This window comes from Phoenix dactylifera, chromosome 16 (assembly GCF_051530095.1).
Source record: "Phoenix dactylifera cultivar Ajwa chromosome 16, Ajwa_hap1_PhDact_Kaust_v1.1, whole genome shotgun sequence".
Lineage (NCBI taxonomy): Eukaryota > Viridiplantae > Streptophyta > Magnoliopsida > Arecales > Arecaceae > Phoenix > Phoenix dactylifera.
The window spans coordinates 22,948,357-23,230,760 of NC_143205.1; the positions used below are offsets into that span (position 1 = coordinate 22,948,357).

The 282,404-nt window shown below is 41.0% G+C and overlaps 21 protein-coding genes, 2 non-coding genes and 1 pseudogene across 44 annotated transcripts in view; 13 read left to right on the forward strand and 11 right to left on the reverse strand.

Moving 5' to 3' along the window:
* The window catches only part of LOC103711875 (uncharacterized), a 6,698-nt pseudogene extending 6,116 nt beyond the window's left edge, over positions 1–582 (reverse strand). Inside the window, exon 1 of the transcript XR_015974207.2 lies at positions 341–582. The product of XR_015974207.2 is annotated as an uncharacterized LOC103711875 (transcript). The remainder of the gene's footprint in view (positions 1–340) is intronic.
* A 9,940-nt stretch (positions 583–10,522) lies between these two features.
* Positions 10,523–13,518, forward strand: LOC103711874 (GDSL esterase/lipase At5g33370-like). Its single transcript, XM_008798186.6, has 5 exons — positions 10,523–10,868; positions 11,139–11,266; positions 11,340–11,582; positions 12,496–12,748; positions 12,960–13,518. Exons 1-5 carry the CDS (start codon positions 10,610–10,612, stop codon positions 13,190–13,192), a joined length of 1,116 nt encoding a protein of 371 aa, XP_008796408.3. The 5' UTR covers positions 10,523–10,609; the 3' UTR covers positions 13,193–13,518.
* Positions 13,519–14,287: 769 nt separating this feature from the next.
* Positions 14,288–26,655, reverse strand: LOC103711873 (bifunctional TH2 protein, mitochondrial-like). Of its 4 annotated transcripts, none has more exons than XR_015973866.2 (7): positions 25,661–26,655; positions 25,257–25,365; positions 22,014–22,304; positions 21,468–21,879; positions 21,052–21,321; positions 14,712–15,324; positions 14,288–14,624 (listed from the first exon to the last, which is right to left on the reverse strand). XR_015973866.2 is itself a non-coding variant. In XM_088712113.2 (6 exons), exons 1-6 carry the CDS (start codon positions 26,104–26,106, stop codon positions 14,912–14,914), a joined length of 1,941 nt encoding a protein of 646 aa, XP_088568239.2. In that variant the 5' UTR covers positions 26,107–26,655; the 3' UTR covers positions 14,633–14,911. The 4 variants fall into 4 exon arrangements, 2 of the variants coding, with proteins under 2 accessions (XP_088568239.2, XP_008796407.2); XR_604856.6 differs by having other exon boundaries at positions 14,712–15,327; XM_088712113.2 differs by lacking the exon at positions 14,288–14,624 and having other exon boundaries at positions 14,633–15,324.
* Positions 26,656–32,726: 6,071 nt separating this feature from the next.
* Positions 32,727–40,622, forward strand: LOC103711872 (hypothetical protein At1g04090). The gene is made up of 2 exons (XM_008798184.5): positions 32,727–33,109; positions 38,546–40,622. The coding sequence occupies exons 1-2, from the start codon at positions 33,001–33,003 to the stop codon at positions 40,123–40,125; spliced, it is 1,689 nt and encodes a 562-aa protein (XP_008796406.3). The 5' UTR covers positions 32,727–33,000; the 3' UTR covers positions 40,126–40,622.
* A 3,263-nt stretch (positions 40,623–43,885) lies between these two features.
* LOC103711871 (FT-interacting protein 3) lies at positions 43,886–47,521 on the forward strand. Its single transcript, XM_008798183.6, has one exon. It carries the CDS (start codon positions 44,262–44,264, stop codon positions 47,232–47,234), a length of 2,973 nt encoding a protein of 990 aa, XP_008796405.4. The 5' UTR covers positions 43,886–44,261; the 3' UTR covers positions 47,235–47,521.
* An 807-nt stretch (positions 47,522–48,328) lies between these two features.
* On the reverse strand, positions 48,329–49,163 carry LOC103711870 (late embryogenesis abundant protein 1-like). The gene is made up of 3 exons (XM_008798182.3): positions 49,033–49,163; positions 48,827–48,949; positions 48,329–48,652 (listed from the first exon to the last, which is right to left on the reverse strand). Exons 1-3 carry the CDS (start codon positions 49,084–49,086, stop codon positions 48,539–48,541), a joined length of 291 nt encoding a protein of 96 aa, XP_008796404.1. The 5' UTR covers positions 49,087–49,163; the 3' UTR covers positions 48,329–48,538.
* A 2,926-nt stretch (positions 49,164–52,089) lies between these two features.
* GATB (GLU-ADT subunit B) lies at positions 52,090–70,278 on the forward strand. 8 transcript variants are annotated; one of them, XM_039114968.2, is made up of 10 exons: positions 52,097–52,258; positions 52,584–53,299; positions 53,977–54,690; positions 54,866–55,075; positions 55,690–55,830; positions 55,939–56,142; positions 56,241–56,438; positions 68,808–68,876; positions 69,516–69,632; positions 69,745–70,278. In XM_039114968.2, exons 3-10 carry the CDS (start codon positions 54,049–54,051, stop codon positions 69,823–69,825), a joined length of 1,662 nt encoding a protein of 553 aa, XP_038970896.1. In that variant the 5' UTR covers positions 52,097–52,258; positions 52,584–53,299; positions 53,977–54,048; the 3' UTR covers positions 69,826–70,278. The 8 variants fall into 8 exon arrangements, 7 of the variants coding, with proteins under 7 accessions (XP_038970897.1, XP_089783865.1, XP_038970896.1 ...); XM_039114970.2 differs by having other exon boundaries at positions 52,116–52,450; XM_039114971.2 differs by having other exon boundaries at positions 52,145–52,258; positions 53,046–53,299.
* A 1,731-nt stretch (positions 70,279–72,009) lies between these two features.
* ILA (putative protein kinase regulator ILITHYIA) lies at positions 72,010–111,232 on the forward strand. The gene is made up of 60 exons (XM_008798177.6): positions 72,010–72,325; positions 73,063–73,439; positions 73,536–73,667; positions 73,805–74,186; positions 74,367–74,513; positions 74,627–74,811; positions 74,930–75,056; positions 75,141–75,214; positions 76,135–76,211; positions 76,330–76,366; positions 76,449–76,612; positions 76,965–77,148; positions 79,657–79,734; positions 82,979–83,098; positions 83,196–83,255; positions 86,126–86,251; positions 86,337–86,436; positions 86,526–86,704; positions 90,042–90,344; positions 90,438–90,554; positions 90,663–90,764; positions 90,856–91,005; positions 92,185–92,349; positions 92,421–92,594; positions 92,748–92,870; positions 93,003–93,083; positions 93,172–93,288; positions 93,450–93,622; positions 93,916–93,993; positions 94,072–94,219; positions 96,055–96,177; positions 96,270–96,326; positions 96,403–96,513; positions 96,615–96,806; positions 96,917–97,090; positions 98,416–98,526; positions 98,622–98,691; positions 98,759–98,837; positions 98,938–99,040; positions 99,120–99,290; positions 99,448–99,570; positions 99,653–99,766; positions 100,756–100,862; positions 100,943–100,994; positions 101,078–101,184; positions 101,294–101,353; positions 101,432–101,546; positions 103,303–103,413; positions 103,497–103,634; positions 103,708–103,830; positions 103,959–104,030; positions 105,567–105,679; positions 106,950–107,108; positions 107,191–107,287; positions 107,370–107,552; positions 107,873–108,067; positions 108,150–108,323; positions 108,438–108,570; positions 109,654–109,726; positions 110,835–111,232. Exons 1-60 carry the CDS (start codon positions 72,223–72,225, stop codon positions 110,875–110,877), a joined length of 7,866 nt encoding a protein of 2,621 aa, XP_008796399.3. The 5' UTR covers positions 72,010–72,222; the 3' UTR covers positions 110,878–111,232.
* Positions 111,233–113,128: 1,896 nt separating this feature from the next.
* Positions 113,129–125,751, forward strand: LOC103711867 (ABC transporter C family member 5). Of its 2 annotated transcripts, XM_008798176.6 has the most exons (12): positions 113,129–115,645; positions 115,761–116,081; positions 116,201–116,287; positions 118,301–118,996; positions 119,117–119,281; positions 119,673–119,967; positions 120,176–120,390; positions 120,542–120,847; positions 120,930–120,993; positions 122,938–123,177; positions 123,939–124,075; positions 125,107–125,751. In XM_008798176.6, exons 1-11 carry the CDS (start codon positions 113,600–113,602, stop codon positions 124,049–124,051), a joined length of 4,548 nt encoding a protein of 1,515 aa, XP_008796398.2. In that variant the 5' UTR covers positions 113,129–113,599; the 3' UTR covers positions 124,052–124,075; positions 125,107–125,751. The 2 variants fall into 2 exon arrangements, with proteins under 2 accessions (XP_008796398.2, XP_008796397.2); XM_008798175.6 differs by lacking the exon at positions 125,107–125,751 and having other exon boundaries at positions 123,939–124,456.
* A 1,670-nt stretch (positions 125,752–127,421) lies between these two features.
* LOC103711905 (protein neprosin-like) lies at positions 127,422–131,892 on the reverse strand. The gene is made up of 7 exons (XM_039114973.3): positions 131,587–131,892; positions 131,390–131,476; positions 131,054–131,296; positions 130,130–130,300; positions 128,827–128,880; positions 128,429–128,575; positions 127,422–128,019 (listed from the first exon to the last, which is right to left on the reverse strand). The coding sequence occupies exons 1-7, from the start codon at positions 131,812–131,814 to the stop codon at positions 127,639–127,641; spliced, it is 1,311 nt and encodes a 436-aa protein (XP_038970901.1). The 5' UTR covers positions 131,815–131,892; the 3' UTR covers positions 127,422–127,638.
* Positions 131,893–140,446: 8,554 nt separating this feature from the next.
* On the forward strand, positions 140,447–148,475 carry LOC103711866 (receptor-like serine/threonine-protein kinase ALE2). 2 transcript variants are annotated; one of them, XM_008798174.6, is made up of 8 exons: positions 140,447–140,952; positions 143,167–143,277; positions 143,359–143,448; positions 143,651–144,022; positions 144,104–144,376; positions 145,591–145,980; positions 146,627–146,867; positions 147,601–148,475. In XM_008798174.6, the coding sequence occupies exons 1-8, from the start codon at positions 140,889–140,891 to the stop codon at positions 148,304–148,306; spliced, it is 2,247 nt and encodes a 748-aa protein (XP_008796396.2). In that variant the 5' UTR covers positions 140,447–140,888; the 3' UTR covers positions 148,307–148,475. The 2 variants fall into 2 exon arrangements, with proteins under 2 accessions (XP_008796396.2, XP_038970902.2); XM_039114974.3 differs by having other exon boundaries at positions 140,560–140,952; positions 143,783–144,022.
* Positions 148,476–150,674: 2,199 nt separating this feature from the next.
* LOC103711865 (bifunctional cytosolic FAD synthase/FAD diphosphatase-like) lies at positions 150,675–165,015 on the forward strand. Of its 3 annotated transcripts, none has more exons than XR_015973988.2 (16): positions 150,675–151,144; positions 153,892–153,937; positions 154,034–154,203; positions 154,358–154,475; positions 154,643–154,725; positions 154,836–154,895; positions 156,063–156,317; positions 157,189–157,285; positions 157,937–157,987; positions 158,092–158,172; positions 159,404–159,475; positions 160,903–160,965; positions 162,226–162,372; positions 163,691–164,119; positions 164,325–164,377; positions 164,563–165,015. XR_015973988.2 is itself a non-coding variant. In XM_039114976.3 (16 exons), the coding sequence occupies exons 1-16, from the start codon at positions 151,044–151,046 to the stop codon at positions 164,644–164,646; spliced, it is 1,539 nt and encodes a 512-aa protein (XP_038970904.2). In that variant the 5' UTR covers positions 150,710–151,043; the 3' UTR covers positions 164,647–165,015. The 3 variants fall into 3 exon arrangements, 1 of the variants encoding a protein (XP_038970904.2); XM_039114976.3 differs by having other exon boundaries at positions 150,710–151,144; positions 164,062–164,119; XR_015973989.2 differs by lacking the exon at positions 153,892–153,937 and having other exon boundaries at positions 151,012–151,144.
* A 3,151-nt stretch (positions 165,016–168,166) lies between these two features.
* On the reverse strand, positions 168,167–172,143 carry LOC103711864 (large ribosomal subunit protein eL21z/eL21y). The gene is made up of 2 exons (XM_008798170.4): positions 171,837–172,143; positions 168,167–168,614 (listed from the first exon to the last, which is right to left on the reverse strand). Exons 1-2 carry the CDS (start codon positions 172,071–172,073, stop codon positions 168,357–168,359), a joined length of 495 nt encoding a protein of 164 aa, XP_008796392.1. The 5' UTR covers positions 172,074–172,143; the 3' UTR covers positions 168,167–168,356.
* A 1,564-nt stretch (positions 172,144–173,707) lies between these two features.
* Positions 173,708–176,240, reverse strand: LOC103711904 (uncharacterized). Its single transcript, XM_008798222.6, has 2 exons — positions 175,487–176,240; positions 173,708–174,227 (listed from the first exon to the last, which is right to left on the reverse strand). The coding sequence occupies exons 1-2, from the start codon at positions 175,917–175,919 to the stop codon at positions 173,917–173,919; spliced, it is 744 nt and encodes a 247-aa protein (XP_008796444.3). The 5' UTR covers positions 175,920–176,240; the 3' UTR covers positions 173,708–173,916.
* A 2,729-nt stretch (positions 176,241–178,969) lies between these two features.
* Positions 178,970–185,814, forward strand: LOC103711863 (uncharacterized). Its single transcript, XM_008798169.5, has 13 exons — positions 178,970–179,202; positions 179,294–179,393; positions 179,519–179,608; positions 179,901–179,978; positions 180,292–180,366; positions 181,112–181,164; positions 182,120–182,270; positions 182,752–182,862; positions 183,866–183,992; positions 184,141–184,241; positions 184,542–184,680; positions 185,167–185,219; positions 185,417–185,814. Exons 1-13 carry the CDS (start codon positions 179,087–179,089, stop codon positions 185,498–185,500), a joined length of 1,278 nt encoding a protein of 425 aa, XP_008796391.2. The 5' UTR covers positions 178,970–179,086; the 3' UTR covers positions 185,501–185,814.
* A 5,399-nt stretch (positions 185,815–191,213) lies between these two features.
* On the reverse strand, positions 191,214–208,982 carry LOC103711861 (uncharacterized). Of its 4 annotated transcripts, XM_088712639.2 has the most exons (18): positions 208,439–208,926; positions 205,803–205,935; positions 203,702–203,857; positions 203,393–203,509; positions 203,234–203,318; positions 202,241–202,349; positions 202,017–202,084; positions 201,749–201,874; positions 200,693–201,662; positions 200,476–200,596; positions 199,829–200,032; positions 199,662–199,722; positions 197,207–197,320; positions 196,808–196,921; positions 196,635–196,724; positions 192,866–192,940; positions 192,284–192,405; positions 191,214–191,446 (listed from the first exon to the last, which is right to left on the reverse strand). In XM_088712639.2, exons 2-16 carry the CDS (start codon positions 205,910–205,912, stop codon positions 192,914–192,916), a joined length of 2,472 nt encoding a protein of 823 aa, XP_088568765.2. In that variant the 5' UTR covers positions 205,913–205,935; positions 208,439–208,926; the 3' UTR covers positions 191,214–191,446; positions 192,284–192,405; positions 192,866–192,913. The 4 variants fall into 4 exon arrangements, with proteins under 4 accessions (XP_088568765.2, XP_088568763.2, XP_088568764.2 ...); XM_088712637.2 differs by having other exon boundaries at positions 200,476–201,662; positions 208,439–208,982; XM_088712638.2 differs by lacking the exon at positions 192,866–192,940 and having other exon boundaries at positions 208,439–208,769.
* On the forward strand, positions 193,785–193,856 carry TRNAN-GUU (transfer RNA asparagine (anticodon GUU)). Its single transcript has one exon. It is a non-coding gene; the product is annotated as a tRNA-Asn (tRNA).
* Positions 208,983–210,814: 1,832 nt separating the features above from the next.
* On the reverse strand, positions 210,815–214,904 carry LOC103711860 (large ribosomal subunit protein eL20-like). Of its 2 annotated transcripts, XM_008798164.5 has the most exons (4): positions 214,749–214,904; positions 214,266–214,381; positions 214,103–214,166; positions 210,815–211,328 (listed from the first exon to the last, which is right to left on the reverse strand). In XM_008798164.5, exons 1-4 carry the CDS (start codon positions 214,761–214,763, stop codon positions 210,987–210,989), a joined length of 537 nt encoding a protein of 178 aa, XP_008796386.1. In that variant the 5' UTR covers positions 214,764–214,904; the 3' UTR covers positions 210,815–210,986. The 2 variants fall into 2 exon arrangements, with proteins under 2 accessions (XP_008796386.1, XP_088568766.1); XM_088712640.2 differs by lacking the exon at positions 214,749–214,904 and having other exon boundaries at positions 214,266–214,423.
* A 3,644-nt stretch (positions 214,905–218,548) lies between these two features.
* On the reverse strand, positions 218,549–218,621 carry TRNAF-GAA (transfer RNA phenylalanine (anticodon GAA)). The gene has a single exon. It is a non-coding gene; the product is annotated as a tRNA-Phe (tRNA).
* Positions 218,622–246,931: 28,310 nt separating this feature from the next.
* Positions 246,932–247,608, reverse strand: YCF37 (homolog of Synechocystis YCF37). Its single transcript, XM_008798163.6, has one exon. It carries the CDS (start codon positions 247,561–247,563, stop codon positions 247,102–247,104), a length of 462 nt encoding a protein of 153 aa, XP_008796385.2. The 5' UTR covers positions 247,564–247,608; the 3' UTR covers positions 246,932–247,101.
* Positions 247,609–248,318: 710 nt separating this feature from the next.
* Positions 248,319–250,961, reverse strand: LOC103711858 (Tetratricopeptide repeat (TPR)-like superfamily protein). The gene is made up of 2 exons (XM_026806503.4): positions 248,680–250,961; positions 248,319–248,582 (listed from the first exon to the last, which is right to left on the reverse strand). Exon 1 carries the CDS (start codon positions 250,785–250,787, stop codon positions 248,778–248,780), a length of 2,010 nt encoding a protein of 669 aa, XP_026662304.4. The 5' UTR covers positions 250,788–250,961; the 3' UTR covers positions 248,319–248,582; positions 248,680–248,777.
* Positions 250,962–254,115: 3,154 nt separating this feature from the next.
* LOC103711857 (Nuclear transport factor 2 (NTF2) family protein with RNA binding (RRM-RBD-RNP motifs) domain-containing protein) lies at positions 254,116–268,954 on the forward strand. Of its 3 annotated transcripts, XR_016398648.1 has the most exons (10): positions 254,116–254,798; positions 254,993–255,127; positions 264,878–265,184; positions 266,347–266,609; positions 266,721–266,907; positions 267,008–267,129; positions 267,212–267,277; positions 267,783–267,858; positions 268,418–268,776; positions 268,830–268,954. XR_016398648.1 is itself a non-coding variant. In XM_008798161.6 (9 exons), the coding sequence occupies exons 1-9, from the start codon at positions 254,760–254,762 to the stop codon at positions 268,639–268,641; spliced, it is 1,419 nt and encodes a 472-aa protein (XP_008796383.2). In that variant the 5' UTR covers positions 254,116–254,759; the 3' UTR covers positions 268,642–268,954. The 3 variants fall into 3 exon arrangements, 2 of the variants coding, with proteins under 2 accessions (XP_008796383.2, XP_088568823.2); XM_008798161.6 differs by having other exon boundaries at positions 268,418–268,954; XM_088712697.2 differs by having other exon boundaries at positions 254,419–254,798; positions 254,912–255,127; positions 268,418–268,954.
* Positions 268,955–269,781: 827 nt separating this feature from the next.
* LOC103711856 (uncharacterized) lies at positions 269,782–271,840 on the forward strand. The gene has a single exon (XM_008798160.5). The coding sequence runs from the start codon at positions 270,354–270,356 to the stop codon at positions 271,200–271,202; it is 849 nt and encodes a 282-aa protein (XP_008796382.2). The 5' UTR covers positions 269,782–270,353; the 3' UTR covers positions 271,203–271,840.
* A 3,716-nt stretch (positions 271,841–275,556) lies between these two features.
* On the forward strand, positions 275,557–281,947 carry LOC103711855 (uncharacterized). Its single transcript, XM_008798158.6, has 5 exons — positions 275,557–275,814; positions 277,104–277,241; positions 279,857–279,952; positions 280,044–280,133; positions 281,386–281,947. Coding segments are annotated over exons 1-5 (573 nt in total). The 5' UTR covers positions 275,557–275,813; the 3' UTR covers positions 281,634–281,947.
* The last annotated feature ends 457 nt before the right edge of the window (positions 281,948–282,404 follow it).

The following is a 282,404-nucleotide window of genomic DNA, read 5'->3' on the forward strand; positions in this document are numbered from 1 at the left end:
ATTCCACGCCCAAAACCGAACAGCAAACACCGAAACCCACCTAAAATAAGCAAAAATGCTGAAAACAAAAAAAAGCGCTGGTTCCACCAAATTGAATCAATCAATCAAAGAGAGAATTTGAGAAGGTTCACCAGAACCCTAGATTTCATCAAAGAAAATAAAACCAAACTCCAAAATCCACTTTAAAAAAAAAAACTGCATTCCGCCAGAGCTCCGGCAATCGAGATCTGGGGACACATTGGGCGGCAAATCGGCTAACCAGACATTTGGAATCTGGCGCCAGAAAAGCAAAAGATCGAAAATAAGCAGCGAAAACTGGTGTTGGAGATCCCTTTCGCACCATTTCTTTTCCTGGAGAAAGCTCCCATCTCGCTTGCTCCGCCGCGGGCGATCGGGACCCCGCAACCACCGTGTCACCGCCGGAATCCGTCGTCTCCGGCGAGGCGTCGAAGCTCTTTTCAGGGGAAGTTTTGGCGAAGGAACATATTCTGGGGCGCGATCGGGGACCGTGGTCTCGCTCAACTCGCTGTGGGGGGAAAGAGGTGCGGGTGGGGAGTGTTCGTGGCAAAGGAGTTCGAGCCCGCCGACCTGGCGGACGTGATGGGAATTTATTCATTTTGGTGTTCTCCCGGTTTCGATTACGAACGGAACGGGTGGCCGAAATGTTAAAAAAAAATTGTTATCGTAAAATTTTTTTAACCTCGGACGTGGCCGAAAAATCATTATATATATATATATATATATATATATATATATATATATATATATAGTGTTTTCTAATGTCAATATAATAATTATATAATTGTAATTTTTCTATTATTTTATTAATTAATATACTTGCACCTGGAAATCCAAGTTACGTCACTTATCTTCTGTGATGGACTGCTGCAATACATAATACCGTTCCTATGGAAATCCAAGGCCCCTGCGTTGCTGACAAAATACTGTTATTGCAAAAATTAAACAGCATGGGAATGCCGCCCTTTATAATTGGAACTCTCGGTATTTTTTTTACCAAAAAAATATAAAGATAAAACTTTCCGGAGGGCACCGGGCAACTCCTTCTCTCCTAACCAAATAGCCTCTGGAGTGGTTTGCCATATATGAAACCACCCAATCTGCTATTCTGTTGGTCTCATGACATACATACTTTGCGTGAAAGGCCAATCCATTGTAGGCCATAGGCCGAATATCTTTAAGTAGAGGGTGAAAGTCGCCCACACCACCCTTGCTCTACTGAATTCAACTAATAACCATCGCCGAATCTCCCTCCAGCATAACAGTTTTGGCTGGCAGAGTCCGCCAAGTATACCCCAGGCCAACACAAGCCGCCCTCATTCTCATGTTTTTTTTTAACAATCCTCCAATTGATCCTCTTAAACCTTCTCTTATCTTGTTAGCAAGTTGCTGTATGTTCCCTACCAAGACTCAGAATTTCCAGCTTGTCCATGTGATAGGAATATCGAGAAGTGCTACCTTTAATGATGATTCATATGATTGGACTACTCTTATGTGCCATTTGCTAGTTGTTATGTGAATGTATGCAGGCCCTTGCATGATTGAGCCATGCCTAACCTTCCCAATGTGATGATTGGGCACCACATACGCACAATATCAAGGTGAGGAGCTTGAGCAAATTATCTGGTTATCTTGATTCGCGATGTTCGATATAGCGAGCAGGACCTGTCCCTTGAAAATATACACTGCCAATTGTCGTATAAACAAAATCTTTGAGTATGTAAATAAATGTGAATCTCCATGCTGCCAAAAGCTTCCCTGGAAGTAAATTTAGATGGTTTTTTGTTACTTATGAAGCATGTGAAATGCTAAACCACATGCAAATGTTGATAGATTACATGCACAAGACACGAATGCACAAATCAATAACATATAAGATAATTTAAGAAGAACTCAAAAATAAAAGGTAGCGCTTCCTAAAACTTTAAAATTGACTCCTAAAACTTCGAGAGTGACCGTCACAAAACCATAATGTCAGCTTTTGTGTTTTTGGATGCCAAGAATTAAATCTAGTATGCTTGCACCTTACAAAAAGAACTTCTTATTTTAGAAGCATGATTTTCTTTATAATATTTTATTTTTTATTTAAAAAACAGCAACAGGATTGCTACATTTTCATCCAAAGAGGAAAATGATCAGATACAGGAGGGAGAACGAAAGGAAAAGAAGTCAACAAACATGGTCAACAGAGACAGGTCTAAGATCAAAATAATATGTAGACCACTAATATATATATATATATATATATATATATATATATATATATATATATATATATATATATATATTGCTTATGCTAGCTTGAAGTTGAAGGTACTCATTAACTTTTACTGTACCTCATCAGGTTAAGTAATTCATACTGTCAAATCGTATATCACATTTAGCCCCACTGCAATCAAGGCACGGATTTGGCATATCCTTTAGATTCCAATAGAGAAGGATGTGTGGCAATAATTGGATATTCCTTCACTCAAGTATGAGGCTCATGCCAGCTGAATTCAATTTCCTAATGGATGGTGGCAGATAGCTTTGGAAGTTGGCAATGGAAGGCTCTCTCCTTTGCAGAGAAAGCAATCTTGTTTCAGTTGGTATTGTCATCTCTTCCCATTTATTCCATGTCTTGTGTGCACATTTCTAGCTAGTTCAGTGTGCAGGCAGCTAGAGAATGAGTTTCAAGCTTTTCTATAGGGCCACTCGACGGATCGAAGAGGATTGCATCTCCTCTCATGGGACGTTGTATGCTCACCTAAACCCTATGGTGGGCTAGATCTTCATTCATTGGAACTTCTTGCCTCAGCTGGTACTCAAACCTAACTCTCTGTGAGCTAAGGTTGTGGCTGCAAGATATCGATTTAATGAATTGCAGACTACAAAATCGCTCTGTTGTCTAGCACCAAATATCTTCGTATGTCTCTCATGTGCAATATGAGTTTATATGGGCTTTCAAACATATATTAGTTTATAAGTTATTTTTGATGGGTCTGTTCATGGTGACAAGGCTACAATTGATTGTGATAAGAGATGAGCAGGGCCACCCTCTCTTTTTTTTTTTTTTTTTTTTTTTTTTTTTTGGTACAACAGCAGCTTACTCATGTTGAATATGGGAGAAGTCAGCTAAATCAGAAGAAAGAAGATAACCCAAAATGTGAGGCACCACTGCACAATCAGCCCAGATGAAGCCTCTAGCGTAATGGGCAACGGATGAAGCCACCCAGTCAGCCGCACTGTTCGCCTCTCTATAGATATGTGTAGCTCTATACCAATGACACTCGGTTAAGAGCTTGTGGATGTCGTGTAGCAGCGATCTGAAGCCGGCATCACGACCTCGGCTCCGGATCCACTCAACCATCATGGTCAAGTTATCCTCGAGGAGGATGCAGTCCGCCCCCAGAACCTACCTCGCACAGGTGACTTCCTTCCAGGCCGCTCTGATATTGACTTCGAGAACTGAGGTGTCAAAAATTCTCCGGCCCCAATCGCTATGAGCCTGGCCTCGTGTTCTCTAATAGTGAAGCTACGCGGAATTCGTGGCCACTTGGGTGGGCCTTGATAGTGCGGCTCTCCACTCCATGGCGCAGCAGATTTGGATTAAGCGGGATTCTACCACATTAATATTTACATGCAGAAACGTAGGAAATCCGCTATTAAAGGACATCTTCCAGCGGAAGCGGGCCATCGTCATGTGTATCACGAGAGGAATCAAGCAGCAGCAGAGCCTTTGTTCCAACCGCTCTAAGTAGAGTTTCAACGGGGCATTTCCTCCTTCAGAACTTTGTGGTCTTCGAAGCAAACTATAACAGATCAAGTATGTCAAACAGCGAAAAGATCTCCATCATCCATATCAGGGAAAAACGCTTAGGCCTTCATGCAGTTGAGACTTGAAGAATTGCATGTCATTCTCCTTTTGGCCATTTGTGTTTTTGATATGTTGTGAGCGATGAAGTGTACTCGCATGCATTGGCTCAAAAACATGTCCGACACTTTGAATGGATTTTTCATGAGACTTAAATCTTTCCATTATTTTATCACAGCAAATAGATATGCTCTGAACATCTGGAAAATAACTCATATCAACAGATATACTTTTTCTAAAATAAAACTAAAAATCCATGTCGTTTTTGTTGAGCAAAACCTGAAAAGAAGATATTATATTAATTTTGTTGATATAGAATGTGCTAACAATGGTTATATAAAAACATAGTTTAATTACTTCAATTGGTTTAATTAGATGATATGATTTGGATCTCTGTAGGCCCTATCTCATAAGAATTCTCTGACTATAACAGGCAATGGGCTTTGCAGTCCTTAGCAGTATAGAACATCAACTAGAAAGTTCGGAAGAAATATGGACTCAAATAATACCATGCTAGTTTTAGGGAGTTGCATAATGCCTGACATTTGTCTTGCATAATGCCTGACATTTGTCTCATCAAATAGCAGTCAAAGTGCAAAATAAATCTCACTCATTCTCTACAGACCCCTACCAAATAAGTTGATTATAACAGGCAATGAGCTTTGCAGCCCATAGTAGTTTAGAACATCGACTAGAAAGTTTGGAAGAAATATAGACTCAAATAGCACCATGCTAGTTTTAGGTAATTACATAATGTTTGACATTTGTCTCATCAAGTGGTAGTCACAGTGCAAAAGTTGCACCAACGTAACCTAAAGCTTTTAACTTCAGTCTTCTGATTCTCCTTTTAGCTTCCTCAGTTTCATGTAAAATGCTCTTAGGTTCTGCTTTTCGTCTCGCATAACCAAATTTGAAAACATTCATTCAAAAGCTGACCTAGGCAATGCCTTGCACTCTGTCTCAAGAATAGTGTTTCCAACTTAAGTAGTGGAAAGCAGTCAGATCAAAGTGGTCTGAAGCCCATATACTTACTGGATAATCTAACACTGAATTGGGAGAAATTTTTCAGTTTAGATCTACAATGGTTCAACCTCTCCAGTGTTCTATATTCTAGTTATCGTAATCATCACTGACATAAAACTACATATGAGTAATTGGACTACTTCTAAATATCTCTGCTTAACATCATGTCAAGATGCAAAAATGTCATGTGATATACATATGGTCTTTGATTTTTGTAACTTAGCGACCAAAAGAGTAAGATAACATGAAGAGGCTTGTAAATCCTATTATGTAAAGAGCTAATATATTACAAAATTCAACTCTTTGTTTTTCTTTGCTTGGAAAATCGGAAAGGCCATCCTCCAGAGTCTTTCTTACTGCATAAGAAATCTGTAATTACATAATGACCTTCTTCACTCAAACCTGTTGAAGAATGAACTTATATGACTAAAAGTCCCTTGAACTCAACTATTTATAAGGCTATGATGATCATTTGTTTCAGTAGACTGTCGTTGTTAATAGTTAATTGCTTCATCTTATGCTTTGTTTTGTGTTTACTTATTTATTTGAAGTTCTTTGTTTTGTTACATAAAGTGATAAACTCTGTTGCCCAAGCGATTGAGTTAATTGGAAATGTGTTTACACACAGTTAAAGTGTGCTACTGGGAATTGTAATGCACTTGTTACTAAATGCTGGCATTCCTTGATATCATTGACTGCTAAAGTTTTATTAAAATAATATTTGTGATCAATTATTGGCATTTAATTTCAGGTCCCCAAGGGCTGCAACTGCAAAAGGTGTTGGAAAGATTGACTGGACAATACACTGTTCCAAATGTTTTTATTGGTAAGCAACAAAGTTTTAATTTTTTTTATTGACAATTCGCATTCAACATGGAAAATTATTTTACTTCTACATTGAAATATCTGTAATAGATTCAGTTTTATGCATCATATTTTTAACTCAAGGTCATTGATTTCAATTTGAAAATGTTATGCAGCACCTAGTTCTCAACAGAAATTGTCTCTAAATGGATGAAGATATGCTCATGGTGAACAAACATCAGGTACAAAAGAACTTTGGGGATATGTTGTATTTCTTGAGTCATTGGAATGCTCGTTTTTTGGGGGAAAATTATTTTGATTTATGAAACGTAATGTAACATAACCAGCAACTTAGTTGAAATAGGCCATGTATATGTTTCATTTTCTTACCACCCATGTTGACAAATGAAAACATTTTTCCCATGGTTCTTCTATATTACTTGATTTTGTCATTATGTTTAATTCAAGTTGTCAGTTGTATTGCTGTTAATTGGGGCCTTCTACACATCCATCCTCACTGCAAGAAACAATAAACTTCTATTTGGTCATTTAAATCGAAAGGACATCCATCACAATCAAGGGTTTGATATTCCATAACTCATTGTGAATCCCAAGCAAGTTCCTGAAAGTACTTGGTAGTCATTAGTGCTGCACCGATCTTAGATTACAATGCTATGGTTTTTGCATTTCAGTAATTGTCCTCTCTTCTATGCAGGGGGCAGGCATATCCCTGGCTGCACAGGTACCCAACTTTTCTCTATGTATTTGTTCATATATTTTATACAAGTTTTCGCTACCTACCATCTGGTCTTCCAGGTATTGAGGCAGGCCCCTATCATGTAGGGAGTTAACTTGGCCTGAAATTTGGCACCTATTTGAGATGGGGTCTAGGCCTATATGAGAGCTATACCTGTAACAAATTTTCAGAACTCTTGGTGAATCATAAATTTGATCCCCAAAAACACTCTCATATAGGTAGGGATACCTCTTACTATCAAGCATTAATAAGGTCTCCAGTACTAATTTTTGCCATAAAAGCTTGGAGGAAATTTTAGCAAAACTTGAAAAACATGTAACCCACTGCCATTCAAAAGATTGGCATGTTATCTAAGGTGGCAAAATTCATAACAGTTCAACTGCCATTTAAATTAAGAAAGGTGTTTCTATATCCTGGAAGGCCAACTTAATACATCTCATCATCGTTCTTATACGATGCAGGTACTGCAGAAACTTTACATACAAAAGATAGCATTGTTGTTTTTGGTTTTAATTCACACTCTTTTTGCTGCAGATACTGTAAAACTTCACAAAGGAGAGCTAACTACTTTACTATCAGAACTGAACATTGGCAGCAAGAGCTTGCAGCAGCCTTGAAATTGTTCTCCAATGAATGCCTATTCAAGGACATCTTGATGGTTAGACGTGGTTGGTATCTTTATTCATTCATGTCCCCTCCATACTTAACTCAATATTCTTACTATAGTGTAAGTTACTATAGATGGTTGTCACATTTTGTCATACCAACTGTGCAAGCTTATTCGAGGAGCGGTGTGATAAGTGTTCTATGGCTGGAAAATACAGTTTGGGGTAGCCGATCTAAGTTACTGCTACAATAGACTTTACATCCACCTCCACTCTATATTTCTCTGTCTGAAGAAACACATACAAGGCTGTTATAATTTGAACTGTTGAGTCGCCAGTCCTTATGTTCAACCTGGCCCCACAGTCAGCAAAAGGTTCTCTTTTCTGGTAGTCGGTGAATCATTTGATTGATGAACTTTAATGGGAGAAGGTTATTCATCTTCGGAAATATCAAAGCTAAAAGTAAAAAAGAAAAGAAATATGATTACATTAAAAAGAAGAGAAAACAAAGGAAAAGAGACGAGTGAAGAGAACGGTACCCTACTTATTTGATTTCAATGAATGCAATATGAGCAGCACAGCTATGAAGACACCTATGGGAGGGTTGACCAATTTTAACAAGCAAATAAGATTTAAGGAATCTCTTTTTTTTTTTGGTTCAGTCCATGGGAGGATAGTTTGCAAAGAAGATAGCATAATTTAAGGTATAGAATCTATTTTCAAAATGAAGATCACTTGGCAGCAGCACTGCAAATGCTTGTGAGAGGAGTTTTGAAAGAGAAGGTAAATTTGCTTTCAAATAGCGACAAAATGATCTGCGTATGTGCTTTTCCTGGTGTGCTTTCAATATGCTTGTTCTTTGGCAAACTGATAATGATATGCACGGCTCCATTACTCTCAACAATTAAAGCATGCACGCTTTGATCTTGAATGCTATGTTGTGCTAATTGTTAGCAACTATGTTCTCCATTAAGAGATTTGGCATCAAAAGGGTGTGGTTCGAACTGCCTGCTGGTTTATAGTCGCATGTGATTTGGATTCCTTGACCGTTATGTGATGGAAACCTAACTGACGTTGATATCTTTGTCTCTAAAAATTAGGTCAGAGTTAGATTCTGTTGGATCTCCGGATGATCCTTTACAGATGCGCTGTCAGTATTTATGGCAATATAATAAAGCATGCATGGTTTGCATCAGTCATACAAGGTTGCTGTCAGCTATCAAACCAAGCTTCCAAACTTGATGCATATGATTTGGAGATTTAATCATCCATCAGGAAAACATATATAGACTACAATCATAATCAGCATGGGACAATGTTGCATTCTGAGTTGGATTTCTTCGGACCAAAAATACTAATGAACTGAAACACCATTATTTCAAATAAATAATGGGAGTGCATCATACAAAGAAGAAAACGATAACTAGCGATTGACAGAGTACTCACTGAAAGGTAATAATTCAAAAGAGAAGGAAAAGCAAATTTTAAAAAAAAAGAAGAAAAAGGAGAGGTTGAACGGGAAGATGGTGGGATCAGCATGCATGGATTCCATGGCCAGCTTTAGATCTTGCAGCACAAACACAAGCATTTGGTCTGCAGGGTTTTTGATCAGGGACCAGGCATGGCTGGCGGGCATTTGGTACTTGAGGCTTAATCACGGTCCGAATAGAAGAGCAAATGCCTCTGTACTTGCTGAGCTTCACGAGGCTCTGTCGAAAGACAGGGTAGATGAAACGCAGGCTGGTGGTTGCCAAATAATTCCTACAGGACTGAGGTTCTTCTCTGATAGAAAACACAACAATTCAATAGCCGGAAAAGTGGGTAAGAATTTTATTATGTCAGGACATTTGGGAGGTGGGTTATTGCTAGCCTCCCACATTCAGATGAAACTTCAATCTCTGAACTGCATGTACTACAATTTTTTTCCAAAGAAGAGGGGGAAAAAAAACTATATTACCAGCTATACCATACTGATGGCCACACAGTTATCAACTTCACATAATTCTAGTAGTAGTTGCAATAGCATAAGCAATGGTGGCGGTGGTGGTGGTTAAGATGGTGCAAGAATGAAACCGATGATCGAGATCAATACAGCAGTTGCAATCATACATTCGAATTGGCTGCTGTAGAACAGGTTTTGAAATCAATATGCTTAACTGGAAGGTTGGTTCTTTCACGAAGTATTTGATCTCAAAGAGCTCTGAGAGTTCAGGATAATGTTTAAACACTAGGTTGGGAAGCATGCACACAGGTATTCTAGAGGGGGATTCAGCTAGCTACCCCTTTTAAACGATGAGGCCCACCTATTTATGTGCTTCACATGGATATTTGCTTGTAGCTCAGGCATCCCTCGCCGACACCCTCATAAATATAAGAAAGAAGTTGGTAGCCTCTTCATCCTCGACTCACCAAAGAAGTGGACATTAGTGAAAATAAAGCTGATGAACGTCAGTGAAACATTTCTCTGACATAACATCGAGCATCAACAAATTGAAGAAAGACGCAAAATAATGAAAGGATAATACTTCTTCGAATATCAAAAATTTTTAGTATATCTTTATGATCACTCTATTAAGATATATATGCTATATATATATATATATAAAGTAATATCATCTTATTTGTAGCACCAATACAAGCACTTGTGGCTCCTTAGATTCTCCAAACCAAAGCAAAGGTTCTCTATTCTTGCTCCATATGAAATTTCCATAAAAAATGACTACGAGAATCTCAAACGCTTCCCTTTACCATCTGCAGACTGATTTTGTTAAATTGACCAACAATTGCAATTTGATCTTGTGATTTATATGTTTAGAAATTTATGTATCAACCAGAAAGACCATAGTATACCAAGTGGGATAAACCTGTGGATATATAATGCTGTAGTCAACAAGAAGGAACTGTATGTCTATGAAAGATTGCTATCAGCTTAATTAGATATGTTGTCTGCTGCGCCCATGCTACTGTTGAGCAAATGTCCAAAAATAATGCACTAGAATTTGTTTGCGATAAATAGCTGCTCCTTAAGAGCCGCCATTTTAGGTTTTTTCAGGATGACAACGACACTTGGATGCATAATTGGGTGCGGTGCGGATTAGAATTTCAATATCATCAACCTCGTTGTCATACTGTTATTATTAAGATCCTCGGGCATCCATTCAATGGCACAACGACCCTCTTTTTTCACGAGATTAAAATTTAGAAGAAGCGCGTTTATGAGGACCACAACTCAGGGCAGTTGATAGATGCCGCTTCATCCCTTGCTGTCACGGGAAGGATACAAGCTCCATCTTGTTTTGGAATTATGGATCTTCACCAACCACCATGACTTGCAGGCTGTAGAAGAAACCCTAGTCCTCCATCAGAAACTTAAGTTACATGGCCAGCAAATAGCTTCTCATTTGCTTTGGTGGTCCCTACAGCGATTCATCGTGGCCTTAAATAGGTGGAAAAGAAGGTGCATGGTATGTCACCATGAACACTATATAAAGCCAACTTCCATGGCTTCAGGTCCATAGCCCTCCACTCCAAACTCTCCTGTCACAGCTCATGCATTTCATGAAGATGAATGCCTCTCCTGCTCTCTTCTTCTCTCTGATTGCCGGCCTAGTAGTTGTTGGAACCCTTCCAGTCTCCTCGGAGGCAGCTCGTGCCTTCTTCGTGTTTGGCGATTCTCTTGTTGATAACGGGAACAACAACTACCTGGCAACCACAGCTCGAGCGGATCGACCCCCTTATGGCATTGACTACCCGACTGGCCGACCAACCGGCCGTTTCTCCAATGGGCTGAACGTCCCTGACATAATAAGTTAGGTGTTCATTTCACGAGGCATCGAAGCTAACCAACTTGCACTGTGTCCATAATTTTGAAGTTCCCTCCTCCCTTTTCCTGCGTTTCTTCTGGACCCCCTCCTTTCCACTCAAAAACAGCACTGACGTAGTACCAGTAGATGTTCTTTTCAGGATTTCAGCAAATTAATTGATCACCTTATGCCTCACGGTTCTGCTACTGCTTTTTTTTCTTAAATTATATGAGTTCTTGAGTTCCTTGTATTTTCTTCTTTTCAACATGTTTCAGGTGAAAATCTTGGAGCTGAACCTACGTTGCCATACTTGAGCCCCGAGCTCCGAGGGGAAAAGCTACTTGTGGGTGCCAACTTTGCATCAGCAGGCATCGGTATACTCAACGATACCGGAATCCAATTCGTAAGTGGAATCCTGAATGGTTTGTTTGATTGCAATCCATTTGATGACTGATTTGAATAACCTTAATTTGCAGGTGAACATAATTAGGATACGGAAGCAATTGAGCTACTTTGAGCAGTACCAGCAGAGGTTGAGCTCCCTCATAGGTTCGGCACGGACGCAGCGTCTTGTGAACCAAGCGCTAGTTCTGATTACCCTGGGCGGCAACGACTTCGTTAACAACTACTATTTGGTGCCTTATTCCCCAAGATCTCGGGAGTTCTCCTTGCCTGATTATGTTACATATCTGATCTCCGAATACAAGAAGATACTTGCAGTACGTTTCCTATCTAGCTCTAGTCTTGCATTTCAGATGAGTTTTTTTTTTTTTTGTTTGTTTTTTTGTTCTCTCTTTCCCTATCTTTGTACCAAATTACATTTCATTGAGTGATGATTTCTACGGCTCTACCACCACCTTTGCTTATACGTAGTAAAAACTAAAGTTTTTCTTTAACTTCTCTTTCTTTCTACATTACCCTCTCAAATTGTTTTATGGCCGGGGACTTAATTTGTAGTACCATGTCTGGCTCTCAGAGACACGAACTTCTGCTCTAATTAAGAGCAGCTTTCATGCATGAAGTAGCATAGCGACCATGTCCTCGGACTCATTGAGAAGTTGTTACATTATTTATAGTTTACTCTTCCTTGGGCAGAATAATTCTAACAAATCAAGCACAGATTATTCACAAATTATTCATGAATTTTTATTGCTAATCTTTCATTCTTATTTTTTCTTCTTAATATTTAGCTATCTGAAATCTGTGCATAACTTTTGATCTTTCGCATTTTTTTCCGATTTACGTATCTTCATGTCTCCTCTTCTCATAGCATGAAAGGACCACTTTCCCGTCATGTTATTCAATGAAAGGCCGAGACACGGTATTGCGTCCCAGCCTTTAATTGAATTTATGCTGGGCAGGTGCATTGGTACATCACGGGGCCTGCAAGCCATGGAAAACCAATGAAAACAGGCATTGGATCCATCCTTGGAGACAAGGAATTGCGGAGGATCCCTCTAACCTAATTTGTTTGTGAATTTTTTATTGGTGGTTTGGACTGTATACATGGATCTCTTGGTGGCTCTTTATATTTGGACATGCAAAAATAGCTCAAAAAAGAAAAAGGGAAAGAAAAAGAAGAATTAATAGTTTGATCCGGAGAAATGATTGTTGGAAATGTAACGGGTGCAGAGCCTGTATGAATTGGGAGCCCGTCGGGTGCTGGTCACTGGGACTGGGCCCCTTGGCTGCGTCCCGGCAGAGCTTGCATTGAGGAGCAGGAACGGCCAATGCGACTCTGAGCTTAATCGAGCCTCCGACCTATTCAATCCCCAGCTGATCCAGCTGTTGAATCAGCTCAACCGCCAGTTCGGCTCGGATGTTTTCGTCGCAGTGAATTCCCGCAAGATGCATATGGACTTCATATCCAACCCACAAGCATACGGTAACAATAACTATCAGAGATAAACTTGTCTTTAATGCTTTAACTTCCACATATAGCCCACACCAAGGCCATTTTTTTTACAGCCAGTTAATATGATGACATGATAATATGGAACATAGACGACTAGATGACCGGAAGGAATACCTTTGTAATTAATAAATGGCAGTTTTACGTAGTAAAAGGCTTTAAGTACTCATTATGTTTTGGGCAGGTTTTGTTACATCAAAGGTGGCATGCTGCGGACAAGGACCTTATAACGGCATCGGACTCTGCACTTCGTTGTCCAGTCTATGCCCGAACAGGAACGTCTATTCCTTCTGGGACCAATACCATCCCACGGAGAAAGCCAACCGGATCATCGTGAGCCAATTCATGACTGGATCAACCGAGTACATGAACCCCATGAACTTGAGCACCATTCTGGCCATGGATGCACGATCCTAGGCTGGGGTCAGCTTGCATGCTTCCATCTTCTTGCCTTTCCAGCACAGTTCTCTGTCTGGGGTAATAAACATTTCGTCTAGAAGGGCTGTCGTATGTGAGTTGGAGTTTCACGGTCATGTACATGTTCGTTAGAATTTCATGACGTATGTGATTGAATTTAGAAAAATGCCTATATAGTGTTTGAACATCTACATAACTAGGGATGATCGGTGTACTGCAATTTCCCCGTCTCCAGTCGTTGCGGTGGAATTCATTCCAACTTTAGCCGGTTAGTGTCTTGTATTCGGTTTTCGGAATATATTATATTGCAGACTATGAATTGCGAATTCGTAATTTTATCTTTGATGTCAGCATCCCAGAAGCAAAAATAACGGTGATGGTCGTCACATTCTGGTTGAACCGAATTACGAATGTCAATGAAGAAAATTACGAATACAGAAATAAAATTACATTCAGAGGAACAAGCAAGATGATTTTATCCAGCTACAATGCTACTCGCGTTTTCTCGGACGCCCAGGGCTAAATCCTTCTGATGGGGGGCATTATTTTCCCAAGGAAATGGCCCTGCGAGGGGCATCTGATGCTCTGTTCAAATGATTACATTTGCATTTTTACAAACCAAATATTCCAAGTATAGGACTTTTGACGTAGAACCACTAAGGACGAGTTTCTCGTCCAGTAAATCAGCCGGCAATATAATACCTGCCTAAAACCACCATCTTGGTGAGATTCAACTAATTAGAAAACCAAAGTCAGACATGTCATAGATGCTTAAATTCACTCCCCTTTCGGAGGTGCCATTGAAATGACATCTTACCTCGCAGGCAAGTCTGAGGACGGTAGGTAATGGTTGTTCAAATCAATCAATCAGTCACATGCCTTCTCCTGTGCTTACCACCAACCCATACCATGTAGAAAACAAACGGGCTATGGTTGGTTGAAACCTGTAATAATGCCCCCGTACGAAAAGTAACCACACAAAAGGTAAGGTAATTTAGTAATTTCAAACGACCATGGAAACTTCCAGACAAAAGAATTGTAACAGATGGCATATAAAAGCTTCCAATTGGGCATAGAACCGCTAGATGTATGGACTCAAAAAGGATGATTCAACCCTTTGAAGTCTCATTATCTCCGAGAAAGGTAGTTACAATCACGATGCATTTATAAAAGTGCACAGCTTAAAGGACTCAAATCGGGCACCCTCTAAAATCCTGACCAGAAGGGAGGAGGCTCCTATACAATTTCTGATATATATCCTTAAATCCTCAGACCTAAAAATTGATACATCTTCAAAATTAATGTCCCCTAATTCCAAATATCGTTTCCAAAACAAAAATAACTCTCTCATAACCCAAAAATTATAGACAAGCACATGCATACACCGAAGTTCCCAAATCAACTGTTTTATCTCCCAGAATGCCACAAATGCCTGCAACAGAAGGGGCAAAATAACTTTTTATCATATATCAAGCGTATAAAAGATGGAAACAGTAAGAGAGCCAGGTTACACAGGTACCTTAACATCAAAGGAATGCACGGCCCCATACGGCACTAGCATTTTTAGGGCAAAACTGAAGGAAAACAATGGAAAGACAATTGACCTGTGGCTTTTGTAAAATTGGCCACGGTTCTAACATACATCTTCGTATACATGAATTCTTGAACTTGTTGAAGATAACAAGGAACCAAGATCAAGGAACAATCCGAAAAAAAAAATTATGCCCCCAAAATAAAAGCTTGTATTTCTGACCAGCTTGATGCTGTATAAAGAACACCAGACAACCCCTTCCAGATAGATGAGTCTTTTTCATTAAGTTGTCTTTGCTTGTTTACCAAACCACGGAAGAGTGGAATGAAAGAAACACCAAACTGCTTCCCGATTCTCCTTAAGCTAGTGCTTGATCCAATCACAATACCAACATCTGCTTCCAACAGGCAAAGCAAGTCACCAACCGAATCTCCAATGTACACAGATAAGCGCTTCTCATTGCTTCCAAGGTTGCTTAAGATACTTTTGAATGCTTCAACCTTGTCCATGGGTGATTCCATCTTCCTAACAATTTCACCCGTTGAAATAGATTCTTGATAGTTGAACTCATTTGAGTGTATGTTCAAATCATTTAGGCAACCTACTGAACAAACGAAGCACAAAATCATGTCAGATCCTAGAAACATCATGAACAAACCATAGTTAACAATCTCCCTGTCTTTACAATTTATTTCAAGAGATGATGACATGATATCACCGAAAACATCATTCCACTCAGCAATCTGACAACATTTTCCGCTCGAAGGGGGACAACGAAAAACAAACCTATCCCTGCCCAGCACTGCATATGATCCAACGTTATCAACGATTCAAGTTGGACCAAGCATGCATCATAATCCTCCAACAACAATAAATGGAAGACATACATATTGTTCCTTATGACCACAAGGATATCCTCTTCATAGATGAGGAATACTAAACATGCACGACAGCCTGATATTTTTTTGCAAAAACTTCTGAATAAGTGAATAACGAAATGGGGCACTAAAATTTTGTTTGAAAATTCAACAAGTTGACCTGGAACATCTGTGTGCTATTCCAGACTGTTTAAATCAGTTCTTTTCCTTCTTGGCCACTTTCAAAGCATATCAAAGACCAGATAATTTTTTATGGCTCAGCCAATTAATATTGAATAAACTGACTTTTTGGCAAAAAAAAAATTCTAGAATATTAACCAGTACTGACCCGCCTACCGGATTTAGAGTCTAAATCATCTGATTTGATCTAAATAAAAAGTTTACAGTGCCTCAAAACCTCAAAGCTAAGAAGTCAGGTCGATGCACCACTGAATGTGTGTCCGGAATGGTAAATGATAAGATATGGTTTCTGTCCATGGAACCAGATATAACAATGTTGGAAATGGAATTAGTTACCTTCTAACCTCATGCAGGTTTCTTTATGATTGGTCTGGAAGCTAAAAAAAAATGGTACCAATAAGCACATATTTAATTTAAACCCTGGAAAGTGGTTTACATCATAATTATGTGCTCTCTAACCAACTTCACAAGGTCCGTACTTTTTCCTCAATCGAAGTGAGTCAGAATTCTGAGCTCCTAAAGAATCCTAACAAGCTAGCATATCTATGTGCAACATGATAAGACAAAAATCTTCATCGGACAAACTATTAGAAAATTAGAATGAAAAACTTATGGGCATTTCTTAATATTGTAACCATTGTGTCTTGATAGAAAATTGCACATGCTTGAGTTTTGTTCTTAAAATGATAATAAAATTGCACCTACTTATGCAACTTACATCACTGGAATAACCATAGAGCCCCTTAGATGTCGGGTTGCCTAATGTCAACCACCACACCCTCCCTCAATTCAACTGCACTGAACAGCAGGTAGATACATCACCTGCAAGGTCAACCTGTCCGACCCATCACCTGCAAGGTCTAGCAGGTTGGGCCATGCCCAAGCCCGTAAATTCTTCAAACCTATTCAAGTCACTTTCGAATCATTGACTCGAGCAGATTAGCTGATTAATCATCAAGATCAGATTATTTGTATATTCTACCCAAGTTGATAAAAAGAGAAAGAAAAACTAAATGCTCTCAACCATATCTGCCTCCTTTCCACTTATCTTCTCTCTTTCTTCCTGATTGTGGAACTCTTACAAGGGGAGACGTGGAAAGTTAGTTCACCAAATATGACGAGGGAGCCAAAACCGTCGGATCTCTTAGGGGTCAGCAGATTTGACGAGCAAGTCCAGGCCACTGGACATAATGGGAAGGAAATCAAGGTGGCCAACAAAGGCTGCCACGGATATGATAGGGAGGGAGCCTGGGTTGCCAAATTTGATGCAGAGGGAGCCGGGGTTGCCAGATCTGACGAGGGAGTTGCAGCTGCCACATCTGACGAGATGGGAGTCGAGGTTGTCAATGCTGACAATAGGGGGACCTGTTAGATCTTCGTGGGTGCCAAGACGGTAACAGTCAATCTTCTAAACCAGATTTAGACCTCTTCTCTTCTTTTACCAGACCTCAAAAAATGTGAGGCACATAGGATTAGGAGAGGAGAGAAAGATGTAGAGAAGAATAGGATGGCTTACCAGACCAAGGAGGGAAAAAGTGAACACTAAATATGGAACGACTGGTCAACTCACTGTTGACCTGTGATCGAACCAAGACCCAGTGACTGGGCTGCCTCATCCCTCAGCGATTCAATCCAGTTCACCAGTTCCAAACACTGATACTAAAGATTGCCAACCCATTGCAACATTTGGCAAACAAGTTTAATACCCTAGTTAGCCTTGACTCGAACTTCCCAAGCCAATATTTTGCTCCTTCACAGACTATTGCAACGGAACAGATGTTTGCAGTCCTCCAAGGCACAAGGGTTGATTGCTTTGCATAGCCTAAAAGCAGGCCAAAGCCACCTTCCGCAAGTCATGCTGAGAAGAAAACATCCCATCCATTTTCACATCCACACATCCTATAACTTTCACGAGCTTGCATACACTACCATCTTCCCAAGCATTTTGATAACTTCGACCTTACCTAGGCTAGAGACAAGCTTCATGGCGTTTCCTACCAAACCTTGAATTCAAGGTCAATTCTGTTATGGTCGATTAATAATTCGACGATCAAGACATGAATCAATGATATGGTTTTCATTTCTCTTCGATAGAAAGCATGAAGATAAGAGGATCATCTGTTAAGAGTTCTGCTTTCAATGAAATCAATTTTCCACCTATCATTAAAATGACGCTGTTTCCAGCAGTACATAAATCTATGGCAACAAAATCAAAAGGTTGGTTAATTAGTGGCTGTGAAAAACTCTCCAATGTCATGATATCTCCTGGATATGAAGTTTCCTGCATGGACTCGGATTATGGTAAGCCATGCCAGAGAATAGCTATGCCCTAGGTAGAACTAGCATGCAAACAAGTCATGCATGAATGTTTTTGGAGCCTCACCAAGCTTAAAAGTGACACAAAGGGATGGTCTAGCAAGGTCAAGACTAAGGCTAGCAGCTGAATTCATCATGCATTTTTCCAATAAGTGGTCTTATATGGGTGACTTCAAAATCATCTGATTAAAGTTGTTTATGGACTCTTTCACACCATTGATGAGGGAAATCAGATTACAATAATCTCACCAAGGGCCTATTGTATATTCCTGAAGGAATATCCTGCAGGAATATGGCCTGTTAACCCACCCAGCATGCAATGTCTGAAGGGCCCGCCTAAGTCCTAGCTTGTGGTGGGCCTGTTGGTCTACAGGAGGGAAAAAAGACCCATGGAGGTCTTTTCGTTCCTCTCACAGGATTCGGGCTAAGATGGTGCTGAGTTGACATGGGCCAAACTCAAATAAGCTTCCGAACCCACAAATCCAGCAGGAAATTCAGCTCAACCACTGGATTATGCAAACAAGCCCTAGGTAGTGATGGCATACCCAACCAAGCTACATATGGCTAGCATGCGTGGCGTTTTAGTGAATAATAAATCTTGTTCTTTTGCACAAAGATTCAAGCTTTACAAGTACGAGTATTATATATCTACGAACATAATATCAATATCACTTTTACACTTCAAACATATATACATATATATATAAAGATTATGTTACTCCTGCATCAAGTCTATTGCGAGCACTTAGCCATCCTACCTACATAGAATCAAATGTACAAACTCTAGGGTCCCAATCTTATTCCTTGTCAAATGACCAAAGAGTGCAGCATAAGTCATTGATTTGGCTTGGATTTACAAAAACTGGAGAGCAAGGCTTATGTCCAAGAATTTGAAAGGAAAATATATGTTTCATCTTTCTCTATGCAAACAAGGCTCTCTTATCTTTGTTATTCATTATATATCCTTTTTCAATCTCTTAAGCCAAGTCTTCCTAGAGAAGGGTTTAAATCTCGTTAATGGGCCATGTCTTGGTTTGCTTCTAGGATGGTTGACTACCAAAACGTGATGTTAAGGATCAATACATGCCAAAATAATGAATATTCCTGGTGTGTCCTGATCCTCAAGACGGACTAGAACATTCCAGCTCAAGAGAACCGGTGTTCCATAAGTATCCTAGGTTAACAATTTTCTCTCAGAATAGTTTGGTACCAACCTGTTCCAGTGGGACATAAACCTGTGCCTCCTAGAACATAAATCTTTTAACACGAGAACATTTTGTTCGAGAACTACCAAAATCAGTTTAGAAGAAACATGGTTTATCATTTGTTTATTTTCGAATATGTTCTAGTTATCGGGGAAAAAACTTGGTTTCTTAAGGAAACTAATGAGTTTCAAGCAAAGTTGTTATTTTAGGATAAATCAAACAAAATAAGATTGCTAATGTACGAACTAATGTCACATGGACACTTTAAATTTTAGGTTTTCTGACCGCAGACTCCTGAATATTTGAAACACTTCATGACGCTCCTTGACACTTCATACCATTAAGACATAATATTATCATCATTACATATCTACTTTGGCAATTCTACATTAAAGTTATTACGCCTCGCATTAATTAGCAAACGTTGTATCAATTTTGTGAACTACAAGAGCCATGCATCCACACATTAACTAATCTAAACATAAAACAATACATATTTGCACAAATATATAATATATAGATGTGTCCTGTGTCTGATTTTAAAGGTTCCAATGTCGAATATTTCTAGACACTCATGTCATTGGTCTGAGTAACAACAGTAGGACTTGTTCAGTGTCGCAATTCGAAAAAGCCTATTAAAAGTTCGAGATGTTCAATTTCACAAGATGTTAAATGTTTCACCACTAACATATGCATGTTAAAGGAGCCCATTCCATATCATCTATCTTTTAAATCAAAATATGGGGGTAATGCAAGTCATTTCCTACATTTCTTGATTGTAAGTAACTCAAAACCAATTGATGTAATATGTTTTGATTCATTAAGTGAGAATTTCAAGAAAAAAGATAAGCATATAAACATTATATTACCTATGTGCCAATATACCAGTTGCCATGGTTAAAAGCCTATTACTCAACGACATTATAGAAAGAATTAAAAAAGAAAAAGGTAAGAGAAGAAAAAGGGATAAGGTAGCAAAAACTTAATATGACATTATTTGGGGAAGACAATATGTCTAGAAAAGAAGATCATTTTATGTGATACATATTGGAGGGGTGAAGCATTCATTAACTTCCAAAATCACTCAACTTAAATGATTTGGTACCATGTATAACTAAAAAAGTAAGGTTGTGATACAGATGCGTATACTTGTATCAAGAGATAATTAGTAGATAAAAGGCACCATTTGAAAAGGAAAGACTGCTTCTTCTTCCCACCTAAGAACATGTATATGGCAATATTTTTTTACTGAACTCTCATCCAATATAGGGTTCTTCCTTGCCAACTACATCAGGCTAACTATCCAACTATCTGTTTAAAACATAGAAATCGGAATGGCGACTCATTGACCTTTACCAACTCTTGCAACATATTAAACTCCATGAAGAAGCGTCGCCTAGTTAAAATTATAGACAATAGAAGAAATACCAAAACACTATTGGGTAATCAAAAAAAGTAATGAGTGAATGACAATTTTGAATACATGTAATATAATTACCAAATATCAAATGGGATTGCCTAGTTTTGTATAAAGCATCACCCTTATATTGTAACAGAAATCACAACTATCAAATTTATGTCATGGACATTATTTTTTGGTCAAGTAAACATACTAAAAGAAACATTTGCCTTTTTTGAATTAAAAGGATATTACAAAAAAATATAGGGAAGTTGAACACAGAATATTGACAAATAGTGATACAAAAGCAACGGACAAGGGAAAAGTAGGAAAGTAGAGTAAGGATTTACCTGATGAAAAAGCTGACCTTATTAGATCCGCACACCAACAATATGAAAGTACATGGAGATCTAAATTTAGATTTTCCTTTTCCTTTACAACCTTCTGAAAAAAATCTATACAACCATCTTGGAGGATCAAACGTTCCCCAGCTCTTTTTATGTCATCTAGATTCATTCCCTTTAGCACCCCAGACTCAATAACCCTGGAATTTGCTCGTTTCTCAAACTCAGAGAGCTGGCCCAAACTTTTGCAAAGGCCTTCATAATCAAATGTTTTAGCTGGAAACAGACAAGCAATGTGCAAATAAAAAAGGGTAAAAATCAACACAATTTAACAGATTATCTCCGCTAAATATCTTTTGTGCTGTAACCACTCATATTTCAAAAAATATGCCACGTGAAGTAACAATATAGAAAAGAATTACCTTCTTCTAATGGAAGTAAGCTTTCTATGCACTGCTCATACTCTTCTGTATACTGTTTAGAAAGAGCATCCCATGAGTTTCTCATTTCTGAAGAAGACCTTCGAGCATCTAAATTATCAGTCCCAGTCTTATCAGTCTTTGGTGCACTTAATATTGCAATCTCTGCTAAAATGGCAGAGGAATCAACTACACTGCATGTCAAGTCAAAATCAGAAAAAATGACAAGGCAATTTGCCGGATCATGCAGTCTTGTCAAAGGAACTACAGCTGGTCGGACAATTGGCTGAGCAAGAAAAAATTCAATTTCAAGTTTCATAGCTTGGCGGTAAAGCTTTTCTATGTCTTCAAGCTCCTCCCCAGTCAATGAAACACTCAATTTGTCAAGCAATTCTTCTATTTGCACAGCAGCTGTCTGTGCTCCATAAGAAGGAAAAAGGAATCAAACAAAACAGATCGATACAACTTATACATGCCACAATAACTTTTAGTGGTCTCATCTTAATCGGGAAGAAACAACAGAGGACAGCTCTTGATATATAACTATACCTCAAAACTTTCAGAGGAATAATTATCAATCCACTTTTTGTAGGGATGACAATTTTCGTCAAGTTGCAGACACGTCTGGAGCTCTTTTCCCAAGAATGCATAAAGCCTCATGCAAGGAGCCATGGCACCTACAGTATAAGCAGCAATTTTTGTCTTCTCAAAAGGAGTGACAATTTTCCCAGGATCTTTCCCTCCTTCAACTTTTCCTGCAGCTGTAGCAAGCAGGAAGTCGGTGTACTTTACTGTTGCAGGGAAAGGAATGATTTCTTTAGTGGGGTCTATTCCCCATTCCTGCATAAATGATTCCTTCAGAAAACTTTGCAGAAAGATTAAACAAACCAGAAAAGTATGTGTAATGCAAGTAGAGAGAGTGACAAGAAACAAAATAGGCTAAAATAATCAGATAGCACAGCCCTTTGCAGTCAATTGGGGTCAAAATAGGCAAAGGAAAATCAAAAGTGTCTAGCTACAAGCATATCTTAGGTGTTACTTTTTCATGCATACATGGATGGATAGATGGTAATATGGTATAAAAGAAAATAAGAATATTGCAAGGGCACACCACCAGCATGTGCACCAACTCAGCAGTCTGGAGTTTTTCTGCCTATTCCTTCGATTGCATGCAACAAACTTTAGAAAAAATAAAAATCTACAAGAGTAAATTCCAAATGGTTTATAAGAACACATGCTAGAAAACCATTTCAACTCTGTTATACTTCCAAAAGTTAAAAGGAACAAAAAAATGATGGAGCAATTAACACGTCTTCTTCATGTCAGACTGTATCACTTTTATTTGGAAAAAAAATATAATGATTGCCGTAGATAAATTCCACATTTTGAATCTAATAATCAGTAATAGTAAATAGAATCTGTACAGAATGTTTTTACCATTTAAATAAAGATACAAGTGGATGTGAAAGCTTCGGCAGAACAGATATTACTTATTCTGGGATTACACATGTTACCATATAACCAGACCTAATTAACTAGCTTCAGACCCAAAACAGGTAGTTAGGCTGGATCAATCCTGGGTCAGGTTTGACTTGTGCAAAAGCCTACATTTCTTGTGGTGTCTTTTTTGGCCCTAGCCAAATACAGAACTCACAACCTAAATGAAAATGGATATATCAATCATCAATGGTGCAGTCATATAAGGGTGCATTGAGTTATTTTCATTGTCTAGTTTAATATTCAGTATCTAAGATCATCAGTTAGATTACTAGATAATACAACACCGAGAAATAAAACCCTAACCCTACATGACCTGCATACCCCCCCCCCAACACACACACACCCCAATATGGAGAAAAAAATGAAAAAAGAGAGAAATCCATATGCTTTCATAAACATAAAATCCTATGCATTCATTTCCAAACTTAAGAAATTCTACCTCATAAGTTGTAACATTCTATCACACCACCATATAGTTAATAACATCTTTCAAAGCCTAGTAACCAACTCATCCCACCTCACAATATTTCACCATTGTAAAATACACAATATTAGTTTGAGATCATTCTTCAATATCATGGCTTACCATATCACAACCTCATTAAGAGACCAGAATGCATCATTGACCAACATGTTATTTTCCTCAAAAGCATATCACTGAAAGGTAAGAGCCCAGTGAATATTAATTGTTTCTCCTATGCCAACCACAAACAACGAACACTACTTCCTTCGGTTCCTTGGCCCCCATCACCAGAGTCCACATATTGGCTGTTGGTTTCAGTCAAATTTCCAAATTATTCCAGTACCTATCTTCTTTCTTTTCTTCTTCTTCCTTTGTCCCCAACAAGGGGAGTGGTAACTTCAAATTCGTTAACAGTGAAGAGAAACTAAATAAACAGAACAGAGCTAATATAAACAGGTCCAGCACCAGAGGGCAAGCAAAATCACATAATGTCGTCCTATTGCATGACCTAGAGTTGCTAGCCGCCTATTTATTTTTTCAGGCTCTTGGCCAACAACATAGGGGAAATTACTTCTTACAGTAATAGTTCTTAAGATCAGCGTTCATCAACAATATATTTGAAAAGTGGTAAGCACAGAGAAAGAGTCTCTAAGAAATACAAGCAATAAATCATTCTTTGGTTATATAATCAATCAAATATCAGAAAAAGGAGCCTCTAAGAAATGCTGGCACTAAATCATTCTTTTGCTATAATCAATCAAATACCATTAACTAATTCGCCACAATCAGCACTTCATATAATTCAAATGCTTAGTGATAATCTGCATAAACCCAAGTATCACTTTAAGACTTCATCTCAAAGAAGAAAAGCAAGGAATGCAGAGAGGAGCAATCCAGCAATACGCTCACTTTTACTTATTAACTCCACGTATAACTACTGATCTGAAAACAACATCTGAGTTTGAAAACAAGAACACGGGCTGGTGCATAACATCATTTGAAAAGTTTCATATATCTTTGGGCAATTTCATACATCCATCGGCCGAAAGGATCACTAAGACCATAAACATCTACAATCAAAATCATCAGTCCTCTAGAAAATCACAAAGGCCATCTTATTTAATTACTTTGCATCAAATTCTCATTAATAATTAAGATAATGCTTCTTTGATTTCCTTGGATCTCTCAATCCTGTAATTATCTTGCTTGGGGCCATCCAATATCATCACATATTTCATTTAAGGAAACAACAACAGAAAAGAAAAAAGAAAGAAAGATTCATTGACTCAAAAATTCAAGTGCTAAGATTGTATTTCAGGAAGACAGTGAACTACAATGCAGATTTGTACAAGGGCCTATTTTTGTCTCCTACATTAAGATAAAAACTCTTAATTAACTTTGTAGCAGGCAATCTCTATATTCTTTCCATTTAACCTCTATATCTTTTCCATTTAGTGGATCCTAGTTCAGGCCGGGACTAGGCATCAAACCAGCAAAGACTATTGTAATTCTCATTTAAGTATGATCAAAGATTTCAAGATAAAAATATGATCTTAGATACTCAGAAGAAGAGAAGGATTCCTATTCTTTGCATATTCAATTTGGCATATATGACATAACTTCTTGCAGAGACGATGATAAGCAATAGTTCACTTCAGAATTATATATTTACTTTTCAATTATTCAAGAATTGGTTGTTCTGATGATAAGATGCGCAGTCAAAACATTTTGAGGCGAGAAATTAAAAAAGAAAAGACTGATCAGTTGCCATGCAAGAAAAAGTTCACGTGATAAGATAAATCCAAAGGCAAGAATGTTCCAAATCTTACTTGGACAAATGAACTATGCATTTTCAGTTCCTCCAAAACAGCTTTCCTCAGATCAGTTATTGCAGCCTTCGCATCATCATCATCAGCACACTCTTCCGCCATCTCATACCTAAAATAGCCAGGAAAAACCAGAAAGAAACCTTTTATCACCACTCAAAAAAAAAGGGACAATAATAACTTTATGAAATTTTCATCATGAACAACAGCAAAATGAGCAGAATCCAGCGATCTATGACCGGACACTCGAGATACTCAATAAACTGGATAAATCCTAAGATAGTTTCCAACGCGCTCCAAGATCCAAGAAAAGGCACAGACAGAAGGCGCCAAAGGTCCGGATTGTAAACCCTAGCCACGATACTAGCAAGAAATAGCCAAAAGATTCAAAGAACGGCGTAACTCACGCTTGGGCAAAAGTATTGAGGAAGTGCACGTCCTGAGCAATGTAGTCGCGGAAGGCCTCCATCTCCAGTCTCCCCGCCGCCAGGCACACCACAAACGGGGTGTACTCCGCGAACACCGCCTCCTTCCGGGACCTGATCCAGAACCGCTTCGCCGCGGAGCCTTCTTCAACCGCCGTCGCCACCACTGCCATGGCTCGTCCGGCTGAAGAAGGCCAAGAACTCGTGGCGGCCGCCCTCTCCGGCACCAATCTTGGAGGCGACGCCCGCTGATTCGCCGCGGCGATCGATCGGAACCCCTTTGGAAGGCGGCGCCGGGGGCGATCTCGATTCAAGAAACCGAATCCGGGGCAGGCGGAGGCGAGGGATATGGGAGGGGAGAGCGAGAAGAACCTAGGGCTAGGGTTTGGGTTTCGGCGGAGGGGGAGAAGAGGGGAGAGGAATCGCATCAACGGCAATAAGAGGGAATGCGCGAGAGGGGTCCGGTCCCCGGCCTCGGTTTGCGGGAGAGGCGTGCGGAGACGACGGGTATTTATAGGCGCAAGGGGAAGGGGGGGTGGGGGTGGGCGGAGAGAAAGGGGGAGCCGGCGGCCGGCGCGCTTTTCCACGGTCTTCTCGTGAGGGGGCTAGAGCGGGTCGGAATCGGACCGGGTCGGCGGTTGGACGTTGGGGCGCTTGCGGCGAATCTACGGTATAATATCTCGCGGAGTCGATAAATCTACCTCTAACTTGGATCTTGCTAGCCGATCTTCGCCGTCCATCTGTCTGATGATCTGGAGGGAGCGTTCGACTTAAGCACGTACGCGAGGCTCCATACTGATGCGAGGCGAGGCAGGGAAATGGTAGTGGACTGTGTTACCAAAACTCTAGTGCTTCACCCCTCGCCGCCCGACACGCGTCCGAATAGGGTGGGGCCCGTTGGTCTAAATATTTGGAATTTACGGATTGGATTGCTCGTGCTTATAGAGTCATGGATGGCGTAAACGGGAACTCAAGTCAGACAGCATTTCTAGTCTTCCACTTGATATAAATCCCCCCCCCCCCCCCCCCCAACCCCTTCATGGAACGGTAGATGAGACGTAGTACCGATACGGGGGTGGAACGGTAGATGAGACGTAGTACCGATACGGGGGTGGAACGGTAGATGAGACGTAGTACCGATACGGGGGTGTACAATCTCGTAGTGTCAACAGGAGATGAAAATCTGGTGGGTGAGGATATCAATTTTGTCAATATATATAAAGCCTGAGGAGATTATCCGATGGTGGATAGCGTTAACGGCTTTCCGTTCCATGTGGGACATTGGGCCTCTTGTATAGATACATAGTAGGCTAATAGGGCCCACATGAGGCTGTTTTGACTGGCCAATCGCATTCGTGGGCCTTGGAATTATCAAAACAGGGAAAATTTGTGATGGTTGGATTCCTTTTTTGGACGGTTCTTAGACGTTTGAGATGACGTTCTTTTTGAGAAGCACGGTAACCTTTTTCTCTGAAAAAAATAAAAATGGGCCATCGGGTCCACATCCTATGGATGGCGGATCATAACGGTGTCCAAGACGCCGTTTAAGAAAACGGCGCCGTGATTACTTCACAGTTTTCAGGTTCTCTCGATGACAGAAGGTAGAGTTTTTTCGTGGCCAGCGAGAGTTGGGTTTTGAAACGAAAGATGCAAATTTAAATCTTTAAATGTGTGGATCTCGCGACAAAAAGCTCCGCATCCAAGTCCGGCAAAAACCTAATGTTTTTGTTTTCACTATAATTCATTCAATCTTGGTGGCATGTACTTTGACTTGTTAAGATCATATAGAGGCTCCGAAACGATACGCTCCTTCTGATATCAAAAAGGAAATGATCTCACCAACTAATAATTGTTCTTTGAGATCAAAATGAATTAGTTTCATTCACTAACAAAAATTTAGAAACATAAGTTTTTATGTATACAATTGAAGTACAATAAACAATATGATCTTAATATTTAATTGATCATCAAATGTTTCGATGAGTATTGAGCTTGATTGAGTCCTTGCTACATTTTATGACGGGTATTTATATATATGCACACAAGAAAGAAAAAAAAGAAGAGGTAGGAAGGGCGGTGATTAAAGAATAAAATAGAAATTCAAAAAGAGAACATAAGATAAGTTGGTGGATGGTGCCGGATGATGTGCTGCAACAATAGCAATGCTTGTATACAAATAAAGAAATAATTATATTGAGTGAAAGTTGAGAAAATCTGCACACCACTTGGGTGCCTTCTTCTGGAAGGATACTGAGTCTATCTCGTACTTTCTTTGTTGCATCCTTCATTTTCTGTGGGTGTACTCATGTGGCATGGGTTTAGTTTTCCGCTTAACAAATAATTTACTATTCCGGCAGTATATTCTTACATTATCTCAAGGAAAGCGGCTAGACATGACATTATCCTTTTTTATATATTTTTAAAAATGAGAAAAAAAGGAATCCAACATGGGTGATGCACGGCCAACTAGGCATATTTTGGCTGACACCAGAGAGAGGTCCGAGGTTTAGACCTTTTTGGTGGCATCTTACTATTATATTACTAAGGAAAAAAAAAAAAAGAGAGGTAGACACGCAACGCATATGCTTTGCAGACTAGAGATGCAAAGCTCGACGGCTTAATTGTATGTGATGCCCAAGCTAAGCTAGAAAACAACGTAATTTTTCGTTAACCAGTCTAATTCTGTATGCTGGATTTAAAACTCAATCTCATGCTTGTCTACCTATGGGTTGCATGAGTGATGCCAATCTTACACGTATCATCTGCACAGTATGTGAAAGATTCCACATCGGTTAAACTCGTTTCAGAGCCTGGGCATATGAGGTGGATGTCTCCAAATCATGTAGACGCGTTTTAGATTGAAAAAAAAAAAAATCGAGCAAGGATCTGAGCGGCGCGTGCGGAATCTGAAACCGAACAATATCTAGCAGGAAAACCCTGTGTTCCCCCCTCATATAGCCCCCACGTAGGCACTAAATGCCTTACGTGCCCCACGTAGGCGGAAGCGTGACATTTAATATCAGAGCCGAGGACGGCTCTAATTCGAGGATGGGTGAATGAAAGATCCCACATTGGCTAACCTCGTTTCAAAGTCTGGGCATATGAGGCGGGTATCTCCAAATTCCGCAGACGCATTTTGGACGGAAAATAAAATCGGAGAGGGGTCTGAGCAGCGCGTGTGTACACGTATAGGCCCCGAAACCAGACAATATCTAGTAGGGGAGCTCTGTGTTCCTCCCTTATGTGGCTCTCATGTGGACACTGGGTGCCTCACGTACCCCGCACAGGCGGAGCCGTAACAGTATGAACAGTTAAATAACATCTTATATTAGAGTCACATAATGACCAAGCATTATTCATGCAAGCAACATATTATGAATTGGTGAAAAATACTTGTGCTATGGGTTAGGTCTACAATACATGGAAACAAACTGTTGTGGTCTTTGATATTTGCATTAGGAGTGAAGCAGAGAGGTGGTTATTTTTCAGACTATTTTTGATGTTAATTCAATGCACACATAAAAAGAGCGCATGATTGTTATCAAGCAGATAATTAATTTAAAGAGAATGTAGAATTATAAAAATAGATTTACATATAAAATAATTATAGAATATTAAATGAGAATTGAGTAGTTAAAAATAATGGTAGTAATATAAATAAAATATAAATAAACAACCAATTGAGATTCTAGAAACGTGTGGAGTGAATATATGAGTGAGCACGTGGACTTTACTCCAAAAATATTATTAATCTTTCAAGATCCTTCCAATTTGCACATGTGTCTTTCGAAGATGTTTTGCTAGGGTGGAACAGCTCCTTGTGAAAAATAAAATTACAAAAAAATTCTTGATATTAGGGTTAGATTATATTTACACTTAATAGTATGAAAAACCTATGCTTACCCTCTGAGGTTTATTTTTATCCAATATTTTAATCAAGAACTTAACAGAACGTCAGTCAAACTATTAATTTTTAGAATGACCAAAATAACCTTATATTTTTTTTTATAAAATTTACATTTATTACACTTACATCTAATGTTTTGAAAAATCTATAGTTACATCAAGTTAAATTGATAAAATTAGTGAAACCGTTTATCTGTTATAAAAATCAAAATTATTTTTATAAAAAAATAAGGCTCCTCTTTCACTTTTCTGACTCTCCGATCTCTTCAAAGTCTTCCATCTTTAAGAGTCTTCTCTTTGAGATTGAGCAGCTAATGTTTCTTTCTTGCTTCGCCACCCTATCACGAGAGTTCCTTCCCAATGAGTAATTGATGACAAACTTTTTTTCCAATTGGCATCCAGGACGAGCACCCTTAATTTCCAATTAGCATCCAACAACGAGCATCCTTTGTGATCAAATTTTGTTCTTGCTTTTCCGCCCACCACATCAAAATAATCGGAGATGCCGGTGTATCATTTACTGATTCTGAGTTCTACTTGTCCAATACCATAGACATAATTTTTTAACATTATCAATGTGGATGAGAATTTCTATGTCTACATATAGACTTATGATAGCTCTAACATTCTACTATCAAAAGAATTCAAATCAGTATGTGTGTGAAAACTCTTCTTTTTTAAGGATGCATCAGTTATAGTTCCATGGCCTGATTTGGACCATGAACAGGCTAGCTCAAGTGACAAAACTCTTGATACCAGTTCCTACAGCAAAAAATTCCAAAGGCATCCACTTGCGTGAGAGATCTAGATTATTTTTCTCATGGATATTCTCCTTCGAAGGTGGATGTTATATCACTTAAGGCTAGTTTGATTATTTTTTAATGTGATATTTAGGTCTTATTTAAGTTAATGATTTCGCTAACATCATATTAAGTTATAGATTAAAGTAGTAGATAAAAATAAATTTTAGAAAAATAAATATAATTTTTTTAAAATATTAGATGTAAGTATAATTTATCGCTAATTTTACTGGATTTTTGTAATTTACTCAATTTTTATACAGATTTCCATTCTCATCAGGATCCCCGACCTATCCCTTGCTGCTTCGCCGGACGAGACGAGAAGGTAAGCTCTTCGCCCTCTTGCTCTTCTACGGGGGTTAATGCCTTCTCCTGCCTCTTTCTGTCGTCTCTGGTTTATCCATCCCCTTCTCTACCTATTCTCTTACCTATTACATTTTTTCCCCTCTCGTCACATGAAAAATTTAACGGATGCTGCCCAATTTGATCTTGAGAAATACTCTCCCTAGACGTCCTAATTTATTTGTTATCTACTTATTCTATCTCGCTAGATCTGGTTTTGTGAGTCAATTGTCTTTCCTTGGATTGCATCATGCCTTGGGCAATCATGCTTTGTGCAAGCATGCCTTGTGCATGTTTCCTTGGATTGCATCCTGCCTTATGCATGTTTGATGAATTGTCTCGCAATGTCCTGCTTCTTTCCCGAGATTTTCTACATTCCTCGTGCTCATTTTACAAACAATTTGTGACAACTATTCTAAATTCGAGTTCCATTAAGCATTCCTTCATCAGTAAAACGTATCAAGATTCAAGAGATAAGCCTAGATTTTTCATATTATTGGGTATAAATATAATTTATCTCTAATTTTATGGAGGGTTTTTTTTTTTTTTTTTTTGGTGGGGGGGGGGGGGGGGGGGGGGGGGGGGGGTGTGGTGGTTTACACGAGGAGTTAGTCGTATTGGGTAATCAAACTTTTTTTCCTTTTATTTAATATTCTAACGGGTGGAAACCGTGGAATCGATGCGCGTATGGGAGTCAAATTCTCCATCTCACATAGACCACTCGTTTTAAAGACTGTGCTGCTTGTTGAGCTTTTCTCTCTTGTAAAAGCTTTTAAACCCCCCTTCCTGTGGTAGATGGATGGTAATGGATGGCACGAAGTAAAAGTGGAAGGACGACGCTTGGCTAAATCTGTGACACAAAGCTAAGGTGGTGTTACAATTCATTTATGGGTACCTAAAAAGTAACTTCCACATAATAGCTTTTCAATGCAGTGGAGCATTGAGACGAGCGTTATCTATAACTGTTAGGCTCGTTTGGTTCGTAGAAAATATTTTTCTTTATAGGAATATAATTTTTAGAAAACAGATTTCTAGAAAGCAGATTACTGAGAAGAAGATGCCTGAAAAAGTACTTTTGACATGTTTGGTTGACTATCCACTTTTCTGGGAAAGTTATGTGTAATTTCTATTATACTCTTAATAAAAATTAGATTTTTAATGCTTTAGATCAAATAATAATAGTTGAAGAGTTTTTTTGGAAAAAAAATAAAAATGTTTCGATTTTCGGCTTACAGAAAAGTAACTTTCCTATATTTCTCATGGAAAAAAGATTTTTTCCGTAAAAATCATATTTTCACGGAAATACAATTTTTCCGTCTTTCTTATTTAAAAGCTCCAACCAAACAAGAAGCATCTCTTTACTTTTTTGTTGATCACACTTTTCCTATAATCAGTAAAAGGCCTGATGCCTAGCAATTGTTGTGAGCCATCGTAAGGATAGCATAACAATTAGTCGTCAGGAAAGAAATCATGCTTTCAGATTAAAAAAAATATATTCAAACATGCTTATTAGTTTTTGTAAGTGGCCAGAATTATTCTCTTGAAAATTATTTTTACCTCGTATCCACCTAGTTATGTTTCTAAACTAATAGTTAGTACAAGGTGCAGTTGCCTGAAATGGAAAAGAAAAATAAAAAATAGCTATTTGTGACTCGATATTTTCACAAACATTTCAAAATACTCCTTGCCTCCAATAAAATTGGAGTCAAATAGTAGAGATAGATTAAATAGAATCATCAGTTGAAAATTTTGGCTGAAATATGTATAGAAAGTCTATCATTCGCATCATAACGCAACTATCATGATGGTCGCTAGTGATGTTATGTACATAGTGCAATCAAGTATGAGAACCATCATAATGATCTGCTTGGCATCATGTGAGAAAGATGTACATCCTTAAATGAAGGATGAAACGTAGCGTCAAAGCGGACCGATGGACCGCTATTTCTCCAACGGTCGTCTCATTATTTTTTTTTAATAATCCAACAAACAAACGGTCGATATTTTTATTTCCTTTATTTCGGGTTTCTTGCCTTCCATCTCCGTTACGTGGTAGGAGATGCGGAGCCATACTTCTTGGATTTTTTTTTTTTCGTTTTCCAAGAGAGGTAACCCTAATTCCAATTCTATCCTATCCCTAACCCTAATGCCAAAGAATCCAAAAAAAGTTTCCTGACATCGCCACCCATTATCCGAAATCGACGAACGCGATGTGGACGCGATTGAGGGAGGATTAAATTGAGGTCTTGGGTTTGGAAGGAGAGGGGTAAGGAGATGGACGGGTGGAAGTGCTTTTGCTGGAGCAGAGGAATTACCTCCGACGTCGGCCCCCGCGAGCCGGAGCCCTTCTCCCTTCCCTCGCCCATCCCCCAGTGGCCCAAAGGTGCGATCCTTGTATCGATAACGCAAAGAATCAGCTGGGATTTTGATGGACATTGCTTTCAAGTTGATTTGAACTCTGTCCTCTTCGTGAATTTTGTTTTTATTGTTGTTTTAATCCTTTGGTTTGTTGAGCAAACCTTTAGCAAACTTGAGCATCTGGCCTTGGGCTTTTTCATGTGAACGGGATTTCTTGGACCTTCTCCTTCACATAATTTGTTCCTCTCTAGTCGTATGATAAGGTGATAATTGTAGAAAATGGAATGATTTTCTTTTTTGATGATACCTTTATGTTTGTCCTCCTTGTTTCTAATAAATGCGATGAAGGAGTAATTTCCTGATTGTTAGCTCTTGTATGGCATGCTTACAGGATCATGGATTGCATGCCTTGTCCTTTCCTTCTTCATGGTTTGTCCTTTCCTTTTTGATGTATCTTCTACTTGAAGTTATTGGTACATAAATTAAGCTGTGAATTTCCTCTTGAGTATCTTCTTTTTCATGATTCGTGGAGATACCATATGATGAGTGCCATTGGATGGAGAAGTTTTCTTTTCCAATGCCAGTGCAATTGCATTGAACCACAGGGAGCCTACTAATTGCTCGATTATGTCATGCAAAATGGGAAAGGGGATGAGCAAAATAATAAATCGCCTGACGTCTAGATGTTCCTAGACATGCATATGATTTTTATTGGTTTCATCTTCTTTTTTTTTTTTTAATGTTTAGGGAAAGATGAGTTTCATGTTTGCATATGGTTTGCTTGAAAATATATGGTGTTTCCGGTGCACGGCAATTATTTCCTCGAAACTGAAGAATGAAAAGGTTGCCCATAAATCATTTAACTAAATAATTTCTTTTTTCTAGGTTATCTGATGTTTGAGAGAAATTCTAATATTGGGGAAATACCCCAGGTAATAATGTAATGAGTGATATTTTTCAACAACATGCAGAAGCCTTTGAGAAGGAAATTCTGGTATTCTTGGGATTAATATAGAAGCCTCTTAGTACATCTGACCTATAGTACTTTCGGTATCTTATCTGCTTTCCTCTCCTAAATCAATTCTTGAAATTTTTATACTTTGATTTAATAGAATGTTATATCTAAATTGAACATGTTTTAATCTCTTTGTTTTAATGCTATATATTTGTTGCCTTTGGGAGTCTATCCGACCGAGGCGTCGAGCTAGTTGAGTCGCTGGAGGGCTCGGATAATTGGTCATTCAGACCATAGATGTCGGCCAAAGGTCGCGATGTACCTTTGAGTGGCGAGGTAGTAATTGTTGCGCTCGGGTGGCGATGGCTCCAATGCTGGTTGCTTCTGAGATGGTGCTGGAAAAAGAAGATCGTGCTCGGACCTTCGCTCTAACATCGGATCCGACTTGAAACAGCAGATGAAGAAATTCTCTTATCGGAGAGTGTCTGACGGAGGATCCTCCGATGCCTAAGTCAAATAGACTCTTAAGGAATAGTGGAGATGTTGTGAGAGTGACAGCACAAAAACATAAAAAGGCTAAAGAGCACTTATCTGGAGGGTTCTCGAGAGTGGTTTGTATAGGCTAGGGTCGGTGCCCGTTATTGAGAGATTCAGGCAGACGGATCGGCCATCTTTAGTAGCCCACCACACGTCTCGAAGGTTACGCATGGGCATTTCGCCTGCATATCACGCTCCGCGCATCTCACCCATGTGGTTATGGTAACTGCTCGCCATCATAGCTGAGATGTTGCTAGGATTGGTTGGTCTACCACGTTGGTTGTAGTAGGCTCCGCTTATATTTGGGTTGAAGACTCGTCAACATGGAGCATCTAAAAATCTTTTGGTTTGCGCTCCTTTGTCTCCTTGCTAACCTCCTCATTCTTAGAAATTGTGCACTGCACGAGAAAGTCAGTTAGTGCTTGAGCTTTGATGGCTGGTTGGGGCCGATAGTGGATGTTGAAATTCTAGAACTCAACCACCCATTTATTTAACCTTTTTGGCGTATCTAGTTTCTGCAAGACTTGCCTCAGTGGTTAGTCATTCAGCACGGTGATGGAATGGGCCTGGAAGTAGGGCCGATGTCCGATAGCCGAGGTGATCAGAGCATAGGCTACCTTTTTAAGCTTAGGATACCTTATCTCGACATCCTGAAGCATTCGGTTCGTGTAGTAGATCGGCATTTGTGTTCCATCTTTTTGGATGAGAATCGAGTTTAACGCCAAGGGGGAGACAACTAAATAAAGACAAAGCCTTTCGTCTGAGCTCGGCTTTGGTAAGTTGGGACGGCAAGCTAAGGTAGCTTCGAAGTTAATCAAAGGTGGCTTGACACTTTTTTGACTAGTGTAAGTCTTGATTTGCCTCTATGCTTTAAAGAAGGCCAACATTTCTCTGCCGATCTCGCCACAAATTTGCGCAGGCCTGCGATGCGACCTACTAGGCGTTGTACCTCTTCATCGTCGGGGGCATCATTTCTAGCACAGCATGGATCTTCTTTGGAATGACCTCGATCCTGCACTGTATCACCACAAACGGAGAAATTTTTTCGAGGTAACCCAAGGGCGCACCTGCTCGAGATCGGCACATGGTGCTTGGCCTATCTGCTTTTGACCAACATGTCGTCAACGTATGCCTCCAATTTGGTCCTTGAAGATTTTGTTGATGAGATGTTGTTGTAGATGGTTTCCACATTCTTCAAACTAAAAGGCATGACTCTAGTAATAGAGCCCTTTGTTAGTTATGGAGGAGGTCGTTTCTTCATCCTCAGGCACCATCCGGATCTGGTTGTAACCCAAAAATGCATCCATGAAGCTCAGTATCAGGTGTCCCAATGTGGTGTCTATAAGCTGGTCGATCCTCGAGAATGAAAAAGTGTCCTTGAGAGGCTTTGTTGACCCGAGCTCGTTCCATGAAGCCCGTGCACAGGTTCTTCATGCAAACGAGCTTGTTCCGCTAGTTGCTGATCCACCTGAGATAGTATTTATAATCCCCACATTCGGCCGATTGTCAATCTGGAGCTCGGGAGTAGACCACTCCCAACTGGTGTCGACTTGGCCTTGTGGGTTGTTGATGTATGCAGCAAGGTAGCCTCGCTGGACGAGGGCCTCAATTTTGATTTTGAGCTAGAGTAGTCCTCAATTGCATGCCCGTAATCTTGGTGGAACTTGCAAAATTTGGTCATATCCATGCGGGCGGTTGGCTTTATCTTCTGTAACTATTTTACGTAGCTCTGATTATGGATCTATCTATCCTCGAGAGGCATTGAGAGGCATGTACCTCTCGAACCTTCGAAGAGGACTCCTCAATGACGGAAATTCTCCTCGTTCCTCCTCGGCTTTTTGCTGGGCTCTTTTAGGTCCTTCCAAGCTTGCTTCTTTTTCTTCTTCTTGCCAAGTCTGCTATTGGCCGAACCTTGCCGAGTTGCCATGGCTTCCTCCATGTCGATGTACTTGTCAGCTCGTGCCAAGAGCTTAGCATAATCTCTCAAGAACCTTTTCTCCAAGGAGAAGAGAAACCGAGAGATCTTCTGTCCGTTCCTCATGGTAGACATGGCGACCAAATGGTTCAGGTCATGGATCTTCAGGATGGCTGCATTGAAGTGGCTGTCGTAATCTCAAAAAGGCTCATCCTCTCTCTGCTTGATGGCGAAAAGAGTGTCGGGACTCTTCTTCTGCCTTCAATTGCTAATAAAATGGGCAGCAAACGTCTATTCGAATTGCTCGAAAAGATGGTTGGAGTTCATCTGAAGCCCAGTGTACCACAATCGGGTCGTCTCTGAAGTGTGGATGGGACAGCTTTTCACTGTATCGAGTTGGTGGCTTCCTGGAGCATAATGAGAGCCTTGAAGCTCTTTAAGTAGTTCCAGGGCACGATAGTCCCATCATACGTCTCAAGCTCTGGCATCTTGAACCGGAGACGAATAGGCTCCTCCATGATCTTCGCCGACAATGGGGGCTTGATGATGAACTCAACATCATTCCCAAGCTCAGCATGGTGCCACCTCTCAAGGCTTTGAGGCGATGGTCCATCTCCTTAAGTTTGTGGTCGAGGTCGGCCTCCCTCTTGAAGACTCTCTCAGATCAGCGAGGCAAGGAGTAGCTAGACATCGATCCCTCCCAAGATGGCGAGCTCAATAATTGACACCTCTGATCTCGTCTAGGACTCCGTGGATAAGAATGGTGGCTACGAGGGGGTCTTCTTGAGCTTCGAGGACGGAAGCGATGGCTCTGCTGAGCCTACTCTGGACTCCAAGAAGGGGAGTGTTGGCTCAGCTGCGCCGAGATTCTATGGTCGCTCGGCTTGCGCGCCTGCTGCTATTGGTGCCGGTTAGCGGTTGTTTACTGTAAGTTTTAGACAACTATGGTCAGCGCCTGAACCTACTGTACGAGCAACTAAAACACTCGATGGTCACCGCTTACACCACTTGTGGCTCCGATGGAGGTGGAGCCCTCCGAGGGCTTTGTAGAGAGCTGTCGGATTCTATAGGCATGTTTGGCTGGGCAGTCGAGGGTGTTGCCTGTGCTCTTCGAGACTTCATGGCTGTGAATCGTCTGTTGTTTGATAGAACCTCCGGTAGTGGGATCACGAGTGCTTCCTCTTGCGTCAATCTGTTATCGTACAGGAATCGATCTGACCAAGGTGCCAAGCTGGTTGAGTGGCTAGAGGGCTCGAAGGATGGCCGTTCAGACCGTAGAGGTGGCCGAATGTCGCGATGCGCCTCCGAGGTGGTGGTCGCTGCACTCAGATGTTGATCGCTCCAATGTTGGTCGCTTCTGAGATGGTGCTGGAAAGAGAAGATCGTGCTCGGAACTTTGCTCGAACATCGGATTTGACCTAAAGCAACAAAGGCAATAAATTTTTCTTGCCGGAGAGTGTCCGATAGGGGATCCTCCGATGCCTAAATTAGAAAAACTCTCAGAAAATAATGGAGATACTGTGGGAGTAGTAGAGCGATAACACAAGAGCATAATAAAGGCCTCGATAGCACTTACCTGGAGGGTTTTCTGGGAGTGGTTTGTATAGGCGATGGTCGGTGCCCGTTGCTGAGAGATTCGAGCATACAGATCGACCGTCTTTGATAGCCCACCACATGTCCCAAAGGTTACATGACGGCATTTCGCTCACGCATTGTGCTCCGCGCATCTCACTCATGCAGTTATGGAAACCGCTCGCAATCATGGCCGAGGTATCGCCAAGTTGGAAAGAATTGAAATTTGAAGGACTATCCGCGTGCCTTTGGGTCGGTCATGTGGCAGGCTTTGATTGGTTGATTGGAGATTTCATGGTGAGCTCTGATTGGTCAGCCTGTCACGTTGACTGTGGTCGGTTCCGAGGTGTATCAGTATTTTTGTTAAACGATCAATTGAGAGAAGAATGTTTCTTCTTGACTCTAGCTTTAAGTTTAAGCTTCTCATATTGTGCTTCAAACTAGTAGCAAATTACTGCATCTTTTGATGGCTATTTTCACAGGTGAAGGCTTTGCTCAGGGAAAAATATGTATAGGAGAATTGGAAGTTGTAGAGATTACCAAATTCCAGAGCATTTGGAGCTGCATTTCATTAGAGGATAAGGGCAAAGGAGCCACATTTTTCAAACCCATAGGGTTACCAGATGGCTTTTTCAGCCTTGGCCATTATGCCCAAACGGATGATCAACCTTTGCATGGTTTTGTTCTTGCAGCAAGAGAATCTTTTGCTTGTAATGTGACAGATCTACCAGCTCTCCAGAAACCCATAGACTACATGCTCGTATGGAGTTCAAATATATGGAATGAAGATAATTGTTATGGATGTGGCTGTTTCTGGCTTCCAAGCCCTCCAGAATACTATAAAGCTGTGGGTTTTGTGGTCACTAAAGAACCCCAAAAGCCCTCACTCGATGAAGTCAGGTGTGTTCGAGCTGATCTTACAGATGAATGCGAGACTCATGGTTTAATACTTCATACAGAGTCGATGAATTCAGAGGTTCCTTTCCGAGTATGGAGCACACGACCTTCTGATCGGGGGATGGGGGGAAAAGGTGTTTCTGTAGGAACATTCTTCTGCAGTGCTGCAAGGAGCTCTGGCTATCGGCCAAACATTTTTTGCTTGAAGAATGCCAATTTCTCTCTACATGCAATGCCAAATTTGGAGCAGATCCATGCACTTATCAAGCATTATGGCCCCACTGTTTTCTTCCATCCAAAAGAGATTTATTTGCCTTCATCAGTTTCCTGGTTTTTCAAAAATGGGGCTACTCTTTATAAGAGAGGGGAGTCGGTTGGAGAAGCTATTGATGCCAATGGTTCAAATCTCCCTAGTGGAGGGGGAAATGATGGAGAGTATTGGATAGATTTACCGGATGATAATAGGAATAGTTATGTCAAGCATGGAAACCTAGAATGTGCACAGCTTTATGCTCATGTCAAGGCAGCTCTCGGAGGAACCTTTACAGATATTGCAATGTGGGTGTTTTGCCCCTTCAATGGCCCTGCCACCATCAAGATTGGGCCGGTAAATATTTCTCTTGACAAGATTGGACAACATGTTGGAGATTGGGAGCACTTCACGCTTCGAATAAGCAATTTTACAGGTGAGCTTTGGAGTATATATTACTCTCAGCACAGTAGTGGGGAGTGGGTTGACACCCCAAGCTTGGAGTTCATTCATGGTAACAAAGCAGTTGTATACTCATCAAAGAGTGGGCATGCTAGTTTCCCACACCCTGGGAACTACCTACAAGGGTCCCAAACACTTGGGATAGGTGTGAGGAATGATGCTGCCCGAAGCAAGCTTGTTTTGGATTCTAGTGTCAAGTACCATATTATTGCGGCAGAGTATCTTGGAAATGTAGTGTTGGAACCACCTTGGTTGCAGTACATGAGAGAGTGGGGTCCAACTATCATTTATAATTCAAGATCAGAGTTGGAGAAGATACTTGGTTACTTGCCCTTGAATCTCAGGTTTTCAGTGGAGAACATTTTTGATAAGCTTCCAACGGAGTTATACGGGGAGGAAGGACCGACGGGTCCTAAGGAAAAGAACAATTGGGAAGGAGATGAAAGAGGCTAGCTTCGCGATTGTCTATCTAGGTGTGGCTGTTATATCAGTTTTGTATATTACATGGAGCAGAAACTTTGGAGTATTTGTTCCATTTTCTCCAGCTGTTTTCTTCAGATTTGGAGATGTTGTGACAGAGCCATCTCTGTGGCATTAATTGAAAGTTGTTTGGGATACTTAACATCCAAAGATCAGAACTCGCTAGTCAGCATCAGGTTCTAGGTTGTGCATATATTTGATGTATTTCTAGTTCAGCTGTATTATGAAGGATAGACCAGGCCACATCGATGCAACAAAAGGGCTATGTTCCCAATTCTGTGTGATTTTTCTTTGGATTCATGTAACACCACTTCCAGCTCTTCTTTAGGCTCATGTGTGATACACCTAAAAGAGTGTGAAGGCAGTTGAGATCTTAGTCCTGTAAGAACATAAATGTACAACATTTTATGCTGCAGTTTATTAGTAGCATGTATAATCTGATAAAATAAGTGTCATTCTCTCAGCAAAAATTTGTGAACCAGTATCTTTCCTATTTAACATGTATCAGTTCATCGGGGACAGGGGATTCACAGTTATTTTCCAACTCCGACAACTGTCTTCTTGTGGTTTTAAATTTCTGAAGGTGACCAAACATATTGAGAAGGCATGGAGTGCAGTATCCCATGGCAAGCTTGATATATCTGAAGAAGTTCCAGAACTGTTAACATCAAAAAAAAAAGTTGGATCCTCTTGGTATTTCTATCAAAATTTATATATATATTATTATTTCTTGCCTTCTATTTAAGTTTATGGTATATCATGCACGAATTTGACCGTGCAACTAAATTTGAAATTAGTTGGTTTACATCATTTTTTTGTGCTTACTTTTAATATAAACAGTCTTATAAATCATGTTCATTCAATTTTTCCATTGTTTGTGCATCCACTGGAACAACTATCATTCCAAATCACTGTGCTCTTGTAAATTGGCTTCCAGTTTTATTAATCACATGGATTTGGTATTGTTGCTTCCTCTTTCCTTTTATATAGACGGATGGATGGATAAAATAGATGCATACATACATGGACACATAGGTACATATAAAGATGATTCCTCAACTGCGTCAATCCATGTCCCTCATTTCTTCTTCTAATATACTTTTCAGCTACACGCGTTGTATTAGCACGGTAATTTGCTCGAGAATTATAGCCAAATACTATTTTTCGAAATTTTCCCGATTGAGCCCAGTTTTGAAGTGCAAAAGGAAAAATTATACAACTCCTCAAGGACTTGAATCGGGCATTTGGGAAGAAGCACCGTGACCCTATCTAATCTGTAAAACAATTTCAGAGTGGTGCGGACACCAGTGCCAGGTCAGCCGGTCGCCACAGGATCCAGCCAGCTCAGCGGGTCCCAGCCGATTCAGCCAGCCTGATTTTATTTTAGATTGATTTATTTTATGTTGATTGGGTTTATTTGCATATTGTCATTTTAGGAGCTTTTTGGAATTATTTTATTTGTAGGGGTTATTTGTTATTTTGTGACCCTATATATATGGGTCCATCCTGATGTTTAGGGTTTAATGGATGAATGATGAAAGAAAATTAGCCTCTCTATCTTCTTCTTCCTCTTTCTTTCCCCTCCTCCTCTTCTCCCCCCTCCTCTTCTTTCTCCTTCCCTCTCCTTCCTGCAGTTGTCCTGCATCACAGAGAAGTTGCAATTCAGAACCATAAATGACATGAAGAAGGAATCATCTGCTTTTTTTTACATGAAATGGCAATTTCTAGTTGTTGAGAGTCTGAGGAATGCTTGGAAGAAATGTCGTCCTTGCTTAACAAGCTTAAAGATTGTGTAGTCATGGAGAATCCAACTTCTGTTACACTCCAGAACAAAACAAGCTCAGATGATTTTCGGTTCCCACTTTCCCTTGAGCTGATGGACCCTGTCTTCATCTCCACAGGGCAGGTAATACTTATCATATCTTAAACCAACCTGTTAATTCTGTATAATTGTGAGAAAAAACATCAAGTAGCAGATGTTTCATCGTATGACCAGTGTGAAATATTACTCGCTGCTCTTACAGAGGCTAGTTTGGACAGGAGATGTGCCTGTATTAGTTCAAACTTCGCTCATTGGATCGATATGTAGATTTTTTTACTTGGCAAGGGTTTATATGTAAAAGTGTTCATGTTTAAAAACTCACTTCATTTCAATATTACACATTACATGATAATTTGTGTAGAAAACAAATGAGAAATTAAAGCTTTATGGCTAGTGCTAGATACAATTCTTCATATTTTCATTTTTCACGTAGAATTTTCGGAAAAGAGTTAACATATTAGGTGGATACTATTATTCGAGCTATTGAATGTGATCGACTATCTCTAAGTTACTGATTACCAAGACTTATGTGATTTAGAGATCTCTAGCCTAGACATCAAGTAGTCAATTTTCTTTATATTATTTAAATATTTATTTTTTGATCATACGATGCAAATGTTATGAGTCTATAAGTTATATAAATTTTCATGTATAGGCAATTTAGAAATAGCAAATCATATCCAATAGCTTAAATTATCAATATATAATTTCTATCATCAACTTCAAAAAAATGTTACTCTACAATACTTACAGCAGGTGTAACTTAAACCTAGCCAGACACACTCGTTGATGCAACTTTCTCTAAATCATGTCAAGGAACAAAATATCTTGAAAGATATAAACTAGAAATCATTAATAATATTGTGGATGACTCTAAATTCTGACGCAAGCCCTATCAATTTAATTGGTGGATAGAGTTTCTCAAAAGGAATTGTTGTATACCAGGACTTTGAGTTTGTTGAATTTAAAAAACATATATTGCAAGCGTTCCAAAAATCTAATCCAATTAGACGAATCTTGACGAAAGTCAAGCAGTACCATATTTTAGCTAGGATGCTGACGTAAGCCTTTAATTGTCGTTCCATGATTTAGAGTATCACTGAGATTTTTTTCCAAAACTGAAAAATATTATATATCCAGAATAAACAGTAAAAAGTGCTTCATGGCATAACCGTTGCGATAAAAATAGCAGCCATGACCAGGTAATAAATGCTGTGACTTTATAACACAAGATATATGCTTACAGTACCAGAAATCCGAAAATTTTAAATAAAAAAATGATGAAAAGTCCAAGGTTGGTTGTTCCACCCCACTGACATTTATTATTCACGCATCATGACAAAACCAAAAAAAAAAAATCTACTCATTATATTTCAATCTCCATCTCTGTCCTCTTCCCGCCATCCCACCCTCTCAAAACGGCAAAGTCACTGCTCCCGGTGCCAGTCCTTGCGCCCCCTCACGCGTTACCTCCCACAGACATCTCCTCCCAAATCTCGCCGCATTTAAACACCCGAATACCACCACCTCACGCCTTTTATCCCCCCGAGAAAGAGCCGCTTCAGTTCCCCCGCCTGCCCCCACCAAACGCTCCACGTGTCGTCAACTTGGTCCTCCGCGTCACAAAAGACGGTCAAATCCTGCCTGGCTCCAGACTGCTGACCCCGGTCTGGTACGGCCTCCTTCTCCGACCAACCAAATCCCAATCCACTCCCCAATCCCACAGAATAACATCGAAGCCTCTGATAACGAACGTCTAATCCGGTACCACCAATCGGATGCTGTCGTGCGTACATTGTAATAGTTCCTGCGGAGCAGCAAACCGGCGGGCGCGTTTTAAAATCGAGCATCGAATTTATCAATTCTCTGGAGATTCTGCACGCGCGCCTGCGACGACGACTCCTATAAAATCCGCTCTCTCTCACTCTCTTTCGAGGGTAGACTGGAGAGAGAAGAGAAAACATAAGCCCATCCACCTGTCGCTGTCCCTGCCTTATTTCCTCTTGTCGCCCATTATAGCCCTCCGCTTTTCCGAACCCCCGCCCCCGTGTTGTCTCCGCTCTCCGCAGCCCGAGGCCCTCGCGCTTCCCAAAATACCCCTCTCCCATCGCTAAAGCATGAGAGTCTCTTCCCCCGGTGCCCCTATTTATTGTTATTTCCTTTTTTATCCCAAATTATTTGAAAATTCTCGCCTCTAATAAATTACTAATACCCCTCACACCCTCTGCTTCTCTCCACTGCGGCTGCTCCGCCAGCGAGCGTTGCTTCCTCTCACCGCGAGAGAGAGATGGGGAAGGAGGAGAAGCTCGTGGTGGAGGTGGTGGCAGCGCACAACTTGATGCCTAAAGACGGGCAGGGCTCGTCGTCGCCGTTCGTGGAGGTGGAGTTCGAGCACCAAAAGCGGCGGACAAGCTCGAAAGCGAAGGACTTGAGCCCGGTTTGGAACGAGAGGTTGGTTTTCCCTATCTTTGATCATGATGATTTGCCCTACCGTGCCATTGATGTTGGTGTCTACAACGAGCGCGGGGCCGGCCCCGGCGGCCGGAACTTTTTGGGGAAGGTGCGCATCCCCGCCGCCGGCGTCCCCGCCCCCGGGGAGGAGGCCGTTCCCCAGCTCTTCACCCTCGAAAAAAGGAGCCTTTTTTCTCACATTCGCGGCGATATAAGTCTTAAGATATACCGGACCACCGGCGACAGAGCCCCCGCCGCGGTGGGGAACAATGATCGGAGGGTCACGAAAGCCAAAGCGCACGTGCCGGAGAAGCCGCAGACGAAGCAGGCCGCTACGGCGGTGGTCCAACCTCCGCAGCCCCAGAAGCCTGCTGCGCCGCCGGCTGGGCCGGCGGACCACCCTGCTCCGCCCGACATCAAGCCGGTGGTCCTCACCTCCGGGACGCCCATGGGCCATGAGCCGTACCCCGGCGCCGGGGTCATGCCCGTCGGCCAGGACTTCTCTCTGAAAGAGACCCGTCCCCAGCTCGGCGGCGGCGGCGGCGGCGGCGGCGCCCACCGCAACAAGGCGAGCGCCACCTACGACTTGGTGGAGCAGATGCAGTACCTGTACGTCCGGGTGGTCCGCGCCCGGGACCTTCCTGTCGCCGGTGGTGGCGAGTCGCACGCGGAGGTAAAGCTTGGGAACTACCGGGGGTTGACCCAACCTGCCGGAACCCACTGCTGGGACCAGGTTTTCGCCTTCTCCAAAGACACCATCCAGTCCTCGGCGGTGGAGATCTTCGTCAAGGAGAAGGGCAAGGAGGAGTTCATCGGACGGCTGGCTTTCGATCTCAGCGAGGTCCCGCGGCGGGTCCCGCCGGACAGCACGCTGGCCCCGCAGTGGTACCGAATGGAAGACAGGAAGGGGGAGAAGGCCAAAGGAGAGGTCATGGTCTCGGTCTGGTTCGGGACCCAGGCGGACGAGGCCTTCGCGGAGGCCTGGCACTCCAAAGCCGCCGGCGTCCACGGGGACGGCCTCGCCTCCATCAAATCCAAGGTCTACGTCGCGCCCAAGCTCTGGTACCTCCGCGTCTCCGTCATCGAGGCCCAGGATCTCGTCCCCGGCAAAGAAGGCGCCGCCGCGATGGGCCGGTTGCCGGACCTCTTCGCCAGGGCCCAGGTCGGGAACCAAGTGCTCCGGACCCGGTCCGCACCCGTCATGCCGAATCGCGGTCCGTCGAACCCGCTCTGGAACGAAGATATCATGTTCGTCGTCGCCGAGCCGTTCGATGACGTGTTGATGGTTTCTATCGAGGACCGGCTGGGTCCCAACAAGGACGAGGTCCTGGGCCGGGTTCTGATCCCCGTTTCGGCCATCGAGCGGCGGATGGACGAGAAGCCTGTGGGGTCGAGTTGGGCCACCCTCGACCGGGGTCCGCCCGGTGGGCCGGGCCGGTTCGGGAGCCGGGTGCATCTCCGGCTCAGCCTGGACGGCGGATATCACGTGCTGGACGAGGCGACCGCGTACAGCAGCGACCTCCGGCCAACGGCGAAGCGGCTTTGGTCCCCGCACGTGGGGGTCCTCGAGCTCGGTGTCTTGGGGGCCTCCGGCCTGATGCCGATGAAAATCCGGGAGGGGAAGGGCGGGACGACCGACTCCTACTGCGTGGCCAAGTACGGCCAGAAGTGGATCCGGACTCGGACCGTCGTCGATTCGGTGTCTCCCAGGTGGAACGAACAGTACACCTGGGAGGTGTTCGACCCTTGCACCGTCATCACCGTCGGCGTCTTCGACAACTGCCACATCGACAAGAATTCCCCCCAGGCCGGCGGTGGCGGCCCCCGCGACAACCGGATCGGAAAGGTCCGGATCCGGCTGTCCGCTCTGGAGACGGATCGGGTGTATACCCACGCCTACCCGTTGCTGATGCTGCATCCATCCGGTGTTAAGAAGATGGGGGAGCTCCATCTGGCTGTCCGTTTCTCGTGCGCCAACACAGCTAACATGCTCCACGCCTACCTCCGCCCGCTGCTGCCCAAGGCGCACTACGTGGACCCGTTGATGGTCCGGCAGGTGGAGAACCTGCGGTTCCAGGCGACCAACGTGGTGGCCGCGCGGCTAGGCCGGGCCGAGCCACCGCTGGGCCGGGAGGTGGTCGAGTACATGCTCGATCATGGGTCCCACCTGTGGAGCATGAGGCGGAGCAAGGCCAACTTCTTCCGCCTCGTCTCGGTGCTCTCCGGCCCCATCGCCATCGGCCGCTGGGTCGATACGGTCCGCAGCTGGCACCGCCCCGTGCAGTCGTTCCTCGTCGTCGCTCTCTATGTCGTGTTTGCCTTGTTCCCGGAGCTGATCCTTCCGACCGCCTGCTTCACAATGGCGGGCGTGGGGCTGCTGCGGTACCGGCGGCGGCCGCGCCACCCACCGCACATGGACACCCGGCTGTCGCATGCTGATGCGGTGTTCGGGGATGAATTGGACGAGGAATTTGATACGTTCCCGACGAGCCGGAGCGGAGAGATCGTGCGGATGAGGTATGACCGGCTGCGGAGCGTGGCCGGGCGGGTGCAGACGGTGGTGGGGGACATGGCATCTCAAGGGGAGAGGGTGCAGGCACTGCTGAGCTGGAGGGATCCGCGAGCGACGTTCCTCTTCATGCTCTTCTGTCTGATGGCGGCTGCGGTGTTCTTTTTCGTTCCCTTCCGGGCGCTGATGGCAGCATGGGGGGTGTATGCGCTGAGGCCACCGAGGTTCAGGAACCGGCTGCCGTCGCCGGCGATGAGCTTCTTTAGGAGGCTACCAAGTAAGGCCGATAGCTTGTTGTGAAGGCGGCGGGAAAAAATGGTGCATTGTTTTGGATTCTTCGAAGGTACAGTGGTTCTGCTGCAGTGTGGCTCCGCGGCTGGCTGTTTGTCGCGAGCAGATGTGTCCCTATCGTAGTAGGTAGTTTCTTGTCATTATGCTGCTGTAGTTATCTGGAACATGGAGATTGTCGTTTTGTACCAGGTTCCGATATAATTATATGTAAGCGTTTGTCGTGTATTGGTTGTTGTACTTAGTCTAAAGTTCGTTGGAGCAATGCATTGATCATTGCCTTTTTGTTGTTGTTAAAAGGGATTCATGAGTAATTGGTGATTGAAATGCTTTTATCTTTACAAAGTTATCATTGATAGAGCTGGATGGAAATAAGCAAGTGAGAGTTTCTTGTTATCATGATTTGCCTTTGCTTTACAGCTTTAGGGCGGAGGAAAAGCACGTTAATGGCATCATCAAGGATTGGTATTATGAATGGCATTATGACTCTCATCTTGTAGTTTGAAGTCGACTACTTTTATGCGATGGGTGTAATATTTTCATCTGGAAAGGGATCTAGAATGTGTGGAACTACGCTCGATGTTCTCCATTGTCTCTCCCGGCTGTTTCTTTTTGTTGTTTTTTTTTTTCCTAACTTCTCAAAAAGATTAGCGTTCATTGAATCAGAGTATTTGGCTAACTACTGCACTGCTGTCCGTCCGGCCAAGAGCATGGGAACATGTACATAAATACAGGCAAGAGCATCCGGCCAAGAGATTATAAACATGAACATACGCAGGTAAGGATTTGGTAGCAGTGTTTCCTAACACCAAATTTTAATGAAACCATTAAAGGCATGCTTCTACTGATTTCAAATCCAATTACTAACGTTGGTTATATGATATGCCTCTGAAATGGCTCTGTTCTGGGAACACTCCAAGCACGTCTCTCTCTCTCTCTCTCTCTCTCTCTCTCTCTCTCTCTCTCTCTCTCAAACAAAAACACATGATTCTTCTTTGATGCATTCATTAGCCATTTTCTCGTGCACCATTCACCACCTTATCATGTTCTTACTAATAAGCAGATTACTAAATTAAATTTGTAAATGCAGGGATAAAGGCCAGATATAGATAAATACTGCATTGTATTAGCTGGGGAGAATTCACTACATGGAAAGTTGAATCCATAGCAAAAATTTGAAATCCAAGTGATGATGCAGAAGAAACACAACAAAAAAACAGGACTTGGAACACTCAGAACCCTCCAAGCTTATTGACGCAAGACATTCAAAACAATTGCTCACATAACAACCGGAAATAGTGAACATTGAAAAATATCTAGTGCTTGCTGGTTGGGGTGGTGGTGGTGCCACTGCTGGCATTTCCCATTCCTGTGGCATTCTTCACTGCATCCATCGCTCCTTGCGCCATCTGCTTCACTTGCTCTCCGGTCTTTAAAAAATTTTTAGAGAATAAAAGACAATGTTAATGAGATGATGATAGCCATCTAAAGCAAAGCAAACTGCAAAATGAAATCACTCTCTAGGGAAAAAGAAAAAAAAAATCATCATGACAAGTGGCGTTTTGGCAATTAAGAGAAACTCGGTGGGCATTCATGCAGTGAACCTGCTGGAGGAAGCCGGCCGCCTGCTCCTTATTCTCTTGGGCGCACTGGCGGGTGTCCGATGACCCGCCGGTGATGGAATGGGCGGTGTCCTTGGCGGACTGGATCATCTGATCCGCCTTGGCCTGCACGAATCAAAATGCACCACCAACGGTCAGGCGTCAACTAAATCCAAGCACTAAATCAGCCCAAGAACAGAAAAGCCAACCTGGCCTTCTCCGTGGGCTTTCCCGCCGCGGAAGGTTTGCTGGGTGCTCGACATCTTCGGTGAATATAATTACGAAAAAAAAGGGGGAGGAGGAGAGTAGCGCAGCTCAAGCTTTCTCACGCCTTCGCCTTGTGTTCAGGGACTAGTGTGGGGATTTATATAGAATTCAAGGTCGCTATTTGTGGCTGACACGTGCACGTGTTTGATGGATGGAACTATTGCACGTGTTGGGTTTTAGGAGGTACGAGCGGGTCATAAGGCCTTTTTTTTTCTGGTACGAGGGTAATAATGCCTTTGACGAGGCAAAGGTAGTTACGATGGAAACGGTCAAGTGTAGCACCTGCGACGGGATCGATAAAAAATAAAAGTGGGTAAAAGTCTCGATAAAATCCGACCTTTTACCGTGCTCCCATCCCATTTACCCTACCGCCTTTCATTTCTTCCCAAAATCCAACCTGCCTACTATCATGAAGTGAACCCAATTTTCGGATTGTGAGTTCTCCTCCGCTAGACGTTGTCATTGGAAACTTATAATAAACCGCCACAAAACAAAAAATCTAAAATTTCGATCTATTACTGGATTGTTTGCTCTTGTTGGAGAGGGGTTTTTTTAAAGTTCGCCGTTGGTACATCTCTTTTTTATCATTGAAATTATATTGCGGGCTTTCCCTTGTAGCATGCTCAGCCCAATAGTCTCCATAAGAATGACCGGAAAATAAAAATGATTTAAAATAAGAAAACATGTGTGTAGCAAAAAAAGGTTGATGCATGCATAAAATTTCAAAACTACCATGAGTTGATACATACTATGATATACGCCCTATTTAGCATAGTATTACATAATAGAGCATAATAAAATATTAACACTGCCATGAGCTGATACATACTACGGTATAGTAAGGGAGACAAAAAAGAATAAGACACTCCTTGCTCCCTCAAGAAAAAATCTCTTAATAAAAATAATGGATAAGCTAGATGCCTAGTCCAAATGCATGCATGGGAGACATAACAAGGGATGGATGTGAATAAAATGATCAAAAGGAGAGAACAAGGAGAGAAAAAGAAGAGTAGCCCAAAAGAAGACGAAGCGTGTTCAATCGTTGGAATGCCTCCAACAAATTGCTCTCCAAGCTTTGTAGCAAAAATTGCTCTAGGAACCTCCCTCACTTAAGAATTGGGCATGGAATACAAATGACTAATCATCTTGGCATGTGGCTAAGAGGGTAAGCTTAACGGTTATTTATAAAGGCCCCTAAAGGTAGATAACAACAGGTTATCCACAATTCAAAAGTTAAATTCAAGTGTGTGTAGAAAATGTGGCCAAAGTTGGTGATATGGTTGCAAAACTATGTTGTCGAAATGATCTGATGATGAAAATCTGGTGTCACGAAAATTTGATGGCAAGAATCTAAAATGAAAACATCCAAACGATCGAGACTTGCCATCTGACCATCTAGGCACATTTAGGACTTGTTTGGTTCATGAAAAATTTTTTCTCACTAGAATGTTTTTTTACAAAGTTAATATTTGAAAAAATGATCTTTGCATATTTAGTCGATCATATGAAAGTGACACATTAAATAGTGGTTTATTTTTGATTGAGCATCTAGATTTATGAAAAAAATGTAAAATATATGTTATACTTTTAATTAAAAAAAATCATATCATGTACTATATAAAATTTTCGGGGCACTTTTGAAGAAAAAAAAATTTATTCTAATTTTTAGCCAGTAGGAATTAAATTTTTTCTATATTCCACATGAAATTTTTTTCTATGAAATGCAGAATTTTATCTCTATTTTCTGTTCACTCTATTTTTTTTTGTGTGTGCGTGTGTGTGTGTGTGTGTGTGTCTGCGAATTGTCCCATGAAATCGAAGGCAATTGGGTAAATTCAAAATTTGAGTAGGACAGACAAGAATTGCGTCGGGACAGTCCAAGGATAGAAGATTACCGCCGGAACATTAGGATGGGTAACGGCTACCATCCAACTAATTGAAGATTGACGTACGGATCTGGATTGTTTGAGAGTAATTTAGGAGGTGAAAAGGCGGCAAAGTTGAATCTCGAATCCAACAATGGGCAGCAACCGTTGGAATGCTCTGATGGCAAGGGTTTGCTATTAGGATAAGAAAAGGCGGGTATTTGGATTTGAAGTTCTAATGGAAAGAGTTCGTTGCCAGGAGACTCAGACAGCAACTTATTGTTGGATGGATTAAGTGCTAGGAATGCGACAGTGGTGGAAAATTTTGTTCTGACAGCAAATCTATGTGATTGAAAATCTTGGATGGCAGAACTATTTTGCTAGGATGCATGAATTGGAAATTTATGAGAAATTTGAGTTTAAGGTTCCCGCAAACAAAGACCTACTGTCAGAAATCTCTGATGGCAAAATTCTACTGTCAGATTGACCAAAATTCAGATACAGCATAAATATGCATGCTTTTTAATGATTTGGTGCCTTTGAAGCGCAGAACAAAGGCTTTAAGGTATCATATGCATCGATATCTTGAAATGTATGAGTTATTAAAAGCGAAATGTGTACCAGCTCTGAGATGAGCTTGATCAAGCTTAAATTAATCTCAAAATGGATTTATTTATTTCAAGCTGATCTCGAGCTTAATTTAGATTCGAACCAAACACGAGCTTATTTGATCAGTTTGATACTTCTAAATACAATTAAAACAATGGAGCTGCTACGCGAGTGGGCTGGTCCCTCCCCCTCCCCTCCTATCTTTTAACAAAAAAAAAAAAACAATTAAAACTATTATAACGTTAAATTGGGCGATCTAAAGTTAAATAAAAGCTGGAATCTCGATTTCAAGTTATGGGTCAGGTCTAGATGAATATTTAAGTATTCCAAAAAATAAAGAATAAAATGATTAAAACTTTTATCCAATGATTTATTATGTATAAAAAATATAATTTTCTAGTCTTGTTGAGCCATGCTTGTTCGAGATCAGTCAATTTGTTGCTTGGCTTGAGATCAGTCAATTTGTTGCTTGTCTTGAAATCATTGTCGAGCCTATTTTCCTGATTCAAGCTTGGTTTATTTGTTGCTTGGTACAAGGGTCATATTTCCTTTCCCATTTCCCTTCCTATCGACTTTAGCGCAACGAACGGAGATAAGAGAAAGAGCCGAGTCGCCGTACGTGTGGACAGGGGAGCGGGCCGACTGCAATCCTATCCGTTCGGAGAGCGGATGAAGAGTTGTAGGGCTGCTGAAGGTAATCAGATGCCCCTTATTCGTCTTATGCTTCTAGTTTTAAATTGCTAGCTATTAATTCTGAGATGTCTAATGGGCGTTCTTCAAGATTTCGTTTTTTCCCCTTTTTTGTTTGAAAAAATGGATTCCTTGTATTAAGAAGAGATTACTTCGGATGCTCAATTCTGAAGCAAAATACGACTTCAAGATTTCGGTATTTTATCTTCTTTTATTTTCTTTCTTAAAAATGGATTCCGTGGATTAGGAACAGATTACTTCGGAATACTCAATTCTGAAGTAAATTAGCTTCCATTGTTGATAGACCCTCAAGGAATTTTTTGTTTCAGCTCCCATTGTTGAATGACGTCTTCAACAAATTGTTCTCAGCAACAGTAAGCTGATGGCTATCAGTTTTGAATCCTCCCAGTCGTCAGCCATGATTCGACTATCAGCTTCTCTCTTGACTAGATGCCAACAACTCATCACCTTCGCTCTCCAAGGCTAAGAGTTCAACCTGAAAGCTGTGCTTCCCCTTACGATTACTGATTTTTTTGTATTCCTCTATGAAATTCCTTGCTGTTTTGGAGTTGCAAGATCCACCCTCTTCTTCATTTCAATAGTGCGGATTCTTGCCCATGACACCCGCCAAATGTTTGATAGATTACCTAAGAGACAGCTTCATCTTTTGAGCGTCGAGTTTGGTGCTTGTTGCTGCCTTGTCTTATAATTTGCCATCAACTTCTAATGTTGCTATGCATGTGTACTGAGGACTTCGTCATTGAAGTTCGTTTATGAGCTTGGCCTTCCAGGATGCTATATTCCATCAACCAACCCACCTGTCTGCATGCACGCCAACGGTTTGGTGCTTTGTGGAAAAGGTGCTGATTGTGTTGTGTTTAAGCAAGCTTGCTTTATCTATGCTTAGCAACCAATGTGTACATCCCATGCGCATGCCACACACAGCAAATAAGAGAGAGACCCAAGCCCCTGTCCGTGTGGACAGGGGAGGGGGCCAACTGTTCTCCATTCAGAGAGCTGATGAAGAGTTTAAGGGCTGCTGAAGGTAATCGGATCCCCCTTCTTCTTCTTTTTCTTCTTCTTACTTCGAATTCTGAAGTAAATACTTCGTCATCTTCTGTTCCTATGGTTGTGGTGCCTCAACTCCAAACTACCCGCTGGGTCTCTATCGCATAGTTATCATTCCTTCTATTTTTGCAAGAAAATCCTAAGTATTGAAGTTTATTCTGATAGAGAAAGGATCTCCACTTCAAAATCTCACCTTTCATTCTATTACAGTCTCTTAAAATGTATGATGCAACACACAAGAACCAAATGCCCTTTCCTTAGCATCAGTTAGGGATTCTTAACATGTGACCTCAACTCCTTGAGGAATCTTCTCATGATAATGTTTTTTTTTTCTTCCAGAAAACATACTTGAACTAGCTAACTTCTTGTTGACTGTTGTATCAAAAATTTATACTGTCTTGCTTGAGATGGATTGAGGCATTTGAAAGTAGCACCTGCGAAACCTGTATTACAAGATCATGGAGTATCATAACCATTTGGACTGCATGCGTTGGTGAATCCTATTCACAATCTTAACTCATACATATAGAGGAGGTTGTAAATTATTTGAATCGGGCCATGGAGCTGCTCCACTAACACAAATTTATGATACTAGGTTGCATTGGTGTTCAAATCTTTTGGTATATTTTGTATGATCATGGTTTCTGCCTGCAGGTACTTTGCTTGTTTGAGGCTAGTCGGACGAGGTAATTAAATTTAGTAACCCCTGGAGTCTGTGGAGGAACCATGGCTTTAATCTATTTCCGATGTATCAGAATGAACCGTCTTTTCCCCCACCCATCATCTCCCTTCACGAAGAAAAGCAGTGTTCTTTTCTGCACATTGCAAGCCTCGCATGCCCAGGTCACTACACAGGTGGAGAACCTTCAAAATCAAAGTAAACAGAAAGAGAAATTGATTCAAACTGCAACTAAAAAAACATTAGAGCACCACAAACATGGGTATGAAGCTATTATTGGTATTGAGACCCATGTCCAGCTGTATACCCTTACAAAGGCCTTCTGTAGCTGCCCTTACCTCTATGGCTCACGACCCAACACCACTATCTGTCCCATCTGCATGGGGCTCCCAGGAACTCTACCAGTTCTGAATTCAAAGGTTGTCGAGTTTGCTGTGAAATTGGGCCTTGCACTCAATTGTGAACTGTCCATGAATTCCAAGTTTGATAGGAAACAATATTTCTATCCTGACCTTCCGAAGGGCTACCAAATATCTCAATTTGATGTTCCGATAGCAACAAAAGGGTTCATTGATTTGGATCTTCCTGTAGAGTTTGGTGGTGGACATAGGAGATTTGGAATAACAAGGATTCATATGGAGGAAGATGCAGGGAAGCTACTTCACTCTGAAGCAGGAAGTTATTCACAGGTTAACCTTCGTCGCTCCTATTCCTTTTTGATTTTTGCTTGTATAAAAGTTCCTCTTAATTTTGGAATTCGACCTAGCTATGATTAGAGAAATGTTTCGAAAGTACTCAATATTACTTAGTTATACAAATTATATCTTCTGAGGTTTTAATATGATTTTAAAATTTCTAGTGCAGGTGGACCTAAATAGGGCTGGAGTGCCATTGCTTGAGATTGTTTCTGAGCCTGATATGAGAAGTGGACTAGAGGCTGCAGAATATGCAGCTGAGCTACAGAGGTTGGTTAGGTACCTCGGTGTGAGTAATGGAAATATGCAGGAAGGATCTCTTCGTTGTGATGTGAATATCTCTGTCCGGCCGATTGGACAATCACAATTTGGGACCAAGGTAATCGTGTAGTGATTTCTTAGTCCACTCCATCTTTTAAAAATAATGCAAACAACTAACTGTGATCAATTTTTCCTTGATATTGGAAGGCTCAGGTTGGAAGGAAAGAAGTTAATACGTTTTAAAATATTGTCTTTAACGTTCTGTTGTCACAGCTAGCAAGGTAGTGATGATATAGAAGAGATAAAATTGGACGATTCTATGGGTAGATAGTGTCTCCGAATAAGAAATTCATTGAATTTGATAAATTTTGATTTTTTTCCATAAAATTTACATCATGAGGGTTGGAGAGCAAATAAAGCAAGTATATACGTTAAACAAATTCTGTTTGTGTCCTATAAGGGTAGAAGATAATGCAGGTAGACTTGCACTTACTTCGTTTCGTTGTTGTTATTGTGTTGAAGGCTGAGTATTGCTGCATTAGTAACATGTTTGAGTAATATAGATATCACAAAATTTTTGTTTCTTTCATATGTTTCTTGTAATCACCTATCTGTTTATTATAAAATTCAGTGTTATTTATAATTGTTGTTGATAGTAAACAGGCACTTGACAGGATGTAATATTATTGTAGATATTGACAGATTCGACACTTTCTTTTACTATATTGACAGGTTGAAATAAAGAACATGAATTCATTTTCTGCAATGAATAGGGCTATAGATTATGAGATATCAAGACAGGTTCTTCTCCACAGTGAGGGTCAAAATGATCAGATTGTACAAGAAACACGCCTTTGGGACGAGGCTGCTCAGGTTTATTCCATGCTCTATTGTTTTCGTCTTCATTTGCTATATGTACTATTGGTTTCTTATAGATTCATAAACATTGCTTGCTTTATTGATTTTTTGTTTACTGTCTAGAAAACTTTTACAATGCGGAAAAAAGAAGGGCTTGCTGATTATAGATATTTTCCTGAGCCCGATCTTCCTGAAGTTGTCCTCACGAAGGGATTTGTTGATGAAATTCGACAATCTTTGCCTGAGCTTCCAGAAGCTAAGCGTAGACGTTATGAAAAAATGGGTCTTAGTATGCAAGATGTTCTCTTCCTTGCTAATGATAACAGTGTAAGTGGTAATTTAATCAGGAATTGTTTTACAGAGGATGTGTACAAATCCTGTAGTATGATTAATATTGATCTCCAACTTTCTATTGAGCTACTTAGGTTGCTGATTTTTTTGATGCTGCTGTCGAGAATGGCGCCGAGGAAAAGTTGGCTGCCAACTGGATCATGGGTGATATTGCAGCTTATCTGAAAAATGAACGGCTAACAATAGATGAGATCAAGCTAACACCAAAGGAGCTTTCTGAGCTAATAGCCTTTATTAAAAATGGAACTATTAGTGGGAAGATTGGAAAGGAGGTGATTATTTTGTTTTTCCAATTATATGCTTAGATACATAATTTTCAAATATAGTGTTATCATGAGTTTACATTCATCCAAGCATGGTTACCAAACCAACCTGAATCAGTGCAACTCCGGCTTGGCCCGTAAACCAAGCGGCTCGAATCAGTTTGGTCTCCAGGTTCAGGAAATGGTGGAAATTAGCAAAACTGTTCTAGTCCAAGCGGAACACTTGGTTCCACTCGATTTGGAGTGTTTCGGGTCGATTCGGTCCATCCTTTGATCCAAAAGAGAAGAGAAGGCCGAAGGATGCCATCCTCCTCTCTCTTCCTTAAAATTGTCAATGGAAGGGTGGGTTTTGTAAGGTAAAACTTATACATTCTACTGCAAGATTAGGTTTATAATAAAAATTTAAAATCCTTTCCCTAATTAAAAGGCATTGAAAGGGAGTTGGTCCTGATTGTAATCAATTTCCTAACATGTAGAGACTATGAAGGGATAGCACATGTAGATCTCGTATAAATCCTATGAAAGCGGCTCTCTTTAGTTCATCTAGAAGAGGGATTAATGAATTCACACATCCACAATATTTAGTGTTGCTGGTGGTCCAAACCGAGAACGATTGACACGACGGTGTGAACGGGGTTCCGCCTGAGTTGTCTTGGTTGGTGCTGGTTGCGCTCCACCTTCCGCCAAGGAACCTGCAAACAAGCCTTGCACCACCACCAGGGTGGTGATGGCCCTCCGACGGTCAAGTCAGAGGAGATTGGAGGAGGAGAGATGATAATCACAAGTGGGAGAGAGTGCTCTAGGAGGTATTGCTTACCCCCCCCTTCTCCCTCCAGCCGTATATATACCTGGCTGGGAGGTCTCTCAGGGGGGTTTGTCGTCGTGGGGCACGATAGAATGGTCACTGACATGGCCGTTACGGGGCGTCGTGGAGCAGCGCTGGGTACGGTCATGGCAGGGCGTAGTGGAGCTCCGCTTTGTACGGTTGATACAGGAGATCGTGGGCAGCATCGGGTACAGCCGTTGCAGGGAGTAGTGGAGCAGGAGGCCGCGGCGTGCCTCTGGAGAATAGCCTGTCGTTATCAAAAGATCTCCGACTCGGGGTCGGAATGCTGGATCATAGGGCAGCCGACCCGGGGTCGGGCTGCGAAGCCGAGGAGGTCCGACTCGGGGTCGGAGTGCTGGATCATAGGGCAGCCGACCCGGGGTCGGGCTGCGGAGCCGAGGAGGTCCGACTCGGGGTCGGAGTGCTGGATCATAGGGCAGCTGTAGCTTTCCTGGATACGCGTGCCGATCACGTGGGGCATGGCGGCTCAATTCTCCCATAACAGTAGCCCCCCACTTCCGAGCCTGGAACCAGAAGGGGAACAGGTGAAGGGAGTGATGTTTCGAGATTGCCGCCATCCTTCGGAGAGGCGCGCGCGCTTCAAGCTTCCCGCCTTCTTTATGGCGTATGGCGGTTGCTGCTGACCTGGCAAGGGTGTCGGCTAAGTATCCCGAAGTTGACCTGAGCGAGATCTTCCTCCTGGACTCCTCTCCGGCGCCATCGCCTGCTGGTTCTCCTGCTGCTTCCCTACCTCCCGCGGACGAGCCCGGCGTTCCCGACCCGGGAGTTCCTCCAAGCTGACCTCTTGTACCTTTCATTGTCTTTTTTATTTTTGTATGTCGGCGTTTTGCCCAATTGTATGGGCCTCGGCCCTGAAAATTAATGCACGTTGAATATTTCTTCATCTCGCCCTCGTCCTCTTTTTTTTTTTTTTTTTTTTTTTTTTTTTTTAGCTCTTGGTTGCTTCTTGCTGACTTTTGATTCCCGAAGTTCTTCCGGCGCTAGGCCAGGCATCCGAGGGTTAAACCTCAGGAAACTCTTCCGGCGCTAAGCCAGGCATCCGAGGGTTAGGCCTCAGGAAATTCTTCCGGCGCTAAGCCAGGCATCCGAGGGTTAGGCCTCAGGAAACTCTTCCGGCGCTAAGCCAGGCATCCGAGGGTTAGGCCTCAGGAAACTCTTCCGGCGCTGAGCCAGGCATCCGAGGGTTAGGCCTCAGGAAACTCTTCCGGCGCTAGGCCAGGCATCCGAGGGTTAGGCCTCAGGAAACTCTTCCGGCGCTAAGCCAGGCATCCGAGGGTTAGGCCTCAGGAAATTCTTCCGGCGCTAAGCCAGGCATCCGAGGGTTAGGCCTCAGGAAACTCTTCCGGCGCTGAGCCAGGCATCCGAGGGTTAGGCCTCAGGAAACTCTTCCGGCGCTAGGCCAGGCATCCGAGGGTTAGTCCTCAGGAAATTCTTCCGGCGCTAAGCCAGGCATCCGAGGGTTAGGCCTCAGGAAATTCTTCCGGCGCTAGGCCAGGCATCCGAGGGTTAGGCCTCAGGAAATTCTTCCGGCGCTAAGCCAGGCATCCGAGGGTTAGTCCTCAGGAAATTCTTCCGGCGCTAAGCCAGGCATCCGAGGGTTAGGCCTCAGGAAATTCTTCCGGCGCTAGGCCAGGCATCCGAGGGTTAGGCCTCAGGAAATTCTTCCGGCGCTAAGCCAGGCATCCGAGGGTTAGGCCTCAGGAAATTCTTCCGCTCGCTGGTCGGCCAAGGCTGGCGCAAGCCGAAGCGACCGGTCGGGGCTTCCGGCTAGTCTGCTCCCGGGATGATCATCGGGTTAGCCAGGCATCTGAGGGTTGTCAAGCCTCAGGGAAATTCCGCTCGTTGGTCGGCCAAGGCTGGCGCAAGCCGAGGCGACCGGTCGGGGCTTCCGGCTAGTCTGCTCCCGGGATGATCATCGGGTTAGCCAGGCATCCGAGGGCCGAGCCTCGGGAGATTCCACTCGTTGGTCGGCCTAGGCTGGCGTAAGCCGAGGCGACCGGTCGGGGCTTCCGGCTAGTCTGCTCCCGGGATGATCATCGGGTTAGCCAGGCATCTGAGGGTTGTCAAGCCTCAGGGAAATTCCGCTCGTTGGTCGGCCAAGGCTGGCGCAAGCCGAGGCGACCGGTCGGGGCTTCCGGCTAGTCTGCTCCCGGGATGATCATCGGGTTAGCCAGGCATCTGAGGGTTGTCAAGCCTCAGGGAAATTCCGCTCGTTGGTCGGCCAAGGCTGGCGCAAGCCGAGGCGACCGGTCGGGGCTTCCGGCTAGTCTGCTCCCGGGATGATCATCGGGTTAGCCAGGCATCTGAGGGTTGTCAAGCCTCAGGGAAATTCCGCTCGTTGGTCGGCCAAGGCTGGCGCAAGCCGAGGCGACCGGTCGGGGCTTCCGGCTAGTCTGCTCCCGGGATGATCATCGGGTTAGCCAGGCATCCGAGGGCCGAGCCTCGGGAGATTCCACTCGTTGGTCGGCCTAGGCTGGCGCAAGCCGAGGCGACCGGTCGGGGCTTCCGGCTAGTCTGCTCCCGGGATGATCATCGGGTTAGCCAGGCATCCGAGGGCCGAGCCTCGGGAGATTCCACTCGTTGGTCGGCCTAGGCTGGCGCAAGCCGAGGCGACCGGTCGGGGCTTCCGGCTAGTCTGCTCCCGGGATGATCATCGGGTTAGCCAGGCATCTGAGGGTTGTCAAGCCTCAGGGAAATTCCGCTCGTTGGTCGGCCAAGGCTGGCGCAAGCCGAGGCGACCGGTCGGGGCTTCCGGCTAGTCTGCTCCCGGGATGATCATCGGGTTAGCCAGGCATCTGAGGGTTGTCAAGCCTCAGGGAAATTCCGCTCGTTGGTCGGCCAAGGCTGGCGCAAGCCGAGGCGACCGGTCGGGGCTTCCGGCTAGTCTGCTCCCGGGATGATCATCGGGTTAGCCAGGCATCCGAGGGCCGAGCCTCGGGACATTCCACTCGTTGGTCGGCCACTTGTCGCTCGCCGCCCATCGGGGTTTCTCTGTGCCCAGCCGCGACCGTGTTTCTCCTCTCCTCCAAGCGTTGCCTGGGGGGAACACGAGAAGGGTATTAAACGCTAATTAATGCGTTACCTGGGAAATCGGATCGCCAGTTGCTGCTGGTGAGGAGTGTTAGTTGAGCGGCCGCGATACGCGGGTTCTTCGAGGAGGATGCGGCCTGGGCGCGAGCGGAGACACGTGGACCTAGAGGTATACGTCACCCGGATCGTCCTGCACAAAGAATGCGATTTAAGGAGAATGACGCTTAGGAAATCGCGGGGAGATACGCCTCGGGAGCCGGAACGGCTCCGGATTCAGTGCGCCTGCATTTATTGGAGCCACCCGTATCGGAACTACCAGGGGGCCGCAGCTTGGCTATAAATACAGGTGCAGGTACGATGGAATTTGCCAAGCCGGAGCTGCAGGTTGCCATGGATCGCGGACCTCCTCCTTGGCATATGACTGAGAGACTCCTGTCGAAGGAAAGGGGAGGCGCTCCCCTTACAACTTCAGCCAACTAGCCGTTTCATCTGGGATCAACATGGAGGGTCTCCCCGGCGGAACTCCGCTCTAGGCGTTTCATCCGGGATCACATCTCCCCTCCTTGAAGTTCAGCCTCCCGGTTGAGCTCTGCGCCGGACGCTCAATCCGGGACCGCGCCTCCATATACTCTTCCCCCTTGAATCCCTTCTCTTCCCTACCACTGGGGAAGATGGGAATATCCTTTGGAGGCGGCGTTCCCCTGGGGGCAGCGGGAGCTTCTTCTGCGGCGGCTCCTCCTCTTTTTGGTGAGGTGCTGGATGGCGCCTCCGGTTAGAAGCACCCACTTCTGGTGGGACTGCAGCCGCCCTGGGTTGAGGGTTTGGGTCCCCACCTCTTCTTTACTTTCTTTACTCCCTAATTCCCCTCTGGGAATTCCTTGTAATCACACGAGCACGCCACTGTAACCAGAAATTATTGAAATGAAAAGTATTGCACCTTTTTAAATTGTCTTTCTGGCCTTGTTGTTCTACTGGTAATACATCCGCAGGTTAGCGGAATTCCAGCCCCTTGGAATTTCTCGGCCATCTAGGGCTTCCAACTGGTAGGAGCCAGGTCGGTTTACCCAACGAACTTTATACGGGCCTTCCCAATTTGGCGCTAGCTTCCCACCTTCCGTAGGTTGAGATGCCTTAGCTCGCCTCAGCACCAGATCTCCAATTCTGAAAAGCTTCGGTCGGACTTTGGAGTTGTAATATCGGGCCACCCTCTGCTGATACGTTGCCATCCGTACCTGAGCCATTTCCCTTGCCTCTTCCAAGAGATCCAAGTTCCCTCGGAGTTGCTCTGAATTGGCCTCGGGTCGGTGCGCGGCCACCCGAGGCGAGGGGAGTCCGAGCTCCACGGGGGCAACGGCTTCCGTGCCATAGGTTAGGCTGAAAGGCGTCTCTCCAGTAGGAGTCCGTTGTGTGGTCCGATACGCCCAAAGGACATTCTCGAGTTCCTCGACCCAAGCTTGCCCCGTCCGGCCGATCCGCGCTTTGATACCTTGGAGGATTGTCCGATTTGTGACCTCGGCCTCGCCGTTGGTTTGGGGATGCGACACGGATGTGAACCGATGCTCGATCCCGAATTCCTCGCAGAAGTCCCGGAAGTGCTTGTTATCAAACTGTCGACCGTTATCCGAGATGAGGACCCGAGGTACTCCAAATCGGACAATGATGTTCTTCTTCACGAACTTCCGGACTTGTGCCTCCGTGATGGTGGCCAGTGGCTCTGCCTCCACCCACTTGGTGAAGTAGTCGATGGCGACAATCAAAAATTTCCGCTGGGCCGAAGCGACGGGGAATGGTCCGAGGATATCCATTCCCCACTGTGCGAAGGGCCAGGGCGCGGTGATTGGCGCCAAGGGGACAGAGGGGACTCTCTGGACGTTGGCGTGGCGCTGGCAGGCGTCGCATTTCCGCACGTGGTCCTTCGAGTCCTCCAACAAGGTCGGCCAATAGTAGCCTTGCCTCATGATCTTATGCGCCAAGGACCTAGCCCCCAAGTGCGATCCGCAGATGCCTTCGTGGACTTCGCCGAGGGCGTAGGCCGCTTCCGCGGGGCGGAGGCACCTTAAGAGGGGGGCGGTAAACGAGGTCCGATACAGCCTCCCTTCATAAAGTACGTAGTGGGCGGACTTCTTTACAAGCCGCCGGGCCTGATCTTCGTCTTCAGGGAGGATTCCTTCGGCGAGGTAGGCGACGAGCGGGTCCATCCAAGACGGCTCCGGATCAATTGCCATCACCGCTCCAGCCCCGTCAATGCTCGGGGCATCCAGGGTCTCCAGGTAGATTGCCCTCGACAAGTTGTGCGCGTCTGCGTCCACTAGGCGGGACAACCTGTCGGCCCTGGCATTTTCGCTCCTCGGGACCTGCTGAATGTCAACACTGCCGAGGTCGGGAATGAGTGTTTGCACCTTCCGGACGTAGCTCTGCATGGTCGGGCTCCGCGCCTCGAACTCCCCTCGAACCTGCCCGACCACCAGCTGGGAGTCGGTGAAGACTTTCAGACGCCGGATGCCGAGCTCCTTGGCGAGTTTGAGTCCCGCGACTAGGGCCTCGTACTCCGCCTCATTGTTGGTCACTGGAAATCCGAACCTCAAGGCATACTCGGCTATCACTCCATCGGGATTGGTGAGGACCAGCCCAGCCCCTCCACCTTCAGGGTTCGACGACCCGTCAATGTGGAGCGTCCAGATCGGGAGATCGAGGCTGGGTGTCTCCGGCGGCTTAGGTTCCGCCTCCTGCACAGTGCACTCAGCGAGAAAGTCCGCGAGCACCTGGGCCTTGATGGCTGGTCGGGGCTGGTAGCGGATGTCGAACTCACCAAGTTCTACTGCCCACTTCACCAGCCGTCCCGCATTCTCTGGATTGCTGAGAATCTGCCGCAGTGGTTGATCGGTCAAAAGGGTGACAGAATGAGCCTGGAAATAGGGGCGAAGCCTCCTGGTCGCAGTCAGCAGCGCGAAGGCGATCTTCTCAGCCTTCGTGTACCGCGTCTCGGCATCCCGGAGGACTCGGCTGATGTAGTATACAGGCTTCTGAAGTCTTGCCTCTTCCCGAACCAGTACTGCGCTGACTGCGGTTGGGGAGACCGCCAGGTAAAGGTAGAGCATCTCCCCCTCTTGCGGCTTGGACAGCAGGGGAGGAGACGCCATGTACTCCTTGAGCTGGTCGAACGCCGCATGACATTCGGCCGTCCAGAGGAAGTCTTTTGGGCGCTTCAACACCTTGAAGAATGGTTGGCAGCGTTCGGCCGACTTTGCCACAAATCGTCCGAGCGCGGCGACCCTTCCAGCGAGCTCCTGAACCTCCTTCACTTTGGTCGGAGGGGACATATCTTGGATGGCTTTGATCTTGTCCGGGTTGGCCTCGATCCCGCGCTGGTTGACAATGAAACCGAGGAACCTCCCGGCCGAAGCACCAAAAGCGCACTTCGCTGGGTTTAGCTTCATGCGAAACTTTCGCAAGGTGGTGAAAGTCTCCTCCAGATCTGCAATGTGCTGGTCTGCATGGCGGCTTTTTACCAGCATATCGTCCACGTACACCTCCATATTCCGGCCGATCTGCTCCTTGAAGATTTTATTGACGAGGCGCTGGTATGTGGCGCCAGCGTTCTTCAGACCGAAGGGCATTACCTTGTAACAGTACAGCCCCCGGTCTGTTATGAAGGCAGTTTTCTCCTCGTCCTGTGGAGCCATCATTATTTGGTTGTAGCCGGAGAAGGCGTCCATAAAAGACAGTAGCTGATATCCGGAAGTCGCGTCGACCAGTTGGTCTATCCGTGGAAGCGGAAAGCTATCCTTGGGGCACGCCTTGTTCAGGTCGGTGTAGTCGACGCACATCCTCCACTTCCCGCTCGCCTTCCGGACAAGTACGACGTTTGCCAGCCACTCGGGGTAGCTCACCTCTCTTATGAAACCTGCCTCCAAGAGTTTGTCTACCTCCTGGTCGACCACCCGGATCCGATCCGGGGCACAGTGTCTCTTCTTTTGCTTTACTGGTCGGTGGGTCGGGTCGACGTTGAGGGCGTGAGAAACGACCTCCGGGTCGATCCCAGGTACATCGGCCGCCGACCAGGCAAACACATCTGCATTGGCTCGGAGGAATTCCACTAACCGGAGCCGAGCTTCCAAGTCGAGGTTGGCACCGACCCGGACCGTGCGGTCCGGGCGGCCTTCTTCGAGGGGAACTTCGATTACGCCCTCGGCCGGCTCCCCGTGCCGCAAGGCCACTTCGTCTCTGGCGTCAAGTGACTCGACGCTTAGGGCCTCCATGGGCTTCTTCCCTTTGAGAGTTGCTAGGAAACACTGCCGTGCGGTCGGCTGGTCACCTCGGACCTCTCCAATCCCGGCCGCTGTGGGGAACCGCATGAGCAAATGGTAGGTAGAAACCACCGCGCGAAGGGCGTTCAGTCCGGGTCGTCCGAGGATAGCGTTGTAGGCCGAGGGGACACGGACGACCAAGAACCCGAGCCGCACCGTGGCTTCTGCGGGTGCAATGCCCGCAGTCACAGGCAGCTCGATGACACCTTCGGCCGAGATAGCGTCTCCAGTGAATCCTATGAGGGGGGTGGATGTTTTGTGCAACAATTGTCGGGAAAAGCCCATCTTTTGGAAGGCCTCGTAATACAAAATATCAGCTGAGCTTCCACTATCCACAAGAACACGCCTTACATCATAGTCCGCCATAGTGAGAGAGATCACCATGGCGTCATCGTGGGGAGTCTGAACCCCCTTTACATCTTCATCACAAAAAGTGATTACATTTCCGACCCGCTGCCTCTTCGCGACGGCCACTCCTGATACTTCCGCCGAGCCCCCTGCGTTCCTCACGGGCCGAGAGCAGCCCCCAGTGATGGTGTGGATCACTCCCGCAACGGGTCGATTCTGCTCCCGAGGCTCCTGAGGGGCCGGGTCGGCTGGACGCGGGTCTGCGGGGGGACGTCGGTCGTTTACATATCGACCGAGACGCCCTCGGCGAATGAGAGCCTCGATCTCGTCCCGAAGCTGGAAGCAGTCTTCGGTATCGTGGCCGTGGTCTCGGTGGTACTCACAGTACGCCCGAGAAGGCTTCCTCCCAGGGATCTTCTTCATCTGCCTCGGGACCGGGAGGTCCTCCCGCCCCTTGACCTCCATGAGGATCTGGGCCCGGGGGGCCAGGAGTGGGGTGTACCGGTTGAAGCGTCGGTGCGGAGAACGAGGGCGTGTGGCGCCGTGGTTCCTTGCTGGTGACGGGCTTCTGCGCCGGCGTTGAGGCGTCGGGCTCCTCCTCTGGGGTGCCTCTTTTCGCCTTTTCTTCCCGGGCTTTAGAGGGGCCTCGGCGGCCTCCTTGTTCCGGTGGGAGGCTGCCTCCTCGGCGTCTGCATACTGGTTTGCCCGAGACAACAGCTCCGGGAAGCTCCGCGGCAGGCGTTTGTCCAGGGAGAAGGTGAGTCTGCCCTTCCGGAAGCCTCGCTTCAGGGCTGAGAGAGCCACCTCCTGGCTCAAATTCCGGACCTCCAGTGTTGCCTTGTTGAAGCGGGTGAGATAATCCCGCAGGCTCTCTCCCTCGTTCTGCCGGACATCGAAGAGGGAGTCGGAGACCAGTCTTCGCCGGCTACTGACGGCGAAATGGCTGATGAAGAGACGGGTGAACTGGTGGAAGGACTGGATGGAATTAGCCTCCAGGCCGGCGAACCACGCCCTTGCCGGGCCGCGGAGGGTCGCCGGGAAGGCCTTGCAGAGGAGAGGATCCGATGCTCCATGGAGGAGCATAAGAGTCCTGAAACTCTCCACGTGGTCCCGTGGGTCCGCCGCCCCGTCGTAGGGTTCGATCGCCGGCATTTTGAACCCCGGCGGGTTTAGGGTTCGCAGGATCCTTGAGGCAAGCGCCGGCTGGGAGGAGATTTCCAAGTCGGCGAAGGGATCTTTGGAGTGGCCCTTCAGGACCTGGAGCTGTCTGTGGAGATCGTCCACCCGCCGGTCCAGGAAGCGCGACCGGTGGGTGGGAGACAAGGAGCGGCGCGAGGGGGACCGACTGGAGTGCGGGCCCCTCGAGGACTGGGGTGTCTGAGAACGCGCCCGGGTCCGCCTCTCGTACCCCGCGCAGCTCCGATGAGAAGGTCCTGGCAGAATGGACCGCACTCGAGAATCCTCCCCGCGCCGGCGCTCCTCTCCATGGGAGAGGAAGGAGCGCGGGTTGTGAGGAAGAGGCGAGTGCTCGGGGAGCAGCGGCTCCTGAGCCCGCTGCGGCACCCGAGAGATCACACCCTGCAGATTCTGCACTGCCTCCGCGAGGGTGCGAACCTGCTGGGCTAGCTGGTCGAACTGAGCAGGTTCGACCGTCTGAATGGGAGGAGAAGCGGTGGAATGCTGCTGAGAGTGTGTTGGGGACGCAGCAGCCTCCCGGCCAGAGGCGCGAGAGGCTCCGCGACCGGAAGCATTGGAAGCTCCGCGACCACCTCGCCGTGCCATTACGATCGTTCTGAGATTCGTCCCTTCCTCTAGCGCCAACTGTTGCTGGTGGTCCAAACCGAGAACGATTGACACGACGGTGTGAACGGGGTTCCGCCTGAGTTGTCTTGGTTGGTGCTGGTTGCGCTCCACCTTCCGCCAAGGAACCTGCAAACAAGCCTTGCACCACCACCAGGGTGGTGATGGCCCTCCGACGGTCAAGTCAGAGGAGATTGGAGGAGGAGAGATGATAATCACAAGTGGGAGAGAGTGCTCTAGGAGGTATTGCTTACCCCCCCTTCTCCCCCCAGCCGTATATATACCTGGCTGGGAGGTCTCTCAGGGGGGTTTGTCGTCGTGGGGCACGATAGAATGGCCACTGACATGGCCGTTACGGGGCGTCGTGGAGCAGCGCTGGGTACGGTCATGGCAGGGCGTAGTGGAGCTCCGCTTTGTACGGTTGATACAGGAGATCGTGGGCAGCATCGGGTACAGCCGTTGCAGGGAGTAGTGGAGCAGGAGGCCGCGGCGTGCCTCTGGAGAATAGCCTGTCGTTATCAAAAGATCTCCGACTCGGGGTCGGAATGCTGGATCATAGGGCAGCCGACCCGGGGTCGGGCTGCGAAGCCGAGGAGGTCCGACTCGGGGTCGGAGTGCTGGATCATAGGGCAGCCGACCCGGGGTCGGGCTGCGGAGCCGAGGAGGTCCGACTCGGGGTCGGAGTGCTGGATCATAGGGCAGCTGTAGCTTTCCTGGATACGCGTGCCGATCACGTGGGGCATGGCGGCTCAATTCCCCCATAACATTTAGTATTTGAATAAAAATCTTGCCCACCATTATTAACCTTTTTCATAACCTATGCCATGCTCTTAAGCAAAATATGTTTCACCCAAATCTGAGCTTTGTATTACTTAAGTGAGCCATCGACAAATAAATACACTTTCCATGGTAGTGATTGGAGAAGGCAAGCTCTCATACATTGCTATGTTGAAGAACAAAATGCACCTTAACCACATAGGCTTCGGTCATTTAGGAATTTTGGAATCCTCCTACTATGTTTCAATTCTTGATGAGAACAATGGTTGCATAAACGAAATGAAAGCTTAAGAAAACCCTAAGATTGTTTTGTTAGACCAATGGCTCTCTAGTAGCTCCTGAATGTAAATCAGGCAACAACAATTAAGTACGACATAAAGAGGTGCAGCCATAAGCCTAGAGGCAAGACAGTAACTAAACAGACTTTTGGGTGTCATGTCCCCCTATATATTGGGATAAAGTAGTCTATTTAAATCTATGGAATGAAAGCAACGTCATTAGAGTTAAAAGTAAGGGGAGAATGGCATAGGTCAAAAAGCAATAGTTCAAGAAGAAGGTAATGGCTGAAAGATAGATGCAGATAAGAAAAATTAGGGCGTACAGTGATATGCATCTGCATACTGAGTTGCTATTCCATATTTAATTGTTACAATTGCATATATTAAGCAATCATACAGTTTCTCGAGGTCAATATGAACTAAAATAACATTAAAACATCCTTTAAGTCATAATTTAAAGATCCATAAATATTTAACTAACCCCAAATATAAAAAAGAAGAAAGAAAAAAAGGGGCAAAAATGGTGAGCTAATACTAACCGACATATCTGTGTTCCGAGTATCGGTACATTTCAGCTCGATACCATATAGTATCGGTACCTAACCAGTATAGTCTCAGTACCAACTATCGAGATTGCACACCTCGCATCCAAGGTAAAAGTACTTCGTTGACCATTATAATTAACTGCCTAGATTCTAGAGGGGCCTTTATAATCTGTTCTTGATTTATTGTGATGTATGTGACTTGTTAAGCTAGTTTTTTAGTGTGAAATCATCGTGGATCTCTTTTGTGCACAATCTGATACTTTTAGAGGCTATCACTGTTCCCTTCATCATGGTTTATTATTTACGTGGTTATGATCTAATTTTATTCTATGTACTCTGTTTTGTGCTCTTTCATGGATTATTGCACTGTTGTCACTTCTCCAGCATTTGCTTCTCAATTTTCATTAACTGTTCTCCGTTTCTATTTTTATACTGAACTCCTGCAGATACTTTTTGAGCTTATATCCAAAGGCGGGACTGTCAAGTCATTGATAGAAGAAAAAGATCTAGTTCAGGTAAGTCCTTTTCATTACTGGCAAAATTCTTAGACATTTGTTTGCATGCTGGTTGTAATATCTTGGGCTTTCCAGTAGTACCAAAATCTCTTCATCATTGTCTTCTTCTCTCTTTTCTCTTGTTTTTTCCTTTCTTTTTGTAGAAGATTCACTGCTTCACATTATGGTTTTAGTTATCCTCGGTATTAGCATGGTGGAAAAAGGTTAAGGCTTTTTACTACTCCAAATTTGAAGCGACGGAATGGGTGAACCTTTTAAAGGTGTTGAAATTTGTGTACTGTATTAGGGTGTCTAACACTTGCTGAAACTTATAGAAACTATGTAAGGGAGGCGGAAAACTTTATTTCCTTTACTGATGCTGGTTCTTTTGATCTTTGGTAATTGCTTTGAGGTTAAAAAGATGATATGCTCGGAAATATTTCCATGTGAGAAGTTAAAGTAATACATGCGCAAGTTCTAACTAGAGTGTTTTTTTAAAAAAAGAAAAAAGAAATATGGAGGAGGTTGCCCACCCACAGTTCTAATTGTAGTTGTGATCAGGAATTATTCTGCAATTTAGTGAGCATTTTCCTCTTTCTCCTCATGTGCAATTACATCCCATTGATCATATGGAGGTTCTTTCTTATTTGAGAACTACAGATAGTAGATCCTGCCACAATCGAAGCATTAGTGGATAAAGTTCTTGCTGCAAATCCCAAGCAACTTCAACAATACCGTGGGGGCAAAACTAAGTTACAAGGATTTTTTGCTGGTCAGGTGTGGAACTATGGAAGCTTCACCATCCTTCTAGTACCTCTGATTATTTTTCTTTTTTTTCCAATTCTTGTCCTTACTCTAGGATCTGAAGTTCTACTCTATTTGCCTTCAGGTGATGAAGGAATCCAAGGGTAAGGCAAATCCAATGCTTCTGAACAAGATCCTCACAGAAAAATTAAATGCTGGGGGCTGATAATATTGAAAAGAGGGCGAAGCTTAAGCTTATATGTAATTTTCATTCTGTGCTTACTATGCATATGCACATGCACATTGAGTACAAATTTAAGCATGTGCTTGCCGTCGTGGGAGAGATGAAGTGGTGAAGATTCAGAGAGAATGGTTCACCCAGTGTCCATGTTTTCATTCCATGACTAATGCATGGTGTGGCATCAACTCCTTGACTTGGGTCCTTATTGTTCACTCTGAAGTTTTGTTGCCTTTTTGATGTCTTGCTTGCAAATGGGAAGATGCAAAAGATGCTTCTTTGATGGTATGAACTCCATCACAAGTTGTTCTTAACATCCCCAGTATAATTTTGATGCATCCTGTTGTAAAGAAGATTTGCAATATCAGAGCTTGTTGGTCATTGTCAACTGTTTCCCGAATACTTGGATGAGAAGGATGCTATGCATATTTTGTTCTCTAATCTCCAATTGGGCAGAAATTTTTTTTTTCCCCCTCCTCACTTGTAAGTATCATTCTGATTTGGCGCATGGCACATCTTGTAGGTTACTTTTATTATTATTTCATTTGGTTGGAGTATTTTCTAATGTAATGGCATTCCTTCTGCTTCAAAGGTATCCCATAGTCTATTGGTTTGTCATTCTTCAGCGACCCTCGGAGCGGCGATGTCTTTTTTATCTTTTTAAGAAAAAGAAATAATATGATTATATTTAAATAAATTTTCCTTGAATATAATGTTAATTTGTATGGGTTAGATGTCACGTCCCAAATATGATTCAACATTGAATTTGGTTAGAATTGGTTGGGAGAATAGCTGTCAAGTTTGAGTTCGGCAGTGTCTTTTTTGATCTGATGGAGGATTCTTCTTTAAATCAGGTTGATGTTGAAAACCTAAGAAACAACAATTTCACTTATGTTTAGTTTAATCGAGAACGTGATCATGTTAGAAAAGATGAAATAGTTACCGGTAATTATCATATTGTAAAATTTAAGACAAGCAAGATCTCTTCCCAACTTTTACGCTTCTAGTGTTAGCCTAACTGTTTCTATATTTTTTCATATTGGCTACTTCTAAAAATACATTAGCGGTAGAAATGAAAAAGTTTGAGGGTCTATTTGAATATTTTAATGGAATTGAACTTAAAATTCTATAAGAATTAGGTATGTTGACCCATCTATTTTGTATTTTCTAGAAGTCTGCCCAAATCCAACTTGGATCCTAACTTTTGGACCACAAGGGAAAAAAAACCTACCCGCAAGATTTAGATTGGATGGTATTTGGTTGAGACATGCTTAAATAGATGCCTAATTCACGAATCCTACGAAATTTTCGGCCAAATCCTATAAGACTATCAAAACAAACCCTCAAAGAAATCTTGCATCATTAATATTATTTTCAGGTTTCTGTTGAATCCATGAATTTTTTATCTCCCATCGCTAAGCTCTTGTCACCTTGTTCATGTGGACAGGCAATCACAAGAGCAATTAACAAGATCACATGATTATATATATATATATATACTTATATAATTTGCTTGGTTGGTGCTTTTTTTTTTTAATATATATATGTAGAGAACAAATAAGAGGTTCTAATCACACACAGTCTCTATATCCACAGCCCTTATCCACCTGGGCCGCAACCCAGGTCTCCTGGCAGATCGAGTCCAATGGTTGCAGAGCCGTGCCAACGTGGGCTCATTTCGGCATTGAACGCTCACCCTTGCCAAGTGGCGATTGGCAAGACGTGGTACGATTTGATTTAAATGCCCTTCCGAGTATCTTAAAATCTGGGGTCAGAGGTTGGTGCTGACCATCCCTTAATCTGCGATATATGGATGATGATGAGAGATGGAGGGGTGGTCCAGGCGAAGCATGTGTTTAGAGAAGCTAACGGGGCTGCGGATTGGATGGCCACGTATGTGGCTAACTATGCCAGTAGTACCCTATGGGCAGGGGACGGGGAGCTGCCTCGGAAGCTCTGGGACGTTTTATTTTTCGATTTTATTGGGTGCATTCGTACACGTGTTGTATAGATCACCCGGTCTCAAAAAAAAAAAAAAAACTTAAAATCTGGAAAAGCGCTACGGCCCGGTCCATTTCTATCGAGCCGAACAGGGCCTTTTCTATCCGGCCCGGTCCGGTCTTGTCGACCCTAATACCGCCGTTATAAGGACACATCCGTCAATTTAGAGAAGGTGCGGAGATTCGACACCACCTACCCATTTTTACACCCTTGCCATTTTATAATCCACTTCGTCGCCTGCCCTTCAAAAACCCTAGCTCTCCCCTCCGACAAGAAGGTACCCCCATCAGGTCGTCCTCGACGGGCATGAGGGATCGAGGCGTCCCAAGAAAAAGCTAGAATTCTTCTCTATCGATCTCTAGGGTTTCAGTTAGAGCGCAACCCATGGAGCTTCTCAGAGCCGCGGCTGACGAGGTGTCGACGCCTTCGACGAAGGAGCGCGTTCGGATCTTCAGAGAAACACTGCCTCCCCTTCTACAGAGCTCTGGTGACACCTGGCTTCTTATCGTTCCATCTAAGATGTTTCTTTGTGACTTTACTCGATGGCCTTCTAATCTTGATTAGTCCGTTGCCTTGAGTGTTGACTGTAACGGTTTCTTTGTCGTCTTGATTGTATTGAATGATGTTGTTTCTTGATCAATTTTGTTCTTTTAGTTGCTTAGTTTTGAAAATTCTTGAAAAATTTAAAATTTGCTGTTGAAGTTGGAATGATCTCTTCGCTTCTTGATACGTTTGATGTGTTGTCTAAACCATTACGCAAAAAAGATTACTTCTTGATTGCATGTTTTGCTCTATATGTACTGGGGTTTATGAGGAGGATTGCCTTAGCAGACGGCGTAAAGGACATGATCGGTTGACATCGTGTAAATTATTCTGTTGTCATGATAGATGTACTTCACCTATTTTCCTTAGTTATTATACAATTTAATACTCTGAATGAATATTTTGGACCAACTACGTGTTGCTAAGTTGTCAACTATAGAAGATCTTCCCAGCCAAAGGTATTCTAAACATCTATTTTCTAAATAGAAGGCAATACCAGTTCATATTCTTTTTTAGAAGTCCATGTCTAAATCCAATCCAAGTTATGTTATTAAAGTGTCAATGAAGTGTAAATTTGAGATTTTCCCTCCCAAGTGGCATGATGTGAACCAGCCAGTTTGTGTAATTAAAGACTTTACTCTGAAATTATATTTTTTTCTTGCTGCCTTGGTTAATTTGCAGAGTTATCATCTGATGTCGCATCATTATTGGTTGATATTGTTTTCCAAACACTGCTCTTATATGATGACCGACCGTCAAGAAAGGCTGTAGATGATTTGATTATTAAAGCTCTAGGGCAGACTACCTTCATGAAGTGTTTTGCTGCATCCCTTGTTCAGTCTATGGAGAAGCATTCAAAGATTCGCAGTGCTGTAGGAAGCTACAAACTTCTCAAGTGGTCATGCCTCCTTTTAAGATGGAGCCAATTTACCTCTGTTTCAAAAAGTGGGTTCTTAAGACTCGCTATGGCACAGACATTCCTATGCCAAGACATTATGCAAGGTCCATTCCGTAAACGTAGGGCTTGCAAGAATATGTTTTTTCAACTGTTCTATGAGGTACTCTGCAATTAGCAACGATAAGTTTAAGTTTTAACAAAATATCTTATCCAGATCTATGAGATTCACTTCATGTTGTTACGTTGCATCTTGCAGTCTCCTGATATTTATAAGATGTACATAGGGGAGCTAAAGGATTCAAGTATTTCCAGTAGGGATGGTGCTGGACTGATCAAAATATTGCTTGAATTTTCAATTGCTACTCCTTCCTTGTTTGAGGAATGCAAGGTAAACCAATCTTTTTCTATCAATATAATTGTATTTTTTCTTCTTCTTTCGAGTTCTTGAGGCAATAGGTCTTTCTGTTTGCTTGTTACTTTTGTCTTTTTGCTGTACCATCTGAATCTGTTGCATTCTTAATGCAGCCAGTATTCCTTGAAGTGTATGTGAAAACAATTCTAAATGCAAAGGATAGGCCATCAAGAGCTTTTGGTGAAGCTTTTCAACCACTTCTCATGCATTTGGAGCATGAAGATTTTAAGACCCTTGTGGTTCCGTCGTCCATCAAAATGCTAAAACGGAATCCAGAGATTGTGTTGGAATCTGTTGGAGATTTATTAAAATCGGTCAATCTTGATTTAAGCAAGTATGCGCTCGAATTTCTTTCTGTTGTCCTGCCACAGGCTCGGCATGTGGATGAAGCAAGACGAATGAGGGCTTTGACTATTGTAGGCTGTTTGAGTCAAATGTCCAGTGATCCAGATGCTCTGCCTTCAATGTTCAGTGCCATAAAAGCCATAATAGGAGGTTGGGCTCTTTTTTTAACCCTTTTTTTTGAATAAATTTGTTGGACTGTTGCATTTGTATGTAGTGCCCACAACTTATTTTGACACTACACTTATTCTGGCACTGTGTTGATGCTATTTTCAGATTAAGACATTAAATATAAACTATCACATCAGTTTGATAACATGCTTGATTGAACAGGCTCAGAGGGAAAACTAGCAGTCCCTTTCCAGAGGATTGGAATGATAAATGCTTTACAAGAGTTGTCAAAGGCTCCAGGCGGGAAAACATTTAACAGACTGGCTTCTTCTGTATCTGGTTTCCTCTTATCCTGTTACAAGGACGACGGTAAAATATATAATATGCCTTTCATCTATTTGTTTTCCCTCGTCTTCTCCTTTTGTTCATGTAGCTTAGACACTTCTATGTGTGTAACTCTTTGCCTGCAAGTTTAATAACAGGAAGTGAGGAGGTGAAGCTGGCGATCCTGTCGGCTTTGGCATCTTGGTTGTTGAGGTCTGCTGAAGCTGTTCAGCCAGATGTTGTCTCTTTTATTGCTTTGGGCTTAAGGGAGAAGGAGACTCTAAGAAAGGGACATCTTAGATGTTTGCGACTCGTATGCAAGAATGCCGACTCATTAACAAGGGTGAGAAGGTTTACTACATTATTGTCTGGTGTAACCTCTATTGTTGACACAAAAAAAGGGCTTAGAATGATTAACTGTTCTATGAAGGCCAACATATTTCAACTTTATTATTTTTCAGGTCTCATCTTTACTGGAGCCTCTTGTTCAGCTAGTGAAAATTGGTTTTAGCAAAGCAACACAAAGGTTGGATGGAATTTATGCACTCTTTTCAGTAGCCAAAATTGTCTCTATTGATGCCAAAGCAGGTGCTGTCTATAATTATTTTTTTCATTCTACATTAAAATAAAGTGATGCATTTTTAACCCTGGAGGTCGTTATTTGTCTCACAGAAGAAACTCTGATGAAGGAGAAGCTTTGGGCATTGATTGCTCAAAATGACTCATCGCTGCTGCCTATATCTCTGGTAATTACTTACCATTCAAGCTGATAAAATTGTACTTCATGGGTTGTGCATAAAGCACAACACGTTTCCAGTTTTATACAATCTACTATTGAAGATGTGGACAATGACTTGAAAATTAATATTTAATTGGTAAGAAAGATAAATCAGAGGGCTGGCAACCATTTAAATTTTAAGGGCTTATTTGCTACAACCTGACATGTTACTAGCTAACGGATACATCCAGCTAGAAATTGTCTGGTAATTTGATTATCCAAAAGAAGCTAATAGTTCAAGTAAATCAGTGAAACAGCATACTAAATGACAAACACTAAATAAGAATGTAAAGAATTAATTGACATTTAGTTAGACTTGTATGTTGTGACCAAGGCATCAGGGCACCAACTAGCTTGGTCCACTTATTTACTTGCCTTGCTTGGTACCCACCCCCACCATAATTTGTTAATCCAGACCTGGAGCATCTGCAAATTCCAGACCTCAGGATGCTCCTTTTACGTGCGTGCTTGGTGGTTTAATTGTATATGAAAACCACCTGAGAGTATGTGCTCTATATAGGGTGGCCATATATGATCTTCAGAATTAGGCGGTGGCCATTTATAGTCTTAAAATTATACAAATCCGTCCCATCTAACACATAATCAATGCATGCTTTAGTTCCCCATGTACATATGGTCCAAAATAATAACTACTCGAAACTAATTTTTTCAAGTAATACATCATTATAAGATGTTTCCAGAACATGAAAATTGTAATATTACCATCTATATCTGGGACATAATATCTCATAGCATCTCATGACAAACGAGGAGCCATAATTATTAAAAATTAAGGTTTCTTTGTTGGAAAATCCACTCTCCTTAATTACCTCGACAGAATTATCTGGTGAACTTGTGCATTTTATTGCTTTCTCTTTTGCTCAACAGGTTTCAAAATTATCAAATGAAGATTGTATAACCTTTATAGATCTTCTTGGGGCTCTGCTTGTTGAACATCCGTACAGGTTTTCAACTCTTTCTTGGTGCCCATTAGCATTTTTATGTAATGTTCTTATGAAATGTGAAAATGTAAATTTTGGGAATAACCGGTATGTTCTTTTTTTTTTTGGTGTCCTTTTGCAGAGTGTCAGAGTTCTTGTCTATCAAAACCTTGTTACAGGTACCTGAATTAGGTATTGCATATCATTGGATATGTTATTGATGATCTGTCTTTTATAATATTATTCTTGTTTGTCGTACAGTTACTACTTTATCTAATATGCCATCCAAGTTGGGATGTTCGCAAGGTGGCTCATGATGCCACCAGCAGGATTATCTCCTCTCTGGATCTGGCGGTGGAACTTCTTCTTGAATTTACAAATTGGTTGTCAGTAATTGGAGACAGAGTGACACTAATGAAACTAAGGTTTGTTCCTTTTAGTTGTTTACTGTCTTTTGGTTTGAAGTGTTGTCATCATTCAAGTTCTGTTCAAAAGAGGCAGGTCATGCATGCAATGAAGATATCTCTAATGTTGCAATATTTTTCTGAATAAAACATGTTCCTTAAAAAATTGTAGCTGATTTAGAATAATTGCCTAGTCATTCATCACCTTGTCCATGGTTGCTGGTACTGCCTTTTCTTTTCTAGGGTGAAATGAGTTAAATGTTATGGAGTCTCACTGCATAACAATTTTAAGAGCTTTTCTCATTTTTTTGTGTATTCATTTGACTGTGTATCATTATCTTAACCTAATTGTCATACTTGTTTGCTTGAATAGTGATTCCGAAAGCTCTACTGACACCCAAATGCCGTTCATTCCGTCCATCGAAGTCTTAGTGAAATGTTTGCTTCTGATTGCGCCTGCAGCTGTTGCCAGTAGCCCAGGATCTTATTCTCGGCTTATCTTTTGCTCACACCATCCTTCCATTGCTGGCGGTAGTTGCAGTAGTGGAGTTTGGAAGGTATATATTTGTTCTTTGCAAAGTAGTAGCCTCTTGTTGCATTAAATGCCATATTTAATATTATTTGTTGGTTTTAATAGTTCACTGTTTGAAATATGAACACAGGACCTGTTTTAATGATTTACAACTTTTTAATATGTAACTGGTGATTCTATATACTTGTCCCTTGTTTTATTTTGTATCTGTAGGTATCTGTATATATTTGTGAATGTTTCTCCACCCTCCTTCATTTTTTATTTTATTAGTAATTTTTCCGTATTTCAATTTGCTCCAATGATAACTTCATGATTGCAATGGATGATCTTGGAAACAGAGTCTCTGTCTGAGGTATCATTTTCTTGTTTAGTTTTTTCAAAAGGTAAAATTTTATTTCTTCATGATCATAAACTTTCAAACTTTTGCATGTCTTGACTTTTCTGATGGGTGAGTTTTTTTTTTTATGGTACAATGACTAAATTTTAACTAGCTTGCAGTCTAACTTTCCATATGTAACAAGATATTCTGGTAGATCGTATGTGCTAAAACAATATGAGGAGTCTCTCTTGAAAGAAACAGGTTTTTTTTCTGTTAATCTCTGTCATCTGAGGCAAATTCTAATTGAACGCAAAAAAGTTTTCCTTTTTTGTCCAGATTTATCTGGTATCAAGTTCATTTGATGAAGATCTCATTAAAGTCTGAACGCCTAATAGCTTTTGCTTTGACCAGAATTAGATGCAAGACTTATGTACTGCAATCATATGAGAGTAGAAATCTACGACCTAGTGGCTCAAATATGTTACTTGTGTCACACCAATCTGGAATCTTGCTCCAGCAGTTGCCTCTTGATGCTTTCGCTTCCCTCTCATCATCAGTATGTGGGAGTGGAAAACTATGATCCAGTAGCTGGAAAATATTTTAATTGAGGTGCTGCACCCATCTGCTATCTCATTTTCACAGCTGCCACTTGATGCTTCCACTTCCTTTCTTGCCAAGTTCTTAATATTGCTACCACAAAATATAGTGACCAACATTAGTTCAAAACTTCAAATACTATTCTACTTACTTCTTGGTAAATTTGAACAGCAAATTCATTGTTCGAGAAGACCATTCAACAAATTAGTGGTTTTTTTTTTAATGGTCAATTATACTCATGTGCTTCCTTGGTGCTCCTTGCTTTTCCTGTTCCTAAGTTTCTGTCTTGTTTCTCGATTCTTGCTACTTACTGTTGGCCTATGCAGAAAGTTAGGGAACTTTCTCTTTAAGGATGTTTTCTTTTACTTAGTTGTGGATTGGTAATATGGCAAACCTGAGTAGATATGAGCAAAAAGAGAGAACTTTGAAGAACTATGCTGGTCACCACTCATATATGACGTGGTGTCTTGGTTGAGCATTGTTTATAGAGTTTCAAAATCTGGACCAATATAATTTTTAGGCCACCTTACAGAAGGAAAACTAAGTCCGGAAAAGTTTTATTCCTTAGCAGTGGGTTCGAATATCCGGGGCATGGTCGGCAGAACCATTCTGAACCACCCGATTTGGAGCGTACCGAGCCGTACCAACGGCGAATCGGGATGGTTCCAACAATCAAAACGGGAAACCGGCGACGGAGAGGAAAAAGGAGAAGGAAAGAGAGGAAAAGAGAGAGAGAGAGAGAAAGCGGGGGAGGGAGAGAGGGAGAGGAAGGAAGAAAGAGGAAGGTGGAGGCCGGCCGGCAGAGGGCTGGGGACTTGCATGGAGGGGTAGAGGAGGGGCTCCGCCTCCGGTTCTCCTATTTCATTCGAAACAGGAGTCTCGAATAGGGCCCTTTTTTATTTTCGTGATTTTTATATGAAGTCGGCAAAACCTGTGCCGCATGGCTCGCCGGCCCTCTGCCTGCCTCTGCCACACTTCTTCTCCCTCCTTCCCTCTCTCCCCCTTCTCTCTTTCTTCCTCTCTTCCATTCTCCTTCTCCCCCGCCTCCTTTACTATGTCGGTATGGGCCGGCATGGAATGGCACGGGGCTGTGTTGGCCTGTTCCGCCAGGCAACCGGTTCGTGCCTCGGTTCTGGCATGGAAATTCTTAGTCTGGGGTATGGTTACCTAGTGAACAATTGAAAATTGGGTTAAAAAGTGGTAAATCTGAAGTAACAAGTATAAGCTGTTGGAAGCTATTTCTGACCACAAGTTAGATATGACATAACTTATTAGTTAACATTCTTCTCGGATTTTAAGAATATAGACTATATAATCTCCTTGACTTAGAACTGTTTGCTCTTGCTGAAGACATCCTCTACATATGAAGATCTAAAGCGGATGGTGTCAATTTTTATATTAAAGTTTTTTTTAATGTTATATTCTGTTGGCACTTATTTTTTTTTTTTTTTCAACAGTGTAGTGTTGATATCTTCATGTTGTTCAGTTGTAACTAGGTTTTTGCTTTGCCTGTTGATTAGTTATATTAGTTCATTTTGTCTAAAATCAAAAATGAAAGTCTATGTATCAATATGCAAGTAATCCTACTAAATAGCTGTTTTTGTAAACTATTTTCAGAGGCTCCGAAGAAGCTTGCAGAAGCATGGATATGATATTATTGAGATAATGGCTGCAAACATTGGGACAATTTGCAAGGTAATGTTGATTGTAACTATTGACGTTCAGACATCTTTCCCCCTTCATTTTTTTAAATAGAGGTAGTAGGTATTTCTGGTGTTTTATTGATTGAAAACATGCAATATAACAAAGAATATGGTGCTGAGTATGAATGGCAGCAAAATGCCATTATGGCCAGCAAGGTGATGGTGAGCATTAAGGCCAGTTCTAAATCTGTTGAAGAATGGGACCTCTTACCCAGAGTTCAACTTGTAATAACAAAAAATAGACAAAATGACAAACCATGATTGTCCATCCTTTTTAAAATTACGCTGACCATTATTTGCTCCCTCAGAAGCATCACAACCTTCATTTGTATTCCATTTTTTAGTTAGCTTAGCAACTATAAAGTCAACTCACTTGACTTCTGAACTCATGAAAGATAGCATTATCGAGGAGCATCCTTATTCGCTTTCACATGCTAGAATTATTAATTGCCATTATAGATAGTTTGTATTCTCTAATACTTATAAGCAAGGTTTGCTGTTCTGCCCCGTACCGTACCGTACTGGAAGAAAACCAATACAAAACACACCTTCAAGTCGGTATAAGCTCCATACCGCTCGTATCGAGGCGTATCAAGGTGCGTACCAGTCTGTACCGATGCGTTAAGAGATGAAAATTGAAAGCTATTCTGGTATAGAGGTGTACTGTACGGTACCGATACAGTACCAATACCAAGATTACGGACCTTGCTTATAAGCATGTGAAGATTGGTATAACTCTCTTACCGATACTGAAAAGAATTTTAAATCTCTTTCATTCTTGACATCCCTATAAACAGCTACAAAAGTAGTATCAAATGACAATCGAATATTGGAAAGAAAAAGCAGTTATCCTGTTGGAACGCCTACAAAAGTAATTCTGCTTAGGGTAGAGGAATGGATGATAAAGGAAATCTTTCACATTTGTATAATGGATAAGAGAGACTCTAAGCATTATCACCCTTAAGAAATTTGTCAGAGAGTTATACCAGCTACTTTGGTTATAGAAGAGCTTTTTAAAATGGGCCTTTAATACAATATTTTAAAAAAAGATGCGGCTACAAATGGTCCGCTGTATCGACCATACCGACGTACCGGTGGGCACCGATATCGGTACCGAACCGAACCGAACCGGTATTGTACTGGTTTGGCTGGTCCGGGCCAAAAGCCAAAAAAAATTTGAGGTCAGTACGGTTCGGTACCGGTTCGGTATGGGCCGATACCGGCCGGTATCAACTGGTACGTGTTGCGAATAGTTGGAACCGAAAAATATAGCTATATTGTATCGGTTCCGTCCGGTACCGGTACGTATCGGCCTGTACCGACCCATACCGATCGGTACGGCAGACCATGGGCTACATTCTGTTGACTTGTCTATGTTTTGGCATAGGCGTGGGACACTTAACTATTAATTAAAATATCAAACTGCATTCCTTGGAAGTTTGTTTATTTGATTCTAGAAGAACCCAAAAGATTGCCCCAGAAGACTAGAAGTCAACATAAGAGGCTAAAAAACATGGCTAAAACTTCAGCCACCAATTGTAATTCTTAATAAATGACCATTGGAAGTTGGAGGGTAACTAAATGGGCTCCTCATAGTGCAAGAGATCTATACCATAATCTTTTGGAGATGGATCTATCGCAAGTTGAACTTGCATCCTGGTTATCAGCATGGTTTTACTTGAATGGGCAATCTAAAGTTACAATCTCGTTGATGCTAGTTTTTATAGCTATTGGTCTAATAGAATATTGACACAAAATCACGGATAAAGCCTACCCTTAAACAATGTTTTATTAACATATGGTTAGGATAGAGTTAGTCCACAACCTGTCAACAATTTGAACAGAAATTTAACAGCGAACTCCTATTGACCTCTCCCTCTCTCTCTTGCTCATAGGATCTTGTTATAGAACACCGAGCATTTAAAATCTTTGGAAGAAGTAATGTCTCCCTTTCATAACACCTTATTAGGGGTAAAGGGAGGACCTAAGGGCACCATTATCCAAGGACAAGTAGATTATAAGGACAAGTTTCCTTTTCTAGCATATCTCAAGCTCTTCTAGCATATACTTTCTGTTAGATCCTCTTCAAAGCCAATCTTTATGCTGGCCATGTAGATGTAGGAAATCAACTTCATTGCCTGACCTAAGGGCACCATTATCTAACGACAAGTAGATAATAAGGACAAGTTTCCTTTTCTAGCATATCTCGAGCTCTTCTAGCATATATCTTCTGTTAGATCCTCTTCAAAGCCAATCTTTATGCTGGCCATGTAGATGTAGGAAATCAACTTCATTGACTGAGATTTCTTTATTGGTAGGAAACCAGGAATTGGAAATATGTCATACAAATGGTTTGCTGAACTTCTAATGTTGCGGAACTGCAATAGCGATTTTGAAACTGGACAGCATGCTATCTTGAAAATGCCGATCTCTTTCCAGTTATGGGAGTCTTCTCCTTCTGCCTAACTTAACTGTCTAGAAATGACTAATGGGAGGCTCATTACTTCAACTAGTCCCCGTGTTCTCAACCTTAGACAAAAGGCACTGGTTGTTCTTAGTCTTATATCACATGCTGAGCCAATATCTGTTCATGAAATCCAATGGCCACTGCATGTGTTTGATTTAGCTGTTATGCACTCTGTTTTATGGTCCAATAAGCAAAATAGTCATCATTCTCAGTATGTACTTTCCAGGGAAAATTTCTTTTGACTCCCATTTCTTTCACTAGCTCTGTGTCTTTTGCTGCTGCAAAACTTGATCCTAGTGCTCAATAATGCTTATGTGAGGCATTATGAAGATGCTTGTTTAACAACTTATGGTGGTTGAATTCTTCTACTTTGCTGTCACATGTTACTGCTCTCATTCATGTTCTATTTTTATTCAATATCCATGTCCAGTTCATCTAAACAATTTTTATATTGTGAAAAGAACTCATCCTCCAACAGTTGTTGGTACCATAGATGGTACTTGAGCAATATCTGCTGGTTGAATATATTTATTTTGAAGTGACACATAACTTCTCTCATGGTCCAATGTTTATTTAATTTCATCCTTGCAAATTATGTTTAAATTTTTTCTCTTACGTTAGATGTTGGAACTCCATGATTTATGAGGTAATGGTAAACAATTCGATTGTATTTGTATATTATTATATTTTGCAAGTAAATAGGTAAATTGAAGATTATGCTAATCTTTATATCTTTGTTATTCACTATATCATAATTTGTTTCTCCCAGGATTTACTTGGGCCAATGGGATTGTGGAGTTCCAATGCTCTGGAACAGCGTGCAGCATTATGTGCATTATCAACATTAATGACAATAACACCCCATGACACATTTTTAGAGTTTGAAAGAGTCAGTATCAGTTGTTCTGTTTTAATTTTGATTCAGAATTTTGATTATATATTGTGATTAACATGGCCATTTCTGTCAAATGTACTGTTCTTAACAGCACTTCAGCAAGCTTCCGGACTTCTCTTTGCACGATACTCTGTCAGAAAATGATATTAAGGTGATATGATTCAAGCATGTCTCTGCTCTTCTCTTTGACAGCTAATGCCTCACAACTCAAACCCTTCAACCATTCTTTTGGATTTTCATCATTCCAATACCAGCTTTATTCTTGTTTTGTGGTTCCTATATGGGCAGCTTTTAGTATAATTTTGTTGTGAAAGCTCCAATATTCTAATATGCTTTTGTCACCCAATTTAGCGTGAGGATGTATTAATCTACCGTTCTTTTGGATTTTGATCCTTCCAATACCAGCTTTATTCTTGTTTTGTGGTTCCTATATGGGCAGCTTTTAGTATAATTTTGTTGTGAAAGCTCCAATATTCTAAAAGGAGCTTACCTTGGCTGCCTAGGTGCTGACCTTATCATTTTTCATGATGTTTTAGCATAAAGGATGAGTTAGATATATGGAGTAATACTGGATGATGCCATGTGGATATTTTCCGCCGGCTCATTGCCTCTTATTTCATATCTTATGCTTCATTTGTTGGATTGTTAAGTATTTTTTAGAGGTTTTGGTGGTCCCTATCTGCCATATGTCACCTACAGTCTTTTAAAATATTGATACACATGGAATATTGAGGTTGACTGTAGTTTGTCATTACAATGCTTGTAGCTACATGGCCGGTCTGGTATAAAACACTGTATATTTAGCTCAACCTCCAACAGTATAGTGTAGTGGACTAATTGACTGTTCTTTTATTCTTTCTTCCTTTCAATTTCCTTCTCCTTTCTTTATACAGGCTGTACAGTTTTGCTACCATATGCTTGAGGTTTTGTTTATAGTCTTCTTGATTGTAGGGTTCAGGTCATGTAGAACATTATATGATGTACTATATAGTATGTTGATGTGATACTCTCAGTAAAGCATGGTGATATGTTATTCTGAATGCATGTCTTTTGGTTTCTTACCTTCGTTCTTTACTAGAAATGCATATATGATGTATTATTCTGATGTGATCTCTTTCTCCGTTCTTTACTAGTCTATTGTTTTTGCAACCTTATACTCATCCCTTCTTGCTATAGCTGTCTTGGCTAAAATTTCGCACCAACTTTTGATGGCTTGAATGCCAAGTTGATTGTCACTTGTAAAAAATTGTGGAACCCTTAGAGGACTATTTTGTAGTTTGAGTTGTGCTTCATAGCAGACCGCATATTGATGGGAGAAGGCTTGAAGCCTTGAATAATGATATCTTTTTTAATATTGGTTTTTAACTTAAAGTTACCATTATGACCTTAACATTCTTGTTCATTTTATTTCTTTGCTTCAGCCTTCTCTTCCTTGAGTTTTTATCAAGGTTTGCAGTACATGTGTATACTACCCTATATCAGGCATACAATACCATGTTGTATTGGTATCCAATCGAGGCTTAGTATGCCGATTGAACTTCCATACCAGACGTATCGACACTATACCGCCATGGTACTGTTAAGGGGTCCGATACTGAGACTACAAACCTAACTTATTTTGATGAGATTTGATAGATAATAGCAAAAACTCTCGTTGAAGAGTAGGGTAGGAATCGGGCTGGGCCAAGCTGGGTTCTCTTGTTGCCCAGGCCCGAGATTGAAAAAATTTCGTTCTTTCCTCCTAGCCTAGGTTCGAAAACTTTTTTAAGAGTCTGAATCCAAGCCTGACCAAATATTTGAAAGGCCTTGACTTAGGTCAAGCCCGCCCACTATGGGAAGATAGAAGGGGTATAGTCCGCATTCTGTCTTCTGTGGATGAGTTTGAGGAGGAGAAACAAGAAAAGACAGATCAAGTGGGGCTGTGGGGGAATGTGGGGAGAGAGGGGAGTAGCGGATTGGGTGGAAGGAGAGATTAGAGGATATTGTTGAGGAGGAGGGGGCAGGGAGGGGATCAGGTAGGGGGAGGGAAAGAGAGGAGGGGAAGAGAGAGAGAGAGGGTGTCGAGCTCTAAAATGGGACAAAAAGGAGGGGGCAAAGATACTTTAGGGAACATGGGCTGAGAATTTGGCTAGAGTCTGTTTGGGCTAGGGATAGGTTTGAGGCCCAAAATTTAATCGGGCTCGAGGTTTGAGGCTAAAGCTCTACCTATATTTTCTTTATGTTCAAGCCCAGAGGTTGACCTGAAGCCAGCCTAGCTCAACAGGCCTTGGGCCGGCCTAAGCTCGTTTCCAGCCCTACTGGATATCTTGCATTCTATCAGCCCCTTTGATGATAATAGGGATATATGTTTTAGGTGGAATGAGATGCTATATTGTTGTTATATTGCTGCAAAATATATGTTTCTGTTTGTGTTTGGATTTGTCGTTTCCATCTATACTTTTATGGGTCATTGATGACTTGGTTACTAGAATTCATGCATCTATATGTTATTAAAAGCATGATACTCACCCTTATGGCTAGGATGAGATTGGCACACCACATCTTGTTTGCTTGTATTTATGAATCTTGTACTGCTTTTGTCTTCATGTCACATCTATTGCTTGGGTATGTGGATTGATCTTTCATAAATAGCTTTGGATTCTTTCCTGGGGTTTCATTCTATTAGGTTGTTTTGATTTATTTGCCTGTGGTTCCATTCTCACTCAAGTTATTTCTTATGTTGCGTACGCATCCACGTGCGTGTCTTTTCTATATGTATAATTTTTTTCTGCTTGCACGTAATCTTTCTTTTGATTAACTAACAAGCATTCATGAAGCTAGCGTGAACAAGGCTTGATGATTATGGGCATTCAATTTTTTCTTTCTCACATTTCTTTTTGAAGCTTTGCAAGATATTTTTTCTTTATTTAATAATGCAACTTCAGATATTCTACATGTGTAAAAGGAAAGCCTCTGACTAGTAGTGCTTAAAATTCACTTTTTTCTTGAATGGAAATATATTAAAAACCATCACTAGTGCAGATTTTTAATACTCCAGAAGGACAATTGTCAAGTGAGCAAGGCATATATGTTGCTGAGACTGTCACTGCCAAAAACATGAAACTTGCTAAGGGTCGTTTCCGTGTTTATGATGATCAAGATGGCTTGGTAAATCTTTATACTTTTCATTTTGCTTTTGCTACGCATGTCATGATATTTAACTATGGATATTCTTTTTTAATGCTTTTTATAGGAGAATGTTTCAGCTAGTCTTCCAGTTCAGAAAGAGCCAAACAAAAGAGAAGCTGCAACTACTGGGAAAAAGGATTTAGGGAAGTCTACCAAAAAAAATGGTATGTCCCAGTTCCACTAATTCTTTCTGCAGCTGCCTAATCCCTTTGATCCCTTTTATTAGTTATGATAATTTTAATATCTTTTGCAGCTCATGTGGACAAGACGAAAACAGCAAAGGAGGAGGCAAGGGAGTTGCTACTGAAGGAGGAAGCATCTATTCGTGAGAAGGTTAGGTGTATACAGAAGAATCTCTCAGTGATGCTAACTGCTCTTGGTGAGATGGCTATTGCTAATCCCGTATTCACACATGGTCGGCTACCTTTACTGGTGAGAAAGAGCAATTTGTAATGTCAACTGATTTGATTCTTTTTCCATAGTTTTTTCTTGATAGCTATTGAATGCTTCATATCTTAAAATTGCTCTTCTGATTTTTCTTGTGATATATGGAATGTAGTATGTTTTTGGTTCTGAAAATTTGTCAGTCACTGACACAGCTTGGTGAAAATTACAACTGTCCTTTGATTTAGACAATTCCATGCTTGTGGCTCTGTTGCATGCATATATTAAAACTGATTGTTCTTGTATTATCTTATATGCAAGTGTCTGTACTTTAAGAATCATATGATTAATAGTGATGCTTTTAATTTCACTTTGATAGGTTCCATACATGTTTGTTTAATATTGATTCCATGTTGATTACATCAGGAACATAATTGACTTATGTCAGCTGTTGGTGGATGCCATTGTTATTCCCTTGCGGAGTGCAGTTTTAATAGGAAAGAATTAAATTTGCAATGGATTTTATGTGCCTATGGCCATGGTCCCCAAAGTCGGTTTGTGTGGCTTTGGTTCATTATGTTTACAACATTGTTATGGGCCTTATCGCATACGTAGAACATTGATATATGTGTATTTGTTAATGTTTTTGAAACCTCCTGAAAGCATCTTGTACTGTGGAGGTGCAAGTATGCGTGTCAAAAGAGATCTTTTATACAGACTGTTTATACATGGTGTTGTCTTTCCAATATGCATATGCAACAACCAAGTCAAAAATGGAATTACTTGTAAATAACCATTACTAGAATGCATCTATATAAAGAAAGATAAGAAGCCATTAGATGAGGAGCCCTGAATGCTTATAGCCTTATACTAATGATTCTTGAATGCAGAAAAGCTTTTGTCATCAAGTATCCAAGAGTGTTCGACAGTTGTCTAAGGGGATGATAGGAAGATGCACATAATAGAATAAAGCTATATTTTAAAGGAAATTATAAAGTGGATTCATGAGCCTGTAGTTGAGATCTCCTAATCCACAAATTGTTTGGTTAAGTGTGCCCTATCCACTTTTGTTTTTCATTTAAATAAATAATATATTGCCTTTTTTATTTCTCTTAATACTTACGGTTGCATGGTTGCTAAACATGGCTTTAACCTATTCCTAGAGAGTTATAATTTTATACTAGCACGAAGGACCGTGCTGTGTTTTGGATCTTGAAGGTCTTTCAGAAGTGTAATCAGGTTTGTTACTGATGAATGGTTATAGGTCCATTAACTGAATTACTTTTTTCGCCATTTTTTCGGTATGAGGGGGATGGCCTGTGAACTTAATCCCAATTAATTTTGGGTGACTGTTTTGGTGATATAAAAAATCAAAAAGTGGCATCAAAAATCGTTGTCTTGGTAATATCTTGTTAAATTTCCTAAAATATTATTTTTTTCCTACTCTTTGTTTTTGGATTTGCATATAATCTTTGTTGAAAATGGATACTTCTTTTTGTTTTGTGGTGTGACCTTTTGGTAAGTGGTTTCCATGAATGTGCCCTGAAGTCATTGTTCACTGGTAAGTGGTTTCCATGAGTCTGCACTAAAGTCATAGTTCACTCCTGTATGCGTGTCTTCTTTTGTTTGCTTCATAAATTCCATGCCTTTTGCATGTATTTGGGACACTTTTTTTTTCCCACCAGATATTTAGATTGCATTTTCGGTGATAGCATGCATGTTTGATCTCGATTTTATCTAAACTATTGTAGTCCTTTGGAGATATCTTCATCGATCTTTTCTGTTTCTGAATAGAGTCAATCCGGTGAATGATCTTATTACAGTATTTGGACTACAATATGTAGCACCTCAGGTTCTTGCTATTTCAATCCATAAATTCTGTTATGGCCAAGGTTCGCTGTCTTTGAATCGGATGCTGTACCATTACCCAGTTGATACACCCATACCGAGTGGTGGTATGGTACATACCTTGGTAGTACCCATTACTCACAACATATACACACCTTCAGTGTGCACTTCTGATATGCCTTATATTCTTGTCTCTCAAGACATTCTTTTGTGTTAGTCTATCATAAGCATTTTCCAAATCGTTAAAGGGTTCTCCTTTCTTTTTTCGCTTTGAATTCTTGGATGCCTTACCAAATTGGCCTGATGGATGGACATATTAAATAAAGCTGAATTTATCTCTATAGTCCTTGGTTTAGGTTCCTAGATGCATGATATTCTTCATGAATTTGGTCTCACATTTAATATTGTAACTTCGTGTGGGACTGTAATTCTAACAAAGCATACTCGTTATTCTTGTTTCTATATATCGTACATTTTCTTTATTCCATTATCTTGTCAAATAATTTTATTAACAAATGCAAAACAAATTGTTCCATTATTTTCCATGCTTTAATTGGTGACCATCTTATCTGCCCTGTTAACATCCTTTTTAAGTTACATATAAAAAAAAAATCCTCTCTGTTAAACACATTTGTTAACTTCCCTTTACTCTCATTGCCTGTAAATATTGATCTCCCCCAGTTTTTCTTTAATGGCAACAACCAGTACATGAGAAAAACCTGCCCTTTCATTAGTTCAGCTCATTAGTTGATGCTTCATCTACCTCAGTCATTGGTTGGTTTCAATTGTTTCTTACATAGACGTTTCTGTGTGATGGGCAAATGTTGGATGGTACCAACCAGTTGACATGCAATCAATGCAGCAGATGATGACAATCACTATTTTCAGCTTTGATCTTTAACGGTATGAGCATACACTCTACAAAGAAACTGTATAGTTTTGTAAAGTATGTCATCACTTCATCCTTGGTTGAGTCTTTGAAAATGTTGTTAGGCTTCTCACCTGTCACCATCTGTAGATGATGGATGAACAGTTCAAGTTTTTTTTCCTCCACTTTGTTTTTTAAGGGTCTAAGAATACACTTTATAAAGAAACTGTAATAAAGCTTTGTAAAGTATGCGATCAACTCATCCTTGGTTTAGTCTTTGAAAATGTTATTAAAAATCTCACCTATCACCATCTGTAGATGATGGATTAACAGTTCAAGGTCCTGAACATGTGCCATGTGATATTTCACCACATAATATGTAGAAGTAGTCGCATGAGGGCCTACTAATACAGACATTAACTCCACACAATGGACATGTGACTCACCAGGCTGAAAGTGATTATTTTGTGTAAATTTGAATATTCTTCAATAAATGCATATCTGACATGTCTATTTCTGTGCACCAACCACTACTATATATCGTGTGCTTGTCGGCCTGCTTATATTTCTACGACGATGCAGCTTTAGAGCCATCTAGCTGGATTTCAATAATCTTTCTTTTTCATCTATCCTTCTCCTTTTTGCACCACCTTACAATATCTATTGCAGGTAACTTATGTTGAGCCTTTACTACGCTCTCCAATAGTAAGTGATGCAGCATTTTGCACCATGCTAAAACTTGCAAGGTGTATAGCCCCTCCTCTTTGTAACTGGGCTCCAGAGATTGCTGCTGCTTCACGCATAATTTCTACTGAGGATGTACATGTAGTCTGGGAGCTTATGCCTCAAGCTGTTGAAGGAGAAGTTCATCAAAAGCCACCATTGAGTTTCTTTGAGCAAATAGTCTCAGGGTTATCAGTGTCATGCAAATCCGAACCCCTTCCAGCAGATTCCTTTACATTTATTTTTCCGGTAGTTCTCTCTGATCTTAAAATCCTTCTTTGTTTAACTGGTAGTGCTAATAATGCTTCTCTAAGTTCCAAGGAATGTCCATTATTTTTTCAGATTATCGAGCAGATTCTGTACTCTTCAAAGAAGACAGTGCTTCATGATGATGTGCTTAAGATACTAGCGATGCACTTGGATCCTATATTGCCTCTTCCCAGGCTACGGATGCTATCGGTGACACCTTTAGGCTTTGTGGCTTTTTTGTTGAACATTTTTCATTTCAGAATTTTATCTTAGAGTTAGAGATCACTTTTTACTTCATATTTTGTTGGCACTTGGCAGGTTCTTTACCATGTTTTAGGTGTTGTTCCGGCTTATCAAGGATTAATTGGACCGATGTTAAATGAATTATGTTTAGGTCTGCAAGCTGATCAGCTGTCATCAGTGAGTTCATGTACCCTTCCATCAATTATCACATATTTCTCTTGTGATAATTTTTTTCTTCCTAATGTTTTTTTCACAATACCCCATGCAGGCTCTTTGTGGCGTCTATGCAAAAGATGTACATGTGAGACTTGCCTGCTTAAATGCTATAAAATGCATTCCTTCTGTTTCTGGTCATTCCCTACCACAGGATTTTAAGGTTTCAACAAGTATTTGGATCGCTTTGCATGATCCAGAAAAGGTTTGTCTTTTTTAAGATTCTTATAGAATTTCTCTTTTGGAAGTTAGAATTATCTCTTTTGGCGGTTGGACGTTGTTGCGAGTATTTTGCATTTTTGCGTGTCTTACTGTTGCTAATAGGGTAACTATCAATTCCCTTTCAGATAGCCAGATTTTGGAGTGGTTATAGTTCTGAGTTGAACATATCCACTATCTAAAAATAATGGATGTACAAATGTACTTATTTTGTGTGATTGTGCTTTCAGATCTGAATTAGTATTTTCCCCCTCTTCCTGCTGTTGTTGAGATTGCCCACCTTCAATTCCCTTGTTGAACGGATAGGCTTATATTTGTAGCCTCATCTGTTACCTAGGAAGCACTGTTGTCAGACAGAAGGGAATGTTTCACATAAATATCCTGGAGCAGATCTAACGTTTTAACCTCTCTACCCATGTCACTAGTTTTCTCTCTAAAATCTTGCCCTACTAAACCAAGACAGCCTGTAATTGTGATTCTGATTTTTTCTCTTTTACATAGAATCCTCTCTGAAATAAAGTCCAAATAATTCCACTTTGCAGCTTGTTCTTCCTAAATTTTGTGAAGCATGAACATGCAAATCTCTCCTTATTTTTGATAATTTTATTAGATGTTTGTGCTTATGCTGTGCAAAGCGCAAGCAATTCCAAATTCAACAAGAAATTGTCTCATTATGTCAGCGGTCTTCTGGGAACATTCCGCCTATATCCTTGGCTAAGTCGAAAGTACTTATTGTTATATCATTCAATGTTTATAGTGTTGAGGATCTAACTAGTGTGATTTATCTGCTATGCAAGTTGAATAGATATTTCTTGCCGGACTGTGTTAGGACTGGACTTGTTGCTGTACAAGTTGTGTCTCATATGTTAATGCATTTCCCTATATCAAGCCTCCTCATTTCTCTCGTTTTCTAGTCCTTTATAGCTCTTGGGTGTCTGGATTCTTACCTCCAGTTGCATGAGCTTAAATTATGACTGATAAAGAGGACCTTTGTAAACATAAACAAGCATTCTAAATTTCACCATAGGCATCTCTTTTACCTACGGTTGCATGGCTGGAAATTCATGATCAAGACTAGAAGTTTATCAGTTACATTGCTGATTATGAAGTTTTTTCGACTCTTCCACTTGGCTGTCTTTTCACTATATTGTTGCATCATGCACAGGCAGTCGCTGAACTGGCAGAAGAAGTATGGGATCGCTATGGATTTGATTTTGGAACTGACTATTCTGGTCTTTTTGATGCACTTTCCCATGCCAACTTTAATGTGCGTGTGGCTGCTGCTGAGGCGTTAGCTGCAGCCTTGGATGAAAACCCGGATACAATACAGGTAGGTCTTCTTGACTTTCCTCATATCAGGAGTGAATCCATTGTTGTCTCATTGTGTTGTAATGTATTCAGGATACGCTATCTACTTTATTTTCTCTATATGTCCGAGATCTTGGAACTGGAGACATGGATGATCCCTGCTGGTTAGGGAGACAAGGTGTAGCTTTGGCACTTCACTCTGCTGCAGATGTTTTGAGAACTAAAGATCTTCCTGTTGTTATGACATTTCTGATATCACGTGCCCTGGTAAGCTCTCTGGTCTTTTCCATCTCATGATGTTTATTTTTGTTACTGGTTAAAACACTTGTTATAGCTGCTTCGGAATTGAGAACTAAATGTCATTTCTTTTCATGTTTATTGATTGAGATGATTCCTTCTACTTGGTAATTCGAACTGCAGGCTGATCCTAACATGGATGTTCGTGCCAGAATGATAAATGCTGGCATCATGATTATAGACAAGCATGGAAAAGAAAATGTCCCTTTGCTTTTTCCTATATTTGAAAGTTACTTAAATAAAAAGGTGTGTCCTAAGTCCATAATGTTTTGCAAATCCATTCAGCTTGAGTTGGTGATGCGCTATCATTTTGCTCAATAGAGTGTTGCCCCCACAACTTAAGGATTAGAGTAGCTATAATGCTCTTCTGATATATAGGCATCAGATGAAGAAAAATACGATCTCGTGAGGGAGGGTGTTGTTATATTCACAGGAGCCCTTGCAAAACATTTGGCAAAGGTGTGAAATCATTTTGCTTGACTTTGAGGTTTTGGATGGTGATTGCTTTTTTATTATGCTTCTCTTGAAAGTTTTATATTTGGAACAGGATGATCCTAAAGTCCATACTGTTGTTGAGAAGCTGTTAGACGTTCTTAACACTCCCTCGGAGGCAGTCCAGCGAGCAGTCTCTGACTGTTTATCTCCACTTATGGTCTCAAATCAGGTATCTAAAATCATCGCCTGGAAAAATATAACTAGGATGTTGCATGAGTATTGAATAGAAGCCTGAGCTGCATTTTAACTGTTATCTTGTATTATAAGAAAATCAGTATTTGACAAGTTTAATTCTGATGCACTAAAATGTGCTGTTGTGGATGGAATCAGGAAGATGGCGAGGCACTTATTTCCGAACTCCTGAATCGATTGATGAAAAGTGATAAGTATGGGGTGCGCCGTGGTGCAGCTTTTGGACTTGCAGGGGTTGTTAAAGGCTTTGGTATTTCATGCTTAAAGAAGTATGGCATTATAGTTTCATTACGTGAAGGTTTGGAAGACAGGTTAGACAACCAAGTTGATAGATTATGGTCCTGGTTCTATCCTTGTATTATAGTACAATTGTGGTTGTCATCTTGCCTATGCATCATAAGAAACCTGTTAAATATGTTTTTGGGCATCAAAATGATGTGCCTTTTCTTCTTGCATTCATACAGGATTTTAATTATCAGTTTTTGTTCATTTCTTCACTGCAGAGATGTTTTTAAGAAATATTTATGCTTGATGGACTTATTTGTGCCGAACAGTATGGTGTTTTTGTCTATCTTTATTCAATTACCATATATATTTATTACAGAAATTCTGCAAAGTCTCGTGAAGGAGCTTTACTTGGATTTGAGTGCCTCTGCGAGAAGCTTGGTAGATTGTTTGAGCCGTAAGTATATTTACTTATTGCATGAGAAATATTGTAATTATATGGGCCTTTTGCTTTTAATTCTTTACTGTCTTCCAGGTATGTGATTCAGATGCTGCCATTGCTTTTGGTTTCTTTCTCTGATCAAGTTCTTGCCGTACGTGAAGCTGCTGAGTGTGCTGCTCGAGCAATGATGTCACAACTTACTGGTCATGGAGTGAAGCTTATCCTTCCTTCGCTTCTTAGGGTGATTGAATACTGTTATATATGGGTTTCATAAAATTGAATTGTCAGTTTGCCTCCATGTTTGTTACACAATTTTGAATGCTTAACTTCAATTTGATTTTCATTTTCACCTTTTTGTGATCGTGCTTGAACTATATATTTATGTTTGTTGGATGAAAGGGTGAACATTATATGTAACAAATAATTATAGTTTGAACTATGTATTATATATTGTGTTTCATGCATGCCAAATAATTTAAAAAAGGCTATTAGTGATCTTTCTTGCAATGTTCTGAAGAACATTATCAGGTAATGGAAGAAATAGTTTGTGGAATAGTGAAGACAAAAATCATTTAATGGTTTGTGCTGAAGGAATATGTTCTTTTCAATTGTATCGCAATATTTGATGCCAATGCTAGCACACGGTCCATCCATCTTATAAATAGATAGATACATCATCCAGTTTTTTGATTGAGAAAGTAAAATTTGAGAGACAATGAGATGCTATTTAAAATTTTAATAATATAGAGAATCTGCAAGTGCCATTATTTTTTCTACAGTGAAAGTATATTTACATTGATGATATTATGTATTATAGGTTGCATTTGTAGGGTCCACATGCTCCTCACTTTAACGTTAGATGATGATATGTTCGCATTTGTCTGTGTTGGTTTATTAAACTATTGCTGTAAAGAATCTTTTGAGGACAATATGCTTGAGCTTTCTGCTCCTCGACCCATTGATTCACATCTTCAACCTTTAACTTTGTGAGTTGAACTCTTTGAGTGCAACATCTTACTCCAACTCAAGAATCTCCATGTTTGTAGCAATGAAAGCATAAGCATCCATAATCTTGATTTCTGGATGCCTTCTATTCTTCTTTTCCTTGAACACACCCATTAACTGTATTCTAATATACTAGGTCTTGCAGCTTGATATAATGTCCACACTCTCATTGATAATGGACCAACACATGGCATTCCTGATATGGAACTTCCATTTGTCATAACTTTCCTGACATGCTTCTTGTTCATATCAATATACTAGAACACTGGATTTCATGTATCGAACTCTACCAGTTTTGTCCAGCTTGTCTCCCTGCTGGTTGACTTCAATGCCTTTTTGTTTAACTTAGCTGCCTTGTTGCGTTTAAGAACTTTCTTTTATCCATTCGGAATGTATTTCTTTGATCTAGATACAGCAGCAACGGTGATGATACCTCTGTTGAAATTTCTGCTCCATCTCCCAGACCCTCATTCACATATCCTTCTTCTTTTGGTGTCTTGTCGAAACTGGCATTCATTCGTGATAACAAGAATGTGTTAAGAGAAATTCTTGCCTTGTTACAGATTAAACTAACATATTTTTACCTTGATCAAAGTGTTGCTGATATGATTGACTGATGCCTTCATAATGTTGCATATTAAAATTATGTCAGTGCTTCGTGATGCTGGCTTCTCATTTGGGCAACTTTGTTGTTATCATCTTACCATAGGTATTAGTAAAGTTTGTGCATCATGTCACCAACATCGACTTATCTGTATTGGTCATATTTTTTGATGATGACAGTTTCTTGATATGTCACCAACAGTTCTTGTTGTTCTGTAATGTTTCATATTTGCAATGTTTATTCAATTTTGCTTGTCAATATATATAACTATACTCTGCTTTTCAATTGTTATCAACTTATCATTTACTTTTCTTGTGTTATCAATTCTGTCTCCCTCTTTTCGCTTCATTGTAGACCTTAAACTCAAGTTTTTCAATATTGTTGAAATGTTTACCTAGCTCTTCATTGAAAAGTAAAAATGTCATATGAAAGGTGCTGCCATGACTTATATTGTAAGAGTTGTTCAGGGGCTAGAGGACAAAGCATGGCGAACTAAGCAAAGCAGTGTACAACTGCTTGGTGCTATGGCATACTGTGCACCTCAGCAACTGTCTCAGTGCCTACCCAAGATTGTTCCAAAACTGACAGAGGTTATTACTGCAAAAAGCTTTGGTCTAAGCTGTTGACTGTCCTTAGTTTTTGAGTGTTCTTTCCTATTACACTAAGATTTATGTCAATGCAGGTTTTAACCGACACACACCCTAAAGTCCAAGCTGCGGGACAAACAGCTCTTCAGCAGGTAATTTTTGCTTTATTTGGTTGTGTCTTGGCATATTTCCTGTTGCTATGTCTAACTATATGTGCCTTATTATCAGGTTGGAAGTGTCATAAAGAATCCAGAGATATCTTCTATTGTCCCAACCCTGTTGATGGGTCTCACCGACCCTCACGAGTACACAAAGCACTCTCTTGACATCCTTCTTCAAGTAGGCTTTATGCACTTATTCCACATGTTTTTCTTTTCGGTCACCTTTGTGTTTCTGCGCTTTCATTTCTATTCCCTGATGTTTGTAGCTATTTTTGACAGACAACTTTTATCAACTCAATAGATGCACCATCATTGGCGTTGCTGGTGCCTATTGTTCATAGAGGCTTGAGGGAGAGGAGTGCAGACACTAAGAAAAGAGCAGCTCAGATAGTTGGAAATATGTGCTCATTGGTAACTGAACCAAAGGATATGATTCCATACATAGGATTGCTTCTCCCTGAAGTCAAAAAGGTCCCCTTCTCATTTTTTTACCTCTTCTTTTCTTTTATTTTGTAATTTTGAAGTTCTAAATTCTTCATCCTTTTGCTTGTTATCCACGACTATATTGTCTTGTTAAACAGGTTCTGGTTGATCCTATACCAGAAGTTCGCTCTGTTGCAGCCAGAGCTCTTGGATCTCTTATCAAGGGAATGGGTGAAGAGAACTTCCCAGATCTCGTGTCATGGTTATTAGATACACTTAAATCTGATAGCAGTAATGTAGAAAGGTCTGGAGCTGCCCAAGGATTGAGCGAGGTCAGGATTATTTTATCTCTTTAATTCATTAATGTTTGCAATTTGGTTTTGGTGTATCCTGCTCGGATATTAGGTTACCTAGAAAATAGCATGTTGTAGAGCAGATCATTGTGCTTCTGCACTTTGTTTTCCATATAATCCTACGGAAACTTAGAAGTTATCCCTATCCAATTAATAGGTTGATGTTCTTCACAAAAGTATGCTTGTCATATAGTACTTCTATGTAGAATATGAATGATAAGCATGTGGCCCAGGCTTCATACATGGGGTGTTTGGTCCTGCTTTGCTGCCTGGCGACCCACTGTTTGCAGTCACTAAATTGCACCACGTATATGTGTGTATAGGCGGCAGCTGGGACTGCATTCTAAGATGGTGTTTCTATACATTCATGTTAACATAGAAATGACATTATGTGTCTTGGATTATGGTGACCTTGATCATTACCTCCTACCTTCCTACCTTTTATCACAACCAGCTTAGGTTTTGTTTGCCATTGCCCCATGTGATTCTTTCTGGTAATTTGTAGTCATGTTTCTGGGCTGCTCTTCTCATGCACCCTAGTATGAAACTTTCTGTTGCTATAAGAACTTTGATAAGTGATGGTGGGATAGATTTTTTAACTTATTTATAAATATTCTTCTATTCTTAAGTATGCCTCATATTCTTATTCCCACTATCTGTTTCTATCAATTTTGTCAAGAACAGTTCAAAATTTTGCTCTCCCCCCTCCCCCTCTTCTCTTCGCCGTTTTAACTGGTGCACCTCATTGTTTGGATTAATTTTCTTGAAATATACTTCATGATCCCATCCCGAATCCTGATGAATCTTTACCAAACCTAAGAAGCGCTAGTTTAATATGTCACTTGTTGAAGTTTGGAAAACTTCTATGTGATGATTCTGCCTGATAGTTTTTAAAAATTAAATGGCTATCAAAACAAGGGACTAAGGATCGCATTTTCTGATTGTCAATAGCCAGGAAAATAGGGACCGGAAGGCTGCTTATATTTAGTCTATCTATCGCAATTCTTTGAATAGGTAAACATTCAATGAAGAAAAATTTTGAATTAATTAATCTTTGAATTACTTGCAAAATGTTGTGCATACTTGTAAATGGTTCGAATGCATTCTAGTTTATTTTTTCTTTATTTAGTCATAATATATGTCAAAATTCCTGACAAGAAATTTGAAAATGATTGGTACTTTTCGATCAGCTAAACAATTGCATCTGGCTTAACAGCATAACCGATTTGTATTAGCAGCCACAGCCAAAACTAGGCTCTCTCTATGTCATGTACTCTTCGTTTCAATAAGTGTCTTCTTGCCAGGTTTTGACAGCTCTTGGTAAGGAATATTTTGAACGCATTCTTCCTGACATCATCCGGAATTGTTCTCATCAAAGGGCATATGTTCGTGATGGGTATTTAACACTTTTTAAGGTGATTATAGATACCTAATTCCCAATTCTCTATTCTTTTTATTTGTATTCTTCCTACTTTCGCTCCATTTTTTTAACCAAAATGTTGATGTGTAGTACTTGCCAAGGTCACTGGGTGTCATGTTTCAGAATTATTTGCAAGTGGTGTTGCCTGCTATACTAGATGGTGGGTTAACTTCTGTTTGTCCATGAATTTTCTGTTACATGAGGTTGTAATCCAGTTTATTTTTCAGGGCTTGCCGATGAAAATGAATCTGTTCGTGATGCGGCACTCAGTGCTGGACACATTTTTGTGGAGCATTATGCGATGACGTTGGTGTCGGATGATTGTTTTTAGAAACTATTTTAGATTTAGTTCTTCGAAGTTTTGACTGATAAGATTTTGTTTGCATTCTTGTGAATAATATACTAGGTCTTTACCTTTGTTACTTCCTGCTGTTGAGGATGGCATTTTTAGTGACAACTGGCGTATTCGACAGAGTTCTGTTGAGCTTCTGGGTGATCTTCTTTTTAAGGTCTCACCTTTTCTTCCTATACCCATAGTTAAATTAAGATTTTGAATTTTTAAATCCTCAGTTAATGTGTCATTTGCAGGTTGCGGGAACATCTGGAAAAGCAATTCTTGAGGGTGGCAGCGATGATGAAGGTGCAAGTACCGAGGCTCACGGTCGTGCTATTATTGATGTATTGGGTAGGGCTAAGCGTAATGAAGTTCTTGCTGCAGTATATATGGTCCGCACTGATGTCAGCTTGTCTGTACGGCAGGTAAGCTGTTATCTTTCATCACATGTACTTTTCCTTGTGTTTTCTCCTATTTCTTTTTGTCATTTTTTCTGTTCAAGTGCGTCATTGTCCGAATATAAAGTGTAACTCGACTTCATGATATCTTGAACTTCCTCATGTGCCATGGTTTTTTCATCAGGCTGCTTTGCATGTGTGGAAGACTATTGTGGCAAATACTCCAAAGACTCTTAAAGAAATTATGCCAGTTCTAATGAATACGCTAATTTCTTCTCTCGCTTCATCTTCTTCAGAAAGACGGCAGGTTTGCATTTTCGTTAATGTGTGTTCCTGTTGATGGAATAACATTTCTGTTCAGTTGATTGCTAATTTTCATCTTTCTTCAGGTTGCTGGAAGATCTCTTGGGGAGCTTGTTAAGAAACTTGGTGAAAGAGTTTTGCCTTCTATTATTCCAATTCTATCACAAGGACTCAAGGACCCAAATACTAGTAGAAGACAAGTGAGTTTTAATTTATCCAAGATGCACGAGATGATCTCAAATCTGATCGTCAAAAAGCATTTGAACCACAAGATGCTCCCAATTTTCGTTCTATTAAATGTTTGTATATATGACATTGTGTCAGCAAGAGGATGTTCAGGGGAATAAGGAACAATCAGCTGAATATCCAGCTGCTTTTCCATATTGCTTAACACATGTGCCTGCATTTAAGTTCTACCTCCCCTTCCCATGTACATAGCCTGAAATGGAGCGACGGTTTTCATCTCAGATGAAATACCAGCATGTATTTGTATCAGGCGATCACTGTCACTTATATGATGTAATATGATATGCTGGCTTTTTTTTTATCTCGGTTGGCATAAAATGAGACATCTGGAGATATCTCAGACACAACATCATGTACAAAGGCCTGATTCATGTATCAAAACAAGGAGTTAGGTGAGGTATGTTAGATGGCAAGAAGTTTCAGTTAAAATTTGAACGTCTATGTAGACCAGAGATGTGGTTCTGCCTGTGGTAGCCAAGGATTTGGTTCTACTGAGCAGACTTTGAGATGTGAGATTTCATGCTAATAAAGTACGCTGCACATAAAGTCCATGCTAATACATATAGCATGTATCTATACAACTTACTATCTTGGTCTGCTTTTTAGGCTTTCACGTGATCAAACCACATTATAGACTCTTCTTCTGATATTTGGTCTGGGTGAACATATTGATACTAAACTAGTTCTGCTATTCAGAATTCTTCTGATTCTGCTAATTACGGAAGCTTAATGTTGAAACACAGAATCCTTATATCACTCTTAAGTATATGATTACAATGATATAAGGATTCTATTTTTCATAAATGCTGTTCTATTTATACAACACCTGCATAAATTCATATTTGTGAATGAATTTAGTATATAGGCAACTTATTTTCCGTTGTGTTTAAAATTTGAGTTTATGCACTTTGCCAGAAATCATGTTTGTATGCAATCTCGGCAGGGGGTATGTATTGGTCTTAGCGAGGTGATGGCTAGTGCTGGTAAACACCAACTATTGAATTTCATGGATGAACTCATCCCTACAATTCGCACAGCTCTTTGTGATAGGTATAATATTTTTGTTGATCGTTGTCACAGTCTTTATCTTTTTCATATCTATTTAGATACTAATTTTGAATTTATGACAGCACGCCAGAGGTTCGCGAATCTGCAGGCTTGGCATTTAGTACTCTTTATAAGGTGCATATTTCTGTACCTATGTTAACATGACATGCTTTGATGGTACATCAGGTGTTAATTTCTTTTGAAATCAAATGATGCAGAGTGCTGGAATGCAAGCAATTGATGAAATTGTTCCCACACTTCTGCGCTCTTTAGAAGATGATGAAACCTCTGATACAGCTTTAGATGGTCTTAAACAAATATTAAGGTTCTTATTAATTTCCAAGTCTTTTTCAAATTCTTTGGTTGCTACCTTAATCAATCTGTGTACCTGGGTATTTGATACCTGCTGAAAACTGATGTCTTTCTAATTTCAGTGTTAGGACTACAGCTGTCTTGCCTCATATCTTGCCTAAGCTGGTCCATCTTCCCCTCTCGTGAGTGGGATACTTTTCTTGTTTATGTTGAATACTTTTTGCAGCTATGTTTTATTTACATGTTTCATATGCACCTAGTGCCTTTAATGCCCATGCGTTAGGAGCCTTAGCAGAGGTTGCTGGGCCTGGTCTAAATTCTCATATTGGAACGATCCTTCCAGCATTGCTACTTGGAATGGGTGATGACAACGTGGTAAGATGTTGTGACACCTAAATGAATTTTGATCTTTAACTTCTCATGTTCTATAAATTGATTACAGATTTCATCTAGTTGCTTAAGTTGTTACACTTTTTAGGCCTCACTCTGGTCTTCACAACCTACATCCTAATTTTTCACATTCAGTGACTTTGTGTTAGACTTAGGTATTCAGGTCTCTGTGATCATTATATCTAGGAAAGCCAACAATTGCTGTAAATTATTATTCGGAGCCTGGTCTGCAGCCTGTTGATTTAATTAGTTTGGTGCAGTGCCAAGATTACTTTCCCTTTTAGTTCTTATTCATAAGTTTTTACACAATAAGAGTTGTTTATTATATTTTCAAAGCGTAATGTCCATTCTGATTTTCTTGTTCTGTCACTTACTGTTTATCTTCTTTACAAGGTAATGATCTTTATTGAATAAGCTACTAAATGCTCGGTCTTGTAATTTGCTTGTTTATGAATCAGATTAGGCTGACAGTTCTTGTTGTGCCAGGTTTGGACCAGATAAAATGCATGTCAGGAATGTAATCAACAGTTCCAATATTATTTTTTGCCTTCTATCCAGATTGGTGCAATATATTTCTTAGCATAAAGCTGATTAATTGCAATTAGTGTTATAATTTCCACTTGGATCATCACAAGGTTTGATCATATGGGGTAGGGGCTTTATATAACATCAGCCTTATCAGGAGTAATTGTGGGCGATGTTGTTACTCCATTTGGCCCTTATGACTCTGACCAATGCATTCAGATAGCAGAATTGTTGTACTCTGATTTTACGTATGCAATTTTACTTGACTAGTTTCTATACTTGTGAGAATCTGTGCAAACGTGTTTAGTCCCACCTTGGCTATGCTCTGGGTAGATCTTAGGTACTTATATAGGATCAAAGAGCTCAAATAATACTTTCTGTCTTAGCTTTTTTGGGCGAAGTCATAGGTTGTTACAAATGGTATTAGAGTTGATCCTGCTCATTGCCCACGTGGACTAGGGGACACTTCAACACAGGTCTATTGGGGCTGTTTATGGGATGATCATTGTGCTTGTGATTAGATTTGAGTGGATTTGGACCCTTAACTTGATATGGATGCTGGGGCTTAAACAAAGGGAGTATGTGAGGATCCGCATGGGTGTGTGTTTAGTCCTACATCGGCTATGCACTAGGTAGATCTTGCGTACTTATATAGGATCAAAGAATTCAAATAATACCTTCTGGCTAGCCTTTTTAGGTGAGGTTCTGGGTCATTACAAAACCTCTCCTTTGTGTTAAGTAGGATTTATACTAGTTGTTATTGTATGATTCTGCAATAAAACTTGTACAATAGTTTAATTTGTGCCAACATATCTTTCCATATTCTTATATCTTACTCCATGCCTTTCTGACCCATGTCTGGCTGAGGCATAATAGAAGTGCGCCACTTTCATTATTGTTAGGAGGTAACCCAATCATCTAGCTCTGGGATAAAGATAGGTTTCCCTAACATATTTTTGAGTGTCACCATGGTACCCCTCCCTAGTGTCTCTCTTTGCATGCCAATTGTGTGCACATAGCTAGATTGTTTTGTTACTTTTCTACCAGTTCGATACTGGCTTAAAGGAATCCTTAGTTGGGAGATGTTAGATTTTCTGAATTACAGAAGGCTGTTTTTATCGATGACAAGATAGATTCATAAGTTTTCAATTATTTCTACATAATTACGCTAAGCAAATGCTTTTTTTCCTGTTGTAAACTACCTGTTGAATACTAGGATGTGCAAAACTCTGCCAAGAAAGCTGCAGAAACAGTTGTGCTGGTTATTGATGAAGAAGGAATTGATTCTTTAATCTCGGAGCTTCTTAAAGGAGTTGCTGACAATCAGGTTTATTTGTAGGAAATTCTCGTATGTTATATGAGATCTTTCTTTTGCTACTCACATTGATGATCACCCGGGCTTTTGTGCAGGCTTTGATGAGAAGAGGTTCTTCCTATCTAATAGGATACTTTTTCAAAAACAGCAAATTATATTTGGTGGACGAAGCTCCCGACATGATCTCTACACTGATTACTTTATTAAGTGATACAGATTCAGCTACAGTCGCGGTAAGCCTGTAGAAAAGCAATTGATTCAACTGCTTATCCAAATTGTATCATATACTGATGTTTTGGTTAACAGGTTGCTTGGGAAGCTTTAGGAAGGGTTGTGGGGTCTGTTCCCAAAGAAGTTCTCTCTTCATATATCAAACTAGTTCGTGATGCTGTGTCTACAGCAAGAGACAAAGAGCGAAGAAAAAGAAAGGTATTTCTCATCCATCATTAAGTGTTTCTTTGTATATTGGATTTCAAACTTCATAATTTGAAAGACGTGTCAATTAAGTTCTTTTATGTTTTCTGTAGACCTATTGAACTAACATTTTTGTTTTGCAGGGAGGATCCATTCTTATACCTGGGTTGTGTCTGCCAAAAGCTCTTCAACCTTTGCTTCCTATCTTTCTTCAGGTATTTTATGCTGAACTTGTTGGATTAATGGGCAAGAAATGGAGTTTGTAGGGATAAACGAAGTATGTGAAGGAGGATTTTAGAAATACATTTTTTGGAGTGGAATCCTTGATGTTAAATCAGTGGACAACCTTAAGATGCTTTTGAAGAATGCAAATTGACCTGCCATTTATGGCTTAAATGTGCCCTGATCTATTCACTAAGTTGTTTCTACAAAAACCTAGAGCTAACATGACAATTTTCTTTTTCTGTGCTGTACTTGTATGCCACGTAAATACATACATAATACATGCTTATGTGGTAGCACTGAGTTGTTAGGGGGAAAAGGTAAAGCCTTAACTCAGCATGACCCTTCTTATTTATATGTTGTGCTAAGATACCAGATTATATACATGTAAATGACAGCACTAAGTTGTATTTGTTTGCTGTGGAAAACAAAACAACCAAAATACTTTTACCACTGTGAATGAAGAAGATCCATCTAAATCTATGTTGGGAGAAAGATGATCGGGAACTTTAGCCCCATTAAAATGAAACTGTGGTCGACAAACAAGTTGATTGTGATGGTTGTGTAATTATGTTTTTCATGTTTCTGCATACATCACGCTGTCCGGTATTCATGTATGTCCATTTATTCGAGGAGATTATCCTATCTTTGTTCTTTGATTGTTTAAATTGCGATGTCTCTCCACCCATTTCCACCCCACCCGCAATCCCCTGCATGGAGGGGGAAACAGAGCACAAGTGGTTTGATTTCTGTAAACAAAATAATTGCAAATCATCTTAAATGCTTGCTAAAATAAAATTTTCCTTCATATATGACCATCTTTGTCTATCTGATGTAATACGAGTTCCTTCCATGGATTAATTTTCAGATTATATATCAGATTTAATTTAGCTTACAGTTGGCTTTATGAAATACTTGAACCAGACAAGTCTGATGCATGTGAGCCCAGCAAATGCTGCGGCCAACATAAATGTTGCACTCGTAGAGAAAAATAAAAAGCTATGGAGAGGTGAAACTAAAAGGTTATGAGCAGAGCCATGATTGTGACAGATTGGGAGTAATTGGGAAGATGGATTTATTCATGAGGTGGATTGAGTGAAGGGAAAGAAAAAGAAAGATCAGTAAATATATTTCACATGCACAACCACGGTCTAGTCCCATGTATGAGAAAGGGGCCCTTGGGAATTTATCATAAGTGACTGGGCATGGAGTCACAGTGATGGACTTCCCATTAACTAAGTAGATATTGTGCAATTTGTTCTCTTATATTTCTAAAATGCATGCTTTGGCAAATCTATTTTTGATTAAATCTAATTTCATAATTTCATAATTTTCAGTGAATAATTTCTAAATTATTTGATTAAATTTAATTGATAATAATCTGAACCATGTTTGGGGGCTTTCCATATGGATTGACTCCAATATTGAACTGTATAATTTCATGTCCATTTGAAGTCAAAATTTAAGTTTTACTGTTATTTGCTCTTGCATGGTGCGATATTCTAAGATATTGCCTTCTTATATGCCAGGGTTTAATTAGTGGCTCAGCTGAAGCTCGAGAGCAAGCAGCACAGGGCTTGGGCGAGTTGATTGATGTGACAAGTGAGCGAACACTGAAGGAGTTTGTTGTTCCGATAACTGGGTATGAGCTTGATATCATAGTTAAATTAAACAGGATCTAGTTTGAATTATTGAAAGTCCATCATACTAATTAAAGAAAAGATTCATGGTAAATCTTTATGTGATATCGAGGTAAGCTTATGTCACATGATGAAGCCCTTACTATTTCATACTGGATGCTTGGGTTATTTCAATTCCTACCATCTGTGCTCGTCTTTCTTTTTGCAAGTTTTGTTGTGCTTGTCTGAATATATGTTTAAGTCTTAAGTTTCAAAATATTTTACATGGTATTTGTTGTTTCTATATTGCTGATGGGGTAGTTTCTATGAATACTTTTTTACATTATTTGCACATGTTTTAGGAGTGATGACGACATAGAGAGTCTAGGTTGACACCATAACGTTAACATTTTATTTGAAGTCAAGTGTATGCCCATGAATTGGACACTTTATAAGCTGATTAAAATCGACTTGACTACATAATTTGAGTTGAAATTGACTGTCACTTCTATGGAAAACTGTGTTAGTATGTTTGATTTTAGCATATTCTCTTGGGGACTGTGGAGCTTTGTTAGACGACTTAGTGCCTTGTGCCTGTCTGGTGACTTGCCTTGTGGATCTCCATATTTTGATTGGAAGAAGAGAATGACTCTGTGACAACAAATTATTATCTGTTTCACTGAGGGTGTAGTTGGGCCTAGGTGCCCTGGGACTTGGTTGTGTTACTAGTTTATCCCATGTTTTAGCCTGGGGTGAGATTTTGTGCCATAGCTAGTTGCTAGGTGCAGAATTCTAGGGATTGTCTCTCTGTTAAGCTCTTATTAGCCAGTCTAGCATTTTTTACTTTTTTCCGCTCTGAGAATGATTTATGCTTATCCAAATAAAGCCTTTTACTTTTTATATATGTTCTCAGTTTGTGAATCTGCACCTCAGTGGATGGGACCATGGAAAAAGAGCTGTCCCTTCCATACATTGTCTTTCCACTTTGTTTGAACTTTTAACCATTTACCCTTTACATATCAAGCAGGATCACTATATTATGAACAGAATCCAGGTCTCTTTTGTCTATGTTTTGAAGATGCCACTTTATCATCTGATATTGCATTCCAAATCTATGGTGTTAATTATACATTCTTTATTTCTTATGGTTGCTGGAGGTATATGAAAAACATTGAACAATGCTGATTCTCTTTTTTTTTTCTGGAAGAGGGGGGGGGGGGGGGGGGGTGGTTTCCCTATTCATATGCATCCATTTTTAGCTTGTTTGGTTATAATTGGCCACTTTGTGCATAGGCCTCTCATCCGAATCATAGGCGATCGGTTCCCATGGCAAGTGAAAGCAGCCATCTTATCAACATTATCCATCATTATAAGCAAAGGAGGAATTGCACTTAAGCCTTTTCTTCCACAGCTTCAAACTACATTTGTAAAATGCCTTCAAGATAATGCAAGGCTAGTGATCTCCTTCTATTTTTGTCTATTCTGCATAGCTTGAAGACTTTTTGCCTAAATAATTAAATCATATGCAATGCAGGACGGTTCGTAGAAGTTCAGCTCTTGCTTTGGGAAAGCTTAGTGCACTAAGCACTCGAGTTGACCCATTAGTTGGTGATCTTCTAACTACATTGCAGGTAATTCTCATAGATATTCTGCTCGTGTACATTAGTACTGCAGTTGTGATATAGGAACACAACTAAAATTGTCAATTTTCAGGCATCGGATGGTGGTGTTAGGGAAGCTGTGCTAACTGCTCTTAATGGTGTTGTTAAGCATGCTGGGAAGTGTGTAAGCAGTGGTACCAGATCTCGTGTTTGCATTCTCCTTGGAAATATGCTACAGGTGGATGATGATGAAGTGCGGGATACTGCAGCAAAAGTTCTAGGCACTATATCGCAGGTATAACAGCCTCTCAAATTGTTATTAAATATTTCCTGATTGCACTTGGTGTTCAAATATTCCCTACAAGCAGTGTAGCCAAAGTCTTTGAGTTTTTTCAGTGTTTCGTAAAAGTTGCAGTGGATGCACGTGATGTCATTGTGAATTGACTATGTCCTGGAATGTCATGTTTCGGCATGCAATTTAATGTTTACATCTTATAATAAGAAACCATATATGTTAAGGCATATCTAGAGTTTTCCTGTTTTCATGCATGATGTAGTGTCTGTTTCTTTCTGACTGTTGTTTATCCTCTGATCGGTCAACTCCTGTGATTGCAGTACATGGAAGAAAATGAGTTCTTGGATCTATTGCAAACACTGTCTGCTTTGAGTGCATCACCAACCTGGTTCATTAGACATGGCTCTATGCTTACATACTCTTCTATGTCTCTTCATAACCCATCCATGATATGCCAGTCTCCACATTACCCATCCCTTACAAGCCATTTTAAGGATGCTTTGAAGGATGATAAGGTATGATATCAACTAACAACATAGCAGTTATGATATCATGATTTTGTTATCCAGCTTAACTTTCCTTTCTCTATGAAAACAGTTCCCAATCCGTGAAACTGTAACCAAGGCATTGGGAAGGCTACTTCTGTATCAGGTCCAAAATGAAGGAAACACCAACACTACACAACTTCTGCAATTACTTGTTTCAGCGTTGCAAGATGATTCCAGTGAAGTCAGGAGAAGATCTTTATCCAGTATAAAAGCAGTTGCAAAGGTTCATAGAGTGAACATACATGCCTTGATCTATTGACTACAATTCTTTTGAGTATATATATATATAATTCGAGATTACTGCTAAATCTCTTGACGGTTTCATTTGTGATGTCAGGCAAATCCTTCAGTTGTTACATCCAACCTTTTGAATTTGGGCCCAGCAATTGCAGATTGTTTGAAGGATGGGAATACTCCTGTTCGAATGGCTGCTGAACGTTGTGCCCTGCATGTTTTCCAATTAACAAAAGGTTCCCCCTCCCCACCCTCCCCAGCCCCCCACATCTCCTTTTAACTTCTCGTTTTATGTTATGCTATGTCAGTCGGCATTATGAGTTAATAACCTACAGTATCCCTCACCCCCAGGAAAGCAATGTTGCATGTCTGCAAATGAACCACTAGTTCTTGATTTTTGTTTTCCAGATGGGTAACTTGTGACATTGGTTGTCATAGCATTGATATCTTCTTTCTTCGTTACTGTTCCACATGCTGAAGTTTTCAGATAATCCTCCTGTGCAAGGATCTATCGAGAAGCACCTGGAGATATACATGGATGCCATTCCACTATTCTAATCTGTTGTGTTGAAATAAAATGGATTCTTGAATCCTTCTGTCAACAGTAAACTTCCAGTTGTTTTTTTAAAATGATCACGTTGTTTTTGTTACCTACATTCGATGATAAAGGTCAAAAACATCTCAATGCCCCTGTAGGAAAAGCTTAATAGCAGGATTATATATTTCTTCAGATTTCACCATCATAAGAAAAATAGGTATATTATTTTTTTTTGAACTTCAAAATGCACAGAAGCATGATTTGCCGTACCGCCATGTATGATATATACTGTACCGTACCAGAAGAAAAGCAGTAACAAAACTCAACTTTGAGTTACAAACCCCGTACCGTGCTGTACCGCCCCAAACCATGGCATACTGACGTGTATCAAGGTGTACCGAGGTGTTTATCGATCTGTATTGAGGCGTACTGAGATAAATTGAGAAAAATAATTAGAGAGCTATTTCAATATGAGGTGCCTACTGTACCGTACCAAACCGTAACATACTAAACTGGTAGGGGGTACCGATACGGTACCCGGTACCGAGATTGCAGACCTTGCACATGAGAGTTATGTATTTTGTGATATTCTCATTATTTATGATATTAGTGTGTCCTGTTTTCTTTCATTTTTACTCCTATGTTCTGGACAAATGATCTCTCCCTTGTTTCATTTTTCCCCTTTTCAAGGAAAAGAATGTGTCGAACTTCATATTTTGGTCATTATATGTTTTATGCTTCAGGATACTGATAGTGTCTATAACTTGTTTTATTGGTGCAGATAATGTTCAGGCCGCACAGAAATATATCACAGGTTTAGATGCTAGGAGATTGGCAAAGTTTCCTGAAAACAGGTAGTTCACTATGCATATTTTTGTGACTGGTATTTTGCTGTATCGAAAAATGTCTCTTGGATGCCATGTAATTGAAAAAAGGAAAAAGCATTGGAACTTTAAGTCAGACATAACAGGAAAGAGAAGGAAAATACAGTAACATTGGATTGCACTATGGTAAATGGGACTAAAATTTACTCCCAGATTGCAAGAAAGCCAACCTCAACTAAAACTCTTCTATTTTAAGAAACCAGCCCTCTATAGATAATTGTGATGCTATCAGACAGGATAAAAAGAGAGAAAGAAAGATTAAAAAACACTCTAAGAAACGATGCTCTCTTAAAATTAAGATATTGCATATTCTCAGTGTATTCTCAAAGTATGCTACACTTGATCATCTCCACAGGTTTTCCAATATCAAATTCGGACTCTTGGAAGTTAAATAAAAAAATATATAATAAGATTAATGGATCATAGTTGTTCATCCTATCCGTCACATGTATAGCATGTGTAATGGTCTAGTTAAGGATTAGTTCAAAGCAGTTTTTGTTATTTCTTTACTTTCTCCATTATGTGTTTTGGAATAACCAGACCATGGGTAACAAAACCAGAAAATGGCTTAATTGGTGTTGATATGGATTTTTGTCTGATTAGGAAAAAGAAACAATCCATAGATGCGTTATTGTCTTTTCCTAGCAAACAATTGTGTGTTTGCTCTAGTAGACAAATTGGTATCCTCAATGTGCACCTTGGAAGTTGACTGAGGACTAAAAGAGTCTATTCAAGCCACAGTTCAATATTAATTTGTTGCTATGAACCTTCTTCAAGTTGTTCAGCATCTATTCAGGCCACAATTCACTTTCATTAAACATCATTTCCTCTGCACTTGTTGGGTTTCACGAGCAATCCACATGGTATGTGCACAAAGTATTTGCAGCCTCTTGTAGTTGGCCACCAGCTAAATTGAATATAAACCCAAATGAGCTCAGATATGTACATTATTTTAATGATAAGAAAATGGCAAGCACCCCTTGGGGCATTAATAAATAGCAGACTTTAATGTTCATGCATTCGTTTAACCATATTACATCCCTGTTCTTATTTTGTGATTTTTTATCAAATTATGCAGCGACGAAAGTGGAAACAGTGATGATGATGCAGCAAACACATGAGATGAGCGTAGATTTGTCATTCAGTAGAAATTCCCAATCATAATGGGATTTTGCACAGATTAGACACTGTGTTTTTCTTTTGGATACAGCCAATTGAAGTTTTCACATTTCATTCTTTTGGCAGTCGGGAGAAGCTTCCGGGGATCAAAACACCAAGTACTGATTGCTAAGAGGTTTTTTGTATTATTTATTCTGACCCTGTCCCCTACCTCATCCCAAGTTTTGTACTGGATGTATTTTGACAAAGCATACAGCCAGGATCCATAGTGGAAGAAGGTTCCCTTAATTTGTCTTGTAAAACGTTGTTTCTTATATTGCAAGTAATGAGAAGCAAATCGAGTGTTGTTGCCTCTCATTATATTGTCATGCTGATCTAGCTAGGTTTTGTATGCACGGGATTTGAGTTTGGGATGTCATTTTCTTTGCTCTCTTTTCGTTATTAAGATCAAGGAAAATTTTCAGGGAAGAAAAGGTAAATTTTAAATGTGGTAATTCTTAATTGTTGACTTAGAGCATTTGATATTGGTGGAAACAGGCATTTGTCAATCCGAGGGGGCTGGAGCATATATTGAAGCAGTTTTGAGCTTCCGATGGAACGAGTACCATGGTTATGTTACATACCATAACTAGGCAGCCTCTTCCTAACCATATGGGTTAGCTAATCATGGTTTTGTTATATGCTTTAAAATATGGTAGGTGCTTAGAAATTATGTAATCTATAATTTCTACTTCTTGTGAGAGATGAATGAAATTTAGTTGGTTTGAGTATCCCCAATTTTCTAGATTTAAACAGTTCTTATCTACTCATCCGTGATTTAGGACAAAGTCATAGAAAGTCTGTAAACATATGCAAATTCCTGGTATTGAAAGATTTAAATCATAATTATATAATTTTGTTCATGGCATGGTTATGTTAATCATGCCATGTGAGCAGGTTGGTGGAACCATCTCCGACGGTATATACAGCATCAGATGTCTATTTATCACTGCTCTATGCCTTTGTACAGAAGACATCAAGCAACCTGCAGCTGATGGTCTCTTATACACAAGAGCTACAGCATTTATTGGTAAAAAAAAAAGTGTATACACCCTAGTCTTTGTCTGCAGGTTTCCTTCCGTAGATTCTAATTTACCACGCACCAATCAAACTTTATATTTGTTCCAGTTCAACCTCATGTTAGGCCCTGGGCAACTGAATGAGATGGGAGTCTTGCAAGATGGATGGGTGGTCCTTGGGAACAACATAACGCCTGCTGCTAGGAATCAGGATTTTTGGCGATTTGTGCAGAAAACGAAGTTGTGGGCATAAAAATTATCTGGTTGGCTGAGCTTCACACAAAAATCCCAAGTTATTTGGAAACATGCAACCGACGTGTCTCCGGTCCACTCATGGGAGAAACTTCTATATTATTGAGCATCGTTTCCATGATCCAACAAATTTATTGGTGCTTGTCGTCTGCAACAAAGTATTTAACACCTCAAGCTGGAGTTAAAAGCAGATGGTCGTCCCTCGTCGATGGAAAAGTAGGTACATCATTTTAATAAGATGATGCTTGATTCCAACTTGTGAAAAGAAAATATTGCCTTATGAAGTAGGACAGTACCTTGACTTCTAGGAATATGTCAACATATCACTCCAATGTTGTCCTCCTACCATACTATTTCCACAAAAGTCCAGATTAAGATCAATTACAACCGTCCAACAACCTCGTCGATCTCACCCTCCACCGCTACGGGAAAATTAGAGTTTCCAGCCGTCAACAGAAAAAGGAAAAACGAAAAACGTGCGCCACTAGAAGATCCTCGGTAATATTCTAATTGGAGGTCTCGTCAGAAATAAGATAAAATAAAAGAAAACGTCTAAGCTCAAGCCGACAACAAGATGCTTTCCAAGTCACCCACCATGACTGGAACACCGCTTTCCATGCGGCACGCCTCACCCCAGCACCAATAAAGGTGGCTTTCCCACTGGATCCCAACTTCGTCTTCCTCACGGATTGATGACCCCAGCACCCACGCACTTCGATCTACGACGTAAGCTTTTTCTACATGGAAACAACACGTCGTCCATCTGCCTCATTAATGATGGGACGAAAGTAGAAAAAGCTGACGAGGAAATAAACTACCAACCCCCTCCGTCATTAATTAAACCCAGAGCAAAGCAAGGCGCAATACCGCGCGCGCATTCGATCCTCTCCAGCTGTCCGCGCATCACGGCCCAATAAAATCTCAAAACTTAAAGACTTGAAATGAGGGCCAGCTGAAAGCAGGGCGGGCGACAGAGAGAGAAGAGAACAAATCCAATTTCTCCTCTCTTTCCTTTCTTACTTGCCATCTCTCGAACAGGAAGAGGTGGTGGATATCCTTGGCTCGCATTCCACTGTCCGAGGGGAACCGCTCGGTTCGGTGGAAATTGGATCCTCTTTTGGATTTCTTACGAATCTTGTCTTGTCTCCCTGTGTGATTTTAGCCCTGCTGGTAGATATTAAAGAATCTCTTGAGTTCTCACTCTCATTGTTGCTTTTCTTGATTCAAACCCATCTCCCATCCTCCGCTTCCATGCAACCTGTCCCAATATTCCTCCCTCCTTTGGCTCTGAATCCCAGACCCCAAATCGTGAGATGCCCTTAGCTGAATCCAATTCATCCTGCACTCCCAGCTGGTCTCCTTTGAAATCTAGGCCCAAGGTTCAGTCCTGCGGATCGGATTCCCCTGCCGACGGATGGGTTCTTTCCCTCTGTACAGCTCCTTCGAGGGCCTCCCGGTGCCGGAGAAGGTGTCGGTGGCCGCGCACTCGGTGCTGCTCCTCTTCTTCCTGTTCTTTCTCTCGGCCCGGCGGGTGCTCTCCGGCGGCCTCCGCCGGATCTCGGCGTTCAAGGAGGAGCAGATCGACGCTATTCCAGCTCGCGCTAACTCGGGACTCGGTCCAGTGGTAGTGGTCGGTAACTGGTTCAAGATTTCAACTTTCTGTTGCTTCTATGTTTTCTTGCTGCAATTAGTGGTTCTTGGATATGAAGCAGTGAACTTGGTGCGGAAAGGGTTCGATTCGGGAGATTATTCGGTTTTCTGTTTGCCATCCGTGCAAGCACTCGCTTGGTTGGCATTAGGTTTCTCAGCGGTCCGCTGTAAGTTTAAGGAGTCGGAGAAATTTCCAGTCTTGGTTAGATTGTGGTGGTTTCTCTCGTTCTCCCTCTGTGTCTGCATTAGTTATGTGGATACTAAAGGTTTTCTTGATGAGATATTCAGCCTCAATTCGCATGCGCTAGCAAATTATGCTTCCACCCCTGCACTCGCATTCCTTTGTCTTGTCGCAATTCGTGGAGCAACGGGTGTAGAGCTGCATAGGGACCATCGGGACCTTTGGGAGCCATTGCTTGGCGAAGGAGAAGAAGCTGGCTGCCTTAAGGTTACCCCTTATAGTGAAGCAGGCCTGCTAAGTCTTGCAACACTATCCTGGTTGAACCCTCTCTTGTCTGTTGGTGCAAAGAGGCCTCTTGAGCTGAGGGATGTACCCTTATTAGCCCCAAAGGACCGCGCCAAGACTTCCTATAAGATCCTGAATTTAAATTGGGAGAGGTTGAAAGCTGAGAACCCTACCAAACAGCCCTCACTGGCATTGGCTATTTTTCTGTCATTCTGGAAAGAAGCAGCTCTGAATGCTGTCTTTGCTTTCTTGAACACAGTAGTCTCCTATGTTGGTCCTTATTTGATTAGCTATTTTGTTGATTACTTGAGTGGAAATATAGCTTTCCGGCATGAAGGTTACATTCTGGCATCAATTTTTTTTGTTGCTAAGTTCATAGAGACTCTTACTATTCGGCAGTGGTATTTAGGAGTAGATATTTTGGGCATGCATGTTAGATCAGCATTAACAGCTATGGTGTACCGGAAGGGACTGAGGCTATCAAATACAGCCCGACAAAGTCATACCAGTGGTGAGATTGTAAACTATATGGCAGTCGATGTGCAAAGAGTGGGTGATTACTCATGGTATTTTCACGATATATGGATGCTTCCCTTACAAATTGTACTTGCTTTGGTAATTTTGTATAAGAACGTCGGAGTTGCATCGTTTGCAACACTGGTTGCTACCATTATCTCCATTATTGTTACTATTCCTTTGGCAAAGATGCAAGAAGACTACCAGGATAAGCTAATGGCAGCTAAAGATGAACGAATGAGGAAGACTTCTGAATGTCTTAGAAACATGAGGATCCTGAAGCTGCAGGCTTGGGAGGACAGATACCGATCAAAACTAGAGGACATGAGGAATGTGGAATTCAGATGGCTCCGGAAAGCCCTCTACTCACAGGCCTTTGTCACCTTTATCTTCTGGGGTTCTCCTATTTTTGTGTCAATTGTAACTTTTGGTACTTCTATATTGTTGGGTGATCAGCTTACAGCTGGTGGTGTCCTTTCAGCTTTGGCCACTTTTCGAATTCTCCAGGAACCTTTGAGGAATTTTCCAGATTTAATCTCTATGATTGCTCAGACAAAAGTGTCCTTGGATCGTATATTGGGATTTCTGCAGGAGGAAGAGTTGCAAGGAGATGCCACCATATCTATTCCTCGAGGCATCACAAAGACAGCTATAGAAATCAAAGATGGAGAGTTCTGTTGGGACCCTTCTTCTTCAAAACATACACTCTCAGCAATACAGGTAAAAGTGGAGAGAGAGATGCATGTGGCAGTCTGTGGTGCGGTTGGTGCTGGAAAGTCAAGCTTTCTCTCTTGCATACTTGGGGAGATACCAAAAATTTCTGGCGAAGTATGTACTATATATATATATATACACTGAACAAAGTACCTTGATTTTCTCTTTCATAGCTTTTCAAATTTCTCTCTCTGTTTTTCCTTTTTTGTTGTGTTGGCTGTTTCTTCAGGTTAAAATATGTGGTTCTGCAGCTTATGTCTCTCAGTCAGCTTGGATACAGTCTGGAAACATAGAGGAGAATATTCTTTTTGGAAGTCCGATGGATAAGCAAAGGTACAAGACTGTTCTCCATGCTTGCTCACTCAAAAAAGATCTGGAACTGTTCTCGCATGGAGATCAAACGATTATTGGAGATAGAGGTATTAATCTAAGTGGTGGCCAGAAGCAAAGGGTGCAGCTTGCTAGAGCACTCTATCAAGATGCTGATATATATTTACTTGACGATCCCTTCAGTGCAGTTGATGCACATACAGGAAGTGAGTTGTTCAAGGTAATGAATGTGCGAGTTGTTTTTTCCTACTTCTTCATTAAGCTTTTGCAAGTTTTCCTACTTCATCAAGCTTTTGCAAATTTCCAGTTGAGATGATTTTTTCTAATAAAATGTTGCAGGAATATATAATGACAGCACTAGCTAAAAAGACTGTGATCTTTGTCACCCATCAGGTTGAATTTCTCCCAGCTGCTGATTTGATACTGGTATGGAACTCCTTTCATTTCTAAGCTTAACCTTTTCTTGATAACTAATAAACTTTAGATAGTATGGGTGCCTTTTCCTCTTCATCTTTAGTTAGGTTTGTTCATCGGTCCTCATGTCTGTTTTGTCAAAATCATTTTACTTTTGCAATTGAACATATATGAATCAGAGGGTATCTAAAGATTCTGAACAATCAGAGATTTAGCTGGTTTCTTGCTAGTAGCCGTTTGATATAGTCATTAACAAGATACAATATGACTATCTTTTGTAAAATACAAACATTATTAAAGAGTTCTAGAGAAATTTATCATTAACCTCATATAATATGCTCGTGTTCCACGAAGCACTTATTGCAAGCTTATAAGTCTGTGTTGTTCTTTCTTTTTCAATTAATTAAAATTCGTGGCTGTGAGATTTGTTAGTGGCTAACAGTGGCAGCAGGATTTCGTTAGTGGCTAACATTGGCAGCAGGATTTTTTTAGGCATCTTACAATTGCCTAAAATCTAAAGTGCATCAAATGATTTAGTGCATGATTTGTGTAGAGTTAGGCCTTTTGTGCAAAGTTGCACCATTCAAATCAGTTGTTTTAGTTTCATACGAGCCAATTGATTAATTGACTGTAGATAGTGGAAATCATGTTTAAGTTTCACTGGCTATCAGCTAGATTCACATTATAGAGTTAAAAAAGAAATATTTTCACATCCATATGCTATGAAAGGCCTATCTGTCAGCATCATCTTCCCCTTCTACAGAATATCAGCTTCACATGATGTATGTTGTCTAATTGTGTGCATACATGCTGTGCGAACACGTGTGTATGTAAGTTCTTGTGCCATTAGCTGGTCATCCTTTGTTGAACTGTGCTTAATATTCCTTTCACTAGACAGCAGTTTGTTTGCCATTGCGCGCCCTTGCTTATTCAAGTTGATTTGTGTAAACTTGCAGAGCTTTTCCATGCCATAAATTAGTGGGTATGGTTAACTAGGGAGTGCAAAATTAGGCTCCTTATTGAGCAAGGGGCACAAGTAACAGATGGGCGGTTCAAAGAATATTCCTCTGAAATGATCTATTAAGCATGAATACCACATGTTGCCTGGTCATATAGACTGAAAACAGATTCCTTGCCTTAGTATAAATTTGGTAAGAAAGGCTATGTAAAACTGTTATCTTTCGAAATTTGTATGCATCAAAAAAGAAGAAAGCAAGAGGATATTGTGTCAAAATTTTCGGTTGTCATGATTGTAAGAGAGTGTTGTTATTACTGATCTTGCTAATAATCCCCATAACTGTAATCCTATGTGCTATGTTCAGACTACTTTTGTGCTCTAGAGCAGATTAAGAGAGTACTTCAAAAAGTGTCATTTTCTAGTCAATGAATTGATAATACAGAAAAGTTTACATCTGACCTAGTTATTGCTTGAGAAGATCTTTCCAGGATGGTGCAGAGATTGCAAAGAGAAGGTTGTCTGATGATGAATAGGTGACTTATAGTATAACTTACTAAATTTTATCATTGCCTTTTGCATCGCTGTATAATATAGAGAAGCTGACTGGGGGAAACGACCATGGAAGTTTGAGCTCTGTTTCATTTAAAGAGCTTGGTTTTCACTCATTCACCACAGGATGATGGTAGCAAGCTGTATGCTTGTAAATACATATCTCTTTTTAATTTTTTTTTGATAATAGCATCTCCCAATATCTTGTTGATTACAGACATCATTTTTGTTGCATATTTTGTTATTTGGTGTTTCATTTTATCTTGGGGTCTGCTTCAGTTGATTAGCAGAGCTGTTTCGCGTCCTGTCTTTTGCGTTCTATATTTTTGCTACCTGTACAAGTTTTGTTCTTTTTTGTCTTGAACCATTATTGCATGTTATGATACAAGTAAACTTATGCAAAGTATAAGTATAAGAAACTGATTTTCTATAAAATAATATTTATGGTAACCTACTTTAAATTGGTCTTTTTGGTTTTTGATGGAATCCGCTCACCTTTCCTGTTTCATTTCATTCAGGTCCTTAAGGAGGGCCGTATAATCCAGGCTGGAAAATATGAAGATCTTTTGGAAGCTGGAACTGACTTCAATTTGTTGGTTTCAGCTCACCATGAAGCAATTGAAGCAATGGATATTCCAGAAGTCTCATCTGAAGATTCAGAAGATTCAGCTGGTGGTGGAGATAATTCTATGTTCGGTAAAAAGTTGACATCAAGTGCAAACAACCTTGATAGTATGAACAGTATAATATCTGAAAATGAACAGTCATCTGATAGAATAGCTATAAAGGAAAAAAAGAAATCAAAGCGCATGCGGAAAAAACAGCTAGTTCAAGAGGAAGAGCGAGAAAGGGGGAAAATCAGCTTCAAGGTGTACTTATCGTATATGGCTGCAGCATATAAAGGAACACTCATACCTTTGATTATCCTGGCACAGACGACATTTCAGGTGCTCCAGATTGCTAGCAGTTGGTGGATGGCTTGGGCAAATCCTCAGACTGCAGGAGACGAACCAAAGACAAGTAGCATGGTCCTTCTAGTTGTTTATATGGCACTTGCTTTTGGGAGTTCATGGTTTGTATTTATTAGAGCTGTTCTTGTTGCTACCTTTGGCTTAGTAGCTGCACAGAAGTTGTTCATAAAGATGCTTCGAACAGTCTTTCGAGCTCCGATGTCTTTTTTTGATTCTACTCCTGCTGGACGGATCTTAAATCGTGTAAGTTATCAGTTGTTGGTGGTAAATTTCTTCCTTCTTAAGTTCCTCTAGGAAGAGAGCGCCTTAGATATGCCATAATTTTATCATATTTTATAGCACGAAAAAATTATGAAATTTCAGGTGTCTGTTGATCAAAGTGTTGTGGATCTTGATATTCCTTTCAGACTTGGTGGATTTGCATCAACAACGATACAACTACTTGGTATAGTGGGTGTGATGACGAAGGTCACCTGGCAAGTTTTGCTTCTGATTGTTCCTATGGCTATTGCTTGCTTGTGGATGCAGGTAATTGATTTTTGTATGCATGTTTGCTTACTTTCTGAGCATTATCAAGTCAGTTGTTACTAGATTACTCTTTAGAGAGGTAACTAGGCTGTGGTCATCTTTCTTCCCTATGGGAACTCTAGAATAACACATGCCAACATGAACATTATTCGCATCTCATCTACTCTGGCTTCTTTTGTGTCACGCTCTGCATACCATTTGATTGATGGAGAAGCAGCAATTATCAATTAGGCTTGGGTTATGAAAATTCATGATTATGTAAGTAGTTATTGTTGAATGTTCGTATCAACTAGTATTCTCAGGCGATGCAATTTCTGGAATTTCTTTTCTTCTCTTTCACATAGAATCTAGTTCTAGTTTCAAATATTTCAAGATATTTTCTCCTCTGCAGAAATACTACATGGCTTCATCAAGGGAACTAGTTAGGATTGTTAGCATTCAAAAATCTCCTATAATCAATCTATTTGGAGAGTCCATTGCTGGAGCTTCTACTATTAGAGGTTTTGGTCAGGAGAAACGCTTTATGAAGAGGAATCTTTACCTGCTAGACTCTTTTGCTCGACCATACTTCTGCAGTCTTGCTGCAATCGAATGGCTCTGCTTGCGTATGGAATTGCTGTCAACTTTTGTGTTTGCTTTCTGTATGACTCTCCTTGTGAGCTTTCCACATGGAAGCATTGATCCAAGTATACATCCTATATCCTCTCATAGCAGCTTTTAGTATTTTCCTTTTTTCAGATATATTCTTGAAATTGTTTAGGACATCATGTTCTTTCCATTACAGTATGGATAAATGTTGTTTTATGATACTGTGATATCACTTTGATGTTATGGATGCCAATATGCAAAAAATTATCTTCCCACTAATTGGATATGCTTCTTTTGATGCCGTAGGTATGGCAGGCCTTGCTGTAACATATGGCCTTAATTTGAATGCTCGCATGTCCCGGTGGATATTGAGCTTTTGCAAACTTGAAAATAAAGTTATCTCTATTGAGCGTATTCATCAATATTGCCAAATCCCTGGAGAAGCACCACCTGTTATTGAAAACCATCGCCCTCCATCTTCATGGCCAGAGAGTGGTAAAATCGAACTGATTGATCTCAAGGTGTGCAATTGACTTTTTTCATCATTTTTTTATGGCGATAATTGTAACGGGGAAATTTGGTACATCAGCTGCAAATGTTATGAGGAAATACTTGATTTATCTTTACTAATCCTGTGCAACTGACTTCATTTCCTCCTTAATTTACCACCAGGTTCGTTACAAGGAGAACTTGCCTACAGTACTCCATGGCATAAACTGCACATTTCCTGGTGGGAAAAAAGTTGGGATTGTTGGACGCACTGGAAGTGGTAAATCTACTCTTATACAGGCTTTGTTCCGCCTGATCGAACCTACAAGTGGGAAGATCATCATTGACAACATAGACATCTCCACCATTGGCCTCCATGATCTCCGGTCCCGTCTCAGTATCATCCCACAAGATCCAGCTTTGTTTGAGGGTACAATAAGAGGCAATCTTGACCCCCTTGAAGAGCACTCTGACCATGAAGTCTGGCAGGTGAAGTCAATTCACTGACTCTTCAGAAAACCTGCATCTCTGATTACATGTTTTTTAATGATATTGTGTTGATTTATTACAGGCACTCGACAAATGTCAACTTGGAGAGGTGATTCGCCAAAAAGAGCAAAAGCTTGACACACTAGGTACTTAGCACCTAAACATGCCAAAAACCTTGGATGCTTTGTATGTTTAGATTGCAACACTCACAAATAATGGAAAATATCATGATAAGTTTGCAAGAATGGCAAAATTTTGAAAGTAGCAAACAAAGTTTCCAAACTGAACTGGGCCGCCCAGTTTGGGGCAAAGCGAACCGAACCAATTTGGAGCTATGCTGGTTTGCTAGTTCAGTTCGTGATTTGGTCTGAACTGAGAGGAACACTAGTTTGCTTAGTACGACTCGGTTTCAGTTGATTCTAGGCCCTCTCATGAGTAAAAAAGGGAGGAGAAGGCATCCTCCTCTCTTTCCTACTATGAAGACGAAGGAAAGGGTGGGAAGGTGAGATAATTCAAGGAACAAGGGATTTTTTATGGTTTTAAGCTCCAGTCTAAGTCAAGATCAAGTATAAGCTCCTCCCTCCTCTTCATTGTTCTCTTTTTTTCTTTTTCTGCCTAAAATAGGCCTAAAATGATAAAATAAGGGAGAATCATGACAATGTTTTATATTTTGGCATGTTTTCATGATTTACTGTAGATCTAAGGGTGATCTATGCATAGATCATGTAATTTTTAATTTAAAATATATTTTTGATTTAAAAATAATAATAATAATATTCAAAAATAAAAGAAATTGGTAGTATGTTTTGGGGTATGCATGCTAATTGTTATTTTTTTTGTTTTAATTTGAGCATGATTATAGCTACCCAAATCTAAGCTTAAATTCAAATAAATTTCAAAAACAATTGATTATTAAGGCATATGTATGGGCTGAAAGAAAATATATGTAATATCCATGTAGGGTTCTTTATTAATTCAAATTAAAATTATTTTTTAGATATTTTGTACTTAAGTATTAATTTTTGATTAAAATTAAATAAAAATATTTATAAATAAAAAATATAAAAAAATATATGTATAGCTAATTTAGAAGTATTTTCTAAGTAATTCAGCCTTTTTTGCATTACAATGTAAATTATGAATTTGTTTTAGTGTTTAATAACTTAATAATTATGAATTCAACTAAAAATTTCTAGGAGAACATGCATGGGTTTAACATTATTTAATAAATCACCATATATATTAAACGAAATTGAATTCAAGTCACTAGTATATCTAAAAATATATGATATTTTTTATTTTTTAAAAAAACTGGAGATCAACTTTATGTAATTTGTGGTAATGTATGAGGTGGTTTATGACATATTGTCAAGCAATCATACAATCTCCTGGATGAATATGAAATAAAATAGCATTAGAACAATCTTAAAATCACATTTCCAATATCCCTAAATCTTAAATAACCGTAACAACCAAAGCATTGAAAAATAAAAAAAAAATAGTGAATTGGTACTATACCATTACACTTCTACATAGCAAGTATAGTGCACGACTGTACTGTTCTAACCTGGTACCAAATTGGTACAATACTCAGTATTGAGATTGCGAACTTTGATGGCAACACATGCATAGATATGCCTTCATATTTCTTCCCTTATTTTCAACTCTCTGTCTAGTGGGAAGCCCATAGTTGCATAGACTTTTCTTTGAGTTAGGGTGCATCCCTCCTACATGGAGTGGATGTGGTACAACAATGTGATGGACTGCTCGATGCATGCATAGACCAATTATTGGGAGGTGAAATATTCTAGGTTTCTTTAACAAAAAAATGACATGGGCTATTTGTTGGTGTCTCACCTCAAATTTTTTACATGTTGTAACTCTTTTTGTTGGAGCTTATCTGGTATTGTTGTTCTAGGTTCCTTTTGTCTTTCCAGCTTTAAATTAAAAGTTCCTCAACATGCATATAAGAAAATGTTTTTGCGGAGTTTATCATGTGGATATATGTACTATATCTTTGACTAGAAAACTTCATATTTGATTGCTCTTTTAGCATTAGCTCAACATACATAGTGTTTATGGCCATGCAGTCTTGGAGAATGGGGACAACTGGAGTGTTGGACAGTGCCAGCTCGTCTCCTTGGGGAGGGCTTTGCTGAAGCAGGCACAAATACTAGTGCTTGATGAGGCAACAGCTTCTGTGGACACAGCCACAGATAATGTTATTCAGAAGATCATTCGAACTGAATTTCGGGATTGCACAGTTTGCACCATAGCACATCGCATCCCAACTGTTATTGACAGCGACCTTGTTTTGGTCATTAATGATGGTAAGTGATTAGCCCTTTTCCAATAATACGTATAATTATAGCTGCTGATTGTGCTAATGTAGACTCCAGGGAAAAAATAGTTTTTACCAAGATACTCTCAGAGGAATCTTCTAATGAGTCATATGATAAACATTTTTATGTGCCTTTTACTAGTCAATCCATAAGATTATTTTGTTGTTCAAAGCAATTGTTTGGCCAAACATTCCAGAGGAGCTCTTTTTCGTATCGTTTGTTAAGCCATCTCCAAAGTTCTTTCAAGAAATAGATTTCAAAATACAAGCAGGTTATAAATATGGTACTTCCGAACACCAATGAGCCTTTGGTCTCTGTTTGGTGATTCTCTTCACACAACTTTAATAGATGATACAGTTCAACTTTATGATTACGATGAGAACCCCACCATTAATGGTGGTAGGCTCTGTACCCAAAAGATGGCCTTGCACTCCATTGCCTTCTTATTTCCTATGATTTTGAGATAAAGATTCTTTCGATCCCCCATTTATTCAAATCATCCGCTTGGCACATCCTCCATAGATCATTTTGAGTTGTAAATCAGAAATTTTCCTAGCCTGTTCGATCAGTTATTTCGGGGATCTTGGCACAAAGTAACTGATATTAGCGCATTTATTGATGCATGTATTTGTTTATTGGATATGGAAATCTTTTATTTCCAGGTTTTCTGCACTGCTTCCTTTAATTGTTTTTGTATTCTCCATGTCCATGTTCTCACTAAAGCTCTAAATTTTACTGGACTATTTCAGGAAAGGTTGCAGAGTTTGACAGCCCGCTACGACTGTTGGAGGACAAGTCCTCCATGTTTCTAAAGCTAGTCACCGAGTACTCCACGAGATCAAGCAGCATGACAGATGGTTGAACTCAAGGACACAATCGTTGAAAGGTAGGGATAGACTAGGACACTGGTGTCTCCTGACCGATGAATCTGTCACTGCATCAAGCAGTGCAGAGGAGTATGGAGGAAAAACTTAACACATCAACTAACCTAACAGCCCTAGAAGATTGGAAACTGTGGAAGAGGATGCAGGCTTATTAAAACATATGCCTTAAGGAAAAAGTTTACACGTGGTTGGAGCAGAATCCTTATGATTAGTTGAATTGTTTTTGTGGCAATGAGTGCAAAATAATGAAAGAGATCAACTGTTGTACCACAAAATAAATTTTGACATCAAGCAGGGTTTATTTGGCCTTTTAACTGAAAACATGTCTGACATTTTGTTCTTCTTGGACTCTAATCCAAGATCCAACGAGGTTGCCCTTGTAATTGTTTTTTTGTGTTTTTCTCTTTCCTATGTGACATATCAGATGGAGATCGGTGGTGGAGATAGCATCTCAGTTCTTTTTTATGTTGAAAACAATAAGTTTGGGTTGGTGAGAGAGCGCTCCGAGATTTGTTATCTTTTAACTTTTTTGGATGTATTCACACTAAAAGTGTGTTGAGTCATCCGTTGTAAGGCAAAAAAAAAAAAGGCAATAAGTTTTGGCCAAAATTTCTAAAGTTAAATACTTCAAAAAATAAAAAGAAGTCTCATCATACTTCTTGAGTTCTATTTACAATTTCAACCATTTTAACCATAGAGTTCATAACCAAGTGGATTTTATTGAAAACAATTCTTTTTTACTTTAGATTCTCAATCCTTGGTAATGTCACATGGTGACCGCCAATAGGTAGGGAAAAGCTAAGATAGGATATCTTCCCTCTTCTGCTGTTTATGCCTGTCATCATAGCTTAATTGAATGCGATAATTGGTATTATATTGTTTGATCACAGCTAAGGAGCCAAATGTTTGGGTGTTTTAAATTAGAATTGTTTCGTGATAGTATGATCCTATAGGTAGCTGATAAATTCATAGTATACTTTGTTGAGATGTTTCATTTTAGCATTAACTTCTTACATGTGATCTTTTTATGCAGGATTAACTCATTACGAGCATGGTTAGTCTCTTGAATTACAAATTGGAGAATCATCTAATTTAGATTCATTTCTTAAGGTTGTTAAGAATGTGAAGGATTGTGGCTCTTTTATCTAAGAGCTGATAGAAAGCTGTGGAGAGATCGAATGGCAGATAATTTTTCTATAGAAAATTTCTGCTCCTTTCCAGTCTGTATTGTCAAGCATCTCGATCTACTTCACATTAATATTACTCTCCCTGACGGTGGAATCAGGTTATCTGATAAAATTCATGGAAGGTCATTCCTGTGGCTGTGGCTGCCATCTTACGGAACGGAATTGTTTGTAACGTAACAGAACTCAAGAAGCAGTGAGGGATCTGTAACTGAAAGGGCTTGCAAATAAATTTTAAATAGTTTTTCAAGGATGATGGGAGATTACAGCCAAACTTATCATTAAGAATCACTATGGAAAGGAACTTAAGATTTTCCAATCAAACCCAAGATAAAATGTTCTTCTTGGTTTGATGGTTGCTAGGAGAGAGCTTCATGACTCAAGTGGCCAAGTAATTTCTGATTGTCAAGAAGATCATGTTGACTGGGTGATTGGTTAGACGAGTTTAAATCAAATTAGCTAACAAAGTGTTGGGCATTTTTTTTGTTGGTTGATCTACTGCATTATAAGTATCTAGGTCCAATTTTTTGGTGATACACCATTCAAGAATCGAATACGAGACTTATATTTGAGAAGCAGAGAGGTGTGGCTGCGAGGGCAAACCCTTGTTCACAAAACAAATGTGGTGCATATTTCCTTGTCGGATTTGCGAACGTTTAACACCATTTTCTTAAAAAAGGAAAAATAAAAAACAAAGGTAGCATGTGAAAGTTGCTCAAGTGATGTCATCGACTTCATGCGTGTGGTTATTGAAGCTACTTGACGATGGTACTTTAATTGACATCCTTCCCCAGATCTTTTTGTGGTAACATTTTGTAACTTGGAAGGGTTTTCGTCGAGGTTTTGAAGCAGTGGGACGTGTATATGCAGAGAAATGCCATTATCTTCTTGCCAGTTCGAAATGAACAATTTATCATCAGTTTCAATGTGGCCATATCAGTTTGTGCAAGGATTTATATAGGAGACACAATAAATTTCTTTTCTAAGGGAATTCTTATGGGTGAAACTCCAGCATCCACAACCAGCCATGAAATCAGAAACACAGTGCCCCTTAACAAGATATAGAAGTACTTGCTAGTGGTTCCATTTGTTTTGCCCATCAAGCAACAGAGAATTTTGGATAAGAGTAGCATTCCTTGAATCCTTAAGAGATCTGCAGTAGTCAGTATGGTGACCTCCAACCATTTTTTTAACCCAATCCTTTCAAATGCCCTTGTTATTCCCGTTAGCTCTGCTTTTCCTAGTGAATTTTTGAATCACCTGAAGTAGGTTGGTCAAATTTTGAGAACTCTTTACATGAATTTTGAAAACACAATAAAATTTGGACAATGATGTTGATATCCCCCAACCCGGATCGAAAAGCAGGTTGTCTTTTTCCAACATGGTTATGAGAGCAATGCTATGACAGGTTGACAACTAATGTCATTGCTTTCACCAATACATCTTTCCAGACTCCTTATGTTTCTTTTCTATAGGCAGAAAGAACCAGTTGTGCATGGTGGTCCAGCTCCTGCTAGGCATGTTCAGTTTCTTACAAAATTGAAAATGAAGCTGTAGTTTCTGAAATGTAGTTGTCCGAATCTTACCCTAATTATTAAATCCCCATATTTTAGAATATTTTTTTTTGATTTGTTATGAATCTCATACTTTAGACTTTGACATTACATCAACTGAATTATACCTGCCCAATTAATCTAGTTTCATCCATGGTCTTTCTTAGTAGAAAGTTCTTTTTTGCTAATCTTTAATTTAGGTTTCATTAGACGCTATGCGCTCCATCTCATCATCTTTTGTAGAGATTTTGTTTTTTGTTAATTTCTTTTTACTTGGCATTCACAACAAGGACTCATCTGTTGTTAACTAATTAGATAAAGTTTTTCGATACAATACATACAATATGGAGCCATTTTTAGATGCACCCAGCTTGAGAAAGACTCCCCTTGGATTGTTCTTGCATGTGGATCCTTTTTTTTTTATTGGTTTTAAGCATTCTTTGGCAGTAGGATGTGTGGACGCCTGGACTTCAGTGGTGTGTTATATTCTTTAACAATCGAATTAGGCCATGACAGATCTCTCTACAAGACCTTTTGCAGTGTGTCCGAGGCATGAGGCTAGTCTCTAATCTTTATCATCTGGCATAGAAAAAAGAGGCGGGTCATCATATTGATGATATAGCAAACGTTTTTTCTTTGTAGATTGGAAATTAATTCCTGACAATCAAAGAATAATATATCATGTATGGAAGCATCAGTAGCAACCAAAATGACCCTCAGAACCCTATTCATGGATCAAATTAAAAAAAAAAAAAAGGAACCTTGAATTTTGATATTAAGAAACTAACTAGCCGTGTGGTGAGGCAGAGAAAGCTTAAGAGGAGGAATTCAACGGCACCGAGGATTGTTGCCCGGTCCACCGTAGTAGAAGTGGATTCCCCAGTCGGCATTGGAGAAGCCCATGATGTCGTAGCAGCTGGCGTTCTGGGCCCCTGTAGCAATGGACCGGGCCGAGCTGAGCCTGTTGCCGGAGTCTACCACAATCTCGAGATTGCGAAAGTAGCTGGCCTTCCCAAACCCATCCTCGGCAAAGTGGCCCGAGCCCATCTGGGTGAAGGTGTGCTCGCCGTTGGGCCGCGTGTTCACGACCTCCCCTCCCCACTCCACCAATGTGGCATGGTCCGATAAGTGTGTGAAGAGCTCGGCCGGCCAGTAGCCCACGAGCACGCTGTCGCCGAAGCTCATCCACCAGTCTCCAAGCCTTGGATCCTGAAAATTTATGCCTCCAAGATTGTCAACTGTCCTCGAAGACCTGACCATGCAAGGCAAAGGTACTGATAGATGCTTAAATTTGTGAGGCGAATATGGGACATGAACTAAATGCTCATCAATTATGTGGTAGGTACGGCTCGCAGCTGCATGAGTTGGCTTGTTGAGAAAATAAACTTAATAAATACCTTTTGAAAAGTTCATGAATATATGAAGATCATCTTGAGAGTGGTGGTTCATGTATTTGGGTATTCAATCTGCATTTAAGTGGTTCTTGTATTTGGTGAGGATCTCTTATTGTTGTTCTATCTCGTGGTTAAACTAAGTGTAACTTTGGCATTATAACCACCTGCCCTGCAAACCTTTGAATGTTTAAATTGCTTAGTTGAACTTCTTGAGAGATGTTTACCTTCCATATGAGAATAGTAATATCATACTGGCTGCCTTCATATGATGATACTGGCGATATAGCTGCTCCAATGGCTATCTTGTTGTTGATCTGCACGAACCCTGAGCATAGAAGATTGTAGCACCCTGTAGCCTGATATCCGTCGCTCTGTGGCATCATAAGAGCACAGCTACCGTTAAAATGCATAATATTTTTGCAGACTTAGACTCTGTGCCCCATTAGATGTTACTTATGTCCTCCTTGGAGAAGATAACCCTGATAAATTTCCAAGAACAAGATTTGATCTTTTTTCGAGCTAACTGTTCGAAAGACTTTGATTCATCGGCAATTATATATTAGGACATAAACAGAAGTATATATTGGGAGCTTTGAGAGATTTTGAGGGAAAGGTTCATTACCGTCCAGTAGATGAACAGCCTGGGACTGCTGTCTCCATAAATCTCCGGGCTGACCTGACTAGAAAGAAATGAAGAGCTTCAGATAAGCCATTCCACACAAGCAATTGGCATGCATCATATAACATTCTTAGAATTGGCCCCATCCATCATCAAATCCATGCAGAGGTGTGGATTAGCTGCAAGGCCGCTTTCACCAGGAAGGTGGTGCAAATGATTCTGGTGTGAGGCGTGGGAGTGTATCAAGTATCCTTTTATTATTCTTCTTGTTTTTTCCGACAGGCTATTTGATTTCAATGCAAAAGTTTGAAGTCCCCATCAATTGGGAACCTAAAGTATACAAGAAATCCGCCTTTGATGAAATTAACTTGCTTCCATCCACTTCTATTATTATTGTTATTATTTATATTCTTATCTTTTTGGTTGTGGGCGTGCATGAATGGGGTGAGAGCATGATTATATAGATGGGAAATGCTTACATGGAGAAAAATCACCCTTTCTTCTTTCTGCGTTTGTCCAGAAAAATGTTGACAACATCATGTCTTTGAGGTCGGTCATTATTTGTTTGGAAATGACAAGCTTACAGATGATCGAAATTCCCACTTTGGCGCACCTCGCATGACAATTTTGCACTCAAAGGTGGGGTATATAAATCATAAGTGAGGCAGGTGCTGAAGTAGGTGCTCTTATTCTTGCTTTCTGAAGTATTTCTATGTGACTAGTAGGGCATGATATCATGAGTGTTTCAATCTCAAGGTGACATGTGGTCTCTCATGATACACAGGGAGACCATATCCTCGATGTGGGCGCTATTTAGGAAGGTGTTTTGATTGTCAAGGATGGCTGATTTCCTCCTTAGATGAAGGCATGCTAAAATGTCGAAGCTTAGGGTTCGTCGTAACCTAGAGCAAGTTCTTGGAGAGCATCAGATATTTGTCACTTCTCCAAATTTTTCAATCTAGGTAATTCAACAAGTTCGCCCCACCCTGCTTGATTAATCTTCTACACCACACAATTCTTCTAAAAAGATTCTTCGGCTTGCACTAATAAGAATTCCTTATTCTCAATTTTGGATTTTAAGGTAATTAAGGTAACGTTAACCAAAAAATTTGAAGCAAAGAAAAAAAGAAGGTAACAAAGAATTTTCAGTCATAGGAGATATAATTACTAGATAATAATTACTCAGTATTTAAATTGTGGACGAGTCACTTAGTGCTTTATTTAAATTATTGACAAGAAACCACTTAGTGCTAAAAATTTTTATGGCCCTAAGCTATGAAACTGTGGACTGAAATTAGAGAAATACCTGCCAGCCAGCTTCGATGCTGTTGAGATCGGAGCCATTGAATGATCCAGAGAGGATCCAGATCTGGGAGAGGCTGAACTCGCCAGACGTTTGGACAGAAGGATCCCAGACGTTGATCGTAGCCTTAGCCCCATAGATCCCTTCTGTATTCCTAGTGTACGCAATTGCATGCTAAACCCAATTGCACACAGCAAAACTTTATAAAATTAGCCTGGTAGTCAACACTTAATGCTTCGGCAACGTATTTGATGCAGTTTCTACACATGCTAAGTGCTTGGATAAGATGCCATGTAATCTAAGCCAATGGCCAGCTACCAGAAAACTATGTTCATGAGAAAACTAGAATTCTTTTCCATCACTATAATAATTATAGCTTGTATATACTGTGGGGAAAAAAGGAAGAAATTAAAGAAGAGCCTAAAAAGGAACAGGATTAATCGTAAAAAGGAACTATAGCCATGATAGCTTCCTCCAGTACCTAATGAATACCTTCAAGTTTTTACTAAAGAATACCTTCTAGTCCATTCAATGCATGCTGTTGTGCAGTATCCACTTCTTTACATGTGGGTGGAAAAAGAAAGTGTCAATGTGAAATCTGAGGTGGTGTGCAAAAGAAACAAGTTTTTTTTTTTTTTCCTCTCGCTGTTGATATGAACACCATTTATTACCGACTCCTTCCTTCCCAGTTCCCACCCACCTTCTTAGCAGAGACCCCCATCTTTATCGCTCCTCTCAGCGGAAAGAAGGAAACAACCAGACCCTAGGAAAAGACGACCTCAAGTCCTCTTCCCCAAACAAGGCTTCGAATGTTCCTTCACCCTCTCAACTTCCCACTAAACCTACTTCTTCAAGGTTCATTACGAGGAACAAGGGAACAATGTGGAAGTAAATAAGATCTAAAGCTTTTTTTGCTTTTGTGCATACCTCGTGGCCCTTGCCACCGTCCACATCCGGTGCATCGACCTTTGGCTGCTGCTTCTTCCCATAGTGATACAAAGATTTGGCTCTCAATACATCATCGACGGAGCTCCTCCGTATCGGGACGGTGCCCTTCGGGCAATGACCAACATGGTGCCATGTCTGCCAAGCCCCTCTCGCTGCACCGCCGGCACTGTAATTTTCCGGTCGTCGGCCGCCTCTGAATGCTGGCCTCTGAGGTGCCGCTCTCTAACATAATTCACGAGAAATTGGGTCATTAAAGAATATTATATCAAGGAAGAGAAACTCTTAAACTCTCAAAGGAAGCAGCCGGTTACCAACCTGAATCTTGTGGTTCTTTAGGAGGGGATGATCGAGAGCCGGTTGCTTGTGCCAGTGGACGCAGTCGATGATATCTCCGTCCGGGCTCTATAGAAACATAGTTGGAAAGAGCTAAGCCAAACAATAAAATCAAACGACTCTCTCTCTCTCTCTCTGTCTCTCTCTCTCTCTCCATGACTTCTCACCATCATCCTTACCTCGATGGACCTCACGGCAGGCTTGTTGATCTTCTCCAAGTGTCTTTGGATCCTTGCCAATCCAAGACTCGTGATGCGCCTCGTGCTTGTGTACTTCAAAGCCGAGACGCTGAACGTTCCGTTGCCGATGAACACGAGTAAAAGAAGGACGAGAGGGGTAATGGAAGGGAAAGACACGGAGCAAATCATAGAGCCACGTCTCTTTCCTTTCCTCCTCCCGGCCTCCATATCTTTCAGCGCCCAAAGAGGACAGTTGAAGGCCCTTTAAACCTGGAACAAAAGACCACATGAATCAGTGCCGTCCTCAACACCACCAGAGGCAAGAAAATGACATGCACCTCCCTTCCCTATGGTGTTTAAAATCTCTTTTCTTGCACTAGATAGCATAAATAGAAACCACCGTCATCACCATCTCCATCAATCCAACCCTCTCCTTCTCGCAGTTGCAATAGTAAAAAAAGGCGGGGGAAAAGGGGAAGGCTTGAAGGCGGAGTATAAAGACTTGGACCTACCAAATGCTAGAGACTCTTAATGGCTACTTGAACGGACTAGCTGCACCTCAGCCGTGGGCTTTCTTCCGGCGTGTTCGGCCCGGGTGGAACAAAATTATATAGGGCTGGCGCCATAGAAGAAACAATGGCGGAAGGGAAGCCGGTCAATTTAGTCCCACATCGCCTGCCTACAGAATAATATGTTGCTTTAAGAGACAGAAGTCTCGTGGGCCATTCTGCTGAACTCTGTAGTGAGAGTTTGTAACCCAATTAGGAGCATTAAGGTGGTTTGAACGCTGGGTTAGGGTCTGGGTTTTTCGTGGTGTGGTGCTCCCGTTCGAAGTTGGGTAGCGATATGCGTGGCTCGAGTTGAAGGTTTGAGCCGCGCATCTCGTGACGCGGAGGGAAACGCCAGGCTAGTTTTACAAAGCAGCGAAAACGTCCGCCTCTCTCAACCGGTGAAAGTTTAACGGGCCGCCGCACCATGATACCCACAATGGCTCAGTGGCATACCAATAGCGCACTGCCACCTTTTTTTTTTTTTGTCTTTATATTTCTAAGCCTCTGCAAAATAATATAATATATATTTAATTCAAAGTAATTTTAAAATGGCACACTTGTAGGATAACCATTCAACGGGAACAAAATATTTCTATTCCAATATTTAGTGAATTTATATCTGATTATCAGTTATTATATCCTAGGTATAAAAGAATTGCTAACCAAGTTGCGATATTCATCCAGCATGGTTTCAAGCTTAACTTGGACATTTTAGTTCTTTTGTCTTCATATTTCTAAGCCCCTCATGCATGCTTATATTTCTATTTTCTTTGCAAGATAATATATATTTAATTTAAAGTAATTTTAAAAAATATAGCCAAGCCAAAAAATGGCACACTTGTAGGATAACTATTCCAACATGAACAAAATATTTCTATTCCAATATTTAGTGAATTTATATCTGATTATCAGTTATTATATCCTAGGTATAAGAAAATTGCTAACCAAGTTGCAATATTTATTTTAAAGTGATTTTAAAAAATATAGCCAAGCCAAAAAATGGCACACTTGTAGGATAACTATTCCAACAGGAGCAAAATATTTCTATTCCAACATTTAGTGAATTTATATCTGATTATCAGTTATTATATCCTAGGTATAAAAGAATTGCTAACCAAGTTGCGATATTCATCCAGCATGGTTTCAAGCTTAACCTGGACATTTTAGTTTTTTTTATCTTCATATTTCTAAGCCCCTCATGCGTGCTTATATTTCTATTTTCTCTGCAAGATAATATATATTTAATTTAAAGTAATTTTAAAAAATATAGCCAAGCTAAAAAATGGCACACTTGTAGGATAACTATTCCAACAGGAACAAAATATTTCTGTTCCAACATTTAGTGAATTTATATCTGATTATCAGTTATTATATCCTAGGTATAAGAAAATTGCTAACCAAGTTGCAATATTTAATTTAAAGTGATTTTAAAAAATATAGCCGAGCCAAAAAATGGCACACTTGTAGGATAACTATTCCAACAGGAGCAAAATATTTCTATTCCAACATTTAGTGAATTTATATCTGCTTATCAATTATTATATCCTAGGTTTAAAAGAATTGCTAACCAAGTTGCAATATTCATCCAGCACTGTTTCAAGCCAGGACATTTTAGTCTTTTCTTTATTTTTATAGTTCTAAGCCCCTCATCATACTTATATTTCTATTTTCTCCTCAAGATAATATTTATTTAATTTAAAGTAATTTCAAAAAATATAGCCAAGCCAAAAAATGGCACTCTGTAGGATAACTATTCCACCAGAAACAAAATATTTCTATTCTAACATTTAGTGAATTTATATCTGATTATCAGTTATTATATTGTAGGTATAAAAAAATTGCTAACTAAGTTGCAATATTCATCCGGCATAGTTTCAAGCCAGATCTGGACGTTTTTGTTTTGGTCAACGTCATGTTTAATCCTGGCTCAGACGGATGAGTCTTTGGTTTAAATAGTTTTCATGCGCCGGACCAAAGCTCACCCAATCCAGTCAGCCAACGAGTTAAGCCTGGGTCTAAAATTATGACCCAAAGGGTAAGCAAGTTGGGTCTGGCCCAGTCTTCACCCTACCCATTTGCAGACATAGGCAATCAGCAGTCTCTATATTCAATGCGTCATTTGCTAGCGTGACGTCTAATTATAAATTTAACAAGGACATAGTTGCAATCAGCAGTCTCTATATCCTAGTTATTCCAAGCTCCTCTTTCACACCTTGTCCTGAGGAAAATTTGCACACAAGGACCTCTTATTCTGAATTATCTATAACATATGCTTAATAAGATTTTCATACACAAAAAATAAGAAAAATATACAAACAACACAAACTAAATATTTTTTTTTCACATGCATACCATACACAATTATATGTTGTAACATATTCTCTAGCAAGCATTTTGTTGGAGAAAGAAGTTTTCCATGGCCCCTTTGTGCATGGGCCTCTCATGATTATATATGGAATAGAATCATGAGAGATGATTCACAAAGTCTAGAGAATTAAAGTTACAGAGAGCATTAATACATTGGCAGCCACTTATGCACAGGAATCTTTACATTGGTTTGCTCACAGAATGAATGGCAAACCCACATTATGAACCACATAAGCTAGTTATGCAAATGGCTTGTCACATGTTGCCAAATAAATGTGTAGATGTACATTTTAAGTGGTCAATAATGGGTATAAGAGTCCTAAATTCCCTCAGGGCATAGTTTTTTGACAGAAGGAAAGAAAGGAACTTTGCATATCATCAATTATGGAATTGACATACTATAAGACAATTTTAATTAGATCACATCAAGGCAATTGATTCTAAAAGTACTTATGAATTTCACAATCTCATCAACATGAGGAAATATCCTGAGTTTTGCTATTTTACTATACTTTTCCCAATGCAAATTGATAAATGTGCTCCTTTTTTGTTATGAGTATTTGCTTCTTAAGATAAACAACTAAGTTTTACATTCTATAGGGGATTAAACGTAAAACTAAATGTAAACTTTGAACTATATCCCAGAAAGCCATTCGCCATGTCTAGTTCAAACTTCCTATATTGGTTCACCATTGCGAATTTTGTAACATATAGGAAACTTTAAAGGTAGAATTATTTTGAATCAGTCCCTACACTCGGGCTGCCAAGAATTGCTGGAACTCAAACACGACACTCATGGGTGAAAATCTTGTTACGTTTGAACTAATTTCTACTTTTGTTTAGAAAAAAAAAAGGTTTTGAACTAGTTTTTTTTGTATATTTTATATTATATAGGGGGTTACGAGTAAATTTACCTACCCTCTACGGCTCACGGGCGTACCATCAGCAGACGGCCACCTTTTTTTTTTTTGTTTCCCCTTCTCTTCCGTACGCTTGAGATTGATGGAATTAGGCTTCATGTACCTCAAAAATAATATCCATTTCTATTCTTATTTTTTCTGAAAGATTATATATATTTAATTTAAAATAAGTTCAAAAAATATAGCCAAGCAAAAAAAATGGTACTCACTTATGGAATAACTATTCCACCAAAAACAAAATGTACAATTTATATCTGATTATCAGTTATTATATTCTTAGATATAAAAGAATTGCTAACCAAATTGCAAGATTCATATATTTTTTTATTTTTCAAGAAAAGGCCGCTCCTCATCCATCCTGCGCCAGCCACCGGCGCTGCCTGCCAGAGCACCGACCACCTCCGTCCGCTTCCCCATTGATGACCGGGATTTTCCAATGGCCTCTCCTCGCCCTTATCAGCTCCAACTCCATAGAAACCCCGGCCTCGTCTCCCCTAGCACGGTGTATTTGTTGGATTCTGCTCTTAGGATCGGCCTCGACGTGTTCAATCGGTTTGTGAGCTACGGAGCAGATACCGAAAAAGATGCGTAGAAAGTAATTATAAATCTTAATTGGTGATATTGATGGCCATCGAGAATTCCCTTCTTGCTTACACTGGTGCCTGGGGACAGTTGACACCTGACAGGGTCGAATGGGGAAAGCCTGTGTAACATTTGCTGTTCGTGCAAGTATATATAAATGCAAATTAACTTAGTTTATGTTCTTAGAACTTCAATCTATGGTGGAAATGGTTGATAGAAACTGCTTTAGAACCTTTAGGATATATGTTGGCAGTCTAATACAAGATTGTGAAGAACTCTCTCTCTCTCTCTCTCTCTCTGCCCTGCCTTGAACAGTTTGAGGGATTAGGTCGAGAGCTTGGGGCCACGTAGTCGCACATGCACAAGGCTGGCTGGGGAGAACTGAAGTTGCACGTGTGCATGCAAGTGAGCTCAAGCGGGTTTCTTTTTCTTTTTCTTTTTTTTTTTTTTTGCTAAAACAAAAATATCATACATAACGTGTATAGATACAACCAAAAAAATCAAAATGCAAAATATCCCAGAGTGCACTAGGGATCTCCGCCAAGAGACTGACGATCGTTCTTTCCAGAAGATCTCCTTTTGGGCTAGAGCGGACCGGTTTCACGGAATTTCAGCTTTCCGGAAAAGAAGGAGAGGAGAAAGAGAGGAATTTTGGTTCAATAAAGAGCCGGATACCGTTTCTGGCAAAGGCATTTGAAAAGATAAGAGGTGAAGCGCAGAGAGAAAGCCCTCGTCCCTCTGTTAGGTAAGTCGGGGGTATAGATTCTCCACTTTTATTCACATACTTATAAGTCGATAAAGTCAGTTTTTAAGAAGTTGTTTTATTGTGCAATCTCCCTTTAGTCAATAATTCTAATAGTTGAAAAAGGGATTTATGGATAAGATTCCAAGGTGAAAGAGGTGTACAACACTCGACTTCCTCAAGATTGGTCATCAGAAGGTAGCTCTTCAGGAAAAGCAGATGCGGGAGTGCTTCTCTGATTGCTCAAGACATCTCTTTTCAACCGAGATCTCGACGGTGAATTCATAAATCAAAACTTTAGAAAGCTTCCATATGTTTTATAGGCTTTCTCATATTCAGTCGGAAGAGTTTAGGTAAGACTTTCAAAGTCACTCTCGACGGAAGAATCGAGTCTATTCAGGAAGAATCGCAGCAATTCTCCAATCCTAACGAAGTCATTCCTCCGGAATCCAATGAACAACAACAATTACTTAGGATCAGCTACCATCGAAGATTCTTGCTACCGCTTGGATTGCTGCTGACACTGGTGTTCTCCTATCTGTGTGCTTGATCCGGTGATCATTCCTGCCCAGAAGAAGATCCCTCTCATATATCTGAGTCAGCGCACGCGAACCGAGACCCCGCACATCCAACTGAGCTCCATCAAATTCCGTAAACTTGGCCCTGAGATCTTTTATGAAAGTATACCTGAGACTTCCAGCTTAGCTAAGGGTTTAGTGAGTCTTCGAAGCTTAAAGGTGGAGTCTTTTAGATCCACCTCTCTCACCCATAGGTGGTCTCCCGAATAGTTGGCAATAAATGAAGCCACCCAGTCCACAGCCCTATTGGCCTCTCTGAAGATATGCTTCGCTTGGATCACTAGCCCATTCTGGCCTATAGCCCTAATATCTCGCAGCAGCAGGTAGTAATAGCTGAACCCCCTAAAACCTGCTGGATCCATTCAATAACTGTCGCAAAGTTACCCTCCAAAAGAACCTCTCTTTCTGCAATGCACGCCGTACATAGCACAAGCCAGCCCATGCCGCTCTCAACTCCACCCCTAGCATAGAAGTGTCAAACAAGTGACAGTCCCCAGCCGCGATCATCCAGGAATCCGGAGCCTTAATAACAAAGCCCGCGCCTCCCCTCCTACCGCTTTGTAGGATACATCCATCAAAGTTGACCTTGAAAAAATTCGGAGGTGGAGGCTTTCATGTAAAAAACATCAAATAGAGCGCTCCACGAGCAAATGAGGAGCTTCAGATATCCTGAGCTATCAGAGGTCTATCCAACCGGAGTACCTCAGAGGCCTCCACCGCCAACAGCCACGTCTGCTCCACCACAACTCCGATTGAGGGGCACCTTTCTCCAAATATCCATGCGTTTTTCGCTAGCAGGTTTGTCCCTTCATCATCGTGTTGTGGGTCTAGTTTTTTGTTTGTTTTTGTTCATTCAATCTTGCCATGTCAAATCTGGAAACTACTCTCCTGTTGCATCCTTCGCTCATGAGCAAATTAATGCCTTAGTACCTGAGTGAGCAGAAACAAACATTAATGATCACCGTCTTTTTTTAATCCACTGGGCCACATCAAAAGTAGAAAATGGCGGCCAAGTAGTCTCAATCTTGATTTTGAGGATCATGTTAATAGATGCACGGTGTACAAATTAAATGTGCAATTCATACTAATGCATTCCAAATCATCTCAGCATAAAGATTCAAATTACTAATCTAATAGTATAGTTGAATGAATAATAAAAATATCAAATAATGGCTCTTGCTTAAATACAAGAAGATGATGGTTTATCTGCCGCATAGTTTGTGAAACCCTCGTACTCTAACAATGCCAGGTTAATTTTCGAAGCCTTCGACGCTACATGTAAAAGCATCTTATGCCACAGCTCTACATATTAAGAGTGTCCCAAATTTCTCCTTCCTATCTTATATTTATTTTTTATTTTTTCTCCTAATTTTTGACCTGGATAGACTTTTTAATTGCTTATCGATCTTCTTCTGCGTTCAACATGCGCATTACGCATGCCGAGTCTTAATAATATGATTATATGGAGAGTTATTTTAATCCACACATACCGAACATGCTTACTAATTTATGTGATGACATAGATTTACGCTCTTGTCCATCCTCTACAATTCTGATCCCAATAGGTTACACTATTTTTCAAATTCAAAAGTCAATTAAGAAAGCTGCAGTGCTAAAACAAACTCTATGCAATGAACTTTGATTTGTCCATTTCAAACGGAGGTAAAAGAGGAAGTGAGGGTTTTATCATCAGGAACCCAAACTTTAGGGTGGTGGCAGTAGACGGCTGTCAGTTATTCAACACTTTGGTCTCCGGTGCGGAGTTGAGGGCTATCTGGGTAGACCTTCGACATGCGTGGCAAATGTTATCGGGTAGCTCAATTATCTTGAAGGATGACTTGGCTACGATAATTAGTTAGATCCAGAAAGGTCCGAGAAGTGCTGGCTTGGATCACCCCTTGCTTCGAAATATCTAGGTGATGGTAAGAAATGGAGGCCTTTCAAGCCAAGCATGTATTTAGAGAGACTAATAGGGCTGCAGATTGGATGGCTGCATACGTGGCCAGCCATCTCGAAAGTATCATGTGGGTCGGAGGGGGAGTTGCCTCGAGCACTCCGCGATCTTTTATTTTTTAATTTTATTGAATATATTTGTATACGTGATGTTTGAAATACCTGATTTTGCCAAAAGAAAAAAAAAAAATACCGTATGGTCCTTCCCCTGCTGGTGCGGCAGTTGGCATGCATAAGGAGGCATGTATCTTAGCCAAGTGCCGGACCATGTGCATCATCTAAGGCCACGGCATATAGGTAAGTTATCGGTCTACCACCAAGAAACAAACTCCATGCAATATACTTTAGTTCTAATTATGTAGAATAATGCTGGGTAAACTGAAAAAAGGAAGAAGAAAAGGATCGATTCAATTCAAGGGACAATTTGAATTTATGCACCCTGTACTTTTTTTAACGGCACACAACAATTTATAAGTTCAATCGATGTCATGCTGATAAAAAATTAATAATACATTAATTGTCCCTTTATTTGTAGCACATTCTATAGCAAGATTATATTGTTATTTAATGTACTACTTTTGTGATGACGAATCATAAAGTGCTAGTTGTTGGAAGTGATGTCATCTATGCTTTATCTAGTTTCAGTTCAACTCGAAAAGGAGGGCCCACATGAGACTCATTTAGGACTTAAAGCCTAATAATGCTTGAAAATATTATGAAAAACAGAAAACTTTTTTTTATTTTTTATTTTTATTTTTTTTAATACCACGGCAATTCACACATATGGATTCAAGCTCCTACTTTATTTTTTATTCAAGAGCACAAAATATTAACAGACAACTTATTACTAGAGATTCTCTGTCCCACCTCAAAGTTCATACTAATCAAAATTTTCCAAAAATATAAATAAGATGTCTCTAATTGGGAGCACCTAAAGACTGGAATCCCTAAAAGCTGCTTAAGTAGAGAAGCGGAATCCTAAAACAGGAAGGTGAAACTCTGCCGACGTACCATGAGTCCGGGGGAGCACATTAAAAAAAAATAATCAGAAAAAGGTGCAATTAATTTATTTAAAATCTTCCTTCGGAAAATCCAGATTAAAAAATTTCCAGTGAAACTCGTTTCCCGGAGGATATTATGCTCTGCTTCAGTCCTTCTCTCTCCCTTGTTTGAACTCTAATCACAGAGATTAAGAGACGAACGGAGAGGGAGACGGCAAAAGAAAACAAAGGAAGGATGCAGCGACGGTGATATAATGCTCTCCGTTTTCCTCTTTCCCCATTCCCTTTTTTCTCTCTCTTGTTCGCCGTCGCTGTTCTCCTTTCTCTCTCGCTCGCTTGTGCTCATCACATCTCTGAGACCAGAAGAGGGAGAATCGGCTTCCCCTTGAGATGGATCTGGGAATCCTCCTCTCGGGCTAGGGTTTCATCACCGGAGCTCCGCTGCGCGACCGCTTCTCCACCTTCTACTCCGGCTGCGACGGCGGCGGAAGGAGAATGCAGGCAATGTGGCTCGGCAGGAAGGGGAATGGGGGGCTTCTTGAACTTCTCCGGTGATTCTGTGGCAGTCTCCTTGGGGCTCCCTTAGATTCGAGCGAAGGGAGGAGAAGATGCGCGTTCTTGTGATGCTGATGCTTTTGCTCGTTCGGTTTCACTTGGGTTCTCTCGCTTTTGGTACTTTCTTGAAGCCTTTCGTCGATTTGTTTCTTGTTGCTTTGAGAGTTTGATTCTTGATGGGTTTTTTCAAGTAATGTGCTAAAACGCTGATTCTTGGGACTTCTGTGTGGATTCTAATAGATGCTTTTTCTCTGTATCATCCACTGGGGTTCTCTCTCCTGGTGATGTCTTTGTTTGATTTATTTCCCTTGCTGTAAAATTTTGATTCTTGACGTGTTGTTTTATTCTAATTATTCAAGCATGTTTCCGGACTATTTTATGTGATTTTTGTGTGTGTGTGTGTGTGTTGTTGGGGGGGGGGGGGGGGGGGGGGGGGGGGGTGGGGCGCCGGCAAACGAGGATTCTGGGGATTGTGAGCTGACTCTGTCCGATACTGCAATGCGGAAATCGGACATATTAGCAGTGGAGGGTGCGTCTGTGAAAGAAGTTCTGTTTTCTGCAAAGAATAGTAGGTTTTTGAGAAGATACCATAATTCTGTGCTTATGGGTGAGGACTTGGTTTGGACTGTGCATGGATTGAACGATTGTCTCTCAAATAGAGTTTGTTTTTGAAAAACAGTAGCTACTGATGGCTTTTTGGTGAATGTCTTTATTATGTTGGGGGTGGAACTTTTCAGAAACTAATTTTTGGTATTGAGAAGACTATAATGCTTTGAGAGATTGATCAATGAGCTGTTGGATCAGTTAAATACTTCTTGAGACAACAAAACTCCTGCTCTTAAGTGATGGGGTAAAATCATGATATGTTGGTTAAAGACTAGGAGGCTGATCAATCAGGTAATTAAAAGGAGGATATATTTATTCAAGTAATTTTTAGTTTTTTTAATAAAAATCAGCATTTCTTTTTGTGCCTCTGATTTTCTGCTTTATTTACATTCGCAATCTTTTCAAACAAACTTGTAAGTTTTGGCCATGAATCGCTTTCATATCTTGGCTTTCTGATTGGCATCGGAATTAAAATGTGGATCATCACTTATAGTCATGCTCTATCTCAAATGATACTCATCTGATCATTCAGTTACTTCATTTTATAAGACATGATAGCACAAACATTACTTTCCTAGTGCTTAGATAAAACCTCTACTGCAACACTATAGTCTTACTACTGTTCTGCAAAATTTCCTTTAAGTTGCAACGATATGCACCAATAGCATAACGTCCAAGAAGCATTTTTCTATGTTATCTAGCCAGCTCTAGTTCTATTGCATCAATCTGAATCTATATCTCCATTATTTTGCATAATAGATCCTAGATAATTATAATCATAAACATCAAGCCTTATCCCAACTAATTGTGGTTAATAGGTCCTATATAATGAAACCTAGCAATAGATTCTCATATTTGGCTTTATTTCAACTACAATTGCAATTTATGAACTCCTTTTCTTTTCTATTGCTTTTAAAACTCTTATCTTTGAAACCTTTCTTCTGTACATCCAATTTAGCATTTAATATTTTCATTTTTCATCAATCAATGTTGTATCACCTGTAAATAACATATACGATGGTACATTTTTCTCAATGCTACCATTTAAACCATGTATACTTGACATGCAAAGATATGAATGATATGATGATCTTTGACATGAGTCCATTGTGACCAGAATACGACAGCTACACTCATGCTTGTCATTCCTCTAGCATACACGTCAGCAATAATTTCAATATATTGTTTATGCACACCTTTGTTTCTTAAGGCCCATCAAATTACCTTTCTTGATACTTTACCATAAACTTTCTTCAAATCAATAAAGACCATACGTAGATCATACAAATACTAGAACCCCAGCACATTTCAAACTTGTTATTCAGACCAAGGAAGACATCAACTACAACTCCCCTATTTCAGTACAAATACTGCATTAAGGCATAAAATATTCATCCATTGTGGTTGTGTAAGATGCTGACTTGACATTCAGTGTATGTTGAAACTGGTTGAATAGATTGCTTAATCGAACCTGTTTAGGAATGAAGATTGTATTACAGCACACTACATAGGAATGAAGATCTTATTACCGTGCACTAAATATCTTCTGGTTTTATTAAATGTTTCATTTATGGAAACATACTCTCAAGTCTCAATTTCACTTTCTTTCTTCACGCTTGTCAGCAATGATACTGCTCAGTTGTGTTGCATCTTCTGATGTACAAACGCATATGCTTGCATTCATAATTCATGATCATTTTCTAACTTTGTCGAGATACTGTTCAGGAACAAGGACATTAAGTCCAGCTTCAAATCCGTCCAACCCACCTGAAATGTGGACCATAGCACCCTCACTTTTGGGACCAACGCATGCTCCATTCCATGCAAAATATCATGGTGGTCGATGTATTCATTACTGTAGAGCTTTCTTTCTTTCTTTTGTTCTTTTTTGGAATCTAATCAATTTTTTTCTTGCAGGCCCCATTCGCAGTCCACATGTGTGGAAACATCAGCCAAGAATACCTAATGTGGTTTCACCAAGCTCATTTGTGCCACCTCAAAGCCAAGGTTTGTGATTTTAAATTCATGTGACTTGATTAAATTGTTACATAATGTGAAATTCTTATGCATTTCATATATATAGTATAACTTGACAATTTATCAGATAAGTGGGAATGCTGCTGCTATTATATTCATGTTCATCAGTTTTTATTTGGTGTCTAATCTTTAACATTCCCATTATTGTTCATTATTTTTTTTTAATCTTCAGAATGTGATGGAATTTCCTGTTCTGAACCACTCACTTCCACACCAATTGGGTCTCCATGTGGTTGTGTATTTCCTATACGAGTAGTTCTTGATCTAAGAATAGCTCCATATCTATTATTTACGCATATAGCAGAACTCGAAGTTGAGGTTGCAGCTGGCACATTTTTGAAACAAAGCCAGGTGAAAATCATGGCCGCCCTTGGTAGTAGCCAGGATCAGCAAAAAACCAGAGTTACTATATACTTGGTGCCTCTTGGGGAGAATTTTGACCATATGACCGCTCTATTAATTTATGAGAGGTTTTGGCAGAAGAAGGTGCCAATAAACATGCCCATTTTTGGCAATTATGAAGTGATTGATGTCAACTATCCAGGTAATATCACACCTCATTTCTTTCTGTCTGCTGCCAACCATATGCATCTTTTGTAATTCGTGTGTGCAAACACCATCACAGGATTTCCCTCCTCTCCACCATTTGTGGTTGGTGGATCCACAGGGTTCGGCCTTGGTGACACTGGACGTCATCAACATCCTTTTACAGCAGATGTTCCCACTGGGGGGACACAAAAATTGAGTGCTGGAATCATCGCTGTGATTGTTGTTGCATCTGTAACAATTGTCTTGGGATGCTTTATAACAATCCTTTTTTACTGCAAAGTGATCAAACTCAGTAAACCAGTTCCTGCTGAGGGCCCTACAAATTCCCTGTCAGTCGCTAAAAGATCTGGTAAGATAATTTTTAGGCTTACTTGACTTCCATTAACATTATGGTTGTTTTCACTGTTAGATACCCTTGCTTCATGAAAATGCAATGCTACCATTGGATACTTTTTAAACAAGCTTGGAAGACATGCTCATGTTATTATAACTAGGTTTGGTGAAAAAAAAGTAGATTGTGCCGTTACTTGAATATTATGTTTGCAGATTTGGCATCATATTGACATCTGGTATATGACTAGGATAGCACTTACAACCTGAAAAGTTTGTATGGGAAAATATGGCTGGGGCCCGGGGCTTGGGGCCTGATCGGGATGTATGTGGTTTAGTTACACACACACACAAAATCAATGTAGACAATGATTCCTTTTCTTTTCCTCACCCTCTCTCTCTTGTGGGGTGGTGGGAAGGAAGAAAACATGTTTGATGTTATCACCTAGGTTCAAAATGCAATTTTTGCCAATGCTCATTGTATTTCATTATGAATTGCACCCACAAGGACAATAATCCATGTACGTATGACAATGCACCTGGAGTCTAGTTCTTAGAAATTTCGTAAAACAGCTTGCTACCTCTAGGTGAAAACAGCTTATTCCAGTTATTACAGGAGCTTTATATCTAACTAGATAAATGAAACTGCCTTCTTCCAGCTTTATGGTAAGCGGCTATCAAGTTGGGTTTCAGCAAAGAGCACCCAAAAAAAAGGGAATAAATCCAGTTAGTTAAATCAGTGTCCATATAGATTTCTGTTGATGTAATTATGATATCTGAGCCTAATTATTACAGGTAATCAAGCGCTTTTGAGAGCTTAGATTTTTTCATGTGCACAATTTCATATGTTCACAATTTTGCCAACTTGTGTAATCAGTGGCTGGTTTCCTGCAAATAAATTGACGAGTCTCACAGAGGCAGAATTTCAAGAAAATCAATGCTAATATATAATTTACAATGATAGGTTTCTGGTCTCCCAACGGCCAACTGGCCAATTGGACTAACACAATTTTGTTTTTTGATTGTTGTGGAATTACATCAGCCCTAAATAGGAGTGCTTGGAGAATATGGATCTGTAAGGCCGATCTCCATACTGGAATTGCATCTGCTTTAGTTCTCATTGCTTGTCTGAACCACAACATTTTTTTGTCATGTACTTACATATGTTATGGTTCATATGTTTGATATTATTATAATAACCTTTTGATGCATTGTCTTTCTTTTATGATGCAGGTATCAAGTTCATGACATCAAACAGCTTGGCAGGCTCGTCGTCGGTGTTATGTGTTTCCAGAAGGGCTAATCACGCACCATCAGTGAAGACATTTTCACTGGTGGAACTTGAGAAGGCCACATATGAGTTCAGCTCTAAGAGAATTCTAGGTGAAGGTGGGTTTGGACGTGTTTACCATGGGATCATGGAGGACGGAAGTGAGGTTGCTATTAAGTTGCTTACAAGGGAGGACCAAAATGGTGACTGTGAGTTCATTGCAGAAGTAGAGATGCTTAGCAGACTGTATCACCGTAATCTTGTCAAACTGATTGGTATATGCATTGAAGGGAACAGACGATGTCTGGTTTATGAGCTTGTTCGCAATGGAAGTGTTGAGTCCCATCTGCATGGTACATTTCTGAGATTGTTGCTTTTCATTATGTAGTCATGGCATTTTCATGCATCCCTCAGTTCTGAAAAAGGTTTCACTTTTAGCACTATGAGTACATTCTTGGTTTTTTGTGTCTCATTAGATCTTGAATTGGTTCCAACAAATGTCTCGTGCTGGATCTCGTACAGTTCTCTGTTGAAAGAACTGTGATAGCTATCATCAACATTTTTTTATTACACTTTTTTACAAATTCAGCTGCCTGATTTGTGTAATCTGTTGTTACTTGTGTAAATTCATATGACACACTTGAGATATTCTTTATGGATGTTTGTTGATCATTGATTATGCTAATTGTATTTGAAACAAACTATTTACAAACTGTTTTGTAATCCACAACTCTCACTAGTCAGTCGTTTATAGATAAAATTAAACATTATTATCTAATTGAAATTACTTTTTTGCTGCTGATCTGACGGATGCTCCCCCTTCCTTTCTTGTCAATCTTTTGCTTGTTTTGGTGTACATTATCAGATGCATATAACAAGTTTTATATTAAAAAATTATTTTCTTGAAATTTTCATCATGTGTCAGCAGATATTCCATGCACTAATCAAATTATTCCCAAATAACAATCCACTGATAGTGGGTGGGCACTGATGTTTCAGGTGCAGATAGGAAGAAAGGACCTTTAGACTGGGATGCTCGGATAAAAATTGCCCTTGGTGCAGCTAGAGGCCTGGCATACCTACATGAAGATTCCAACCCCTGTGTTATACATCGTGATTTTAAGGCCAGTAATATATTATTGGAGGAAGATTACACCCCTAAGGTCACAGATTTTGGTCTGGCAAGGGAAGCATCAGAAGGAGAGAATCATATTTCTACTCGAGTTGTGGGAACTTTTGGGTATGGATTACTTTTCATTTCTACCATTATGTGCCAAATAATTTGCTTATAAAGTAACATGAAATTGCCAAGGACCTGGGCCCATACATACCTTGATTGCAATTCCAGCAATAGATGATGTGTTATGTACTGCACCTTAGTTTGATTTGTCTTTATGTGTTTGTTATGCTTTTGGGTGAAAATCCTAGTCACTATAACAGTTACCACAATGTATGCTTTTACATACTTCTAAATTTAGGGATCTGCAATGACTAGTAAAGTGGACTTTATCTCATAATGCTAATTGGGTGCATGACATTGACATGGCTCAAGTTATGGTGAGTGGCTTGTGATGAACTGCATGTCTTAATAGACTTGTGAAATCAATTCAATGCATAATCATCATTTCTCTATTGTTGTTTTTCCAATCAACATCAAATGGATCTGACAGTGATTAAAGTAGACAGATTGAATATTACTTGTTGCTCCTATGGCCATAACATCATTTGTCTATTGTTGTTTTTCCAATCAACATCAAATGCATCTTTCTTGTCATCTTGACCCACATGTTATGGCCATGCACAGCAGATGTCATGAAGGCTTATTAGACATGCATACACTAGCAAATAACCCTTTAACATTTTTCGCACTTTTCATCGTGGTGTTAATCTTGGTTAAAATATCAATCGGTGTCGATGCAGTTATGACTATTAATTATCATGAATGCCGATGTATTCTAATCTGTGAATCGCAGGTATGTTGCTCCAGAGTATGCAATGACAGGGCATCTGACCGTAAAGAGTGACGTCTACAGCTACGGCATTGTTTTATTGGAGCTTTTATCAGGCCGGGAGCCTGTATATGTTTCCGAGTCTCAGATGCCAGTGAGCCTAGTGACATGGGCACGCCCCCTGCTGACCAGCAGGGAAGGTCTGGAGCAATTAATAGATCCTTCCTTGCATGGAAACTCCAACTTCAATGATGTGGCCAGTGTTGCAGCCATAGCTTCAAAGTGTATACGTATAGAGCCATCTCAGAGGCCATTCATGGGAGAAGTTGTGCAGGCACTGAAACTAGTATACAAAGGAATGGATGAGACCTGCGAAGATTCTCAGAGTCAGAGAGGGTCATCCTCTTGTCGAGACTATGGCTACATGGGAGATGTTGGCCCTGAGTGCAGCTGGTGGAGAAATGGGTGCTCGCCGAACCTGGCTTATGATTATGGGCATACCTCTCCTTTCATGACCATGGAGTGTAGTTTGGATTCCATGGATGAAAAGCAGAGGCCCCATTCTACATCTTCTTTGACGGTGGAATACATGTCCGGGCACAATAGGTCGGGTCCTCTAAGAACCAAGAGGAAGAGGACTTCATTATACGGATTGAGAGGGAGCACGAGCGAAGTTGGGCATCTTTCATGGCATCTCGGTATTGACGGGCACTATGTTTCTAGCTTGTGAAAGGAGATTCTGTTTATCTAATTCAATTTTTTTTTCTTTTTTTTCCTTAAGATGTACAGTCGTAAAGTTCTTGTGGCTGATGCTGTGCTTCATCTTTATGGTTGGTTTTTCTGTGGGCTACCAATGTGTTAATGAAGGGGTTAACCTATGGCTTCTAATTTCGGAATCATGATTCATTTCTCATGCATCTGATGCGTAATCTAGAACGTGTTACAGTTGCCTTCTGTAGGCCAAGATCTATACATTTGGTCTAGTGATATTTCTCGATTGTTTCCCCTTGGCAGCAATGCAACTAAAAGTTGCATAAATGACCTTCGTATGGATCCATATAATTTACTAACATAGAGAGCGAAATGACCACGTAAAACAACGTATTAGCGAAGAGGGACTCGGACCATCGAGGTGGTAGCACAGTGGGAACGGGATTTTGATTTCATCGGAGTGGTTCAGGTTCTAAACGTGCGGGCGTCGATTAAATATGGAGATTGGATGTCCCCCGCTTGGTTTGCCTGTCGCTATTTGGTCTGTCGGTTGCTTAGGTGATGCTGGATGGGAAGGGTATAAGTAAAACTTGTCTGTCCGTATCGAACATTCTCCAGTAGGACGACATTCTCCAGTACGAAGGGAGTCCAGTGGAGGTTGTTATGCGGATGAGGTTCTCACCCCCTTCTTCTCTTTTTGTTAGCAAAAAAAAAAAAAAAAAGACTCGAAATTAGTGAACAATCTATTGATAAAAATGTGATCTTTATTCTAACATTAGGATAGTCGTGAAATAGAATATAAATCATTGTCGCCTGCCTCAAAGATAAATTGTGGTGAACGGAGTTGAAAAGGGCATATAGTAGTCCACTGAGATACGGAGTCGAAAAGTCAAACATAAAACAACTGAGGTGTGGAGTTGAAGGGCGAAGGATAGGGCTTATCCTCCAACGACCAAGAAAACAAAACGATTATGGAAATTTGGAAAAAAATTTCATTATCATTACGAAAAATCTAATGGATCCATGGAATCATCTATGAATACTCAACTGGATGTGGATGAGAATACTGCTTTGCAATTGTGCGGACAGGTGGCAAGACCGCAGCTTTCTACTACGCCCTTTGTGTTTTGAAAGTGATATCTAGGGTTTTCCTTCCAAAATAATCTGGAATTCTAGTGGAAATTCTCCTTAATCTGGGATCAACTAAATGCTCCCAAGTACAGATGACGCACAAAAGTACCAAAAAAGTACATGCGACGTACAAAAGAGACGTGCAGGGAAAGGAAAGAAGGGAAAGGAAGGAAAAAGTGCCCATTTTCAACAGTAAACTAAGTTGAACAAAAAAAAATTGAGAGACCCTTGGAAGAACTTACTTGGTCAGGAGTTCCCTAGTTATTGGAACCACATACAAACTGCAAACTATCAGCAGTCCCTTTGTGCTATGTATGATGTGGATAATTATTTCATCTCCAAGGGGACCATCAATTATTCATCAGGCATCATCTGTGGCCTGACCTTATGAAATATACAAAGCAATTATTTTGAGTTCTTGAGTGGATATCTCATTAGTTACCAGCTCCTGAATTGCAAGTGCCATTAGGTGAACAAAAATTGTTCCTAGGTCCCTAAATAAACAATTATTTACCAGAGCATGAGTTGCAAGTATCATGCCTTGCTGACTTTAGGTTATACAGGGCAAAATCGTTTGTTGATCCCTGAGTTAGTATATTATTGCCTACCGGTGCCTAAGTTAGAAGTAGTACTTAAGAAGTTGTAGGAGTTGCAGGCTTTGTGGAATATGCATAGAAAAATTACTTTTAGCTTGCTAAATGGACTCCAAAACTATTTATCATTGTCGAATTGGTGCAAGCGAAAGCTTCAGAATATCTTAAACAATTCTAAATCATGGTTTTTAGGGAAATATTTAGAACCTGTTTGGATAATTGGATTGTATTTCATGTTGGATTCATGGATTGTATCGCCTGTTGGATTCGAAAAATAATCCCTGTGAGCCTTTTTTTTTTTTTTTTTTTTTGTTCGCTTATCTGAATAGGACCTGCCCAAACAGGCGGCTCAATCCATGATTTCAGCTTTTATGCTGGATTATTCAAACTGGCCTTTTGTGGAAAGTGGATTAATGTATTAAATAAAAAAATTTGCTTTCCTAAATTATTATATCGAATCCATGCATGAACCATGGATATTGACTTCCGGTATATAAGTCCAAGCCAAATCAGTTTCGGATCAATTCGGACTGAATATGGCACCGGTTTCCGGCCAGATGGTCTGATCCAGCCTGCACGGCTTTCCCAAATCCTGCACAATTTCCATCTTTTTGGTAATTAATAACTGAAATCAAAAATAAAATTGGAAGGCATGGAGAATCCGCGGGATAAAATAATCTCACGCCACCCAGAATGCCATTTATGTTATCGCTCTCTTTGGGCGCCTCTCGTCCCCATCCCAATCCCCATTCCCATCCCTTGCTCTTGGACGGTTGAATCGCATCTCTTATAAATCCCCCTCCCACCGATCATTACCTGTCAAGAAAGCAAGAAACGGGCCTTCTCTTCTTCTTCTTCTTCTTCTTCTTCTTCTTCTTCTTCTTCTGCTGCTGCTGCTGCTGCTGCTGCTGCTGCTGAGAGAGAGAGAGGGTGTGATTCTCGGGAAGCCAACCTGATCCGTCCCTTTCTTCCCTTCTCTCTTTTCCTTCCTTTTGGGGGTAGAGAGAGAGAGAGAGCGTGTGTGTGAAAGGGATGGAGATTGATCGAGCTATAAAAGAAAGCAGCGATCGGAGGCTTCAGACCAAGTATAACAACGCCGTCTACGTGATTCAGAGAGCTTTCGCGCTCTACGAGTAAGATGATTCTTCGGCCCTTCTCTTTTGGATCTATCCTCTAGTTTCGGTCTTTCTCTGGGTTTCGGGAGTTTAATTGTGATGTCTTTTGCTGGGGTGAATTCTCGATTGGGTTTTATGGGCTTCTTGTCATCCAGTGGGGTTGTTCCACTGGGTTTTGGGTTTGGGGGTTCTTCTTTTGGGAAAGAACATGTTATTTCTGGCGATTCTTGATTCATGCATCATTAAAACTTTATTATTTTTTTCTCTTTTTCTTAAAGGTTTTTTCTGCGTGAAGCTCTTTTGCATGAATCTATATGCATTTCTTGCTTTTCTGTCTGGGACAAAATTTAGTTATATTTTGGCGATTTTTGTTTCACGCAGAAGCTGGAATTTGATCGCCCAAGTGCTTTATATGCTTTAATGGGAAGATCGATTTGATCTCGTAACGTCCGTGCTGTTCTGTTTTGTTTTTCGTTTTCTTTCTTTTTCTGTTTGGTTGGCTTTCTTGCACTTTTCCTCATGAGCTTATGCATGTTTCTTGGTTTTCTGCGGAGACTTAATTTGATTATGTTTTGGTGATTTTTGATGCGTCACGATTTGGTTGCAGAAATGATTCGTACACAACTATTTTAACAGGAAGTTCGATTTTTCTGAACAACTGTGCTGCTTCTGTTTACTCCCCCGCCTGCCCTCCCTTCTTGGATCTTTTTGCATGAACTTGTATGCATTCTTGGATTGGGTTGAACTGCTGATGCTGTTATCGTTTTCATTTAGTTTAGGTGCCCTTCCCAGGCTTTCTACAAATTATTAGTTTCTTGGGTTAATCTGGTGCTCCGGACTTTAGTCTGGAATTTCTGTAGAACACTACCTAGTTGATTTATTGATAAATTATGATTCTTGATTGCTTATACATTAAACATATAGATGAACCTGTTAGGGCTCTGAAACAAATTACTGAACTTTCTAGTTAATCTCTTCGCATAAGGCACTCCAAAATTCTACAATGGTCTCCTCATGGAGATTGTGGGGTATTTCTTTGTGATAGAAATGAGGTACCTTTTGTTGGGATAGGCTCGTTTTGCTTAGTCCTCGTAACCAGTAATTTTTTTTTTCATGTATCATTCCCTACTCCTTTCACTGGCAACATTCATTAGAGCCGTAAATGAGGTATTGCGACACTTTCTTGGTGATTCCGTGGATGTGTAGTCAGATTATATCCCTGTCTACAGCAAGACGTGGTCCAAACATGTGTGACATCTGGAATCCGTACTGGAGGTCTTGCAAAACGAGAAGATATGTAAAAGATGTCAAAGTGTGAGTTATGCAGCATGAGCAAAACTATTTCCCATTAGCGGTTTCCACATGACGAAATGCCATCCTAAAGGGTTTGTGCAGTTCGAAAAAGGAGATGGAAGTCAATTCTATAGTGATGTTCTAGCTCTGTCGACAATAATACAAGTTTTATTCCCTGAAAAATTCTATCCTGTGATTAGTCCAAGCTTTAGGGCAATTTGTTCCTATTAACCTTTGTTTAGATAAAAAATTTCTGCATTGCATATTCCTGTGGTTCAACTAGTGTTGTAATTAGCTTTGGCAGTTTTAATTAACTTTCTTTGTCATATATTGTCAGCTCTGAGTTATGCTCGGTTCTTGGTTCTTGAGTTATGCTGAACCAATTTTGTGTACACCTTGGCAGTTTTAATTAGTCTTCTGTTTTTAGTATAGTCTCTATCTAGTCACTCTCTTCCATTTTAGTCTAATCTGGATGCCATTTTCTTTTATAAGGTAATCATTAAATTCATTAATAAAAGCAAAATAGCATGAACTGGCTTCAATTTATCTCAAGCTATCAAAGTGGTATAAAACCAGAAAATGAGGTAGAAAATGTATAAATAACAAAAAAGAGTTGCAGAAGAAAAAAAACTCCGCAACTTTAGAACATTTGAGGGGACCCTTAAGAGCCCTCAACAATGGTAATCGAGTACAAGCCTGCTTACAAATGCTGTTGCTAGTATTCTCAGTTGCTCGTTCATCCCCTGCAAAAGCTTGTATAGTTTTTTTGGCTCTCTCCCTAAAGGTTGAAATTTTAGTTATCCTAGACTCTTGGATGTTTTAGAAAGTCACCATTCTTGGTACAGAATTCTAGTTTACTGTTTATGCTTAAATATCTTACTTGATCATGAATCGCTATGTCATATTCATGTAGAAGCCCCTGAACGGGTTTTAGCATGAGTTCTAAACTTCAATCCATGAAAAAAAAATGGGCAGTTTCATTCTGCTGCTTCGAGTATGTTATCAGATGTAGGGACCAATTCTTGTCCAGTGAACTACTGGAAAAGATACTGTTTGAAATCTTCATGCTGTATTGGCACAAATGAGAAGATGCTGATAGATTTCTCCCTCATACTTAAAAATAAAATTCTGGCAAATATAATACCTAGTCTTGATTTTTGCTGTTATTTAAGTTATTTCAAGATGCCTATAATTGATGCAAGAGTGCATGCACATGTGTGCACATGCACAAACACTTGAGAGAAATGGAGAAGGGGTGAGATAGAGAGAGGAAGAGCACACAAGCTTATCCTTCCAGCTGAATCCATGCACATCGTGCTGATAAGAAGTTTGTTGAAAAGCTGGACATATTCACCACAATGTAGTATCGGATTTATATGGAATAACCTAGCATGTTATGTTTTTTCTTTAATATTATCTATTAAACATCAAATTGATTAAACTCTCAACCATTTAAAATTGCCTCTGGACAGGTTTGAACAGGTTGCCTTCAGCTTTAATGGGGGAAAGGACTCAACTGTAATTATATTTGCATGTTTATTTCTCTTAACTTCTGAATGATTTCAAAGAGCAGATTCTGGCATTTTGGTATTTATCATGATATTGATATGGCAGGTTTTGCTGCATTTGCTTCGGGCTGGATATTATCTGCACAAAGAGAAAACAAATTATTCCAATGGGAACCAACCGGACTGCATGCTGAAGTGTCCAATTCAAACTATCTATTTTGAGAGCCCTTGTGCTTTCCCTGAAATCAATTCATTCACTTATGAAACTGCTGCTGCGTAAGAATACCGCTTCCTTTGGTTAGCTGTTTTCCCCTCCCTAACAAGAACTTATTCGAATTTTGCTTTTATCATGGAATGTGTCTTTAGGCATGTTTATTGTCTGAGCTTGTAACATTAAATCTATGTCTCTCGTTTTGCTCCTTTTGTCTAGTTATGGCTTGCAACTGGAAATTATGCGCTCAGATTTTAAGTCAGGTTTAGAATCCTTGCTAAAGGAAAAACCTATCAAAGCTATTTTTCTTGGTACCCGAATTGGTGATCCTAATGCGGTATTTCTCTAGCTTCTTATAACAGCGTTATACCCCTCTACGAAAAATGATGCTTGCTATCATTCAATATCATGATTATGTCTTGAAAAGTTTTACCAAATGTGTGTGATTTCAACATAACAGCAGTTTAGTTTCTACTCAGATTAGTTTTTGTATTGCCCCTTCAGGTTGGTCAGGAACAGTTCTCCCCGAGTTCAACTGGATGGCCTCCTTTTATGAGGGTGAATCCTATCTTGGATTGGTCATACAGGTCTTCCTTTGGTCAATGAGTGAATCCTATTAGTTGTAATTTTTCCTTCTCACCCTCTTTTGTATTTAAAAAAAAAATAGTCTTAATATCATTACTTTTTTCTCCAACAGGGATGTGTGGGCTTTCATTTTGACCTGCAAGGTTAAGTACTGCAGTCTCTATGATCAAGGGTAAAATTTTCTTTTGTTTGACTTTTAAATACCAAATTTTGGATTTCTGACTATCTAATTTCTTGCTGTTACTAGTTTTGGTTCTGCTTCTTATATGTAAATCAAGGAATGCTGAACCGGCCCGTACCGGCCGTTCAGCCCATACCAAACCGGTATCGGCTTTGACCGGTCCGGTTCAGTGTTAAAAACCGGTACGGACAGGTACGGGCCAGTACCAACCAGTATGGGCCAACCGTATCGGCCCGAACTGGCCCGTACCGATTCTAATTTTTTTAGGGCTTTTGGATGCGTGAACCAAGCCGAAGTAGTAGTACCGGTTCGATATCGGTCTGTACCTGTCCAAACCGGTACCGGCGCCCACTGGTACGTCGGTATGGCGGACCTTAAATGCAAGTGTTGTTCTTTGTGTGCTGTTGGGTCCTTAGGAATCCTTTTATTTTGTCATTGCTTCTTTAATATAATTTCCTTCAACTCATTTTCAGAACCCTCATCCTCCATACCTTGGGCCTTTATGTTCATAATGACATCATGCTCGCTTTTGGTGCCACGGAAAAAATAAATCTTGATCGGACCCATGTTTGCCCTCGTTATGTTCGGGGGAGATTCTTGAATGAAAAAAGGGATCCAAACTCTTTGAAGGACTTGAATGAGGATATAGATCTATGACCTTATCATTATTCTTTCTCCGCATGAGCCCATCTATGCCCTTTGTTCCAGAAGACCAAATGACATCGAACAGTTCTTCGTCAGTTATCATCTATTAATACAGATATCCGAACATTTTCCAAGCATCCTAATGAGCTTATTACCAACACTGTCCTAGGTTTAACATGCATGTGCACACTTCTCAAGATTCAGCTATACTTTTTTATGTTTCATCCTGCTCATTACATGTATATAACTAATTAAAATGTTAAAAATAATTCTTTTTTTATGTTGATGTCGGCTTATTAGATGCAACAATTTAATAGTGGATACATAATGCTGAGAAAAAGAAAATGACAACCATGTGTGGGCTCATGTTCTATAGTTCCAAATGCATTGTTGAGCTAACCAACAATTTTGTCCTAAGGACAAAAATTCTAGAATTGTTACCATATCTTTCTTTTCCTATATGAATAACTTGTCTGTTATATCGTATCAGAACTTAATACTTTCTTTGTTTAGATATACTTCCATTGGGAGCATTTATGATACGGTTCCAAATGCATTGTTGAGCTCTGCTGATTCTTTGAGCATGAAAGAAAATTTTAAACCTGCATATATGCTGTCGGATGGAAGACTAGAAAGGGCTGGGAGAGCAAAGAAGATTTCCTCAAAGTGTGAAAGCACTCATGTTCTAAGTAATGGCATGATTAATACTGGTGCACATAGAAGCAGCTCTCTTACAGCATCAATCATCGCTGTAGGTGATGAGATTCTGTAAGTTATTTTCCATGTAATGCATAGTAGTTTTTTAAAGTAACCTACCATTTCTCATGCTTAAAAAAAAAAAAATCTACCGGAGCTTCTGCTTGGAAAAATGTCATTATTTTACTTTCTAAATGCTCTATTAGGTGACTGAAACTGTGAGATTCTGCTTATGTTTGTCGAGTGGACTTAACTAAATTTGATTAGTCAAATAAGGATATTCTAGTTTACTGGGCATTTATCTGCTTTCCTGAAATGGCAATGTAGATCGAATTCTTCATAAGTAATAAATTTTTGTTTTTGTAACTTTTTACTAAAAAATGTTTATATTAAAGCATGAGATGTTTCTCCATTGGAATGGATATACTCCAGCTTTTTCATAAGTAGAAATTCTTTGCCCTTTTACTAATATATCGTGACATCTAAAGGAGGATTTCTCCATTTGGATATCATGAGTATGCTTCAGTTAATTGAGGCATTGCTTATACTTATTTTACATGCAGTGGCCATGTCTTCGTCATGTTAATTTTATGCAATATCTTACTGATCTGTTATGTTCTTTTAATGGTGAGAAGAGTTCATTTAGATAACTGGATGGAGGGTGCTTGGATGCCTTTGAAAATTTATCAGTAATTTCCCAGTCATGGTTAAAACCTCTAGATATTTTCCCTGAAACAACGCTGACAATAGAATGAATGAATCATTCTTCCATGGACCATATGCATTGAAATTTATGTAAGTACGTAAATGCAAATACTTACATACATGTATATACAAACACGTGCATGCTTACGTACATGTTTATATGCAAAATTGTCTCTATTTTGTCTTTTTTGTTGAGTAAAAAAAGCATTTTGATAAAGTTTAGTGCATATGATTTCAGGTATGGGACTGCTGAGAACCAAATAGGAGCAACATTGTGCAAAAAGCTTTATGCCATTGGTTGGCAAGTTACCCACATAGCTGTTGTTCAGAATGATGTAAGATGACTTATGTGATGACCGTTTCTGCTCCTAAATTCATGTGCTGTTCATTTGCAGGATCTAAAAATGGCATAGAAAACCTTATTCTCCTGCTAGTTTCTTTATATATGTACAACTTCCCAATTGTGCATTTGTTCTATAGTTCCCTGTTCAGCATGTGACTAAGATTTTGCTGGAATTGTTATCAGTTTTCTTGGATGTATTGCAATTTGCAGCCCAAATAGATAAATTAAGACTTGCTGGCTACTGTATGTTGAAAATCCCTTCTTACCATGTGAACATATATTGCACGCAGGACTTTCTATTGTTAACAAAGAAAAAAAAAGGTTCAAATGTATAACTTACTACCACATCCTGCAGAGGATTTGCAATTGTGATTTTTCTGCCACTTGGCATTTTTCTCATGATTCATTAATCTCTTTCCTTATTGTGCACATTCTAGTCCTAAACTGCAATATTGAGTGCCCTGGCATTTTGTTGCTAAACTAAATCAATTTTCTTATGTTGATACACATATTCAGAGGACTAAAGATGTTGTCATAATATTAATCTCTTTCCGACACTTGGTCTTTGCTTCACAGCATATAGCTGAGTAGCAAGTTTTCAGTAAGACTTACAAGCATGTACCATTGATTATGTAAAAACCAGGTTGATTCTGTTGCTGAAGAAGTTGAACTCCGGAAGTCTAGAGATGACATGGTTAGGATTTTGCAGCTCTTATTTCTTAATAATTATTATCTCAAGGTTTAACGAAAGTTGAGTTTTGGATTTTTGATAAACTAGTCTTGAACTGTTAATTGCAGGTGTTCCTGTTTGGAGGACTGGGCCCTTTGCATTCAGATGTTTCAGTAGCAGGCGTTGCAAAGGCATTTGGAGTTCATTTGGTGAGTTTCCTAATCTGATAGCTGCATAGCAAAATGTTGTATAGTTGGACATTTTATCCCTTTTTTCAATAACACAGTACTTTTATATATCAAAGAATTCGCTTAATGGCATCTCCTTTTTCTTTTTAGTTAACAGCATGTAACGCACCGACTCCCATGACTCATTGATCATACAAAACTGCTATATGTTCACAAAAATCTCTGAAAAGTTTTCCCTTCTGTGTGTGCGGAGCTGATTCCGATCAAAGAAGTTTTTAAGCGCAACAGAGAGCAAAGTGGTACAAAAAATGCCATAGCTAGGTTCCATGAATAGGTCAGATCATGGCATTTTGGCTCCGGTTCATCTGTGAAATACACATAGAAGGAAGTTTGTGAAGAGTAAAGAGTTATGAGATGGGGGGAGGGGAAGAGAGAGAGAGAGAGAGATTTCTTAGTCATGCAATGTCTAAAGTTTGTTAGTAAGGTCGGAGAAACCGATACCAGCCACCATACCGGCTCTCCGATGGCACGAGTTGGTATTGGCCATGCCGGATCCATACCGACAGAGGGCACGGTACCGTGAGAGAGAGGAAAAGAGAGAGAGAAGGGGGAGAGAGAGAGAGAGAGAGAGAGAGGGAGGTTGGCGGAGGGTGGCGAACGCCGGCAGAGGGCCGCAACAGGCTAGGTCACGGCCGACTCCCCTGTTTCGAGCAAAATAGGAGTCTGGCCATGGCTTCGCCTACCGTGGCCTTGGCTTGTCCTCCACCGACGTCCCGACCTCTCCCTCTCCCTCCCTCCCCCGCTCGCTCTCTTTCCTTCTTCTTCTCCGGCTCCGGCAACGTGTCTCATTTCCGTTGCTGGAACTGTATCAGTGAGCCACCGGTACGGCCGGAACTGTCCGGTTCGGGATAATTCTGCTGACCTTGTTTGTTAGGTGTCGAAAATTATGATTTGTGTTCTCAAGTTTTCATGGCTAGTGTCCAGTGAATGGTCAAAGCTCATATGTAGTGTGTTCTTTGCCATGAACAAGATAAAAATTTTGAGAAATGAAGTATGTACATGTCCAACTATTTTGTTTTAATTTCTACTTAGTTTTCCTTGTAAATTTTTTATTTGGTAATGACAATTTTGAGTAAAACCATCCACCTTTCCTAAGATAAAACATAATTCTAAATCCCATTGATCTTAACTTTGCATTTTCTTCATCTGGTTCTTAGTCATTTTTTTATATGAAATGATTGTTGATTTGCAGGCCCCTGATGAAGAGTTTGAGGAGTCCCTTAGGCATCTTATAGGAGATCATTGCACTGGTGACCATAATGAGGTGATGTGATACTTAGGCATATGTACAAACTGATGTTGTTGCTCTTTATATTAGTTATGAAGATTATGATGCAAATTTAGTTTCCATAGTAGAACTACGTCTCAATTTATATATTCCTGTTTTAGAAATCTTTCCAAGTCTAGCGGAACATTTTAGAGGGTTGCTTTGTAGTTGAATGAGCTTAAATAGTTTGAAGTTTGAACTACGCAAAATCCAACATTCATGGATGGTCATCTCTTGCCCAAAGTTGCCTTGTTCAGGAATTCAGCACTTCTTTCTAGAGTTTTCGCATTAGGTTGAGAGCTTGTAAAACATTATCACAATTTGACAGACCATACCTTGATGGATTCATAAAGTTTACGCCATATACATCGATATGTTTTTAAAAAGTAACTTTAAAGTTATTTCTTGAGCATTAAGTAAATCTCAAATGTTTTGATATGGATTCTCAGGATGGCTGCCAATTTTTATCATTTTTTTTTTGGGATCAAGGTAGACCTTTTTTGAATTTGTAATGCTATGCCAAGTCTTTCCATTATTGTATTAAAAGAAGAAACTAACTTATTAGATCTCTTCCATTTTTTGGACGTTAATTAATATTGCCTTTGTCTGGCATGAAACACCCCATAGACCATCTTATTGCGGTTTTGTCATATTGCTAACTGTGATGGGGAAACATGTATAACAATAGATTTCTTGAAGTCTCATTGCTTACACATGTAGGATAATATGTTTATGCATACTATCTTGTATATTTGGGATTATTTTTAACATATCAGAGAAAATTGTTGTAACTGTCATCTTTATTATGAGAAACACATTTCTTGAGTTAGTTGGCATATGATTGATATCTTGAATAACATATTTGTGCCAATTTCTTCCATAAAGTAGAAATATGGCACAGTGCTTTAAAATTAAAGCAAGGAAAAATAAGAATCTGGAGTATATTAGGATGAGTAACAATTGTTGTGTTAGCTGATTGAACAGTTTCCTCTATTAGTTATTCTTCTCTGCCTTTGAAGACAACAGAGGCATACAGTCCATTTTTTTAGCTCTTATTGTACTGAAATACACATGCTAATAACGGGTTGTTGAAAGTATTCATGGATCTCATGTGCACAGATACACATGATTGTGCTTAGTGATTGATCATTTTTACCGACGTAGGGCAGAGAATATAGCAAAGTTTGCTGATCTTTTTGGTCGCTGTATATTAAATGTTCAGCTTATCCTATCATGCCATTCATGTGTTGTTAATACTTTGTTGGACATTGATATCTCTATTACTGCAAACCCAGATGTTTTATGTTATTAACCATGTCTGGGTACCTCAAGCTAATAATACTAGTAACATAAACTTTAGAATCATTATAATTAGAACATGCCAAAAGATTGCCATTCTAATCCGAAATTTGTTTTCCTTTCAGATGGCTTTGTTGCCTGAAGGCATAACTGAGTTACTGCACCATGAAACACTACCTGTGCCATTGGTATGTCTTTGACCTGGATATGTTTTTTTTTTCAATAAAAACTGTAGGTTGAATAGATGACTTTTCTTTTTGTTTATCTTTTCACTTGGGTAAACTTCGTGCATGTTCTGTTTGATATTCAAATAAGCTCTACCATCCTCAAAAACCACGCATGTTATAATGGGATTCATCATTGTGCTTGACACGAAAAACTTTGTGATGTGAATTATGATAAGTAAAATTAATAGTTATGACAAGGGCATCCATAATAGAGAATGCCAACTACTGCAGTTGGTCAACTCTTTAGGGGCTGGTACCAAGGACCTGGGTTTTAGTCCCAACCTCACCTATATGTCAGCTGGGATTTCTCTTGTCCTACTTCTCAAAAAAAAAAGAAAAGAAGCACAAGCACACACAGAGAGAGAGGGAGAGAGGAGGAGGGGGAGGAGGTGGTGGAGGAGAAGGAGGAGGAAGAAGAGGTACCGAGGACCTGGGTTTGAGTCCCAACCTCACCTGTGTTTGGGCTGGGATTTTTCTTGTCCTAGTCCTCAAAAAAAAAAGATGAAAAAGCAAAGAGAGAGAGAGAAGAAGAAGACAAGGACATCCATAATAGTTATGTCAATCTGGGTATATTAGTCCTCAATATTTGGGTTTCAGTGTTCCTGATGAAACCTACCATTGTGTAAGATCATGCATATGGCTTCTGCTCAAGCATTAGCAGACTAAAGGTGTCTATTGGTATTCCTGTTTGCAAATTGAAAATCCTGTGTCTCATCATAGATCTTTACATCTTCATGCATTTTGAATGTTACTAGCAAGCCTAACCCATTAGCTGAAACACATCCAGACCAGTATGAAGAACTACTATTAGAAAATTTCTTGAAATGCATTGGACATGAATTTCCATTAAAAGATTTAAAACTTTCTAGAAAAAGTTGATGTTATCTGTTTGGAGTATGGATTTCTACCTTGAAAAATGACACTCTTGTTGAGGTTCGAATACAAAAAATTGTTGGAGTGCTACTTGTATATCTTTTAATTTTTATGATGTTTCATTTGATGCTTAATAAGAGCCTCAGAAGATTCTTTTGGCAGTTGTAATTCAAACTGAGTAAAAAATTTACTCTTTTCTTCTAAGCTATGCAAGTTTGGTTGCCATCTTATTTTATTATTTTAGGAACATTACGTGTCGGTGTTCTTGGAATTTAACTATTTTCTACAGTTTTTTCCTGTTTGATCAGTAGCTTGTGTGCCTGAGCATGCAGTGACCTTTTATTGCAGATCAAATGCCGAAATGTAATTATTCTTGCTGCAACAAATGTCAGTGAACTAGAAATGCAATGGGAGTGTCTTCTAGAATTACCAAGCGTCCCCTTGGTGCGGATGGCACCATTCATATCAAAGCATCTTAGCACAACACTTTCTGATGTACATTTCTGTGCTTCTCTTTTATAGACGTGTTGTCATTTTTATGTTTCTTATGCTAAATTCCTTCAATTCTTGAAAGTTCTGTACAATTTCTGAAACTTGGATGTCTTTTCAGTTTCACCATTACTTTTGCACGTGTGTTTTCAAAATCTGCTATATAGCATTCAGTTAAATATACTGTTATATGGTTCTGTCGAGCATTAAAGCTGGTTTCTTATTAGTTAAGTTTGAAATATAGTTTCAGTTAGTTTAGTTTTTACTTTTTAGACTTCATTTTCAGATGATCTGCTTTGTTGTTTGAGTCTTAAGAGGTTTTTATTTGAATGTTTTGAGAGAAGAGAAAGTAGTTTTATTTTTGTGTGATTTTGGTGCTTATATTTGGGGCCATTTTTCTAGTTGGTTCTGGAGTCTTATTTTTAGGTGAGATTAGCTTATATGAATCACAGTTGAGATCTAGGTTGAGTAAAGAAAAGGTTTAAGTTATCATTTAGTAAGTTTTGACAGTACTTAAGCTATAAGAGGGGAGGAGAATGACGTAATATAAGTTGTGCTCAGAAATAATAGATTAGTTTTTCTCAAAAAAGTATATATTGTTGCTTCTTTCTTCCTACTCTCTTCATGTCTCTAATTCTTCTTTTCTCTATTTGGGTGTTTGAGAAATCACCCCAGGTCATATTGTCAATCATCCTCAAGAGTAGGTTTTTGTTCCTTGTGCAGATTGTCTGCATGAGAGATCCCAACTTTTCAGATTTCATCCTTGTTTTTAAATATGAAACTGTTTCAAATTCCTACCTCATGGGTTTCACTTTGATTTTTTGGATTGGTTCTCCATCAGTTTGTCAAGCAAATGGGAGAGTTTTGGAAATGGCAATATACACAATATCTAAAGCTGTGTGCTTGGAAGAGTGATCAGCTGTGTTCCATCAGCTATTGAATATGAAATCAACGAGATGCTTAAGCCTGGGCTTCCTCCATTTTTAATAGTCCAGAGAGTTTTTTTTTGGTGCAAGACCAGAGTGATTTATGTGAATGTTGCTTGCTAAATTGTGATTCTGCCAATTAACTAATGTTTTCCACTATCCATAAATTATTAGCTCATCTCCAGAATGTTAGATATTTAACCTGAAAATAAACTATATATATGATATTCTCTCACTTTTGTATCAGAAATTATGGTTTCTACATCAGCAAATATCTCTTTTGCTTTATTTCGTAATGCATGAACTCTTTCCGTGTGAAGCTTAGCTTAAGATCCAAATAGCCTCTTAATCAACATGTCCTTCAAATACTTGTGACCTTTAACTGTGATACTCTTCAGGGTCTGTTTGGCAACATCCCTGCTGGATCTGGCGGAAGCAGTGGGGAAGAGAGTGCGGATGGGGGAGAGAGGGAGGTAGCACGAGAAGAGAGAAGGAGAGGGTCAAAGGTCCAATCTCAGCAGTATTTGAAAAATAATAAAAAAAACAACCTTTCAAGCTCTTCTTCTTATCTGGTTGGATTTGGGCCTCATAACAGAACCTTCCATCTCTCTTGCCCTCTCCACTCCCTCTCTTCATCTTCATGCTCTCTTCCTGCCCATCCCACCAGATCCTGCAGGGATGTTGCAAGACAGGCTCTTTAGAAAGAAAAAAAATGTCAAGTTTGATTAGATATCTAAATTGTCTTATATTTTCATCCTCCCTTGTGCAGATTGAAACTGCTCAGGTCATATCCAAATTATGCATTGATTTTCCAGATATTTATATAGGTAAGTTTTTCAGCATTTCCATATATTAGAGACAATCAAGCAGTCTTTTTTTCCTCCTTTTGTGCATCTTTGTTTGCAGTCCTTTTTTTGTGTGGGCACACGCACGTGTGCGAATATACATATTTGCTATCTGTTGATTTGTGTAATGGATTTGGCTATAAAAATGATCTTTCTATTTGATTAGTTACGATTCTCTAATGAGCAGGATGCCATCGTAAGTCTAGAGCTGGCCCTCTGATAATAAGTTTTGTTGGGAAGGTACCTATTCCAAGATCTTCATTTGAGTTCCATCTTATTAATTTTCAATCTCTTTTATACCAAAATAAGAATAAAAGCGATATCAAATTTTCCATACTCACAAGCAAATTTGTGCTTTCTTTTTACCCTCTTTGTTAATGTAGAGATTTCTTTTCATTAGCATCTAAGCTTTATATTTGCCTCAGGACAAGACAAGGGTAGAACTGGCTGCTGAGAAACTGTCCCGAAGGTTTCATGCAGGAGCGTTCTGTGGAGTTAGCTGTGGCTGATACCGATGTTTGTCTTCAAATTTTTGCCGGGCAAAGTTTCTGTTCGCCATCCAAAGGCGGATGGTGGAAAGAGAAGCCAACCTGTCCTGAGCTCGTGATTGGAATAAGGCTGTCCTCCAAGCTCTCAGCCAAACTGCACATATATTTTTGAGGAAAGCATGTTTCAGTAATTTTTTCCGTGAGGGATGAATTGAACTGCTTGGAGAGCATCAAAGGTCCGCAACATTTCCTAATCAATTGTAGGCATGACTAATATTTATGTGTCTAGGAAATGAGGGAGGTACAGACGCAAAATTGGTTTTACCGTAATGACATGCAGAATTCAGTCGCCAATTAATAAATGAAGGGATATACACAAGCCCTACAAAAGATGTGCGTGGAACGATTTGTCCTATAGGTTGTGGTGCACACCATAGAATTTGTCGTTGTTATGATCCTGCGGTGTGCTTGTATTGGCCTATATCCTCACCAATGTGATCTCCATTACGGATGGAGGGATGGAGAATTAAGATCCTGTTTAGGAAAGCTGTTGGAAGTAGAGCTATCTGAAGTAGAGCTGTTATAAAAAGCTGTTTGTTGTTTGGTAACTATATTTTTAAAGTGATGTGGCACTTTAACATATGTTTTGTGGCACTTTAACATATGTTTGGCAAACAAACTGAAAAAGTACTTTTATATGATAAAATTACCATAAAGGATATTGCATAGTATTATACAATAGAGCATGATGAAACATAGCATATATTAATATATAATATACGATATAGTATAATATTACTGTAATATAAAATATTATTATTATAATATAGTAATATGATATTGCATAGCATAATAGTAATATAATTATTAAAGTAAATTAATTTTCTATAATATAACATAATATTAAATTATTTAACATAACATATTAATGTATTATGATATAATGTAATATGTATTATATTTATAGTATAATACAATAATAAAAGTATAAAATATTATAATTATTAGTATTAATTAATTTCTCATAATATAACATAATATTAAATTATTTAAAATAACATATTAATGTATTATGATATAAGGTAATATAATATAATATGTATAGTATAATACAATAATAAAGATATAAAATAATATATTATTAGTATAAATTATTTTTTTCATAATATAACATAATATTAAATTATTTAACATTACATATTAATGTATTATGATATAATGTAATATAATAATATATTTATAGTATAATACAACAATAAATAACCATTTATCTGTTTAATAGATTATCTCTTTATTTAACTATTTACAATGGCGACAAATTCACTGTACTTATCAATATCATAAGGATCAGATTATTTGCCACTCACTCATTATTTTTCTTTATATTTATTTATTTATACGTGCATTCGTATATATATTTTTATTATGCATTTATTTATTTATTATTTTATCCATTGAAATATATTTATTTATTATCTTATTTATTTATTCATTCATTTATATAAATATTTATTTATGTATTTATTTATTTATTTATTCTTTTCTTTTATTTCCTTTTTTCTTTTTTTTTCTTCTCTTCTTCTCCTTCCTTCCTCCGCCCCCTTCTCCGTTCTTCTCCTCTCGCGCGGCCGGTGGCACCGGAAGGGGGCCAGGCCGCGGTGGCCGCCGGAGGAGGCCGGGCCGTGGCCGGCGGCAGTCTCGGTGGCCGACGGCGCCGGAGGGGGTGCGGCACTATGGCGGCGGGGGAGAGGGACGGGGTGCAGCGGCGGGGGAGAGGGAGGGGGTGCGGCGGCGGGGCACTGCAGCGGCGGGGGAGAGGGACGGGGTGCGGCACTGCAGCGGTGGGGGAGAGGGAGGGGGTGCAGCGGCGGCGGGGGAGAGGGAGGCGCAGCGGCGGCGGGGGCGGTGCGGGGGGAGGGGTGGGGGTGCTGGTGGGTTGGGAGGTGGGTTGGGAGAGGAACAGGGCGGGGCCGCGGGGGGGAGAGGGCGGGTCAGTTGGGAGAGGAATTTTTTTTTACACGGGGGTATTTTGGTCAAAAATATAGCTTTCCGAAAAAGCCGAAAAAGCTGAAAACAGCATTTTTGGAAAGCTCTAAATTGGAGCTTCCTCCCAAAAGCTGTTTTCAGCTTTCCGCAAAAGCTGAAATAGCTTTTCAAAAAATTTACCGAACACCTATTTTTAGCTAAAAGTACTTTTGGAGGGCCAGAAAGTGCTTTTTGGCCCTCCAAAAGCTCCCTCAAACAGGGCCTAAATCAGCTATTAACGTTGACTTATCTCTCAGTTGCCCCGGGTTTTCTGTTCAAGCTATAAAACAAGCCTGTGGTGGCTCGAAATTAGATTTGACACAATATTGCGAATAGGCCCCCTTTGAGTGTAAGGCGAAAATAAATGTTAGTCGGATGTAAAATTTTTTATTCATATTTATTTTAAACGGGTATGGATATAAATTGGATACCAAAATAAAAATATAAATATGGATATGAATTAAAAAAATTAAACTTAAAGGCCACAAAATTAAAGATATTAGTAGGTGGATAATAAATCGTAATTTATTTTTTTTGAGTGTCATATAAAATTAAATAGAATTATAATAGAATCAAATTTTTGGATATAGATCGAACGATTGCCTATCTATATTCATATTTTTATTCACGTTGAGCTAGACTTAGATACAAAAATGAATCTCGACGGATATTTTCGATCCACTTTCACCCGTAGTTAAGTATCACTCGAGGCTTGAAGGTTCACTAGAAGGATTAAATCCAAGATGGGTTCAAGATCGGCCCAATAAGCTACAACTGATCTCAGGTTGAAATGAGGCTTATAGCCCAAATCTGTGTCCCTATTGATTTTCTGAGTACTCAAAACTGCCCTCCCTTTTTATAGTGCGATGTACATATTTGAGAAGCTCGCCATGCTGCGAATTCCTGGAGAGAATTTGGCCAAGAAGCATGGATTATACAGTCCAGTTGCTTTTAAACCACTTCATGGTTAGAGACTCATGAGCATTTACTACAAACACTACTTATCAACTCTAATAAATAACAGATTTTACTAGAATTACCCGAATCAGTAATAGAAAATATTGGCAGGCTTTCCGTATATCAGTTTCCTGTCCTTGTGCATCCTCCTTGGTCCAGGGAGATGATGGTCAAGGATGAGCTCATCCAATACCCAGAGGAGAAACCTGTCGCAGTGTCGCCCACCCTAGAGCCTAAATTATAACCTACCATCAGTTATATCATCCTTACACTGCATTATTATTTTGTGCATGCAGCTAACTAGGCCGTAGCCTTCCTAAAACAAACGAAACGACGCCCGGACCACCTCAAAATAAAGAACACAGCCAACGCCGGCAGACGAAATAACACGATTGGAAGGGGTATCCCCGGAGACGATTTCTGGCCGAAGAGCCTTGCACAACGACCCATAGGCACCCACCATAAAGCGTGCAAGGCCAACAGTCTGCCGACTTTCATAACAGAAAAAAGGGATGCATTGGAGGTCACAAAACTGAGAAAACAAAATGAAGCAGGCAACTTAAAAATCAAAAATCTGATCACCTTCGACTGGTTAACCAAGTCTCTTAAGCTTTAACCATCACGGAAGCAAATAAAATATTTTCAGGCATCATAGTGCACCAAAAACAAACAGCATCCAACAAACTACCAAGAAGTCCAGAGAAATTAAGGAGAAAGCGCAGGCGCAAAAATCTGAGAGAGATAACATCCTAGTAACCACCCTTGAGATCATTGACCACATCGTAGGGAATTGGAGTGACGGTCTCCAATGTGGCTCCTTCGACCATGAAACCAGGCTTGGGACCCTCGGGCTGCCGCTTTGTGCTGATGATCTCACCACGTGCCTTTGCCTCCGCCTTCAGCTCGTCATTCTTTTTCTTTCTCAAGCGGAAATCTTCCGTGCACCTGGAAGGTTGCACATGCTCCACACGCACATGGATCCTCTTCCTAATGATTCGGTTACCAACCTGGCCATAGAGTTGCATTGAAACATAAGCCAGCATACAAAAAGATATTGGAACTTGACACAAGATAATTCCTAAGCCCAAGTAAATTCACTGGATCAAATCTGCACAACCCACAAAAAAAAAAAAAAAAAAAAAATCTTTCGCTTCCACCTTTTTCTCTGGTTCTCGAAACTTGCAAGTAATTATCATTTTTACAATGTTCCAGCCACAGGATTGAAACTTTCCTCTAAACCTTAATATACGTTGATCAACCTAAACCAAAATTTAATTTCTATTGAGTTCTCAAAAACTTTAATATATATCTCAACATACAGAGGGATGTCCACAGTTCCCATGCTTACATGGTTAAAAAGGCAGAGATCAGTTTCTCTTTTTCTTTAATTTATCAGATGGTTAGAATAGAACCCAGTCACATAAGACCAAATACAAAAACTTCTCAAACTCTCAGTGATATATCATTCCCATACATTACATTTACCAGAAAACCTCTCCCTGTTTGTCTTCATCTATAATCTCTGTAATAAATAACCTCATGAATTCATACAAAAATACCAATATCTATATATTTAAGAGTAAATTTATAATAAGTTTTACCGATCAATGTTATTTAATTGATTGATCAAAATTGTGTATAGGCTTGTCTTCTTAAGGGCGTCCTGCTTAGAGAATCTAGTCAGAGTCAATAATTTCATGTATGGCTTTTTCACAGTGTTAGTAAAAGAACCAAGTGCAGATACATGGTCATTTGATTAGAGCTCATACGCATGGCAGCTAGTCAGACAGATTGAGAGGAGGTAGACGGATAATTAGCTTGTAGTAGAGGAACTCCAAATGAAGTATTGCATGCCTCTACTAATGTATCATTAGGTAAAAAGATCCAGGAACTGCCTCGGACGGTAAGTAAATTATTTGAGGTGGTATAGAATAAAGAGAAAAAAGATGGAGATTGCAAGAGAGTTTGCACAGGTATTGAGTTCAACAATGGTGGCCACGCTAAACAAAAAATATAGGAGGATCATTCTAATATTTACTCAACATGCTATTTCAATGTACATTAATTTAATAAATTCCTTATTATAAAACTGGTGGCAATGAGAAAAAAATTTGACAGAGCAAATCTGTTTAATTTTTTTAAAAAAGCATTCTTTAATCTAGTGTATATACTATATTAAGAGATGATATTTCTAAAATCAAAAAGATTCCATCTGTCAGTTTTTCCTAATTGACAGAAAAACTCTAACTAATTAAATGTTTACAATGGTTAGTTTTAGTAAATACTGAGAAACATGTCCTGTTGTCTCTATCATCTAAAAACTCAATTGGATACTCCTCTCTCTTTCGGAATGTTCAACTTTTTTTCTGTTTCACCCGCTTTGTCATCATTATTGATCAAAGATGAACAACATGAGTTTCATACTATTTGGTTCTCATATTATTCTTGTATTGCAAATAACGAGGCTCCACACCAGTCAGTCTTCTTTTTGTTATGCATCCTTCTTATAAAGTTGTCCTATTTTTCCCTTTAATATTTTTTATTTTTGCGGTAGAAAGTTACAACTTAAGAAGATAAAGTTATCCTGATGTTATTTTCGTTTTTATTATTTTTATATTTTATTTACATATTCTTATCAATTAAAAATATAGATAAAATAACTGAATAGCCACTTATCATTCATAGCATTTCAATGCTAATCATATCAGGCTGAATTCAAGAGATCATGAAAGGCCCGTTTTGCTGCAAGTAATTGGAAGTTTTCATGCAGTTGGGATTACATGTTGGCAATAATCGCAGCATGTGTAATTATATGCTGATGTTTAGTTGCATAATGCCAACTAGTTCTAACTTGATTTAAAGTGCTTGAGCAATCATAATGTAGATGAAGCACCATCACTGCAACCTCAGTTGTTGCAAGCCATCCTATGATCCAAATGGCTATAGGACAGGTAAATGCAACTTAAGAGACTTTTAAGGGGTTCAGTTACATGGTCCACACAGTCTTGCGTCAAACCAAACATGAAAGCTTGTTCACATACTATAACTAGCCATACCAGTTACTCACAATCAAGCAGGCCCAAATGATCATAAGAAAAGACTGCCAGGATGCATTCCAAAATCAGCGCTTACTGCAAAAATTCTTCCAATTTTATAATTGCATATACATGAAGGACTATTACAACATTTGTACCCAATACAGCATTAGGCGATAATCAGAAGCCATGCTCAAGAAAGAAATGTCATCACTACCTTCTGCTGCTTCAACCAATCCTTAAAACATTTGCTAAACGTTACCTATCTTTACTACAAGTTTACAACTGATATCCAATCTCTCCCATAAGCTCCATGTCTTAGTAAGCCATCAGTTCAAAAAATATAAAGATAGAAACTAAATATGTTGTCCCAGCCATCTAAATCTTTCTTACCTTCTCTTGTACCTCCAGACATGTACCAAATACACCCTCAAAAATTCAAAAACCTAATAACTCAAACCCTTTCTCTGCAAATTTCAATCATCACTTTGGTGGCAGAAAAAGAAGTACCACCCTGAAACACAACCCTGAATGTTGTCAAGATAATTCCGACCACTCTTCCCTACTCAACCCACATATGCCATCTCCATAACCCCAAATCTCCAGATGGGAATTTGATCCCCATACTCGCCAATTAATAAATATCTGGCCTCCAAAAAACACTGACTCCAAAATCACATTTTGAAACCAACTTGCAAAACAACAAATGAATCTCCCTAAAATTCAAAAACAAAGAAGACAAGAAGCAACCGCAGAAGAGAACAAAAATCTAACATGCCCCAAAACTAAATCCAAAAGCATCATCACTCACAATAGTCTCTATTAAGCTAATAGTAAAAGAAGCATAGTTTATTACCACGGATAAAATCGCCACCATCAAACGGCGATCCAATGGCAACAAGAAGCAACCAATAAACAATCAAAATAACAACTCTAGACAAAAGAACTAAAATATCACAAAAACATCAAATAAACTCGCTAAACTAGGAGCGGAACTAAGATTAGAAGGCCTCTTATGCATCGATAAGCATGGATCTAACTTCACTCTACCATCTTTTACCAAAGGAACTAATGAAAAACAATAAAACCTCGAAGGAAATCATTTTGATCCTCGAATCAAACCAAGAAGAGAACTGGGCTATCAATCTAACAACGCAGATCGAAAGAAAGATGCGGGACAGGGATCGAGTGGACCTGCTTGTTGATCTCGACGCCGATGGCGCGCTTGGTGACGTTCCAGACGCGACCGGTGCGGCCGTGGTAGAACTTGTGGGGCATCCCCTTGTGGACGGCGCCGTTCACCTTGATGTCGACGTAGTCGCCGATCTTGTACGTCCGGAGGTACGTCGTCAGCGGGATGTACCCCTTCTTCCTGAAGGGCCGCGCGAAGAGATCCCTCGTCCGCGCTCGCACCCCATGGCCGGCCGGCATCTCTCCTCCCTACCCTCTCCTGCGGCTAGGGTTCGAAACGCAAAGAAATGAACGCCCTAGCTAGGGTTTGAGATGCTGATCTATTTATAGAGGGATTAGGTTCCATGCGCCGGTCGGTTCGGGAACCTGAACCGGATCTAGTCGGGTTGGGTCTGAGACTCTGAGTGCACCGAGCCGAAACCGACTTGCTTGAGATGTTACTAGTTATGGTCAAGTCGAGTGGATCCGGTATGGTATTGAACCAGAGGGGCATGGCATCCAATGCCCCATTCTAGGAGTCGCCCCTAAGTAGTTTTAGCATATTATTTCTTGGAGCGATTCCCCTAATTAAGCTAAATTTAGATATTAAAAAAAGGATTTCTCTAATTTTCGCAAAATGGTTTATGAGTTGCATTCGTACTAGAGCTGGGCCGAGCCACACCTTTATATGAGCCCGGCTCGAAATTTGTTTGGGGCCTCAGACCAGGCCTAGGCCCAAAACTATTTGAAAACTCCGGCCCAAGCCCAGACAGAACCTAATTGGAGCAGCCCAAATTAGGAACAAAATAATTGGGCTGGCCTGAACCAAAAAAAAAATGCTTTAAATGACACCCAAAATACTTTAATATCGAAAATTAAGGCTAATATAAAACAAATGAAACATCCAATCAATTAAACATACTCTGAAGCCCGCTAGCCCAATAAACTTATAGGAGACTTAGAGTATTGAACATGCCCATTTTGAAATGAGCGTAAATGATTGAACTGGGCTAGATTCGGGCTAGAATTCGGGCTCGGGCCAATGACCTACCAGAGCCTGGCCTGAAAAATAAATGGGCTCTGTAAGTAAACCCGAACCCCATCTGAAAATTTTCGGGCCTAACCCATAGCCCGACCCGAAGTTGGCTCGGGCCGAGCCCATTTCCAGCCCTAAATCATATTTGTTCCTCGAACATGAATCATGGCTGAAAATGTACTTTGATTTTGAAGAGCATAATGGGATTGATAGCACTTTTATCGATGTAATGAACAATTCCAACTCTCAATTTGGTTCGTGTCGTAATTAACCATTGCTAAATATGGGTAACAGTCATCGTGTTTGACTTCTTGAGCATCTTCTATGATTCTTTCTTTAAATTTTAATTCTAGTACAATTCTTTAGCTTGTTATTGTATTCCATGCTGGCTTGGATTTCGAATTGCAATATCAAAGAGCCCCTTGGTTTATTGGAAATCAATGTTAGTTAATAGAGATAATCAATTATTGAGGACCTAATAGGTATCATTTTTGTATTTGTGATTTTGTTTGTCTACAAATCAGCGAAATACCACATAGAGATGGTGTCGAAAGGCAACTTTAGAGTAAAATATCTAATATTTCTCAATTCTATTTTTCTTCATTTTGATTTGTTTTCGAGAATATAATGGTTTCACAACCACTCAATTTGAACCTAAGAAATGATTACCAAATGTCGGCATTTTTCTTCGTGGTTTTTTTTTTTTTTTTTTGCAAGCAAAAAACAGAAAAATAAAGGCAATATCAAACAGAGGCTATTAGGCTTCTTAACACTGACATGATGGAGGGGCATTGCTTGGTTGGCACCCAAGAACCTCGAGACACCAGAAGAGAACTAAAAGAACAAACAATTGCTGGAATAACTCAGAAAGGGCAATTGGATTTGTACTTCAATGAAGACATTCACAATCTAACATGGCTCAATAATCACCTCGCATGGAACCAATGCTATCTATCTTCATTCTGATATTTAATTCTGGCTGCTAATTTGTGAGAGATGTTGAATTTCTTATGTTTCTAAGATAGGTTTGTGCTTGATTGTAGCGTGAATACCAATTGTACTACGGTTCTATTCATGGGACGCTAGTGCTTCATGAGATCGCTGTGGATTCAAGGAACCCATACAAGTTGCTGACTTCTCTCTGCCACTTCCCAAGCCCAAGCTTCTGGGCGGATTCTTTCTGATGCGATTCCTTTTTGTGTTGCTGAGAATTCTTAGGCTCTGCCTCAAAATGTCAATCTCCCTATCTCTTTTAATTCCCTCCTTTTCCATTGCTGATATGCGTGATCTCAGTGTTTCCATGGTCTCCTCCTTGGTCTTCAGCTCCCCGTGGAGCTCTTCAATCATGCCTTCTTGGACTCCCCAGAAGAATCCTTCCCCTATAAAAGATAAAGGCGTGTTAAATTGTAATATCTAATAGTGATCTACTCACTGGATCTTCATAAGATTGTAGATGAAATATAGAGTTGGTGTTGTGAAAATAGAAGTTAGTTAAGCAGAGCAAGAGGCATTGGAATAAAACCTGAGAACACTTGATTGCAATAAAATCTGATCAGCAGTACACCTCCTGGGAGTCAATGGTAGCGTCTTAATGGCAGCAAGACCATGCTCGTCTTTCTTGGTTCTCCAACGATTTTTTTATCAGATTGAATTATAGAGTTGTAGGCGAGTTAAGATATCTCAACCTTAATGGAGAAAAATTATGGTAGGAAAGAAGAACACTCAATCGGTTTCCTCTAGAGGGTTAAATCAAGGAAAAGATGTGGCCCGTCGGTAAACATAGAAGCAACCCTGTAGTTGGAATTGATGTATACCTTTACGAGAGAAAGGACAAAGAGAGTAGTATTTGACTGACCAAACATAAGCCATATACTTTTTGTTCTTGTTATTATTTTGGCAGTTCTCTAGGTGGCTGTAATATAGCGAACAAGTTTCCTGCAGAGATTTTTCTCTCTGAAAGTTACAATTTATCGTGAGTTCAGACTATTCTTTTATCTTACCCTCTTTTCTTGCATTTCTGAGAGATCGATGATTAATATTTAAAGCAACACTTCAAGTTGTTCTTTCCAACCACATGCCACTAGCATTAGGATAACACAATTTACCTGTATCATCGGATTCTATTACAGAAAAGTATCTTAGCAACTAGACGGCAGCAGCAAACATGCATCGGATTTAAAAGAATTTCATTCATAGCTTAACAATAAAAGCTATTTGATATGGTCTCGTAATGTGAAATTCAGGATCCTACAGGTGTTTAACAGAATATATTTTGTGATAATAATGGAAGTATATATTCAGGATCCACATGCCTTAAATTATATCCAGATGTACGCTCATATCTTTACGTTCTTCCAGGATTTCACTATTCTTTACTCAGATCATTCATTGAAAAATCCTCCTGATTAAATTGTTAAGACCTGTTTTTTTTTCGAGTAAGTTTTAGCTGAATTGATCATGGATAAGACTCGTACATTTAATGTAATCTCCTTCTTCGCGCTAAAATCCTCCTGCTGTCTCCGTTTCAGACAAGAAACAAGCACAAGAGACTAGTGTGAAGTTTGGAGACTTACATTTGAAAACTTGGTCTGCAAAGGCATTCGAAGTAGGAAAACTGGTTCAAATGTGGCTACGTTACCTTGTCGAGTCCTCTCGATGAGGTCGTCGAGCTCGGTCTTGATCGCAAGGTAGAGCTGCTTCCACTTCTCCGCCGCCTCCTCCATCCGCGCTTGCTCTTCTTTCATGTGTTCCACAATGTAATCTGTGCCTACCTGGTACCACTCCTTGACGTCGCCTCTGCTTGCTGCCGCCGCCTCCAAACGCCTCATCCTATCCTCCTCCTCCTTGAGCCTTTTCCTTAGCTTTGTCACCTCCTCCTTGTGCTTCTTCCTCTCTCGCTTCCATTCCTCCTCCTTGCGTCCAAAGACCGCCACCTTTTGCTCGTAGACACGAGCCGCCTTCTCCCCCGCACGCTTCACCTCCTTGATCTCTTCCTCTAGGCCTCGGGTTTTAGCCTCGAGTTCTCTGCACTTTTCGCGGTAGCTGCAACACTTGCTGGTGACAATGCCCATGTTCTTTCCTCCGAGCTCTCTGGCTCTCTCTCCCTCTATCCTTCTCCCTTTAATAAGCTTCCCTCCTTGATCTCCTTAGCGTGGTGATAACGTGGTTTGGATGATGATGGGCAACTGACATAAATAAGTGGGAGGAAGAATCTCGTGGATATATTCTGCTATTGGGGTCGCTGCCTTTCATTAATTTTGGCAATAAATGTAGGTGACAGAGTGTGAAGAGTCGCACTCCCTCCCCTCTATGCATCCCAAGTCAGAGCCCGGAGGCTAGAGAAAGACACCGTTATGGTTGCCAGAAACCTTCGCCCCTCGTAACATCTTTTTTCCCCTGAGAAAATGTAAAAATATGGTTTCTATATTATGTGGATCCGGCTTTTTGAATGGACAATATGATAAGAAATACTTCTTCTGAAAAAATATGATAAGGTATATTGAATACGCATTTATTAAAAAGCATTAAGCTTCAGTAAAACTTGCTTTTCAGCATCTTTGCACTGTTTATTTACTTTGGTAAAAAAACAACCACGAAAACACTTGGGTATCCACTCAATTATTATACTTAAACAGAGTAAACAGTGGCGGGGAGTGATCAATCCTATTTGGTCGCTATTGGCCATAGTAATCTATGTTCAAATATAGTGATGAACACTTTTTAGTACAATGATAGAGCTATACATAGTTTGAAGGATTTTCTCTATATTATATATTGTGAGTGGTGCCATGACGTGTTTTATATAAAATAAAAAAAAAAACCCACGATCTAAGAAATAAAATCTCGCAACCAAACGGTCCATAAGACAGTTTTGACAAAAGGACAATGCAGCAACCTTAGGTGTTCGGTCATTATCAGTGCGATGACGCGTTCTCGTATAGAAATATATTTACCATTCCGCATCGCATGCTCCCCAGTGATTTTTTTTTATATAGAAAAAAAAAAACCACCTCTCTGGCACTCTAATGGAGTCAAAGAAGCCAACATTAAACTATTACAGTAGTGATCCCTCTCGCTATCCAACGATGTGAAGTGGTCCAGTAAATTCCATTTCTGTTTTTTTAAAAAAAACGAGAAAGCATGCACATTTGGTCGCATTTGTTTGTAGTAACCATCCCTCCATAGGATTCCTTCAGTGAAAGAGACTTTGTCTTCAAAGCAAAAAAAAGAAGAGACTTTGTCTATAGTTGGGTCGCCAAGCGTGCACTTCCATCAGGAGGCGGCCTATGGATAGAAAATGCCGACGACTCCAACTTGGGTCGGCTTTTGGTCTAAGAACTGGACCGACCACGGATTTCGTTTCAGTTGTCTGAGATCCGAGGCTCGTGATTTTTAGATAGGGTTTCGTGGATCGAATCCTAGCGTTCTAAGCCAATCTTATTAGACCAAAAGGTTTAGCTTTGGTTTCATGATGGGTCCGATTTCGGCTTGATCCAGACGCACCAAATCCAAATTAGACCGGTCGAGTGTCATGCCATGTGACTCCTTGCGAGAGAGGTGTGGTCCCAATGGTCCCTCCACTATACCTGTGGAGTATAGTCCAAGTGATATATAGGTAGGATAAGTTGGCACTAATTCAGTCATCATCTCCTGCTAAACCCTATGCCTTACCTTGGCTATTATTAGTTGAATCGGATCCAAGACCTCGGACATTAGGCCTGATGTTGGTGGGTCCTATGACTGTATGTGAAACTTCCAGCACAAACAGTGACAATAGGACAGGATGATCTGATCTTATCTTCCCATGGGATACATCTTTTTCATATATAATTGTTTTGCATGGGTTGGAATGACCAAAGGACTGTGATGCGTACAGAATTTTGGCCTGACCTTATGACTTCTAGCCCTTTGTATTCCATACTTTGAGCATAAACACATGATTCTTCATGGATTTATATCATGCAAGCAAGCGTCAAACACGCACCGACTATGGGGGGAGATGTGATTAACAGTAGGACACATGCAATGACGCAGAAAAATGCATCTTAAACCAAGTACTAGTTGTGGGCATGCATGTCGACATCAATTGATATGAAAAATAACTATCAAGTGTTGTTAATTGGCTGGCACGAAATCTGCCTCAAGTTGAATAAGATTGCACACTCCATTTCTATTCTGCCGACACAGTTAAAAGTATCCGTCATTTTCCTAACTCCAATAAGATTACAAAATATTAAAGGTCGCACCTTCGTATCTGATCAAAACCATTTATTGGTTAGTGTGATCGAATCGGTTCGATTACTGGATAGGTATCATATGGTAAGATTGACACGAAGAACCAACTCTCTTGCGATACATGGCAATTGAGCTTCATCTAACACTATCAAAATTATAAGCCATGTTTGATTTGCAACAATTGGGAGATGAGAATTAAGTATTCATTTCCATCCCAATCATCGCCATGTTTGATAACTCCTTTGTGTTTGGAAATGATAATTCTGAATGGCATTGAATTCTCATAGAAAAGGAGTAAAACAATACCCAAGGGTAAGAATGATAAAATTGATGGTATTATTACATTCCTACATGACACATATTATATAACATGGTATAAGATTTGGGAAATCATCATCGCAATATTATCAATATTAATATAATTTTATTATATATATATATATATTAATATTGATATATTAAAATTATGTTATTATGATAATATATTAATATTATAATTTAATAATAAATAATATATTAATATTAATGTATTGGTAATATATTATTTGCTATGCTACCAGTTCTGCTTCATTTCCTTGAAACACATGCATTGGATTAATCATTCTCAAGAATAGGTTTATTGGTAATGGGAAAACAATTCCTGATTTACAACCAAACATAGTCATAACAGCCCTACCTTGCACCAAAAATTTTCTCATCTTACCTTCACATTCCACATGGCACAGGTTGATTGGTCCGATACACGGAGTCAATGGAATTCATAGTTCTCATGCCACATGGCGTGCCAGCCATAGAGGGAAAACTTTTATCAACAGTGTTGGGCCTCGTATGATTCATCATGGGCCAATTTGCCCAGTTAGAGGCCTCTTATGACATCGTTGGGTTAAGTCATCATGGGCCAAGATGCCGAGTTAGAAGCCTCTCATGGCATCGTTGGGTTAAGATATTCCTAAGGCGACGGCGGCGGCGGCAGCAGCAACAGTGTCCCAAGGTGGTTGAGCTGATGACGATGAAGCTGAGCCCTGCCATCTCCAACGGGCCCCATGCTCCCTCCCTCCCACTCCTCTTCCCTTCTCTTCGCCGCCCAAAACTCCCTTCCCTTCGACCGCGCATCCCGAGGTATCGCTCCTAATCTATCGCCATTATCTAATCTTTATCTCTCTCCCCTGTTCTCATTCGTATTTCTCTTCCTCTGTGCGTCCGTGTGAAGGGCGGAGATGTCGTCGTCGTCGTCCTCCTCCTCCTCCCAAAATGAGCAGGCTGTCGTCGCCTCGCCCTCCGTTCCTCCCCTTCCGACCAACCGAATCGTGGTGTGTTTCCCTTACTCTCAATCAAGAAAACCCTGAGCAGAACCATGCACCGAGTTTTCTTGTTCAGCAATCTTGTGAATCTGATCGTTCCTTGCCGTTTCCCTGGTTCTATTTTGTGTCGTCAGCTGGGTTGCGGGTTGGCGTCGGTGGATTACTTGGCCACGGTGGCTGCCTTCCCAGAGCCTGATGAAAAGATCCGAAGCACGAGCTTGAGGGTGCGTTTTAACCTTCAGTATGGGCCTATACTGGATTATCCGGTGGTGATACCCTTATTTTTGGGAAAGATGGTTCCACCAACACCGTAACCCCTCGAAGTCTCAATCTTTTCGAAGCAAAAAGGTGGTTCCTTTGGGGGGTTCGCCGCCTTTTTGCTTAGAAAAGATTGAGACGTCGAGTGGTTTTGGCGTCGGTCAAATGGAATAATACTACTCTCTAGTACAACTGACATTATATTGTTCCGAAGTAAAGCTATAACTTGGGTTTCTAACATATCATGTACAATTACAGGTAGAAGGAGGCGGAAATACAGGTAACGCATTAACAAGTGCAGCTCGTCTGGGTGTGAAACCTAGGATAATCTCTAAGGTTTTGCTCCATTTTCCTTCTTTTATAGTTTCATCTTTCGCCAAACCTTATGTTTCCGACTAATGGAGAATTCAATTCACAGCAGATTTGCTTATGCGCAATATGCTTGTGTTCTTTATACAAACAACATAGCCTATGTGCTACAAGCTTCCATCTTGGGGTCATACTCGTTTGCTGCATCCTGTTCTTCTTCTAAAGCAATATTTTGAATTTTTATTAAAGTTTTAACTGTAATCCAGTTTATAGGCAAATGACATTTTTTTGTTATTGACTGATCTCCTAACTCATGTCATCTTCTACTTATTGGCCTTAGGTGGCTAATGATGCACAAGGTAGAAATGCGCTTGCAGAACTTGAAGCTGATGGAGTTGATACATCCTATATGGTGGTATGTTCAGCATGCCTTTCTTTTCCATCCCAGCCTATCGAAGCATTTATTTGGATGTATCGTGGCAAACTATTCTTCATGTACTTGTTTAGATGTATTGCACTGGATGTATTATGTATTGTCATGTTTCTGTAACACTGATATATTTTGCATGAAATACTGCTGGCTGAATTATTTATCAACTAGATTCTCACTGTTTCTATGAATTATATGATCCACCTATTGGTGCATTCTGTTCTAGTGTCCATGGAAGCAGAGATGTGATTTTAAATGTAAATGAGGTACTTGTATGAGTGTGAACTGCTTATTTCAGTGAAAGGTTTTTCCATGATTGTCATGTAAGTTGACAAAAGAAGAGATACCGCATCCAATGTTTCTTCACAGTTTATCATGCTTTTTGATATCTTTTCCCCTTTTCTCAGGTTTCCTACATATGCACTTTACCGAAATGGTGCATAGATGCTAATCTAGTCACGTTCTTAGAAACCTCTCTCTCTCTCTCTCTCTCTCTCTCTCTCTCTCTCTCTCACAAACAGACAATTAATTAATTTTTGGATTCTTTTCTTATGATTCAATTCATTTAACATGCATTTTCTTTTTTCTTTTTGAATTCATCAAAACTGGGCATCAACTAGTTGCATTACCATATCAGTTGATGCTTAAATAATATGGGAATTTAAGTTATTCCATGCTACCTAAAATAAGTCTTTTGTGCCTTTTGTGACTTGAGCCATTTCTTTTTCAGGTTTCAGAAAATGGAAATTCACCATTTACCTATATAATAGTTGACAACCAAACGTAAGAACATTTCTACTGTTCAACTTTTCTACTGTTCTACTGTCAAGCTCAAAATATGTGTTGCCCTAATGATATTGACAAATACAATCTTCTTGGTTGTTGTTATCCAGAATTCGTTATTATAGCGAATACGGTCTGCTTGGATTGGTTTGTAGTTCAAGTTCTTTGTAACCATACATACTTCGATATCAAACTTTGGTTGAAAAAGCTTATCCGTGTCTAGTAAAACCTCACACCTTGAGGCAAGCCACTTAAGAAATGCCCTGAAGTTCATGGATGAGGCAATATAAATTACTGGATTTGCATCACAGAAGACTCATGTCAGTTGCATGCCTTGCAACTTTTTGGGCATTTGATTGCTTTTGGTTAACCCCACATCTAATAGAATTGACACTGCAAGGTATAAACAGTTAGGTTGTAAATATTCAAACCTAACTAGAGAAAAAGTTTGATTTTGAATGTGAAAATGTACGAATATTGATTTTCTTCATATGATTAGCTACTGCTGTCATGCCTCTATTAAAGCTACTTTGACCTAAGAATTTTTTGCACTATTTTGCGTCCAGCTATGACATGTTATTCTCAACAAAGCATGCAAGCTAATGTTACAGATTTTTAAAATAAAAATGTATTCTATGTCAACCAGTTGTGTGTTCCTACTTCCTTTTTTTTTTCTTCTCCTAGTTATTTGTTCCATTCCCAGCTCCAGCTGCCACTTTGTAAATGATACTTTATATGATTACAGCATGTGATAGGGAAATGTGATAAAAAGAGAGAGAGCATGCTGTTCAAAATCTCTTTACATGTTACCATATTGATCTTTGGGTCTTCTCGACTCAATCTATATGAAATAGAATTTTTCAGTTGGTCTTTGTAAGGAGAAAAATTCATGTGTAATCAGTTGTATTTCTGAAGCAGCAATTATGGTAGATTAAATTTTTGATTGTGTTTTCAGGAAAACTCGTACATGTATTCACACCCCTGGATACCCTGAAATGGTGCCAGAAGATCTTTCAGAGTCTAGCTTGTGTTCTGCTTTAGATGGTGCAAACCTTGTATTCTTTGATGGAAGATTGCATGAAACTGCTTTAGTTGTTGCTGAAGAGGTAATAATCACTTTATTCTTGTTGCATCTACAGCTCTTTTATTGCCCTCTCATTCTGCATAGGCTTACTAATAAAGCAGAAGGCTAAATACTCGCCAACTATCAAACAATATATTGATGTTATAGAGAACAAAACATTAGACTATGTATCCTGAAGAGACATGCTTATGCTTCCGCTTACAATTCTGCTTAGTCCAATCTAAGCTTAGAAATATAAAAAGTTTCATTTATTTGATACCTTTCTCGACCTACATCAACATTTCACCATAACCATAACTTGGTTTGCCATTGGCTGAACATTGTGCATAATCTGTCTATTATTAAGTTATAAATACTATTTCTTACTTTTATAGTTCTGAAAGTCTTGAAGAATGTGTTGATATTTACGAAACAATTTCTTTTGCTTTATGCATTAACTTGCTAAACCTTCTCCTTCTTTTACGAATTCAACTAATCGGTACTTAATGAATCCCTAAGTGCAGGCAAGCCGAAGGAAAATTCCTATTTTAATTGATGCAGAAAGGAAGAGGGAGGGACTGGATGATCTTCTTAATCTGGCAACTTATGTTGTATGCTCAGAAAAATTTCCCCAGGCAAGGAAATCTTTTTAGATGAAGCTAAATGGATGTCGATATATCCTCTTTCTCTCTTCCTTTTTTTCTTTTGAGCCTATGAAATCAAAATTTTCTGCTGGACAACAATTTCTCTGAATGCATATGGCTTATCAGTTATGGGTATAGGCTGTTTGCTAAATCACAATACTAGGATATTATTCAAAATATATCATTCCCTAAAGGTAGCTTAATCAGCTTGCTAAAATCGCTTGACCGGTCCTATTTGTGATGTCAGTAGACCCTTAATATGTTGGTCTTTTGAGTTGAAATTTCTGGCCATTTTTGTCATACACATTACTCTCATGGAACTTTACTCCTATTCTGTGCCTGGCTAGACCATTAGTTCCTCTTGAGCAGCTCTGCAAGGTGCTTCTTGTTGAACCTGGCCTGGTTGGGCAGCATTAGCAGCATTTTGATGGTGCATTCTTTTTCAATTTGACCTGGATGAATCCAGATTCAGAGTGAGAAGAACCTTAATGGGTGTTAACCCCTCAGATTTAGGTTGGTTGGGTTCAGAACTTCAGATACGCCATGAGCAGCACCTTCTAGGTCCGGTACTAGGCTTTGCAATTCTTGGATTCACCATGAGAAGCACTATATGAGGTGCCGACTTATTAATCTAATGCAAACCCTTGTCTTGGCCCTATCAATTCTGGAAGTTCACTAGACTCTCCTTATTGTTGCTCCATCATACATGCCCTTGACATATTAAAAATATTATTTTTGTATACCTTCACTAGTTTATTTTCTACAACTGTGTCAGCAGAAAAAATAGCCCTTACTATTGACCTTCATTAGATACATAATGTAATGCCAATCAACTTAAAATACATGTTAATTTTTTTAATGTAAATTTTATATAAGCATCTTCAAAAAGTTTGACTAGTGCTTTGGATCAAAAGTTACAAATCATCTGTAGGCACCTACTACTATAAAGGATAAACAATTCTGGCTTTATTGGTTTAATAATTTTACCTGACAGGCATGGACAACTGCACCATCTATTCCCACTGCACTAGTATCCATTCTTCTGAGACTACCTCAAGTCAGATTTGTAATTGTGATGCTTGGAGATAAAGGTTGCATAATGCTTGAGAGAAGCATAAATGGTGAGTGTCAAATCTAGTATTTTCCGGCAAAATGATGTTGGTTAAGGTATTTTAAGTCTGAACAACGAGGATGAGCATGCCAGGTTTGATCAGGTTGTGCTGATGTTATCTGCCTTATTCATTTTGCTATCTTAACTGTCTTCAATAGAGGCTTCTGAGACAAAGGAAACAGATGTAGAAAGTTTACTTGAGTCAGTGAGGCAGAAATTTGATAGAAGCACCACAATTCCGACATGTATTTCTTCGGAGGTATATTCAGACAGCGTAAATCTCTGCAATATATTTTCTTTCTCCAAATTGTTTTGGTTGAGCTGAGATATATAGTCTGCAATCTCAAGCTTCATCCAAGATAAATGGACCATGATGTTCCATGATCTGTCGTCTCAAGCTCGTGAGCCCTAATGCATTATGTCAAACTAATTACCTGAATAACTATATGTATCAACCAATCCACTTAAAAAAATAGTTCAGGAACCTCCAAAATCTGGCATTCTATTTCTACACTTGTTGTATTATCTGATAACTTGATGATTCTTTTTATCATTTCAGTCAAGCCTGAGAGTTAGTGCAGATGGAATAGGTGCTATAAGTGGGAGGTTACTTATGTGTACTGCAGAGGTGGTACCTCCTTCAGAGCTAATTGACACCACTGGTGCTGGAGATGCATTCATTGGAGCAGTTCTCTATGGTTTGTTGAACATACGGTTTTTATTTTCTTTTCTGTTGCATGATTTTGTGGAAATATATTTCGGATGTCTCTGTTTGTCATCCTAATTAGTCATTCATTCTTCTGAAGTTCTAGTGTGGAACTAATCCAGAACTGCCTTTTCTCTATTATGTCCCCATAAGTCATATGATTGAGGTTTTAATTTACTTTTGATTCTGGATATAGATAATAAAAAGAACATACAGTGTCTTCTTTGTCCTCCTGACATCGTATACTGGTTCGAAAGCTAAGATGGAAAACTATCGTGGTTCATGAATCTAGCGTATCATGTTCATGTTCTGATGTGCATTAAGAGCTCAAATCAATAATTCCAAGCCGAAAGATCGGAGCCATGTTATCTGATCTCTCTTGCTGTGCTTGAACGAATATTTTTGGTGTCTATCCATCTGCTTTTTGTGTAATTCATATTGCCATTTGTGTGCTTATTCTGTTCCCCCCCTCTGTTAGGTTTATGTGCAGGAATGCCTCCTGAGAAGTTGCTGCCTTTTGCATCACAAGTGGTATGCCTCCTTTCTTTTGTCCACCACCATAGACTTCAATTTTGCTACTTGATGGCTATCTTTTGTTTCTGTTTTTCCTTTTCTTTTGCCCTTCAAGGCAGCTTGATTTGGGATTTCACTTGTCATCCCAAATTTTGTTTTTCATTTCATTTCCTTGTGGATGACTGGGTCAACGGATCTACGGGCATTGGTTGCAGGCTGCCATTGGATGTAGGGCTTTGGGTGCTCGGAGTGGTTTGCCATGGCGCACAGACCCACGTTTGGCTCCATTTTGGCACTAGACTTCACAAATACCTCCACTCCTGGGACATGGAAGTGAGCAAGGGCACTTCAGCTGGTGTATAAGCTGCACTTATTTTTTGTTGCTGCCTTTGATAACATGAGGCAGTCCGTCATGTGATCATTTGGGATCTGAAGATCAGAGAAAATGACAATTAAACACTATTTGGGGATCAACTTGGCTAATCTCTCTTTGTGGGCAATGATTTCTAGTTTTTACGTTATCGTATATTGTTATGTTCCTCAATACTCTTGTTATGAAGTACAAACCTGAAACACTACAATTTTAAAAGTTTTGGTTCAGATTTTTGTGACCTGTTATTGTAGCATTCATCCATTATTGTCTATCTTATTACTGCTATAACATTTTATCAATAAGATGATCTCATTCAAGTTGTTTACATCTACTCTGAAGCTTTCCGTTAAGATGAAAGTTGGATTCTACTAAATTTTCTCAGGTTGATGGCTCAGCTTTGGTTTTTCTTTTCCATCTGAAGACCGGGTCAAGAGAGGGGTAACCTCAAGCTTGTTGCATTCTTGTGTTGGAAAGGATATTTATGAGCAAAGATGATAAAGTCTTCCCCCAAGTAAATCCATCCCTAATCTAGAGAGCCATGCACGAACACAATACGAAAGTTGGCAATATAGCTGCCCCTTGATTGCTGACCTCATGTCACGCTTTCCGTCTAGGGGAAATGTTGTCTCTCACCCTCTCTGTCGGCCCAGGCTGTGAATTCCAGAGTAGAGGCCGTTTGAGGGGAAGAAGGAGAAGGTGATGTGGACTCCGAAGGGGTCGTTCTTGTACCAGCAGCAACAGCTGCAGGAGCAGGATTCAATGGAGGTGGGCAGGTTCGACATGAAGGTGGCATGTGGACGCCAACCCCATTGATGTCCACACACCCCTGACGCCGACTTCTTCAACTCCTTCAATGGCCAAGACCTTGCCTGATCAACAACCATTCCCTCTTTCCCTCTCCCGTACTTCCCTTCTACTCTTCTTGATCTTTATCGCTTCTCGTTCCTTCCTCATCTAGGGTTTATGGTTTCTTGATTCCTCCCTGATGCCGGTGGAAATTAGGGTTTTCGGAACAAACCTTCGATAGGTGTTCATGTGTTTGTTTGGAATTCTTTACTTCTCTTCTGGATTTGGTGCGCGATTGTAAAAGGAGCATTCTTTCTTTTTATCTCTATGGGAGTTAATGTTTCTTATTCTCTCATCTTTGTGGAAATTAGGATTCGAGGAAGAATCTTTGATGGATGTAAATGTTTTATTGGTGCGTGTGGGTCTAACCGAACTAGGGGTTTTTGGGGATCTCATTGTTTCTATTTGATTGGGGGTTTGCTATCTTCTTTGTTTGTGGGCATGGAAGTTTTGAGAATAATCTTGTAAGATAGATAGTCCATTGTTTTGATGATTGGGTGTGTTAAATAGTAGATAGAAATTTCAGTAACCGTAGATATTATATGATGTTAGAACACAATTCCATGCCATATCTTTTACAATTTATTTTTAAAATTTTCAAAATAATCCTATTGATAATATTTTCCTGAAATCAGATTTACTTCACAAAACATGTATGCTGTTATTGGCAAGTTGATTTGGTGCAAGTCTGCTGCAATTCATTAGTTAATATTAACTGTCAAATGTTGTTGGCATGTTAAATGCCATCACTAAATATACTGATTGCTCATGAGCAGAAATTGGTTTTGTAATTTAATCCCTAGACCCGGACAAATGCTTTTCTATATCAATTAATCATGGTGCATAATTAGATGGAGAATTAGCTGATGCTGATATTATGTTTGGTGAATGGAAAATGGAAAACTAATCTCAATACGTTTCTTGATGTTCTTATGTCAGGGGGCCCGTTTTCTAGGTTATAATACCTGGTATCAAAGATCAAATTGCCACGCTGGTTAATGTGCAGCAAATGCCTCTCTTTGTCTATGGTACTATCAGACATGAAAGACTAATGATCTATACTCTATTGCAGTACACATGTGACGACATTCAAAACAATGAAAATGATGCGACCTGGAAACCATACATAAGGCATGGGTAATGTGGCCTGTGGAACACAAAATAGGAAAGAAACTTTTGAAAAAGGACTAGATACAAACAATAAGCTATGAATAATGAACAAAAGATTTATAAATTTAGAGACTTTGGTACAGATGGTAAAACTAAAGGCGTGTAAAAATTCAGCTGATCACCTAGGGTTTCATGATATATGATGTAAGGAAATACAATTTATCTATTAATCTTCCTAGAATTGATTGTAGAATCCATGATGCTGGTTTCCTTACATGTAAAGATGCTGAAACAATTTGTAATCTTTCTTACTTGAACTTAAGTTTTTAATAAGTATAGATGCTAAGTGATATTTAAATTTGATATCATTTGATGTGGATGGTAAAGGTAGAAGCTTGTACGGTTTACTCAGTCATAAGTATTTTATGAGAAAAAAATTGGGACGGAAGTGATGGTAAAATTCATGTTGTGGTTGTCCTTACATGTGAAGGCGTAGAAGCAATTTTGGAACTCACCATGTCACTCGCTACTCAAATTTTCTGTTAAGTTATCCACATTCCTAGCCTAATCCCACCACTAAGCTTTAACCCAACTTTGAGGATTTTGTTGTTTATGGTTAGTCAAGTCTGTAATCAGAAGATACGGGGCCTCACGGTCTTTAGACAAGTATTTGCATCCCTGAAATGGATGTAATTGTTGAATTCCTGCTAATTTTTGTAGGGTTTATCATTTACAGCGGTCCTCCTCAGGGGATATCCTTTTGGTAATTTCTTAATCCCTTTAAGCTATGAATAATCAATTTACATATTTGGGTAGTTTTAGTTCCATTGTCTTTCGTGGGACATTCTTTCCTACAGAGCTGGGTGTTCGTGTAGTTTATGCTCATCTAATGTATCAACAGTCAATCTTTTCTTTTGTTTTCTTTTTCTTTGTTCGAATTAAGACATTGTTTATTAGGCACCCAACACTTTAGACATTCCCAATTATTCATATACTGTGATAGTGGATGCAATAAAATCGAGAGGATAAGTGTTTATGATGCAGCTATGACTTATGAAACATACATTTTCTTGGTGGTTGTGTTTTGGATTGGGGAAGTATCTTGTACCTTTTGTCTTTCCACCTGTTTGGACTGAATATGTTGGTTCTTGTGTAAATGGAAAAGACAATCAATGTTACATTGAAACACAAAAATGCATGCTTTACTTGTTCTTGCATTTCACAACCATCCCTGAGTATTGCTTTATGCATGAGAATGGGCATTCCAAGAACTTCCACAGGTAAGGTGTGTTTCACATATGATTGCTCTTAGGGTTCCTTTGATTTTTAGCTATCTTGTCTTCTTTATGCGGAACCCAAGGGCTACACCTGAAGTAGCAACTCCTAAGTGTGGATTTATGCAATAAGTTGATCACCAGTAAAAATGACTTCAGAAACTCATCAAAGGGTATAGAGCCATGATGCACTCGAATTGAATGTTGGCTGTACACTGTGACATGGTTGTTGAGAGTAGAACTTTGCCCAAGGATATTCTATGGCCTAAATAACTTCCATCTTTCCTTTGCCATAGGCATTTATGTCAATACTTTAAACTTGCAATACGACATTGATTTTCAGATCTGGCCCTTGAAATGGTTCTTGTCTTGGCATATGAATTCCCCAGGCTAGTTAACGAATGACTTCACTTTGTCATGGGTGGTAATGTTTATCTGTCATACTATGGCTGGGGATGCTGCATCTTTGTTGCTCTTTAATATCTAAATTTTTTGGTGCATTTCCTCCTCTGCTTTTGGTATCTATTGGAACTTTTCTTAACACGTGTTTTTGATTTGTTTTTTTCTCTAGATAGGTCTTCAATGCCTTGGTTATTCAGTCTATGTCAGTGGAATTGGAAATGCGGGTAGGTTTTTTATGTTGAGTGCCCATACTGCTGTTAGATTACCCATTACTATGGAGATAATATCAGTCTGTTGAAATGGTCATTGTGCTACAATAGATGCTAAGAACAAACACTTAAAAACATGGTTTGTTGTACTGATGCACATCACTCCAATACCGGTACCTAATCAAGCTTCGGTACAGAGGATGTACCGCATCTTACCACGCCGAACCGATTCCGTATAGGATGTACCGAAACCATACTAATATAATATCAATGTTTGGTATTGAGACAGCAGACCTTGATTCTAAACATCAAATTCAATACACTTTTATAAGTGGATGATGACTCGATGAAATCACTATTTGCTTTGACATTACTTGTACTTTAAAAATCAATTTTCTTATGCATGCAAGCATTTCACTGCCTAACATGGTATATCTGTTCTTGATAATTTGAGTGATGCTTCATGTGTCTTGTATCATTTGCTTTTGAGTTGCCGCAGGCATTGTAGTCAAATGCTCACCAACATTTTGTCTAATTAGGATTTTAAGAGGGTTAGGTTTGCTGCTGTCTCTTGATATTTCCCCATCTTCTTGTTCTTCTTCTTGCTTTCTGCAAATTTACAGAAACCCACCCGTGGAAGTGGTGGGGGCACAAAAGCCCATGGCGCCGTTCCGCAACCGAGCTCTGTTGTCAACCCCCATCTGTTTCCTTCTGTCCTTCTAGTTTTTTCATTCTCTCTTTAATGTCCTTCCCCTGTGGTTATTTTGATGCTTGCAAAAATTGATGGTCTTGATGGCTTCAGCTGATATGCATCCTTCCCCTATGTCGTATGATATCTGTGAAAACTATTTTGCTATTTGAGTAGATGTTTGTTTTCTAAGCATATTTTCAAGAAAATGGATGATGTAGTGCTCGACCATTACCGAGTCGAAGATTTAGTTGTGTCGAGGCTCTGATGTTTGTCTGTCGTACCGGATCTTGTAGAATATTTTCTTCGGACGGTTTTCAGTTGTATTAGGATCGAGATTTTTGAGCTGTGTAATTCGTCTTTGCCTGGCGTTGTAATTTCAAATATGATAGACCTGAGACAAACCATATTTATTCCATCCATTCAGGATGATTGGCTTTACAGCTCTACTAATTTTGCCATTGTTTAAAGGCCGATGTCATCTCTGGCATGTTCAAAACATCTCAAATAGTTTTTGCTCCCTCCGGATATTCTAGTTTTTGCTACTGTTGCTCATAAATATATTCATGCTCTCGACTCGAACATAGGTAATGATGCAAGGAATTTGCAAACTTCCATTCACAGATTGCTTTGTATCGTGCATGATATAAGATTAGAAATCTCCCTGTGCCCATATTTCATGGTAAAGTAGTTGTTCCAACAATGGACGTCATTACTGGATCTTGCTCATTGTGGAATTCTGTATGCAATTTATGCTGACCGCCTACAGGTGCCATCAAAACTATCATTTATTTTGGAGATTGATTGCCTAAGTTGTCTTTAAGGAGTGGTCGATATAGAAAATCCGTTGCACTGCTTAACATGCCCGTGGTGAAAAACCGGGCACATGAACCTTAGCCCTTTCACCCTTATGTTATCCATGAGAAGAATTATGCGATCATCTCTACGAACTCTACAATAAGATTGCGCCGATGATCCGGCAACTAGCTACATGATTCAGCTTTTTTTTTCAGAAAAAAAAAAATTAAATATAAATTAGCATTTGTTCCAAGAAAATTTGTAGCAGTAAAGATTGGCACCTACGACCTTCGCTACGTGTCTCTCAAGTCCTCAAGCAGAAAATAAATCACTATACGATAAAATATACAATGTACATTGCAGTAAGCAATGAACAACAACATGATATTGCTCAACATGAACAGGTAACTAACATAAGTTCAAAATGCATTTTTTTGCATTTGGTTACAAGTTTGAGAATAAAATTTGAAAGATACACCAGGAACACTACATTGATAAGCTGTCTCCAAGCAGGTATGATGAACATTCAGCAATGGAGCACGTTCCTGATCCAATAAAGAATGAAATTTAAATTTGTTAATAACTTTGGAAGGGTAAAGCTACTAAAAGGAATCCATCAAATTGGAAAGAAAAAAGCAGCAAAAAAAAAAAAAGAAAAGAAAATTCAGCAATCAAATAAATTTAAGCCAAACACAGGCTAATCCAATTTTCAAACAGACCCGACCACAAAGTTATAGAGGCATTAGAAAATGTTAGCTCGAAAAATGCAATGCACACTAATAATGATTGCCAGATAGCATATAGACTTGTGAGAATAGTGAAAGCTATATTACATATTGACTTAATGCACGATTATAATTAGTAACGGCAACTTATACAACTAAGGCTAAATGTATCTCTGCTGACGCCAAAAAGCAGAATCCCTTCGTTTTGGAGCTTCAACTAGCTAATTATCAATACAGCTCCAAAGCATGCTCATCAGCCTGAATGAATTTGTGCCAGAGCAGCTTCAGGGCAGAGTATTTTACCATATATTACTAAGCCTAATACATACTTTACCTTAACATTCTTGCATCTATATCAACAAGTATTCTTAGCATATCAATTCTCTTGTAAACTTACTGAATAGGGCAGATCAGTGTAGCATTATCCCACTCTCCCAGTTCGTACGAACAGCCTAGTCTTATGCTGCCCACCTCTCCCCCAAAAGTTTGTCCGAAACTCAGTTGCTTTAGTTCGTTTACAGATTCAAATACCACATAGTAACCAACAAATCTTCGACCTCTTTAATTGGGATCAAGCTTTAATGGTACAGCATTCGCAATGCTTCTTATCTTTATAAAGAACATTATTCCTACATTTAGAATGTCATTTATGCTCACCAGATTCCAAATCCACATGAACAAATTCCCAGTGCATGAACTGCCTTGAGTTAGTTGAAGAAGAGTCAAGATTACTGCTACAATGTATGTCATGGGCGTACTTCTATACAAAGGTCATCATCCTGCATATACAACAAGGTTTTCTTTAATAAGTAATCACCAATAACTTGCATAAAATCTATCATAAAATTATTGCGACTGAAAGGCAGGAAAAAATGCATATTTAGCCAAAAACTTTGCTGAAGGATGGTTCATGAACTGTGACCCTATTATATGTGTTGACTAGAATGACCAGTGATCCAATTCCAGCACATACACTTCAGGTTTCAATGACTTATAAATAAAAATGATTTGACATCGCCACTACTCAAAAGGAATTCATGGAGGGGAAAAAGAGAGGAAAGTGACAAAAATCAATCAGACAAGTTCATGCAAAAAGGTCGGCATATTTGAAGATTTCTCAGTAGGTATTAGAGAAGACACATCAATATTAATGTCAATCAATTGGGAAGTGGACACAATTACTAAAAATAGAAAACAAGATAAGGTAATAGAGAAGAAGCAAGGAGTAAGCAGCAGTACCAAGCAAAATGAGCAATGACTTTTTGAGTTAATATCGACTGCTATTTTTCAACATTCTAAGGCATACTTCTGGATCTGCCACACAAGAAATGTAAAAATATATTAAAACTTACACTGTGAAAATAAATTTACTATTCCGAACAGTGCTGAAATTGCTTTTAAACCAGAATTTAAGGGATATGCATATGTAAGCTCATGAGAGGTAAAATAAACTTCATAAATGGAACAAAGCATAGCATCTATTTAGTCTTGGGCGATGAAACTAAAATACCTTACATGGTCGAGGAGAACTATTCCAAGTTTGAAGGTAATAGGACAAGAAAGCATCATAAACAGAAGAGAAAGTAAAATGACCCAGTCCCACTGCTTGAAAAATTCTGAAGCATCTAAATATCATTGTCTAAAAAGACTTAGCAGAGGTTCACCTTACCTCGCACCTCAAGACAAGGTTCTCAACAAATGCCTTGTGGCTGAAGGGTTAGAATGCCAAGCAACATATGTGCATTAGATACCTAGTGCATTCTATATGCCCTTGGGCACACACCTAGAATGAAGTGTCCTACCATAATAGGTAGATGTTAAAAATTGGAGATAGTACCAACAACATAAAAAATGCTAGACTATTTAAGCCTGATACTGCTAAATTTTTCCTACCCTTTGAATGTTTAGAAGTATTGGTATCAGAAAACATAGGTATTGGAGACCAAATGCAGATTTAGATCGTACCATGATGTAGAATATATGGTGTAGACAGTTAACAGCATGAATAAAGGGCAGACTTGCCCATATTGGTGGGAAATGAGGCATGGAACGGAGCCACTACGAAGAAGTTCCAGGAGTTACGAAGGAAGCTTCGGACTCATATTGTTCATGGGTTGAGAACGGGAGTTGAACTCTATGAGGTCAAATCTCCCGTTGTTCCTCAGTAGCTCAGTGGTAGAGCAGTTGGCTGTTAACTGACTGGTCATAGGTTCGAATCCTACTTGGGGAGATTTGATTAATTCTTAATTAAAGAATGAACAATTGAATTAAAGGGCTCGCTTTGACCGTTAGGACTACATCAGGAAAATTTTGTTAATTTCGTTTTTTTTATGTACTGTATCAGCAACAATCTCATATGTTTCAATGGAGAGGGAGGATTTGCCTTCTTTTATTTTGACATCTAGGATCCGAACTGTATTAATTATAATAAATATTTATAATAATAGAAACTGAACATTATGGCAAGAAAAAGTGTGATTCAGAGGGAGAAGAAGCAACAGAAATTGGAACAGAAGGTAACCCGTTCCCTGTCTTTGTTTCTATTGCATTCTATCTCATCGTATCACATTCTGTTCTACGATATTTGAGAATCGCCGTCAATACCTCGGCGTAGATCTGGGATAATCCCTTGTAAATAGCCAATTAAGAATTCTCATATCAGATGATGTACTAGCAGTGCATCTTTGATGCAGTCATCGATTCTCCCGATAGGAACCTTTTGATCCATATTGACCTGTACAATAGCTGCAATAATATGCTATACCACAATCTAATATAGCCCAAGCAGAGGGTCAACTTGCACATAGATATGACTGAACCTACCTAAACCCGAATATCATCTAGTTGGGTTTGACTTCTCATTTGCCTCTCTCCATACCTTTATCATCCCTTCCTCAAACAACGGAAACAAATTGCAATAAGATATAAAACCCGTGATTATTAGTATTGATCCCATCAATTTAGTATATCGTCTTCCTGAGAGAACAACAGGAGAAATACATTCAGCATATAAGACAGGAGTAATAATGCTACTTCATCTTTAGGGAAGTATCAATGTGGTTTTAATGAAAAGGTTTATCGCCCTCCTCAGCACCCAATGTAAAATGTGTGTAGGTACAGTGTTTATTTTTTCAGCTTACTTGTGAAGTCTTTATTAATCAAATGATTTGTGCCCACATTTGCACCTATATTCATATCTTTTCATACCAAAGCCTTCATTCGATGAGTTGCTGCTTTCACCTTCATGCCTCTGTGTTTGATATTGTTGCATGTCCTTGTATAGCAGTCACAGAGAGGAGCACGGTACCAAAACTTGAATCCTTACAGGAGAACACATTGGAAATTGCTAAGGCCAATATTGCTCCCCAAGTTTATGTCAGCTCCTGCTATGATTGTTAAGAATGACGCTACAGAATTTGAAATTATTCAAATGTTTGTCTTATGGGACCCAAATCCATTCACTTTAAAAAAAGCAAAACAAGGCCCCTACAGCCACTCATGATAAATCCTACATCCCCAACCTGCAAGCCATCGGAGATCTCTATAATCAATAGGCAAAAGGTTAAGAATCTGCTAGATTTTTCCAATGGTGAGTTATAAACATTCCTTTACACACTTCTAACCATCATCATATATGATTGCCTATCTTAAGGTTCCCTATCTAAACAAATAAGCTTGGAAAAAATGTTAAATCAGGTTTTACATGGATCAAAACTAACATTTCATTCAATTCAGAAAGGAGTAAAGCACCATGTATTAAGTTTATGTAAATAGGGTTCCATTGATACATCCGCCGTTCGTTTTTGAATGGAGTACCAAGATCGATGATGGGCGGCGACAGTTGGGAGAGGTCGCCCATGTCAGCGAACGAGGTCTAGGAGGAAGAAGTGGAGAAAGAAGTATTTTAATACGACAGGATCTCTGAATTAATTATATGGAAATCAATGTTCGAGAGTGTCATGCAATTTCCGTTCATCTTATCTTACTCTGTCAACATAGTGCTCTCTCACAACCTCACGACATCCAAATATGAAACATAAACAGCAAGGTTGCCAGTGCTACAACCAACTTTGCAGATGGTAATGCCAACTTTGCCAATGTAACACAGGAACCCAGATGATCCAGACCGGAGACTGGAGTACCTGGTTAAAGGAAGAAGTTGTAGCCTTTTAAGCCCATGGAACTTGAGTCCCCATATAATTAATAGGTTGGAGGGACCGTTTCTGCTTCCAGACACAGGTGTAGAATAGCCTTTTAAGGAGAACGAGGACGTGGAAGTAATGGCAGCAGATTTTGTTGACCCAAGGGGTCGGTTTGGTCCGCTCTCAAACCACTTTGCGTCCCGCATCCCAAGGCCAAAGTCGCCGTGGGCCACGGTTTCGTTGACTACTGAGCTCCCAGATCTCAAATTATTTGGATTTGTTTATTTATACCACCGGACTCGATAATAGAGAAAGCCCACGATGTGGTTTGTTCCTTTGATATTTATATGAGCTGGGGCCGCGGTTTGTGGAACGGAAAAGGGCACATGGTTTCATCCGCTGCAAGTCATCCATCAGATGGTTTCGTCCAGGGATGTAGCAAGTCGAGCCGCACCTAGGTGGTCCAAATCCTAGGCTTGGTCTGAAATATACTTGAGATTGGAACTAGATGTCTCGTGCTCGGCATTGAAGAGCCACACTTCATGGTTTTAGGGAGACCGCGGAAGCCGTTATCTGACGGTGACGGCATCTTTTCTTTCATTTGAATTTTCTTTTGTTCTTTCTAAATGAGTGTATATTTGTTGTTGGTGGTGCATATACCCAACAAACACGTAAACATAAATGTAACCCGAAAAAAGAAAAGAGATATTGTGACTACTGAGAGTTCATAGGGTATTCTTGACCTAGGATCTGGTGCATGTTCGATAACGATCATAGGAATAAGAGGGGAATAATAAAGAAAGAGAATGCAAGGTAACCATTCCAAGCATGGATAAACGAAATAACAGTGAATCTAAAATAATTACCTCAAGCATATTTTCCTCAAGAAAGAAATTTGGTCCTGCGCAACTTGTATCATGTGGACCATCATACTGAAGAATCCTAAGCTTGCCTTCCTGTGTTTGACCATGGAATTATCAGAGTTTGTATCGGAAGCTAAAGTTCTTAAAAAATGATCACTGAATTCTTAAACCATCACCTTGGTTCCATAAACAAGACCCCCTCCAACTGAAGGATGAAAGCATGCAACATTAACCTCATCTTCTGCACTAGGAAGAACTCTTACAAGCTCCATATCCGAAACTCTATAGATCTGAAATCAAATATGCAAAAACAGTATTACAATGAAATGTCAAAAAGTACATCAGTATTTGGAATCACTCTCATGGAAAAAATGATGTGTAAATAGCTTTAAGAAAGAGAAAATTATGCAAGAATTGCAAAATACTTTAAAAAAGAAAAAAAAAACAAGAAAGATGCAAATAGCAATAGCATTAACTAAAATAAAAGAATTCACATAATAGGAGATCCTTAAATTACTATTGGTAAAAGAATGGACAGTGTAAAACTTAAAAACACAGGTAACTCAATCATCTACCTCCAATATTGTGTATATAGGTATTGCAGTCTCCCCATCAACAACAATACTCCTAAGAAGTGAACTATGGCGACGACCATATGCTAATAATATGTGTTCTGATGTAGGAGAGAACTGCACAGGAAAACATTAAAGAAAAACATCACAAAAGCATTAGTGAGATAGTATGGATTTAGAGAAATTTTACAATGCAAACCAATATGGACATTCATAATAAGAAAAATGTAAAGCTAGTGCAAACGTATGAATACTCTGTCATGTCTCTTTTGGTTCTATATGTGAAAGCTACAGCATATTGTACTCATGTATTTAAGTTCATTTCTGTCCAACAATCAATTCATGCATTAGCACCTACATAATACTGCTTCCCAAGTTTCAAGAATGAAGGCTTAAGAAAATCTTCTAAGACTTGTCCTTAAGGCTTCCAACATCAATGACAACAGCTTGGCCTATCTACAACAGATAACCGCCATTAGATACAGCTTCACAGAGAGCTACTAAACTGTCTAGCTGAACTGCCATTAGAATCCAATGACTAGATTGTCAGCCAACATAGAAAAGTCACAAGATCCTCTATTGAATGAGGGCTTCGTCCAACATCCCATTTTATTAAAACCTTCATTTTACTTTTTGTCACCTTCACTTCTTCAACTACATTTTTCTTTTATTGACAGAAGGGCCTAGAGGCAATGAGCTACATAACAGGAGGCATCCCTCTCTGCATGCCCCTAACCCCCCAAACCCTGGTGAAGGCAGGATTTGAACCCAGCTCATTTGTTCCAACCGCCAAGGACTTTACTAGCTTGATAAGCTGGCACCTTCACTGCTAATCTTCCTTTAAAGAAAGCAACATATAATTGTCCATTTCTGATGATTGAGGTGGGACAGAACCTCCGTTAATTGATTTGCTCCTTTCCTCACTGAAATTCCTTTGTTCCAAACTCCATCTTGCTCTCCTTTCCAGTTTGACTGAAGTTTGATGTAATGATGCGCAAAGAAGCATTAGATGTGATGACATGAACCCAACATTGGTGATGTGTGGATAAAAATTATAATTTTTTTGTTTTGTTTGTTGTTGTCCTTAGTCATCATAGGCATAGATCGACGTTGATGTATGCATGATTTAGATACTTCAATGAATATTACTACCTTTAGAAAAGGAAACATCAATGACTGCCGAACCCGAATTGAGCAGTTTGGCCCATGCCAAACCGTACCATAGCCAGCCTGGGATGGTTCAGCCTCTCGGGTTGGTGCAGCACTACTTTATAACCCCCTTGGCAGACCGCTTCTATTTAGCTTTGAAATCCCTCGATTTCGCTCATTCGAAACCCTCGTCTCACCCTTTGCTCTTTCGCTTCTTTGAAACCCTCGTCTCACCCTCGCCAACAACCGTTGTCCCAACCAAATAAGTCCCCCATCCCCCCCCTTCTCTCCCTCTTCCTCTCCATCTCTTTCTGTCTCCCTCCCTCCATCCCTCTCTCGGCCCCCTCCCTCCGCCTCTCTCTCCATCTCTCTCCTCCCAGTGGCCCTCCTCCCTGGATTCTGACACGCCCCCTCTCTCTCTCTCTCTATCTCAATATGTCCCCCTTCCTCCCTCTCCCTCTCTTCCTTTCTCTTCTGCCTCTCCATCCCTCACTCTGTTTTCTAGTACACATTGGAGCGATACAATACATACTCGTACTAAACCGAACCAATCACCGACCGGTACAACCTCCGGTATCGGTTCGGTGAACCTTACATCTTATATTAATTAATAGCCATGAATCTAGGACACAAGCGTAACAGGAGTTCTTCATCTTCCACATGCAAATTCCACCAACAGAGATGATTACATCTACATACAACACAAATATGAAACACCTAAGCCAAACAGATTAACACCTATGATTTCTATATTTCTCTTTCATGTCAGCTTGGAGATAAAAGGACATAGTGAAATATAATGTGTTTCCAGTCCTTGAAATGACTTGGTTCTCTGTCAAACCAATCATGTGGGACTCTGTTCTTCAAATCTAAAAGGCATCCCACTGAAAGAATATATGCATTTGGTTACTCATTTTAAATTTATCTTCATATTTTATTTTATACTCTTAATATGGACTTGTGTATCTTAAACATAGTTTGTCACATTCATGTAGCCTCCCAGTTGCACCACCCTCAATCAAATTTTGGGCCAATTTTCTGAAGTCTTCTGGTGTGGTCAAGGTGCTTCTAAGAGCAGCATATGTAGGTGTCATTATAGAAAAGGCATGATATTTATCTAAGAATATTTGCCGATGAACATATTCCTATAAATGTGGCTTTACTCATTGACATGTACCAAATAAACACAAATAGAAAGCTATGGCACAAGTTGCAGACCTAAAATTCATAATTGTTTATTTTATCTTGAAATATATACTCAAGAGAAGAGACAAGTAAACACAAGACTTTGATTACAACTTCTGCCAACCTGAATAGAAGTCAAGCAATGAGCAGCTCTGATTGCTCTCGAAGCTAGCACCATGCCAAAGCTGCAGCAAGAACAGAAAATCAAGCCATGACACAGGTATAGAGCATTTTTTAGGGAAAAAATGGTTACAACACATAAATACCAAAAAGCAACAGGTTTTGTCTTACGTTGCCTCTTCAAGAGAATAGATGCGAAGCTCATACATAACTTGATGAGCTGAAATTGGATGGCGTGTTGGGGATGTTGCAGCCCCTGCAGCATCATGCTGCATCTGTAACTGAACTCCAGGATCGCCTTCCATGTGGGGCAGCAAACATGCGACACAAGCGACCAAAAATCGGCCGCAGGGAGAAAAATGGGCACCCATTTCACTGTCATTAATAAATGCATCCAATTAATCAAATAGAATATTATGACCAAAAACAGCAACAAAAAGTCTAAAGCTAATTTGTTCAGCTATATAAATTTAGAGTTATAGTTCGTTCTTATCCAGGGCCATACTGCTGTAACATGAACATATAAGCAGAAGCAACCTTCATTCCAAAAAGTTGAGTTAAACAGTCTATACTAGAAATAGAAGTTGTATTCACATTCTCATGATAACCCCTTATAAAATGTCAAGAGTAATTATACTTTCCAAGCACATTAAATGAATTATTATGACAGACAAATAAGCATGACCATGATAGAGTATATCAATAATTTCAACATGGTACTCATGCAACAAGATTTTAGTAAGCAAAAGTAAAAAAAGGGGGAATGAAATAAAAACCAGAAAATTGTGAATTAAATTAATTACAAATAGGAACTTCACCTGCAAAGGACAGCATGTGGTATAGTTAAACGACATGTCTCTGGATCTAAAGCTGCACATGCGTCTTGTATATCATGCCGCCATATCCGTAGCTTCACTGTACAAGGTAGTTCAGCAGCAGCTGCCGCAGCCAACGATGTGGGAATTTCAGATTCAATACCACGGGGACGAGGATGAGGCTCAGCTTCATCATTTTGGGCATTAAGAAATGACGCACCTTCTCCAGCAGCTGAAGAAGCCATCAAACGGGAGCGTGACCTATGCTGCGAACCAGATCTTCCAGTTACCCTAGCATAGCTGCTAGTGGTTGCCATCGAAGAAGAAGCCACTAGAGCTTCCACATTACGGGTATATAATAATTCAGGTGTCAAGAAGTCAGCTCTCGTTCCACGAACTATAGATGAATTTCCTTGGTGTGGACTGTTGACAGGTATAGCTGTATGAAGGGCTGCATGAGTTTGACCCATTAACCAGCCCTGCAAAAAAGGCAACTCCCAGCATGCTGGGTCACTAAAAGGAATAAACTGATGAAGTTGTCCACCCTCTACAGTTCTTAATAGCGATTGAAGATCAGTACTGCCTGAAGAGTTTGAGGAATTGAAGGCAGGAGAAGTACCCTCTGCACCTGGCCTAGATTGCCTAACAGGTATTCTTACAGCCACCCCATTGCAATGGAAAGTAGTTGACGGCCCATTGATAGCATCCAACCTCTCAACCATGCTGATAGAACTTCTTTGCTGAAATCCCATGGTAGGCTGCCCTTCAGTGTTTTCTGTACTTCCCATAACAGAATCACATGCCGCTGTTTCCATTCCAGTCAGCATAGAATTAGCAAATGCATCTTCTGTCATAACATTTGAGCTAGAAGGTTCTCCAGCAGATACATCATCCATCGCGGTCACAAAATTCTCGTCTTGGTTTCCAGTATCTGCATTTCTGTGTCTTTGCTGCCCACTGACTGAGCTAATAGCTCTACTACCCTGCCGGAAAGGTGGCATTCTTCCATCATCCTTTACAAATGTTGGCCAGAACAAATAGGAATAAGGTATCAGAGGCACCTTAGCCTCCAGATGTGAACGCAGAGTTGAATTAAGGTTTGCTAAAAAGACAGCTGGTGGAGGATAATGCAAATAGCCAGAAGTAGTTGCTAGTGTCAGTGGTGAGTCCGGTGAATCGAGATCATTAACCTTCAAGCAAAGCAGCTTAGGTTGACGACATGGTAAAAATGGGCAAATAATAATGAAAATGTGAAGCTATAACAAAAAAATCCCACCTCAGCTGTCAATACAAATGGAGCAGCATGGGGATGAAAATGCACTGCCCTCAAAGAACGCCGAGTCTTCAGCACAACCATTGGGGAAGAAGCTTCTCCTCTCTTGTTGTAGCTCCAAATGTACAGCTGCCAAGATGATTATAATTTTAGTTTTGAACATGAGAGATTTAAATCTCCTGACGGCAGCAAAACCAAAACTAATATGGGGAAGATAAAGATTGAGCAAGATGAAGCTCTACACATACTTCTGAGGTCAGGAATAACTCACCTTGTGACCAGATGCTACAGCAAGTAGTTCTCCTTGGGCATGAAAAGCAATAGAGGCAATGGGGCGATCTGCATGCAGAAGAGAGAAGGGGGGGCAGGTCATGTGTCATAATGCCTCCAAGATGTTAACAGTAATAAACTATATTATTGAGGTACTAAAACAATAAAAATTCCCATTTCTTCAACTTGTTAAATCACAGAGGAAATTTTGGTAAGAGATATTACAGAAATCGCGTGACCCAATACAATCTGTGGTACAAGCATCCCAGAGACGGACCTCATGATCCAAGCTACCACTAGCAAGTATTTCTGAATACAGTGGATGGAACCTAACCTGCAGGTGATCAATTAGATAGTAACAAATAGCTCTCAATATAATGACAACATATGATAGAGAAGACCCATAATTACTGTGTAAATTTCAGAAATGCAAAAGAAAAGGAATGTACATTAAAAATCATCATCATGAAAACATGATAATGGCTATGATGATGGGAAATGAGTGCTTAGGTTATTGAACCAGTTTGTAGAGCAAGGGCTCAAATTTGTAACTAAAAACTAGCCAGCAGATTATAGTGCTCTTCGAGTTGAATCATCTGCCATGAAAAACATTTTGCAAAGCCAGATGATCATAAAAAACCAAATATGCACACTTGGAAAGGACATATAAAAACAAAACACCCAAAATAACAGCTGAAAAATGAAGTATCATTAGTTGCCATGTCCAGGAAGCATTGCTAGAAAAGCAATACATGAAACTAACTTGATAGCCACCCTCCAACCTCTTCTATATGTAAAAGTTGGGCAATTTCATTTTAAACAAGAGGGCATGCATGGATATTTCGTAGGATAAATAATGTAATAGAAATCTACAAAATAGGAGGTTATGGAATATGATAATCAAATAAGATTCATTCTAGAATCTAGACGCATACAGATTGGAAACTTCAGAAAGTAAATGCAGGCCAGTAACCATGACACCATGAAAAAGAAGACTCAGGATACTAACTCTTTAAAAAAATGACTCATCTCTAGCAACATTTGCACTGCAACTCAACTAATAAATTATAGTGACGCTCGCATACCTGTGGTAACAATTTTTTCCACACACGTATATGGTAGAAGTTGAATTATTTCACTTCATAGAATAATTTAATTTGCCAATGTATTAAAGCAAATAAAGAGCAAAGCAAGGGATAAGAATATAGGTAGACATACCACCCAAGGTGTTCGTCGATGGCCGCTTAACACCTTCAAACAGTTTCCAGTTTGGCAGTCAATTATCTTAACAGTGTGGTCACCACTGGAAAGTGGAAACAGACTCAGTCAATACAATTGTTAACTACAATATAGAGCTAAAGCAAGGCATCCACTTACTGCGTGGAAGCAAGTGTTTTTCCATTGGAACTAAATGCTGCAGCAATCGTGGACCTAGGAGGTGGCAAAAGAGGACAATACTTGGCTGACAAGTGACGCAATGACTCTGCTTCTACCCTGGAAAAGCAGTACATCACATAATCAGACCTTGCATTGTAGCATAATTCTGGATAAAGGTGGAAAATTTACAGAAACAACAAACAGATTAACAAGTACACTTTGCAGTTAAAGAAGTAATATCACTGTAATATTTACAGAAAAATTCTGAAATCATCCATTAATGGTAAGTCCAGAATAATGGTGTTTTACCAAGAAATAAGAGCATGCCGTGCATCGATTGTTTCACATCTTAGCCCAATGCAATCAGCTCTCTGCTTCGAACTTTCGCCCCACAGCTTTTTCGTGTAGTGTTTTGCTCGAGGAGAGATCTCCCTCCATGCTAACAACCGATAAACATTTCTATGACTAGGAGGGGAAAAAAGCAAAGTAAAACCATACATTAATAAGGATTGATATAAAGAGAACATATATACATATATAGTCCCAATAATAGCAGGTCATTGTGCCGTGATCAAACAACCAAATTCATATTATCAAATCATTTAAACATCAAAGAAAGAAGTACAAACAAAAATTATATGTACCAGCAGAAAATACAATCTTATTTTTAATATAAGATGGCACTGCATTTGATATAAAAGCAAATGAATTACAAGTTTACAGCAATTCAGACTGATCTAACACCTATACTATAAAAATTCAAGAAAATTAGATCAACAAGGACATCTTAGGAGGCAGTCAACAACCCATTCACTGACAAAATGCCATCTGAAAATATAGAATTTCCCCACATTTCCCCTGGACTTCAAATTGTCAACTTCATTCAAGAAGTTGCATACTTTGTAGAGCTTCCTTTCGTCATTACAATGCTTCTGCAATACAACTCACACTATGTGACTGGAGGCTGGTCAGTTAGGTATTCATCCACCATATCATGCATGCATCTGTGTAGAGAAAAGAAAGAGAGAGAGAGGGGGGGGGGGGGTGCGGAGAGAGCTTCAGCCGATGATGCATGACATGCTTCTTCCTCCTACCACTTCTTCCTATTTTATAAAAAACTCTCACTAGTTGCTGTAAATTATTTCTATCATTTATTCTTATAAAAAACCACCGGTCCTTCCATCTATAGCATTGGCTATGACATCAGGCATTAGACAGATAAGATTGAACAAGTAAACTGAAATTTAGTTAAAATACCATCAAAAAAATTTAATTGATAGCCCGTCAAAACACAAAGACTTGATCTCTTCAAAACTGCTAAAGCCTCTTAAACATTTTTTCACACTAATTACAGTATTTCCTAGTATAGTTCCTATCAGATAACTGAATGTAAGGAAAGAAAGACCGGTCCATAGCTAGGGTCAATGTAAAGAGAAGAATATTCTGGAAATGCAAACAATATATTAATTTGAACTAAAGTACCCAATAAAGGCAATCTATCAGTAGATATCATATTCCAAGTGCCCTCTGACTGAGAACATCTGAGAAGAAAGCTAATTCATAACCCCAGCCCCACCCAAGTGCTGAAGTCAGATTCTGGAGCTCATAAATCATCTTGTTTGTTGAAAGAGCATGGCTTCATGTCCATAATTTGCAGCCCTTGTTGGGGCTGTATAATCACATTTTAGGTAACTTACCTCATGGTCTTGGGCTTCTAGCAGCATGGAGGATTTGAGGGAGCAATCTAATAACCACACCTCAACTTTTATATTCTCATTGTTCAACAAGATGAGGACAACAAGGCATAGTATCAACTCTAACATTTCTGAACTGCCTTGTGTTGAATGACTGCTCATCAGTAATCCCAACTATAGCAAGCTGCAAATCTCATGGCAAATGACCTCAGATGGCACTGTCTCTCTACTTGAGAGAACCATTTTTTTGCTAGTGGCAATCATGACACAAACGTATTGGTATAGCCCTATGGGATAGCCGGCCTGGCTGGAGATATAGCCTTTCTGGCCATTTTGGTAGTCTTCTACTCTCACAAGCTGCTTGCACAAGAGCTCAAGGATGTGATGAATTGGTTGGGCGCAAATTGAAATGCCTGATGAGCTTCTCTTATCAGTAAGGTGGCAGATATATAAATAGATAACATTTTCCTGACCAACTAGCCACATCAGATCTAAGAACTGTCTAGAGTGATAAATTTCATCCCAGTTGACTTTCACGAAGTTCACTTTCAAAGCCATAGTAATCGGATGCAGCATACGAACAGAACAACAAATATGTATATCAGACATTGCCGGCACCAGCTGTGCTATGTGTATGTATGAAGTAGCTGGCACCACCAAAGCCATAATCAAAGACAAAGGAATAGATCGAACAAATTCATAACACAATCTTTTACCTGCATCTCAAGCTGGAATATGATGAACCTTGAGAAACTGCAGGATGTAAACTAGATAATGAAGTGGATGCTGAGAAAAACTTTGCATCATCCACCCAGGGTTGAGACATTGCATTCTTTTAACATGCTGTTCCTGAAAATGATTACAAAGAAAACCACTGTCAAGTTGCATGCTTCAAATCAAAAACTCAATATAGAGTGACTGTTTATTAAGTTCTCAAAAAGGAAAAGAAGGCATTGGTACAGGAGACAGTTTTCTGTCAACCCACTCTCAACTTAATAGATTATTCATGTAACTGGCAAATATAACAAGTAGCTCAAGAAAAAATGCTCCATGCTCTTCATATGCAGCATTCCTCAAACTAGTTCCCATCAGTCAGAGCCGTTTCCAGCTCTATTTTTGACTTTAAGGACACTGGGCATTATTTCAAGCACAAATATCAAAATAAGAAAAAGAATTTCCCAAATGTAACACAGGATGCACAAAAGAGAAATTTATTAATTTCCATAGTGAATAATGAAAGAGAATTGGATATGTATAATCTCAAGCCTTGTGGACACTTCCTTGACCATCTCTGAGGAAGAGAAACTGAAGACTCTTACCAGTTTATAAAGAATAAGTCCAAATACTATTACAAACAAATGTCTCTTCAAGCTCAAACATGCTCTGAATACAACCCAAAGTTTTCTAACAATATCAATTATCAAATGAAGTTCTAGATGGGAAAAAAAAGTTGGAACAAAACTGCAGAAATAAATTAAACTTTCTTAAATTAGAAATCATCATATTGCAGTAAGTAATAAAAATATCAGAATAGTTGGTCAAAAAACAGACAGAAGAAAAACCAAAGAAACTGAGTCCATCTAGGTATAATTTTAGAATACAGGAGTTATAGGTGGCATTCGGCTTGAACGACCTAGATCCTGAGGTGAGAAATTTGCAGAATATGAATTCATTTATGCCTCTAACTTTATAAATTTACAAGCAATCATGTAATTAATTTTAAACAAAGAGTTCGATAATGAGATAGTGATCTATCATGTCTGTTTGAAGTAACACCTGCTTTATCACCAGGAGGATATTAATTTTCATTAAAATTCCACTTATAATTAGCTGGGAATGAAAGTAGAACTCTGGATACAAAAAAGAAAGTAAATGAACAAACATAATGGTAAGTTTCTACCAAGTGGTCCCCTCTATTACTGCTAGCCCTAAGCTTATGCTTGAGGGCCCTCCTCAAACCTAATAAGCCAATTTAGACAGCGCAACAAGTCCTATTATTGTCTTTGTATTAGTACAGGACCACGTAACAGCCTAGACGCACATCTCTTCCTCATTCACTGTACTTTAATTTAGAGACCACTGTAGATCCCTCAGTCCATTCAAATAATATAAATAAATTTGAAACAATAATTTGATTCAAGAATTTCTACTACCTCTGTTTTAGCACAACCTTAACTCTGCATCCCGCTAGAGATGCATACCCATTTTTTTTTTCAAAACAAATTGAGAGTTCCTATCAAAGTTCTATTTTGGTGTTCAGCATTTCCCTAGTCTCACCATCACTTCATCTACCAATAAAATGCACCAAAAGCCTTCATTTGCATAACAGAAATTCCTAAAACAAATAGATGAAGTTAAGGGGTTTAAATTGTCCCTATCCTGTGCTAATAGGAACTCTCCAGTCTATTGATGAGCTCTCCATAAACATTCCTGCTCTTTATATCTTCATAAACAAACCTGACAAGCATTTCTGCCACATTACCTATGAAAAACTAAGCCCCCTTGGTACTTTATCATATTTTTCTTCAGGAAATAAGAAATGAAGTTGTCATCAATATGGCTTCCAGAATATGCATGTGGATACCAAAAATAACCAAGAAACCCCCTGCAACTTTTATAACAAATGGCCCAGACTAATAAGATAATGAACTGCTATCTCAGTGTTCAGAGATGCTTCAAACAAAAAAAGAAATAACACAATCGGGGGGAAAAATAGCTCCTTAACCGACCAAAAGAAACTTTTGGTAGGTTATAAATATTGTTAAAGAATAAAAAGGAGAGCTGGGTGGCAGGATAGTAAATCACATAGTCATGCAACCCAAGGACGACACGTGTGGAAGAATGATGCAATAAGAGAGAACGGGGATCATAAGACCTCGCCGGCCACCAAAATCACAGACAAATGAGCCTTCTTGTTTGTTGAATGATACCTGGCAACTCAAGGCGCTAAAAACGACATGATAACTTTAAATTTGAGTTTTAGGTATCTAAGACCGACTCATGTCCCGACCTTCCAACTTCGCATGAAGATTATAGAAATGGTAACGCCAAAAAGTTCCGATGCGCAATCTCTCATTGAGATCTACTATGTCCCTCACAATCAGCACCTTCCTAACCATCAAAAAGATCTCAATTTTCATCAATTCTTCCACTTTAACTTCGTTCCTTAAGGAACTGGACCTATCCCACGACAAATTACTCACCAAGATTCAATCTTTCCTCATGTTTCCACAAAAATCTGATAAAATGACGCAAAATCTGATCTAAAATTAATGAAACGGCCGAATTACGCATACGAACGCGAATCCGGACAATGATCGTAAAGACAAGGAAGCGGAGGAAAAGGAAATACCCTAGAAACGGCTGAAATGTATCAGATCGGAGGCAGGGAACACCGAATTCCCATCCCTTTCCCCGCCCGCACAAGATTCAAGAAACCGTGGACCCGGCGGATTCTCGCCAAAATTCTTGAGGAGCTAAGGATTTCCCTGAGGAGCTAGGCCACCCGTGGGAGACGGCGGATTTCGAGGGCTTCTTCTGGCGGCGGAGGGACCCGTCTCGGCCGTGCGCTCTCTCCGGCCTCGGTCGGATTCGAACGCGGAGAGAGAGAAAAGAAAGAAAGAGAAAGAAAACCTAATGGAAAGCCTAAAGAAAAGAAAACCTAATTGGCGGATCGCTGGATTGCCGTCGGAAAAAGAGGGTCGGAATTTATGGCCGTTGGATCGGGATCGGAAGGGCCGGGAGGCGGTGGCCCCATGGAGCCGAAGCGTGGGCCCAGGTGGAGGGGGCGTGGCTTTAGGAAGGAGATCAGGTGGCGGGCGCTGCTCCTCCGAATGGGCCAAGAGGCCGACACCGTGTGAGCGCGTGGTTTCGCATCTCCTCGCCCCCGTGGGGACTGGGGATAGCCGGGGTCTGGTCACCGCCATGAGCGGAAGAAAACTCTGACCTGACGAAAACGGACCGTGGAAGTGGAATGGACAGACTGGTCTTTGTTTAAACAAAAGAGAGAGTGAATAATTCAGACAAAGGGATTTTAAATAATTTAATTTATTTTATATCCTTCTATTACATGTAAACAAAAATTCATATATATTATTAATTTTAGTATTAATAATGTTGATATTGATATGCTCGCTGCTACTCTATTATTATCAAAATTTATTATTTAATATGCAATAACTATTAATGCTTGATTATCGTTAAAGTTTATTTCAAAAATAGTCCAAAAAATTAAAAAAAATCATGCTTTTGGTTCTGGTACGAAATTCTCTATTCATCGTATGAACACTGGTATTCATGATGAAAGTGTCTACTCGATAATTATTGAAGTTTATTACTTAATCTGTAATAAAAATTTAACTTCAAATTTTTTATTTATTATAATTTATTATATTAATATATTAAAAGAAGAAAATCATACTCCACATCGCATAGGTTATATGTTAGTAAGGGATTCTTTTGATCCAACACGTGTAAAACTTCTACAGAATGCTGAATGAGACTCGTGATTCCTTCATTATCTTTTGTGCTCTGAGGCCAACCTTCTTTTAGTAATCAGGTTTATAAAGCAACTTTTCTCAAACAACAGATGTCCAGCTATGGTTGGATCACTTATAAATCTTAATTTAGGCCACGTCACATGGAGACGGATATCTGGCCACGAATTCTATTGACTGGTGCTTGCAACGACAAACACTTGGTCGGCTGGGAAAATTGGGAGCACCTATTAAAAAAACAAAAAAAACAAACAGTACCCACCCAATTCACCAATTCATTCCTTGAAGGGCATGATTTAAGTAATCGTACAGTCGCAGGAGAGAAGGGTGTTAAGTTGGGCAGCAGCATCTCTGCGGTCTATTAATGATTACGGAAAAGCCTGGGCGGTGCGGCAGCTGACGGAATTCCACAGGTTCAAGTTTCCGGATTAGCATCTGTCGTCGTTCAATCTTACCACCAGATAACAAATATAAAAGATCAAGTTGGCTTTAGAAGGGAAGTATGTTGAATTTTTGGTGATTTGGCAGGTGGTGTTATGGAATGACCAATCTAACATGATTGTTTGCCTTGGATCGTTCCTGTGAAACTTATAGTTCAGAAAATAAGATGCATTCTGCCACAAAGTTGAGTGATCTACCTAAGCCCCCATGGACTTCCCCTCCCTTGAGAAAGACAAATCGATACCGACATTAGAACACTGACTACCACCAAATTGCTTTGGAACATTCGAACTATGATCAGTGATGACATAGCCTTCCAAGCAAGCATATATTCAGAAAGACTAATAGAGCCACTGAGCAGTCTCATATGTAGCCAGTCACTCCAAAATGCCGCGCTCCAGGACTTTATGACCTTATTGAATATATCTACACTACAACTATATGATTCATCCATTTTTAGCAAAAAAAAAAAAAAGAAAGAGAGAAAAAGAAAACACTGACTGCATGACAGAAATTATTCTCTCTCTATCCAAATTACCTCTCCCTGCAGTATCAGGTGCCAGGACAAAAAGAAATGGTTCCCTCTGCAATCAAGGGAGCGTGGCAGCTGACTAGTTACAAAATACGCCACTGTTTTGTGGTGGCTGGAAAAAGAAATCATCAATTGTACGCGCTAAACAGGCGAACTTAGGTTGGTAAATTCCAAAACACCATGAGTATCTCCTATATCTACCAACAAGAAGACTGACTCATGCGCGCCACCAATATGATATAGTAAAAATCAGAAACAATTTCTACCCATAGTCGCACTGAATTAACTAAACTGCTTTTAAAGGTCTTACACAAAGCTCTTACCCAAAAACAAACAGACAGAGACTCACAAAATCCAACAGTTCATGAAATGAAGAAAACCCGGGCACGCCCAAAAGAAAACATTTGCATACATGCTCGGTGCTTACTCCCCTACATAAAGAGATTGGGGCGGGAGGCCTTGTAGGTAGTCTTCAGCTTCCTGGTAGGTGGTCTGACTTTCTTAAGGACGAGAGGGAATTTGATCTTTGAATCATGGAACTGCTTGGTGCTCTCACGCTTGCAGAGTTTGGCTGGGATTGTGGCAGTCTTGATGATCTGAATGCAGTGGTGCCGGACACGGTGACGGGATGCCATCTCATTGTACATCTGCTCGACAGCACCATTCAGTGTGGTGTCCCTATACTCCTTGTACATGTTGTGGTAACCTGTCCTGCTCTGGTACCTCAGCCAGATGCCATAGTTCTTGATCTTTGTCGGTTTCCTCTCAAATATCTGGCCTCGCAGCATAAAGCAGCACCAAATTAGCTTCTCCATACCAATATAAACTAGAATAACTAAGGAAGTTGCAGGATTTTATTTTTTCCCAGAGACAATCCCATCAAGTTTCATATCAATCAGAGGCACAAGAGCAACTAAAATTCCCGGAAAATGCAAAGACAACAGCTGCATATTTTGATTGAAGATCATGACTCTGGTTCCAAGATGCTTTAAAAAATAAAAACTTGAGTTGCGATGTCATAATTTAGGAGAAAGGGGCAGTTATCACAGATTATGATGCAAAGTTCATACTGAGTGCAGCTATAACGACCATGGCTGAAAGATCAAGGTGTATGAAGTCTCACATTCGGCTCTTGCAGCGTCGGGATAGGGACTCCATATAACTTAGGTTGATCAAGGCCGAAGGCAAACCTATGTCAAGGTAACCCTTCTTAAACATTTTGGTATTGCTCCTTGATCAGATTATAACTGATGAATCAGAGCACGTGGAGTCATCTTATCATTTTCTTGTAAAGAAAAAATATGGTGGACTAACTGATCTTTACATCAGTTGATGAAAGAGCCTGTACTTATAACCGTGGCCATCCATGATCCAACCTTGATCAACCATTTCCAATCAACTTTTACAAATCTATAAACAACCCTATCTAAGGGCTCCATGCACTGACTTAGTTGAGGGAGGAAGAAATGGTTAAGAAATGAACAGGAGGCCACCAATAATTAAATAAATAAAAGGGCAGGACAATTAACACCTTCCAAGGATTCCTATAACTTGCTTGTAATAATAGTCCTCTTTGTGTGGTCAATATCCAGAATTGCCGTCTAACAGCTAAATTATTATATAAGAAAGAAATTCTACCAGTAATCCACCAAGAAGACTGCAAAAGAAAAGTAACTAACTAATGAAGCATACACATGGGAAACTGAAAGTTAAGAAGTTTTTGTGTTTTATATATTTCTATTTTCATTTTTTCCCCTTTATGGTTACTAATTGATTGGTTTCAGGTCCAAAAATTCAACCACCATGTCCACCAAAACTAAGTTAATCAAAACCATGATTTGAGTAGAATACATGTCCATGTCCTGGTGTGTGTCTATGTTATCTAGCAACCATCCATGTTGCATGACAAGCACAGGACACTTAAATACTCTAACTAGATATATCTATTCTGAGCGAAAGTTTTATCTCTCCAAAAGGAGCAAAAGATGTCAATTATCATAACAGGACAGCCTTTTCAATCTAAAAATGTTCTCAATAGGTGATTATCAGATACTGAATAAGGTGATAAACAAGTATGGAACCTCCTACCACACTTTCATTCATATATTAGCAGGCAAGTATTTGGTTTCCAAATCACCAATGGGAACATCAAACTAGTACCAACATAAAAGAAGAATTACACAGAAAAGAACTAATGAACAATCTCTGGCAACAGCACATATATATCAACTAAGAATGCATTTCTTCCAAGGTGCTCCATGTCATCATTTATTACTGGTTCATTCATACCCACAATTTTTATCATAATTAGTAGATTATCTCCTATGGTAAACTTATTAAGAAAAAACAATGATGGCTCAAATCCTCAATTCTGAGCTTCATTCGGAAAGGGACAAACTTCTGCTGACTGGGTGGACTGGAGTTCAATTGCCATATACACAACAAAGTTTGGACAGATTGCAGCAATTTTAATTTGATAAACCAAACTTGGAAGTAAAGAATAAGGATGATAGAATGATGATGGACAAACATCAAAAAGTTTTGGAATAATGATGCCCAATAAGACACCTATTGTTTTCACCTACAACAATGAATAACAGATGAATGTAATCTAAAGAGCATTTCTATTACCACTGAGAGCTGGATAGCATCACCTCTTGCTACTTGGGCAAGACGTGGCAGATAGCTGCCAGGGGTGGGGTGGGAATATAGAAAAGGTGAGAATTAGCCTCTCCTACTCTTAATACACACAAGCGTTACCAAGGGTTGGGCGGGTATAAAATAGAAAAGGTAAGAATTAGCCCCTCCTATTCTTAAGATACGCACGCGCACACAGCTGCCAGGGGTGGGGTGGGTATAGAATAGAAAAGGCAAGAATTAGCCCCTCCTATTCTTAAGACGTGCGCGCGCACAGCTGCCAGGGGTGGGGTGCGTATAGAATAGAAAATGTGAGAATTAGCCCCTCCTAGTTTTAATACACACACACACTGTTTGTACATAAAATGAAAGAGAGAATCCAAGCAACATCAACCCACAGTAGTTCAGCTAGCTTAAAACAGTACGGGAGCAATGCAAGCCAAACAAAGATATGGAAAGCATCTAACTACATTGGATCCTGTATTCTCATCATGAACAAAAGGTTATGACCCAAACGATGTATCTAAGGATGTCAACCTGCAAAAGAAATAACAAAGGCATATGCCCAAGTTTGGCAATTGCAATGGAACAATTCTTGCAATATTCATCATTCCACCAAGCATCATGCACCACCATGATGCCAAAACACAAACACGAGTACGCTGATTCCAAACATAATGATAGTTTAGGTACCGATAATGTAGACCAGGTTCGGTTGAAACTTTAGAGCCACCATGATGCGCCAAAAAATATTTCAATTTAATCACACCAGAACATAATTTGCGGCAAACTGCACGCTTATGACATGGCTAAAAGTCACATATCATAAGATACAGCATGGTCACCAAAACTCCAATAAGCCTAAGTTTGGAAACGAAAGAAAATAAGAAGAGAGTAAAAACAAATTAACCTCGTTAATTGCGAGCACTTGGCCATTGCTCTTTTTCACCTTCTTCAGCTTCCTCAAGAAATACCTGAAATTTTTAAAATGACGCAACAGATTCAAAATAACAACGTGATAAGAAAGAAACGAAGGAAAAAAAAAAGAATTGAAAGATAGAGTCTACACGTACCAGAACTTGGATTTAGCTCGGACTTCGTTGGTAGCCCAAAGCTTCATGCGGTAAATCTTGGGGTGCTCATCCGACGGGGTCGGGAGGGCTCGACCCACCACCTGGTACTGATGAAACTGCCCCCAATTCCCATCCATCATCATAAAAGAAATCAATACATGGCCACCAACAACAAAATTAGCAAATAAAATAACGGAAAAAGAAAAGAAAATGACGGCATTTGGAGGTGAGTTTCGCTCGATCATTCTTAGTACTACCATTATTCGATAAGCTTAAGAGATTTCAGGCTTAATTTCATATGAAATCCTAACGGACTCCAATCAAATCCGATCCAAATATCAGTAACCTTTGAAACCGGAGATCTCTGAAGAATCGGGGGTGAATGGTGCCTGAGATCCAGCGATCTATCGAAAGCTACCATGGATTTGGGAAGACGAGGAGGGGGAGAAGTAGAAGTAGAAGTAGAAGAGGGGGTGAACTTACCCTGAAGTTGCCCATCGATCCCCCGACGTCCGACGCTGCTGCTACGATGCACCGCCTCCGCCCTCAGAGAAACTCTCGTTCCCCGGGGCCGAGGAAATTAAAGTACCCGGAAACCCTAGCGGCAACCCTAGTTTCGCCATGTTTCGGAACGGAATTACGAGAATAGCACGGGAGACGGTTGGGTCAATAAATTTGGGCTGGTCACCGCACGGTGAGGGCATGAAAATTGTGTCCGCAAGAACCTTACTCTGGGCTTTGTAGGGAACCTAATCCACCACGAATCTATTGGATGCAGACAGTTTGGGTCGAATTCTTGTGCTATTATGTGATTAGGCCATAACTGCTTTTTAATTATCCCAGGATTGAAAGAAAAAAAATGCAACTTTTGTTTGGATGTAGTGGTACCACCTCGATCTAATTGGAGAGAGAGAACAGATTATGTTGGAATGAAACTCATCCAGGGATTGACTTTTATATTAATATTCTTATTTATCGCATCATTTAATTTCTCATGTTGAAGTTATGCTTAATGATATTATTATCTGAAATGAAAATTTTACATTGACCTTCTCATTCCAAATCTTCGACATTGCCGACTACCTACCTCTATCAAAAGGATGCAATAAACTCTTAACAAGTGGTCGCATTTGTGTATTACTTGGTAAAAGCTTTATTTTAACACCTAGCTGAAAATGGGTTTTATGTTAAAAAAAAAGTATGGACTTCAAGTTATGTGATGCAATTGAGTTATAAACGCAGCGAATCATGTTGCAAATCCTTTCTAGATTATTTAAAATGACCAAATTAATTTACAAAATTTTTGATAATTATATTGTAGCACCGCTCCATGATATAGAATCTGGTGTGCGTGTGACATTCCAGCTCTTGTTGGGATTCTACTTCTCCAACAAAGCTAGATGATCACTACCTAGTTGTTGGTCATTGGACTGTCTTCTTCATGGTGATTGTGTGAGTTTGTTTTCGGTTTTTCTTTCTTAAGTTAGAGCATGCTGAGCCTAAGAATCTTTGTAGTGGATGGTTTCAAAAAAAGAAAAGAAAGGAGATTTGGGATTAGGCTTATTAGAGCATTCTTGGCCATTGTATGCATTAATGAGTGGCACTACTATTAGTCAATATGCACCCAATAGGATGGTGTGGAGGAATAGGGAGGTCAAATGCCTATTCTAAGTGCATTCATTGGATGCATAAACAATGAGTGCATACGGAATAGCAAAAGAAAGAGATAAAAAATCGAGAGGGAGTAGCCGGCGTAGGAACCGTTAGCCATTGAGTGCCTTTATAGGATGTAATTCCTCTATGGGTGGTGGTAAGCTTAGCTTATCTGCGGTTTAAATTCAAAATTCTAATGTATCAAAATCACATGGTGAAAAAGATTTTCAAGGCTCATTTGGTTTTTTTTAAAAAAAGAAAAGAAAGTATGGTCAACAAAAGAAATAAATAAATGCTTCCAGTTTGAGTTTTCAAACGAGAGAAGATTAAAAAGTAGCATTTTCATAGAAATAAGATTTCTATATTTTATAGAAAAAAATTCATGAAATATATGAGAAAACTAATTTTCCATCGGTTAGGAACTAGGGTCTCTTTTTTTTTTTTTGCCAACAGTACCTTTACGCCATCAAAATCCATAGGTAAGGTATTTTTCTTTTTTAAGGGTATAATAGGTATTTTATACAAATTTTTCAATGGAGTAAATGCTCAATCAAACATAAACCTATTTTGAATGTGCCACTTTTCTATGATCAACCAAATATGCCAAAATCATTTTTTCAGATATCATATTCTTAGAAATTATCTTTTCAGAAAAAATATTCTAGTGTGGAAATTTTTTTTCCGCTGGAAGACCTTGACAATTTCAAAAGCACCAAATTCAAAATTTGAATCCAGTAGTAAGACTATGTCATCCGAAGATCCAAACATTGTTAACCTGCTAAAAATCGGTTCTGATATCGATAGGACTCTACGATCAAAAAAATTAGCATGATGCTACCATTAGAATTGTTCTGACGGCATGTCTCTATAATTAAAGCACTTTGGTCCACGATAAGTTAGGGCTCATGCATAGTGCATCAATGAATGATGGGTGGTAGAAGCATCATAGACTCAAATTTTGCAACATCGCATATGAAGACACCACTGAATGATGCGAGGGCCAAAAGTATGGTGTCTCTGCATATGATATTTACCATGCAACATATTATGCATCAACTGGTTAACAACTAACATAATATAAATCATTTTGCTTCAATGACAATCTGAGAAGGATATGTGATTCATCATGTATCTTCTATTCTTGTTGATTCTAACCTTTTTCGATCCCATTTCTTCGCTTTGCTATCACAAGCAGCACATGGAAAGTCTATTGACCATTGTTCCTATCATGGGCATGGGCATATGGCCATGTAATATGGTAGAAATCGTGTTTCATGCAACCACATCATGCAAAACCGGTGCATTATACATGTTTATAGAGAAATCCTAAATAGGACTTGAAATTGAAATAAAAGGTTACAACTTGCGCAATTAATATAGACCGAGCCTAACCAAGACTTAGGCTTGGATACAATAGATGCACATCTCATGTGGCATTTAAATAAGAATGCCACAACTCAATTTTGGTTGAATTAGTGGTAAGAGTTGTAGGGATGTGCAATAATTACACATACGTTAAACATGGACCCACATCAAGTTACAAACTTAACTTGCCACGTGTTAGTGTAATGCATACAAGTATACAACTTTACATCCTATTTCACTTCATCGTTACACCAAATGGCATCATCTATTTTGCTGATCATATTCACTCAAATTTTTGATATATCTTAAATAGTTATAGAGCAACTTACCAGATGGATATATTGAGAAGGTCAATACTTGCAGTGGATTTAGAGATCTATATATTTGATCAATCACAGACTATGATCAAGAGTACTTTTAATTTCATGGAATATCTTGATAATCGATGTGTCACAAGGAGATCAATAGATCATGTTTACTTGATCATAGCTGACATTTCCTTGTCCAAAGATTCGGAATAATAATAATGTTTGATTATACAACCTCACATTTAGGGACAAAATCATTAAAACATCTAGGAAAAGATGTTTATGGGAAAAAAAAACTCAAAAATACAAACATCAATCAAAAGAATTAAAAATTATAACATCAAGAAATGGTTACATTCATCTTTAAAAAAAATAGTTTTATACAAAAGCTAAAAGAAGGGGAAAAAACAACTGTTGTCCATGCCTTGTAGTTATTTTACTTTACATATTTTAGTTCTAAGAACATAACATTGGCATATAAAATTATTCTAAAATAATTTTGTTAAAAATATACTTAATTAGCTGATCTCAAAAACTATTTTATTAAATATTTTTTGAGAAAAAACCAAAAGTCAAACACAACTTTTGGCATATAAAATTTAAAATGCACAAAATTTATTTCTTATAAAAAATTTATTTTAAATATCTTTCTAAAATAATTTTGTTAAAAATATGTTTAATTAGGCGGTCTCAAAAACTATTCTACTAAATACTTTTAAAAAGTCAAAAGTTAAACACAACTTTTGGCATATAAAGTTCAAAATATATGATTTATACTCATCAAAAATCTATGTTTTTAATGTTTTCTAAAATATATATTTTTTAAAATATGTTTAATTAGTTGGTCTCAAAAACTATCCATAACAGATTTTTTTAACAAATTAAAAACAATTTTAAGCATATAAAATTTTTGATATATAATTTATTTTTATCAAAAATATAAATTTTTAATGTATTTGCGGTGAGCGTGGATCGAACACGCGACCTTCAGATCTTCAGTCTGACGCTCTCCCAACTGAGCTATCCCCGCTGTGGATGAGTGGTCATTTTAGATCCTAAATACTTATTAGTGTTGATCACCAGAGGTGAAAACATTCATTCCGATTATTTGGGTTCAAGAAAGATATTTACACAATGATGATGAGCCTGACACATTGTTTAAAATCAAATGCTATGAATCAGATCTATCACATACGTTCAGCAAATCATCCGGCACCATTAACTTGTGCGACCCATCCCTATCTATGAATTACCGGATCCATTATCCCTTGTTTACTGTCGACAAAAGAGAGTTTTTTTTCCTAGTATCGCCTTAGGATTTTCTGAGGATTGGAACATTGACCTGCAAATTCATTAAAATATATAAGTAGGTTATCTTCATTATCTTCATTTTCTGATGGATAGCATGAGTCGTCCATTCTCTTTCAAGATTGTTATCTCCAGGATAAGTAGGTTATTAGCACAATAGCCACAAGATATTTCATTACAAGAAGATCCATAGACATCTCCAAACGTAAAAAAATTATGGCAATGACTTCATTATCCCTCCGAAACATTCTGTAGATCACATTGCCATGGAACAGAAGGCACAAAGTCCAACACTAACGGTCATACTTTTATAAACATAGGTCCTTACATAGAAGAATCTGACGAGGGCACGATCATGCATGCATCGCAAGCACGCAGCGCAAGCACCCCCCTTCATGCATTAGATCAAAGGCCTTGTTGATATCCACCAGTGTCAATGTGTGAGTTATGTATTCATCCACCTTGATCTCCTGCAACAGTCACAGAAGTTTAGGTCGATACATATGCCATTTTAGTAAGCTTGCATCAATGTGTACCGACTTGACTCAATGATCAGTATCCAGTCAAATTTTGTTGTAATGTTGAAAACTTGAAATAAATGTTCGCAACATTAAAAATAGAAAGTAGAAAGAAAAATTATCCTATAAAGCATTATGAAAAGTAGGGGTGCAAATGGGTCGGATCGGATCGGATCGTAGGCGTTTTTTGTTCGGGTCCTAATTTTGGACCTAGACCCAACCCGGTTGAAGATCGGTTCGGATCGGGCCCGGGTCGGATCCGAGTTCGAGTTGGATCGGGTCCGGGTCTGTACCGGATCCATTTTTTGTGCTTTTGGGAGAGGATTTGGGCAAATCTAATTTGGTTATATCGTAATTATGAGGTGCTGGGTGACCCATGACCTGAAAGACTTGCAATTGACCTCCGGTCAGAACAAATGACCCATGACTTTAATTAAGTCGGTCTGCAAGCCAAATTTCATATCACACCCTATGTGACTAATCTGGATGGAACTTGGTGTCTCCCATCTTCCCTCTCACGAGGACAAAAAAAATCCCAGTGTAATAGATCGAGAGAGAATCCTGACGGACTACACGACCCACAAAAAAAAAAAAAAATTCTGTTTTGCTTTTCTTCCTCCCTCTCTCCCTCTCCCTCTCCCTCTCTTCGGATCCATTTGGATCGGGTCGGGTCCGCTCAGTAAACCTAGACCCGATCCAGAAAATAATTCGGGTCTCATTTTAGGATCCGACCCGGACATGCGGATCCTAAAATTCGGATTGGATCGGGTCTACGTGGGTCGGGTCTTGAGTCGACCCGACCCATTTGCAGCCTTATTGAGGAGTAACTACATCTCTTTTGTTTATTTTCTTGAATCTGACTTGTGCTTCAGAAGAATAAAAAAATTGGAAAGCATCTCCTGTTTAAAATTGAACCAATCAAATGCTAATCTGCTGTCAAATACTGTTATACCAGAATGCTTAGATATTTAATTAAGTCGTTCCTAATCTGGCCTCTAAAGTTCTTTGAATCATAGCAGGTCTTCCAAAGGAGTGCTTTGTTTTCTTAATATAAGATACCGCATCTAACTTTGGAGCTGAGGCCCACGGTGAGATGGTGGAGATTTAACCCACAAAAGTCCAGCCCCGTTCCTTTAATTATTTGAGAGAAAGAAACAAGAATACCGTACGAACATACAAAGTTCTGCGGAGACACCAGAACTGAACCCCTGAGCCACATGGAAACCTAATTTATCTCGTGTTCTAATTAATAATTTAATTATGATCGCTCCACTGATGTGCATGCCCGAGAGCAGGCGGGAGGAAAGAACACAGTTGCGAGGAGCGCAACCTCAGACAGAGCTAGGATCATCTCCCGTCTGCACCGGGGGTTCTCCTCCATGGAACCACCCTGCCACAAGAGCCGCGAGGATGCGGACTGATGCAACGAGACAGCCGGACAGCGACTGCCATGGCCTTCGAAGCAATGGTATCGCCGGGATCATGCAGAGAACATAGGCAAACCACTGGAATTGCTCGCGGATCAGAACCGAAGCAAGCGAAGCAAAGGCCGGCCCCAAGAAGACAACGGCAACATCCTCGAGGACATGAGCGACTTTTGGCAGGCTACGGCGCCGGAAGGTGATGCTAGCAAGAGCAGAAGCAACAGCACCGACGATGGAGAAGGCAAGGACGTCCATGTCGATGAAATGTTGGGATGCTGCTGAAGAATTCTTTATCGCCACCCGGCCGCCATCGATGGTGATGCATGCCGAAACTACCGTCAGCACAAACCCGAAAACGAGCGCCGGCGTGCCATCGATCAAGCTACGAAGCACCGGCGAGCTACCTGCATCTCTGGTACTCCATGGGCTAGTCTGGCATTCCATGCATCCACGTTCTCCAAAGAAAACAAAAATCGCAGGAACATAAGGTTTTGGAGAAATGGAGTGTGATTGGCTACGAGGAACTGATATTTATGGGGATTGGGGAGGCGTAGGTAAGTGCTTCCTCCACGTCCGCAGTTGACGGCCATTGCAATAAATCAAAATAGAGTCATGCTAGGAACTTGGACGGAAGTTGCCTAGAAAAAAAAAGTGCGGCCGACTTAAATTAGAAAGTATGTGTCTCTGTCTTTTTTTTTGCCATGAAGCTAACGGGTTGTCCCGATCACGCAACGCGACACGTGTCCCGCGCTCCCGTGGTGGAACGTGAGCCATAAGGTGGTAGTCATCGCGAGCCCGAACGCGACACATGTCCCACGTATGGACATGTAAAATTGTAAATCATAACATTGCAATGGCAAATTTTTAAAATTTATTTTTAATCAATAATTTACTTGAAGCAAAATTTTAATATTTCAAAATAATATATGCTAACATAAACCAATTACTCTAACTAGTCTAACTAAAATTTTAATAATTAAACAAAATCTTCCAAATCTACCGCACTCTTCAAGTCCCGAGCAATCATGCATCCGAATCTAAAAAATAAAAAAAAACAAGATAATGAGATACATTAGCCTAATAAGCAACATAATACCTCAGAGTAGGATTAAAGCATGCTAGATAATTAATTAAAATACAAAATAATGACTGAAAAATAAATCACGAATAATATTTTTTTTCAAAACTTATTATTATTTTTACAAAAACTCTGGTAAGCATAAATAGACTATGGCTATGTAACCCAGTGGCATGGGTTGCACAAAGTGCCAAAAATTACTATTGTTAACCACAGTGGCAACGGTATCCGGAAACCACTATTCAAATCACCGGTGGCGCGGTGTCGAAACTGATTCCTCGCATATTACAAGTTAACAGGTCCAACGGATAATTCCCATTGGCGAGACCAGAACATATCATAATCATGCTGAGAATACATATATGTATCCAAAATAAATTTTTTATAATTTGCCTAGTCGCTTTTTTACAGACTTTATAACATATAATATAATTTCCAAATGATATTTGACATACCTGACCCATTTTACTAAGTACAAAATATTTCTCATAATTTAATCAACTAATAATTATTTTATCAAATAATTTGGAAAATACACTTTGAAGTATTAAGTTACTTACCTCTTCTTGCTTTAAATCCTACTTCACGTAGACGGATTAGATTCAACTGTTAAAATATAATTAATTTCTTTGTTAATTATAGAGTTAAGCAAAACCGAAAATACTATTGGATAAGGTCCAATAAGATCCGAACGTGGCCCATATTGGACAGGACCCAACATGCCCCCATTAGCCCACATTGGGCACGACCCAATAGGGCCCAATCTCAGCCAATAATTAGCACGACCCAATAGGGCCCAGATCTTGGCCCAAATGGCCCACTAGGTCCCACAGTTGTTGAATTGGAAATATTTTTGCTGCTAAAAGGAGATTTACTATAGAGATCCACAATGTACAGGCACTGATCTGAGAGACTGGAATTCAACTAGAACAGGAGCGATGACATACGAATAGCAAGGACTCAGTACTGCTGCTGCTTTCTCCGGCACCAAGGTCAGGTGCCGTGCTTCCAAGACCATCCACGCCATCTTATCCCGTTACGTGATGCTACAGGTGCCGTTACGCCATCTCTTCGGCCTGGTTGCATGCATGCTTCGAATAGCCAAAAGGCCTGCACCAACCTGAGCCCGTAGGACATCTTGCAATCAGGCTGGGGATTACAAACTTGGGAGGGGGGAGAGAGTTTCGCTTCGCTTGGATGGATTATTAGCTTCTAATAATCTGATCGCTCTCTTACTACTTCCTTTCGTCCTTCCCCGACTGAAAGCCGCTCGCTTCAGTGAGGGTACTACTAATTTAAAAACGATTAGGGAGGCCGTGATCTTAATTAACACCTCCAGGTGAGCCGTGATCTAATACGTTCCCCGATTTCGCCACCCGCAAGCAATATAACACGCGCCAGGCTGGTTGATTATAAATACGGGAGAGTTTCGCATTGGAACATGGTAGTCATCTACGATGGTACGCTCCTTTATAGTGCAAAAGTTGCATCTTAGAAAATTCCGTTTCTCAGCAAAACCGGCCGCCATCACAATCGGACAATTCAGAAATCTAATTAAGTTATCTTCTACACATGGTATCATCTGTTTTGCTACCAACTGAAAGCAAATTTGGCCCATCATCCTGAGGCCTTTACTCAGGTGGATCACGGATTGGTCCTTAACCTATTGTATCTTTGTTGGCTACATTTGCACTCGTCCGATGTGAACGGCCGTTGTATAAAATAAAAAAATAAAAAAAAAAGAAAAAGGAGGAGGAAGAAAGAAAGCAAATTCAGCATTTGTGCCCCATAATCCATGCTCCTAAGCTGGGGGAGAAAATTAGTGGGTAAAAGATGAAATTCGGCAATCTTTTGTTGCAGCAGGAATCATCGATCACTCAGCAGTCCCTAATTTATTTTGTGTTCTAATTAATCATTTATTTTGTGTTTTGATTGCTTCAGTGATGTACAAGCCTGAGAGCAGGCGGGAGGGAAAAAACACACTTGTGAGGAGCGCAACCTCAGACACAGCCACAACCATCTCCCATCTGCGCCGAGGCTTCTCCTCCATGGAACCACCCTGCCACACGAGCTGCGAGGATGCGGACTGATGCAACGAGACAACCGGACAACGACTGCCATGGCCTTCGAAGCAATGGTATCGCCGGGATCATGCAGAGAACATAGGCAAACCACTGGAATTGCTCGCGGATGAGAACCGAAGCAAGCGAAGCAAAGGCCGACCCCAAGAAGACAACGGGAACATCCTCGAGGACATGAGCCACTTCTGGCAGGCTACGGCGGAACGTGATGCTAGAAAGAGCGGAAGCAAACGCACCGATCATGGAGAAGGCAAAGACGTCCATGTGGATGAAATGATGGGATGCTGCTGAAGCATTCTTTAGCGCCACCCGGCCACCATGGATGGTCATGCATGGCGAAACTACCGTCAGCACAAACCCCAGAGCGAGTGTCGGCATGCCGTCGATCAAGCTACGAAGCACCGGCGAGCTGCTCTCTCTCCCATCTGCATCTCTACCACTCCTTGGGCTACTAGTCTGGCATTCCATCCACGGTGTCGAAAGAAAAGAAAAGTCGCAGGAGAAGAAGGTTTTGGAGCTCAATGGGCCCAGCGACCAACAGTCTTAAGGAGCGAGGAGAAGTCCCTATCGAGGAAGACGAGGAAAAGAACTTATATATAATCCCACACAACAATAGGAGCTGACGCAAAGCTGCTCCCGTTCCCCAAGGGAGGAGGAGGAGGAGTAGAAAGAAAGGGGAAGGCTGGCACGATCCCTTTTGGTAGGACAAGGCAAGCCGCATCAAATCCTCCCCGTCTGAACACCGGAAAACAAAGCAAAGGACGCTCGAAAGGGCGGAGGAGGTGGAATTGGGGAAGGACGGAAGAAGCGGGGTCCCAACCAAAAAACTCCAAAAAAAATCGGCTGTCTCGCTTCACAGAGGATGCAGCTGTCCGAGTTCATACGGCACGATACCATGACGTGGAGCCCACGGGCCACACTTGGTAGGGCCATGAGCTCTCTTGATGCGTCAATCTTTTGTTGTCTAGTAAAGCTGTATGGTGTAGGAACAGGCGCAGCAAAAGAGCAACCGCGGCTCCTCTGTTCGTCATGAAGGGGAGAAGAGTGACGTGCCATCTCCTCACTCCCTTGGGCATCCATCATCCCCTTCGACTGGGGAAGTGCTTTTATTAGGGAGTAACTGAACTCAAGAAAAGGATGAGGTAAAAAATAACGATTATATTCCAGGCATATATTTATTCGCTTTTCTGTATCTTTCTACTTCAAGAAAAAGGGGGCTTGGGGAAACATCTCCTCTCTATTTCTCTCCTCATCTTACCATCAAACCAGACACTTCTCTTCACGGCAAACTAAAGGCAGATCAAAACAAAACAAAGCCTCCAACTTATCAGGTAGAGAAAATCAACATAATTTGGACGCATGGATATTCATTATTAATATGTGCACTTGCTTTATTTCTAACATAGCAAAACAAGTGCAATACATGTAACGATGCCGAAATCAAATCTCGTACCTTCTTATCTAATGAGATTTACCATACTCTTCGTTCAGCATATCTGGGATCTAGTCGAGGAGGATGTCTGTTCATTATTTAGACAGATGCATGATGATGATCTAGATCTTGCTAGGGAACCGGCAGATTTTTGTCCTATTAGTTTGATCCACAGCTGCATTGAGACAATGAGATTATCTCTAAAGTTTTGGCCAATTGGCTGCAACCATTTTCTGATTTGCTCATTGACCCAGCCCGAATTGCTTACATCTAAGGAAGATTAATTATGGATAGCATTGTTTGTGCCAACGAGATTTTACACCACCCCAGGAAGGAAGTGCGATACTAATAGAGTGGTATGCAAGCTAGACTTCATGAAGGCCATTGATATGGGGGAGGCACTCTTACTTAATCAAGTTGCTTTCTACGAGATCCTTTCCACCTAAATGGATTGGTTGGATGGCGAGCATTCTATCTAGTGGAAAAATTGAAGCGAATACAAACGACGATCGGATCCTTTGCCATCGTGAGCTTAGACAGGGCGATCTCCTTTCTCTCATTATGTTCATACTTGCGGTTGACGCTCCTATGTAGAATGCTGAATGCTGCTGCATCAGAAAAAATCTACGAGGGGCACGGCAATTCCTGGATCAACTGTGGAACTAAGATCTTACGGTATGCTAATGAAGATGAGGAAAAGAGATTATGTATAATCCGACACAAAAATAGGAGCTTAAGCAAAGCTGTTCCCGTTCCCCAAGGGAGGAGGAGTAGAAAGAAAGGGGAAAGCTGGCACCATCCCTTTTGGTACGACAAGGCGAGCCACATCAAGATCCTCCCCATCTCACCACTAGAAAACAAAGCAAAGGGCGCCGGGCGCCAGAGAGGGAGAAGGAGGTGGAATTGGGGAAGGACCAAAGAAGCTGGGTCCCCCCCCCCCCCCCCCCCCCCCAAAAAAAAAGAAAAAAGGGATAGTGGGTGGCTGACACTCGGCTGTCTCGCTTCACGGAGGATACAGCCGTCCGAGCTCATACGGCAGGATTCCATGACATGGAGCCCACGGGCCACTCTAGGTAGGGCCATCAGCTCTCTTGATGCCTCAATGTTTTGCCGTGTCGTAAAGCCGTATGCTGTAGGAACGGGCACACCAAAAGAGCAACTACGGTTCCTCGGTCCGTCGCGAAGGGGAGAAGGATTCGGGGGTTTTAGGGATGCATTCGTACCCATCCTTTGCCATACTAGTGACCGGCTCCCTTGATAGCTCTTCAAGTCGTCTGTCGGATTGGGCAGGGTTGCTCTTTGTTGCCGCTTTTATTCATCATCTGCACCGACTATCTGTCCAGAACGCTCTGGCGCGCTACAGTGACGCAAAAGGTGGAGGCCTATAGGTTGGCATCGGACGCGTCTCCGATCTCGCCCATGCTCTTTGCTTATGATTGTTTGTTACTAGCTAGGGCGACGAGATGGTCAGCTCAGGCGATCCGAAGGATTCTAGAGGAGTATTATGCGGTATCGGGACAACATGTCAATTTAGTCAAGTCAGTCATCTATTTTGGCTCGAAGATCCATCCAAGCATGAAAGCATCTATCTCTGGCATCCTGGAGATTAGAGAGCAGGAGAGTACATTGAGATACTTCGGAGTTCCAATCACAAGTCAGCACCAGCGCAGGGCGAATTGCACTCCCATGGAGCTAGGCATTAGATGCAGACTAGAGAGCTGACAGGCGGGCGCTCTATCCATGATGGGTAGAGCCACACTGGTACGGTCAATCTTGAGCTCGGTCTCTATTTATCTGTTATCGCATACTTGGTGCCTCTCGCAGGTATTACGGTGCATGGAGCAGCTATTCAGGAGTTTCCTCTAGGGGCGACATAGGGGAAGAAGAGGTGTCATCTGCTAGCATGGGATACCATCTGCCAGCCGACTAGCAATGGGGGATTGGGAGTCCACTCCTTGATCGAGCGACAGAAGGTCCTCACGACCAGGCCGACGGCCAGGTTTCTTCTGGAGCCGGTGAGTCTATGGGACGCTTTGATAAGGATCAAGTAAGGGGATACAGCCGACCTTGCCGTCTTCCGCACGGGCCACCGCAGTTTCTTTATCTGGAGAGAGATTTGTAACAGCGCCCCGGTGGTCCTCCCGAAGATTAGATGGGAGGTCGGAGATGGACGGGCTATCGACATCTTGGAGGACACCTGGCTCTCTGAGGTGCCTCTGTGCGACTTGCCCACCTTGATTGACGCTAGTCGACTGGAGGGGTGTAGAGCGTGCGATCTGCTTGCTCCAGATGGGTCATCGTGGAACGAGAACCTCGTCCGACGGGCGTTTGGGGAGCGGCTGGCCGAGCGAGTCTTGTCTTTATCGATTCCTGTTGGGGAGGTGGCGGATATGAGGGTCTGGAGCATGATTGGGAGGTCAGAGGTGAAAGCCCGCGATTTACTCTGAGTGGTCAGGAGGACTACGGCTCGACAGATTGATGAAGGTTGGATCTGAAGGCTTCATATTCACCTACGAGTCGCCTTATTCATTTGGAAGGTGGCATGGAAATGCCTGCCTACCAGAGGCATGCTGGCTCGACGAGGGGTGAGTGTTTCACTAGAGTGCATGATCATTTTGGAGGTGGAGGAGTCTATTTTCCATGTCCTCTTCGAGTGCCCATGGGCCGGTCAGATCTGAGAGTGCGCCCTAAGCCCCCCTGACCCTCAGCAGGGGTGGACATCGATCGAGGTGTTCTTGCACTTCTTGGAGTTATCATCTTGGAGGCCCAGATTTGAGAAGCGGGCGATTAAGACTGCCTACCTGGTCTACTACTGCTGGCTAAATAGGAATGCTCGAGTCTTCGAGAATAGTAGAGCGCATATAAAGTTGGTGGCGGACAATACTCTCCTTCATGCGACAAAGGTCATTTGCATTGCGGTGTCATCGTCTCTCGGGATGGCCAGAAAAATCTGGGACTCCCCTTCTGCTCCTGCAGCGCCTAGAATCGTGCCGGTCTCCTAGGAACCCCCACCCTCTGGTTTTCTCAAGGTAAACTTTGACGATAGTGTTGACGAGGGAGGGAGCACTGGTGGTGTGGCCAGGATTTGTCATCCACGATGCAAGATTGTTAGCAGCGGGAGGCCGGCGGATCTTCGACATGTCGGTAGTCAGTGCCGAGCTCAGAGTTGCATGGGAGGGTATCACCTATGTGAGGTATGTGCTGGGCACGGATTGCATCCTCTTTGAAGGTAACTCGGCCACGGTGATCGAGTGGATCCGGAGTTGAGGACACGGCGTTGGATCTAGACCGCTGCTCCACGATATCCGCAGGCTCTTAGACGAGTGTAGTCTTTATCAGGCTATACATGTACATAGGAAGGCAAACATCGTTGCTAACTGGGTGACATCCTTCGCAGCTCACCACTTGGAACATTTTATCTGGAAAAATCATGTATCGATGCCTTATCCTTTGTATTATTTTTTTATTTTTATCAAACACAACAAAAAAAAAAGAAAAGAAAAAAAAGAAAGAGAAAGAGAGAGAGAGACAGAGAGAGCTCGGGGGGGGGGGGGGGGGGGGGGGGGTGGGTAGAGTGATGCCAAAAAGTGACCACTATGGTCAGACAAACAAAAAACCAGCTACAGACCAGGGGCGGCTCAAAACATTTGGGGGCCTAAGGCGAACTCACAAAGGGAGGCCTTTTTTTTTTAAATGATGAAAAAATTTTAATAAGTGTAAAATAATTTAAAATTTTATTTAAAAATAACTCGTCTAGCTTTTTGAGATGCAAAATTACTAATCAAATTTTTATACTCAAGATTCATTAAAATATTATTTTCAATCGATAATATAGCTAATCCATTTAATCTTTCTTGTGACATAGTTGACCGCAAATAAGATCCAAAAAAATCACAACCAACCGACAATTAGACCCAAAAAAATAATTGTAGTGTCTCTAACTTGAATAAATCAAAATTAATTGGATCAAAAAATTAATCAGTTGGCCATATATTCTCTTGGCTTTTTTCATTATTGTATAACATTAAATGCAATAAGCCAATAACAACAATATGGCATATGAAAGAAATCCTCTTTATAGACAATTGTTCGGTGATCACAGAACTATTAGATAATAAAATAACAATCAACATGTACTTCCATGTGATGATGTGAAATAGTTAGTGAATACTGAATAGTGATTAGTCAATATAAAAGTGGCACCGTATAAAACTCACCACTGCGGTCTACGGCACTGCCTGGGATTTGATTTTGCCTTTGCCCTTTGGCCTGGGAATTGGGATTTGGGAATGGATGCTCACGGAGGAGCCGACGAGGCCGGAGCGGCGGAGCCCGGAGGTCGGAGGCTCGAAGCTAGAGAGGAGATCCGGCCGGTGGCTCGCCACTCGCCGTCGTGACGCCGTCGCCGGGTTCTTGCCTTCTTGGAGTTGGAGCCGGAGGAGGAGGTCGGTGGCCTTTAGAAGTTTAGAGGCTACAGCGGAGCCGAGGAGCCGGAGGCCGGAGCCCGGAGGCTGGAGGTCGGAGGAGCCGAGCAGAGCTGGAGAGCAGATCCGGACTCCGGAGTCCGAAGGCCGAAGCAGGGGCGGTCGAGCCTCAAGCCGTCGACGGTCGAGCCTCCCGGCTGCCGGCAGAGAAGGGAACTAGGGAAGGGCCGAAGAACTGAAGTGAAGAAGCACTGAGGGCCGAGGGGAGAGCCGGAGAGGAGAACGGAAGGTATGCTCTGTTTTTTTTTTTTTTTTTTTGCTTTGAAGGGTTCTGCCGTTTAGCAAAAAAAAAAAGCACTCGCGGGTGGATAAGGGGGGAAGAGTCGGAGAGAAGGAGAAGGACCGTTGCCTGTCTCAGCTGTCGTAGGCTCGTAGCCATGCCGTCGCCCAGCCGTAGCCTGTCTCAGCAGCTGAGCAGCGTAGCCGTCGCCTCGTCGGGGAGATGGCAGATGGGGATTGCGATCTGCGGACGCACTGTAGCGGGGGCCAGCAGCATAGCCGTCGCCCGTCACCCACTCACCCTGCTACTCTGGCTCTGCCAGCTTTCGGATGTGAAAGCTCACAAAAAAAAAAAAAAGACTCTCCACGAGTCCACGGGGGCGGGGGCCTTCCATGAGCCGGGGGCCTTAGGCGACCACCTCGGTCGCCTAAGGCTCGAGCCGGCACTGCTACAGACGTGTCCCTAATCTTTATTCTCGTTCCTAATCTTTCTACTTCAGAAAAATGGGGGCTTGGAGAAACATCTCCTCTCTGTTTCTCTCCTCATCTCACCATCAAACCAGATACTTCCCTTCACGGCAAACCTAAAGGCAGATCAAAACAAAACAAACCGCCCAACTTATCAGGTAGAGAAAATCAACATAATTTGGACGCATGGATATTCATTATCAATATGTGCACTTGCTTTATTTCTAACATAGTAGAACAAGTGCAATACATGTAACCATCCCGAAATCAAATATCTTATCTTCTTATCTAATGAGATTTACCGTACTCTTCTTTCGGCATCTCTGGGATCTAGTCGAGGAGGATCTCCTTTCATTATTTAGACAGATGCACGATGATGATCTGGATCTTGCTAGGCTTAACTATGCCGTGCTCACTTTGATACTCAAGAAAGAAGCTGCAAGGGCACCGGCAGATTTTTGTCCTATTAGTTCAATCCACAGCTGCATTGAGATTATCTCCAAAGTTTTGGCAAACCAGTTGCAACCGTTTTCTGATTAGCTCATTGACCCAGCTCCAATTGCTTGCATCAAAGAAAGATTAATCATGGATAACATTCTTTATTTCAACGAGATTTTACACCACCCACGAAAGAAGTATGATACTAAAGGAGTAGTATGCAAGCTAGACTTCACGAAGACCTTTAAAAGAAGTGGTCTGTAGTTACTAAACAATAAATAGCTTTAATAAAAGTTCTACTTCAAAAGACTCTACTGCCAACCGCTCTGCCAAACGGAGCCTTAATCAAGTTGCTTTTTATGAAATCTTTTCAACCTAAATGGATTAGTTGGATGGCGAGCATTCCATCTAGTGGAAAAATTGAAGTGAATATCAACGCCGACCGGATCCTTTGCCGCCGTGAGCTTAGACAGGGCAGCAATCTCCTCTCTCCCTTTATGTTCATACTTGCAATTGACACTCGTAAGTAGAATGCTGAATGCTGCTGCAACAGAAAAAATCTGAGGGGCTCGGCAATTCCTGGATCAACTGTGGAACTAAAATCTTACAGTATGCTGTTGATACTTTGGTGTTACTTCGGGCCAACAAATATTACTGTGCAATTTTGAAGGTGATAGGACCCAGATCCTACAAAGATTTGAAAACAAATTAGCAACGTGGAAGACTAAGACCTGTTTGGCAGAGCTTTTGGTAGGCTAGAAAGCACTTTTTGGGCTTCTAAAAGTACTTTTGAATGGAATAAAAGTGTTTGGTTAAAAAATCGAAAAGTTATCTTAACTTTGCCAGAAAGCTAAAACAACTTTTCGAAAAAAACTCCAAAATGGAGCTTCTTCGAAAAAGCAATTTTAGCATGCATCGAAAAACTATTTTGATTTATAATTTTTTTCATTTTAGATCAAAATACCTATGATAAAATATTACAATTACAAAAAATATTTTCTTATATTATAGAAATCTGCAGGTGTGCCAACAATGGAAACAAAGAATCCAAAAATTAGTTCCTAAAAATATTATATTAATAAAAATATTAATATATAAACGATAATAATTCTAATATTTTATACCTTAATATTGTATTATACTATAAATATAATATTATATCACATTATATCATAATACATTGATATGTTATATTATATAATATCAAATTATATTAAATTATTATACTATAGTATATAATATTATATTACTATATTTATAATAATATTATATTATATTACAGTAATATTATACTATATTATATATTTATGTATTAATATATATTATGCAATATTCTTTATGGTAATTTTGTTATACCAAAAGTGCTTTCTCAGTTTGTTTATCAAACACATATTAAAGTTTCACAACACTTTATAAACGTAGTTATCAAACAACAAATAGCTTTTAATAAAAGCTCTACTTCAAAAAGCACTATTTTCAAAAGCTCAACTGCCAACAGCTCTGTTAAACGGGGTCTAAGGCCCTGTTTGGGGGAGCTATTGGCAGTAGAGCTGTTAGAAGTAAAGCTGTTGGCAGTAGAGCTGTCTGAAGTAGAGCTGTTATAAAAAGCTGTTTGCTGTTTGGTAACTACATTCGTAAAGTGCTGTTGTACTTTGTTTTGTGTTTGGTAAATAAACTGAGAAAGTACTTTTGTATGATAAAATTACCATAAAGGACATTGCATAGTATTATACAACAGAACATAATAAAACATAACATAAATTAATACATAAATATACGATATACTATAATATTATTGTAATATAAAATAATATTATGTTAATATAGCATAATAGTAATATAATTATTAGAGTAAATTAATATTTGGTAATATAACATAATATTAAATTATTTAACATAATATATTAATGTATTATGATATAATATAATATATATTATATTTATAGTATAATACAATAATAAAAGTATAAAATATTATAATTATTAGTATAAATTAATTTCTCATAATATAACATAATATTAAATTATTTAAAATAACATATTAATGTATTATAATGTAATGTAATATAATACAATATTTATAGTATAATACAATAATAAAGGTATAAAATATTATAATTATTATTATAAATTAATTTTCCATAATATAACATAATATTAAATTATTTAAAATAACATATTAATGTATTATAATGTAATGTAATATAATATAATATTCATAGTATAATACAATAATAAAGTTATAAAATATTATAATTATTAGTATAAATTAATTTTCCATAATATAACATAATATTAAATTATTTAACATAACATATTAATGTATTATGATATAATATAATATGATATTATATTTATAGTATAATACAAAAATAAAGGTATAAAATATTATAATTATTAGTATAAATTAATTTTCCATAATATAACATAATATTAAATTATTTAACATAACATATTAATGTATTATGATATAATATAATATGATATTATATTTATAGTATAACACAAAAATAAAGGTATAAAATATTATAATTATTAGTATAAAATAATTTTCCATAATTTTTCATAAAATAATTTTCCGCGGTCCAGGGGCTCTTCTTCGTGGTCCACGCTCGAGGAGGACCTCAGCGTGGGCCGCAAGGTTGATGATAAAAAAAAAACAATAGATTGATTTTAGAAGGTATGGAAAAGGATTAAAAAATTTTTCTTCTAAAATGTGGTTCAAGAGATGCATGCAAAAATTGAAAAGAAAAATACCTTTTCTTATGGAAGGGAGTCTGACGGCTAGGGTTCTTGGCTCCAGCAGATTTTTAGGTTTATAAAGGGACAAACTATGTAATTATGTTATTTTAATATGGGCATTTTTGTCAAAAATACAGCTTTCCGAAAAAGCTGAAACAGCTTCCTCTCAAAAGCTCCAAATTGGAGCTTCCTCCCAAAAGCTGTTTTCAGCTTCCCACAAAAGTTGAAACAGCTTTTTGAAAAATTTACCAAACACAGTTTTTCATCTAAAAGTACTTTTGCTCCAAAAGCTCTCCCAAACAGGGCCTAAAGCCCCATTTAGCATTGCTTTTGGTGGGCCAGAAAGCACTTTCTGACCCTCCAAAAGCACTTTTAGATGAAATATAGGTGTTTAGTAAAAAAATCGGAAAGCTGTTTTAGCTTTGCGAAAAAGCTAAAACAGCTTCCTGTGAGAAGCTCTAAAATGGAGCTTCTTCGGAAAAGCACTTTTAGCATACATCAAAAAGTTATTTTGATTTATAATTTTTTTCTTTTTAGATCAAAATACTCATGATAAAATATTATAATTACAAGAAATACCCCTTTATATTACAGAAATCTGCAGGAGTCCCAACAAAGAAAACAAAAAAAATCAAAAATTAGCTCCTAAAAATATTATATTAATAAAATATTAATATATAATAATAATTGTTATAATATTTTATATCTTTATTATTGTCTTATACTATAAATATAATATTATATTACATTATATCATAATATATTGATATGTTATGCTATATAATATTAAATTATGTTATATTATTATGCTATAGTATACAATATTGTATTACTATATTATAATAATATTATATTACATTATAGTAATATTATACTATATCATATATTTATGCATTAATATATATTATATTTTATTATGATTTTGTATAATATTATGCAATGTTCTTTATGGTCATTTTGTCATACTAAAAATATTTTCTCAGTTTGTTTACTAAATATATATTAAAGTTTCATAACACTTTAGAAATATAGTATTGCTAATCATTTGGTATAGGAAATCCACCTTGGTGTTCACAACACTAATAAGTTAGAAATTGATGTTGGAGACCAAATAGCTTTTTATAAAAGTTCTACTTCAAAAAGCTCTACTTCGAAAAGCTGTACTGCCAACAGCTCTGCCAAACAGGGCCTAGGTATTCTTTATTAAAGTCAAACTTTATCTGCCTAGGCTGAATGCGGTTGCCTTCAAGCAGCCAAGCTGGGTTATCAGTGGGATTGACAAATACAACAGAGCTTTTTTATGTAGTGGATCCTGTTGCTGGTGGTCCAAACCGAGAACGATTGGCACAGCGGTGTGAACGGGGTTCCGTCTGAGTCGCCTTGATTGGTGTTGATTGCGCTCCACTTTCCACCGAAAAACCTGCAAGCAAGCCTCGCACCACCACTGGGCTAGTGGGGGCCCTCCGACGATCAAGTCAGAGGAGATTGGAGGAGAAGGAGAGATAATAGTAGCCAGTAGGAGAATGCACTGGAAGTTCTTGCTTACCTCCCCCCTTCTCCCCCCAGCAGCATATATACCAGGCTGGGGGGTCCTTCTGGGGGGTTGGTCATCGTGTGGCACGATGGAGTTGCCACTGACATGGCCGTTACAGGGCGTCGTGGGGCAGCGCTGGGTACGGCCATGACAGGGCGTAGTGGAGCTCCGCTTTGTACGGCTGTTACAGGAGATCGTGGAGCAGCGCCGAATACGACCGTTGCAGGGAGTAGTGGAGCAGAGGGTCGCGGCGTGCTTCAGGGGAACAGCCTGTCGTTGTCGAGAGATTGCCGACTCGGGGTCGGATTGCTGGATCAAGGGGCAGCCGACTCGGGGTCGGGCTGCGAAGCCGAAGATATCCGACTCGGGGTCGGACTGCTGGATCAAGGGGCAGCCGACTCGGGGTCGGGCTGCGAAGCCGAAGATATCCGACTCGGGGTCGGGTTACTGGATCAAGGGGCAGCCGACTCGGGGTCGGGCTGCGAAGCCGAAGATATCCGACTCGGGGTCGGGTTACTGGATCAAGGGGCAGCTGTAGTCTTCTTGGGCGCGCGTGTCGGTCACGTGGGGCATGGTGGCTGAGTTCCCCCGTAACAGTAGCCCCTCACTTCCGAGCCTGGAACCAGAAGGGGAACGGGTGAAGGAAGTGATGCTTCGAGATTGCCGCCATCCCTCGGAGAGGCGCGCGCGCTTCGAGCTCCCCGCCTTCTTTATGGCGTATGGCGGTTGTTGCTGACCTGGCAGTTTGAGGATTTCGGCGGACATCCTTCCTTAATGGCGTCGATTCGCCTTTGGGGCGCGAGCGACCCTTCGGCAGCCAGGCGTCCTCTGGCGTCACCGAGGCGTCACCCACCTTTCCGCCTATTTAACCGGGGGTCTTCCTCCGTCCGCCTTTCTCTTTACAGACATCTTCGAGTTTCTCCTTTGCGCTGCCGTCATCGCCGTCGGACTGTTCGCTTGCTCCTCCTTTGACGCTCTCGGAGCCGTTCTTCCTTCTCTTCCGGTGAGTTGCCTCATTCTTCAATTTAGGGCTCTCCATACTCTCCTTTTGTATTAGTGTACTCCAGTCGTTCCGGTCCTTTCCCCCTTCTTGACCCTGTCCTGACCGTAGATTCACTGGCCATTAGGGATGGGCGAAGTGAGAGCAGACCGCATTAAGTCGGAGTTGGTCGCCGAAGACCTAGATAGGTTCGTGGCTCGATACCACCTTCCCGAGGCCTGCAATGTTACACTCCCGGGGCCTGAGGAGAGGATGTCCCATCCTCCTCCAGGGAAGGTTGCCATCAATGAGGGCATTCTTCAGGCCGGGTTCCGCTTTCCCCCCTCGGACTTAGTCGTTCAGGTGCTTCGGGGTTTAAGAGTGGCGCCGACGCAACTGGTGCCGAACTCATGGCGCGCCCTGACGGCCTTTCAGGTTCTCTGCCGCATGCACGAGGTTCCCGCCATCCTGAATGTCTTTTGGAAATGCTACGGCCTGAGCGGCCACCCCCAGGATAAAGAGTGGTGGTGCTTTGCGGCGCGGCGAGGGTGCGGCCTCGTCAAGGAGGCTCCTACCTCCATTCACGGCTGGAAGGGGCGCTTCTTTTTCGTTGACGCAGATCCCTCTTGGGGAATCAGGGCAACCTGGGAGACGCCGATGAAGTCCCCGATTGGCCTATCGAGGTTGTCGAGGGAGGAATCCGATGGCGTCGCCGTCTTGAAGGAGTTGGTTGCCGAGGGCCGGCTCCCCCCGGTGGCTCGTCTTATTTCCGAGGATACCTTGGTGAACGTCGATCTGAGCTCGGTCCCCGCTGACCGTGAGCCCGCCACCATTTCTTTTTAGCTCTTTTCTCCTCTTTCGTTTCGTTCTTTCCTTCAGTTTCTCAACCTCCGACCATCTCGTCCTTTTTGCAGAGATCGACGACGTCATGCGGTCGGACAAGGCAACGGCTGTTGGTAGGACGTCCCTACTGGAAGCAGTCCGGAGGAAGAAACGAGCTCCTCCGAGCGGGGCCCCACCGGCGAAGAAGTCCCGCCGGCAGGCGACTCCGACGCCGACAGACGGGTCCGGACCCACCGATCAGGGGGACGCCGCGGGCGCGGACCGGGAGTTGACGCTGTATCAGCCCTCCGATGCCGAGACTACCGTTTCTCCGGAGGCATCACCCGGGCGTGCCCGAGATGGACGGGTCGGACGTGATCGGTCCCCAGCCCAGCCTTCGACTCGGTCGACTCCGGACGATACGAGGAGGGACGCGCCGAGGCCCCGGCCGAGCGGGACCCTGTCAATTCCAGGGGCGGTCCCCGCCCCGAGCATGGTCAGCATGACTCTTCCCCAAGCGATGGGTAAGGGTAAGGCTGCAGAACCACCGTCCGACTCCGGGGAGAAGTCGGGGTCGGCCTTCACTTTCGCCGGCGCCCGAAACCTCATCGAGACGGTGCTGCTGGAGAAGGACCGCAGGCGGGTCCGGGAGATGAGGGTCCCTGACGTTGGGGCTGCCAGCTGCGTCTGTCTCATGTCGGTGAGTGCTCTTTTGGTCACTTTCCTCATTTATAGGCTCTGTTGATCCCCGCCTGACGCCCCCGTTTTTCCTATCTCTTAGCTCGCCCAGTACATGGTCCGTCTGGAGGAGTGCTACGAGGAACAGGCGAGGCTTCTGGCGAGGGCCGAGAGCCAACTGAAGGCAGTAGAGGAGGGAGGTCAGGCTGCGGCGGGGAGGACGACCAGGGACCTCGAGACGAGGCTCCAGGTGGCCGAAGAGCGGGCACTCGGCTTCGCCACCCTCGAGAAGCAACTGTTGGAGGCTCAGGAGCAACTCAAGGTTGCCTCGGGTCTCGAGGGCGAGATCAAGAAGGCGGAGGAGCGGGCCGAGAAGCAGTCCCGGAAGGCTGCCGACTACCGGGAGAGGTGGGAGAAGGCCCAGCGGTCAGCCGACAACGCCCGCAACCGAACCCGGTCTCTTGAAGCCAAGCTGGGCGAATTGGAGTCGGACTTGGAGAAGTTCCGCGCGAGCGACCAGGAGCTTCATTCGCGCCTGGAGGAGGCTGAGGCTGCTCGCATTGCTGCCGAGGCGAAGCACAAGGAGGCTCAGGCTGATCTGCTGAGGGTCTCCTCCGAGGCGGATGACCGGATTGTGGCGAAGGTCTTGGAGGCGAAGGCTCAGATTATGGAGCGGGCAGAGGCGGCGCTGGCCGAGAAGAGTGCGGAGATCGGGCGTCAGGCGGTACAGGCTTATCGTCAGTCCGCCGAGTTCACCCGTGATATGTCGGAGGCGGTACAGGCCTATCGTCAGTCCGACGAGTTCGTCCGTGACATGTCGGACGCGGGGTCCGACTCCTTTGTCTTAGGCTTCGAGGAAGGCCTGGCAAGGGTGTCGGCTAAGTACCCCGAAATTGACCTGAGTGGGATCTCCCTTCTCGACTCCCCTCCGGCGCCATTGCCTGCTGCTTCTCCAACCGTCTCCCTACCCCCTGCGGACGTGCCCGACGTTCTCGACCCGGGGGTTCCTCCAAGCTGACCTTCTGTATTTTTGTTCTTTTCTTTGTGTGTTGGCGTTTTGCCAAGTTGTATGGGTCTCGGCCCTGAAACAATGAAAGTTAATGCAAATAGAGTTTCTTCATTTTACTTCCGTCCTTCTTCTTTTTAACTCTTGGTAGCGTCTCGCTGACTCCCGACTCTTGAAATTCTTCTGGCGCTAGGCCAGGTATCTGAGGGTTAGGCCTCAGGAAATTCTTCCGGCGCTACGCCAGGCGTCCGAGGGTTAGGCCTCAGGAAATTCTTCCGGCGCTAAACCAGGCATCCGAGGGTCAGGCCTCAGGAAATTCTTCCGGCGCTAAGCCAGGCATCCGAGGGTCAGGCCTCAGAAAATTCTTCCGGCGCTAAGCCAGGCATCCGAGGGTCAGGCCTCAGAAAATTCTTCCGGCGCTAAGCCAGGCATCCGAGGGTCAGGCCTCAGGAAATTCTTCCGGCGCTAAGCCAGGCATCCGAGGGTCAGGCCTCAGGAAATTCTTCCGGCGCTAAGCCAGGCATCCGAGGGTTAGGCCTCAGGAAATTCTTCCGGCGCTAAGCCAGGCATCCGAGGGTTAGGCCTCAGGAAATTCTTCCGGTGCTAAGCTAGGCATCCGAGGGTTAAGCCTCAGGAAATTCCGCTCGTTGGTCGGCCAAGGCTGGCGCAAGCCGAGGCGACCGGTCGGGGCTTCAGGCTAGTCTGCTCCCGGGATGATCATCGGGTTAGCCTGGCATCCGAGGGCCGAGCCTCGGGAGATTCCGCTCGTTGGTCGGCCAAGGCTGGCGCAAGCCGAGGCGACCGGTCGGGGCTTCAGGCTAGTCTGCTCCCGGGATGATCATCGGGTTAGCCTGGCATCCGAGGGCCGAGCCTCGGGAGATTCCGCTCGTTGGTCGGCCAAGGCTGGCGCAAGCCGAGGCGACCGGTCGGGGCTTCAGGCTAGTCTGCTCCCGGGATGATCATCGGGTTAGCCTGGCATCCGAGGGCCGAGCCTCGGAAAATTCCGCTCGTTGGTCGGCCAAGGCTGGCGCAAGCCGAGGCGACCGGTCGGGGCTTCAGGCTAGTCTGCTCCCGGGATGATCATCGGGTTAGCCTGGCATCCGAGGGCCGAGCCTCGGGAAATTCCGCTCGTTGGTCGGCCAAGGCTGGCGCAAGCCGAGGCGACCGGTCGGGGCTTCAGGCTAGTCTGCTCCCGGGATGATCATCGGGTTAGCCTGGCATCCGAGGGCCGAGCCTCGGGAAATTCCGCTCGTTGGTCGGCCAAGGCTGGCGCAAGCCGAGGCGACCGGTCGGGGCTTCAGGCTAGTCTGCTCCCGGGATGATCATCGGGTTAGCCTGGCATCCGAGGGCCGAGCCTCGAAAAATTCCACTCGTTGGTCGGCCAAGGCTGGCGCAAGCCGAGGCGACCGGTCGGGGCTTCAGGCTAGTCTGCTCCCGGGATGATCATCGGGTTAGCCTGGCATCCGAGGGCCGAGCCTCGGAAAATTCCGCTCGTTGGTCGGCCAAGGCTGGCGCAAGCCGAGGCGACCGTTAGCCTGGCATCCGAGGGCCGAGCCTCGGAAAATTCCGCTCGTTGGTCGGCCAAGGCTGGCGCAAGCCGAGGCGACCGGTCGGGGCTTCAGGCTAGTCTGCTCCCGGGATGATCATCGGGTTAGCCTGGCATCCGAGGGCCGAGCCTCGAAAAATTCCGCTCGCTGGTCGTGCGCCTGTCGCTTGCCGCCCGACGGGATTTCTCCATGGCCAGCTGCGATCGTGTTTCTCCTCCTCTCCAAGCGTCGCCTGGGGAACACCAGATGGGCATTAAATGCTAATTAAGGGGTTACCTGGAAAATCGGATCGCCAGTTGCTGCTTGCGAGGAGTGTCAGTTAAGCGGCCGCGATACGCGCGTTCTTCGAGGCGGATGCGGCCTGGGGCGCGAGCGGAGATACGTGGACCTAGGGGTACAGGCCACCCGGAGTGTCCTGCATAAAGAATGCGATTAAGGAGAATGACGCTTAGGAAATCGCGGGAAGATACGCCTCGAGAGCCGGATCGACTCCGGATTCAATGCGCCCGCATTTATTGGAGCCACCCGCATCGGAACGACCGGGGGGCCGCAGTTTGGCTATAAATATAGGTGCAGGTGCGATGGAGCCTGCCAAGCCGGAGCTGTTCAGGTTGCCATGGATCGTGGGCCTCCTCTCCGGCGCATGGTTGAGAGACCCCTACCGAAGGAACGGGAGGCGCGCCCTTCGCGACTTCCGCCAACTAGCCGTTTCATCTGGGATCAATAAGGAGGTTCTCCCCGGCGGAACTCCGCTCTAGGCGTTTCATCCGGGATCACGTCTCCCCTCCTTGAAGTTCGGCCTCCCGATTGAGCTCCGCACCAGGTGCTTGATCCGGGACCGCGCCTCCATATGCTCTTCCCCCTTGTATTCCTTCTCTCCCCTAACACTGGGGAGGACCGGAATATCCCTTGGAGGTGGCGTTCCCCTGGAGGCAGCGGGAGCTTCGTCTGCGGCGGCTCCTCGTCTTTTTCGTGAGGCGTGGATGGCGCCTCTGGGTAGGAGCAGTGTGGACTTCTCCTTCGTCCACTTCTTCTTCATCCGCGCCGGCTCTTCGTCTTCTTCGTGAGACGCCGATGGCGCCTCCGGTTGGAAGCACCCACTTCCGGCGGGATTGCAGCTGCTTCGGATGGAGGTTTCGGGATCCCAGATCTTCAGCTCCTCGAAGTCTCCACCTCTTCTTTACTTTCTTTACACCCTAATTCCCCTCTGGGAATTCCTTGTAATCACACGAGCACGCCGTTGTAACCAGAAATTATTGAAATGCAAAGTGTTATACATTTTTGAACTGTCTTTCTGACATCGTCGTTCTACTGGTAATACATCCGCAGGTTAGCGGAATTCCAGCTCCTTGGAATTTCTCGACCATCTAGGGCCTCCAACTGGTAGGAGCCAGGTCGGTTTAGTCGACGCACATCCTCCACTTTCCGCTCGCCTTCCGGACAAGTACGACATTTGCCAGCCATTCGGGGTAGCTGACCTCCCTTATGAATCCTGCCTCCAAGAGCTTGTCTACCTCCTGGTCGACCACTCGGATCCGATCCGGGGCACAGTGTCTCTTCTTCTGCTTTACTGGTCGGTGGGTTGGGTCGACGTTGAGGGCGTGAGAAATGACCTCCGGGTCGATCCCAGGTACATCGGCCGCCGACCAGGCAAATACATCGGCGTTGGCTCGGAGGAATTCCACCAACCGAGCCCGAGCTCCCGGGTCGAGATTGGTGCCGACCCGGACCGTCCGGTCCGGGCGACCTTTCTTGAGGGGAACTTCAATCACACCTTCGGCCGGCTCCCCGTGCCGCAAGGCCACCTCGTCTCTGGCGTCGAGGGACTCGACGCTTAAGGCTTCTACGGGCTTCTTCCCTTTGAGAGTTGCTAGGAAACATTGCCTTGCGGTCGGTTGGTCACCTCGGACCTCTCCAATCCCGGCCGCCGTGGGGAACCGCATGAGCAAGTGGTACGTAGAGACCACCGCGCGAAGGGCGTTCAGTCCGGGTCGTCCGAGGATAGCGTTGTAGGCCGAGGGAACACGGACGACCAAGAACCCGAGCCGCACCGTGGCTTCTGCGGGTGCAACGCCCGCAGTCACAGGCAGCTCAACGACACCTTCAGCCGAGACAGCGTCACCAGTGAATCCTATGAGGGGGGTGGATGTTTTGTGCAACAATTGTCTGGACAAGCTCATCTTTTGGAAGGCCTCGTAAAACAAAATATCAGCTGAGCTTCCACTATCCACAAGAACACGCCTTACATCATAGTTTGCCATAGTGAGGGAGATCACCATGGCGTCGTTGTGGGGGGTCTGAACCCCCTTTACATCTTCATCACAAAAAGTGATTACATTACCGACCCTCTGCCTCTTTGCGACGGCTGCCCCTGATGCTTCAGTCGAGCCCCCTGCGTTCCTCTCGGGCCGGGGGCAGCCCCCAGTGATAGTATGGATCACGCCCGCGACGGGTCGATTCTGCTCCCGAGGCTCCGGAGGGGCCGGGTCGGCCGGACGCGAGTCTGCGGGGGGACGTCGGTCGTTCACATATCGACCGAGACGCCCTCGGCGGATGAGAGCCTCGATCTCGTCCCGAAGCTGGAAGCAGTCTTCGGTGTCGTGGCCGTGGTCCCGGTGGTACTCACAGTACGCCCGAGAGGGCCTCCTCCCAGGGATCTTCTTCATCTGTCTCGGGACCGGGAGGTCCTCCCGCCCCTTGATTTCCATGAGGATCTGGGCCCGGAGAGTCAGGAGAGGAGTGTACCGGTTGAAACGTCGGGGCGGAGAACGAGGGCGTAGGGCGCCGTGGTTCCTCGCCGGCGACATGCTTCTGCGCCGACGTTGAGGCGTCGGGCTCCTCCTCTGGCGTGCCTCTTTTCGCCTTTTCTTCCCGAGCTTTGGAGGGGTCTCGGCGGCCTCCTTGCTCCGGTGGGCGGCTGCCTCCTCGGCGTCCGCATACTGGTTCGCCCGGGACAACAGCTCCGGGAAGCTCCGCGGCAGGCGTTTGTCCAGGGAGAAGGTGAGTCTGCCCTTTCGGAAGCCACGCTTCAGGGCTGAAAGAGCCACTTCCTGGCTCAGGTTCCGGACTTCCAGCGTAGCCTTGTTGAAGCGGGTAAGATAATCCCGCAAGCTTTCTCCCTCGTTTTGCCGGACATCAAAGAGGGAGTCGGAGACCAGTCGCCGCCGGCTACTGACGGCGAAATGGGTGATGAAGAGGCGAGTAAACTGGTCGAAGGACTGGATTGAGTTAGCCTCCAAGCCGGCGAACCACGCCCTTGCCGGGCCACGGAGGGTCGCCGGGAAGGCCTTGCAGAGGAGAGGATCTGATGCTCCGTGGAGGAGCATAAGGGTCCTGAAACTCTCGACGTGATCCCGCGGGTCCGCCACCCCGTCATAGGGCTCGATCGCCGGCATTTTAAACCCCGGCGGATTCGGGGTCCGCAGGATCCTCGAGGCAAGCGCCGGCTGGGAGGAGATCTCCAAGTCGGCGAAGGGATCTTTGGAGTGGCCCTTCAGGACCTGGAGTTGTCGGTGGAGATCGTCCACCCGCCGGTCCAGGGAGCGCGACCGATGGGTGGGAGACAAGGAGCACAGAGAGGGGGACCGACTGGAGCGCGGGTTCCTTGAGGACTGGGGGGTCTGGGAACGCGCCCGGGCCCGCCTCTCGTACCCCGCGCAGCTCCGATGGAAAGGTCCCGGCAGAATGGACCGTGCTCGAGAATCTTCCTCGCGCCGGCGCTCCTCCCCATGGGAGAGGAAGGAGCGCGGGTTGAGGAGGACAGGTGAGCGCTCAGGGAGCAGCGGCTCCTGGGCCCGCTACGGCGCCCGAGACATCACACCCTGCGGGTTCTGCACTGCCTCCGCGAGGGTGCGAACCTGCTGGGCTAACTGGTCGAACTGAGCGGCTTCGACCATCTGAATGGGGGGTGGAACGGTGGAGTGTTGCTGAGAATGTGTTGGAGACGCAGCGGCCTCCCGGCCGGAGGCGCGAGAGGCCCCGCGACCAGAGGCATTGGAAGCTCCACGACCACCTCGCCGTGCCATTACGATCGCTCTGAGATTCGGTCCCTTCCTCTAGCGCCAACTGTTGCTGGTGGTCCAAACCGAGAACGATTGGCACAGCGGTGTGAACGGAGTTCCGTCTGAGTCGCCTTGGTTGGTGTTGATTGCGCTCCACTTTCCACCGGAAAACCTGCAAGCAAGCCTCGCACCACCACTGGGCTAGTGGGGGCCCTCCGACGATCAAGTCAGAGGAGATTGGAGGAGAAGGAGAGATAATAGTAGCCAGTAGGAGAATGCACTGGAAGTTCTTGCTTACCTCCCCCCTTCTCCCCCCAGCAGCATATATACCAGGCTGGGAGGTCCTTCTGGGGGGTTGGTCATCGTGTGGCACGATGGAGTTGCCACTGACATGGCCGTTACAGGGCGTCGTGGGGCAGCGCTGGGTACGGCCATGACAGGGCGTAGTGGAGCTCCGCTTTGTACGGCTGTTACAGGAGATCGTGGAGCAGCGCCGGATACGACCGTTGCAGGGAGTAGTGGAGCAGAGGGTCGCGGCGTGCTTCAGGGGAACAGCCTGTCGTTGTCGAGAGATTGCCGACTCGGGGTCGGATTGCTGGATCAAGGGGCAGCCGACTCGGGGTCGGGCTGCGAAGCCGAAGATATCCGACTCGGGGTCGGACTGCTGGATCAAGGGGCAGCCGACTCGGGGTCGGGCTGCGAAGCCGAAGATATCCGACTCGGGGTCGGGTTACTGGATCAAGGGGCAGCCGACTCGGGGTCGGGCTGCGAAGCCGAAGATATCCGACTCGGGGTCGGGTTACTGGATCAAGGGGCAGCTGTAGTCTTCTTGGGCGCGCGTGTCGGTCACGTGGGGCATGGTGGCTGAGTTCCCCCGTAACAGATCCTATTTAGCATATGGAATCTTATGAAATATTATGACATCCGGAGGTTGCTAAGAGAGTGTGATGTCTTTCAGATTATGCATGTGTTCTGAAAGACGAACAGAGTTACTGACTAGGTTGCCTCCTTTGCTGCTCACTATTCTGGAGAGGTTCTCTGGATCCATTTTGTACCCATTCCTCCATATCTATGGAGTATTTTGTCTCTTGACACAGATGGCAATGCTCATGCGAGACTAGTATGAGCTACCGATGTACCAAAAACAAAAAAAAGTTACCTGAAAAATTGTTTACTTGTAGAAAGAACGAAGGTGACCTTGGAGTGAAAGACCTTGCTCAATTCAACAGTGCTCTCCTGGCTAAATGGGGATGGTGACTCATCTGAAGAGACTCAGGCAAGTGGAGAAGGTAAATTGAATTTGCGTACCGCAAAAAAAATCAAGCTTTCTACATGTTGGAAATCGTTAAGAAGATATTCTGGGTTTTGCAAAGATGTGGTCGACTCTCTACCGGCCTTCTATAATAGAGTTCATTTAGGCCCTACAAGCCGAGGGTATAATGATATAGCTCTCGGGCCCAACCCTCGGAATGACTTATACAAGGCCCAGGAAAACCGGATGGCTCTTTCCCTCTCTTCTCCCAGCTAGTCCAAAAAAAAGATGGCACCGTGGTTGACTTCTTTAGCGTAAATTGAGAGTAGAAAATATAGCAATAGTATGCTTCAGGAAGTAGAAGCAGAGAGAAGATAAAAGTATATAGATAACTATATCATCTTTTCACTGGAGAAGATGAAAATAAAAGTGTATAGCCAAAAAATTTTAAAAGTTGTGTGAGTTGGAGAAGATGAAAATAAAAGTGTCCCAGAAAAGGTTTAAAACTGGCCAATGGCCAATTAGGGTGCTAATTTTGGACCATAATGCCAATTTTGCAGGAGCTTTTGCCAGTGACATATCATTTTCCAGATCACAGTTTTGGATGCAAATAATTATAATATATGTTCTGTATCTACATCTACATATGCAAGTGTCAACCGATGATGTTTTAAGAAGTGGAGAAAAAGAGAGAAGATAGAATTTCCTTAATCCATCCAATAATTTTAACAATGAAAGCTATGAACAATTGTAATTTTAGATATCATGTATACATGTCAGTTTACATATCTCACAACCCTTGCATGCATCTGCTCATATTTACCAAAAAAAAAAAAGAATGCATTATCTCATAAATTGTACAAGAATTATTGATCCTACAGTCCTCCAATCAAACCATGATCCTCGCTAAATTGCACATTTCTTCATTGTGCGCAATTTGTCATGCAATTCACAAGGACTGTTAAACCACAACTTGTGAACATCAATTAAAGTTATAACCAAGGCCAATCGTGAGCAAAACTGTACCTTCAATTTAAACCTTGTTTTGGTTTCTATAGACATGTATCTAATGCATTTTTTTAATGAATTTTATTATTCTCTTTCACAATTTTTTTGGCCTTCTTTGCATGAAAGAAAACTTTTTTTTGCATTTGACTACAATGCCATTCTTGACTTATTCAATATCCTTTTTTTCTTGTGCCAAGTAGATATAAATGAAGCCAGGGATTCCCCAAGTTATTCTCAATTTGTTGGTTAGAATTAACCCCTGTGAATAATCTCGGACTGGGGAACATGATAGCTTATAAATTACAAACCCCAACAATGGAATTCTTGATCAATATAGCAATTTCAGATTGCAAAAGAGTAACGCAGCACTCTACCAGATGATACACCTAAATCATACCAAAAAAATAGCACCCGAAAAAGAAATCTACAATTTAGAGTAGAAAATAAATGATAGATTAGTAGAGAATAATAAGAGGTCATAGATTGAAATACTAGGGTTTCCGGCGCTCGGGCCCAAGAATTCCATTGACGACGGAGACGCCGACCAGAACTCCGACGGCCTCCGCCCCCGCCACCGCCCCGGCCTGGAGAATATCCCCGGCGACCCCGACCTCGGCCTCCGCAGCGATCCCCTCCTCCGCCGCCTGGATCTCCTTCTCCGCCGACACGAAGCCCTCCTCCACCGCCTTCTCCCCCTCCTTCACGATCTCCTCCGCCTCCTCCTCGATCTTCTTCAACTTCTTCCGCAGCCCGAAGAGCGGGATGTCCTCCGCCCTCGCGGAGGCGGCCCCGGCCAGAAGGGGGGCGGGCGAGGAGAGGAGGAGGAGGAGGACGCACTGCCGCCGGCCGGCGAGGGGCCGCGGCGATGAGGCGGGGCCAGCGAGGCAGCGGACGGCGGCAGGGCGAGGGGCGCGGGGGAGGGGGTGGAGGAGCGAGGTCGGAGACGAGGCCATGTCGGGAGAGTTTGGTTTGTGGTCGTAATCGGATTACGGTCGCAAAAAATAATCGACACCGGTTGACGGATATACCCTCACCTCCTCATCGTGGTGTCCGGTCACCATAACCAGGAGCTCCAGGACCATAGAAAATCAGAAATTAAATATAAAATTTTAATAGAAATAAAATGTGCAGACACTATCAATCCACGGGCAGATCTCAGCGATCCCCTCACGTGACTTAGGATCACATTTGTCTTCTACAGAAGCGAGAGTCTTCAAAATCTGATATGTTTCAACTCCTTTGTAAGGTTATTACAATTTGGTTCAAAGATGTTGCTATAGCATAATAATAATTTCATATTATACTATAGTATAATAACATAACATAATTTGATATTATGTAACATGTATTATGATATAGTATAATATAATATTATATTTACAATATAATATAATAACAAAAATATATAATATTATAATTATTATTATATATAAATATTATTTTGCAAATATTATATTTTGTTATGGGTATTTTAGTTTTAAAAAAATAATAATTCAAAATAGATTTCTGATGGAGCCTAAAAGTATTTTTTTCGTAGCGAGAAAGTACTTTTTGACCCTCCAAAAACTTTGCCAAATGAGATCATAGCCGCATGGGATTCACCCATACAACATTTCTAATTCTGTTTCTCGCCATTAAACAAATTTCTAATACCCTACTTGAAAAATCTAAACAAATTTCTAATACTCTACTTGAAAAATCAAACACATTTTGGAATTACCACTTCTTTCCATGGTCGATAAAGGCATATCATGGATAAATCTAGTGTGGTTTACAAAACAAGTTAAACTCAGTTCTTTGGCATTTATGAAATATTAACTAATACAGCATTATGCCTTATCACATCAGCCTGGGATTAGGGGATTTCTAACCGTACTTAATCCACGCCATTGGTTCGCTGATGCGTTCTCCCCCTCCAGCCAACGCTAGTTCTCTTGAGCTTGTATCTTCGATGCACCTTCTTCTAGATCTCCTGCAAGCATATGAAAAGATCCAGAAAACTATGATAACAATATGAAAGAATGTTATTATACTGTAACTGCTTATGTGATCTTGCTAGGAATTACTGCCTGATAAACTTATCGCGAAACTTCTCAAACGTCACGTTTTCCACCACAAGAAAGGCACAGATACAAACACGATGAGGTCTTCAGGCCTGGCCATCTCTCTAAGCAAAACGACCAGAATAAATGTCATAAATCCGCTTAAAATCTACTGCACTCGCAGTCCAGACATGACCCGGCGATGCCAATGGAAGCCCCGCTTCAACCCCCTCGCACCTCTCCTCCACTAAAGCCGCCTCCCGAAGCTTCCCTTCCTTCCACAAGCTCTTCACAAGCAAAGCTTTGGTATGACCATCCGGGAACATACGCGAGCTCCTCATTTCCTCGAACACCCTCAGCGCAAGCGCCGCCCTCTCCTGCTTGCAGTACGCCCGAATCAGCACCCGATACATATAAGAATCGGGATCGAGCCTGCACTGCCTCACCATCCCAAACAGCCTATGGACGCTCTTCAAATCCCCATTGCCGGCAAAATACTGCATCAAACCTGTAAATGTTTGTGTATCAGGAAGCACTCCCTCTAACATCATCTCTTCCAGTAGCTCCATAGCCTCATTTCCCCTCCCGCACTTAGCCATCGTCCTCAGCAAAGAAGAGCATAGCAGCAAGCGGTTGGATGCCGACAGCGAGCCGCATATCAAATTGGCATCGCGAAAGACCTTCATGGCGGCATCGGCTTTCTTCGAGAGACCGTAGAAGTCGACAACCAATCGAACGGTGTCAAAGGGGAGCAGAATCCCCTCGGACTTCACCTTGGAGAGAAGGCGTTCGACCAATTCAACATGCCCGTTTCGAGCGAGGATGGCGATCATTCTCGCAACTGTGTCGCGGTCATGGGCGAACCCTCCAGGTTGGTACGCCACCCAGCAGAAGAACTCCCACGCCGTCTCGGCCTTCTTGAAGGCCCTCAGGAGCTTGCACACCAGCCGGGAGGTCCACACAAGCTTCGCCGCCTCCAATTCAGATACCTCTGTCGGATCCCAGTCCTCCAAAGCTTTGGCCAGAGCGATTGGGTCCAGCCATGGCTTCAATTTGATCTGACCACTGCCGTCATTCTTTTGGTTATCGTCACGGGCTTCCTCCTCCTCCTCCTCCTCATTCTCTTCTTCCTCGACAGCGAACCCAATTCGATCATCGGGGGATAATATCTTCACGAACTCCTCGGTCCCTGTGGTGTGCCCAGCCTCCCTCATTCTTGATATCGCCTCCCTCATCGATCGTCCGGGGAGAATTCCATCATAATTCATTGCTTTGATTAGCTTCTCCAGGTCAACGAACCGTCCGGACGACGAGAGGGCCTCGGCAAGAACATTGTACTGCTTTGATGTTCGGCGAATCCTCATGGAAGGGAGTAGATGGAAGACCTCAATAGCCTGCTCGAGATTTCCGGATCGAATGAGGTGGTCTATGATGATGGTGTAAGTACGGGAGTTGGGATTCGCACCTTCTTGGATCATCTGGTTGAAGGTGGCGACGGCGGCGGAGTGGTCGCCGGCGGCGGCGTAGAGGTTCATGACGAGGTTGTAGGCTTCGGTGCAGGGGTGGCTCCGGCCGCGGCGGGCGGAGGAGGCGGAGGAGGAGCGGAGGGAGGACCAAACGTGGAGGGCCGAGGGGAGGTCGCCGGCGGCGGCCAGCCAGCGGAGGCGGTCCATGGGGGAAGGGGGGAGGGCGGAGGGGAAGGCGCCAGCATCGAGGTCGGCGAGGAGTTGGTGGAGATCGGGGAGGCGGCGTGCGAGCGCGAGGCGCTTGGCGAGGGCGTGGAGGGCGGGGGCGGGGCGGCGGGCGACGGCGGGGTGGGAGCGGAGGGAGTGGAAGAGAACGAGGGCGTGGTCGGGGGAGGGGGCGGCGCGGAGGGCGTTGGCGGCGACGAAGGGGTCGAGGGAGGGCGAGGAGGGGAGGGGGAAGGGGGCGGAGGGGTCGTGGGAGCGGAGGCGGAGGCGGATCGTGTCGATGAGGCGGGCGCGGCGGAAGTAGAGGGAGACGCAGGTTTCGCCTGCGGCAGCGGAGGGTTTCGCCGAGGAGGAGTAGGAGCGGAGGAGCGCGGCGGAGATGCTTAGGGTTACGGTTTCGCGCTTGGCGATGAAGGAGGAGAGGAAGGGATAGAGAGAAGGCATATCGGCTTTCTCATTGCCGGCAACGTTCTCTTTGGTTATGGAGTGCTGCTACTTGAGGAAGGGCTATTTGAGCGATGTGAAACGGGGTCCAGAGATACCGTTTTGCTGGTGCTGCTCTTTTGTGAGTTGTATAAAAGAGAGATGGAGATGGTTGTGGAAAATCGATCCAATATTTGGAGATTTTCTAATAGAAAGAAAGCCCCTACTTCATTTTCTCTTATCTTCCCTGATTCTATCAAACCAGGATCATCTCTTATATTGTGACAGATTTTTATTCGTGCAATCATTTCTTCCCAGTATTACAGAAAATTAAACACCATGACATTAAGAAGCAAGTTTTTCCTAGAGCCATAGCATGTTTGAATCAAACTAGTCCAATCCCAGATTGTCAACATGAATATATTTCAGGGTAATTCTCATTCCATACAAGCAATATAGCTATTGCCGCATATTAATGTTATTGTTAAGCTCCCTACAATCTAGTGGGATTTGGCAAATAAATGACGTAAGTGTAATTTTGAAAAGAAAAGGATCTCCCTCTCAATGCTTTCGAGCAAATCCAACCTTCCATGCATGTGAGTGTTGGAAGCTTGTTTCATATATCTTCGACCCAAGCTCTCCTTCTGAGATTTCTTGCCTAGAGCCAAGCTAATTCCCATTACTCAGCCTCCTTACTCCTGCAAATTAGTGAATAAAAATCCAGCACCAAGCATTAAAACACATACCAAAATAATTCTCTCTTGGATCATAGCTAGATCATAAAGAAGCCAATGATCTGTGAATATATATGTCCATTTTGCATCATGCGTACCTAAATGGTAAAAGAATGTTTTTCCAGTAACTTATCAGTATAGAGTTATGTGCTAGTAAGAAACATCAAAACACATACTAATATATTTTGGAACCGATCTTTGCTGATGAGATAGACCGATCGATGAAAGTTTGTTGCCTGGTTGCAAGCTAATCATTCAAAGTTCACTATGTGTTCAATCCAAAAGACGCACGAAAAGTCCTTTACATTTCAAATTTTCTCTGTAACCGAGAAGCATAGGCGAGATACATAGTTTATTACCTTATCAACTAGCGTATAACCCCGAATTACTCGACGGCAGGCTTCGACCCTATTTTTTGATTCTCTTAGCTGCCTCTTTGCCTCTCTCATGCCTCCTATTCTTCGAAAGCCATGTTAGGCATCGGAGAATTTTCTGTCGGACACGCTCCAATAGGTAGACTACTTTGTTTTATCTATTTCAAATTGGAATCGGCGTTAGAGTATTGGCCGAAGCCGTTCCTTGTCATCTAAAGAAAACTCATGGGTGCTCGGCATCGAGATCATCGTCGGTCAAGTGCAGGGGCTACTGAACTTTCATTGCGGAGATGCATGGCGACCCCATCTAATTTCTCTAAATTGATTGGTAGACGAGTTGAGATTTCCAACAACCTCGTTAACTTGGCGCCTAGATCAGGCCGGATCCTAGCATCGACATATACTACTCCATCAAGGTCTTATTGAACAGCATTCATCTTTTCCTCGATTGAGTAGCATACAAAGTCATAACCACAAGGTTGACAATGTCACCGTAATAAAGAACCCGACTCTTACCACATCACCAGATCTCTGAAACACTTGGGTAAGGTTTTCAAATGTAACCGACCAAGATAGATTACCTACATGGAGCTTGTAGTCACTTCCAGGGTACAAGGGCTCTTTAGGCTTGGATTTGTGTAAAAAATTTAACCTAAAGCTGGACTTAAGTATAAAAAATATTAAATTTTATATAGGCATGACCCGAAGTTTAATTAAAAATAAATACGGTTCTACTTCATCCTCGCCGATCGCCATCGCCATCGCCAACAATATAGCTGTCAAAGGAATTTATTTTGTAAGACAAAGATGGATCACAAAAGCCAAGTGTTTATCATTCATTGCAAGAGCTAATTCCATGAGGGACTAACTCTTACTCTTACTTTTTCATGTAAAACAACGCAAATATAAATACGATATTTGGAAATGCACCGTATCTCTTACCTCAAAATGTGTCCGTGTCTGTCTGTGTTTCAGAGAGAGAGAGAGAGAGAGAGAGAGAGAGAGAGAGAGGGAGTCCTTACGCTTCCATCCAGACTCTGGATGACTTCTTTCACAATCTTCAACAGAGCTCACGGTTGCAAAAGCTAATTCTTGAATTCTTCCAGTGTCCCTGTCATCAAGTACCTGAAAACATGTCCAATTAATTAGGCCTAGCTATCTGTATGTATAGAAAAAACCAGATTGCTGAATACAATAGCGTGCATTTCAACCATCGGAGTGCTTTAAATGACGTCCGTGGTTAGTACTGATACCATTTAGAATATCCTCACGAACGGAAACATAATTTTAGCGCGCATTTTCCGAGTGACGCGTTTAGCATTTAAACCTCGCTTCCTGAAACATGCATACTGGCATCTGAATTCGATGCATGCGCCTATCTATCTATCTATCTATATAATAGATCCAAAAATAAATTTAAACCGGACCAACATAAATCTAAATCTGAATTAATTAAAAGATATCTTTAGTTGAGCTCAGCCCTAACACAGTCCACTCCGGTCCGTGAATTGATCTAGTTTTTCTTTTGTTTGATGTGGTACCTTCGAGCAGGATATTTTTTCAGGCCACCATGGAATAGGTTGCATTTGGCTCATTAAGTACCGGGAAAAAAAAACCATTTCCTTATGTGAAAATCGATTGCAATAAATTTAAGAGCCAACAAGGTCTATTGCGTGCCACGTCTTTGTAGTTGTCCCTAGTTAAGCGACATGTTCCTTTGTTTATGTCTTTTATTATGGATTCAAGATAAAATACCATCCTGTTTTTAATAATGAAAATTTGCACATACCCCACCCGGTGAATGGTGATACTTAAAAACAAGGTTGAGATTTCCCATCAAAATTTACTGTTCAGGAATTTGCTCGAGAAGAATATCATTTTATTTTTCTTTAGAGAACTTATCCGATATGAAAATTGATAAATGTGTCATTAAACGACTGCGACCATGATAAGGTCATAAGAATTGATTATTTTATAACGTGCGATTAAATCGACTACAATTATACTTTGGGAGGCATGAATCTTATTTTTAGCAAGGTAATCAATGGGCCAATAAATTCCTCGCAGGGGGCAGGCCACAAGATTTCTCCACGTTGTCTGATAACGCTGGGGTCCATTCGGCATTGAAAAAGAAAATCACTTAAAAGGACAGCTCTGGGTGTTACCTTGGGATATTTTTGATCTGAAGGCGCCGTCCGGGATCCAGACCATATATATGTCTGACCTCCTCCGAAATCAACGAAACGAAGAACGGAGCCTAGTACAGCTCGACCCACTGCCTAACCGTACCCACCCACACAAGCTCATTAAGACGGACGGTCCAGATTCCTCGACCTTTTGTCTCCCACTTATCTCAGTCTCGCGACGAAAGCTCCGCCGTCCTCCGCCCCCGATATCTCAAGCCACGCGAGCCTTTCAAAGTGGGTGACGCGTCGCGCATCGCGAGGATCGCATCAATCAGACGGTGGAGATCGCTTTTCAGCACTCCATCAGGGTCTTTCTTTTTAAACCCCGCTGAGCACCAGGCGCAGAGAGAAACAGGGAGAGAGAGAGAGAGGGGATGGATAGGAAAGGGAGCGCTTTAAAAGCCGGATGGGAGAACGGAAAGGGAAGGACCCGGGGGAGAGATCTTTTGGAAGGATTCTAGGTTTCTTCAGGACTGGCAGTTCCTGTATCTCGATCTCCTTCTCTCCTTGAAATCCAAGATCAAAAGTCGAGCGGCGAGTCCCTCGACGGATCCTGGTTCTTGATCTCGAGGTTTCACCCTTGCCCTTCTTTCTGTTTCTCGCCGATCCTCGGTCTCTGCAGATCTAGGGTTTCGCGGCGAGGTTTTCTAGGGTTGAGGTTTTGGAAACGTAGAGGCTGTGTGCTTGTTGAGACCAGCAATGGCGGCCGCGTTTCCGGGTCAAGTCAGTGCCATCCAGGTAATCTAATCGATAACAGAAATGAAGGGCGTTAGCAGCTTTCGTTCTAATTAGCTTTGTTTATCTCCATTCTTACCTTGATTTTTGTCTTATTTTTCTTTCCTTTATTGCAGGTTTGGACCCTTTCTATGGCTCGGTGGAACTAACTATGTTTTTCATTATTTTATCTTAGATTTTTGTTTTCTTTGTTGCAGGTTGGGTCCTTTTTCGTGGGGCAGTACTATCATATTCTGCAGCAGCAGCCAAATCTTGTCTACCAGTTCTATAATGATGCGAGCACTGTGATGCGGGTCGATGGTGACAGAACTGAGACTGCCACGACAATGATGGTAGTTTCAATTAACGTCTAAATTAGTCAAATGTTCTTGATAGTCATTCTTGAGGTTTTCTTTGTCTCAGATGGTGATTTGGAATTGTAGGTAACAAATGTTTGTTGTTTTCCTCTCTCAAACAGCTGTGGTTAGCTGAATGTTTGTGTGGTAATAATGCCTATCGGGTTTGTCTCTTTTTAGCTTTCTTACTGGTACCATTCAGATCCTAAGAAAAATGGCTAACGGAAGTGGTTGAGTGGGCATTATCACTACTGATGCTAATATATTTGTATTTTCAGTTTTTGGTTTTTCTGAGGGAAAAGCTGGTGATTCACCTTGTCTTTGTTCATGATTTATAAAAGAAACCTAAATTTTATCAGTGTGTTTGATTTTTATGTAGTGATTACTATTATAGGCCACATAAGTCCTCGTATCGAACTTTCTGTTCTGCTGTGGTCTGGGAGGTGATTAGAGAACATATGTTTGGGGTTGGGGGGGGGGGGGGGTCCGGATTATAGTCAGTCAGTATTTGTTAGGGCTGTTAACGAGCCGAGCCGAGCCCGAGCCTTCGCAGGCTCGGCTCGGCTCGTTTCATAAAATCCTAGGCTCGGGCTCGGGCTCGGGCTCGGTACCGAGCCTTGTATTGGGCTCGGGCTCGGGCTCGGTTGGCACAGCCCGGCTCGGGCTTGGGCTCGGTAAAGCTCGTTTGCTCGAGCCCGAGCCCGAGCCTGATCCCGAGCCCGAGCCCGAGCCTGAGAGCGAGCCCGAGCCCGCCTCACCCCATCCCCATCCGGCCATCCCCAAGCAGAGCTCGGTTCGTCGTCGGAGACAGAGAAGAACGAAGCAAAGAAAGAAAAGAAGAAGAAGAGAAGAAAGAAGGAAAGAAGAAGAGAAGAGAAAAGACACCGATTTCGGCCGCGATCACCGCCGGCACGGGCGTCGGCCGCAGGCTCGACCGCGGGCTTCTCCTCCCCTCCTCTGTCGCAGTGTCGCCGGTGGAAGAGGGCTTCTCCTCCCCTCCTCTGTCACAGTGTCGCTGGTGGAGGAGGGCTTCTCCTCCCCCCCTCGTTGTCGCGTGCGGCGGCCGCCGACTTCGGCCGCGAGCACTGTCCTCTGTCGCCTCGCTAGAAGAAAGAGGGGGAGGGGCCTCACTGGTGGAGAAACTGGAAATGGAGAAGAAAGAGGGGGAGGGGCCTCACTGGTGGTGGTGTGGTCGGTGGTGCTGGAGCCTGGAAGGTTCTGGAGAGTGGAGAAACCGAGAAAGGAGAAGAACTGTGGAGCGGACGAGCGGTGGAGGGAATTTAACGGGTTGGGTTGGATTTGGGTTAACGGGTTGAGTCCGAACCCGAACCAGTCCAATCCGATTTAAAGAAATTAAATAGATTTGGGTTAACTCGGGTTGGGTCTGATCTAAATCCAACTGGGTTCAATCAGATTGGGATTGAAATTGATTAAGCCAAATAAAATTTAATTGGGTTGAGTCCAAATTTAATTGGGACCCAATTAAATTGTTAAGGCTCGTTTGGGCTCGCGAGCTGCTCGGGCTCGAGCTCGGGCTCGGGCTTGGATTTAAACGGGCCTTATTTTGGGCTCGGGCTCGGGCTCGTTTAACTAACGAGCCGAGCTCGAGCCGGGCTTTTACCGAGCCGGGCCCGAGCCGAGCCCGAGCAGCTCGGCCCGTTGACAGCCCTAGTATTTGTCACACGCTGAGTGTCTTGGTCAACATGTAGCACATTGGATAAGACAACATATATTTGGTTGTTCCAGAAATAATCTGCCGCCATTTATGATATCTGGGTCACTTATTAGAGTTGTTCTAAAAAGAATCTGCTGCAATCCATAAGATTTCCTTATCTAGTTGAGGTTTTTAAGTTGGTGATCCATTGTCTTTTGTATAACTATTTTCTTTAAGCAGTTCAAAATTTGAACGACCTCATTCTGAAACCCTCATCTCCAATTTGTATATACATGCATGTGTTGCACTATTAGGAAGAGCTATTTAGATTAAGTCAGAGGTGGGAAACGTTTTTTTTTTTTTTTGTTTCTTTCTTTTTCTTCTTTTCCTTTATCTGTTTTTACTTTCTTGACATAACTGATTTATTTATGTTGGAAACATCATATGTCGCATTTATATGGTCTAAAACACGGTCACTTGATTAAGAGGAAAGGTAAGAAGCCGTACCAAGCTTTCCATATGGGTTACCATGCATCGAAATCCACTTGTTTCAGTTCCTAAAATGTAGTGATTCGATATCTCACAACTGCTTGCTCTCTAGAACCAATGTTGATGGCTGGATTCCTTTGCTTATCCTCTCCCATGTATCCCTTTGTTTGTTCATTGGGCAAATGGGCCACAGCTAATCTCTACCCCTTCCCTCTCTTGCTGTTTATCTCCTAACCCCGTTTTGCTTTTTATCACTAAATCCTCCTTTGTTCTTTCTGTAATTTTTCCCCTTTCCTCTGCTAACTCTTTCGGACTTGTAACAACCAATTCCTACCATTCTGTCAAACCTTTTCTAATTAAGGGAGACTAAGTTTTATCATTTTATGTGAGGATGAAGAGATATGGGATGTAGATATAAGAATAGGAAGGATGGGTTCTTGGCAAGGGAAGCAATGTGAGAGTAGAATGGGAGTGGGGGCTGAGTCTAGGTTGCTGTGGTTGAACAGGGAGAAACAAAAAATAGGAGAGGATAAGGAGATCACAGGATAATGAAGGTTGAGATTTTGAAAAGTTAAGTATAAAATGGATGTGTTAAAGGGGCTGGGGACTCGAGACATGGAAAAACAGTGAAGGAAGTGGGAGAGAATTAGAGCTCACATCTATCTAGCGTTTTAAGAGATATAAATGGTGGGAGAGAAAAGATGAGCGAGGGGCATTGGTTGGATATTGGGTGGATGTATTTTGAATAATATTGTTTTATTGCCTCGAAGTTGGAGTTATTGGTTTCAACTCAATCTTGCCCAACTTTTGCGAGGATATCCACCTAGCACAAGGCATGGGGAGGAGTGGCAAAACTAGATGTTGCTTCCTAGTTTTACTCTAGGTATATTCGGAATAATATTGTTTTGGTGCCTAGGAGTTGGAATAGCTAGTGCCGTCTCAAGCTCTTCCAACTTTCATGCAGATATCGACCTATCGCAAGGAACGAGGAGAAGTGGCAAAACTAGGCATGACTTCCTAGTTTTGCTCCTTGACTAATGTAGGTCTACAACTTAATAAGAGCATGTCCATGGCTTGCAAGGGGGAAAATGATTGAACTAGTTATGGTACTTATCCTAATACTTTTTAATGAAATAAAACCATTTAATGTGAATCTTTCTAGCACAAGCTCTACGAGTCTTGCAAATAAGGAAAATTTTTGCCAACTATAAATGTTTAACGTAACAAATGCTTATTCATAATTTTATGAAAGTACTATTTGCTTGTGACAAAGATTGAGAATAGGCCAAGGTGGAGAATGAAATAAATGATTTGTTTCTTTAACATGTAGTTTATTACAAAGGTTGATCTTGAAATTGCTTTATAAGATCCGAAAAGTTTTCTAGACGAAGTTCTTACAACATCCAAGATCCTTGTCAATCGAGCAAGGAACCTAATTGAAGGCCATTGTTTTGATGGCATGATCACCTGTGCTCCATCCAATGATGATGACTGAACCAAGATTGTATCTATACATCATCTCTGCCAGGGGTATGTTTGGTTGGGGGAAAGTGGCGGAAGTTGAAGTGACCCACGTGGGGTGATTTCGGCCCCTCCCTGTAAAGTCATTGTAGTGGGTTTATAATTACAATTAATTGAAAGAGGGTGAATTCTCAAACATGCCAAACTGCACTGCAACAGTCACTTTAAGCAACCAAACAACATGAAGGGCTCGTTTGGTTCGCAGGAAAAGGAGGGAAAGTGTGGTTAACGGAAAAGTAATGAGATGCCTCTTGTTTGGTTGAAGTTTTCAAAGGAGAGAGACAGAAAAGTTGTATTTCCATGGGAATATGATTCCCACATTTCGGGCTCGTTTGGTTCGCGGGAAGCATTTTTTCTTCTAGAAATATGATTTCTGAAAAGCAGATTCCTGGAAAGAGGATGCATAGAAAAGTACTTTTGGTATGTTTGGTTGACAGTGGGAAAGTGACAGATTTTCAAAGTGCTTATATTTGGTTGGCCATCCACTTTTTAGAAAAAGTTGTGTAATTTCTATTATACCCTTAATAAAAATTAGGTCTTTAATGCCTCTTTAATGCTAAAGGGCCTTTTTGGAAAAAAAATAAGAATGGAGTGATTTTCGGCTCATGGAAAAGTAACTTTTTCATGTTTTTCATGGAAAAGACTTTCTCATAAAACGTGTGAATCATATTCTTATGGGAATACAACTTTTCCGTCTCTCTCCTTTGAAAACTCCAACCAAACAAAAGGCATCTCATTACTTTTCCGTTGACCACATTTTCGCCCCTTCTTTTTCCGCGAACCAAACAAGCCCCTTATGGAAAAGTCTTTCTCATGAGAAACATGAAAAAGTTACTTTTCCATGAGTCGGAAATCACTCTACTTTTATTTTTTTTTTCAAAAAGGCCCTTCAGCATTAAAGAAGCATTAAAGACCTAAGTTTTATTAAGGGTATAATAGAAATTATCTATAACTTTTTCAGAAAAGTCGATGGTCAACCAAACATAAGCATTCTGAAAATCTGTCACCTTCCCATGGTCAACCAAACATGCCAAAAGTACTTTTTCAGGCATCCTCTTTCTAGGAATCTGCTTTCTAGAAATTAAATTTCTAGGAGGAAAAATACTTCCCACGAGCCAAACGAGCCCGAAGTTATGGCTTCAGGGGAAAACCTACTTCAAGGTGCCCACTTTTAGGCGGCCAAACATTCCCAAGTTTAAAATAAACAAATAGAGGTATAGGAATAGAAATACATGTTCTGAGAGTTTACATCACATCTCATATAGTATTTGAACCGTCGCCCTGCTATCTTTTCCATCCTATTCACTTACGGAGGTAGTATTAGTGTACCAATAAATTAATTATAGATTGATCGTTTGTGTGCTGCAAGCAAAGATTGATCATTTGTGTGTGCAATCAACTTGGATTACAATGGGGCAAATTTGTGAGCCAACACAAATGTTTCAAAAGCTTGTAAGTGACAAATGAATGATCGAGAGACCAACCAATGCCTAGGTGTTTGCCTAGAGGTCAAGGTGGCCCTACGATCAATTGTTTTTAAACAAAATAATGAATAAAAAGAAAAATAAAATGCATTTATATTCCAACAAATGGAACATAATGTTTGGTAAGTCGTTAGAAACTATCAATCAACAACTTTCGGTATTAATTTATATAAGTCATTCTTATCCTTGTTACTTAAACATGATACAAAATGTTAAGGCAAGTGCCTAGGCGGCTTGTCCAGACAATCAAGATAAGCCCACCTAGGAGTAGGGGTGAAAATGAGCCGAGCCAAATATGAGGCTGCTTGGGCTTTGCCTGCTATGTAAAAAGGATGCTCAAGCTTGGTTTGAGCTTGGGCTTTGCCTGCTATGTAAAAAGGATGCTCAAGCTTGGTTCAAGCTCAAGATGAGCTTCGCACAAGTTGTGCAAGCTCGCTCGTAAAAGTTTTGACATGAATGTCTATTGAGCCAAGCCAACCTTCTTTTCATTTTTTGCAAGCTATTTAATTAACTATTTTCCTAGAATAACGCAAATAAAAGTTTACGTTGCCACAAAAGGGAGGTGGTCCTATTAGGACTATAGGGAGAATCTTTAATTAAGATTTTTCTCCTCAAGTCTCCTCTCTGTGCCCCTCTCTTGCTATGTCCATCTTCAACTTTCAGCTGGAGCCTAGTTCGTACAAATTTTCTTTCTTTCACAGTTCAGATTTTGGAGCAAGTTTTTCGAAAGAAGTACATCGGTTTACCAATTCTAGTTCTCAGGAAACTCTTACTAAACTGGGGAACCTATCCTAGTAACTACATAGGAACATAAACGATTCAAACTATTTGTGAATATCTCGAGATGAGCTCAGTAATGGGCTTACTTGTCCTAGCTAAGAAATTAGTCGATCTTGGACAGAGCTTAGAGCTAGGCTCATAAATGAGCAAAGGTTGAAAATTTGCGGCTTGCAAAATAATATCGAGAAGCTTGGCTTGGCTTGGCAAGAAGCTTGGCTTATATGAGGCTAGTTTGAATTGCTGATTTTTAGTTTTGCTCGAGCTTGAGTGAAGCTTGAATAGCTCTCTTCTATACCGAACCAGGCCTAAGTAGTTCAGTACTTGAGGTAGCTCGGCTCAGCTCATTGGCATGCCTACAGCTATTTGTGTATTTTAGGAAAACTTGTGAAATTAGAAACTAAATTAATGCTTTATAATTTGGTAATTTATGAAAGTTATTATCTAATACTAGAGTTTATGGTCATCAAGAGTCAGTTATGAGCATATGGTCCAGCATGTCAAATATTGTCACAGGCTAAGTTAGGGATTTTTATTTTATTTTAATGTTTTATGTTTTTGAAGTTGTTTGGGTGTTTCCTTATGCGGTCTTTGTGGTTTATTATAAATGGAAAGATGGAGGTGGAAAATCTTTAGGATTTTTTCCTTGCGTTGCATGTAACTGTACTTAAGCTTGACGAGAGTCAACGTCATAAACTCTCCGTATGTTGTCTAGGGTGTCAACTATTGCTAATGTTTACTTCTTCCATATACATCAGGTCTGACATCAAATGAGGTTTTAGTTATAGAGTTCAATTTTCTCGTCCTTTGAATCACATCAAATGCAAACCAAAGTGTTGTAAACTTTGAAACTTGGATAAGCAAGACATGCCCACATATATTATATGTGTTCGAATAAAATTTAAATAAAAAAATAGTAAACTTAAGCGGTATTGGCATGGCTGCCATTTTTCATTTTTCAATTTATTAAAAATTGAAACAAGTTTCTCTTTTTCTCTGAAAGCCAAAAACTCGACTGGTGATATGGTGATAGTGGTGGAGATGGTGGTTGTGTGGCAATTGGTGGTGCTAGGAGGCAGGCAGTGGTGTTGGTTGGCGGCGATTGGTGCCGGTGGCTGTGGTTGGCGGGCGGCAGCGATGTGCGGAGAGTGGTGGCAAGCGATGTCTTGCAGCAGTGGCAAGCATAGGTGGCATCCAGCGATGGCGGTGGTGGGTGGTGGGGGTGGTGGTAGGCTGTTGCTAGTTTTCAAGAAGTTAAAACCATATTTTCTGGTTTCAACAATTTTGAGAAAGTTGTTGCTGGTTTCGAAAAACTAAAAATGGAATCTAGGTTACCAAACACCTGTTCTGCCTTGGTTTCTATGTTTTAGGAAAAGAAACTGAAAATTGGAATTTGGCAGCCATGCAGAATGGAGCCTTAGTTCGAGATGGATTTATAATTGGATTAGGAAAATGATTAAACCTAGTTCCCTCACTGAGCTTGCCTCTCTAGAAATGATCTTTGGTTGAGTTTTAAAATTAGTAATCTAATGGAACACAAGGAAATTTTTAAGTTGTTGATGTAGAGGTGGTAACTAGTAATATATCTTTATGATACTTCACTTTCTCATTAAAGAATTGAAGGCACATGCTCTTTATTAGAGTTTCTGAAATCCTTATGTTGTTATTTAATAAGAAAGCTTGAAACTTAGGCTATTGGCTTCTATAGTTGAAAACAGTCTTAAATGCTCACAGCTTCAAAATATGATCTCTTTTAAGTTCAATACTTGTTAAGAGCTTCTGATCTGCTCTGAAAGTGTATGGATATATGGAAGGAAATTGTATGGATATATGGAAGGTTCTGTCGTATACAAAACAGTAAGGACCATGTTAGATATTTTAATAATTAGAGTTGCAACTGTATCGATCAGATTTTTTTTTCTTTTGTAACAAAAATGTGCAAACACATATAGCATACATCTGCTAGGTATAAGAAAATTGAGGTTGATTATGTTAGAATTATAGGTGTTGCACAAATTTGGTAAGCATCTAAATCACCAAAACCTGATATGCTATTTTTTTTTGACGTTAAATAGGTGTCACAATATCATATCTGCTTGCTGAGGCTCTGGTCCAGATATCTTCGTTAATATGGTTTTCATAGTTTTTATTGTGACTAGAAGGTTTATCTCCAACTTAAGGAACAGCGATAGCTAAGCATTGACAGCACAATTATGAGATGCGAAGAGATGCCACTGACAAAACCAAGAAGTTGGATCAATTTATAGGGATGCCCAGTGGGCTTGTGGAGATATTGAGATATGTCAAGAATTCATCTTCTTCCTCTGTTCTGGAAGGTAAAGGAATTGTATGGTGCCACTGTGTTTGAATAGTTAAACTGAACATCCCGGTAGAAGAAATGATCAACTAGTTCAGCACAATAGAAGATGATGACTATGAGCTTCTGGTTTTCTAGATCCTGGTCAATGGGTCACTGATTTGAAATTTCTGGATAACTTGCTAACTTGTTTGTTAAGGTTACATTGCCTTGATGGTTTTGGCATTAGAATATATCCTAAGCTGATCATTGGTCTGTGGGATAGCTATTGCTGGTTCAGATACTCCAGAATGACAAGTAAAAGAAAATTGTAGGCAGAAAACAGCAACATCCTTCTGACAATGCTTATATAGGACATCCCAAGGACCAAGGCGATTATATTACTTAATTTTCTTGGCCAAAACTTTCTGAAATGCAACCATTATTTAACTGTTGCGAAAAGTGCAAGGCTAGAAAAACCAGACTGATTATGGGTATTACTCAGATGCTTCCTACTCTATTATTGATTTGTCACCTATTAATGTAGAATTTTAAATGGGCTACTAGGTTGCAGAAATATGATTGGCTTTATGCAAAATGTATGCTCACTTTTGGTGGAACATATAAAAGTTAGATAACAGGTGCTAAATCAATATGGGTGCACTGCTTTGTTCTTAAATAATCTCCGAGAGCAAGAGATTCTTGGATAGGATAATCATTCAATATGATTGGGTTAAACGCTGCTTAGATCTTATCTTATGAGGTGCCTCGGTGCTGAAAGTCCGAGTTTGAGATTGATTCTTTGAGGAGAAGAAAATTGAATTGGGTGTTCATGAGAGCAGAGTGTATCGTTTGGACATTTTTTTATTAAAGATCTGGAAAAGCAATTTTACAAAAAATGGTCATATTCTCTGAGCTGCATATGCCTACAAATACTACTTGGAGGTGTCTTGCTATTTCCAGAATCAATTTTGGTGTTCTATGTTTTCAGGAAATCTTCTTATGTGCATTCTTTCTTGTCTGCTCTAGTTAATAATGTTCTATGTTGCAGACTAGGGCATTAGCTTGGTGGTGTAAATCTTTATGTTCTTGATTGCACTAATAGTTAATTGATAGCATCGGCATTGGTTTGTTTTTTTTCTTTTTATTTTTAAATGTAATGGTTGCCCATGTGACTAACTGTGTTAGAATATTTTTTAGCATTTATTATGTTAGCAACATCTGTAACATCAACATTATATGGGCTTGTATGTAACTATCCATCTGTCTGTCAGCAGAATCTGATTTTTTTTCCCCTGCAATATGTGTGGGTAATTTCCTCCAAAGTTTAACCTTAAAGCGAGGTTAATGTGAGTTTATTTTAATTAATGGTGTCTTCACACAGGCACATGCATGTACATACATGTATCTGTAAAATTATGTATATATGTTCATTCATATGTATATAGGTGTATATGTTAAAGTTTCACCCTGCAGTATTTGCATTTGCATGACTGATTTGTGTAATGTGACATTATCTTTTGCAGCAAATCCATTCTCTAATCATGTCCTTGAATTTTACTGGGATTGAGATCAAGACTGCCCATTCTCTGAATTCTTGGAATGGAGGTGTCCTCTTGATGGTTTCTGGTTTTGTACAAACTGGGGCCTATAATGCTAGAAGGGAATTCGTTCAGACATTCTTCCTTGCTCCACAGGAGAAAGGATATTTTGTTCTGAATGACATCTTTCACTTCCTCGATGAGGAACACTTGCATCAGCATCCATCGGCCATATTAGCCCATAACAATTATGAGAACAATTCAAATATGTCCAGTTCAGTTCCTGAGGCAGGTATGGTTCCATGATCGAACATGTTCTCATTGTTTAATTTTGGATCTATCTTATTTCAGTTTGCTATATGACAGTGGAGGCATAATTAATACAACCTGTATTCAACTGAAAATTAACAATTGACTTGCAACCTGTACCTATAAAAGTATATGACTGTTTACTTCAAGGGGTTGTTACTTTGTTCTCTCCTGTTTCTTTAGTGTAAAGCTTGAGGGTCATGCTTCTCAATCATTCTTTGGATTGAACTGCAACATTTTTTTGTACTTAATATTTAGATATTTTCTGTACCATTTATTTGATACATCAATAGGTTTTGTTTATTTATTCACTTCAATGATTCATAATTTGACTCGGAATATCTTCAAAGAGGAATCAGTTTTGACTTTATGCATTTTTATTTGTAGTCCAGGTTAGCACTGTTTTAAGTCTCTTTGCTATCAACACCATCAAAGTTTTTGCAGGTCAAGACCGTAAATATATTATCTATGAATTGTATAAGATTTTCGTTTACATGCAAATGCCCCACACTTTTAACTAACTATAAGGTTTCTGTAGTTGCCTGGATGTTATTTCAGTTTGGGCTTTCCTGATCAACTGGTAATTTTCTAGGCGTCCTCCGCTGATGACATTATTCTGTTGCAGAATTGCTTATAAATTGCTTTGAACCTAAGAACCTATAAGTTCCTAAAATACTGAAGGGTCAGTAATCAGTGCAAAGGCCTGATAGTGAAATAGTCTTGGCATGCAATAAACAAGAATTTAGGTGTCACTTGTTGATGGTGCTGGACCTGGCATTGGCATGGTACAAACCATGCCATGCCTCTGCTTCGTCCTCACTGGCATGGGAACATACCAAGCACTTCTTTACAGCCAATATCGTGGCATTGCCATATGCCAACAAGGCATTGGCCTGGTATGTATTATGCAAGCTGCGCCATGCCATGCCTTGCCCACTGTTACTTAAATGTGTGGCACTCAAAATACATGCTACTAGAAAATTGAATCTTTAATTATTTCAATATTGGTGAGACATTCAGAATCTTCTCCAACTTAAATTCATGAGATTGCTTTCTGCAGCTATTACACATCGCTCAATTTGTTGTCTTTAACATTTCATTTGCAATTCAGTCTCTCAGACACTAGAAAATGATGGCTTTGGCAGTTTCTGACTACATATTGGGAGGAGAAATTCAAAGCAAGGAATATGTGGCTCCAGTTCAGGCAGGAGAAACTGATATTGTTGATAACTACAGCATCATTGATTCACAGCACCAAGTTGGCGAGCCTGATGACCGAGTAGACGATACGCCTGCAGAAGATCCTGTTATTTCATTTTCAAATGCAATCAACATTGTGCAGGACCCATCTCCTGCCCCTGCAGTGGAGCACGTGGGAGAACCACGAAAGCATACCTATGCTTCTATTGTACTTAGTTCTCCTCTTATCATACTATTGTTATTTCTATGTTATTTGTCAGGGTTGATTTTTCTTTCATCTCTTTATTGTTTAGCATTTATAATGCTGTGACTTTGGCAGCTGCGAATTTCGAAACACCAACCTAGCAACTCTGCATCACACCGGGCTTCTTTAGGCAAGCCTGCTTTGGTGGCTTCCGAGTGGCTTCAAGCACCCCAAGCAACTCCCCAAGAGTCCTATCCTTCATTGTTAACGGTACCTGAGAAGTCCAGTCCAGAAATGGTGGATGAAGCTATTACACCAGAAGGTGATGGTTCTATTTCCCCTAAACACTCCTATTTACATACAAAACACGTGTACAGTGGTAATAAATTTTGATACGTTAGGTTTGTCCTTGTTCATCACAGGTGAAGAGAAGTCCGTTTATGTCGGAAATCTGCCCTCTTCTGTATCTGCATCTGATCTTGAGAATGAATTCAAGAACTTCGGTAGACTCAAGCCTGATGGTGTTGCCGTCAGGAGCCGCAAGGTCCTTGATGATTGCTTTATTTCTTCTACTTACCTAGAAAGGAATCTAACATCAAGTTGACTGCATTTATGGGAGATTACAGGATTCTGGTGGTCACTATGCCTTTGTTGAATTTGAGGATGCTGCTGCTGTTCAGAATGCACTTAAGGTTGGTCGCATGTATTTTTAATGGGATTGGAGACACATAGATTAATTCCCCATGGAAAGCCTTGCAGACATTTGCTCTATTCCATGCATGACCTAAAAATGGTTATTTTTTAAAACAATCAAGTTAATTGAAAGGTTACTGGAAATATTCTGTACTTAACATCGTTGCCTTTGTGAAGATTCCTACAGTTGGGTAATACTACTGCATGTTGGTTGTTGTGTACTAGGAGTCTGATATAAATACTTGGACGTTGTACTGAATGGACTTTCTCTATGTTTTCTTTTATATTTTTAAAACTTTATTATTGTTTGTTTGAAATAATGGGCATCCATGTATGATTTTTCCTTAAATATGTAGCTAAGATAATGATGTTTCAACATTTTTTTTGGCATATTTGTGTCAGGAGAATCTAAAATTCCATTGTATACCTTCATCTGTTTTAGATTTGTCTACAGCTTAAAGGGCCATATTCATTATCTTTTGACATCGCTATCTCTTTATCCAGGCATCTCCAATACAGTTAAATGGGCGGCAAATATATGTGGAGGAGCGGAGACCCAACAGTGGAATATCACGGGGAAGTAAGTTACTTATCTATCGCTGCTTAAAAAATCTGAGACTATCATTGTTAGTGCCATCTCGCAGGGTTTTATAATAGAAATTATTTAAGTTCCGAGACATCAAGTTCGATATCTGTCTTCACCAAAATGCACTTTTATGTGATGGAATACCCTCCCTTTAATCCTTTTCGAATTTTCCACAATTTTTTCTGGAATCCCACTTGATTGGAAATACTAGGAAATAATTTCTTAAGGTTTTGTTTCACCAAAAAATTTGTTTTATCATGATAAAGTATATTTTGTGAAGCTGTGTAGATCAAGATGTTGAAATGAGCAAGACAGTGCAAGCGTCAAAAACTTTGTCGCATGAACTGCAAATACGTGGGATTCTAGTTTACCTACTGCTGATTACTGATAAATGTTCTGTATTTTCTGTATCATGCAAGAAGTATTTTATGCCATTAAAATTCTAGAGAGCATTTTGTATATGCATAAATAGGATGCTTTTAAATTCCCGTATATCAATTATGATCAACTTAGATTGGTGGTTCCTTTGCTGTTATTTGTCTCTTTTGGGCAGGAAGAGGTAGAGGTAGGGGTGGATACCAGTCAGGGGTCCCAAGGGGACGCTTCGGTGGTAGGAGCTTGGGGAGGAAGGGCGGAGCAGAGAACAATGACAGGGACTACATTGGTAGGCCGAGGGGAAATGGGTTCCATCAGCGAGGCCCACGCCAAGAAAGGGGCATATTGGGAAGTCAAGATACGAGGAATGGGCAGCAGCACTCATCAGTAGCTGCAGCTTAGGTATCGGGAGTTCGTAGGTACTTGTAAGGGTGTTGAAGCATGGCCCCTTTTCCCAGCATGCTCGTGGTTGTCCTTAGCTTGGGTAATGTGATCCTCAATTTTCGTATCACATTTACTAAGCTGCAAAAGGCCCCAGTCACTTATTCCCGTTTTTCCTATTTTAGTTTGGATGGATAGAAATTCATCAGTGAAGTTGGAAATATATGGTTTAGATTTTGACTTTGAGATGTTCCTTTAATTTGTTGAAAGGTTTTTGAAAGATATACAAGAGATGCCTTTGGTTACTTTAGTTTATTGATGCCTTCTTGATGCATAATGTTCTGTTTGATTGAGTGGAAAAATTTTCGAGATTCATTTGTTTTTACAATGATCAGTATTATCTGTTTCTACATAAATCCTTTTAGCTCATCATCTTTTGCATCTGATATCTATAATCATGCTTTTATAACAATTCCTTCTCCCGGATTGGGAACTAGTGAACCTAGAGGACATTCGGTGGAACGACTTCCTGGGTGGCTTCTGCCCTGCTGGTGTAAGTTTCGGAGCTAGGTAAAAAATGATCATATGGTGCAGCCTGTGCATATAATTTCTACGCTTTTATGTACCCATTCAAGCTGATAATTATGGTTTAGGTATCGTTTGATCGAGTTTTTGAGAAAGTAACTTTCTAACTCTTCAAAAAGTTGTTTTAGCTTTGTCAGAAAGTTAAAATATTTTTTTGTGAGAAGTTCCAAAATAAGGATTTTTTTGGAAAAAAATACTTTTAGCATTAGTTGGGAGGCTGTTTTGATTTATTATTTTTTTTAGATCAAAATATTCATAATAAAATATTTTACTTAAAAAAATATTTTTTTATATTATAGAAATTTGCAAGAGCCTTAAGAAAGGAAACAAGAAATGGTTTTTTCGTTAATATTTTATATTATATAATATTAAATTATGTTATATTATTATACTATAGTATATAATATTATATTATTTATATTATAATAATATTATGTTATATTATAGTAATATTATACTATATATATGTATTAATATATATTATATTTTATTATACTCTGTTGCATAATATTATGTAATATTTTTTACGGTCATTTTGTTATACTATAAGTATTTTATAAGTTTGTTTACTAAAAAATGCTTTATAAATATAATTATTAAATAGTAAATAGTTTTTTATAAAAACTCTACTTACTTCTAAAATTTTTATTTCCAACAGCTTTGTCAAACAGGGCTTAGTCTTAGACATCTAGTTGCTGTGCCTAAAAATGTGCAGGTGCTTGTAGTCTTCGTGCTACCAGGAGTTGCTCATCCTTCGTCACATTTCTATCGTCTTGTTGAGATTTTTTTTTCGCAGAACATTTCTTGTATTTAAAACGAAAAAGGAAACGATTTTTAAGGCATCTCAAGAGTCATTGGGTTGTCAGCGGGGATCCCAAACGACAACAGCCTCCTAACCACGTTTGCGATTGTTCAATTATGTTAACGCAAAGCATGAACCGAAAGAAGATTATGGACCACTCAACGGGGAGGGGAACGGCCATCCCACCTGTCCGACCAAATATAGCCCATGATTTGGACGGTGAATTTAAGAGGGAAAATCCCTGCTCCAGATCCTTGGCTGTAAAATCCCTCTGCTCTGCGCCCAAGCCCTCGAATAATATCTCCTCCTCTTCGTCTCGCTCTGTGTCCGCCCCCCCACAACCACCATGCCGTGGGGCGGCAGCACCGAGGTGGACGAGGAACCCTCCGCCTCGGCCGTCCCGTGCCACCTCCTTGAGCTGACGGTGATCTCGGCCCAGGACCTGTTCCCCGCGACGGCCCGGTCCATGCGGGCCTACGCGACGGCCTGGGTCCACCCGGACAGGAAGCTGTTGACGCGGACGGACCGTGCCGGCCGTACCGACCCCACCTGGAACGACAAGCTCGTCTTCCGCGTGGACGCCGCCTTCCTCCTCTCCGTCACCTCCGCCGTCACCGTCGACATCTTCGCTGCCCGCCGCCGCCTCAGCCCCCGCCTCCGAGACCCCCACCTCGGCACCGTCCGCGTCCTCCTCTCCGCCTTCCGCCCCGAACCCGGCTCCCGCCGCTTCGCCGCCCTCCAGGTCCGACGCCCGAACTCGCTCCGCCCCCAGGGCATCCTCAACGTCGGCATCGCCCTCCTCGACGGCCTCGCCTACGTCGACCGGATGGTCCCCCTCCACGACGACATCGGCGAGCCCTACGCCTTCGCCTACAAGGACCTCGAGGCCCTCTCCATGGAGCGCAGGGCAGGGGAGGAAAGCAGCCCGAGGCGTTCGACAGCTTCGATGTTTGTCGGCGGCGGCGGAGCCGAAGAGTGGATGGTGGAGAAAAGCGGATCGGTGGAGAGCTGGATAGGGGAGAAGGAGCAGGAGGCGCTGGAGTCGAAGCTGGAGTTGTGGAAGTCGGAGCTGTCGCCGGATTACTACGATATCGGCGACCGGTCCCTCGGCGGCCGGAGGAAGAGGCGGCGAAAGGGGACGGGCGGCTTCCGGAGCCTGTCCTGCTTTTGCGGTGGAACCACCAAGTGGGCATAACAATGATGACGACCAATAGCAAGCGAGGAAGGGGAGGAGAAGCGATGGTTATGATGGATGGGTTAAAGTTCCGTTCTTTTGATGGGTTTGGCTTTGCATGCTCTCAGACGTTGAAAGGGTAGAGGCTCGTTTTTTTTTTTCATATATAAGGTTTTACTTTAGGAAGAGCGGACCACGTTGAAAGATTACTGCCTGTACCATGAAAAGCTCCATGCAGTAGCCGCACATGCCGCCTGCTCCCAACCTTGTACATATTCTCTTCTTCTTCTTCGTTTGATCAAGGCAATGTACTGTTTTCCAAATTGACGAGATAAACTAAGAGAATATGATATGGCCCTAGAGGATATGCACCAATCTATTAAGAAAAGGCCATCCTCGTTCGAACTTTCCTTCTGCTCTGCTTCTAACGCCAACGTTTGTGGTTGTAATTTCCCTGAGCTGTAATGGGTTTTTAACCCTCTCGCGCCAAAAAAATGCAAAAGAGAAAAAGATACGCATACATACAGCAGGAGGTAAAAAAGGCAAATGTGGAGTCGAGCTGGTTTAAGAATAATTTCACTAGTAGAAAGATGTGTTCTTTTTTTTTTTTTTTTTTTTTTTTACGAAGCGTTGATGTTAAATAATCAATATTCAATTGAACACCAGGGTGAAAATCTGGTTTAAACTTCCCCCCACCCACCTTTCCTTTTTGTTTTTTTCTTTGTTTTCTTCTGGGTGGGAGGCGTACCCCGAACTAAGGAGACAATCATTCCAATTCAAGGCGTATTCTCTAAGACAAATCTAGTACATCTGTGAGTCGCTCAAACATGCCTATGATTTTGTCTGGCTATTTAAGGCACGATATGCTGAGCAATCCTAATTTTGTCTGGCTAACTCAACATCGGCAAATCAGCAACCGAGTTCGGCCTCTGAGCGCTATGGACGGTGTCCCGATCTCCGGCCCCAGCACGAACCCATTCAAAAAAGAGGTCGTTTCAACTGTTTCTTCCGACCTCATCTTTTAACCAGTTCCCAACCACGAGGTGCTCTTGAATGCTCCAGCTGTCCTCTCCTATGTTCTGTCTCATTATAGAACGCCGTTTATCAAAAATCTTCACCGAGAACACCAAAGAAAAGCCGAGGCGGCACGGCAAGAGAGAGAAAAAAAAGACCGGTCCAGAAAGTCCTTGTTAATTAAATCTAAAACAACCGGTCCAGAAACTTTCCAAACTGTAATTCCCGGTCCCTGAGCCCCTTTTATTTTGAAATAAGATACCGAAAATGCCCCTTCCCTCATGATCTCCCATCCTTCCGAAGAAGAAGAATTTCAGAGACTTTCCAAACTGTAATCTCCCAGCCGCGGCTGCTGCCGACCGCGGCTGCTGCCGACCGCGGCTTGCCCCCTCCCGCGGCCGCCGCCGGCCCGGCTCGCCTCCTCCCGAGCCCCCTCCCGCGGCCGCGCCGCCGGGAATGCCTCCGCCCCTGCCCCCATGGTGGGAAGGTGCCGAAGAAGAGGAAGAAGGGCGCCGTCCCGCGTCCTGCGGCTGTCGCCGGCCACGGCCCGCCCTCCTCCAGCGTCCGCCGTGGCCCAGCCCCTTTCCGGCGCCGCCGGCCTCGCGGAAAGAGAAGAAAGAAGAAGAAGGGAAGAAGAGAAGAAAAAAAAGAAAAAGAAAAGAAAAAGTTTGAACTGGGGTCGACTCCTGCTCTGCTGGGGTCGACTTGTGAAAATCTTGGGTCGACTCGCTCACTTCTACAACAATTTTCTAAGAACACTTAACTGTGTGCACAGTCCTGTTAACTGTGTTCGCAGACAACTTAACTGTGTGCCGCCAGCTCGCGGAAGGAGAAAAAAGAAGAAAGAAGAAGAAGGGAAGAAGAGAAGAAAAAAAAAAAAAAAAGGAAAAAATAAAAATAAAGTTAAATAAGCTTGGAACAATTAAATAAGTTTGGAACACACTTAATCTAACATGACACACGGTTAAATAAGCTTGGAACATATTTAAATCATCCCGGAACACACTTATTCTACCCCAGAACACAGTTATTTCGACTGTGCACACAGTTAAGTGTTATTAGAAAATTATTGTAGACTTATGCTGAGCTGGGGTCGACCCCAGCTCTTTAGGGGTCGACCCCTGAAGAGCTGGGGTCGACCCCTAAAGAGCTGGAGTCGACTCCTGAAATCAGGCAAAAAACAGCTCTCTGGAAAGCCTGAGAGAGTCGACTCCAGGTGAGCAGGGGTCGACCCCAGGTCTGTGAACACAGTTAACTTGTCTAGGAACACAGTTAAGTTGTCTGTGAACAAAGTTAAGTTGTCTAGGAACACAGTTGTTTAGGAACACAGTTAAGTTGTTTGGGAACACAGTTAACTTGTCTGGGAACACAGTTAAGTTATCTAGGAACACAATTAATTTGTCAAGGAACACAGTTAACTTATCTAGGAACACAGTTGTTTAGGAACACAGTTAAATTGTTTAGGAACACAGTTAACTTGTCTAGGAACACAGTTAACTTGTCTAGGAACACAGTTAAGTTGTCTGTGAACACAGTTAACTTGTTTAGGAACACAGTTATCTAAGAATACAGTTAAGTTGTTTGGGAACACAGTTAACTTGTCTAGGAACACAGTTAATTTGTCTAGGAACACAGTTGTCTAGGAACACAGTTAAGTTGTCTGGGAACACAGTTAACTTGTCTGGGAACACAGTTAAGTTGTCTAGGAACACAGTTAACTTATCTGGGAACACAGTTAAGTTGTCTAGGAATACAATTAACTTGTCTAGGAACACAGTTGTTTAGGAACACAGTTAAATTGTTTGGGAACACAGTTAACTTGTCTAGGAACACAGTTGTCTAGGAACACAGTTAAGTTGTCTGTGAACACAGTTAAGTTGTTTAGGAACACAGTTATCTAAGAATACAGTTAAGTTGTTTGGGAACACAGTTAACTTGTCTAGGAACACAGTTAATTTGTCTAGGAACACAGTTGTCTAGGAACACAGTTAAGTTGTTTGGGAACACAGTTAACTTGTCTGGGAACACAGTTAAGTTGTCTAGGAACACAGTTAACTTGTCTGGGAACACAGTTAAGTTGTCTAGGAACACAGTTAACTTGTCTAGGAACACAGTTGTTTAGGAACACAGTTAAATTGTTTGGGAACACAGTTAACTTGTCTAGGAACACAGTTGTCTAGGAACACAGTTAAGTTGTCTGTGAACACAGTTAAGTTGTTTAGGAACACAGTTATCTAAGAATACAGTTAAGTTGTTTGGGAACACAGTTAACTTGTCTAGGAACACAGTTAATTTGTCTAGGAACACAGTTAAGTTGTTTGGGAACACAGTTAACTTGTCTGGGAACACAGTTAAGTTGTCTAGGAACACAGTTAACTTGTCTGGGAACACAGTTAAGTTGTCTAGGAACACAGTTAACTTGTCTAGGAACACAGTTGTTTAGGAACACAGTTAAATTGTTTGGGAACACAGTTAACTTGTCTAGGAACACAATTGTCTAGGAACACAGTTAAGTTGTCTGTGAACACAGTTAAGTTGTTTAGGAACACAGTTATCTAAGAATACAGTTAAGTTGTTTGGGAACACAGTTAACTTGTCTAGGAACACAGTTAATTTGTCTAGGAACACAGTTGTCTAGGAACACAGTTAAGTTGTTTGGGAACACAGTTAACTTGTCTGGGAACACAGTTAAGTTGTCTAGGAAAGCCTGAGAGTCGACTCCAGGTGAGCAGGGGTCGACTCGTGCTGTTAAGGGGTCGACTCCAGGTCTGTGAACACAGTTAAGTTGTCTGTGAACACAGTTAGCTTGTCTAGGAACACAGTTAATTTTATTTTTATTTTTATTTTATTTTCTTTTCTTCTTTTTTTTTCATTTTCTTTTTTTTCTTTTCTTTTTCTTTTTTTTTCTTCTCTTCTTCCCTTCTCCTTCTTTCTTCTTCCTTCTCCTCTCGCGAGGCCGGCAGCTACGGAAGGGGGTCGGACGGTGGCGGCCGCAGGATGGGGCCACCGGGGGGGCAGCGGCTCCTCTTCTTTGGCACCTCCCCACCGTGGGGGCGGAGGTAATTCCGGCGGCGCGGAAGGGGGCAGCGGGTGCGGGAGGGGGCGGGCTGTGGCCGGCGGCAGGCGCGGGAGGGGGTGGGCCGTGGCCGGCGGCAGGCGCGGGAGGGGGTGGGCCGTGGCCGGCGGCTGCCTTTTTTTTCTCCTTCTTCGGTGGGAATGGGAGAGGCGGGGGCATTTTTGTCCCATAAAGCAATGTTAAAATATATATGGACCGGTTGTTAAACAACCGGTCAACAGGAATTTAATGTTAAAGTTCGGTCAATAAATGGACCGCTGAGCAAGTTCCCTTTTTTTTTTTTTTTTCCCTTTGTGTTGAAGACAAGAAAGCAGGATGAGTGCATTCGATTCGATCCTCTTCTCTGTTCCACTGTGGTGCGATCCCTTGGCTTGGGTTTGACTCCAAGAGCGATCGAAATCCATCGGCCGTATTTCTTTGTTGCTTCCCATTCGATTCTTCCTTCTTTCCATATATTTGACTTTGGAACACGGACGTGCCCGCCGTGTCCTCGAAAGAGACCAAGAAAGGAGGTCGCGAACGAGCTCTGCATCGCTTCAAACAGTATCCTTTAATCCCCTCCTCTCTTTATCTCAATAGAATCGGATGTTGGGTCCTCTTTTGATGGTTTTTCAAGTGTTTTTTCGTGACCTTTTTATGGTCGAAATTGTTGTGGCTTGTTTTCGATTTAGGTTTGGTGGATTCATGGATTGTTTTTGATTGGGATCTCTCAATCCCGTTTTAATCTTTTGGGTTCTGAACGTGTGTAAAGGTTTGCATATTGGCAGGCGGTAGCTGATGAAACAGTTAGAAGTTATTCTTTCATGGAAAGTTCTTTTTTTTCCTAAAAAAAAAGTGTTGCATATGGTCATAAGGCTAGGTTTCTTTTTGTGTATATTTTGTTGGAATTTTTACGAATCAAAGTCAATGGAATTTTGTCGACTGAAAGCAGACTAGTTTTTCTTTTAGTTTGATAAATCTCCACCATACACAGAAAATCTTAGCGAAGCCCCCCTAAAATAAAAAAAGTAAAAAAAATCTTGCAGCCATTATGAGTTTTCTGATGCTTCTTTACTAATTTTAAATCAAAAAGGTTTCAACCAATTGTTAAGCCTAAATTCTAATCACTACTCATCTGACTCCCACTGACTGCTCCTTTGGTCATGTACTCTTTGTAAAACTATTATTTGCTACGAAAGTTTATTCAGAAATTGCAAGTTTGTATTCTGGAGTTGTTTCTAGAGAACTGTTACTAAATAGTATAGGAATGATACAGAGTACCAAGAATGTCTAAGGCAAGCAGAACAACAGACACAGTTGTTTTAAGTTCTAAAAGTTAAAAGTTCGTTTTTATTTATTATAAGCATTCCTCAAAACTCCAAGTCTGGGACATCTCCAGCTTTTATTCATTTTGTAATTTTGAATTAAACTGGTTTCTCTTGGATGAAACTTATTAGAGGAAAGCAATATGTTTGCTAAATTATAATTGATCATTACATGCAAATTGCAAAGCATGGATTGCAAAGTCATGCGTAATAGGATATACATGCTACATGGGATTTTTTTCTCTCTTTTATCTGTTGCATGTTAATGACAACATATTCATGATTGCTATAAGCCTGACAAATGGTAAGTGTTAGGCATAAGAATTATTTTACTTTTACAATAGATTTGTGGGATATGTGCATCTATGGTCATACAATTAGATGAGCATTATCTGGATAAGATTCATGAAGAAGACTTGTTATGGTCTTAATGTTGTCTATTTTAGGTTATAAAGTGTAACGTAATTCAAAAGGCAAAGTAGACTTTATGTTTATGTAATGATTCATTTTTTGTTTTATGATCCAAAGTGTACCCTCAGTTAAAAGTGAGAGAGCAAGAAGATACAAATATGACGCAAGAAGAGGCAACATCATATCCACCAAGAATTATGGAATCTCTTTCTGTAGAAGTCCATTCGTCGTCTGGAGATCCGACTTCAAATCATGGTAAAACTATTTGTTTGGATTGACTGCATTAATGATTAAGCACTTTATCAGCACTATCTTTTTATTTCTAGCATATGCTCATGAGATCCATACCTGGATACTTGTACATGTTTAATGTCTTCACCCAGACACTTGATATCAGTACCGACACTTTGTAGATATTATTTAGCAGATTCATTTTTATGTGCTCTACTTTTTCAAAGGAAACTTGTGCATCTATTGGTTCGGCCTATGCATGTATTAATTATAAAAGAGATATTATATAATATAAACCAACCATTGAGAAATAAACTTTTGTGCTATATACAAGTATATTATCATGTTGCATTGGATGCCCTAATCAGTATTTGTGTCCTTACTGTTGGAGAAGCTTGAGTTGCATCCCTCATAATCTAAATGGTTGCCATATGTCATATGTCAGGGGTGAGCTTTTAGGTATTGTTCAGTGAGTTGGAAGCTCTACTCTTTTGATGCTCAGGATTAATAACCATCTATCTATACTAATCAGGAATATCTGCTCTTGCATCACTTGGGTTCCGTTGAACAAGAATTTCTTCTGAGTTGAGGTCCTTCAAAATTCATCTTGCACTTCTGTTTTGTTTATGGAACATACGGAAATCATCTTGGCACAAGCAAGAGAAAAATGCTCCCTACAGAAATATACAACCTTGAAGTGACATCAATTTCTTAAGGCCACTACCACTGAGTGGATTTTAGTCACGTAAATTGCAAATGCAACTTAAAGTTTTCCTTTTAGCAATAAAATTATTTTTGATGGGTTTGTATCCTCCTTTAACCCTAAATAAAAAGGTTTTTCTTGTAGCATGTTAAATATCCTGGCCAACATTTTCATGTCGACTTGAACTATTTGCTCCTATACAAGGGCATTTCCTCTAGTAATGTTCAAGGCTCTGGAGCCCATTCCACTTAACCTGGGGTCCAAATTTCAGGGAAGTGATCACAAAAAAATTAATGTAGCAGTTTGGGCTCTTGAAGAAACCAATGCATCTCCGGAGAAGTGAAAATTTGTCTGAAACTTGTAATGCTTGTTTAGATAGACTTTAGGTTATCGAAAATCCAAACATCATTTTTCATAAAATTGAACTACGCACTGCATCCATTTACAAGTTTATTCTCAGATGAATGTAAGTTCTGAACAATTCTCATCTTTGATTTGTGAATTCTTGTGGATCATTAAAGAGTCTCTATTAGTCTATCATGATATGAAAAATGAAAATAATATTTTCATGTTCTAGATACTGCAATTTCTTAGAAATTGAAAACTTGAACACTGGAAGTTTATATTGTTTGTATTTTTGGATGACATGTTTGCTAGGTTTGAGTCAAAGTTGTTCATGTGTATTATCTTCCTATGTTTCTTTAACAAGTTCTGACAAATCAGAATATGTAGAGCAGAACGAGAAAGGGGAAAGCGTACCTAAGTACCTGAAAGACCATTATATGACAAAGGCAATTTCTTATTAGTTTTGTATGGCAAAAGAAGGCTTGCATAAAAGGAAGAATATAGATGTCAAACCTCTGTTCTTTCAAAAGATTTGACCTCGTCCTTTTCCTTGAAAAGTGCCTTAATGGAAATGCATAAGCACTGACAAAGCTATCTTGTCTGACCATCAGAACAAGACTAATTTTGAAGAAGAATTTTACTCAATAATCAAGAAAACCTTGTTATTCGTAGTATTCTCTAAACTTGGAAGCAATTTGAAGACTGGATTATCGACTCAACAGGAGCAACAAAAATCCCAAAAAGAAAACAAATTCTCTTATAGAAAAAAAAAACAATAATACAAAGTAAAGTGATGTGAGATTCTTGGGTCCAATAACTATGCTAAGAATGGGTTTCGCTCCACTCTTCTTGCTGATTACGCCAAAAGAAAGCAGTAATATGCTAAATGAACAATAAACATCTAAAAACAAGTGAAGTTATCACAGTAAACACTGGTATATATTAATGTGATGTGAGATTTTTGGCGATCCAATATGGTTCCGGTCCACACTTCAAGATCTTTTTGAGGCACACCAAAAGGGAACTGTGCCATGCTATATAGACCTGGTTATCTCAAGAAAAAGCCCTTAAACTTGGGTTTTACCTAGGTCTCCTATTTTTGCATGCACAGTGATAACATAACTTCATTACCACTTTTTGGAGCTCAATTTGATCGGTGATGGAATTGCAAAGTTTATAGGTCACCTATCTGCTACTGCATCACAGGTTTGTGCAAAAGTTCCTTCTATAAGCAGTATTTTTACCAAATATCCGTACTTAACGTTGGTCAACAAGATATCATGTAAGCTCAATCCTGCAATTCCTTTATGTTGCAAAAGCATAGAGTCAAGACTTCAAAAATTATTATTTTTAGATATTTATGTTTAGCTTTGATAGCCAAACATGGAGTTTCATTACTACAAATGCTCATGTAGATCTTGTCTCCACCAAATGATGACTTTGAAGATCTGCTTTTTTCCTCTACAACTCTTAAATCTCTATGGATCTTCCCTATCAAGTTTTGCTACTGTCATGAATTTTATAATCAGGTATCATCTAAATTCTCTTATTGGAATATTTTCTCCCCTCACCAAAAAATATTATCTTTCAGGAAAAATGTCTGAGAATGATCCTCCTTCATCAGATGCAAAGATTTACTCGTCTCATCCTAAGAATTTGCCAGCATCTTCTAGTTATACATCCAAAGGTTATATAGTATTTTTCAAGTTTGCTCAGGTTACAATATTTGCATTATTATAGCAAATTTTAGTCATATACAAGATAAGTTTACACTACAGGGAAGAACAGCCAAAGTACCGATGAGGATAATAGGACGAACATTAGAGCTAGTTCTGTTCCACGGCCTCGAGCAGTCTTGTCAAGTCCAGGTGTCTATTTTATCTGTTATATTTATTTGTTTACTTTAAAGTTCATATACTTTGTTCTTGCTATATGGGTCAGTCCTGCAAGCTGCTTGGTTTCTTGTGGTATGAGCAAGTTGATTGGTCATTTCCATATTCTGCTGATAGTAGAGTTCTACTGATATGTATTAAAGCTTTCGAAAGCTCTCACACAGATTATTATAGATATCAATTATTTACCAAAGAATAATAGGAATATAAAATCTATTGAATTGTTTTTTTTTTTCTATGGGCATGATTCCATGAAGAACATCTTAAATTCAACTTGTCACCATGTCTTTGTATCAATGGTTTCATTTATTTAAGAACCATCGCAGCTGTTCAAACCCATTCGGTATACTTCAAACATTTGAGACTAAACCCTCTGTTCTATCTCCTCGTATTGGCTTTGGCAAGAGATCATATGGGTAGTTTCACTACTGCGATGGCAACACTGTGAAGCCTTCCCCCCCCCCCCCCCTCCTGTTGCATGTGGAACCTTGCATTTCAAAAAAGCATCAAACATGATTTTCATGTCTTTATCCATGTCATAACATGTATCACCCTTATTTGAATTGCCATTTTCACAAAACCAAACACATTAAACAAAAAACCATGAAAGCCTTATGCACTCAAGTACACTCAGTAAACAAGTGACATTATCAAAGTGAGTGCAGAGAAAAATAATTAAAAAAATGCTTCCATACACTAGACTAGACAGAGGTTTATATTTATTTTTGAACTTTGTTTTATGTTAACAAGCTTCTGTATATGCATGCATTTGTATGTTTGGGTTCACCGGCTTTCCAACAGTATCTGCAGCACCTCGCAGAAAATTGAATTCCATCTGCTTTTACCTAGGGAGCCTCTATAAATGCCTCAGCCATTATGCTAAGAAGCTGGGGGCCATAAATAATAACGATAACTACAAGTAACTAACAAAGTCTTATTTATCATTCATCAATCGAATACCCTACTACTCTAATCATGGCCAATCCTACAGCATTTTAGCGTAGTTCGGTACATAAAAAGGTTCTATGAGCTCTGTGTCCCTGTAAATATTACTGGTTACAGAGCAGCTTTGAGTAATCTAATGTACATGATAAGAAGAATCTCTTCAGATGAGTTTTCACTGAAGATCATCTCACTGAATGCACTATAGCTTGGATTGTGGAGCTGAATTCTTCCTTTAAGAACTACAGCTTGAGCTAATATGAAATGGTCATGTATTTGCTTTCAGATAATGATGATATAATTGGAAACCAGAATCGGCTGATTAAAGAGAGACATACACTACTGAAAAGGCAGAGCCTGTATCAAAACATTCAAGCGCAAGGAAAGCTCAGTCACAGGAATGCTAGAGTTGCAGGTCCCCTTAGCACAAGAAAAGTCTCCAAGGAATCTGGTGACAATCGTCTTATAAAGGAAAGGAAGCTTGGTCCTGAGGTAGATGCACTGAGGCAGAGATCAGCTATTAGAAGAGGATAATCAAACACGGCATATCTGGAGCCTGATATCATAGATGTGCTATACACCCTAGTAGTTATTTCACAATCATATGAGTGTTTGAACTCCCACCATGCTTTTTTTAAGCTTGCTAGGCGCTGGTTTGGATTCAGTTAATTAGCTCCCTGTAATTTTCTTTGATAAGAGAGCATATTCTCTTGCTCCACCAAAAGTTTCAGAGGTTGGCCTCCATAATTTCCTATCCTGAAATTAGTAAAAAAAAGGCCTTGTATATCACATGTAATTACAATCTGCTACTTGCTGTTCTGGCATTCTCTTAGTCAAGATTACTAAAATGCGGTCCGGTGTCTGAGAGGAAGAAATCATCTTTTAAATGAAGTTGGGAAATGGATCTGAAATCTGGACATTGTGTTTGAGTAACAATCAAAACAAGCATATAACCAGCACAATGCGCACGCCGATGCCAACCAACATTTGTGGTGTTAACTTATTTGTTAGTCTGCTGGAAAAAAAAAGTGGGGGCTGGTGCTGCAGCTCTTCAGGGGACATGATATAAACACTCATATATTCCAATACATGTTGTTTTGTTCCAAATTGCAATTCCCTAAGGATCCACTATGTCACCCAAGCCAATACAAAGTAATTGGTAGGGCTCGTTTGGTTCGCGGGAAGCATTTTTCCTCCTAGGAATATGATTCCTGGGAAACAAATTTCTAGGAAGAGGATGCCTAGAAAAGTACTTTTGGCATGTTTGGTTGACCATGAGAAAGTGACAAATTTCCAAAGTGCTTA

Excerpts from the sequence above, each read along its gene's own strand:
- LOC103711874 (XM_008798186.6), top strand. The coding sequence starts at position 10,610 with ATGCATTTCATGAAGATGAATGCCTCTCCTGCTCTCTTCTTCTCTCTG. Across the intron at positions 10,869-11,138 it reads GAACGTCCCTGACATAATAA|GTGAAAATCTTGGAGCTGAA; the intron begins GTTAGGTGTTCA and ends AACATGTTTCAG. Across the intron at positions 11,583-12,495 it reads AATACAAGAAGATACTTGCA|AGCCTGTATGAATTGGGAGC; the intron begins GTACGTTTCCTA and ends TAACGGGTGCAG.
- LOC103711873 (XM_008798185.6), bottom strand. The coding sequence starts at position 26,106 with ATGCGATTCCTCTCCCCTCTTCTCCCCCTCCGCCGAAACCCAAACCCT. Across the intron at positions 22,305-25,256 it reads TGCATAGTTCATTTGTCCAA|GAATGGGGAATAGACCCCAC; the intron begins GTAAGATTTGGA and ends TCATTTATGCAG. Across the intron at positions 15,328-21,051 it reads AAGGTCAGCTTTTTCATCAG|TAGGTTGCCTAAATGATTTG; the intron begins GTAAATCCTTAC and ends TCGTTTGTTCAG.
- LOC103711872 (XM_008798184.5), top strand. The coding sequence starts at position 33,001 with ATGGACGGGTGGAAGTGCTTTTGCTGGAGCAGAGGAATTACCTCCGAC. Across the intron at positions 33,110-38,545 it reads CATCCCCCAGTGGCCCAAAG|GTGAAGGCTTTGCTCAGGGA; the intron begins GTGCGATCCTTG and ends CTATTTTCACAG.
- LOC103711871 (XM_008798183.6), top strand. The coding sequence starts at position 44,262 with ATGGGGAAGGAGGAGAAGCTCGTGGTGGAGGTGGTGGCAGCGCACAAC.
- LOC103711870 (XM_008798182.3), bottom strand. The coding sequence starts at position 49,086 with ATGTCGAGCACCCAGCAAACCTTCCGCGGCGGGAAAGCCCACGGAGAA. Across the intron at positions 48,950-49,032 it reads AAGCCCACGGAGAAGGCCAG|GCCAAGGCGGATCAGATGAT; the intron begins GTTGGCTTTTCT and ends TGATTCGTGCAG. Across the intron at positions 48,653-48,826 it reads CGGCCGGCTTCCTCCAGCAG|ACCGGAGAGCAAGTGAAGCA; the intron begins GTTCACTGCATG and ends AATTTTTTAAAG.
- GATB (XM_039114969.2), top strand. The coding sequence starts at position 54,049 with ATGGCTTTAATCTATTTCCGATGTATCAGAATGAACCGTCTTTTCCCC. Across the intron at positions 56,143-56,240 it reads TCCTTGCTAATGATAACAGT|GTTGCTGATTTTTTTGATGC; the intron begins GTAAGTGGTAAT and ends TGAGCTACTTAG. Across the intron at positions 68,877-69,515 it reads AAGAAAAAGATCTAGTTCAG|ATAGTAGATCCTGCCACAAT; the intron begins GTAAGTCCTTTT and ends TGAGAACTACAG.
- ILA (XM_008798177.6), top strand. The coding sequence starts at position 72,223 with ATGGAGCTTCTCAGAGCCGCGGCTGACGAGGTGTCGACGCCTTCGACG. Across the intron at positions 91,006-92,184 it reads CTTTGCATGATCCAGAAAAG|GCAGTCGCTGAACTGGCAGA; the intron begins GTTTGTCTTTTT and ends CATCATGCACAG. Across the intron at positions 103,414-103,496 it reads AAGGAGTTGCTGACAATCAG|GCTTTGATGAGAAGAGGTTC; the intron begins GTTTATTTGTAG and ends GCTTTTGTGCAG.
- LOC103711867 (XM_008798176.6), top strand. The coding sequence starts at position 113,600 with ATGGGTTCTTTCCCTCTGTACAGCTCCTTCGAGGGCCTCCCGGTGCCG. Across the intron at positions 120,391-120,541 it reads TCGAACTGATTGATCTCAAG|GTTCGTTACAAGGAGAACTT; the intron begins GTGTGCAATTGA and ends ATTTACCACCAG. Across the intron at positions 120,994-122,937 it reads GCAAAAGCTTGACACACTAG|TCTTGGAGAATGGGGACAAC; the intron begins GTACTTAGCACC and ends ATGGCCATGCAG.
- LOC103711905 (XM_039114973.3), bottom strand. The coding sequence starts at position 131,814 with ATGGAGGCCGGGAGGAGGAAAGGAAAGAGACGTGGCTCTATGATTTGC. Across the intron at positions 131,477-131,586 it reads CTGCCGTGAGGTCCATCGAG|AGCCCGGACGGAGATATCAT; the intron begins GTAAGGATGATG and ends ATGTTTCTATAG. Across the intron at positions 128,020-128,428 it reads TTACTATTCTCATATGGAAG|GATCCAAGGCTTGGAGACTG; the intron begins GTAAACATCTCT and ends ATAAATTTTCAG.
- LOC103711866 (XM_008798174.6), top strand. The coding sequence starts at position 140,889 with ATGCGCGTTCTTGTGATGCTGATGCTTTTGCTCGTTCGGTTTCACTTG. Across the intron at positions 140,953-143,166 it reads CTTGGGTTCTCTCGCTTTTG|GAACAAGGACATTAAGTCCA; the intron begins GTACTTTCTTGA and ends GATACTGTTCAG. Across the intron at positions 144,377-145,590 it reads GTCAGTCGCTAAAAGATCTG|GTATCAAGTTCATGACATCA; the intron begins GTAAGATAATTT and ends TTTATGATGCAG.
- LOC103711865 (XM_039114976.3), top strand. The coding sequence starts at position 151,044 with ATGGAGATTGATCGAGCTATAAAAGAAAGCAGCGATCGGAGGCTTCAG. Across the intron at positions 154,204-154,357 it reads ACTTATGAAACTGCTGCTGC|TTATGGCTTGCAACTGGAAA; the intron begins GTAAGAATACCG and ends CCTTTTGTCTAG. Across the intron at positions 154,896-156,062 it reads TGCAGTCTCTATGATCAAGG|ATATACTTCCATTGGGAGCA; the intron begins GTAAAATTTTCT and ends TTCTTTGTTTAG.
- LOC103711864 (XM_008798170.4), bottom strand. The coding sequence starts at position 172,073 with ATGCCGGCCGGCCATGGGGTGCGAGCGCGGACGAGGGATCTCTTCGCG. Across the intron at positions 168,615-171,836 it reads GCGTCGAGATCAACAAGCAG|GTTGGTAACCGAATCATTAG; the intron begins GTCCACTCGATC and ends CTCTATGGCCAG.
- LOC103711904 (XM_008798222.6), bottom strand. The coding sequence starts at position 175,919 with ATGGGCATTGTCACCAGCAAGTGTTGCAGCTACCGCGAAAAGTGCAGA. Across the intron at positions 174,228-175,486 it reads CATCGAGAGGACTCGACAAG|GGGAAGGATTCTTCTGGGGA; the intron begins GTAACGTAGCCA and ends TATCTTTTATAG.
- LOC103711863 (XM_008798169.5), top strand. The coding sequence starts at position 179,087 with ATGACGATGAAGCTGAGCCCTGCCATCTCCAACGGGCCCCATGCTCCC. Across the intron at positions 181,165-182,119 it reads ATAATAGTTGACAACCAAAC|GAAAACTCGTACATGTATTC; the intron begins GTAAGAACATTT and ends TTGTGTTTTCAG. Across the intron at positions 182,271-182,751 it reads CTTTAGTTGTTGCTGAAGAG|GCAAGCCGAAGGAAAATTCC; the intron begins GTAATAATCACT and ends CCCTAAGTGCAG.
- LOC103711861 (XM_008798165.6), bottom strand. The coding sequence starts at position 205,912 with ATGTCTCAACCCTGGGTGGATGATGCAAAGTTTTTCTCAGCATCCACT. Across the intron at positions 202,350-203,233 it reads ATCGACGAACACCTTGGGTG|GTTAGGTTCCATCCACTGTA; the intron begins GTATGTCTACCT and ends GATCACCTGCAG. Across the intron at positions 202,085-202,240 it reads TATTGGGTCACGCGATTTCT|ATCGCCCCATTGCCTCTATT; the intron begins GTAATATCTCTT and ends TTCTGCATGCAG.
- LOC103711860 (XM_088712640.2), bottom strand. The coding sequence starts at position 214,408 with ATGATGATGGATGGGAATTGGGGGCAGTTTCATCAGTACCAGGTGGTG. Across the intron at positions 214,167-214,265 it reads CGAGCTAAATCCAAGTTCTG|GTATTTCTTGAGGAAGCTGA; the intron begins GTACGTGTAGAC and ends TAAAAATTTCAG. Across the intron at positions 211,329-214,102 it reads AAGTGCTCGCAATTAACGAG|ATATTTGAGAGGAAACCGAC; the intron begins GTTAATTTGTTT and ends CTGCGAGGCCAG.
- YCF37 (XM_008798163.6), bottom strand. The coding sequence starts at position 247,563 with ATGGCCTCGTCTCCGACCTCGCTCCTCCACCCCCTCCCCCGCGCCCCT.
- LOC103711858 (XM_026806503.4), bottom strand. The coding sequence starts at position 250,787 with ATGCCTTCTCTCTATCCCTTCCTCTCCTCCTTCATCGCCAAGCGCGAA.
- LOC103711857 (XM_008798161.6), top strand. The coding sequence starts at position 254,760 with ATGGCGGCCGCGTTTCCGGGTCAAGTCAGTGCCATCCAG. Across the intron at positions 255,128-264,877 it reads AGACTGCCACGACAATGATG|CAAATCCATTCTCTAATCAT; the intron begins GTAGTTTCAATT and ends TATCTTTTGCAG. Across the intron at positions 267,859-268,417 it reads CAGTGGAATATCACGGGGAA|GAAGAGGTAGAGGTAGGGGT; the intron begins GTAAGTTACTTA and ends TCTTTTGGGCAG.
- LOC103711856 (XM_008798160.5), top strand. The coding sequence starts at position 270,354 with ATGCCGTGGGGCGGCAGCACCGAGGTGGACGAGGAACCCTCCGCCTCG.
- LOC103711855 (XM_008798158.6), top strand. Across the intron at positions 277,242-279,856 it reads AGATCCGACTTCAAATCATG|GAAAAATGTCTGAGAATGAT; the intron begins GTAAAACTATTT and ends ATTATCTTTCAG. Across the intron at positions 279,953-280,043 it reads TTCTAGTTATACATCCAAAG|GGAAGAACAGCCAAAGTACC; the intron begins GTTATATAGTAT and ends TTTACACTACAG.